This window comes from Pleurodeles waltl, chromosome 6 (genome assembly GCF_031143425.1).
Source record: "Pleurodeles waltl isolate 20211129_DDA chromosome 6, aPleWal1.hap1.20221129, whole genome shotgun sequence".
In the NCBI taxonomy this organism is placed as follows: Eukaryota; Metazoa; Chordata; class Amphibia; order Caudata; family Salamandridae; genus Pleurodeles; species Pleurodeles waltl.
The window spans coordinates 465,195,259-465,483,616 of NC_090445.1; the positions used below are offsets into that span (position 1 = coordinate 465,195,259).

The 288,358-nt window shown below is 45.1% G+C and overlaps 1 protein-coding gene across 2 annotated transcripts; it reads left to right on the forward strand.

The window, feature by feature from the left end:
- Positions 1-95,626: 95,626 nt before the first annotated feature.
- C4BPB (complement component 4 binding protein beta) lies at positions 95,627-242,251 on the forward strand. 2 transcript variants are annotated; one of them, XM_069242410.1, is made up of 6 exons: positions 95,627-95,772; positions 99,660-99,801; positions 110,547-110,723; positions 141,325-141,402; positions 190,765-190,949; positions 242,123-242,251. In XM_069242410.1, exons 2-6 carry the CDS (start codon positions 99,744-99,746, stop codon positions 242,240-242,242), a joined length of 618 nt encoding a protein of 205 aa, XP_069098511.1. In that variant the 5' UTR covers positions 95,627-95,772; positions 99,660-99,743; the 3' UTR covers positions 242,243-242,251. The 2 variants fall into 2 exon arrangements, with proteins under 2 accessions (XP_069098511.1, XP_069098512.1); XM_069242411.1 differs by lacking the exon at positions 95,627-95,772 and adding an exon at positions 97,153-97,311.
- The last annotated feature ends 46,107 nt before the right edge of the window (positions 242,252-288,358 follow it).

Here is a 288,358-nt window from a genome sequence, read left to right on the forward strand (position 1 = left end):
GAATTTGTAGAGTATATGAAGAGAGTAATCATGGAAAAAGGAGACAAGACCAGAGACCATGAAACAAATCTGAATACAGTACATTAGAGTGTGAGATCAAAAGATGCTAATGGGTATCAGACTGCAGGAGGCAGTAAATAATGTGATGTGACACATTGTACATAGAACAGCATAATTACAATGGTGTGTGTAACGTTTACATGATAATATGGAAGAACTAGACAAGTGTGGCGTTAAGTTAACATTTCCAAAAGGTGATACAAATAGTTACATATGCTGTATGGTTATAGATAGGTAGATCAGAGTACTATTCAAGTCAGAAGTGCGTGTAGTTCCCTGTCTGTATTCAAACCTTTTTCCACAGCTCGCAGCTTAAATATCCAACTTGCTTCACATTTTCTGAGTTCTTTTGCCTGTCACCTAGTCTCGGGTGGCTAGTGACTTGGGCGATGCCGTGGAATCTGATGTTGCGAATGTCAGTTTCATCATGTAATGCGTTGAAGTGAACAGCTAGGGGATAGTTGCTATTGAAATTTCTAACAGCTCTGATATGTGCTTGAATCCGTTCTTTCAGCGGGCGAATTGAGCTGCCCACATAGATCAGTCTGCAGATACGAATAATACAATAGACAGTAAATCTTGTGTGTTGTACGAGAAGTCACGGGTTTTGTTAAGTGCGAATTGACATGTAATGCAACCTCCACATTTAAAGAAACCCATTGGTTTATTGGGCAGCCACATCTCGGAATCAATTGGTACCAGGGGTGTGATGTAACTGGGACATAAGATGTTTCTTAGTGTATGTCCTCTACTATGTGTGATTGATGGTGTTTTTCCCAAACATGAGCTTAGGCCAGAGTCCAAGAGCAGCAAATTCCAGTGTTTTTTTTGGTATACGGTAGACAGAACTGCTGGCAGGACTGTATCTGGTAATGAGTGAGATGTTCCTCCTATTATTTTGTTTGGATTTTTTGTAGCCTCTAGTCAATAGGGTGCTGCGTTGTTTTGATTTAGCATGTTTCCTAGCTGCAGAGATAATTTGGTCAGAGTAACCCCTGTTTTGAAAACGAAGTGTTAATAGTTCTATTTCCTGGGAAAAAAATCTCATCATTGCTACAATTTCGTCTTGTTCTTATCATTTCTCCAAATTGGATAGTTCTAATCTAAGTGCTCGGGTGTGCGCTACGTGCATGTAGTATAGAATTACAAGCAGTTGGTTTTCTGTAAATTCTTGAAGATATCTTATTGTCAGTTATGTAAAGTATAACATCTAGAAATGCAATTTGGTCCTTGCCCACCTTATGTGTGAAATTCAGATTGAAAGTGTTCCTGTTCATATGGTCACAGAAGATGGACAGATCCTCTTTGGAGCCAGTCCAGATGACAAGTATGTCGTCAATATATCTGCCCCAAAAGAGAATGTGTTGTACAATCGTACTGGGACAGCCCGTCCAAAGATGATGTTTTTCAAAAAAGCCCATGTAAAGATTAGCATTTGATGGCAAGAATGGGGCACCCATAGCTACTCCCTGGGCTTGTTTGAACCAGTTGCCCTCATGTAAGAAAATATTATTTTCTAAAACCAAAACCAGATCTAGTGACATATTGGTATGTTCATATAGGGTAGCATCTCTGTTGGAGAGGGTGGAAGAGAGTGCCGCCAAACCCCCTTCCAGTGGGATGGATGTGTGTAATGAGTTAACATCAAGGGTCACAAAACAACAGTCATTGGTCCAGTCAATATCCTCTAGTTGGCATAGTAAATCTCTAGTATCCTGGATAAATGATGGTAAATTGCGTACTAGAGGTTGTAAGAAAGAGTAGATGTATTCTGAGATATGTTCGCTGGTGAACCTATGCCAGAATTGATAGGTCTACCTGGAGGAAAAATGCCTGGTTTCTGGATTTTAGGAAGTATGTAAATACATGATGCTCATGGTGTGGCAACATACATGTATTTGAATTCATAATCTGAGATGAGACAAAGATTTTTCCAGTAAGAAAGTCTGGTTTTGATTTGGTCGGTGACCCTGGTGATGGGGTTGTCCGACAGTCGTATGTAGGCCCGTGTGTCATCAAGTTGTCTGTTGATTTCCAACATGTAGTCTTTTCTATCCATGATCACCACATTACCCCTTTATCTGCTTCCCTGATTACAATATCCGCTCAAGTGGATAATCTGCTTAATGCTCTGATTTCAGAGGGATTCAGGTTGTTCTTTTATCCATGATTTCATGTTTTCTGTTTGTCCTCAAGGGCATACAAATCTGTACTAACCGCTTTGTAAAAACAAATCTATATGGTTGTCCAATGGTAGAGTGGGCAGGAATGATGATTTGGGTTGGTTTGAGGCCACTCTCTATTCCTAGGTTGGACTGTATGTCTAGGTGTTTGAGGATGTCATCAAAACTTGCACTAGGGCAGGATGTAGTGTCTAATGATAAGATTGTGTGAATATCCTGTAAATCCTTGATGGTTCTGTTACATAAGGGTTGTGTGGTGTTGGAACTGGTGTTAGTGATTGGTTTGTCCAAGAAAAATGTCTTAAGTTTGAGACAACGTATATATTTAAATAAGTCTATGTGTATGTCGTTGTAGTTTGGTCTTGAAACAGGACAAAAGCCCAGACCTTTGTTCAGTACATTTATTTCGTCCTGTGATAGAACAGTAGTGGATAGGTTGACAACTTGTACGGTATCAAGATTGGGACTTATACTGGTCAATGGATTTGGAGGTGATATGAAACTTGCACTCATGGTCTTTGGTTGTGTGTAGTCACACCTTCTTTTCTGTCCTGGTCTATGTTTCTTTCCTCCCCTCCTGGTTGTCTTGAAGTGGAATTGGGTCTGTTGAAGTTTGCTCGTATTCCCTTTCTGTACCTTGTCAGTTCCTCTAAAAAAGAGAAGGGTTGAGCACCCCACAATGTAGATGTATTTCTCAAAGTCCCCTCTAGTGCGGGGTCTGTGTCACTACTTAAGACACTCGAGATATCTGTAATGCTCCTTATCATGCTGTTCAACTGAGGTAACAAATTTCACTTTTACCTTGCCACTTCACTCGCAAACCATGTTTCCTTGGACCTAGTTGTGGCTAATGTCTTATGCCCCTCACCTGTCTCTCCTTCCACCAAAAATGCCCCACACTCCCAACAATCATCTCCTTGCTCATCAGTCCACGAACAGAAAGTAAAAAGAGGAATATAACAAAAAGTTATTAGGCAATATGCGTCACTCCCTGCCTGACATAATGCCTGAAACAATCCAATGACCTTGCATTATCCTGTGTTTATCTCAGCCCAATCTGCCTGCCTCCATTGCCACCCCTATTCTGAATGAGACTGTGCCATATTATTCAGCCGGTAGTTTCAAACCACGTAATGCCTTGCACAACACCAACAGTAACTGAAGAGCTATGACTTTGGACCCATCCTGATTCCTGAAAACCTCCCCTTCATTCTCTCCTGTCTGCTCTCAGAGTTTCTGATACCAAAACATGGGGCAAAACCTGCTGTCAGGGAAGGTTCCTAGTTTCACCTTAACCCCTTTGCTGCCAAGCCTTTTCCCACGCACGTGCCAGGCCTTTTTTTGGCTATTTGGGGCAGTTTGCGCTTAGGCCCTCATAACCTTTTGTCCACATACGCTACCCATGCCAAATTTGTGTCCTTTTTTCCAACATCCTGGGGATTCTAGCGGTACCCACAGTTTGTGGGTTCCCCTGAAGGAGACCAAGATTTTAGCCAAAATACAGCAAAAAGTTTGTTGTTTTTTCTTTTTTTAAAGGGAATAAAAGGGCTGCTGAAGAAGGCTTGTGTTTTTTCCCCTGAAAATGGCATCAACAAAGGGTTTGCAGTGCTAAAATCACCATCTTGCCAGCTTTTAGGAACAGGCAGACTTGAATCAGAAAACCCAATTTTTCAACACAATTTTGGCATTTTACTGGGACATACCCCATTTTTACTATTTTTTGTGCTTTCAGTCTCCTCCCTGTTAGTGACAGAAATCGGTGTGAAACTAATGCTGAATCCTGGAGAGCTAAACATTTCTGCAAAGTAGACAAAACTCTGAATTCAGCAAGGGGTAATTTGTTTAGATCCTACAAAGGTTTCCTACAGAAAATAACAGCTGAAATGAAAATAATATTGAAATTGAGGTGAAAAAAACAGCCATTTTTCTCCACGTTTTAATCTGTAACTTTTTCTTGCGAAGCAATATACCGTTACGTCTGCTGGACTCTTCTGGTTGAGGGCATATATAGGTAGGTTCATTAAGAACCATAGGTACCCAGAGCCAATAAATGAGCTGCACCTTGCAATGGGTTTTCATTCTATACCGGGTATACAGCAATTCATTTACTCAAATATAATGAGTGAAAAATAGGTATGAAGAAAACCTTTGTATTTCCAAAACTGGAACAAGATAAGGTGGTGAGGAGCAGTGGTTATTTGCATATCTCTGAATTCCTGGGTGCCCATACTAGCATGTGAATTACAGGGCATTTCTCAAATAGATGTCTTTTTTTATACACTGTCTTACATTTGGAAGGAAAAAATGTAGAGAAAGACAAGGGGGAATAACACTTGTTTTGCTATTCTGTGTTCCCCTAAGTCTCCCGATACAAATGGTACCTCCGTTGCGTGGGTAGGCCTGATGCTCGCAACAGGATACACAACATGGACACATCACATTTTTACATTGAAATCTGACGTGTTTTTTGCAAAGTGCCTAGCTGTAGATTTTGACCTCTAGCTCAGCCGGCACCTAGGGAAACCTACCAAACCTGCACATTTTTGAAAACTAGACACCTAGGGGAATCTAAGATGGGGTGACTTGTGGGGCTCTCACTAGATTCTGTTACCCAGAATCCTTTGCAAACCTTAAAATCTGGCCAAAAAAACACTTTTTCCTCACATTTCGGTGACAGAAATTCTGGAATCTGAGAGGAGCCACAAATTTTCTTTCCACCCAGCATTCCTTTAAGTCTCCTGATAAACATGGTACCTCACTTGTGTGGGTAGGCTAACTGCTTGCAACAGGAAATTCCCCAAAACACTATCTGGACACATCAAAATGATCAAATACAAAACAAACTGTTTTAGCGGGGGTGGGGTGGGCACCTGCGTTTTGGTCCTGGACTCAGCAGCCATTGAGAGAAACCTACCAAACCCCGACATTTCTGAAAACTACAATAGACACCCCAGGGAGTCCAGAGAGGTGTGACTTGCGTGGATCCCCCAATGTTTTCTTACCCAGAATCCTCAGCAAACCTCAAATTTAGCTAAAAAATCAACATTTTCCCACATTTCTGTGTGGGATCACCACACAGGGACACATTTCCTACCACCTAGTGTTCCCCTAAGCCTCCCGGTAAAAATGATACCTCACTTGTGTAGGTGGGCCAAGTGCCTTTGACATGGAAGAGCCAAAAACATGTTGAAATTGAGCGGGAACCAAAGCGTGTCCAAAAGGGCAGTTAGAAAAAAAAACATTTTTAGGCTGACATGTGCAGCAGAATTTTTATCAGTATAGATGATACAATGTTGGGTGGATGGAATTTTGTGGATTCCTGCATATTCCGGAAGGATCCATCACAAAAAAAGTGGGAAAAATGTGTGATTTCCAGCAAAGTTGGAGGTTTGCAGGGCATTGTCGGTACGAAAATGGTGCGGGTGCATGAGAAGCACACCACCCTGGAGTCAACCAGATGTTCAGTTTTCAGATATGTCTAGGTCTTGTGGATTTTTCTACATGGCAGTGTCCCAAAGTCAAAAAAGTGCAGCGCTCACCATTCCAAGTAGGACGATTGTGAGAGTTACCAAGCTCTCATGGCCCAAATGTAAAACCAAAACCCAAAATAATCAAATGTCCTCTTGCTTGACGTGGGTTAAGATGTTTTAGTGTGCCGGGGAGAGCTGAAAAACTGTTACCTCTTTCAGTTGGGGTGGGGGCATAACCAGGCCCAAACTGGTTGGTAGCTACCACCCCACAATATTTAGGTTTTTTAAAATTCCCTGGCATCTAATAGACTTTCTGCCCCTCCGGGGTGTGGATCGGGGGTAATTGCCCAATCTGCCCACTGGTGGGCAGAACAACGTCAACCCCATTTATTTGGGCTGGGTATGGTCATACCCCACCCTCTTATTTTGAAAAAAAAATTCTTCCCTGGTCTCTGGTGGGCTTTCTGCCCCCCTTGGAGGCAGAAGGGTCTTCCAAAAATAGGCAGATATGGCCAGCAGTAATGGGCCCCTATAGGGAGCAACCCTTGCACAAGGGGCTGCCCCCCAAACAAAACACACGCATACACATACACCAATCCCTGGTGTCTAGTGTTTTCTGCCCCCCTTGGGGGCAGATTTTACTAACAAAAATCGGCCGATCTGCCCCCAAAGGGGGCAGAAATGGCCTAAATACAATTTGCCCCCCAGGGTAATGACCCTTGCCTAAGGGGTCGCTCCCTATACATAAAAACATAAAGTAAATAGAAAAATATGTATATCCCTGGTGTACAGAGGTTTTTATGAGATAATTATATTAGGCCGATCTAATGGCCTAAAAATAATTTGCTACTCCGGGAAGCAACCCTTGCCTAAGGGGTCGCTCCCCACATATAAAAAAACTGAAAAAACAGGGAAAAAAAATATCCTGGTATCTACGGTTTTTCTGCCACCCTGGGGCAGAAATGGCCTAAAAATATTTCCCCCCCGCCCTGGGAGCAGCCGTTGCCCAAGGGGCCGCTCCCCTTATGCGTAAATATGAAAACAATAAAAATTCCCTGGTGTCTACTGGTTTTTGCCCCCCAAGGTCAGTTCGGCCTAATTATATTAGGCCGATCTGCCCCCAGGGGGGTAGAAATGGCCTAAAAATAAATTCCCCCCCAGGGAGCGACCCTTGCCTAAGGGGTCACTCCCCACATATAAAAAAATTAAATAAACAACAAAAAGTAATTATCCCTGGTGTCTAGGGGTTTTCTGGCCCCCCTGGGGACAGATCAGCCTAATTGCATTAAGCCGATCTGCCCCCCGGGGGGGGAAGTAATGGCCTAAAAACAATGTGGCCCCCTGGGGAGTGCCCCTTGCCCAAGGGGCTGCTCCCCACACACAAAAAAATAAAAATAAACAAAAAATATATATCTCTGTTGTCTATGGATTTTCTGCACCCAGGGGGGCAGAAATGGCATAAAAATAATATGGCTCCCTAGGGAGCGACCCTTGCCCAAGAGACCGCTTTCTTTATTGAAGTACATTAAAAAGAAATTCCATGGTGTCTAGTGGGCATTTCTGCTGCACAATCGCATCGCGATCGGGCAGCAGAAATGCTTTGAGAGACATGAGAGGAAAGGTCTTTCCTTTCATGTCTCTCCCTCCCCACCTCCTGGTCGGAAGTGAAATGCAAAAGCATGATTCCAGCGTGATCGGAGGTGACCTCTGATGAGTTCAGCGCACGATTTGCACGCTGACATCATCAGACGTCACTGGAGGGTGTAGGTGGTCAGGGGTGGAAGGGGAAGCTATTCCCCTTCCATCCCCAACTGGGGGGGTGTGGAAGGGAGGCCCACTGTCCGTGGGCTGGGTGTAGGACGAGCTAGTCTCAAGATCAGCTCGCCCGCTGCACCCGGGGGGTTAATCCCTTTGCCTCTATTATCTGTCTTTGACCATCTTAAGTATATCTCCAAACTCTCCCATGTCACCTCTGTCACTCCACCCAACTCCTGGTCCTGCTTTTTTCCTAACAGTTCTGACACTCGAAATGCCCCAAAAAACATGCAATACATCAGGCAGAAAACATAGCGCACTTCACCACATTGTAGTACACACTCAAGGCAAAATTCCCAGTACTTGCCAGAAAACCTCCCATCTCAGTGTTTTTCTCAAGTGCTCTCCTTCAAATTTTTACCCATGCCTATTCTTCCAGCAGGTGCACTCCAGCTTGCCACAGTGGGAGTTTAGCCCTGTAACAACTTTACAAATGCAAAGCCCAAGAGTTTGCCTGCAGTCTTCACCCCATTCAACCTTTTTCAATCATGCCTATGATGAAGTTTACAAAGTCTTCTCTTCTCATCCACTCTTTCTCTGCACAATTTCTTTTCCTTTCTTCTTAATCCCAAAACTCCTGCTATGCCTGCCCATATGCAGTACTCCTTGACTGTGCTAAAAACCCAGCTAACAACTGCAGCATCCTCTTACGATGACCTATTGCACCTCATCCAGCATATGAGTCTTGTCTCTGTCTGCTCCTGAACTTAACCCACGGACACCACTGAGAATGGACAAAGCATCCGCAATATCATTGTTGAACCCTTGTATGTGGTGTGACCTAAATACAATGTTATGTGTCAGCAGGCCAGAACAAAAAACCCTCAACAATTTCAATATCTGTGCATCGTTTGCTGATTGCCTGTTCACTATGCACCACTACCATATTATCCATGTTAAACAGAACCTTTTTGTACACAACTCACATCAACCACCTCTACCAATGGACCAAACTCCAGAAAGGAAATGCTCCTCCCCCTTGTGTCTCCAATCCTCTAGCCACTGTTCAGTGCACCAATGCTCATGCCAATATATACCAAACCCCAGATCACCTGCTGCATCTGAGAAGATCTGTATCTTCCATTCTTTTCCTTCCCCCAAACCAACCAGTGGAATTCAATTGAAGTCCTCTATCACATCCACAAGTCCTCTTTCAGCACTGCTTTCAGTCACACTCTATGGTGGGGTAGCGACAAACCTGATAATGCCAGCCCCAAGCACCAACAGAATGCCCTACCTGCTCGATCAACCCTACATGCAAAATCTAGGAGACCTAACAAAACTTGTACCTCCCGCACCATCACTTTTTCCTTTGGCAGTATCAGGTGTATCAATTCCCCCATCACTCTCTTTTTATCCTCTGGCAATGTTGCCTCCATTTGGTCTGTGTCAATTTCAGTTCTCAAGAATGTCAGTTATGTATTAGGTCCCACCTTCTTCTCGTCAGCTAATAGAACCCTTACGTTCTCCATTAGATTTTTAAAACGGAGCCTGTATGCCTACGAAGAAAAAATGGTCAAAGTAATGTGTCACTGTTGTTTAGCCCTTGACAAACATAAAAAGTAATTGCCGAAAGCAGGTGAAATATTTTTAAAAAGTGCAGGAAATGAAACACCCCACCAGCAAGGCTTTATCAACAATCCATGGTCCCTTAAATTGAATTCCTAGCTGCTTAAAATCAGCCAGGTGAATGAACAACAATTGAAAGGCTAACAATGTCAATCAGCCACATGTGCCCCTTGTCCCACTCATTCACCAATGCCATCACCACATCCACTGATGAGTACGATACTGATGCAAAGTATTCCGCTATGAAATAATTCATGGACTGTCCTTCAACCCATGACAAGCATTGTATCAGGTGGAACTGGCCTTTCACCTTTTTGGGAACCTCCCCGAAAGGGAAAACAATTAAATTGTCCATTGGCCACTCGTTAAAAGGGTCCATCATCCTACTCACTCAAATTTCCTTATCCAATTTTCTCGTACCATATTTGACCGATTTTAAATTGTCTGCCCACCTCTGCACCACGGGCCTGAATAACCCAAATGAAAACCATCCCTAAAACCTTTCCGCACCAAGGCACTATCATGGATTTTCCCAAACCACTGGAATCAATATGCCAAGCGGTGGATTTTAACTGGAGTATGAACCCTTCCCCACAGGTCCTGCGCCCCTCTCCCTCCACCTCTTGCCTGCTCTTGCCATTGCCCTCCTGCAAATGTTTGTGGTCTACCGGCTCACCCCTGCAATGCATAGGTGGGTACCTGGCTGCACATTGTGAGTATTTGTGCCAGAAGTTACAGTATCCTCTGTTGCAAAAACCCATATTAAACACCCCTGGTGCTCCTCCTCGCCCTGGCTGTCCTCTACCTCAGAAATGCCACAGTCAATTCTCTATGGTCACCGGCACCATAGGCCATTTTGCTAACTCACACTCCTCTTCTTTTGATCCCTCTTTGCCTGAACCACCCAGTGCTTGAATACCTCCACATATTCCCCTTTCCAAATCCTCTCCTTCATGGAAACCAGGAGATGTGCCCCCAAAAAATATTCCCATGTGTGGGAATATTTATACTTTTAACTACTTACTCTCCTTCTTGTCTGTGTCTTTCTCAGTCCAATCTATGCTAACGTTCTGTGCTGTGCTGCTCCCCTTAGTGTCCCCTTAGTGTTGCTTGACTTAGTTTCCTGCCAGTCTCCCTAGCTTTTTCTGCTGTTGTTTTGCCTTTTATCTTGCCTTTCCTCCCTCTGTACACACACCCTTGTCAACCAGGTACTTTCCCTTCTGAAGCCTGATGTCTGCATCCAGTCTAATCTCTCCCATGCTTGCTTCCACACTTTTTGACACCATGACAAGCCATGCCACCTCTGTGACCTGCTTACCTGGCTTCCGAGGCAGCTGCACTGAAGTTTGCAGTTTTGCAGCTGTCTCTGTTCCAAAACCTGCTCTATGCCTAAGACATCCTCTTACTTGTGTCCTGCAACATACTAAGCAAAACTTGCTCTCAACCATTCACCCCTCTGTTAACTCGCTTTCCCAGCTCTACAAAACCTGTCACCCCATCCTCTCCACTCAAGTCAACCAGTTCCCCTTCTTCCAAATCTTCCTCATTATTCTCCAATACCAACTCCTCATTCACTTCCACCATCAACTCTTACTCAGCATTTGTTGTCTACCATTGATCTGTCCCACAAGTGCCTTGGTGGCTGCTGGACTGCTAACTTTGTAGAGGCCACACCAGACCGTCCCCCACTCCATCTATGTGCAGGCCTCCCAGGACCTTCCCAAGGCCACTGTCCACCGCCTCCATTGGGCCAGCTGCACTGGACTATACCCTCTCTTCTTCTCTAGGTGTTGAAGCCACATAGTAGACTCTCCCAGGACCACCACGTTGTCCATCCTACATCTAAACCATCAGAAAGGCCCGGTGTGCCTGTGAGTGCCCTGACCATACCCCACGCTGATTCCTCTCCCTGGTATTCACACCTACCAGTCTTCCTAGCTCCTGACCACAAATGCCCTACACCGGTAGTTTTCAAACTTCTTAATGCCGTGCCCACCTTTCATTCGAAAAAAAAATAGCCCCCCTTCTGAATTTTTCACAGTTATTCTATTAAATTAAATTGGCTTATTTAAACATTGTAGTTAAGTTCTGTTACTATTTTAAAAATGCAATCATATTCATGATGCAAACATACTATTCTAGTGAGTCAGGCCTTACTAACGTGCAAAAGCATCCACAGTGTGATTATTAGAAGTGAGGGTGGGGGTTTTGAAGAGTTTTTGGAGTCCCTTCCCTTTTAAAACACACTCCCAGCCTCAAAATAAATGGCAAAACATGTTAGTGATGGCCTATTGGAGCAGTTTAATGCTGATCTTTTTTTCAGCTTAGAACAAAGCCCTGTTATCATCACAATGCTTCTCTTGGCCATATACTGGTGCCTTCCAGGGATAATTTGAGGCTTCTCTAGGGGGGGCCACACCCTGTTTGAATACCTCTGCTCTACACTGACCCCTTTGTCTGCACCCCCATACTCTGCCTCACGCCAACCTTCCACCCTCCAATCTCTGTCTCCTGCCCACCTCACTAACCACCTGCCTCCTACTGACTTTTACATCCATCCCCCTCGCTGTATAAGCCCAATTTGAAGCAGCAGTAGCACCCTGGGATTTCTTCAAGTATACTTTTATTGCCTTAGCCCATACATCCATAGGTGTCAAAAGGTCCTCATATCATTGATTTCACCCCCATTCACCTTTTCCCCCTTTTCAGAACCCTCTTGGCACTCCAGTCCAACAGGGCTTGCATATATGCAGATGCTGGCCCCTGTGGATGCCTCCCACCAACTCCCCTTCCTGTTCCTCCAGCCCCCCTCCTGCTGCTCTCCCAATCTGCCCAAAGGAAGCCCCCGCTGATCACCCTCACCCATATTCCTGCATCTCCTGCGGTTTTTGGTGTCCTCTGGTGCTATCTGGCAGTGAAGCAGCCCTGCCAGTCACTCCTTCTAATGCGTTTGTCTCAGCGTTCCTGCCTGTCCTTCCACCACCTTCACCACACTGCTTATGGAGTGCCGCCCAAACACCTTCTCTGTGCCCAGGCCATGCCCTTATAAATGATCTCCCTGCATCTCAGAGCCCCTCCCCCATGCGCCAACAGATCAGGCCGCCATGTGCCAAGACAGGTCCTATGCCCAAACATTGCTTGCTGTGCCCACCCTCATGCCATCCATTCTCCCCCTGTGTTTTGTGGTCCCCAAGCCTTCAGACTTACCCTCCTTTGTCATTTTGGGGTGGGGTGGTGAGCACGCCATCACTGCTGCCACCACATCTTAAGAGGCTCTCCTCAATAGCCTCATCCATCTCCCACCGCACTGCCTCAGCTTACCAGGGACAGACCTACCCCATAGGCTTTCCCCCAAGGCCCCATTGCCACTGCCAGAATTCCAATGGCATGAAGATGATTTTAAGCAGCAGAGGGATGAAGCAGTGTGATGTTCATCAAAGGCTTCTGAAATTGTTTTTTCCTGCTGCCACTCCTGGGCTAAGTCTAGCCATCAGTGGTATTAGGAAAATAAATCCTGCTATCGAATGCCTTGCAACAGGAGATAAGGGACTTGTTTATTATGTTCATATTTAGGTTGAGATAGTATAGTGGGCAGTGCAGAACTTAATTGCTTGAGGTGCTATTAGAGAGAAAATACTGGTAGATTGAGCTGGTTGATCAGTTTGGTAGATTGTAGAGGGGAAAGCAGATGGGTTACTACCAGGCAGCCTGCTCCCTTTCAATTTTTTGTTTACCTGTTTTATATAGAACAAACTCAACCAAAGGCATTGGAGGGCTTTACATGAGCACCAGTTACATTCTTTACATCTTTACGTCTTTTTGCATAGCTATGTTTGCCCTAAGTGGTCAATATGCTCAGACGTGGGTCCCTTGCTCTCTTGATTCAAGCTAGTCTGGCTGATGAAAAGTGATACCCCAAAACCAGTCCCAGGATGATACCCCAAAACCGGTCCCAGGATGTGCCACTGGATTGAAACTAGCCTGGTTGATGAAGGATGATACAGTGAAATGGTCCCAGGATGCTTGTTTCCAGTCCAGGGAGGACCTGGCTTGGTAGTTTGGGCTGAATCGTTCCCATAGGGAGCAAGGTCAAGATTGATTTGCATATGGTGGGGTCCAAACTGGGGTGGCAAAGTGAGAAAAAGAATGATGGATTTAATCCAGACCTGTGACTGGATATGAGTGTTTGAAAGGTTTCAGCACTCCATCCATCCTCTCTTTGTGCATCACCAGTTACATAATACCAGAACACATTCATTTTTATTTTTTTTGGCTCTGGGAGATTACGTGTTTTGTCCAGAATTGCAGGATGTTGAACGAACGCCGAGGCTCAAACCTGGTTTCCCAGTTCCAAAGTCGTCATCTCTGGCCTTAGTGCTATATGTTGCAATGTTGCTTTATGAAAAGGGGAATTAGCAGCTCCCATTTTGAACTATATTACAATTGAAAAGAAGTCATTTGCCAACTATTGGCTCCACCCACCTCACCTGGCACACCTGGCTAGTGAAAAGGACAGCGCATACGCCATCCAGTTAGCTGCACTAACAAGGCAAAGTCTGTGCCACAACCACACAGATATAGACTCAGTAGACAGTATGCAGCAGACCTGAAGTTGACACCGTAAATGAATGGACTATATGGTATTAGAACACTGGAATGTTGGGAGCTCCTTGAAGACAATGGAGTGCTCCAGGCTTCTAAGAGCTAGTAAAAACGCAGAACACCAACATTCCAATGTTTTTCACACAGCAACAGCTGTGTACAAAGGACTGATGGAGCTGGGGGGGATTTCAGTCCCCCTTGTCTCTGTGCGGTCTTTGTTTTATTTAGTAGAACATTCTGTCCTCTAGTGGCAGAATATTCGAATAGCCTTTCAGTCTGCCCTAGCTGGGCTATATGGCCATTAAAGGCCAGCTCCCTTGATAAATATTTAACTCTGGAGTGGGCCTTTAATAGCCATTATAGCCTGCGATGGTGGGCTATAAGTCTATATTATATCTAAAGAACAGCCTCTCACCCACTATACCCTGAGACAGCTCACTAAGGATAAGGCATATTTGGTGAGACTGACAAAATTAGGCCTTCAAAAACAGGAGATTTATTCCCAGATGGTCATTTCATTGAACACTCCAGTTTAATCAACAAGAGAGTGTATTCCATTGGAGACAGCCTTTACAAAGTGTCATTTACTGCGCAATGCCTTTACCACGCATCTTTTACCACACAATGCCTTTACCACGCATATACCTTTACAACAAGAAATTATATGTATATATCAGGTAAGTATATAAGCATGTGTTTTTGTGTGTGTGTGCACGTGTGAATACCTATATATATATATATATATATATATATATACATATATATGTATATATATATATATATATATATATATATATATATATATATATATATATATATATATTCCTTTTACACTATGTTCTTGCAGTGAAAATGGGCGGATAAGACTCTAATATCTTTATCTCCAACACAAGTTCTCCACATGGAGCCTAATCACCAACAGGCAACAGGGCGGCCCCGGCGTTGCGAAGATGGACCACCCTCGCTAAATATCCAAACCAACTTCTCCAACAAAAGATGTATGCCGTAACCCTTAATTTGCAGGAGTAGAAGGCACTTTATTTACCATCTCCAAACTGCGATAACAAGCTTTCTTTTTCTTTTCCTGACGCGTTGCGGTTATCAACGTAAGCCTTAATCATAGGTGCGTAGTTCATCCAATTTGAAAATGACCACATGGTAAAACAGACCACCCTTATATCCTGTGGCCTTAAAGTCACAAGGTTTTTTTGCAGTCTCTTTAAAAGCGCATTCAATCCTTAAGTGCAATCATTTACCTTTGCCTATGGAGTGTAATTTTCTTTGTTTCAAGGTACAATTTCCACATATTCACAATACAGTGACTTTATCAACATTTCAAAAAACGCACCGCAGCTCTTCCTTATATTTCTGCTTCAAGAATGCATTTTAGCGAAGTTGTAATTAGCTTTCTTATCATAGTTTTCCACATCACTTCAGTGCCTCTCAAATGCCGACAAACAGTAAATGGGATTGATAGCCGAAACGCGCCAGGAAAAGAAAAAGAGAGCTTGTTATCGCAGTTTGGGGATGGTGAATAAAGTGCCTTCTATTGCTGCACATTAAGGTGTACAGTGTACTTCTTTTGTTGGAGAAGTTGATTTGGATATTGGTTTAGCTAAATCCAAAAGTCACGCACTCTGGAAAATATTCGAAATTTGTTTTGGCGTGGAGTCAAAAACCGACAGCATTTCGGTCATTTAACCACTTCCCCGCATGGACGTAATAGTTACGTTGTTGCTACGGTGCTGAGGCACCATGGACGTAACCATTACCATCCTGGGACCGGCCTTTGGGGGAAGCCCCACCACCCCTCCCAGTTCAGGGTTGGAAGGCGATCGCGCGCTGACATCATCAGAGGGTGCCAGACACGCTGGAAGCCATTTGCTTCCAGGGCGTCTTCAGTGAAGGATGTAAGTTTTTCCTCCGGGCCGGGGGGATTGCACAAAAAGAGGCATTGGGGGAGATGTCTTTTTCAGCATTTCTGCTGCACGATCGCTATGGAATCGGGCAGCAGGAATGCCCACTAGACACCATGGAATTTGTGTATGTTTTTGCAGTGTGGGGGAGAAACCCCTTGGGCAAGGGTCGCTCCCCTTGGGGGGGGGGGCAATACAGTTATCGCTGTTTTTGCCCCCCTTGGGGGCAGATCGGACTTTTATTTTTAGGCCAATCTGCCCCCAAGTGGGGCAGAATCCACTAGAAACAATAAAGATGCCAGGTATTTTTTTTTCTTTTTTTGTTTTGTTTTGGGAGGGAGTCCCCTTGGGCAAGGATCGCCCCAAAGGGGCAAACAGCACTATTTGGCAGTTCTGACCCCTTTGGGGGCAAATCGGCCTAATTGTTGTAGGCCCATCTGCCCCTAGTGCCAGGGATTATGTGTGTGCTTTGTGTGGGAGTGATGGCCTCTTGGGCAAGGGTCACCCCCTAAAGGGGGCAATATAATCCATGCCATTTCTGCCCCTCTTGGGGGCAGATTGGCCTATTTTTTTAGGCCCTTCTGCCCTGGGGAGGCAGAAACCATAGATGCCAGGGATTGTTTCTTCTTTCTTTAGTTTTTTTGTGTTGGGTGGGCAAAAAGCACTACTGGTTGGCCTATTTGTTTTTTTTAGGCCCATCTGCCACCCAAGGGGGGCAGAATCCACTAAGCACCAGGGATCATGTGTGTGTGTGTGTGTGCTTTGTGTGGAGGGCCGGCCCCTTGGGCAAGGGTCGCCCCCAAAGGGGGCAATATATTCTATGCTATTTCTGCCCGCCTGGGGGGCAGACTGGTCTATTTTTTGGGGGGCCCATCTGTCCCCAATCTACCCCCAAGGGGGCAGATTCCCCTTAGAGCCAGGGATCATGTGTGTGTGTGTGCGTGTGCTTTGTGTGGGGGGGTGGCCCCTTGGGCACGGTTCGCCCCCCAAACAGGGCAATATCATCTATGCCATTTCTGCCCCCCTTGGGGGCAGATTGGCCTATTTTTTTTTAGCCCCTTCTGAGCAGAAATCATAAAGCCGCCAGGTATTTTTTTTCTTTCTTTTCTTTTTTTGTGTGGTGGGGTGGCCCCTTGGGCAAGGGTCGCCCCCCAAAGGGGGCAATTTAATATATGGCATTTCTGACCCCCTTGGAGGCAGATTGGCCTATTTTCTTTAGCCCCTTCTGGGCAGAAACCATAAAGACACCAGGATTTTTTTTTCTTTCTTTTGTTTTTTTTTGTGTTGAGGGGGCGCCCCCTTGGGCAAGGGTGCCCCCAAGGGGCAAAAAGCTCTGTTAGGTAGTTCTGCAAGGGTCACCCCCAAAGGGGGCAATATATTCTATGCCATTTCTGCCCCCCTTGGGGGCAGATTGGCCTATTTGTTTTTTAGGCCCATCTGCCCCCAAGCAGAGAACACTAGACATCAGGGAAAATGTATAAATGTTTGGTGGCGGGGTGTTTGACAACTGGCGAAGTATTTGTATTTGTGATTATAACAGTTTATTTCTCCATTTTGTTCTAGTTCAAAGCTTTTGCTTCCTTTGCTGTGGCTTGTTGCGGTTTTGGCAGTGGTTATCCTGTGGTTTGCACAGTTGCATGTTTGGAGTATTGTTGCCTTGCATTAATGACATGTTTGGAGGTGGTGTACTGAATGCAGGATTGTGTGTGAAACTGTCCTTAGATTTATGCACAATGATATTTGTATTGTCTCATGTCTAATTTGCTTTTCTTTTTTCTTTTTAGTGGGATATCATTGATGATTGCTGTGGCTGTGCAGAGTAGTTGCTGGTAAGTCAGTCTTTTTCAGGCAAGTGAATGGTATAGTTTTTGAGTTTATAACTCTTAGTGATAAAGCTACACTTTGTTTACTACTTATCTTACACAGTGCTGGTTGTTGGTGGTGCATTTGTCCAGTTACTTTTTGTAGGAAGGATCATGGCTAGCCATAGGATGACCGCTCAGGAGGTTGTTGGTGTGCTTTTTGAGTCGTCTTCTGACCATGATTATGAGACTGACTCTGCATCTGAGGCAGATGAGGAAGTGCAAGATTCTGGAAGTGAATTCTCTGTCAGAGAGGAATCATCTGATGATGAAGCCACTCTCAGTGCTGATGAAGTGCCTGTTTTAGAGGAGGACACTGATGTGCCAATGGTGCAGCAGACAGTGTCTGAAAGGCATCCCATTGGAAGATCTGACACGTGGGTTGCACCAAACATGGAGCAGTCACAGTTGCCTGCGTTTACTGGTTTCCCAGGGTGTCAAGTTAATATGGAAAACATTTTTTTCCTGTCAACTTCTTTGAGTTGTTTATGGATGATATATTTTTGGAAAAGATTGTTGAGCAGACTAATTTGTATACAGAGCATTATTTGAGGGACAACGCTGCCAGACTTAGGCTACACTCTAGAGCTAGCCGGTGGATTCCCAAAAATCTGGAACAGTTGAAAAAGTTCTTGGGTTTAACTTTTTTGATGGGGCTGATAAGGAAGCCATCACTGTCTTCATATTGGTCTACTAGTCCCTTGACGGTAACTGCTATATTTCCTGCAATCATGAGTCATAACCGGTATGAACTTCTTCTTCAGATGTTGCATTTTGTAGATAATGCTTAGCCTTGCCACGAGATCACCCTGATTCTGACCGTCTTCTTAAGATCAGACCTGTCCTTGATCATTTGGTAGATCGGTTTTCAGAGATCTATATTCCAGGCAAAGAAATATCTATAGATGAGTCTTTGGTCATGTTCAAGGGTCGTTTGGTTTTTAGGCAGTACATTCCTAGCAAGAGGGTACGGTATGGAATTAAATTGTATATGCTGTCTGAAAGTAGTACAGGAAATGTTTATAATTTCCGGGTCTACACTGGTGGGGATTCCCGTATTGACCCCCCTGGTTTTCCACCCACTTTTGGAATTAGTGGGAAAATGATGTGGTAACTTGGTAGACGACTGTTTAACTAAGGTCACCATATATATGTAGATAACTTCTACACTGGAGTTCAGTTATTCAAGGAATTGTTCATAATGGACACTGTTGCTTGTGGCACAACCCACTCTAATCGGAAAGGCTATCCAAGAGAGCTTGTCTGTAAAATACTTGAGAAGGGACAGTGCAGTGCCTTGCGGAATGATGAGCTGCTAGCTCTCAAATTTGTAGACAGGATGGATGTGTACATGCTAACTACCATCCATGATGAGAGTATTTCACCTGTGGCTGTTAGAGGTCAAGTTGCTGAAGTGCAAAAACCAGTGTGCATTTTAACACTACAATAAGCACATGGATAGTGTTGTTACAGTAGATCAGAGGTTGGAACCTTACACTGCTGCTCATAAGGCTTATGTTTGGTAAAAGACATTAGCGGTTCACCTGTTCTACATTTGTGAAATTTCAGGAGTCTATCATAGAGAGCCTTGTTGTGCTGGAACAGGCAAGAGTTCCTAGAGAAGCAGTGTTGGAGCCAAAAGCCAGTCTACACACTTCCATCAGCTGGTGTGATTGCTGTATCAGGCATGTGGGCGTCTGAAAGTGATGGGCCCTTGAATGGCGCTGCTGTTTCTGCGAGTATTGTAATGTGCTGGGCCAGCGGCTGGGGTGAATGGTCTTGTGCATGTCATGTATGAAAAGTGTGTGAATGGACTAAAGCGGGTGGTGCCTTGACGAGGCTTTACAGCTCACGAGCTGTGAGTCATTGGTTCCGTATTTTGGCCTTTCAGTTATTAACAGTGCATTTCACTTTTGTGAAATCTCTTGTTAATAAAATTTGATCCACTGAACCATAACTCACCCTTGTGCCAAATCCAACCAGTATGTGTGGTAAAAATGACAAAATCTGCTCCGCTGTAACCAGGCATCGCAGCACACCCATGACACGCTGGGTGTCTCGGGTGGGACCCCGATGATGAAGCATGCCACCAACTTGGTTGGTGGGTAATGGGTCTTTTTAACATAACCCAAGTGTGTTTCTTTTCACAATTTTAGTGTTTGGAACATCACAGAAGAACGTGGACGCATCAAAATGATCTATTGCAAAACTACCTGTGTTTGGGGGGGGGCACCTATGTTTTTGGTCCCGGGTGAGGTCCCGGGTGATACCCCAAAGAGTCCAGGGATGTGTGGCTTGCCTGGATCCTCCTTCATTTTCTTAACCTCCTTTGCAAACATCAATTTGCTTAAAAAAGCATCTTTTCCTCACTTTTCTTTGTAGGATCACCACTCTGGCACAAATTTCCTACCACCCAGCGTTCCTCTCAGTCTCCCAGGTAAAATGATACCTCACTTGTGTGGGTCCCCAAAAGCAGAGTCAGCCTAAAGAAATGTTTGGGTTTGGTAGGTTTCCCTATATGGCTGCTGACCCCAGGACCAAAAACGCTGGTACCCCCTGTAGGAAGTTGGCTCTGTATGTGCTATTTCAAAGTAAGGAATAGCATGCACAGAGTCCAAGGGTTCCCCTTAGAGGTAAAATAGTGGTAAAAATAGATAATACTAATGCTCTATTTTGTGGTAGTGTGGTCGAGCAGTAGGCTTATCCAAGGAGTAGTGTTAAGCATTTGTTGTACATACACATAGACAATAAATGAGGTACACACACTCAGAGACAAATCCAGCCAATAGGTTTTGTTATAGAAAAATATCTTTTCTTAGTTTATTTTAAGAACCACAGGTTCAAATTTAACATGTAATATCTTGTTTGAAAGGTATTGCAGGTAAGTACATTAGGAACTTTGAATCATTTCAATTGCATGCATACTTTTCAAGTTATTGACAAATAGCTACTTTAAAAGTGGACACTTAGTGCAATTTTCACAGTTCCTGGGGGAGGTAAGTTTTTGTTAGTTTTACCAGGTAAGTAAGACACTTACAGGGTTCAGTTCTTGGTCCAAGGTAGCCCACCGTTGGGGGTTCAGAGCAACCCCAAAGTCACCACACCAGCAGCTCAGGGCCGGTCAGGTGCAGAGTTTAAAGTGGTGCCCAAAACGCGGGGGCCGTGGCCGGAGGGGGCGGGCAACTCCACTAAGCTGGAGTGCCCTGCTGGGCTGTGACAAAGGGGTGAGCCTTTGAGGCTCACCACCAGGTGTCACAGCTCCTGCCTGGGGGAGGTGTTAGCATCTCCACCCAGTGCAGGCTTTGTTACTGGCCTCAGAGTGACAAAGGCACTCTCCCCATGGGGCCAGCAACATGTCTCTAGTGTGGCAGGCTGCTGGAACTAGTCAGCCTACACAGACAGTCGGTTAAGATTCAGGGGGCACCTCTAAGGTGCCCTCTGGGGTGTATTTTGCAATAAAATGTACACTGGCATCAGTGTGCATTTATTGTGCTGAGAAGTTTGATACCAAACTTCCCAGTTTTCAGTGTAGCCATTATGGTGCTGTGGAGTTCGTGTTTGACAAACTCCCAGACCATATACTCTTATGGCTACCCTGCACTTACAATGTCTAAGGTTTTGTTTAGACACTGTAGGGGTACCATGCTCATGCACTGGTACCCTCACCTATGGTATAGTGCACCCTGCCTTAGGGCTGTAAGGCCTGCTAGAGGGGTGACTGACCTATACTTGCATAGGCAGTGAGAGGCTGGCATGGCACCCTGAGGGGAGTGCCATGTCGACTTACTCGTTTTGTTCTCACCAGCACACACAAGCTGGCAAGCAGTGTGTCTGTGCTGAGTGAGAGGTCTCCAGGGTGGCATAAGACATGCTGCAGCCCTTAGAGACCTTCCTTGGCATCAGGGCCCTTGGTACTAGAAGTACCAGTTACAAGGGACTTATCTGGATGCCAGGGTCTGCCAATTGTGGATACAAAAGTACAGGTTAGGGAAAGAACACTGGTGCTGGGGCCTGGTTAGCAGGCCTCAGCACACTTTCAATTGTAAACATAGCATCAGCAAAGGCAAAAAGTCAGGGGGCAACCATGCCAAGGAGGCATTTCCTTACACCCCCGCTAAAACAGTTAGTTTTGTATTTGATAATTTTAATGTGTCCACATAGTGTTTTGGGGCATTTCCTTTCACAGGCACTAGGCCTACCCACACAAGTGAGGTACCATTTTTATCCGCAGACCTGAGGAAAACGCTGGGTGGAAGGAAATCTGTGGCTCCTCTCAGATTCCAGAACTTTCTGTCATCAAAATGTGAGGAAAAAGTGTTTTTTAGCCAAATTTTGAGGTTTGCACAGGATTCTGGCTAACAGAACCTGGAGAGAGCCCCGCAAGTCACCCCATCTTGGAATCCCTCTAGGTGTCTAGTTCTAAAAAATGCACAGGTTTGGTAGGTTTCCCTAGGTGCCGGCTGAACTAGAGGCCAAAATCCACAGCTAGGCACTTTCCAAAAAACAGCTCTGTTTTCTTTGGGAAAATGTGATGTGTCCATGTTGTGGTTTGGGGTATTTCCTGTCGCAGGCGCTAGGCCTACCCACACAAAGGAGGTACCATTTCTATTGTGAGACTTGGGGGAACACTGGGTGGAAGGAAATTTGTGGCTCCTCTCAGATTCCAGAACTTTCTGTCACCGAAATGTGAGGAAAAAGTGTTTTTTTGGCCAAAGTTTGAGATTTGCAAAGTATTCTGGGTAACAGAACCTGGTGAAAGCCCCACAAGTCACCCCATTTTGGATTCCCCTAGGTGTCTAGTTTTCAGAAATGCACAGGTTTGGTAGGTTTACCTAGGTGCCGGCTGGGCTAGAGGCCAAAATCGACAGCTAGGGCCTTTGCAAAAAACACGTCAGATTTCAATGTAAAAATGTGATGTGTCCATGTTGCATTTCCTGTTGCGAGCATGAGGCCTACCCATGCAAGTGAGGTACCATTTTTATCGGGAGACTTGGGGGAACACAGAAAAACAAGTGTTATTGCCCCTTGTCTTTCTCTACATTTTTTCCTTCCCAAATGTAAGACAATGTGTAAAAAAGAAACGCCCTGTAATTCACATGCTAGTATGGGCATTCTGGAATTCAGAGATGTGCAAATAACCACTGCTTCTCAACACTTTATCTTGTTCCCATTTTGGAAATACAAAGGTTTTCTTGATACCTATTTTTCACTCTTTACATTTCAGCAAATGAATGGCTGTATACCCGGTACAGAATGAAAACCCATTGCAAGGTGCTCATTTATTGGCTCTGGTTACCAACCCTTTAAAAACCAAATTCATCCTGCTTATCAATACATTCAAATAAACATATATGAAACAGAAAAATCTGTGCTGCCATGGCAAACTTCTCCAATTACTGTGTAAACACCACCCGTACTCCATATATATAGCAATCAGAAATGAATCTGCGGTTCCCCAGTCATTGGCATTGTGTAAAATGTTATGCAAGACACAGTCAAGCCTTGAATGGGCATAAAGATTACACTGCCAATTATCGAGCGGCCTAGAATCTCTCAGTAGCATCCCCTTTTTCTCCTTGACACTAGCCAACATGGGTCCACATCTCCACATCCATATTTAATTTTGATTTGCATCTCAATGATATAACATTTTTCAAGACGTCTTAATTTATGAGTTCTATCCCCACCACACTCATCTTCAGGGACCTGATCCACACAGAAAAAGCGTAGCAGATTTCTATTACTCTCATGTGCCATCTGAAAGTGTTGTTCCACTGGATATGTGTGGTCAGCCTACGCTACGCATGTGCTCCAACTCTATTTTTGACTGGCTTCACCATGATGCCCACGTGTTTCATATTATAGGGGTAAATTAAGCAATACAGTGTGTACTCGGAATTGCAATTCAGCAACTTAGTAATGGGTTTCTTCCTTTTTCTCCCTCGGACCTCATACTTCCTCACTTTTGTGCTTTATTTACATGCCTTACAACACATGCAAGGAAAGAAACTTTAGATGTGTCAACCTTAGATTAATAGTAATGGCTATGGACTAGCATGTCCTTCAAGGATGTGCTCCTTCTGAATGTCACCTATGGAGGTGGTGTTAAATTTGCTCCAATAACCTTATCTGTTTTTAATATTTTCCAATGCTTTCTGGGTATGCCATAAAACAATATTGCCTTAGCTGAAAAATCCATGATCAACCTCACTGTCCTCGTTTTGCTTCTTGGTAGGGCCAGACTGGATCAATAACGCATGTCTATTGTATGTGTGTACTCTCTTTTCAGCCTGCTTCAAAATAGATTCAGAATACTCTTGTACCAAAAATCGTGACAGTGTCTGGTGCAGTCCGCATTTGATCAATATCTGAGGAACAATTGTACCTTACATGCAAGTGTTGCCCAAACGGAATATTCTTGATCAGACTGTGTATTCTTGATCAGACTGTGAGGTTGCTGGCTTCTGGCACGTAAGATAGAATTTCCAGCGGTCAGCTTTCTATACAGTTTTATATGTACTCTGCTTTCCTGTACAATAATCTCATAATAAATGGAAGAATATAAACTTTTGGATATCCAAAGTATTAAACAAAAAAATTCTCCTCCCAATTAGTGTTTTCACTGATCCACATGAAGTCAGTATGTTTTATGGCTCAATAAACATTGAACATACAGTGTTCGCCTGTAGGTAGTTCTAGTTAGTACCTAGTTTTCATAGAAAAAGCATTTACTGACTTGGCTATATCTTTTAATCATGACTACAGCTGAACTGCTGTATGGAATTACACCAAATTTCCGAGAAAGGTAGCTCATGGTCCAGAAAATGCCCTTGTTGCTATTTAATTTAAAATGGTCCCATAGTTTTTGAGATATTAGAAATAAAGAAATATAGATATCTAGACCTGGGGATCCCAGAGATCTCGTATTGAGATCTGATTGGCTGCCAGCACTTCAACCATGAAGTGTTGGCAGCCATTTTGGCACTCGGCTTGAGGCAAGCAGTAGCTGAGAACAAGGAGAAAGCAGTGAGAAGGGGGAGAGGCAGGCAGCAGGCTGACACAAAAGGGGGCTGAGAGCGAGGAGAAGGCACTGAGAAGTAGGGAACTTCAAGGAGCCAGAATGCAAAAAACTCAGGGGGGCAAGGAGAAAGCAGGGAGAACAACAGAAAGGCAAGCAAAGGGCACTCATAAAATGGGGTTGAGAGCAAGAAGAAAGCAGTGAGAAGTAAAAAACAAGCTCAAAATGGGGCTGAGAGCACGGATAAACCAGTGAGAAGTAGGGAAAGTCAAGGAGCAGGCATTCAAAAAACCTTGGGGTGGGGGCAAGGAGAAAGCAGTGAGACCAACAGAAAGGCAAGCAACGGGCACTCACAAAGAGCAGCTAAGAGCAAGGGAGAGTCAAGCAGCAGACATTCACAAAACAGGGCTAACAGCAAGGAGAAAGCAGTGAGAAGGAGGGAAAGGCAAGCATCAGAGACACACAAGACGGAGCTGAGAGCTAGAAGAAAGCAGTGAGAAGAAGGGAAAGGCAACCAGCAGTCATATACGAAACGGACCTGAGAGCAAGGAGGAAGCAGTGAAATGGAGGAAAAGGCAAGCAGCAGGCTCACAAAACGGGGCTGAGAGCAAGGAGAAAGCAGTGAGAAGGTGGGAAAACAAAGCAGAAGACATGACAGAATGGGGCTGAGATCAAGGAGAAAGCAGGGAGAAGGAGGGAAAAGCAAACAACAAGCACTCATAAAACGGGACTGAGAGCAAGGAGAAAGCAGTGAAGAGGAGGGAAGGGCAAGCAGCAGGCATGCACACAATAGAGCTGGGCGCAAAGAGAAAGCAGTGAGAAGGAGGGAAAGTCAAGTAGCAGGCACACACAAAATGGAGCTGGGAGCAAGGAGAAAGCAGTGAGGAGGAGGGAAATGCGAGCAGTAGGCACGCACAAAATGAAGCTGAGAGCAAGGAGAAACCAGTGAGGAAGAGGGAAAGGCAGGCATGCACAAAACTGGGTTGACAGCAAGGAGAAAATGTGAGAAGGAGGGAAAGTCAAGCAGCAGGCTCTCACAAAATGGGGCTGATACCAACGATAAAGCAGTGAGGAGGGAAAGACAAGCACGCACAAAAAGGGGTAGAGAGCAAGGAGAAAGCTGTGAGAAGGAGGTAAAAGCAGGCAGCAGGCTCACACAAAATAGGGCTGAGAGCAAGGAGAAAGCAGTGAGAAGGAGGGAAAGGTGGGCATGCACAAAATGGGAAAATGCAGTGAGAAGAAGGGAAAGGCAGGCAGCAGGCATGCACAAAATGGGGCTGACAGCAAGGAGAAAGCAGTGAGAAGGAGGGAAAATCAAGGAGCAGGTGCGCAAAAAACAGTGGGAGAAAGAAGGGAGAAAGCATTGAGTAAGACAGAAATACAAGCAACAGGCACATACAAAACGGGTCTGAGAGCAAGGAGAAAACAGTGAGAAAGAGGGAAAGGCAAGCAATAGGCATGCACAAAACGGGGCTGAGAGTGAGGTGAAAGCAGTGAGAAGGAGGGAAAACCAAGAAGCAGGCATGCAAAAAAACAGGAAGTGGTGGCAAGGAGAAAGTAGTGAGAACGAGAGAAAGGCAACCAACAGGCACCACAAAACAGGCTGAGAGCCAGAAGAAAGCAGTGAGAAGTACGGAAAGTCAAGGCTGAGCTGAGAGCACGGAGAAAACAGTAAGAAGGAGGGAAAGGCAACCAGCTGGCATCCCCAAAACAGGGATGAGAGCAAGAAGAAAGCAGTGAGAAGGAGGGAAATGCAAGAAGCACAAAATGAGGATGAGAGCAAGGAGAATGCAGTGAGAAAGATGGAAAGTCGAGGAGCATGTACACAAAAAAACAGGGGGGGTGTCACACAATAACTAGACATACACGCACACATACATGCACACATACACGCAGACATACACACAGACATACACATAGACATACACACAGATATACATGCACACATTTTCCATACACACAACACCCCCTGCATGCATACACACACTCACACACCCCCTCTACACACTCACATGCACACCCCCATGCACACACACAACACACAACATCCCCCCGCCCCCCTCCCCTAACAGACGATCATCTTACCTGATCCGGTGATCCTCCTGGAGGGAACTGGATCCATGGGGGCTTCTCCGCCGCCAGCTCCCTGTCACCAGATCACCGCCACGCCGAATCCTGGGTTGTGATTCGGTGGGCGGTGTTCTGATGACGTGGCGGTGGAGGTGGAGCAGCCTCCACTTCACCGCCGACTGCCAGTATGGCTGCTGGCGGCTCTCCATCCGGAAAAGGGCGGAGGGCTGCCAGCAGTCATAATACACTGTGCGAGGTCTAAATGAGGCCCAAAGTGTGTAATATGTCCTAATACTAATAAGTTTCATGGGCTGCAATGATTAGGATAATGAACAGTGCAAGAAACAGAATTGTAAAGACAAGAGTCATTATTACAAAGATCCCCACCATCTTGCAATAACATGAAAAGACATAAAGGGGGTCATTACGACCCTGGCGGCCGGCGGTAAGGTGGCGGTAACACCGCCAACAGGCTGGCGGTGTTCCGCCAGCAATTATGACCGTGGCGCAATTGCCAAGGCCACACCGCCGGCCCCTCCAATATACCTCCAGGATTCCACCTGGCGGTCATAATCCCCAGGGCAGCGGTGCAAGCACCGCTGCCCTGGGGATTATGAGTCCCCGACCGCCAGCCTGTCCGTGGCGGTACACACCGCCATTGAAAGGCTGGCGGTAAGGGGACTTGGGGTGCCCCTGGGGGCCCCTGCACTGCCCATGCACTTGGGCAGTGAAATGTGCGACGGGTGCTACTGCACCCGCTGCACATCAGCATTGCCGCCGGCTCTATTACGAGCCGGCTGCAATGTTGATGTGACATTTCCGCTGGGCCAGCGGACGGTAACACTGTTACCGTCCGCTGGCCCAGCGGAAATGTCATAATAGGGAGACAGGAATACCGCCGGCAATGGCGGTATTCTGTCTCCCGCGGCCTCGGTGGTCTTTTTCCAAGACCGCCGAGGTCGTAATGACCTCCAAAGTGTGTAATATGTCCTAATACCCTATCATGATAGGCCTAACCTCCTACCTAAAGGAGAGCTGGGTATGTTAAACCTAATCTGCCAATGCCGTGTCCATGAGAGGAGCCCCCAACCCTCGTTACCTTGGAATGAGGTCTCTATCTCAGACTCCGTAGGGACAGGAAGACTGGGTCAGCGTCAAGACGACTGCAGCATCGGTATCAGCAATGGTGGCGATGCCCTCTGGTCGGAATCCCTCTGATTATCTGTCTAAAGTGTGATGTATTTATACAGATCTACAAGGTCCCCTGACATAGGTGTATTTCTAAACAATAGATAAAAAGCATGCTTGGGACGGCAATTAATATCAACAATCCCTCGAAAGTATAGAGAGGGAAAATCCCTAAGTGTGAACACCTACTGTTTGTTTGTCTTTGGTGCTTGATCTTGACGCCTTGGCGCAGTGACACTGATAATGTAACTCATAACAAGAGGCCTAACTATAAACAAGGCAGCCATCTTAGAAGAAATAAATAATTAAATGGGCTAAGACAGAGCAAGCTAAGTAGGTTAAAAGTCACTAGGTGACGGGGGCACAAGTCTACAAGCCAGAGGCTAAGCTAACTCCTGCTATCGCGTTAAAACGAACTAGGATTCACTACACCCTCCCCATTGCCGTAACAGGTATGATGGAGGTACAGGAACCCAAATGCTAAAAAATTGCTCCTGAACTAAAAGCTAAATGCTAAAATAAGCCAAAAAAGCATTTGCATGTGTTAAAAATATGTTAAAACAAATATCTCTTTAAAAATACATACAGAGATGTTAATGTCAAGTACAGCGTGCAACAGCAAATGTCAATTTAATCGCATAATTTGGAATAGGGAAATGGCAAGTCAATTCATCAAATTATGTGTTATACGCATGATCTTGAAGAATGTCATCGAAGTCACCAGTCAATGATCTAAAAAATGAGTCAACATCGTCCGAAGTTAAGTCTAGTGCTGGGCGGACAAACGGATCCACAGAGCGGAAGTGAGCCGTAATTCCTGGTGTATCGGTACTCGTTGCAGTGTCCTCATCCATGGTAGATCTCACAACGGAAGGCTCATAGGTGGCCTCGCGGAGCAACCTCAGTCTCAAGGGGCATGACCGTGTATGAACCTTCATCGGGGACATCAGCAGTTCGTGGTCCACAGGAGATGTTGGTGCAACAGCAAGACAGACCATAGGCAGATGTTCAAAGAGACACCATATTCAGCGGAAAACTGGTTGCACACACCAGAGAAGTGGCCGAAATGACAACGACCAGTCAAGCTCCAGTTCCACCAGCAAAGGTGCACCGAAGATCCGAACCATGCGCTCACGGCACAGTGGGGTTGGCGGGAGCGGCTCCATTGCTCTGTGTTGCTGGAAAGAAACAACCACTGCGAATCAGAATAAATAGCAGTGGTAGTCCGCCAATTAAAGCCAAAATAATTGGAAAGCCACCAAACACACTGGAAAAGAGAAAATTGATGGCTGACGGGATGACTCCGAAGACAGTCTGGAAGATGGACACGAAACCAGACCCGACAGCCTTAAAGAAATGAACAATCCCAGTGGTGCTTGAAGCATTGAATATTCTGGATAACAGCTCTCCAAAGTGTTTGGGGAAATTGATATTTAAAAGGGATTGTATCTCGGCTGATGATCTCGCAATCTGGAGAGCATACGTCTCTTTTGCGGATGTCAAGGCGACCTGTTTCTGAAACAATAGCGCCTTTAGCCTACTCAGCTTGTCATAGTTCACATTAATAGTATCTATGTGGGGCCACATGTCAGATACTTTTATCTCTCGTGTGGGGGGAAACAAAACATGTCCGCAACACGTAACGACCTTCGTGACAGAGATTGCGTAGGCAATTCCAGGTTGCATGCCGCAACAGCTTTGATCGTTCAGTACCACATAACTTCCATTGGAAAGTACATGAAACACTGGACGAATCAAGGGGACGGGAGTACCCTTCAGAAAACAGGCCAAATTCGCGACCCCCGCATTGTAAAGACCGTGAAGAGACACCTGTTTGCATATCATAGAATGACGAACAGCAGTCTCACATTCACTTCCGCTAAGGAAGACCTCTCTGTCACCGTTCAGATATCTATAATCAAAGGGCAACTCCCACTCTTCCTTAATAAAGCTATCTCCTAGCTGCTCATATCGTCCCACTGCAAGATGTTTCAGGCAGCTCGAGAATTGAAAGGTCGAAATCGGTAAATCAATAATGCCGTGTTGGAGCCAGATAGTTGAAGGACTCTCTGCTACCGTGAAGGGCAACTTATCTAATTTCTCTACTTGAAGCAGGGTGAAAGTAGCCTCCCTTTTTAGCCGTTGTCTCTTGTTCCCTGGAAAAATTAAAAGCAGTGAAGAATTCACTCCCATTAATATACCTCCATGGAATGTGGCCACTTTTCAGTGTCTGCAATGTCCAACCCAGCTGCATGATGGACCGTAGCTGTGTTTGCCCATGATATAACCGGGACAAGTCAGTCTGAGTGATATCAATAGCAGACGACATATGGAGGTTATTCTAACTTTGGAGGAGTTTTAATCCGTCCCAAAAGTGGCGGTAAAGTGACGGATATACTACCAGCCGTATTACGAGTTCCATAGGATATAATGGACTCGTAATACGGCTGGTGGTAAATCCGTCACTTTTCCGTCACTTTTGGGACGGATTAACACCTCCTCCAAAGTTAGAATAACCCCCTATATTTGATAGTGAATAAATCCTGATGGACAGCGTGTTCATGCCATTGTCGACAACAGCTAATGTTTTTTCCAAATTGTCCTTATCTAGTTGCCTTAAACGCGCAGCAGCCTCAATCTGGGAAAGTTTCCAAATTTCATTGTACATAGCATATAAAAACCATTTTGAGCGCTGTTTTCTAGGACCTAGCAGAAAATCCTGTAAGTCTATATTGTCAGAAAGAGTGTTCAGGTGTTTCTTAACCGCTGTTAACATGTTTGTTTGCACCCATTGCTGGCACAGCTTACCCACACTGTATGTTGTAACTATACCTGTATGTTGATCTGATATAAAGCGAGGGTCTGGCCTGTTAATTGAAAAAAAACCCTGAAGAGTTCAAGAAACGCCTTTGGCACTCATTAGTGTCGGTGGGCCATACCAACCACCCGCCGGGACTGGAAAGTGAAGAATTACAGGTACCAGCCTTAACCATTTCATCTAGCCTGTCCTCTGTGATATTAAGGAAGTGTTGCCAATCTTAAAATTTTGCCGGAGTAGGGATACTAGGCGTGTTCTGATCGTTAATTTTTGCTAACCCCAGACAGGAGGTCTGCTCAATAGTGTCAGTTAAAATCATTTGCAGAGGAATCAGGCATGCTCGAAACAAAGCCTCCCTACCCTGTATCTGCCAATCTTGTGTTCCCCATACACTTTTCAAGTCAATAGTGCTCTTCCAATATTCGTAACCCTCAATCGAGAGCCGGGAAACAAAGGGATCTGAATAAATCAGTTTTGTATCTGTAAGCAAAATTTTCCTAATTTGTGCCGGAGGTATTTTAAAATAATACGACTCTGCTTTTTTTAAAATTATGCCCAGAAAAGTATGTAAATTTATCGCTATAATACTTTGGACTCCCCACCTGTGGTGTCGAACAGTGTTCCCACTGTGTGTAGTTCAAGAAAGGTCTATATCTAGTGACACAGTGTAGGTAGTGATGTCCCCAATTGTTATAGCAGAACATTTCCCCATAATTCATTGTATAATCATATACATCATCACTTTCAAAAGCGGAATAGTCCTTCATTTCAGTTAGCATGGAATCAACTGTTTGGACATCCCAATCATCAGAGACAACATTAGGTGTATTAACATCAGACATTGAAATTTTGACACGTATGGTATTAGAATAATCTCTGTAGGCCCGTATACATCGAATAGAACTTTGTCCCACACAATCCCATCAGTAATTAGTATTGCAGTAATATTTAGAGGGAACAAATCTCTTCGGACCTTATGTGAAGAATGATGTGGTGTTAAAATTTCATCGTATAAACCAAAAAATTACACACACGGTTCCAAAAAGCGGGGAATTGTATCTACCGGTTCTGCATATCAGGGAAACCAAAAGGTTGTAAGCACGAGCCCTCACTCACCTTTCGGTGACATGCTTCATCATGGGGCTATGCTCCTCGTCAGGCCGGCGCTGCAATGACTGACGGGCCCCACACGGGGGCTCTTTGCCGGAGATCTTTTTGAGCAAAATGCACACCGGTCAAAAGTAGGAATTGCGGTGGTTGCAATGTCTGTGCCTTGACTAATTGTATGCAAGAGGTGGATCTAGGAGAACCCAAGACCTGGCAACTGAGATCCCATACCAATTGTCGCACTAGGGACTGCATCTATATGATTACTTGCCCCTGTGATATCAGATATATAGGTATGACAACCAGAATGGTTAAAATCCGTATCAATGAGCACCGCAGCACTATTAGATGTAAGAGATCCTCTACGAAATTGACTAATCATTATATTGAAAAACGACACTCCGGATGACATGAAATGGATTGTGTTAGAGACCATTAGAGATAATAAAGATTGCACCACTAGACTCTTTGAGAAAGAACAGCGGTGGGTGTTCAGACTACAGACCCACATCCTTGGACTCAATGATGACATTCACCCTCCACTTTCGTTTGCTGTTCACAACTGCCGGCAGCATTTAGCATTCCCTCTACTTATATACGGACCATGTGAGTCCCTCCTGCTTATTACCTTGATTAACCTCGTACTTTATATACCGCTAGCATTTTAGTATGTGGGCTTAAGTTGTTTGTTTATTGGCAGAGATGATTTTTTTGCATACCCCATTCTATATAAGTCCTCACTGTAATGCAGTAGATGGTATACCCTTGTGCACGCGCATATACACTTATATAGGCACTACCTGATGTTTGTTGGTTTTCAACACTTTAATTACTGTTTTTACAGTATGCATCTGATCCTATACAATTAACTCTCCCTGGCTCTGCTAGGAGAGGATGTCAGACTCCAGTAGAGGACCCCTGACTAGGCTTGTTAATTTATTGTGTGTGCTAAGGTCTACGTACATATTTTTGATGATTACCCCAACTACTAACTCAATTAACACGCGATTTGAAGTCTGTTTATTTCTTCTATGCATATATAGACCACAGAGGATTTTTCTCAACTCGATGTTTGTCCCCCGATGAGGCCCTGCATTTAGTATTTGGAGGGTAAGCATTGAGGAAGTGATACTAATCCGTTGCTTCCTTTTTGTAACCATTGTATGTTCATCACATGGCACCTTTGGGTTTCCTCACGAGTGGATGTGGTATTCTTTCAAGACATTGAGTACATGTCACTCCTGTCCAATACTCCCCTTTTTTTGATGTATGTTTCTTTCTACTTTTTTAGGTTCTGCTCTCCCTAGTATGGGCAGCCCAAGTGTTTCAAGGATTAGGTACGTCTTTGAGGTCCTGACGAATCGCATAGCGAGAAACATGTTGACCTGTGATGTAGAGTAACACAGGGGATCCTGTGTTCACCTCTTTTCATTTACACTACTCTCGAGTATGAGAGTCGGTGACTATTAATAGCGTTTCTGCGTTTTATGGGGAGTGTAGACATTATTTTACTATATCCCTATTTTTTGTTTTTAATCTTGCCAGAGGTACTAACATTTAATTAAAGATATGAACGTTTTTTAGCTCTAGACATTTTTAACCCTTTCCATTCCAATCCTCGATTCCTACTTTTGACCGGTGTGCATTTTGCTCAAAAAGATCTCCGGCAAAGAGCCCCCGTGTGGGGCCCGTCAGGCATTGCAGCGCCGGCCTGACGAGGAGCATAGCCCCATGATGAAGCATGTCACCGAAAGGTGAGTGAGGGCTCGTGCTTACAACCTTTTGGTTTCCCTGATATGCAGAACTGGTAGATACAATTCCCCGCTTTTTGGAACCGTGTGTGTAATTTTTTGGTTTATACAGTATTGGGAGCTCCACACACGGGACCAGGAGTCTATCCTCCGAATATCCCATATTTCGCCCCTCCTGTTGTTGTTTTTTTTATGGTTAAAATTTCATCAACAGGCTCCACTGAGGAGCGATAAGGAATAGAGGGGCTCATTCTGAGCCCGGCGGGCGGCGGGAGCCGCCCGCCTGGAGGGAGCCGCCAAATGACCGCACCGCGGTCAAAAGACCGCGGCGGCCATTCAGACATTTCCTCTGGGCCGGCGGGCGCTCTCCAAAAGAGCGCCCGCCGGCCCAGAGGAAATGCCCCTGCAACGAGGACGCCGGCTCAGAATTGAGCCGGCGTAGTTGCAGGGGTGCGACGGGTGCAGTTTGCACCCGTCGCGTATTTCAGTGTCTGCATTGCAGACACTGAAATACACAGTGGGGCCCTCTTACGGGGGCTCCTGCAGTGCCCATGCCATTGGCATGGGCACTGCAGGGCCCCCAGGGGCCCCGCGGCACCCCCTACCGCCATCCTGTTCCTGGCGGGAGACCCGCCAGGAACAGGATGGCGGTAGGGGGTGTCATAATCCCCATGGCGGCGGAGCGCGCTCCGCCGCCATGGAGGATTCCCCCGAGCAGCGGGAAGTCGGCGGGAGACCGCTGACTTTCCGCTTCTGACCGCGGCTGAACCGCCGCGGTCAGAATGCTCGTGGGAGCACCGCCAGCCTGTTGGCGGTGCTCCCGTGGTCGGTGGCCCTGGCGGCCACCGGCCGCCAGGGTCAGAATGACCCCCATTGTGACCATTTATGAGCAAAAAGAAAACAGTCACAAAACCAATCCATAAAAATAATGCAATAAATGTCAAACAGAACCATAGATAGTTCCATGGGTAGATGAAATAGGTCGTTTTAAGCCATTGATACAACTTACTACTTTTTGAAATATTGTCAATCACTGTAGAGGATGAATCCGAGGAAAAATCATCAATGTCAATTAAATAGCCAGAGGTATTCTCTGCAAACACAGGAGCCACTGTATTCTGATCCACCGCTCGTGGAGGCTCTTGATAGACAACGTCATTAGTCGTGAAAGTGTTCGTGTAAAATACAGCCAAATCTTGAAGCGGGGTGGTCACTGAAGATGTGACTGGAACCAACAAAAGTTCCTTTTCCGCCCTCCCCATGGTCGAGGAAGTGTCTGGACCAACAGTTGACATAGTTGCATAATCAGTAGTAGTGATGTTCATCCTACTATGCAGATGGATGCCCTGTTGGGTAGTGAGAGGGGATCGGGAACCACCCAAAGAACCTCCTGGTCTACTGTGAAGGATCGGCCACATGGTGTAATTTGATGTCATCGATGGAGATGAATCTGTTTGATTTAGAACCAGACAGCGGTGGCAAGATGAAAGACCTGGTGCCCTTTATTCCCAAGACTGGTACAGGTGCTCTGTATGATGGACCGAACTCCTTTTTCACAGTGATCTTCTCACGAACCAGATCCCCAATGTTAGGAATCCAGCCAGTCAATGTTTTCACCAATTCCCTCATTCCTAAGGTGGCAGCACTTGCAGATGATTTATCATCACGAAATTGTTGAAGCTCCTGTAAAACAGTGAGACGTTCTTTTATGTCAAATGGTGTTTCTGCTGCCACCATACCAGGGACATCAAGATCTGGGACATACACAGGTATCCCAAAGAGAACCTCATATGGAGAGCGTCCCCCAAGGACCATCTTGGCAGATTATTCAGTGCTCTCTGGACCCCATATAGGTGGTGTAACCAACTGCGGCCTGAACCTAATACTCGAGCTGTTAAGGACTGCTTTAGATCACGATTCCGCCTCTCCACGACCGATTTTCCCTCGGGATGGTATGGTGAGGAGTAATGGAGTTCAACACCCATCGTCCCCATGGTGTCCCTGAATGCCTTAGAGGCAAATGCAGGGCCCTGGTCCGAATGGAATGCTGCAACCGCATATGTACCGATAAAGATCAGCAAATCTTTTATAACAGTCCGGGCGTCAGCCGACCGCTGTGGCCATACCCACAGGAATCTAGAACAGGAATCCACAGCCACTAAAATGTATTTGTATGCACCATCAGGCTGTAAAGGACCACAATGGTCTAGGTACACACACTGAAGTGGCTTGTCTGACACTAAGAGGGATGTCTGCGGAGGGCGTTTGATATTAGAGCCCTTAATCTGCTGGCAAATGTCACAGCAAAGGACATACTGCTTAGTTCGTCTGCATAGACCAGGCCACCAGTATCGTTGCTGTAGAATTGTTATCGTGGCATGTATACCAGCATGTGCAGAAGCGACCCCCTCATGTGCGGCTGTAATCAGCTCTAAGCTCTGGTCTTCATTGGGGATCACTCGATCTCCAACCCCAGGAATCGTTGTATAAGCAACATTCTGTGAACTGATATGGTAAGTATAGTTGGCAGGATATTTTTTCGGAAGGGTCTTGCCTGCAGCCGAAGCTTTAACGGCAATCAGTATTTCATTATCCAATCTCGTCCGAGAACGAGTCACTGTAGCTACTGATGCTTTGGCCGCTTCATCAGCCAATGAATTACCGGCAACGTGTATTCCTACACGTTGGTGTCCTAATGTATGAACTACATGGACATATGGTAGCTTATCCTTAAGATCAGCCACCCTTCCCCACAATATTTTGTGTCTAATGGTGTTCCCTTTAGAATCCCTAAACCCGTTCAGCTTCCAATGATTGAGATATTCATTGTATGACTGGACGCAGTAATATGAATCACAGACTATCAAAGTCTGGCTTCCTGTCTCAGTATGTTCGAGCGCTAGAATAAGAGCTTTAAGCTCAGCCAACTGGGTTGTGCAGTCCCCTAAGGTCTGCGTGTAGGTATTGTGAGGGTGGAAAACTCCATCTTCCATCACTCCGCACACGGCTGCGCAAGCTGCCGAGTATTGATGTTTAGTACCTACAACCGGTTGTGCTGAACCGTCAGTATAAATGATAGTATTATAACTGTCTAGTGGTAAAATATTTAGAGGAGCGGGGTACTCTTGTTCATACTGGAGAAATTCTTGTGTTTGAAGTCTTGGATCAAATATACAATCGACATCAGTTGCGGTCAGAGACGTTGCCCATTGAATCCAGCGTTGATGTAATGCCTTAGCGTTCGGAACGCTTGCTTTAGTGACAGCCTCTAAGGCCGGCACCGGGGAGACCACAATAATGCGTTTCCCCTGGGCAAGTGTCCTCTCTTTTATGACGGCCATCTGAACTACTGTCAGAATCTTTTCCGTGGGCACAAAACGTTGTTTAGCATTTGAATATAAATGTGATTTATATGCTATCGGCACCGTGTCATCCTCATTAAAGGTGACATAAGTAAATCCAAGGGCACCAGCAATTATTCTGATGACCAAATTTGTTTTATTGTCACGTGTGTGTAAGTGTTTAGCTTCAAGCATGTCCTGTTGCATGTCCCTATGGATGTGTGTGTGTTCAATCGTCCATTGTCTGCTAGAAAAATTGGGCTGAATCAAGTCATAAAGTGGCTTGATGCGTTCTGCATAATCTGGAATGTATGTTCTGCCAAAATTGAAGAAACCCAGTAATGACTGTAATTTCTTAAGTGTGTTCGGAGGCTGTAGTTGAGCACACTTTTCTAGGAAGTGCGGGCCAGGCTCATTCCCTCTTTTGATAGCTCATATCCCAGGAACCATACACTAAGAAAGGCTATCTTACTTTTCTTAAAATGAAATTTATAACCGAGGTCTGCAAATCCCAAAATGATCCGATCGACCCTCGCAAGGTGAATGTCGAGGGCGTCGTCAGTGAGATAGATATCATCCACATAGGACAATGCATCGGAATCAGTCTCGTGCAAAATTGATGTTACACGGGCTGAAAACAGGCCTGGGCTATTTTTATAGCCTTGAGGTAAACGACAAAAGCGTTTCTGAGAGCCAAATGAAAATGCACTTAGGTCCCTACTTTCATGTGCTAAATTCTGGCAGAAAAATCCATTAGATATATCCAATGTAGTTTTATATTTTTTATGCACTATATTGTTTATCAGTGCTGTACTGTGTGAGTTTTGTATAGCGTACGTGCGTGTATGACTATTTAAGTGTCTATAATCAACTACTATTCTATATGAATGATCTGGCTTTGCAACGGGGAATAATGGATTATTCATCGTAGATGTACAGGGCTCAATTACTCCCTGGTACTCAAGTTGTGATAGTATCTCCTTCACCTGAGCTTTTGCTTCATGTTTAACAGGGTATTGTGGCTGCGGTTGGGGTGTAGACCTAACGGGAATAATATGACAAGGAGATTCCTTGTCCCAAACTACATGATTACGGTATAGTGCAGGTGTCTGCGCTAAAGCCCATTTAGCAGCATAGGCTTCTTTTGCTGCTTCCGGAACAAGATCAGGGAAAGAAGGCAAAATGACATCTTCCCCATGTGGTAGCTTGCGGACATGTTCAGGTGGCCAGTCTCTCTCGGCCAATAGGATATCACTAGTAAGTTCATCCCAAAATATCACACTAATAGTGCGTTCCACGTCTCCCTCTATCTGAATTGTTAAATCATAAACCCTATCGGAGGGAAGAACACGGCCATCCGCTGTTTCAACCGCAATGTAATCGCTAGTTGCTGTCGCATCCAGATGATCTTTCAGACTCTGGTGACATATCGTGACCTCTGCCGCGCTGTCTAACAGAGTCACTGCCCAACTCTTGTTCCTCAACAGCGTTCTCAATACTACTGGCATTTTTAACTGTCAGTGCTGCCACCTTCTTCTTTTTAAACTGTGGCTTTTGCTGAGGAGTCTGTTCTTCTTTTTTAATGGTAGACTGTGGTGAGTCTTTCTTTTCTTTCACGTATTCCGGATGTCGATCTTGACGGCCCCCTCTCTCGCTACGTCTATCCGGTGCGTCCTGAAAGGAACGAGAGGGACGTGAATCAGTATATCTGTCTGGAGTTCTAATGTGCTCCCTATTTCTGAGATTATACCTCCTTTCGGAGTTTTCCGGGTGTGGAGAATCAGCTCTCTTATTTCTTCTTTCTTTGAAATCTTTTTGTTTGTCCCAGCGCTTCTTAGAGCCCTCTTGTGCCTGCTTCGTACCCTCCTTATGGGCGGTACCTTGTATCTCCAATTTTTTAGGTTTGGCTCCCAAACTATCCCGTCCTATATTAGTATAGGTATCGGAAATTATTTTCGGTAGCTGTCTCTCCTGTTCCTGATTTGGAGTTTCCCGGAGATGCTGGCGAATTGCCAGTGCTACCGCTTCCCCTTTAATATTACTTAGTATTATTGAGGTGACGGCGTCAAAGTTATGCATTAATTTCATCCCCAGATCCAGGGCTGGTGCAGCCCCATGTTCATTTTTTATTTGTTTTAACACTTCCGGTAAATTGGCAAGTGTTGTGGTACCATGTGTGGTAGTATATATGGCAGCGAAGACTGTACCCCATGTGGCACAGTCATCCACCGAGGGAACCATCCCAAACGGCAAGCACATAGTGAGCAATCTATGTTTTTCCTGTGGTCCCATATGGGGAAACACAGCTTCCAGCTGATTAGTTTTCTGGGCTATCCAGAAGGGTATTTTTTCCCATTCCGTGGGCACTTTACCCATAATAGTATGCACTGTTTGTGGATTAATCCCAGTAGCCAATTCATAACCCCCAGCTACTGGTGGTGCTGGACGCGCTGGTGTTGTGTTCAGTGTTCCCATTACGAACTGAACCAATCGTCTATATAATGCCACTAATTCATTATACAAAATTCATAAATCTGCTATCGGCATATTCTGTATGCCCGGGTGAGGTGTAGATGTGGTGAACATAGGCCAGGTAGGTCCCTCATTACCTAAGGGACCTAACCTCACTCTTCGTAGTACATGTGGTAGGGCGCCTTCAAAGCAGTTCTGATGTTCCTGATATGTGAGCGATATTTCATGATACTGGTATGCTTCGTACCGTACAGGTACGTTCGCAACTTCATATGTGTGAAATGTGTGCGTTCTTTGGTCAACCTCAGGAAAGTAGACCCAACAGTAAAACGTTTCTGTTTGGTATGCTTCAGTAGCTTCTATTATCAGAGTAACATCCCCGCCCTCGTCTGTAAGGCCATGCACTAATAAATGTTGTGTTAGTGCATGTCTAGCATTTACAGGAATGTTTATGGTATGAGAAATAGTTGTTTAGAGAAACGGAACACCAGATAGGGGAAGTATTTTCCTTTTTATGAGTTCGAGCTCGAACAACCTACAGCTTAATTAGGTGTTACCTGTTCAACTGAGGAGGATTCTCCCAAAGACCACGGACATCTCCGTATAATGGTACTTAGGGTACCTGTTGTCTGTGAGACAGTGATAGTCAGGGTATCCGTAAATTAGTACCTAAACACCATCATTGGTGGCGCCATGTCGTAGTTTGGACTCTTGCTCTGAGCAAGACTGCTGGTTTAAGGATGGCAGTACTTTTGTTTGTAGGCGACTGCGTCTTTCCTACAACAAGTCGTAACTGTCATCCCAACCTTACCGGCTCACTACCAGTACCTCACCAGAAACACAATAGTAAAAGGTGATTTATAGCAGCCGTTTACGCATGAACTCAACAATAAGATATCTCAGGGATTGTCGTGGTTAAACGGAAATTACCCTTTTCTCACAGATATATTATGTCTCATACAAACACAGGCAATGACACAGATGCAGTAAAGCTTTTTATTAAACATAACAGCAATTTGCGATAAGTTGCATGGACTGCAATGATTAGGATAAAGAATATAGCAAGTAACAGTATTGTGAAGAAGAGAGTCATTGTTATGAAGACCCCCACCATTTTGCAATACATGAAAGAGATATATAAGATGGAATATGCCCTATTACCCTAATGTGAATAGGCCTAACCTCCTACCTGAAGGAGAGCTGGGTTTGCTAAACCTAATCTGCCAAAGCCGTGTCCATGAGAGGAGCCCCCAACCCTCGTTACCTTGGAATGAGGTCTCTATCTCAGACTCCGTAGGGACACGAAAACTGGGTCAGCATCAAGACGACTGCAGCATCGGTATCAGCGATGATGGCGATGCACTCTGGTCGGAATCCCTCTGATTATCTGTCTAAAGTGTGATGTATTTATACAGATCTACAAGGTCCCCTGACATAGGTGTATTTCTAAACAATAGATAACAAGCATGCTTGGGACGGCAATTAATATCAACAATCCCTCGAAAGTATAGAGAGGGAAAATCCCTAAGTGTGAACACCTACTGTTTGTTTGTCTTTGGTGCTTGATCTTGACGCCTTGGCGCGGTGACACTGATAATATAACTCATAACAAGTGGCCTAACTATAAACAAGGCAGCCATCTTAGAAGAAATAAATAATTAAATGGGCTAAGACAGAGCAAGCTAAGTAGGTTAAAAGTCACTAGGTGACGGGGGCACGAGTCTACAAGCCAGAGGCTAAGCTAACTCCTGCTATCCCGTTAACATGAACTAGGATTCACTAAACTCACCTAATAGCCACACACAATGCCTCTGGAGTTGCCCCATCACATAAGGGATGCTGCTATTCCTCAAAATGTAAGCGTCATGCACTGAACCAGGGAATTTGGCATTAACATGGGAGATGTACTGGTCGGCCAAACACACCATCTGCACATTCATCGAATGATAACTCTTCCAGTTTCTGTACACCTGTTCACTCCTGCGTGGGGGGGGTACCAAGGCCACATGTGTCCCATCAATGTCACCTATGATGTTGGGGATATGTCCCAGGGCATAGAAATCACCTTTCAATGTGGGCAAATCCTCCACCTGAGGGAAAACGATGTAGCTCCGCATGTGTTTCTGCAGGGCAGACAACACTCTGGACAGCACGTTGGAAAACATAGGCTGGGACATCCCTGCTGCTATGGCTACTGTTGTTTGGAATGACCCACTTGCAAGGAAATGGAGTACTGACAGCACCTGCACTAGAGGGGGGATTCCTGTGGGATGGCGGATAGCTGACATCAGGTCTGGCTCCAACTGGGCACACAGTTCCAGGATTGTGTCACGATCAACCCTGTAGGTGATGATCACATGTCTTTCCTCCATTGTCGACAGGTCCACCAGCAGTCTGTACACCAGAGGATGCCGCCATCTCCTCACATGTCCCAGTGGACGGTGCCTATGAAGGACAACAGCGAGCACAGAGTCAACCAACTCAGAGGTACGTAGCCACAGCTTACACAGTACACGATTCATAATCCAAAATAAGCATGTATGAGTGTTGAGGCAAGGCCTAGGTATGTGTGACATAGTTAAAAATTAAGCCATGTGGGCCCCTGAAATGGCGGCTGCCTGACCTGTAAAGTGGGACAATGGGATGTGAGGTAACTGCGCTAGCGTTGTACACCATCGCGTTAGGCTGTCGAAGACCGCGGCGCAATTCTGCATTGGTTAACATTGAACCCTATGGGTCCCAGGAGCCAATGACGATGTACGCCGGCGGTGACGGTATGCACCGCCGCAGACGTGACCGCCATTTTCTATCTGTTCAATCACTCAATACCTGATCTTCGACAGGAGAGGACCTACACTGCAAGTGCTGCTGTGATCTCAGTCTGGAAGAGACAATGGCTCGTGCATCTGGGGAAAGGGCCCCTGCCTCCACATCGGAGGAGTTGGAGAAACTCGTGGATGGGGTCCTCCCCCAGTACACGCTACTCTACGGTCCTCCAGACAAACAGGTAAGTACACTGGGAGCATGCTGTATGGGCTATGCCTGTGTGGAGTTGGGTGGATGAAAGATGGGGGGGAGATTGAGGCGTGCATGTAACGACGGTGAGTGCATGTGCCACATGGCAAGGGTAGGGATGGGGGCAAATGACTGTGACGGTGCAGTTGGTAATAACTTTTATTTTTCCCCTGTACAATTCATGTAGGTCAGCGCCCACCAGAAGAAGGACATTTGGCGTGCCATCGCCAAGGACGTCCGGACCTTAGGGGTCTATCACAGACGGAGCACCCACTGCCGTAAGAGATGGGAGGACATTCGCCGCTGGAGCAAGAAGACAGCGGAGGCCCAGCTGGGGATGGCCTCCCAACGTGGGAGGAGTGCCCGTCGCACCATGACCCCACTGATGTTCAGGATCCTGGCGGTGGCTTACCTGGAGTTGGATGGGCGCTTGTGGGCATCACAGCAGCCACAAGGGGGTGAGTACACTCTCATTCAGCTGATTCAGTGCGCAGTGGAGGTGTCTGGGTGGGGAGGTGGGCTGTGGGTTTCCCTACGCCAGGGCGAGTGTGCTAGTTTAGTCCCCTTCTTCTGGCAGACCCTGTGGCACCCCACTTATGTACAGTGCCAACTCCACCTAGTCAGGCTCCTGTGACATCCATGTGGCAGATGTCGGCCATAGCCTTGTAGGCCATGTCCCAGGGATTGAACAGTGGACCCCAAGTGCGCGACGTAGTGCAGGGGGCTTCTGTGTCTGTCGTGTCTGCCAACGGTATCGGTAATGCATACACTCAACACGTCTTTCTTGTGTCGTTTCCCCCCCCTTTTTGTGGTCTCCCTGTTTATGTGTGCATTAGCATCATCAGGCGGAGGAGCAGTGGCACCGGAGCAGGAGGGAGCTGAATCCCACATGGCCCTGGAGAGTGAGACAACGGACTCGGAATTCACCAGTGGGGCGGAGGGCAAGGGGAGCTCCACGGCAGGGAGAGGAGCTGAGACCAGTGATACGGACTCGTCCTCTGATGGGAGCTCCCTTGTGGTGGCGGCCACATCTGTGCCTCCCGCATCTACAGGTACAGCCGCCAACCCCCCTACCAGCAGCGCCCTCCCTGCAGCCCCTCAGCCTTTGCCCCGTACCCGCTCACCCAGGAGGGTGGGCATCACCTTTGCCCCAGGCACCTCAGGCCCTGCCCCAGTCACCCCTGCTGCCCTCAGTGAGGAGGCCATTGACCTCCTCAGGTCCCTCACTGTTGGGCAGTCTACCATTTTGAATGCCATCCAGGCTGTAGAGAGGCAGTTGCAACAAACAAATGCATTCCTGGAGGGCATTCATTCTGGTCAGGCAGCCCTTCAACGAGCTTTTCAGACTCTGGCCTCAGCACTGATGGCAGCTATTGTCCCTGTCTCTAGCCTCCCCCCTCCAACTTCCTCCACCCATACCCACACCCCTGTACCTCAGCCTATCCCAAGCACACCATCAGACCAGCATACACACACCTCAACACACAAGGGAAGCTCTGGCAAACATAAGCACCACACATCCCACAGGCACTCACGCAAGCATCACACACATGCAGACACACCAACATCCACTGCTTCCACTGTGTCCCCCTCCTCCTCGTCTCCCTCCTCCCACCCAGTCTCGTCTCCCCTCACACCTGCATGCACTACATCTACAGCCACTGCTTCCATCACCAGCACACACACCACCACACCCGGGACCAGTGGTGCCAGTAGTCACCGGATTCTGGAGTGCACCAGGCAGCAGGGCAGGCAGTGTGGCAAGGAGCCACAGCACGGACAGTCCCCCACCTGTCAAGCATCAAAAGTTGGCCAGTGCCCGGCGGGAGAGGGGGAAGACTCCAGCCACCAAAGCCGCTCCCAGGGGTACAGGTGGGAGTGTGGAGTCAGCTGCCACACCTTCCAAGGTGGGGAAGGGGCACAAGAAACTCAGCAAGTCTGGGAAGGGCAGCACGGCGGAGAAGACCGCCATCATCCCTGCTGCCCAGGAGGCCACTGCCATCATCCCCGCTGCCCAGGAGGCCACTGCCTTCATCCCCGCTACCCAGGAGGCCACCGCCATCAGCCCGCTGCCCAGGAGGCCACCACCATCATCCCTGCTGCCCTGGAGGCCACCGCCATCAGCCCCGCTGCCCAGGAGGCCATCAGGCCCACTGGGCCAGAATGGACCGCCAGCACCAGTCCCGCTGGGCCAGAAAGGACCGCCAGCAACAGCCCCGCTGGGCCAGACAGGACCACCAGCCCCGCTGGGCCAGAAAGGACCGCCAGCACCAGCCCCGCTGGGCCAGACTGCCAGCACCAGCCCGGCTGGGCCAGACAGGACCGCCAGCACCAGCCCCGCTGGGCCAGACAGGACCACCAGCCCCGCTGGGCCAGAAAGGACCGCCAGCACCAGCCCCGCTGGGCCAGACTGCCAGCACCAGCCAGGCAGGGCCAGACAGGACCGCCAGCATCAGCCCCGCTGGGCCAGAAAGGACCGCTAGCACCAGCCCCGCTGGGCCAGAAAGGACTGCCAGCACCAGCCCCGCTGGGCCAGAAAGGCTGGGCCAGAAAGGACCGCCAGCACCGAGGGCACTGACGCTACTGTGTCTGCCACGAGCAGAATGAAGCACTCTGCGCACAAAGCCCCCTCCAGAACCAGTGGAGAAAGGCATCCACTACCTCAGTCCTTGGCAGGATGAAGCACTTTGGGCACAAAGCCCCCTCCAAAACCAGTGGAGACTGTTATCCACTTGAGAGACTGTGGCTTTGCACTCCCCAGGATTGTACAGTGGGCAGCCCACCCACTGTAGAGACTTGAGAGACTGTGGCTTGGCACTCCCCAGGATATGGCAGTGGGCAACCCACCCACTGTAGAGACTTGAGAGACTGTGGCTTTGCACTCCCCAGGATATGGCAGTGGGCAACCCACCCACTGTAGAGACTTGAGAGACTGTGGCTTTTCACTCCCCAGGATATGGCAGTGGGCAACCCACCCACTGTAGAGACTTGAGAGACTGTGGCTTTGCACTCCCCAGGATTGGCCAGTGGGCATGTGGCCCCCTCGTGGATTTGGTGTTGTGTACTCAACCTGCTGCGGTGCCCCCCCTTTACCTTCCCCCTGTCCCTTGCCTGTTTTATTGCTATCTGATGCCCCTGCAGTGTTCTCTCCGTCATGTTTGGGTATTAAGTGTGGGCCTCGCCCATGCCGTGTGGGCCCAGTGTTCCACGGACTTCAATGGAGCAATACCTGGACTACTATTCTTGGTGTATATATTTGTTAATAGTGTATATATATTTTTGCGTACTGGATTTTAATATATTACAATGGTTACACTCATTTCCTTTTGTCTTTGCATTTTCTGGGGGGGTTTGGGGGGTGTAACTGTAATGTATTATGCTGTATTAGTGTGTGTGTTGTAGTGGGTGAGGGTGGGGGTGGGGGTGTTGCGTGTTGCGTGTGTGTGTCCCTGTTTTTTCCTTCCCCCCTCCCCTGTGTCATAGGTGCAGTACTCACCGTGGTCTTCGCCGCCGGCGTTCGTGCTCCTGGTAGAGGAGCAAGAAGATAAGGGCAGGGAGAATGTGCAGCTCTGGTTCCATTGCGTCCTGGTTCCTCGTGGGGTGTGTAGAGGTGAGCTTTTTCCCTTCGAAGTCCAGTTTCCGCTGTGTTTTTGTTCACGGGGAATCTGCCCCGGAAAAAGGTGGCGGATTGGTAGGTTTTGATACTGTGGGCGGTACATTGTCCTCCGCCTGTCTGTTGGCGGTGACCGCCATGCTGTTTATTTGTACCGCCGTGGCGGTCAGAGTGTTAAAGTGGCTGTCTTTGTTGGCGGTTTCCGCCGCGGTCGTAATTCACATTTTTTTGCCGCCGGCCTGTTGGCGGTCTTACCGCCGTTTTAACACCATCCGCCAGGGTTGTAATGACCACCATAGTGATGTGTTTTATATGTCCTGACAGTGAAATATTGCTAAATTCGTTTTTCACTGTTGCAAGGCCTGTCCCTCCCATAGGTTAATATTGGACCCCCTCTAGGTCTAGACAGTGACCAAAGGGAGCTGGGGTGTAGCCTACATATCCTGATGAGCCATCTGTGCCAGGAGAGGAGTGGTCACGCACACCTGAAAGGGCTGTGTCTGTCATCACACAATGCAGTCTCCAACCCCCTGGTGAGTGTCTGGCGCCTGGGCAAGGCAGGATTTCACATTCAAAACAGACTTTACTTTGAAGTAAGCCTACTTCAAAGGAGAAATTGGGTATAAGAAGGGCACCGAAAACCACAGACTTTAGAGAAAACCCTTCTGGAAACAAGAGGAACCTCTGCCTGGAGAAGAGCTGAAGAGCTGAGGAAGAAGAGCTGCCCTGCCTGTGACTGTGCTTTGTGGAGCTATCCTGCAGTTGCTGCTTCTGCCAGAGTAAGAAGGCAAAGACTGGACTTTGTGTGCCTTCCAGCTTCAGAAGAAATCTCCACAGGCTTGATTTAGAGCTTGCCTCCTGTTGTTTGAAGTCTCAGGGACAGCAAAGACTTCTCTCTGCCAGCACCTGGAGTCTCTGGAGAGACGCCTACTCTGCCCAGTGGTGCCCATCCAGTTCCTGGGATCCTGAAAGGAGAAGCTGGCAGCCTAAAGACAAGGAAATCCACGCACATAATCGGCGTGACTACGATCTGCGGCTGAAGAAACAACATGCCGCTGGCTCTGCAGCCGAGAAACGATGCTCGCAGGAAACGCAACCGGAGAATCGACGCACGGAGCAGAAGAAAAGACGCGCAGCATCGCTGACGGAGGCTGGAGATCACAACCCATGCTGCGGGGTTTTTGGATCACCGTGTGGCTGGATATACGACTCAAATACTGCTGTGTGTGGAAAAACAATGCAAGGTCTGGCCGGACCCGAGAGTGCTGACCGGATCGACGCATCGCTCTCCTGTGGGGGGAAGAAACAACGCTCCCGACCCGGCGAAAGGAGAAACGACGCACAGTCCCGCTACTGAGTGGAATCAATGCCTCGCAAGCCCTTTTTGACGTGCATTCGCCCGTGCGGGGTTATTTTAGACGCACCCAAGGTACTTTTTCACGCTGACAGCGTTAGTGTGTGTTTAAAACTACTTAAAGACTCTTTTAGCATTTTTATTGATAACTTGCCTTGTGTATTGTGGATTTTTGTTGTTTTGGTCTTGTTTTGCATAGATAAATATTTCCTATTTTTCTAAACTTGTGTTGTGTCATTTTGTAGTGTTTTCATTAAGTTACTCTGTGTGTTTTGGTACAAATACTTTACACCTAGCACTCTAAAGTTAAGCCTACTGCTCTGCCAAGCTACCAAGCGGGTAAGCAGGGGTTAGCTGAGGGTGATTCTCTTTTACCCTGACTAGAGTAAGGGTCCTTGCTTGAACAAGGGGTAACTGACTGTCAACCAAAGACCCCATTTCTAAAACATAGCATACAGGAACCTTTTAGAGCGTTGTTTCCTAGGACCAGCAGAAAATCCTGCAAGTCTAAATTTTCAGAAAGAGTGTTAAGATGTTTTTTAACTGCGGCTAATGTGTTAGTCTGTACCCATTGTTGGCACAGTTTACCCACACTGTATGTTGTAACTATACCTGTGTGTTGACCTGATACAAAGCGAGGGTCTTGCCTGTTAATTGTAAAACCCCCTGAAGTGTTCAAAAAACGTATTTGACATTTATTAGTGTCTATTGGCCATATTAAACACCCACAGGGACTGGAAAGTGAGAATTATAGGTACCAACATTAACCATTGCATCCAGCGATTCCTCTATGATATTGAGGAAATATTGCCAATCATTAAATTTTGCCGGTGTGGGGATACTGGGCGTGTTCATGTCTTTCATTTTCGCTAACCCCAGACAGGATGTCTGTTGAATGGTGTCATTTAAAAATATCATTTGCACAGGAATTAGGCATGCTCTAAATAAAGCTTCCTTACCCTGTATTTGCCAATCTTGTGTTCCCCATGCGCTTTTTAAGTCAATAGTGCTCTTCCAGTATTCGTAACTTTCAAATGTGAGCCGGGAAACAAAGGGATCTGAATAAATCAGTTTCGTGTTTGTTAGTAAAATGTTCCTAATTTGTGACAGAGGTAACTTAAAATAATAAGACTCCACATTTTTCGTGTCATGCCCAATGAAATATGTAAATTTATCTGAATAGTGCTTTGGGCTCCCCACTGGTGGTGTTGAACAGTGTTCCCACTGTGTGTAGTTCAATACTGGCCTGTGTCTAGTGGCATGGTGTAGGTAGTAACGTCTCCAATTGTTGTAACAGAACATTACCTAATAATTCATTGTATGTTCATATACATCATCACTTTCAAATACGGAATAGTCCTTCATTTCAGTTAGCATGGAATCAACTGTTTGGACATTCCAATCATCAGATACAACATCAGGTGTAACCACATCTGTCATAGATATTGTGAACACATATGGAATTTGAATGACCTCAGTAGGCCCGTCTATATCAAAGGGAACATTGTCCCACACAATCCCATCAGAAATCGGTATTGATGAAATGTTCCCAAGGGACAAGTCTCTTCGGACCTTATGTGAGGAATGATATGGAGTTAAGACTTCATCCACAGGCTCGACAAAGGAGCGTTCAGGAATGTAACGACCATTTATAAGCAAAAAGAAAACAGTCACAAAACCAACCCACAAAAATAATGCAGTCATGGTTAAACAGAACCATAAATAGTTCCATGAGTAGATGAAATAGTTATTTTTAAGCCATTGATACAGCTTATGTGTTTTCGAAACATTATCAATCATAATAGTGGATGAGTCTGAAGAAAAATCATCAATGTCTACGAAATAGCCAGAGGCAGTCTCTGCAAATGCTGGAGGTGGTGCATTACTTGTAGATTGGTCCACTTCAAGTGGAGGCTCATGGTACACTGCATCATCAGTCTGTGTAGTATTAGTGTAAAAAATGGCCAAATCTTGGACAGGTGTTGTCATTGAACTGGTAACTGGAACTAGGAAGAGTTCATTTTCTGCCCTTCCCATGGTCGAGGAGGTATCTGTGACAGCATTGGACATTCTGGCATAGTTCGTAGTAGTGTTGTTCATTCTACTATGTAGAGGTATGTCCTGTTGGGTAGTGAGAGGGGATCGGGAACTACCCAAGGGATCGCTTGGGCTTCTGTGAAGGATTGGGCACATGGTGAACTTTTATGTCGTCAATGGAAATGAATCTGTTTGTTCTGGATCCAGGCAGTGGTGGTAAGGCAACAGTTCTGGTACCTTAAATTCCCAAGACCGGGACTGGTGCTCTGTATGATTGACCAAATTCCTTCTTCACACCGTTCTTCTCACGAACCAGATCCCCAATTTTAGGAATCCAGCCAGTCAAAGTTTTTTCTAAATCCTTTATTCCTAAGGTGGCAGCACTGGTAGATGATTTATCATCATGAAATTGCTGAAGCTTTGGTTAGACAGTGAGACGTTCATTTATGTCAAATGATGTTTCTGCTGCCACCAAACCATAGCCATCAACATTTGGGACATACATAGGTATCCCAAAGAGAACCTCATAAGGAGTGCGTCCTCCCAAGGACAGTCTAGGCAGATCATTCAGTGCTCTCTGGACCCCATATAGGTGATGAAGCCAACTGCGGCCTGAACCTATTACTCGAGCTGTTAGGACTGCTTTAGATCACCGTTCCGCCTCTCCACAACCGAATTTCCCTCTGGATGGTATGGTGAGGAGTAATCGTCCCCATGGTGTCCCTGAATGTCTTAGAGGCAAAAGCAGGGCCCTAGTCCGAATGGAATGCTGCAACCGCATATGTACCGATGAAAATCAGCATGTCTTTTATAACAGTTCGAGCATCAGCCGACCGCTGCAGCCATACCCACAGGAATCTAGAACAAGTATCTACAGCGACTAAGATGTATTTGTATGCACCATCATGTTGGAGTGGACCGCAATGGTCCAGGTATACATATTGTAGTGGCCTGTTGGACACTAAGAGGGATGTCTGTGGTGGGCATTTGATATTGGAGGCTTTTATTTGCTGGCAAATGTCACAACAAAGGACATACTTCTTTGTCTGTCTGCATAGACCAGGCCACCAGAAGCGTTTCTGTAAGAGTGTTATTGTGGCCGAAATACCAGCATGTGCAGAAGCGACACCCTCATGCGCTGCTTTTACTAGATCTAATCTCTGGTCTTCGTTGGGGATCACTCAATCTCCAACCCCAGGAATCATTGTGTAGGCAACATTCTGTGCACTGATATGATGAGAATAATTTGTAGGGTATCCTTTCGGGAGGGGCTTGCCTTCAGCCGAAGCTTTCGCGGCAGTCAGTATTTCATTATCCAATCTCATCTGTGAACAAGTCCCTGCAGCCACAGAAGCCGTAGCTACTGCAGATTTGGCTGCTTCATCAGCCAAAGTGTTGTCTATAACGTATACTCCTACACGTTGATGGCCCAATGTATGTACTACATGGACACACTCTAGCTTATCCTTAAGATCAGCCACCCTCACCCACAGTGTTTTGTATTTAATGGTGTTCCCTTTAGAATCTCTAAACCCGTTCAGCTTCCAATGATTAAGATAATCATTCTATGACTGGATGCACTAGTACGAGTCACAGACTATTAAAGTCAGACATCCTGGCTCTGTGTGTTCTAGCGCTAATATAAGAGCTTTAAGTTCAGCGAACTGAGTTGTGCCGTCCCCTAGGGGTCTGTGTGTAGGTGTTGTGAGAGTGGAAAACTCCATCCTCCATCACACCGCTCACGGCTGCGCCATTGGCTGAGTATTGATGTTTGGTACCTACAGCTGGTTGTGCTGAACCATCATTGTAGCTGACAGTATGGTATCTATCTAGTGCAAGATATTTAGAGGAGCGGGGTACTCATGTTCATACTGGAGAAACTCTTGTGTCTGAAGTTTTGGATCAAAGATGTAATCAACATCAGTGGCGGTCAGAGACGTTGCCCACTGAATCCAAACTGGATTTAATGCTTTAGCATTGGGAACGCTTGCTTTGGTGACAGCCTCTAAGGCAGACCGGGGTAACGACAATAATGCATTTCCCTTGGGCAAGTGGCCTCTCCTTTATGACAGCCATTTGAACTGCAGTCAGAATCTTTTCTGTAGATGCAAAATGTTGTTCTGCATTTGAGTATAAATGTGATTTATATGCTATGGGTACTGTGTCGCCTTCTTTGAAGGTGATATAAGTAAATCCAATGGCACCAGCAATTATTCTGATGACCAAAGTCGTTTTATTGTCACGTGTGTGCAAGTGCTTAGCTTCTAGCATGTCCTGTTGCAATTCCCTAAGGATGCATGTGTGTTCACCTGTCCAGTGTCTGCTAGAAAAGTTTGGCTGTATAAAGTCATAAAGTGGCTTGATACACTGTGCATAGTCTGGAATATATGTTCTGTCAAAGTTGAAGAAACCTAGTAATGACTGTAGTTTCTTTTGAGTGTTTGGAGGGTGCAATTGTGCACATTTCTCTAGAAAGTGTGGGCCATGCTCTTCCCCTCATTCGATAGCTCGTATCCCAGGAATAATACACTGAGAAAGGCAATCTTACTTTTCTTAAAGTTGAATTTATAACTGAGGTCTGCAAATCCCAAAATGATCTGATCAACCCTTACAAGATGAATGTTGAGGTCGTCGTCCGTGAGATATATGTCATCCACGTAGGATAATGCCTCAGGATCAATATCATGTAATATTGATAATACAGGGGCTAAAAATAGCCCTGGGTTATTCATTGCAGATGTAAATGGCTCAATTACTCCCTGGTACTCGAGCTGAGTGAGGATCTCCCTCACCGGTGATTTAGCTTCATGTTTAACAGGATATTGTGGCTGAGGATGGGGTGTAGATCTAACAGGAATTACATGACAAGGAGAGTCCTTGTCCCAACATACATGATTATGCAGGTGCCTGCGCTAAATCAAATCAAATCAAATCATTAACATTTATAAAGCGTGCTACTCACCCGTGCGGGTCTCAAGGCGCTAGGGGAAAGGGGGGGGTTACTGCTGCTGGAAAAGCCAGGTTTTTAGGAGTCTCCGGAATGCAGAGTGGTCCTGGGTGGTCCTGAGGCTGGTGGGGAGGGAGTTCCAGGTCTTGGCTGCCAGGAAGGAGAAAGACCTCCCACCCGCAGTGGAGCGGCGGATGCGAGGGACGGCAGCGAGTGCGAGGCCAGAGGAACGGAGGAGGCGGGTGGGGACGTAGAAGCTGAGGCGTCGGTTGAGGTATTCCGGTCCCTTGTTGTGGAGGGCTTTGTGTGCGTGGGTGAGAAGTCGAAAGGTGATCCTTTTGCTGACTGGGAGCCAATGCAGGTGTCTCAGGTGTGCGGAGATGTGGCTGTTGCGGGTTACGTCAAGGATGAGGCGGGCCAAGGCGTTTTGAATGCGTTGCAGGCGATTTTGGAGTTTGGTGGTGGTCCCAGCGTAGAGGGTGTTGCCGTAGTCCAGGCGGCTCGTGACGAGGGCGTGGGTCATGGTTTTTCTAGTGTCGGCGGGGATCCAGCGGAAGATCTTGCGGAGCATGCGGAGGGTGAGGAAGCAGGCGGAGGACACTGCGTTGACTTGCTTGGTCATGGTGAGAAGGGGGTCCAAGATGAAGCTGAGGTTGCGGGCGTGGTCTGTGGGGGTCGGTGCCGAGGGCCGTGGGCCACCAGGAGTCGTCCCAGGCGGACGGGGTGTTGCCGAGGATGAGGACTTCCGTTTTGTCAGAGTTCAGCTTTAGGCGGCTGAGCCTCATCCAATCTGCGACGTCCTTCATACCTTCTTGTAGGTTGGTCTTGGCGCTGGCGGGATCCTTGGTGAGGGAGAGTATAAGTTGGGTGTCGTCGGTGTAGGAGGTGATGATGATGTCGTGCTTGCGTACGATGTTGGCGAGGGGGCTCATGTAGACATTGAAGAGTGTCGGGCTGAGTGATGAGCCTTGAGGTACGCCGCAGATGATCTCGGTGGGGTCTGAGCGAAACGGTGGGAGGTAAACTCTTTGGGAACGGTTTGAGAGGAAGGAGGCGATCCAGTCCAGGGCCTGGCCTTGGATCCCGGTGGAGCGGAGGCGGGTGATTAGGGTGCGGTGACAGACGGTGTCGAAGGCCGCCGAGAGGTCGAGGAGGATGAGGGCGACTGTTTCACCGTTGTCCATCAGGGTTCTGATGTCGTCTGTGACTGAGATGAGGGCGGTTTCCGTGCTGTGGTTGGTTCGGAATCCGGTTTGTGAAGGGTCGAGCAGGTTGTTGTTTTCCAGGAAGGTGGTCAGCTGTTTGTTGACGGTCTTCTCTATTACATTGGCTGGGAAAGGCAGGAGAGAGATGGGGCGGAAGTTTTTCAGGTCGCTCGGGTCAGCTGTAGGTTTCTTTAGGAGGGCGTTGACTTCGGCGTGTTTCCAGCATTCGGGGAAGGTAGCAGAAGAAAAAGAAGAGTTGATGACGGGCTGGAGGTGGGGGGCGATGATGTCGTCGGCTTTATTAAAGATGAAGTGAGGGCAGGGGTCCGAAGGGGCGCCGGAGTGGATAGAGTTCAGGATGGATTTGGTTTCTTCAGTGTTGATGTGGGTCCAGTTGTTGAGGGTGAAGGCCGGGGGTGCAGGTTCGGTGATGTTAGGTTGGGTCTGGTGTCCGAAGCTGTCGTGGAGGTCGCTGATCTTGTGGTGCAAGAAGGTGGCGAGGGATTCGCACAAATCCTGTGAGGGTGTGACGGCGTTTGCGTTGGCGTTGGGGTTGGAGAACTCCTTGACGATGCTGAAAAGTTCTCTGCTGTTGTGGCTGTTTTTGTCCAGTCTGTCGGTGAAAAAATTCCTTTTGGCAGCGCGGATCAGGTGGTGGTGTTCGCGGGTAGCGTTCTTGAGGGCGGTCATGTTGTCAGCGGTGTGGTCCTTGCGCCAGGCCTTCTCGAGGGTGCGACAAGTTTTCTTTGATTCTTTGAGGGTGTCAGAGAACCAGAGAGGTTTTTTGGTGTTGGTCTGTCGATGCGTGCGTTTGAGGGAGCAAGGTTGTCTGCGCAGTTGGAGATCCAGTTTGTGAGGCTGAGGGCTGCGTCGTTGGGGTCGGTGGTGAGGGTGGGTTGGTTGGCGGCGAGTGCGGAGAGGAGTTGCTCTTCGGGGATCTTGTTCCACTGTCGACGAGGGATGGGTTGGGTGCGGAGGTGGCGGGTCTCGCGTCGGAATGTGAAGTGGACACAGCTGTGGTCAGTCCAGTGTAGAGCGGAGGTGTGGCTGAAGAAGATGTGTTTGCTGGCGGAGAAGATAGGGTCGAGCGTATGTCCGGCGATGTGGGTGGCGGTGTTCACCAGTTGCTTGAAGCCGAGGTTGGCGAGGTTGTCGAACAGGGCGGTGGTGTTGGGGTCGTTGTTCTGTTCCAGATGGAAGTTGAGGTCGCCTAGGAGGATGTAGTCCGGTGAGGCGAGGGCGTGCGGGGAGATGAAGTCGGCGATGGCGTTGCTGAAAGGGGCGCGCGGTCCGGGGGGACGGTAGACGAGGGATCCTCTGCGGGTGGTCCTGGGGTCGGTGCGAATTTGAAAATGCAGATGTTCAGCGGCGAGAGGGGTGTCTTCGGTGGAGGTGGTGACGCTGATGGAGTCTTCGAAGACGATGGCGATGCCTCCTCCTACTCGGTTGGTGCGGTCTTTTCTGGAGATCTTGTAGCCTTCGGGGATGGCAATGTCTGGAGCTGATGAGGCGTTCATCCAGGTTTCTGTGATGAAGGCGACGTCCGGAGCTGTGGAGTCCAGGAGGTCCCAGAGTTCAACGGCGTGCTTGTGGACAGAGCGAGCGTTGACCAGGATGCACTTGAGGTGGTTGCTGGCACGTGGGCTGGTGGTCGTGGTAGTTGCGTGGTGGAAGATGCGTTTGCAGGAGTTACAGGCGAAGGGTCCATGGGTGCGATTGGGGTGGGCTTGGAAGCAGGTGTTGGAGCGCCCGGGGTTGAGGGCGTGGAGGGTGGTGGGGTCGTAGCGGGTCAGCGGGGTAGGGGAGGGCTGGGGACCAGGGGTTGTGGCGCTGGGCGCGGGCCAGGCGCAGATGGGCGCAGACGGGCTTGCCTCTGGCGTGCCTCCGCGCTCCAGCGGCGCGCCCGCTGCGCAGCCGCGCAGCGGCCGCCATAAGAGGGAGGGGGGGAGGGGTCAGCTGGGGGCGAATGGGAGCAGGGGGGCGGGGGCGTGCAGGAGGTCGCGGCGGGAAAGCGCGATGGAGGGGGGACAGGTAGAGTGAGAAGAGCTGGGGGAGGGGGATTTAAGGGTGGAGGGGGGTGAGTGTTAGAGTTTTAGGAGAATAGGGAGATAGATAGGAGTAGGGTTGAAAAGATAGGGGAGGGGGTGGTAGAGGTGGGTGAGGGTGAGAGGTAGAGTGAGAGGATAGGGAGATAGGTAACAGAGGAGGTGTCGGGACGGGGGGTAGAGATAGGGAAATAGATAGATGGAGAGATAGGTGGAGAGATAGAAAAATAGTTAGATAGGAGGAGGGGGTGAGTGAGGGAGTTAGGTGGAGAGATAGGTAGAGGAGTGAGGGAGGCAGGTAGCGAAAGGGTAGATGTGGGTGATAGTGAGAGATAGGTGGAGAGATAGAGGGGGGTGAGGCAGGAGCAGGAGGGCAGAGACAGGGGCGGGAAGAGACAGGAGTCGGAGAGGACCGAAGAACACAGAAGACCGGAAGAGCACAAAAGAACCGAAGAACACAGAAGAACAGAAGAGAAGAACACAGAAGACCGGAAGAACACAGAAGAACAGAAGAGAAGGACACAGAAGACCGGAAGAACACAGAAGAACACAAGAGAAGAACACAGAAGACCGGAAGAACACAGAAGAACAGAAGAGAAGAACACAGAGGACCGGAAGAACACAGAAGAAACAGAAGAACACAGAAGAACAGAAGAGAAGAACACAGAAGAACAGAAGAACACAGAAGAACAGAAGAGAAGAACACAGAAGAACAGAAGAACACAGAGGAAGATGCAGGGGACGAAGAAGCAGAAGAGCAGGCGAACAGAAGATCAACAAAGAAGATACAGAAGATGAAGAGCAGAAGGCAGAAGACCACAGAGCAAGATGAGGAAGAAGAGAGGTGACAGGAGAGGCTGAGGAGCACACAGAAGAAGAGATAAGACGGGGAGAAGAAGAGTGCAGAAGAAGATTGCAGAGGAGGATCGAGGAGGAAGAGACAGAGAGGAGGAAAAGAAGCAGGAGCAGGAGAGAGGGTGAGTAGCGCGGGGCAGGGCGAGGGGCTGGGAGGTGGGGGGTACTTACTGTGAGGTGGGTCTCAGGATCTCAGGAACCTGGAGGAGCTGGAGGAGCTGCAGCGGCAGGGGGAGCGACCTACCCTTGGGTCAAGGGTCGCTACCACTGTCGCGCAGCGGGCGCCATAAGAGGGAGGAGGGGGGGAGGGGTCAGCTGGGGGTGAATGGGAGCTGGGGGGGCGGGGGCGTGCAGGAGGTCGCGGTGGGAAAGCGCGAGCGAGGGGGGGACAGGTAGAGTGAGAAGAGCTGGGGGAGAGGGGTTTAAGGGTGGAGGGGGTGAATGTTAGAGTTTTAGGAGAATAGGGAGATAGATAGGAGTAGGGTTGAAAAGATAGGGGGTGGTAGAGGTGGGTGAGGGTGAGAGGTAGAGTGAGAGGATAGGGAGATAGGTAACAGAGGGGGTGTTGGGACGGGGGAGAGATAGGGAAATATATAGATGGAGAGATAGGTGGAGAGATAGAAAAATAGGTAGATAGGAGGAGGGGGTGAGTGAGGGAGTTAGGTGGAGAGATAGGTAGAGGAGTGAGGGAGGCAGGTAGCGAAAGGGTAGATGTGGGTGATAGTGAGAGATAGGTGGAGAGATAGAGGGGGTGAGGCAGGAGCAGGAGGGCAGAGACAGGGGCGGGAAGAGACAGGAGTCGGAGAGGACCGAAGAACAGAAGAAGTGAAGAACACAGAAGACCGGAAGAGCACAGAAGAACCGAAGAACACAGAAGAACAGAAGAGAAGAACACAGAAGACCAGAAGAACACAGAAGAGAAGGACACAGAAGACCGGAAGAACACAGAAGAACAGAAGAGAAGAACACAGAAGACCGGAAGAACACAGAAGAACAGAAGAGAAGAACACAGAGGACCGGAAGAACACAGAAGAAAACCGAAGAACACAGAAGAACAGAAGAGAAGAACACAGAAGAGCAGAAGAACACAGAAGAACAGAAGAACACAGAGGAAGATGCAGGGGACGAAGAAGCAGAAGAGCAGGCGAACAGAAGATCAACCAAGAAGATACAGAAGACTTACTGTGAGGTGGGTCTCAGGAACTCAGGAACCTGGAGGAGCTGGAGGAGCTGCAGCGGCAGGGGGAGCGACCTACCCTTGGGCGCTAAAGCCCATTTTTTTCTCCTTCTGGGACAAGATGAGAGAAAAAAGGCAAAATGACATCTTCCCCATGTGGGAGCTCATAGACGTGCTCAGGTGGCCAGTCTCTTTCGGCCAATAGGATATCACTAGTAAGTTCATCCCAGAATATCACACAAATGGTGCACTCCACGACTCCCTCGATTTGAATTTTTAAATTATAAACCCTGTCGGGTGGGAGAACACGGCCATCCGCAGTCTCAACTGCAATAAAATCACTAGTTGCTGTCGCATCCAGATGATCTTTCAGACTCTGGCGACATATTGTGACTGCTGCTGTGCTGTCTAACAGTGTCACTGCCCACGTCTTGTTCCTCAACAATGTTCTCAAGTGTACTGGCATTTTTAACTGACAGTGCTGCCACCTTTTTCTTTTTAAACTGTGGCTTCTGCTGAGGAGTCTTTTCTTCTTTTTTGACTGTAGACTGTGTTAAGTCTTTCTTTTGTTTCATGCATTCAGGACGTCGATCAGGACGGCCCCCTCTCTCGCTACATCTATCCGGTGCATCCTGAAAAGGAACGAGAGGGACGTGAATCAGTATATCTTTCAGGAGTTTTTATATGTTCTCTATTTCTGAGATTGTATCTCCTTTCTGAGTTCTCCGGGTGTGGAGAATCAGCTCTCTTATTTAGTCTATTCTTAAATTCTTTTTGTTTTTCCCAGCGCTTTTTAGAGCCCTCTTGTGCCTGCTTCGTACCTTCCTTAAGGGTGGTACTTTGTAATTCCAATTTCTTTGGTTTGGCTCCCAAACTATCCCGCCCTCTACTAGTATAGGTGTTGGAAATTATTTTTGGTAGCTGTCTCTTCTGTTCCAATTATGGAGTTTCTCGGAGATGCTGGCGTATAGCCAGTGCTTCCGCTTCCCCTTTAATATTACTGAGTATTGAGGAAACCGCATCAAAGTTACGCATTAATTTCATCCCCAAATCTAAGCCTGGTGCAGCCCTGTGCTCATTCTGTATTTGTTTTAACACTTCCGGTAAATTGGCAAGTGTCGGGGTACCATGTGTGGTATTATATATAGCAGCGAAGACTGTACCCCATGTGGGGCAGTTATCCACCGAGGGAACCATCCCAAAGGGCAAGCACATTGTGAGAAGTCTATGTTTTTCCTGTGACCCCAAATGGGGAAACAAAGCTTCCAGCTGGTTTGTTTTCTGGGCTATCCAGAACTGTATTTTCTCTCGTTCTGTGGGTATTTTACCCATGATAGTATGCACTGTTTGTGGATTAATCCCAGTAGCCAACTGATATCCACCAGGTGCTGGTGGAGCTGGACGCGCTGGTGTTGTACTCAAAGTTTGCATTACGAACTGGATTAGTCTTCTATAAAGTGTCACTAACTCATTATATAAATTTCGTAGATCTGCTATTTGCATATTTGGTATGCCTGGGTGAGGTGTGAATGTGGCAAACATAGGCCACGTTGGTCCATCATTACTTAAAGGACCTAGTCTCACTCTTTGCATTACATGTGGGAGGGTGCCTTCAAACCAGTTCTGATGCTCTTGATATGTGAGCGCTATTTCACGATACTGGTATGCTTGGTACCGTTTAGGTACGTTTGCAGTTTCGTATGTGTGGAATGTATGTGTTCTTTGGTCCACCTCAGGAAAGGTGACCCAACAGTAAAATGTTTCTGTTTGGTATACTTCGTTAGCTTCTATTATAAGAGTAACATCCCCACCTTCTGGTGTAAGGCCATGCGCTAGTAGGTGTTGTGTTCATGCTTGTCTAGCATTCTGAGGAATTTATATGGCGTTAGCCATATTTGTAACATTGGTCAGAGAAACGGAACACCAAATGGGGAGTAAAGTCCTTTTATGAGTTCGAGCTCGAACAACCTACAGCCTAATCAGGTGTTTTCTTTTCAGCTGAGGAGTATCTTCCCAAAGACCACGGACATCTCCGTTTAATGGTACTTAGGGTACCTGTTGTCTGTGAGACAGTGATAATCAGGGTATCCATAAATTAGTGCCTAAACACCATCGTTGGGGGCGCCATGTCGTAGTTTGGACTTTTGTTTTAGGCAAGACTGCTAGTTTAAGGATGACAGTACTTATGTTTGTAGGCGACTATGCCTATCCTACAACAAGTCGCAGCTGTCGTCCCAACCTTTCCGGCTCACTAGCAGCACCTAACCAAAAACCCAAACAGTAAAAGGTGAATGGTGGCAGCCTTTACCATGGACTCGAGAATATGACATCTCAGGGAGTGTTGTGGTTAAACAGAGATTACCCCTTTCTCACAGCTACATCATGTCTCATCCAAACACAGGCAATAACGAAGATGCAGTAAAGTTTCAATGGTTTTTATTTAACACAACTGCAATCTGCGATAAGTTTCATGGGCTGCAATGATGAGGATAATGAACAGTGCAAGAAACAGAATTGTAAAGACAAGAGTCATTATTACAAAGACCCCCACCATCTTGCAATAACAGGAAAAGACATAAAGGGCCTGATTACAACTTTGGAGGAGGGTGTTAATCCGTCCCAAATGTGACGGATATACCACCCGCCGTATTACAAGTCCATTATATCATATGGAACTCGTAATACGGTGGGCAGGATATCCGTCACATTTGGGACGGATTAACACCCTCCTCCAAAGTTGTAATCAGGCCCAAAGTGTGTAATATTTCCTAAAACCCTATCATGATAGGCCTAACCTCCTACCTAAAGGAGAGCTGGGAATGTTAAGCCTAATCTGCCAATGCCATGTCCATGAGAGGAGCCCCCAACCCTTGTTACCTTGGAATGAGGTCTCTATCTCAGACTCCGCAGGGACACGAAGACTAAGTCAGCGTCAAGAAGACGTGCAGCATCGATATCAGCGATGGTAGCGATGCCCTCTGGTCAGAATCCCTCTGATTATCTGTCGTAGGTGTGTTCCCAAACAGTAGATAACAGGCATGCTCGGGGTGGCAATAAATATAAACAATTCCCTCGAAAACATGGAGAGGGAAAGTCCCTACAGTTTGTTTGTCTTTGTCACTTGATCTTGACGCCTTAACGCAGTGGCACTGATAATGCAAATCATACCAAGTGGCCTAACTATAAACAAGGCAGCCATCTTAGAAGAATTAAATAATTAAATGGGCTACGACAGAGCAAGCTAAGTAGGTTAAAAGTCACTAGGTGATGGGGGCATGAGTCTGCAAGCCAAAGGCTAAGCTAACTCCTGTTATCCCGTTAAAACAAACTTGGATTCACTGCAGGACTACCACTTCCCTTTACACTTTTTACAAACGGGAGAGGGGGGCGTGGCTCCCCCCTCCCAGGCCATATTCATCACTAGGGGCTATTCCCTCCCCAGGGCCAGCCCATGCAGGATGGCGCCATCCCAAGGAGGCGCCATGCAGCCCCCCTATTGGAGCCATTTTCTGGACCACCCCCCTCACCCATGCAGCTGGCTCCTGCTGTTTTTCGAGGTGCCCTCCCTCAGGAGATAGCCATTTGCTATTGCTTAGCGAGAGCGGTGACCATTCCTGCCAAGCAAAAGCAAACACTCAGCATCCAGAAAGCAGGCAATATTAAAATGCTCCTACTTACTCGAAGCAGAGTTCTCATCTCTATTCCTGCCCGCAGACATGGGGCCAGTAAAAGAAATAAAAATATTGCTCCTGCATGCAGGGAATTTGCATTTTCAGCAGCTCCCTGGGTGCGGGAGCAATGCTGGCTCCCACAGGATGTGGGGAGCTGACTATGACCGCAGGAGCTTTGAGTTTCTTCCTGTGGTCCTTGAGAACAATAATAAAAGAGAAAACACCCAAGTGTGTTTTCTCTGCAGTTCCATCTCGAAAAGATATCTGATGAAAATGCTCAGGGAACAAGTGCATTGACAAAGGTAAAGACACACAAAGTTCTGGATACATAACCTCAGTGTCCTTTAAAAGCTGTAGTGTAGGAGATGCACTATACATTTTCCCAATAAGGTAGTACTAATTAGCCAGTAGAAAGTACTCTAGTTGGGTAGACATTCTGCAGAAAACAGTGACATGATGCTCATTTCACGGAAATCAAACCTCAACAGGAAGCACTTACAAATGCAAACAAAGCAGGTGCCCAAGTTTAAGTTCCACTTCTGTAGGCTGCAGGGCCTGGCCACAGGCCAGGTCCCTGCGGCCAATCCCCGATGTGCTTGCAGTGCCTGGCTGCAGACCAGGCCTTCCAGACAATAACTACCATGCACGGCCGATGGCTGTGCATGGGCGAGGTAGGGTGGTTATAGGGGTTTGCCTGTAGACCAGGCCCTGTTGCCAACCCCCATTGCACACAGAATTTTTAAAAACACAGAAATTCACATAAAAAACTTAGGTTACAGGGACATTATAGTTGGGTTCTGAATTTACTCGCACAAGTTACTATAGCTCGCACCCTAAGGTAACTATAACGCGTGCCCTCACCATGCACTGCTAATTACCCCAGATATTACAGCACTCTCAACATCTTTTATAACATAATTAAAAATATCAGTGTAACATTAGCAGTCAAATTATTGATGAGAAAACTGTTCATGTCGGGCTTGATTTATAATTACCTTAGGGCGAGAGTTATAGTTACTTGAGATAACCATACCTTTAACTGCTGAATTTCTGTGGTTTTGTGTGAGTAAAATCAGAGCCTAATTATAGTGTCCCTGTAGCCATTGTTTTTTCAAGTGAATATATATATATATATATATATATATATATATATATATATATATATATGTGTGATTTTTTTTTTACCTAGTAGTGATCATCAGTGGGTATTTATAGTTAGGATATAGTTTCCATAGGAAGAGTGTTTGTTGTTTTGTCAATAACGTTGGTGCTGCTTGACGAATCTTCACAAAATGTTCAAAACTTATACTTCAGTGAGATCAATTGCTGTCTTAAATGTTTCAGGGTGATCCATCAAGCGGGGACCAAGAAAAAGCGTGGCTTCCAAAATGCATTTTCTCTTCATTTTTCTACAGGGTCTTTAGAAACGCCTGCAGCCCAAACAGCTGAACAAACTACACCGAATTTGGCAGAAACCTAGATTTTTGTTCCATAGATTGTGCTTTTTGTGTTTTGGCATAAATCTGTTCAGTAGTTTTGGAGATATTAGAGTTTAAAAAATATAGATATTTAAGGATGAGGATCCTCCGCAGATCCAACTATCCCGGTGCTGATTTCTGATTGGCTGCTGACAACACCAAGACACACAAAAAAAGTAAAAAAAGAAAAAAGAAAAAAAAAAAGAAAATGGACCAGGGTAGAATCACCCTGAGGCCCTAGCCTTGGTCTAGGGGTCCCTCAGATACCCCACCAGGGCCAAAAAGCATTTTCTTTTAATCTCTGAAAAATCCACGGACCTGGATCTGCAGAGTTTTCAGAGATTTTTTTTATAAACAGGCCCCTTGTTGCACCAGGTCCCGGGGCACCCAGGAGGATTCATGTTATCACAGAATTATAGAGAAAGAAGCAAGAGAAACATTCATGTTGCCAAAACACACACAAAGTCACTGGGGACATTTCCTTATGCTCCATTGCACAGCTGTAGGGTAGAATACATGCTGGAAATTCAACCTAGGAGGCAGAAAGAACTCCATTGTGTACATATTTTGTGCAAACTGTGGACTCTTGTTGAATAAAAGGGCAGGTGAGTTTCCTTTGTGGCAGAGTCACTCACACAGCTGCTGACACACCCACACAGACACTCACACACTCACTTACATACTCACTCTGACACTCATGCACTCATTCACAGACCCACTCAGAGGCTCACGCACCCGCTCACAGACCCTCCCATACACTCATGGACTCACTCACAGACCTGCTCAGAGACTCACACACTCACTCACAGATCCACTCAGAGACTCATAAACCAACTCGCCGACCCACTCAGACACACATGCACCCACTCACAGACCCACTCAGAGAATAATGCACTCACTCACAGACCCACTTAGTCAATCATGCACACACTCACAGACCAACTCAGACATTCACGTACCCACTCACAGACCCACACAGACACTCACCCACTCAGAGACACTATTACACCTGCTGTCACACTCAGAGATTCCCTCTCGCATCTACTCTCACACCCAGTCTCACACCCACTTTCACACCTACATAGACCCTCAGACCAAGACAGACACTGCCGTACCCATTCTCACACCCAGAAACACCCTCTCACACCCATCCTCACAGAGAAATTCACTTAAAAAACAAAGGTTACAGGGACATTATAGTTAGGGGTGGGCGGTAAGCTCCACCCTGCTGGCGGAGTTAACAGAGTTTTTGGTGCTCCGCTTGAGCGTGGAGTTTGCCCCAAAAAACTCCACTAGCCCTGCAGAGGAGCAGAGCTCAATGGCGTGCTCTGTGTGGCCCATATCAAAAACTAGGCTGTGCTTTACACTCGGCCCAATATGAAGACAACATTTACCTTATGACAGGCAAGGAGACCCCTAGCTAAGGCTTTACTTTCTACCAGTTGGCTTAGAGCTTCTGCTGCTGAGGGGCTGCACCGGTGACAGCTCTGGTTCCAGCCCCTCCCTCCTTTTACTGTCCTCAGCACAACCTGGGCTCTCAGATAAGAGGAACTTCTAGAAATAACCGCTAGACAATTACCCTAACCAATAGCACCCACCCAACAAAGCCCACCATATTGCATACTCACATGAAGTTTTTCTCACCAGAGGACTGAAAGCAATACCCCCTGGCTGTGCTTTGTGTGAGGGTGCAGAAAGAGTTTGAGCTTGAAATTTCGGTATCGATTTATGTGCCAAGATGTAAAATAAAAACCAAAACTACCTCAGTTCCGGTTGCCGCTGTTTGTTCCGGGTCTCATTAAGTTGTGATCTTGCTGACACATACACAAACTCAGTATATAATAAACTAGGTGCCTAGTAATATTTGAAGAACGATATTGGCAGCTGGTACTTTAATAAAACAAAGTATAGTGCTTTAAACCCTGCAACATTGCTACAATTCCAAACAGTGGTAAAGAATCTGGCCATGATTGCATTGAAGTAACAGAAGTATAAACCACTCCAAGACTAGATATCAAGAATGTTCCACTTGAAATGGCTGATCTGACTCTGTGTATGCTTTTCGTTTGAGAAACCATCAATGTAAACTGAGATCAACTTATGCATTCTGTTCCTTTTCTGAAATTGTTGGAGCACTGTACTTGTGTAGCATAACTTCAGCACAAGTAGCAGAACTAAGGCCCTCATCCTGACCTTGGCGGGCGGCGGAGGCCGCCCGCCAAAGTCCCGCCGTCAGGTTACCGTTCTGCGGTCGAAAGACCGCGGCGGTAATTCTGACATTCCCGCTGGGCTGGCGGGCGGCCGCCTTCAGGCCGCCCGCCAGCCCAGCGGGAAAGAGGCTTCCACGATGAAGCCGGCTCGGAATCGAGCCGGCGGAGTGGAAGCTGTGCGACGGGTGCAGTTGCACCCGTCGCGTATTTCACTGTCTGCGCAGCAGACAGTGAAATACATTTAGGGGCCCTCTTACGGGGGCCCCTGCAGTGCCCATGCCAGTGGCATGGGCACTGCAGGGGCCCCCAGGGGCCCCGCGACCCCCCCTACCGCCATCCGGTTCCCGGCGGGCGGACCGCCGGGAACTGGATGGCGGTAGGGGGGGTCGGAATCCCCTCGGCGGCGCAGCAAGCTGCGCCGCCTTGGAGGATTCCAAGGGGCAGCGGAAAACCGGCGGGAGACCGCCGGTTTTCCTGCACTGACCGCGGCCAAAGCGCCGCGGTCAGAATGCCCTGCGGGGCACCGCCGGTCTGTCGGCGGTGCTCCCGCCGACCCTGGCAAATGCCTTGACAAGAGCATGTTGTCTGGCTGTTGAACTGAGTTTGCCAGTGTGGTTTTGGATTAGTGGTACATGATTTTGGCCAATTGTGGTCACAAAAGGGTTTTATGACAAAATCTGGTATTCCAATCAGGAATGGGACATACATTTTGAATCTATTACAAAAACATATTACAAAAAAATATTGGTTGTAAAGTATGTTGCTCAGAAGTCTGGTGGCACCATGAGCAACCAGTGTGCCAACAAGGTTGCAAGGTATTCCATACGTTCTTTCAGCAACACTTGTATCAGTAAGTGATGACCTTGTATTGGACTACTGGGAAAGTGTTGCTGGTGTGGTGAAATCTGTCTCTCATAAGGTGAATTTGGCAACACCAGTGTCCAAACTGAGCTTGCACGGGGATACCTAGAGACCAGAATCAATTAGAGAAGAGCCAGAGTCAAATCTCTGAATACAGTGAAAGTGATTACCTGTAGCCAAAAGACTAATGAGAGAGAGTGCCACACAAAAAGTATACATCTCCAGGGGGACCTATCTAGTGTTAACCCTGACAGCCTTGAGATGGTCTTCCACCCCACTTTTTGCTGCCATCTCCACTTTTCTGACCTAGTTTGTGCTGGCTTTAGGACTCTGTGCACTGTAACACTGCTGACTAGTGCTAAAGTACTTGTGAGCTCGCCCCTTAATCTGGTAACATTCGCTCAACCCCAATTGGCATATTTATTTGACTTATGAGTCCCTAGTAAAGTGTACTACATATGCCCAAAGCCTGCAGCACTGATTGCACCACCCACTTAAACCATGTCTGAGGCCATGCCTACCTGGCAAAATAACTCTTTTGTCAGGCCCAAACCTTCCTTTTTAGGGTCGAGCCTGCGTCGCATGCGCTGGAGCATGCATTTCGCTTGAGAGACGCTTTAGGAGCTAGAAAAGGGCTTGGATCCCCGTCCATGTCACGTCAGTGTCTTTCATTGGTTCGTGGGCTTGCCTGTCAAAATCTGCTTGCTTTCATTAGTGGAAGGCACGCATATGCAGCGACCAAGTACTGAAAACATGCGAGGCTCGCTGTTTTCCGTCCGGTTTGTCGACTATTTCTTATCTTTGTTCTCAGCGCAATCTCGCTTGGCAGAAGTCGAGCGTTTTCCATGACATCGACCCTGTTACATAGTTAATTGTACTTTTGCCGGTTACGTAGATATTTGCACTTTTACCAATAGGTTTCACTGTGAGTGAACTGTAGCAGCGCGATTGCGCTCTTATTTTTCCATTTAATGTGGCAAGAAAAGACCGGTTGTGCGTTTACAATTGCTTTTTAGGGTCGAGCCTGTGTCACATGGGCTTGTGCATGCGTTTCGCTAGCGAGACGCTTTAGGAATTAATAAGGGCTCGGAGCCCCGTCCACGTGACATCAGTGTCTTTCATTGGTTCGTGGGCTTGCCTGTTAGAGTCTGCTTGATTTTATTAGTGGAAGGCACGCATACTTTATGCCTTTTACGGTGGTTAGCCCTCCTCGAGCGCATCGACCAAGTACAGAAAACATACGAGGCTCGCTCTTTTCTATTCGGTTTGTGGACTACTTTTTCTCTATTTTTCGCAACGCGATTTCGCTTGGCAGAAGTCGAGCGCTTTGCATATTATCGACCCTGTTACACAGTTAATTGCACTTTTTCCGGTTACAGACATGGTTTATGTCGCAAGAAAAGTCCGGTTAGGAGTTTACAATGCTATTAACTCTAACACGAGCAAACGCGAGACCCGTTGCATTGCAAATGCTTGTTGTAAAATGTTGTTTCTTTGTCATGCGTTTCTCCGAGTTTTTTCAATGGATGCTTGTCTGTCATTTGATCACATTGATCCTGCGTGTAAGTATTTTATAATAATGGAAATAACACCATATAGTTCTCCAGTGGTGGCTTAACTGTGCCTTCAGTAAGTTGGGTGTTTTAGTTGCTACTGCGTGACCTTCGTATACTCGAGTGTAACAAACGGATGTACGTCGGAGAATGGTTCTACAGTTTATATTGTCCACCCTAAAGTGTGAGGCCCTACATGGGCATTGGCGTCTATTCTGACATATTCTGCTGTACCCTAGCCGCACGGTGTTTCCTCCGTGCCTTGTACACATCTCCAAACAAGTACCACATAGATCAGTGAATAAACAACACCCTGTTAGCCATGCGCCCAGGAACCTGATAAAAAAACATATACGCGCTCCACAAGATCACCAGGCTATGAAGCAGTATAAGTAATGCAGTCAGACCACTAAGAGAGCACTGTATAAATATCCATGCAAGACAACAATACAGGCGGCAGCATGGCCAACTCCGCTTCCAAAGCTTGACAATAACGACCTTGAGACGAGTAATAGTAAAGTCTGTCACTAATAGCGCTGCAGAACTGTGGCACAAATCCTTTATACCAAGCATTTATAGCAGTGATACTTGAGTTGTACTGTGTAGGAATAGTATTTGGAGTACTTTATGTCTACGTGCAACTCTCATAGAAAAATCAGTACCGAAGTGTGAGTTGTTTCACGTGGCACATCGTGTCTGTTGCTGTGTTTATGTATTGACTTATTGTGCAAAAGGTAATACATGTGCTTCGTATAATCTTAAACTCATAGTAATATGGTGGATATAGAAGGTGCTTTAACAAAACGGAGCCTTTAGTAAAATGACGAAGTAGATGTGAAAGGGCCATAAAGGTAAAGTCTTACCTTATGAGCAAATCCAGATGTTGGTGTAAAATGTGGCAGATGTCCACCAAGTCTGTTAGTTCAGAGAAGAGTGATGTAATACTCACAAAGTGGTGTTGCTATTCTAGATTACCCGAGACATCTTTGTAACGTAACGTGCAGCTGTGCAAGTGTCGGACTTCCCACTATAAATTAATTGCTTCTTTTTGGTGCCCAGATGACTATCGTTTGTCTGACCTCTGCCACATGCTCATCTATACATGTGTGTCACTTTACTGAGAGTGGAGTATGAATGGAAGATGGTGACACTTTTGTTATTGACCAAATTTCTCTTCCATTGTCCTTGATATTTAAATATAAATCTCTGTGGAATGAGTGCTGGTCGCCAAATCCTGTCTGGATTTCATGTATACTTTAAGTATACTGGCTCTCTGGCGTAGATGGCTGCTGATGAATGGTGAAGTAGAGCCGGGCAAGTTTCTGTAAATATGATGGTCACCCCTTATCCCTCAATGGGGGCTTGTTCGATTACATCACGTTAGACCTATTTAGAAACCTGATGTTTGATTTGTGTTTGTATGAACTTTTTTTACAGCACCTACATAGACCGTCTTGCAGTCTTCCTTGTTTCTCTGAAAAAATAGTTCTGAGGTCCTTTCATTGAGAGAGAAGCCTCTTATTAAGCAGTTATGGCGAGAACTAACAAAAGAGTAGCAGGCAGAAGGTAGTTAACCGACTGTGCTTGTCCGAGGTGCCCTGTATTCTGCTCCACCACCAGCTGGATGATAAATACCCATGTTATGCTCCAAGTGCCAATACCTGTAATGGTGTATTTGTCCCAAGTTACAGGAACAATTTTTTTTAAGGTCTTGCTGGAGACGACACATGCGTTATCGGTTTACAAGTCATTTTTTTGTACTTACAAGGGGCATGAAGCCCACCCATTGCTTCCCCTTGGTTGGCTTTATTGTCAGTCTTATTTTCTGGCTCCTGTTTGGTCAGCATGTGCTGGCTTCACTTTCTGCTCATCTCTTTCTCCTGTTACTAGGGCATGGACCCAGTACAGCTTCATTTTTCGGCAGTGTCCTTCTGCTGCTTCCACTTTGTTTTGACCTATTTTTTTCTTCTACTTGCAAGCACTTCGTAAGTCTGTGTTTCTAGGTTGTGTTGCTCCTGGTTTGCTCTGTTTCTTGCTTTTACTGGTTCGTTTCCTGTGTTCATTTCTATTTACTTTTCATCAGCACAACAAAACCAGCAGACCACAGGTTGTGTCACTTTTAGAATGGTTTCAAAATACATTAATGGCTTTGCACTATCGCTATTAAGTAATTATTAATTTTCTTTATATCTGGGTGCTTTTTTGGTATTTTGTGATTTTTAGGATGTCTTGGGCATGATTAAAAAGATTTATGCAAAGATGGTGTTTTGTTTTTTAAATTTGGTTTGTGTTTGCAAATTTACGGATTGGATAGAACATTCCAATGTGAAAATACCATTCAAGTGTGAAAATAACATTTTATTATTAAGCACTTTTTTGTTTGTGTGGCACTCCTACTGCTCTACTGTAGCTTAATGTGTATGACTACCATACAGTACAATGACAGGCCATACCATACAATGACACGCCGAACCATTGTATACAATGACAGGCCATAACACATTATATAATGACAGGTCTTATAATATCATATACTGTGCGATGACTGGCAATACCATACTGTACAATGACAGGTCATATCATATGCCTTACCATATTATTTTGAAAAATAACAGGGCAATATCATGCTATACAGTGACAGGCTATTCCATATTGCGCAGTGGCATACTTGCCATACTATACAATGTGAGGCTACATCATACAGTGCTGTACTATGCAATCATAGGCCATACCATGCTATGCAATGGTACCATATTATACAATGATAGTCTAGAACATACCATATCATACAGTGACAAGCCAGGCCAAACCAGACCATACTATACCATGACGGGCTATACTATACAAAATTGTTTCTTTTTTTTACTTAAAGCATTGCTATAAAACAGTTGTGCTCTTGTACAATATACCTAAAAAATAAATTGACAATTCCAACAAATGTTGTATAAGTTAAACCTGTTGATTTTGCCAATGGTTGTTGAGGTGGGGTTTGCAAATAGCCTGGCCTCCTGGAAAGTGCTAATGGTTACCTTGAGGTTTATGTCTCAGTAACTTGCAGTGAGGTGACTAGTAAACATATAATCCCAGTGTATGTTGCACCTTAACCTTCTCTATCTAAATATGTATTTTCAGTGGATTGGTCTCTTAATCAACCTTCATGTTACGTTCATGAAAAGGATCTGTTAATGTTTACATTGTTGTAAGTGAAATTGTTTGCTAGAGTAGTAGCTCATCTAGAATGGGAAGATATAATTAATGACAAATGTATAAAATGGTGTGCTCCTCATGCAGACTGAACTGTATGCAGTTAGGTAGAAAAATAGAGTAAGAATAACACATAAACCCCATTATACTTAGAAAAGCAAAGCTATTAACACTCCAAAGATCAGATTTTCAAAAGATACTTAGCTTGCCAAAATCAGCAGCAATTTAAAGACGGTGAATCCATAGTATCAGAGATTTTTGCTTTGTTGTCATCACAGATGCTTGTATGATCTTGATGCAATTAAAAGTGAATTTCCATATAATCTGTGTCCTACCATGAATCTAACAACTCTGAGGATTTCTGTTCAGTAACCTCTGTCCCTGAACTATACACGTTACAACTTCCCTTTGAATCCTGTTGGGGTGGCAAGCCATTTATTTCGAAATAATAATGAAGTGTGTTCTATGATGTCACTTTCATATGTGTGCTTGAAACAGTAACTTGCTGTGTTGGCAGCAGAGATAATTCATGCTAGTGGTATCCTTTTTTTAGGGCCGAGTGCAAAGCGCTCTGTCCCTGGTGTAATCTCTATGGGCTTTTAGCCACGCCCATGAGTTTGGTTGGTCCGTGGGCTTGCCTTTTACAATTCACTTCATTTCATTGGTGGAAGGCATGTTTACGTCATGCCTTTTCCGGTGTTTAGCCCTCCTCGAGCGCATCGGCCAACTACTGAAAACATACGGAGGCTCATTGTTTTCCGTATGGGTTCTGAACTACTTTTTCTCTTTATTTCGCAGGCAGCGCGATCTCACTGGGCAATAGTTGAGCGCTTTGCATGACATCTACCCTGTTACATGCCTAATTGCACTTTTGCTGGTTACATGGCTAATTGCACTTTTTTTACATTGCTAATTGCACTTTTGCCGATACGCTTCACTGTGGCTGTGGGCTTGCCGATGTGAAACTGTTTTACTTTTCAGTTTGTGGCAAGAAAAGTCCGGTTAGGAGTTTAAAACGTGAATAGCTCTAACTCGAGCAAATGCGAGACCCGTTGCGTTGCAAAAGCTTGTTTTATATATGTCACCCCTAAGGTAAGACAACCCAGAGGGCAAGGGTCCATGCGTTTAAAAGTCAGGACATGTACCTTTAAGTTTTACATGTCCTAGTAGTGAAGAACTCCCAAAGTTGTTGTTCACTAGAGCAGGGCCTATCTCTTTCATAGGGTAACATTGATAATACCTTACTTCATCTTACAGTGTAGTTCACAATCTGGAAGAGATACCTTTTTGAGTTTGGTTGCTCTGGACTCACAATTTAATATCACAATTTATGATGGAGTTGGATTTTATATTGCAGTTCAGGAAAGGCCACTTTTAAAAAAATGCCATTTTATAACTTAAGCCATTTGGTGCTTTCTGTCTGTCTCTGAATATACATGTGAAGGGGTGACAGCTGGGCTTTGTGCATTCCCTCTAGACAGCCACACAAAAAGGGAGCGTAGGTGTGTCTAATGGGCCATCCACAGCCTGATGGGCCATCCTGGGCAGGATGGGAAGGAAGAGCTGACACCCCACTTCAAAGGCACAACTGGGCATAAGTACTGGACTTCTGACACCATCCCTTCAGTACCACCGCATCATGGACCCAATGCATTGTCACTTCTGTGTGGAGAAAATAGATACATCTTCGTAACCGCATGGGAGGGATTGATGAATCTCCTTGCCTGCGGAGGGTTGACACTGACACATCGCCTTAGTCTGCCTCCCGCATCCTCGACACAACCAAGATCAAGGGACTTTTGTTCAGCAGGCCTAAGTGGGTCCCTATATCTGACCGACTCTCCATCGTAGTTGGCCTGAACTATTGACTTTGTCCTAGTTGGCGCAACCAGATATCCCGGATTGGTGCCTCTTGCTTCGAAGTGCTTTTCTACAGTTTATTCTTTCAAAATTCAAAACTCAATTTCTACTTACTCAATCTTTGTCTTTTTGGTCCTGTTTTATTTATTAAAGTAAGCTCTATTTTTCTAAACGGTTGTGGTATCTTTTGTATGGTGTTTTCATGGTTTTACTGTTTGAAATGTTGCACAAATACTTTACACATTGCCGCCTAAGTTACGCCTGACTGCTCTGTGCCAAGCTACCAGAGGTCGAGCACAGGTTAATTTAGGGTGTGTTTGTGACTTACCCAGACTAGGATTGTGGTTCCTGCTTGACCAGGATGCATAACTCCATCAACCAGAAACCCAGTTTCTAACATCTAGCATCCGTCTCTGCAGAAGAAGAATCAGATGTTAGTCTATGATTTGACATATTGCTGTCAGTTAATTTATAGAGACGAACCAGAACAACTACCCTGAAATCAGTAGAGTTTTGTGTTTTAAGATGAAAAAAATAAAATGCACAAGAATAATTTAATAATTGGATTTTGTTTGTTTTTGTGCCTTAGGTATCTATATGAAGATAGCAGGATGTCCTGAATTTTATGGATTGAGTCAATGAACTGAGCTGTTGAAAATTGATTTCTGATTTTGGACATTTTTAGGAGTTGGGTTTTCTGCCTTGATTTTAGTATGGATAACAGCAGACTATGTTTTGCAAAATATTTGATATATTCTTGTTGATAATGGTCATAACATTAGTTGGCCTGTTGTTGTGTTTGATTTCTCCAGTTGGGTATGTTTCACCTCCACAAGTTATATTGACAACTGCACATAATGGCACAGTGCATAGGAAGTTAATGCATAAAGATAGGTCTGTACATTATTTTAGGGAGAATTTATATTCAAATTTAATAGAGAAATATAATAGCATAATGAATGTGAAGGATTTCTTTTTTTATACATGTTTACCTTCATAAGTGACAAAGGGAGCAACTCACTGCCAATTGCCCTTCTTTTGTTCCCTCTCCTGTAATGTTTTTGCTTGTGTTTTCCATTATAGAGAGTCTTTGTTGCCATATATATCAGATTTCAATGCTTTGCTGGAAGACATTCCTGCACCTGATGACTCTGGGAATTGTAATTTATTTTCAAAGCATTTAAAGATAATTTCAAAGCCTAACCTGAACGTTAAAAGACTAAGGCCCTTATTATGACATTGGCGGTAAATCCCACTTAGTGCCACGCTGACTGCCGCTAACATACGGCAGAGGCGGCGGATATCCGTTCACCATATTATGACACACACACACACCAATCCGTCAGTATACAGCCACACACACAAATCCGCCAGCCCAAAGGTCAGTGATAAACTGGCGGTATCAAAACCCACACCGTTAAACCAACAGAACAACGCCCATCACATTATGACCCACAAATTACCACAGCGGACATTCAATGGTGGTAAACCATTGGTGGTACATACTGCAGCGCTCAAAATACACATACACATACAAAACAACACTACATTGGTCAATTTGAATAACACACACCTGACACCTATACACACACCACAACCACACCGCTATAAAACACACACCCACATTACCCACAACCACTTATGACTACAAACCATTGGCACAAGACATATACCACAACCACAGACAAAACCAGAGCCACACACCACCTACACCTATACACCAGCCATGCACCCCACATCACACACCTCAACACATCACCCTACACACCCTCACCTACACAACTCACACTACACCCATGACACCACAAAGACACCCCAGATTCTCAGAGGAGGAGCTAAGGGTCATGGTGGAGGAAATCATCAGGGTAGAGCATCAGCTATTTGGAGCACAGATGCAGCAGATATCCATTGCTAATAAGATAGAGCTACGGAGGAGGATCATGGACAGTGTCAACACAATGGGACAGCACCCCAGAACAAGGGACCACATTAGGAAGAGGTGGAACGACCTAAGGGGCAAGGTGCGTTCCATAGCAGCAAGACACCAGCTCGCTATCCAGAGGACTGGCGGTGGACCCCCCCTCCTCCCCCACAACTAACAACATGGGAGGAGCAAGTCTTGGCAATCATGCATCCTGAGGGCCTGGCCGGAGTAGGGGGAGGACTAAACTCTGATAAGTCAACTCTTTACTACTATCAGCCCCCCCTACCTGCATGCCATCACATAGCCCCACCTTCACCCTCAATCCCATCACTACACCACCTTGCACACACCCCACCATCACATCTCACTCATCCCAATGCCAAGCCCTGCATGCCCTATCAAAGCATGGACATCACTCACAGCCCTGCATGGACACCTATCACCAAAGCATGCACACTAAAGAGAATCATCTAGCCCACCACATAACAACTTACACAAATTAAAGCTGCCAGCGCAAGTACAACCAAAGAGGGCAACCCACCTCTGCACAATATGTCAGACACAGAAACAATAAAACAGCATTTACATCCCCACAGGTATCCCAGCCAATGTCAGCAAAAAAGAGGTGCCAGCACTTTCCAGTCCACCAACTGAAGAGGCCCACAGTGATGACAGCAACTCTGGTTGTCTGGATCTGGATGACCAATCTGGCCCATCAGGGACCTCTGGACAGTCGGTTACTCAGGCCCAGTCACAGACAACCACAGAGCCTCCCCCATCTGGAAACATCACCACAACACCCACCCAGCGTTCCCATACCTCTGTCCCCAGGACCCGTCAATCAGCAGTGTGTCCACCACTACAGGGATCCCAGGGCACACCTCCTACCCAAGACAATCAGGGACCTGGGGTCAGTGGCAGTGGGCACTGAGTTCAGGGGACAGAGGCACAGTACAACAGGGAACCTGGGAGGACTGCTGTGCGCCACGGAACGACTCTTCAGGAGGCACTCACCGAGATCCTGGGAGCCTACCAACATTCCCAGGATACGATGGGTCAGATGCTGGATAACGTGCAGGAGAACAGGCGGCTGCAGTAGGGACAGTACTAGGGGATCAGGGAGGACTTACAGGCAATCAACACCACCCTGGTCTCCACTGCAGGGGTGCCGGCAGACATGGCCAACATTATGAGGGAGGCAGTCTCACAACAGCAGGCCCCTGCCACTAGCCAGTCATCTGAACTACCTTCCACCTTGCTGCCGCTTGTGGACAGGAGGCACCGCCACAGGACACACAGGTCACCAGCACTCCTCCCCCTGTAGAAGGTGAACCACCCCACAAATGTTACCTGGGATCCAGGCAGAAGCCAGAGACTATTGCCAAGACCCCCAACAGGCAATGAGACTCTCCTGATTGTCCCCTTGGACAATGCACCTATGATACAAATAGACCGGAACAATACCTCCATCATCACCCCATCCCAATGCACTTGCCCCTCTTCTTCTTAGCACTTCAATAAACACCCTTGGAAAAAATACAAGTATGGAGTATGTAACATTTTGTAAGTATGTATTCGTTTAACCAGGTTCAAACATTACAATTCAACTGTACAGTTATGTTCACATAGGAACGACCTGTAGTTTTCTGCAGTGATCACACCAGGAGCGATAGTGGGGCACCAACATCTGCAAAATGAATTGCCAAAGGGTACAGTGAGTGAGCACAGAAGTGGTAAATAACAGCATGCCAGTGCCAAAGATAATCTAAATAATGTCAATGAAATGTGAAGTAACACTGTCTTACCTGTGTGCCATTTGAAGTATTGTTGTATCACTGCTGTTCTGTTGTCCTCATCCTCAGCCTCCTCATCCTCACTGTCCACCGAGTCTAGTGCTGCCACACGTGCATCTCCAGCCTCCTCCGCCTCCTGCCGAAAAGGCACATGGCGTCTCAAGGCAAGGTTGTGCAACATGCAGCATGCCACGATTATCTGGCAGACCTTCTTGGGTGAGTAGCACAGGGATCCACCTGTTAGATGGAGGCACCTGAACCTGGCCTTCAGGAGGCCAAAGGTTCTTTCGATTGTCCTTCTTGTTCGCCCATGTGCCTCATTGTAACGTTCTTCTACACTTGTCCCGGCATTCCTCACAGGGGTCAGATGCCACAATAGGTTGGGGTAACCAGAGTCACCTGCAATATTGAGGGACAACATTTAGCCACACACTATCCCATATGGCACACACCATACCCATACGCCAACACCTACTAAGTGGGAACCAGGGCTCACCTATTAGCCACATCCTATGCCTCTGTAGTTGGCCCATCACATTTGGGATGCTGCTATTCCTCAGGATAAAGGCATCATGCACTGACCCAGGATACTTAGCATTGGCATGGAAGATGTACTGGTCCGCCAAGCACACCATCTGTACATTCATGCAGTGAAAACTCCTACGATTTCGGTACACCTGTTCATCGTGACAGTGGGCACAAATGCTATATGAGTTCCATCAATCGCACCAATTACGTTGGGTATATGTCCCATTGCATAGAAGCAAGCCTTCACTGTGGACAAATCCTCCACCTGGGGAAATACAATGTAGTTGCACATGTGTTTAATCAGGGCAGCTAACACTCTGGTCAGCACTATTGAGAACATTGGCTGTGACATTCCTGCTGCCAAGCCCACTGTCACTTGGAAAGAACCAGTGTCCACGAAATGGAGCACTGATAGAACTTGCACAAGAGGGGGGATTCCAGTGGGGTGACAGGTAGCAGATATCAGGGCAGGCTCCAATTTGGCACACAGCTCTGTGATTGTGGCCCTGTCAAGTCTTAAGGTGAGGATGATGTGCCTGTCCTCCATTGTTGCCAAGTCCACCAGGGATCTATACACGGGGGTATGTATCCATCTCCTATTCATCTGCAGCAGTAGCAATATAAGGGACAAAGGAGTGAGGAGCCAGTCACAAACTGAACATTGGAGTCACAACAGTACAATGCATGATGTCAATTTGTATTGGGTAAGTGGGATATGTCCTGTATGTCCAAATTTTAACTGTGACGCATTTCATATCAAGGGCCTGACACCCCCCCCCACCAAAATCGCGTCTGCCTGTCCTGTATGGAGAGACAGATGGAAGTGAGGTAATTTCGCTGACGTTGTACACCGTTACGGGAGGCGGTAGGAAACCACTGTGCAACTCCTCATTGGTTAACATTGGGTCCTATGGGGTACAGAGGCCAATGGTGATGTATGCCGGCGGTGACGGTATGCACCGCCGTGGACGTGACTGCCATTTTCTATCTGATTCGTCACTTACTACCTGACCTTCAACAGGCGAGGACCTACACTGCATGTGCTGCTGTGACCTGTGTCTGGAACCTACCATTGCCCGTGTGACTGGGGAAAGGGCCCCTGCCTTCACTTCGGAGGAGTTGGAGAGACTGGTGGATAGGGTCCTTCCCCAGTACGTACTGCTGTATGGACCTCCACCCTAACAGGTGAGTACACTGTGAGCACAATGCATGTGGCATGAATGCATGGGGTGGTGTGTGTGAAGGCCTTGTGTAAGTGGGCTGGGTGGATGTCCTCTGGGCGACGTATTGGTTGTGTTCTGGGCCATGTGTGTGGAAATGGTGATGTGAAGGGGTATGGTGGGCCATAAGTATAACAGGCAGGACTGTCTGACTGAAACTATTTTGCTGTGTGTATTCCCTCTACAGGTCAGTGCCCATCAAAAGAAGGGTGTATGGCATGCCATTGCCAAGGACGTGCGGACCCTGGGAGTCTATGGCAGGCGGAGCACCCACTGTCGGAAACACTGGGAGGACCTGAGATGCTGGGTATGGAAGACAGCAGAGGCCCAGCTGGGGATGGCCTCCCAATGAGGAAGGGATGCCCGTCGAACCCTGACCCCCCTGATGGCCCGCATACTGTCTGTAGCCTATCCTGAGATGGATGGGTGCTTGAGGGCATCACAGCAGCCACAAGGGGGTGAGTACAGTCCCCATCATTACAACTTATGCATGGTAGGGTGGTATCCGGGTGGGGGATGTGTGTCAATGGGTGCCCCTAGGCCACGCCTTACATTGCAGAATAGGTCCCCCGTTGGCAAAGGTCCTGAAGGGATAATCCTGCTACCTAGCTCGTAGGCATCCACTACTGGTCAGGGCTGCATGGGTCCCAGGTGTGCTGCATTTGGCGGTGTGTGCCCCTAACCATGCCTTTGTGGCTAGCAAAATAACTGGTAGTGCAATGCATAGTGCGTAGGGCTGTTCCCTGTGTGTAGGAGTGGTGTGTACGCCAAAGGTGGTGTTGGTGCAGCCATTGACCAGGTGTATCCTTTGTCTCTTCTCCTCCCTTTTTGTTTTGTCACCCTGTCCCTATGTGCATTAGCATCATCTGGTGGAGGAGCAGCGGCACCGGCGACGAAGGGAGCTGCATCCCACAGGACCCAGGAGGCAGAGTCCACCAACGCTGAGGGCACCAGGAGCACCACAGTGGAGACTGGAGGGGACAGTTCTGACAGATACCTCCTCTGATGGAAGCTCCCTGGTGGTGGCAGACACCCCTGTGACCACCCCAGCTGCAGGTACAGCCACCACCCCCGTACCAGCACCGCCCTCCCAACAGCCCCTCAGCGAGTTGCCCGTGCCGCTCACCCAGGAGGGTGGGCATTTCCTTCACCCCAGGCCCTGCCCCAGTTAGCCCTGCTGCCCTGAGTGAGGAGACTATTGACCTCCTGAGATCCCCCTCTGTAGGGCAGCCAACCATTGTTAATGCCATCCAGGGGCTGGCAGCCCAAATGCAAAAAACTAATGCATTTCTGGAGGGTATTCACACTGGCTTGGTGGCCCAACAGAGATCGATCCAGGCTCTGGCCTCCTCTCTGATGGCAGCCATTGTCCCTGTTTCCACCCTCCCCCTCCAACTTCCTATTCCCGATCCCATTCTCCTCAACCCCAACCTATCCCAAGCACACAGGCAGACGAGCATGCACACACGACAACACACAAGAGTGGCACAGGCGAACACAAGCACCACACATCATCCCACAGCACTCACACAAACACCATCCAGATGCAGACATACCAACATCAACAGTTCCCACTCTCTCCCCCTCATCCTCATCCTCCCCTCCCTCCCAGTTCTGTCTACACTCACACCTGCATTCACTACATCCCCATCCACTACCAGCATAACCACCACACCTAGCAGAACACACACCTCACTGGCAGACACCTCCACAACAGCCATGCACATGTCCCCTCTGTCCTCTCCCGCTGTGTCTGTCCACCCCCTCCTAAAGTAAACAAACACAAGCACTTAGACACCCAACAGCCATCCACCTCACAACAGCATCCAGCCCATGCACCTGCACCCAAAATCAGCAGTCAGACACCTCCTACAACCACTCCCTCTTCTTCCACTCCCAAATCTTCTCCCTCTACCCGCCCCAATGTCCCTAAAAAGCTTTTCCTTGCCCAACTGACCTCTTCCCTACTCCTCCATCCTTCACGTCTGGCAGGTTGGCAAAAACCTAGGCAAGCACCTCAGCCATTCAGTCCACGGTACCAGTAATCTCCACACCCACTTGTGGTGGGAAAGGATCCAGGGCACCTGTGCAGAGGGTGAAAGAGCCTGCACCAGGCAGCCTCAAGGAAAGGATGCCTGCCCCAGCTGCGGCCCGGAAGACCAAGGAGCCAGCCCCAGCTGCTGCCAGGAAGGGCCAGGAGCCACACCCACTTGAGAGACTGTGGCCTTGCACTCCCAGGGCATGTTGCCCCATCCAGAGCATGTGGGCAAGTCACCCACCTGAGAGACTGTGGCCTTGCACTCCCCAGGATCAAGCACAGGGCATGTTGCCCCCTCCAGAACAAGTGGTCTTCTTTCATCTCCCGGCTGAGGTGCCCCCAGTTCCCCGTCCTCCTGAGGTGCCTGCCTATTTTTCAACTCATGCCCCTGCAGTGTTCTCTCCGTTTTGCTGCAGGTGACAGGTGGGGCCTTGGACTTTGGCCTGTGGCCCACGCACAATGAGGACTGGGCAGTGTCCCTTGAACTGTACATATGTATATAACAGTTACATTACATTTTCATATTTCTACTGTGTTGATATTATTACACTCACTTTAGCACATTCCTGTTGTCCTTGCATTATTACTGCAGCTACTTTTGTGTATGGTGTTGGGTGTGTGTGTGTTGTGTGTGTGTGTGTGTGTCACTCTCTTTTTCATCCCCCCTCCCGTTTCTGCTAGGTGGCTGTACTCACCTTGGTCGTCTTCGCCGTCATTGGTGTTCTTGGTGGAGCAGGACGTAGAAAATCATTGGGAATATTTGCAGCTCGGGCTCCATGGCGGCTTTGTTCTTCCCTATGTTTCCAAAGATGAGTCCTTTCCCTTCTGTGCAGTGTTTCCACCTGGCTTTTGATGTTGTTTGTACTGCCCTAGAAAAGGTGGTGGTTTCCCGTGTCTTTATACGGTGGGCAGAACATTGGCTTCTGCCTGGCTCTAGGCGGCTACCCCCGTGGTGCCTGTTGTTTTCGCCCTTGCGGTCGGTATGGTAAAGTGGCTGTCCATCTGAGTTCTCACCGCCATGGTCATAATTTGGCGATAGTTATCGCCAGCCTGTTGGGGGTATTACTACCACTTTATCACCGACCGCCAGGGTTGTAATGAGGGCGTAAATGTACTTGTATGCAGTTTGAGTGAAGGAGAGTGTGAGTTTATGAGGGAGTATAAAGAAGGAGGGTGAAAATTGTGAGGAATTAGGGAGCATTCAAGTGAAATTAAGATACAAGTTGAAGAGAAATATAGCAATTCAAATGTACATCCAAGATTGAGAATGGGGATTGCCAGAAAAGGAGAGCTGTATATAGTGTGTCACAAATCTCTAAGTACTAGTTCAATTGATTTTGTTGAAGAGAGTGAGTGTAAAAGAAGTTATGTTGTTGATGATGAGTTTTTGATTGGTGAGGATCCAATATATGGAGGAATCTATAATGTTTGTGGTAATTTTGTGAATGTTTCAACTGCCACGTAATTGGAACGGGAAATATTATCTTGATTTCACATTCCCTCAGGTTTATCATGTAAGAGTTGGACAAATTGTGTTCCATCCGCTAGATGTCACAATCCCATCTATTGGTGTGGTGTTGAATGGTATGAAGATTGGATTGTTGTCACTTGTAGATTACATTCCTCCTAACAATGCTGTAGCATTAACTAAGGTTAATGAGGAGTAAATAGCTGTGTGTGGTATGTTTATGCAAAACCTCCGTGCATTAGATTTGGTTATGCAAAACTGCTTTGCATTAGATATTCTTCTTATAAGGAGTGCAGAGTCTGTTGTGTGTTGAAGATACCACAGTGCTTCACACTAATACCTGATAACATTAAGCTTATTAACAGTTAGATTACAAATATTATTTCCCATCTTTCTGGGATCTGAATGAGCCCCAGGGCGATAGGCCAACAAATGTTTATGTAAGCACCCCAACAAATGTGACCCTGACGCTCTAGGATGAAGCTAACCAGAAATTAAAAGTGACTACTTATCCCTCCCCATATCCCTCTATTTCCTTGACCCTGCCTTTACACCTACGCTCACTCATTGGCCACTGGAGGTATGTAGGGGGAGAGAATGTCTAATGATGGGAGGTATGCATGACAAAGGTAGCATTAAATACTTTATCAGCTGTGCAGCATGCTGTCTCCTGGATAATCAACATGATAGTGATGGGTGCTCAAATAGAGGGATGGGGACATTGTTGTTCTCAAGAACAGATGAGGCAATGTGCCCCTAATGACAATATTCAAAACAACATTTCAAAATACAGTCAATAAGAAAGAAAGGACTGCACTTGAGATCAGTAATTTGGGAACAACATGAAAGTAAAGTGCAATACAAAAAAACAAAAATATAGTTCAGTTCAATAAATTAATAGTAGGACATAGAGATCAATTGCCACAAAGGAATTGCACATGGACCAATGACCAAAATCTGACAAAATAGAGCAAGTCCAAAATGAGCAATAAATAGACAAGAAATCAAGCAGAATGGCTAGAGGCTCAGAAAAGAGTCATAAAGTTCTGGCTAACCTCCAAAATGTACAATAAATTATAGCAAATTCTGCAAGAAATGAAAATTACCCAGACAGCATTGGATAAGCAAACGTAACATTTTAAGAACAAATCACAGCATTATAAAATGTCATATAATCCCACCATGTTAGCGCTTCCCCCTTTCTGACCTAATGTCATTGGAGGTGTCAGAACAAACTAGTTACATGAACAATGGAGCAAACTAGTTACATAAGCAATGGAAAGATTCATAGATAAACTGTCTGCAATGTGTGAACAGGAAGAGCCTCTGAATGTACCTAAAGGCTCCCCCAGAGTGTTTTTGAGAACAGCATATAATTGCAAAACAAATAGTGCACATATTTTGCTGTGTTTGATGTCAAATGAGAAATATAAACACAAGTAGAATACTATGAAACAGCAACCATGGTAATTGGATGGATAGATGGAGTAGAGGACTAGATGGATATCTGTTCATGTTTATCTTAAAGCCAGATACCTGTTGAAACATACCTAAATGGGAATACAGCTTCAGGAGGGCTGTCTCTGGTTCTGCCAGGATTGATAATACATCTTCAGAAAACAGCGTGGCTTGTGTTCCTCCTTCCTGAAACTAAGGTCTGTCACTTTTCAGTCTTCTGCAAGGTGAGCTGCAAGGAGTCTAGTTTTTAGGGCAAATAGTAGTGGGGATAGGGTGAAGCCCTGTTTTGTGCCTCCTTTCAACTGAATTATGGGGGTGGTGTTGTCACTGAGTAATATCCTTACGAGTGAGGTATGGTGTTGCGCCAGGGCAAGGCCCAAGAAAATAGGGCCAAAGATGGCCCTCTTCAACACCTGGGTCAGCAAGAACAAGTTCACCCGGTCAAAGGCGTTTTCTGAATCTAATTTGACATGGTTTGCTGCTATCACCTTTTCCCACGCCTTTTCGACCAGGTGGACCACCTTCTAAGATAATTATGTATGTGATGGTTTTTAATGAAGCACATTAATCCAGATGTATAAGACTTGCAAGGCGGCTCACTAGGATTTTAGTGAAGAGTTTTATATCTATATTTTGTAATGCAATGGGATGGTATGATGTTCATTTTCTCAGGTCCTTCGCCCTACTTATGAATTAAAGTGAGTATTGATTTTTTCATGAACGGAGTAACCTCTTTGACTGTTGATTTATGCACTTTTGTTGTGTAGGGGATCAGTAGTTGTCAAAATGTTTTATAGAAACAACCCATGTGGCCATCTGGCCGAGAGCTTTATTGACCTCAGAGTTTTAATAGCTGCCTTGAATACCTCCTCTGTTATTTGTACTTCTAAGGTAGATTTCTGATCAGGGGTGATGTTAGGAAGCTGACAAGAGCTCAGGTATCTACTCTGCAGGGTACCCGTCTGGTGTTCTGAAGTATAGTAATGAGATTTATAGGAAACCATGAACTTCTAATCCTTTTTTATCAGCTTAGTGCCATTATCTAAATTATCTCTTTACATATTGTCATTCTTGTTTCATGCAGAATAGTCGTGCTAGGTAAGGGCCAGTCGGATTGCCCTGAGCTTAGTAGGATTGCTTCAATTTAAGTAGCGTTAGCTCTGCCGAGTAGTATCCATGGTTGGTAACTGTCCCTTTGGTGTTGTGATTGCTCTGAGTTTTCAGAATGTGGGTATTGCCCTTTGGCCATTTTCTAGTACTTTGAGTTCAGTTTCAAGAGTGGCTCTCAGTTGCTCCCTAATTTTCTAACATTTGCCATTTTACTTCACAAACATCTGCAGCACCACCTTAAAGGAATTCCACTTTTGTATCTCTGGTATATCTTTATTAGGGAAGTAATCTTTGACATGCATCTGTATGCATCTGTAACTCGTCCTTGAGGACAAGGTCCATTGCAGAGATGCATGGAATGACTGCCGAGGCCTCCTTCAAGAGAGAGTTCCCCCACTATATTGTAGGACTAACAGGGGCAATGTCTGAGATGCAGATTGTGCCTATTATTGACTGAGAGGTAGTGGTGAAAGTGGGGAGCTCATAAATAAATAATTGATTCCCATGGACGTGTGAAAAGAATGTATAGTCTTGATCCTCGCCTTAGTGTTCACACTGGTCCCATAGAGGCCATTTCTCTTAATTTCCCCCTGCAATTTTTTAAGAAACCTCCTAAGTGTAGACTGGTTGGGCCTGTTCTGTATACCCAGGGGTCCCAGATGGCAATACTTTCACGGACAAGGAAGATGTTTCCTTCAGCAAAGCTAATCAGACTTTCCATCACTTTGCAGATAAAGTCACCTAGGCCTGTACTTGGAGCATAAACCATTGCTATAGTGAATGAGGTCCAACCCAAAGTCCCCTTAATAAAAAAGGGTTATATCTCGAAACCACGAGTGCTTCAAGCACCCATGGCTCAACAACAAGTTCGGAACAACAAACTCGTTGGCATCACTAATGCCTTTACCACGAATGCCTTTACAACAATTTTTCATTGTAAAGGCATTCCTGGTAAAGGCATTAATGATCAGCATGTACGGTTCCAGCATGCTTCCCCCCTATCCCCCACCCCTAAAAATTACTGCAACCCCCCCACCTCCACCACCACCCCAACCCTCCACCCCCAAAATTACCACAACCCCAACCCTTCTCCCCTAAAACCTAAAGCACCCCAATCCCCCAACCCACCCCTAAAACTTAAACCTTGACCTCCCCTACCCCCCAAACCCTAATCACCCTGAGCCCCCCACCCCACCCCACCCCCAAAAAAACAGCCCCAGTCCCAGCCCAACTTACCTCCTCCTTCACCGTGTTGACTCCCTTCTTCTGTGCCTTAACCATGCATGTAGGTGGTTCACACATGCATGGCTAAGGCACGAAAACCAGGAAGTCATGGAAAATGAAACCGTTGTTTTGCTTTCGTTTTCCACAACTTCGTTTCCCATAAAAAAGTATCTGCCCACCCTGTCTTTTTGACCTCTGAGCATGGGAAAGGGAGACAACTTTATAATGTTTGCGGGTCTAGAGGAGAAGTATGTTTGTGGATATTGTTTGTTTCAATTTAGTTTCCTCACCACATTTGAGGTGTGTTTCCTGTGGTGCAATTATGTCATATACCTCATGTCTCATATACTGCCATATCTGGATGCGTTTATTAGGAGCAAACTAATTTTTCTTTTAAAAAAATCATCCTATAATCTTCTACTTTCCAACAATGTTCCTGCTAAATCCAAAAGTGCCACTTGATAGTATATCTGCATATGGGGGAGCTCCTGGCCTCCCTGAGCCTTATCAAGCTGCAAGATGGCATATTTGACTCTGGGGGCCTTCTTATTTCAAATAAAATTTCTAAGAAGGGAATCAAGTTCCTGAAAATAATAGGTGTTAATTTTGACTGGAACATTAGAAAACAAATATAGCTACTAGTAGCTCAGGATTATTTTCATTGAACAAAAGTAGCTCTTATTACAGAAAAGGCTGGAGACCCCTGGTATAAATGATTCATTGTGTGTCAAGTCATTTCAACATTTAACATTGTAGTGTCAATAAGGATCTGATGGGGGACTAACATTAGGAAACTTCCTGGAGTTGAGGGAAATATGCTGTCCCTGCTATGTGAGGACTGGCTAGAAACTAAGTAGGGGGACTAAATATATAGTGTGTAGTAAAATCCTAACAAGCAGAGGCAGAGTAACACAGCATTTCTAAAAGCAAATTGAACCTTTTTTAGGAATTCAAAGTGATATAGGGAAAATTAGCACTTGATCAATGCCAAATTAAGGAACTCTTTTCAGAACTCCAAAAGTGTCTGATGTCACTGAAAACATTTCCCAGGTCTCATAAAGACTGATGTCTATAACAGACAATGCAAAGGAATCAACTAAATCATTTTCACAGACTTGTAAGTGCTGCAAGCCACTGCCAGTAGAATATTATTTTAGTTAAGCAATTATTTGGCACACTGTCCTCTAAACAACTCTTTATTAAAGGATCTGAATTGCAGTTCTCTCCCCCTCTTGCTGTGACCTGTCCCAGTTTGCTTGTCCCGACCTCCCTCAGTGCTGTGCTCACCTGTCTGCTTCTCTGTTGCATCCACCTTCACCCTTTGCTGTGTTGCTTCCAAGTGCCTTGCACGCCTGTGTTGATTCTGCCTCTCCTGCCCTCACCTTGTTTCTTCCGTGTCCTCTTCCCTCCCTTTGTTGCTTCCATGTCCCTTCCCCCTCGCACATGTTGCTTCTAATGCTCCTGTCGCTTTGCCCCTTTGCTTCTGCTCCCAATCCACTTTAAAAAAATAAACAAACTCTTTTGCACGTTTTGTTTTGTTTTTAGTTACCGACCTGACTTGGATCAGTAACTAAATATTTTAAAAAACAGCTGCATCCTTTTTTATGTCCATGTAAAATGTTTTGTTTTACTTTACCCTCACTGCACAGCATCAGGGATACTATTCAGTGTGGCTAAATACTATTTGCAAACCTAAAAAGGTCATAAAGGTGAAACCTATTGACTTTGCCAATGCCTATTAAAATTGCTATTCTGTCTGCTACGAATAATGGGCATTATATCCATTTGTCCATTTTCCATTTGCTGTCTAGTCACTACAGAGCCATGTTGGAAATGTGAACTTTGTGTAAGGTCACGTTTTGCCTTTTTGTTTAACCCTATTTTTGTGGGCTGTAGGACTCTGGGCACTTTACCCTGACAACCAGTGGAAAAGTTATTTTTCTCTCCCTGTTAAACTGAGTAAAGTTGCTATACACCTGATTTACACATTTAATTGTCTTATAATTTCTTAGTATATGGTACTACAGGTACCCAGAGCCTCTGAATTAAATGCTAGCAGTGCCACTCTCAACAGTAGCACTGGAAAGCTTGTACCCAGGCCTGCCACTGCAGCCAGGGTATGCAGTATTACGCTGCTTTTTGACCTGGCAAAATAAACTTTTTGCCAGGCCTAAACCTTCCTTTTTAATACATATCAGTGACCCGTAAGGTAGTCCCTAAATGCCTGGTCGGCAGGATGCATGGTATTTAACGAGTGGGTAATGTTTTACTTGTCCTGACAGTTGAAAGCCTCCAAAGTTGTTTTTCACTTAGACAAGACTGACTCTCCTATTATTCAACACTGGTTTACACTATTACACTTAATAAGTGCTCAATTCTGTTTGGAACTAGCTAAAAAAATACTTTAAGGACTCAATGTAATAGTTATTTAAGTTGGATTCTATGTTACTATTAGGAAAATGACGGTTTTAGAAAGTTGTCATTATTCTGCCTCAAGGCGAAATGCTTTCCTTCCAGTGTCCAGCTGTCACCTGCCCTCTGATGGCTGCCCTGTGATGAGATGTGTGTTGCTCTCAGACAGCAGGCAAAAGACTCTGTATGTTGGGGGTAGTTTTCCTCTTTGACTGGAAGGCCAAGGGGGTGTTTCCTGCCCTTTCCTGAGCTTCAAAGGATGTCTATCCCGTCACTGGCAGATAAAGCTGACACCCAGGACTGTATCCCTATCATCTTCCTTGACATTCTGGCTCCAAACCCATTGAGGAGGATGAGATGTGCAGAACCAGTTTAGGGGTGGACAAAGGCTGCTCTCCAAACACAGGCTGGCCGCCGGGCATAGCAATGGACTCCACAGACATCTCCTTGGAGCATACTGTGAGGAATTGGAAGAAGGACTGATCTGCTATCTATAGAACCTGAGGAAAGACTAGAGCTTGACTTGAACGTAGGACCCTGGAGGTGACCCCAATGTTCAGTTGGCTGACCTCCTGTTTGAGATACAGAGACACAACAAGCTTCCAGATGCCCGTTCCCTTCAACTGCCCAGCTTACCAGTACAAACTGGCCCTGTCCTGGTCCCTGCTACTGGCCTCTCCTGGAGTGAGCCTTAACCTCCAACCGCACTTTTTTGCCTCCAGTTTCATTGTGTTCTTGCTACAGATGTGCCAAAAGTCCCTTGGGGGGTCTTCTTGTCAGATGAACAAGTTACTTACCTTCGGTAACACCTTTTCTGGTGGATACACTAGCTACCTGTGGATTCCTCACCTAAAGAATTTTCCCCTCGTGCCAGCTTTCGATGGAAATTTTCTTCTAGCTCTGCACGTCGACAATGACGTCACAATTGCCCGACTCCACGTGACGCCGTGTTACGACATCCAGGCAATAAGAAGCCCTCGTCGACGTGCAGACGTCAGTTATCCCCATTTATTATGTGCCTTTGAGACGAACAGGTGAACATTAACATTACAGAAGTGATATAAATACATCAATTAAACTTATATACCAACTTTTATTCCAATAATCTGAAACGAAATTAATAGAAACAACAACACGAATTATGCATATAAATCTATATACATATGCAAACATGTTTCCTCTGATACATATATACACATATACAAAGAAATATATATATACATCGCATTATCATATACATATATACAATATACAGATGCTCACCCAAGGAATTCGTGCTAAGACCAGTCAGGCAACGGGGAAGCGGGTGGGACCGTGAGGAATCCACAGGTAGCTAGTGTATCCACCAGAAAATGCGTTACCGAAGGTAAGTAACTTGTTCTTCTGATGGATACAACTACCTGTGGATTCCTCACCTAAAGAATAGAGTCCCAAAGCAGTACCACCTCAGGAGGCCGGTGCCTGAATGGTCAAACCAAGAAATCCTGCAGCACTGAGTGGGCAAAATGGCCATCCCTCCTGACCTCAGAGTCCAAACAATAATATTTGACAAAAGTATGGAGGGATGCCCAAGTTGCCGCTTTGCAATTGTCAACCACAGGAACACCTCTAGCCAAGGCCGACAAGGTAGCCCTATCCCTGGTGGAATGGGCTCGGAGCCCTACAGGAGGTTCTTTCTTTGCTAAAGAATAACAAAGTTTGATGCAAAGAATGACCCACCTGGACAGAGTTCTCTTGTGGACAGCTCTGCCTCTCCTCTTTCCCACGTAACCAATGAAGAGCTGATCGTCTTGCCTGAACTCCCTCGTCCTGTCGACAAAGAAGCTCAACGCTCTTCGTGGATCCATCCGGTGAAGCCTCTCTTCCTCCTTGGATGGATGAGGCGGAGGATAAAATGAAGAGAGAGTAATACACTGTCCCAAATGAAAGGATGTAACAATTTTCGGGAGGAAAGCCGCCTTGGTCCTTAACACCACTTTGTCCCTGAAAAAGGAAATATATGGGGACTCTACGCTAAGATCCTGAAGCTCACTCACTCTTCTAGCAGATGTTATGGCCACTAGAAAGACAGTTTTTAAAACTAAAAATCTTAATGGACACGAGTGCATCGGCTCAAATGGCGATCCCATAAGAAAGGTCAATACTAAGTTAAGGTCCCACTGTGGCATAACAAACGGAGTGGGCTGAAACTTATTAGTGAGACCCTTAATGAACCTTAACACAAGAGGTGACTTAAACAAGGAGGGTTGGTCTGGAAGGCACAGAAAAGCCAATAGCGCTGATAAATAACCCTTAACTGTGGCAACTGTACAACCCCTCTGTGCCAAGGATAAAGCAAACAACAGGATGTCAGATAAGTGGGCCCTTAAGGGATCAATTTGGTTCTCTCCACACCAACTGACAAATCTGGCCAACCTGCTTGCATAGATCTACTTGGTGGAGTGTCGCCTGGCCGACAAAATAACTTCCACCACCTCCGGCGGGAGAGAAAAGGAACTCAGATTGCCCTGTTCAATCTCCAGGCATAAAGGTGCAGGCTCTGGAGGTGGGGTTGTAGAACCTGCCCCTGCAACTGCGAGAGGAGGTCTGCCCTGTACGGGAGACCGAGCGGAGGGCACAGAGAGAGTTGGAGAAGATCTGGGTACCATACCCTTCTTGGCCAATCCAGGGCTATTAAGACCACTTGTGCCCGGTCTTGACGGATCTTCCTCAAAACCCAAGGAATCAAGGGTATGGGAGGAAACGCGTAAAGCAACTGACCCTTCCAGGACATCTAAAACGCGTCCCCCAAAGCTCCTTGCACCGGATACTGGAGGCTGCAAAACGACGGGCAGTGCGCGTTCTCCCGAGTGGCAAACAGATCTATTTGTGGATATCCCCACCTCTGGAAGATGTAAAGGGCCAGATCTGGCTGAAGACGCCACTCGTGATCGGACGAGAGGAGCCGACTAAGACTGTCCGCACGCACGTTCAGAACTACGGCCGAATGATTTGCTACCAAGCAAATCCTGTTGTCCTGAACCCAGGACCAGAGCCGAAGAGCTTCTCTGCAGAGAAGATACAACCCCACTCCTCCCTGCTTGTTTATATACCACATCACAGTAGAACTGTCCGTCAGGACCTGAACTGACTGACTGCGAAGGGAAGGGAGGAAGGCCTTTAGAGCCAGACGTATTGCCCGCAGTTCCAACAGATTGATGTGAAACTTCTGTTCCACTGGAGACCAACAACCTTTGATCTCCAGGTCCCCCAGATGAGCTCCCCACCCTAGAGTGGAAGCATCCGTTACAACTGTGGCCACTGGTAAAGGTAGCGAGAACGGCCTTCCTTGCGACAGGTTGCCGACCACAGCCCACCATTGAAGATCCGCTGCAGTGTCTCTCGAGATCTTTATCGATTCCTCAAGATCTCCTTTGTGTTGAAACCACTGCCTGCGAACGCACCACTGAAGAGCCCTCATGTGCCAGCGTGCATGAGTGACCAGCAGAATGCAAAAAGAGAACAGACCGAGCAGACGAAGGACCTTGAGGACTGGAAAGACTGCTCCATTTTGAAACATTGGAATCAACACCTGATTGTCCTGAACCCGCTGCGGCGGAGGAAAGGCCCAACACAATGTTGTGTCCAGTACTGCCCCTATGAACAGGAGGCGTTGAGAGGGCTCCAGGTGAGATTTGGGCACGTTCACTGAAAAGCCCAGGTCGAACAACAACTGAGTTGTCGACTGCAGGTGATGCCGCAAGAGCTCCGGAGACTTGGCTTTGATCAACCAATCGTCCAGATAAGGAAATACTGCTATCCCCTTTCTGCGGAGCTCCGCTGCAACCACCGCCATCACCTTTGTGAAGACTCGAGGTGCCGAAGTAAGACCAAACGGTAGGACCGCAAACTAACAGTGTTGTGACCCCACCACAAACCGAGAGATACTTCCTGTGCGACTTGAGGATCGGAATATGGAAGTACGCATCCTGCAAGTCAACGGACAACATCCAATCTCCTTTGTTCAATGCCAAAAGAACCTGTGACAGGGTGAACATCTTGAACTTTTCCTGCTTGAAGAACTAATTCAAAATCCTCAGGCCCAGGATTGGCCTCAACCGACCATCCTTTTTGGGGATCAGGAAGTATCTTGAATAGCAGCCCTGACCCCTCTCCTGCTCCGGGACCAACTCCACTGCACCCTTTGACAAAAGGGAAATTACCTCCTGTTGCAGTAACAGAAGATGGTCGTCCGAACAGAAGGATGGGCGGGGAGGGATGGGAGGAGGGAACTCCCGAAATGGAATAGCATACCCTTTCCCCACAGTATCCGTGACCCAGGAGTCTGATGTTATTGACTCCCACATGCGAAAAAAATGTGAGTTAGTCTCCCCCCTACAGGAGCTGTGTGAACAGGGAGTGATGGAGAACTAAGGTTGCTTTCCCTGCTGCACCCCTCTGGAGGAAAAGGAAGAGGCAGAGTGCTGCTGGGCAGCACCTCTAGTGCGTAATCTACCCCTGCCCCTGAGGGATCTAAAAGGAAGAGTTCCTGCAGATTGCTGTCCTGCCGCATGGAGCCTGCCACGAAAGGAAGCGCCATGACCAAATCCTCTAAACCTTCTAAATGACTTCAAATCAGAGGATGTGGCTGCTTGCAGTCCCAAGGATCTCGCCATGGCTCTACTCTCCTTAAAACGTTCCAAGGCAGAGTCAGCTTTTGATCCAAAAAGCTTGTCCCCATCAAATGGCAGGTCAAGGAGAGTGGTCTGAACATCAGGGGAGAACCCTGACGATCGCAGCCAGGCTTGCTGCCTCGTCGCTATGGACGTGCCCATAGCCCTGGCCACCAAGTCCAAGGTGTCCAGCCTAGATTGAATCACCTGGGCGCCGCCTGAGCATCCGACAAAAGGTTCCACACCTCCGGTGATAATCCCGGGTGCCCCTTAGCCTCATCCATAAGGGCATTAATGTAACGTCCTAAAATGCAAGTAGCATTTGTGGATTTTAAAGCCATGCTGCATGACGATAAGGCCTTTTTAGCTGTCTGGTCCATTCTCTTAGACTCCCTGTCTGCTGGAACTCCGGGAAACGATCCAGGAGCAGAACGGGAGGAGCACGACGCTTGCACAACCAAACTCTCCGGAGTTGGGTGCTTGGACAAAAAGTCTGGATAACCTGGGGCCACTCGATAGCGTCTCACCACCACCCTGTTAATGGCAGACAAACTCACTGGCTCCTTCCAAACTTCCCTAATAGGGTCCAAAAGAGCCTCATTGAAAGGAAGAAGGGGCTCCGCCACAGCTGATGCTGGATGCAGCACCATGGTAAGGATGTTGGTCTTCACATCCGCAGCAGGAAGTGGAAGGTCCAAAAAGTCTGCTGCCTTCCTCACCACAGCATGAAAGGAGGCAGCCTCCTCTGTATACTCCCCTGGAGAAGCTAAGTCCCATTCCGGGGAAATGTCTAGGCCGCTTGCAGTGTCCAAGCCTTGCAGGTCCCCTGAAGGCTCCAAGATTTCTCCTTCCTCCAAGTGCTGCCTCTCATGTTCTTGTTCTTCCAGCAGCCTCAGAGCCAGCCTCCTGGAGCGGAGCCTGGACTCGAGCCCCGGCGTCAATAAGGTGTCAGCCGACGCCAAAGATCTCTGACGACGTCGACCCTCGGAGCCATCCGACACGGGATCCCCGGGCACCACAGGCATCTTTAAGGTCGACTGGATCCGTGGTGAATCCATTGGCGCCGGGACGGTGGACGTCATCGGCGTCACCGGTCTTCTGGGTGACGCCAAAGGCATCGGCGCCGAAGCGGTACTTCCTGAAGGAAGAAAGGGCATAAAGGATGACAGCTTGTAAGGAGCCGGAGCACCCATGTCAAAGGCCAAAGGACCTCACAGACCCGCATGCCCGCCTCCAGGTGCCATGGTGGCAAAAATATAAAACATAGCATTAAGAAATGCTGCGGGTCCGTCCCCAGCGCCGGATAACCTTGAGGAGCCGGCGCTTGAGGTGAAGCCGATGACGGCCCAGGCATCCCCTGCTCCGGAGAAGCCCTCGGCTCCTGATGCGGATCCACTTCATACACCGACAGTGGAGACGTCAGTGAAGCTGGAGTCGTCGGAGGTGGAGGTGTCACAGTTTGGCTGATCTCTCACGTCGGTCGACGCCGAGCTGATGGTGACCTCGAACGGGAGCGATCTCTGCTCGATCGGCGCCATGAGCCATGTCAGCGCCGAGAGTCCCGATGGTGCCGATGAGACTTCGAGGATCTAGAAAGAAGACTCTCTATGATGATGCTTCTCCTTCTTCTTCTTAGATCGAGCAAGAAACAGCTTAGCCTCCTGTTCTTTCAGGCCTTAGGATTCATGCGTTGGCATGAACCGCAGGACTCGACTTCATGGTCGGAACTAAGGCACCACAAGCAATTCTTATGTGGGTCTATGACCGACATGTGACCTCCACACTGCTTCCAGGGTTTCAAACCCGACTTCCTCGGCTGTGACATAGTTACACCGGAGTGAAACTGTGGCTCCCCGGTAGCCTCGAAGAAAAAACATTACTAGAAGGCACGTAATAAAGGGAACTGACGTCTGCATGTCGACGAGGGCTTCCTATTGCCTGGATGACATCATACGGCGTCGCATGGAGTCGGGCAATTGTGACATCATCGCCGACATGCAGAGCTAGAAGAAAATTTCCATCGAAAGCTGGCGCAAGGGGAAAATTCCTTAGGTGAGGAATCCACAGGTAGTTGTATCCATCGGAAATGTTGCAGATATACGTATATTTAGAAGTAGTCACTGAAATGGAAAATGTCAAATTGAAAAGTATTTGCTAAAAGTTAAAAAAAAAAAATTGGATTGTACAAGGTTAGACAATTTCAAAGAGCAATTTTTAAAACAAATGTTGACAATTACTGTGAGGACTTTCACTAGGTCACATACATAGTTGGACTTTCAATTGAGGGAAGATTGGCATTAAGCTTTTAGACAGCTGCTTCAAAGATACTATGAAGATCAGTGTGACAAGCCATAGTGTTTTTATTACAAAATAAAAGCAAGCACTGTTAAACACATTTATTCGGTTACACTATACGGTGCTGGCCATGTTCGCATGAAGCAAATGGAACCAGCCCAGGGCAGTCACAAACACCAGCAAATAAAAACGCACTGTGATACTGAAAACTATTGACAAAAGCGGAGACATGTAAACATCAACAAGACAAGTCACAGAACAGTTTTATGTGTCCTTTGGGATGCTTCTTAATTGTCCCTTCTGTACGGATGATGACAATATAAAAATGATGTCTGCATTATTCACGTGTGGCACTTTGTCTTCACTGAGTACTGCGTTGTCTGCACTTTCATTTTTGTATATGTGTATTTCCTGTGCTTGAGACCATTATTATTAGTTATTCACGATAGCATTCTTTCCTGTGCAATTAGACAAGTGTGGTTTTAGGAGGAACCACTTCCTGTCTTTTGCACAGCTTGCCAATGCACTGCTTTTAAACGTACCTGTACCTAAATTAGCAAGAACAAACAAATAACATTTCCAAATTCTGGTTGACTGCAACAACTGGATGCAGAATACCACCTTTGCAACTTGTCAACAGGAAAGGATAAGAAAAAAAGCCTGCCACTGCTGAGCCATTCGCACATGAGCACTATCCAACTAAATCCTACACTCCACAGAACACGAGCAAAATGGTATTACTCACCTGCAATTACCAAATGTCTGACGCATGGGCTGAACGAAAATAAGACTGACACTGCAAAAACAACCGCTGGCTATGGAAGGTTGACCTGTGCTTACACATGTGGACTAAACCAACATTTGGGAGGCCTTTCATCTTCCAGTACTTATAGAAGGGTGGCTAACAACCCTTTTCTATGTGTATTATTTGTACGGTCATGAGCATTCTTTTTGCGATTGCATAGGGCTGGCTGGCAGCTAATGATTTCACTCGGGCAGACTTTTAAAAAAGCTGCTGTCCACATCTTTGTGGCATCAAAAACATGCCAAACAGAGACACAAAATGGACGCTCTTTGTACAAAGACCAGGTTCTGTGTGGACTTTGAAATCTTCATCTTGGACCAAATGTAAATACACTTTCAAATAGTATGTGTGCTCTCGGATGCTCTGCCGCGGCCAGGCTGTAGCCAGCTCCCAACCTGAACCCGTTGCCTGGAGAAAAGACAAAACAGATAGAAAACTGCTGACATCCACGCTGGTAACTAATGCGCAAACACAAACAGGATTTTCTAAAATACGGCCTGAGAGCGACTGCTAAACTGGTAAGTTGTTGCAGCAATAACCTATCTCAGCAAGTGAATCCATGCGAGCCAACACTGTACAAAAATAACCGTAAACACTTTTTCAAGTTGGTATACGTTACTAAACGACGAAAGTGCTTCGCGTGGCCTTAAATCAGGGTTCAGAAAATATTTCAGTTCATAGTCACGGTGTCACAGATTAATTGATACATAATTGGAAATTTATATTAAAAAAAGCTATTACTGCTTGCGTTGCACTCTCTGTTGGTTCAAAGGGGTGAGAAGTAATTCTTACTTATAAGATCGACGCACAAAAGATCCTCACGTGATGAGCATTGGAATTGACTGAAATATTTGATTGAAATTTTAAATTTCAAGGGTGGAATTTGGGTTGCACTGATCACATATTTAGAAAAGTCCACCAGGGTTATGAAATGCTGCAAGCTTGATAATGTGATACTTGTTTATTTAAGAAGTGATGTGAATGCTTTCTATCTGACATACGCAGTGCCTCATTCTGGTCTTCCCTCTCATCTCATCAGCTTTCCCCTATTCATTATCAATGCCTATCAGTCTGTTCTGTTTGCTTCCCAATTGTTCCAAGTTTCTCCTTTCAAATATTCTCTTCTCCTTTCTTTAGTGTATCTGCAGTCTTCCGTTCTGCGATTCCTAAAGGCTCATACTTTCCCTCTTGTGGTGAATATTCTGTACACTCCTGTTTAGCTTCCTTCCTAAAGCCCATCATCTTGCTGCAGTCAGTCACATAATTGTGCCTCACCATGAAATCGTGTAACATAGGTATTCACAGGAGTTGCTTTTTTAGTGGCTATAGTTGCAAGTTTAGTAACCATGAGAGCCGAATTCTAAATCTGACTAGAATTTGTGGTCCTGCGGATATTTCATGATATCCCTGTACCACGGGTATTTGGCCTGGCAAAACTGGGAGTACAGTAGAAATGAAAGTTTGAAGGTGAACTATCAGCATTTATAAAATGATTTGAAAAACATTTGCATTACTGTTGTGGTTCGAAAATAAAGACCTTCTTCCAAATGTAGATGTGCAAAGCAGCCTTAATTGGGTGTACTTGCCTCTACAGATCATGTCACGTGTAAACACTTGTTTTTTGCCTCTAAGGGCTTGCTTATATTATGCTGTGTTCTCTAGAATTAAACTAATACTGTATGTGGAGCTGCGTACGTGTATTGTGTACATCTGGGCCGGACCTGGCCGTAGCAGGCATCAGGCATTTTCCCGGGAGGCTGGAAGGGTGGGGGGCGGTTTTGAAGCAGTGGGGGCCAGTTTTGTTACTGGGGTCGGTTTTGCAGTGGCCTCCAGTAACAAAAGCAGCAGTTCTTCACACTTGCACCCTTTCCCTCTCAACTTCCGAGGGGCTGGTCTGGGAAAATTGCCAAGGCCGCTTTGAGTTTCAGTCCGGCCCTGTTGTGAATGAAATTGAGAATGTATTGGACACTTTTGTGAAAAGTAAATTCAAACAAATGAGACCTGATACAGACTACACAGACAGTCAACCCTCTGGAAATTAAGAACTTGTTACTTAGGTAAGTGCTATACCCTCCCCTATGTCTAATTTTTGCACTTTTCCATGTTTCAACTGCATTTTAGTCTCCCTCTCCCAAGGGTACATCCTACTTCAATCCAAACAAACCTTCTAACAATTCTAACTTACTTTATCGCTTTACTGACTGTATTAGTCTTTTCTCGAAGGGGCCCGTATGTTTTGTAGACTGTAGAATTAACAAATGCACCTCATCAAATACACCTCAACAACTATGTTGCCTTTGCTTACCATGCTTCCTCTCATTTGCCACTATCACCCCACACATCTCACAGCTCCCACACAAGGCACACATTACTCATGATCTCCTCTGTTTGCCCTCTAATCTTGCATCTCTGGGCCCTGTCTGACCTGTACCTCAAAATGCTTCCTTTAAACATACCTTGATCTATGATTTTATCACTCCATTGGCCATCATGATGTCCATATTGTGTACACCGATGAGGCTATTCACAACAACTCATCAATCTACACCATGACACATTTTGTGATGTTTACCTTCCGGTCATCAGTCTTACCCTCCTCAAATGTTGCTTTCGCCCTGTTCTTTAAACCTCCTTAAGTCTGCAACATCCTCAGAAAATAGCTTTCAACGTTTACCCCCAGTCATTTGACCCAGGAAGCAAATTAAATGCTGTATTGCTTATCTACTGAAACATATTAGGGGCTAGTTAGAATTTGGTGGATGTAAGAATTTTGCCAAGAATCGGTGGCTGTTCTATACACCCTATTTAGAGTGAAGACCCAAGTATTTTCCCTGCATAGGGCAAATGGGCCATCCACCAATTTTTGACAGATGTCCTGCATCCTCCAAACTCTAAATAATTTTTAAAGATTCTTCTGAATTTTCAACTTTTGAATGTTGATTTGCTCTTGATCCCCCACCTTGACAGACTGTCCTTCCAAAGTCTGATGATATATTTGCCAAGCTTATGCATATCTGTAGCTTTTAAGAATGCTGAGTATGAATTATTAATTTCCTGATTTTTCATGCACATGTATTTCAGAAGCAAAGTTCCTTAATGGGGCTCATTCTTGTCCAAACACACGCATTTTGTTTTACATGAAATCTTGAAGAGCCAGCCCTTTGCCAATCTAATTAGAGGGCAAAGGCTCCAGTTCTATCCCATCACTGTATAATATCCATATGTAAATGTTGGGTGCCCCATTCAATATCTCAGTCATCTTTATTACGCAAGATGCCAGTGGCTCCAAACCCTACCTTTCAGTGAATGCTGAAAGTAAAATCACCTGCTTTAAGAGATACTGTGCTGATGTCCAGAACCGAAGGCACACCTATTTTTCCTAGCTAGAAGTTCTACTTTTACTCCTTAATTCCTTCCTTCTTTACAACACTGTTTGTCCCTTCTGTTCCTCAATGCCCCCACAGACAAAAACTACACATCGTGTCTTTTTCAACTTTTCACGAAATGTAAAGGATATACTTCCATCTCGAATTTTCACTTTGCCTTTCATGTCCTTGATCTTCTGCATATTGGACTGTAGTCTTTGTCTATTGATTAACTGAACATGCTGGGTGAATATCTAGCACAGCATATCTAGAGCACAGTGTGAATAGGGAACTTGAGCCGTGCCATATTTAGGAAAAATGAAATCCCAATAATGTTGTCAGCTGCACTAAATCAAAAAAAAAGTCATCATGGTGCCACACTGCCAGGCCTGCCACTACAGCAAGGCATCGGTGTCTTGCATGAGAGTTGTGCTTTAGAAGCACCACCCAGAACACATTTCAGTGGGCGGACACTCGCCCAAGGATAAAAAACATAAAATGTGTAATTTCATGGGGAAAAAAACGTTATGTGCGGAAAAAAACTCTACGACCCTTGTCTGCGCCTGGTTTCATTTGAAGCTGGGATTTCACACAAAACCTTGTCGCAGTATTGCTTAGATGGAATCTTGTGAACTGTTTTTTGCTGTTCCCGCCCATTTCCCATAGATAATCAGTGGATTGGCGATGGCCGACTCAAAGGAGGCTCTGTGCTTCTGTCAGCTTGTAGCGGAAAGTACCTTTTAGCACGCCAAAGTTTGAGTTCCGTTTGCATTACTTAGTATCGCTAATACGCTAATAAATCTGGTGCGAAGCCGTTTCACCTTTAACTCTCCGAACTTGGGACACTCTGATTAATATTTAAATCTAAAAGATACAGAATGAAATAAACACAAACACCATAAGTGCAAAAAAAAAACTGCTTGTGCATTACATTAGCAACTCAAATCTCATTTCTCAGTCACTCGTGTGTGTTGTGTTCAAATGACAGGGAACTAACACGACTTGACTTTGTACTCTCTTTTTTCCACCTTTATGTGCAGCGTACAGAACCTAACACGCAGCCCATGCAGTATTTCGAAACAGTTCGTAATTTCCACTGACTACACGGAAGCACAACAGAAAAGATGGAATACTGGAAACTTGTATTTTTTCTATTTTTTCAGTGTTTTTCGGTATCACAAGGTAGGTATACACAAGTGTCGAAGCAGTTCATGATGAATGGTGATTCTTATTTTGTATGGATTTGTATGTCTACATCCATCCTTGGATGTCTTCAACATGTGCGCTTGAATCATGTGCCTTTGTATTTGGTGGGTGGGGAGATGGTATTTGTTTGTCTTCAACAGTATTCAATTAAGTTGTTGTCAAAAGGGATTGATTTTAGAATTTCAAATTTCTCTATGAATTCCTGCCACTGACCAAGGGTTTCACCTCTCCCCATCTCCGTCTTTCTTACTCTCATTTGTACTGCTGGGAAATATTTGCAGGTAATAGTGTAAAGTGATAATAAAAAAACTCTGTGCATTACCTCCAGAATTAGATTTTCCCGGGGAATAGATGTGCACCCTTACCGGAATGTACCAAATGCAAGTAAATCTGGAATCCTGACATTGTTTTTGCTCAGCACACATGGAACGAAGGTCCATATGTACGAACACATTTTCCCATAGACACAGAATGGGTAAAACCCTTTGCTACATCTGGCCCTTAGTGCCTAGACCCAAAATCGAGCTTCATACACAGAGCTTGCTCTGAGGGTAAGTGGGAGCACCAAAAGTGTACCCCTTTAGTGATATAAGACTGTCTTCTGTGTTCCTGCAACATACACATTGAGTGGTGATGGCTGCATACCGTTTTTTAATCCTTAGTGTAGGTCCAAACATTTTTCTCATTTTCAGTATCTGATAGAGACTTCTAGTTGCAGATTCCTTACCTTAGAATTTTCCTCCAGGCGTCAGACTGGATCCGGAGATTTTTTCTTTGAGCAATACCCTTGCACGTCGGTAGGTGGCGTTGGTCCACTCCGCAGGCGTCGTAGGCGTCATGGTCACCGTGGTGATGTTGGGAGTAGTACACAGACGCCGCCCCCTCGCAGTGACGTCAGTTCTTTTCTTTCCGCGCCACGCGCTGATCCGAGAGAGAGCTACAGTTGGCTATTTTTTGGCCAAATTCGACCGTTTTGTCGACTTTTTTGGTGAGACCTTTGGTTCATTAAGGATGTTCCCGAAGATCGGGTTCAAGCCGTGCGAGGACTGCCAACGCATGATGTCGGTGACGGACCCTCATTGTGTCTGCCTGTGGTGCCTTGAGCGCGACCACGACCCGAAGTCATGTTCCGAGTGCCGGGCAATGTAGCCGAAGGCTTTCAGGGAGCGGTCCCTAAAGCTGATGGCGGCCCGGCACTCGACTCCACGTAGATCCCGATCTCGCTCGAGAGGAAGGTCTCGAGATTGGTCGCGGAGCCATCACCACTCATCTTCTTCAAAATCTTCGGGTCAAGGTAAGAAGAAGTCGAAGAAGTCCCATCGCTCTCCGACTTCACCCCGTCGCTCGGCTGGCGCGATACAGGACGAGCATCCATGAACTAGGCCTCCGTCCTCGGAGCCTACGTCTGGGTCGACTCCGCGAGTTGAGTTTCCCAGAGCCGGAGCGAGCCCCGCCCAACTCAAGGAGTTCTACGAGGCCATGCACTTCATCTTTGGGCGTGCCAACCCCGATACGGTGCCTTCGGGCCCAAGGGGCTTGGCTGAGGGGCCTTCGGGTTCCGCACCGGCGGCTTTGGCCCCGGCCACCGAGGTCACCTCCGGATCCGTGCGTGGATCCGCACCGACGCCGGTCGCACATTCGAGACCTTCCCCGGCGCCGGGTCGTTTAGCGACGCTCCCGACGTCGGTAGTGCCCACTATCGACGTCAACCCGATTCTCATTCCCGACGACTAGGAGTCAGAGCAGCATCGGCCGCCGCCGCCATCGGCTTCGGTGGGCTCCATTCGCCCGAGGTCAGATTCTGACCCATTTTCCTATGGGTATGAATACGGGGAGGAATTGGAGGGGTCCTGGACCCTTATGAATACCAGGAAGACCCTACTATGGACTGGGCACAGGACTTGAGCAAAGCCAGTGGTCTTGATACTTCTCCTGACGCTGGCATGCTGTCTCCTCCTACCGTGGCTATGGCGGAGGGAGCTACCTATGGTATGGTGGTTAGTAGGGCAGCTGAGGTCCTTGCCCTTGAGCTACATACTGTCGAAGTCAGGTCTAACCTCCTGACAGAGGTGCTTCAGCCTGGGGCTTCTACTTCTGAACCCCTTCTCCCATTTAATGAAGCCCTCACTGACGAACCTGTCCAACCTCCACCTTCGTGCGTGGAGATTTAGCGGCAACAGTTGACGGCATTTGCCCTTCCACCCGAAGTCTGCAATGTTATCTTGGCAGCCAGGCATCCATTGACTAAATCTCTAGACGCCTGTTGTTGGAATAAATTTGTGGCATAGTGCACCAACAAATCTGTTGACCCCCTATCTGCCCCTCTTTCAGAGGTTCTTCTATTCATTCTTTCCTTAGCCCAGCAGGGCTCTGCATTGGGCACCCTTAAGTGCCCAATGCACTTATCTGTCTGACATTTCTGCCTTTCTTAGGCTTCTTGATCAGCCCTCACTCTTTAAATCTCCTCTTGTGAGTAGGTTCTTACCCACTTATTTCCTCCCACTCCCTTCATCATGCCTCAGTGGGATCTTAATCTTGTGCTTACTTACTTGATGTGTACCCCCTTTGAGCCTATGCATAAAGTGAGCTTCAGGCCCTTTCTTCAAAGCCTCCATACTTGTCTGTGCACCCCGACAAAGTGGTGTTACGCACTAGGGCTTCCTTTCTTCCTAAGGTGGTTACACCGTTTCAGGTAGGCCAGTACATTACGCACCCCCACATCCTTCCCATGAGGAGGAGAGACTCCACCGTCTGGACCCAAAAAGAGCGCTGGCATTCTATCTCAATCGTACTAAAGACTTCCGGGTGGACGATCAACTCTTTGTTGGCTATGTGGGTGTAAAGAAAAGGAAGGTGGTGCAGAAACGTACCATCTCTCGATGGGTGCTTCTTTGCATCAAAATGTGCTATGCTTTGGTGAAAAAGCAACCGCCTGACGGCTTTCGGGCTCATTCTACCATGGCCACTGCTGCATCCACTGCGTTAGCACGCAGAGTTCCTGTCCTGGATATCTATCAGGCAGCTACGTGGGCATCTCTGCACACGTTTGCTAAGCAGTACCACCTGGACAGTCAGGTGCATCGGGACGGCTACTTTGGTCGTTCGTTCCTGCAGGACTTTCTAGTATGATCTTAGTATGCAGCCCACCACCGAGGATTGCATTGCTTGGGTATCTATTCTAAGGTAAGGAATCTGCAACTAGAAGTCTCTATCAGATGTACAAGTTACTTACCTTCGGTAATGAAATATCTGGTAGAGACATATTCTAGTTGCAGATTCCTTACCGCCCACCCATCCTCCCTGCTTGCGAACTGATTTCTAGGGACAGGTATTCCCCGCTTTCAGGTCCTTAGCTCTGGCGCACCAATATCAGTGTTCTTAGCGGCTCTGCGCTGTGGCGTGGAAAGTCATTAAAAGTAACTGACGTCACTGCGCGAGGGCAGCGTCTATGTACTACTCCCGACATCATCACGGTGACCATGACGCCTGCAGAGTCGACCGACGCCACCTACCGACGCGCAAGGGTATTGCTCGAAGAAAAAATCTCTGGATCCAGTCTGACGCCTGAGAGAAAATTCTAAGGTAAACAATCTGCAACTAGAATATGTCTCTACCAGATATTTTGTTACTGAAGGTAAGTAACTTGTACGTTAAGGGCGATGCCTACCGGCCCACTCTTGTGAAAGTTCTTCTCCTGTGTCATTCCCAGACACTGTGTTCCCATCTTTGTGTGTGTTGAGTGGTGACAACCAGGACTCCATGTTGAGTATGAATGTATCTGTGCTGAAGCCAGTGGAATCAATTTTGGATGACATTGCTTTTGACATGAAACAAGATGGTAAAAAAGGGGAAGTGAATTGCTTGCATTGTTGAGCCAGAGGGTGTATTCCCTGTTACAGAAATGCGGAAAGTTGGATATACGACTGCCATTAGAAACTCAGAGTGACCTCTTTAGCAATAGGTTGCTGATTAGCCCTTCCTGAGCCCTGCCTTTTGGGGGATAGTAGAAGAGAGGGAATGGTCAGCAGATTCAGTTGTTAGAGGTAATGAAGTTTCTAGGCAGTTTTTTTCTGCATGGCATGGTTACTGAATTGTCTGCATGGAATAAAGAAGATGAAGCTCCTCAATTGCAGAAACCGGATAAGCACATCCTTTCTAGAAATTCTTTATAAAAGTAGGATCCACTTGATTACAGTTTCATGCAGCTTCACTGACAAAGGGCTGGGGTACTAGACAGAGTACTTGAAGAGCGCTGGGATCTATGATTGTTATGGCTGAGACACAAATCAGATATACACAAGTAAGTTTGGATTGTCGGATCTGGCCTGATATGGCGCACAGTGACCACAAAGCCTGGGAACTTTGCCTGTACCCATACCCACAGCCAACAATCTTGGAATTGTTTTCGATGAAGCCTTAGCTTCTGATTGCCAGATTAATGACATCGACATGCTACTTTCTGGTTCCTGTAAGTTATAGTTCCGACCCTCAGCGCCAAGACACCTCTGGCATTCGCGCACTTCACAACATTTTCAAATATAAAATTGTGAGATCGGTCGTGTGGCAAAAAACTAAATATTTTGGAGTAGACCCTTGACTGCCTATGTATCATAGCATGCTTCATCATCGGTGTCTTTCAACACCACGGTAGATTAGTACCACCATGACTGACTCAACCAAAATTTGGAGTTCTTCGTTAAATTATTACTGGATTTGGAGCAGGGATCCAGAGAAATAAAAATGTCTCAAGGTATACCCAAAGAAATTTTGAGTACCCTAGACATGATTAAAAACTGTTGTTGGTGTATTTTGAGTAACAATGACTCAATCGCCCTTATAAACACAAACATGTTTTGACCTACACCTGAAGCCCATACGGATCTGAGGCCTTGGTCAGGCCTGTTACTGTCCATGTCTATCTACTCATTAATACCTTGCATAGAAATGAGGCCCAGGGCTCTCACCTAATTTAAATCTCCCCTTGGAGGAAACATAGGTTCAATGGGTGAGCTGTCTACTCCAAAATCATTTGGTTTTACACAGGACTGACCCCACAATTCAAACTTAGTATATGTGATTTGTGTTGAACTTAAAGAGTACGCAGCTGGGTTTCCCTATCCTCTCGCTCTCTCATTGTGTGTTATATGGTATGACTGAGAGCCACTCTGAAAGAGGTGATACACATCACTTAAAATTTTACATCTTACTGGTGCTAGACGTGAGAACCTTCCTGACTGCTAAGATGGAGGAAGGAAAGTGCCTTGTGCTGCAGGAGCTGCCTTCCCGAAGAGGAGAAGCCCAGCCTCTGAATCTTGGAGAGGAGTGTCGAAGAAGAATCAGTTTGCTTAAGATAAATTGCCTGAATCTGACCTGCTCAATCCAAAGCTGCTCCCAACCTCCCTATTTAACCAAAGATCACTTTTGTCATCAAAGATTAACCTGAGTGTCCACCGCTATGACGTCACAGAGAGAGACCTGCAGCCTGTTTCTCAGTGCCTGGACAAGAGAAAACAGAATGGCCATTGTAAGTGTTGGATGTATGTCTTTTGCAGGAGCCCCTGTACCCATCACTAGTTGCCTTGGAGAGCAGGAGCCGTGGTTACAGATACAAGCCCAGGAGAACGCAAGCACAACTGCTTGCTCCGTGTATGAAATGACTGGACACTCTTGCTTGGATGATCTTAGTGTGCACCAGGGATCAGAACACAACCTTATAAGAAACACTGAGTTTGAACTGGCTCAACAGAACTGTTTGATGGGACTTTGAGTTCTCTCTAAAACCTGTAAACCAGAACTGCCTAGTTAAATGTAAGGACTGACCTATGTGTGCTACTTATTTTGTATATATATGTTTTGGGTGTGACTAAAGCACTGCGTTTCTAAAAGGAAAAGCACAAGGCTGGACATTCACTTATTGGGGCCTATTCACAAACTGCGTTGTGTAGTGCATTTAGTAGTACTACAATAGTAGTGCTGAAGCACTGCAAAATGCAATTTACAAACCTAGAAGCATACATCTCGATGTTCACCTTTCCTATCTTTTCTATTTGGAGATCCTCACTTGTAGGGTTACTACTTAATAGTAAATGTATGTATGTATGAGGCAAAAGGCTGCAGAGCAGTGCACATAGTTTAAGGAAAGCTTAAAGTCGGCAAGCAACAGAACAGGAAACTTGACTTGTGGATGGTTAATGCAATGCATTGTGATGTAATGTTCTTTAAAGCAGTGACTCTTCAACTGCTTCCTAATTTGAAGCAGTGTTGGGGCAGTCCTGATGAATATGGGGATGTTGTTCCAGACCCTGGGTGCATAGATGGAAAACGCCTGTGATCTTGTTTTTTTCTTTATTACACTTCTTAGTCTACAGCTTGGTAGTGTGTCGAGTGCCATCAGAAATTGTGAACTTGTCTGCAAGATAAGCAGGGGTGCTGGTCGAGTTGGCTTTGTAAATGTTGCAGGTAGTTTCAAAGATAGTGCAGTCTGGCAAAGGGAGCCAATGGAGTTCCATCAGAATGGGGGTGATGTCATCTTATTTTCTCAGGTCTTTGTTGAGATGTGCTGCAGTGTGTAGGATGCCTCTAAAGTTTGCAAGCAAGTGTGGAGTCTGAGAGGCCATGCAGTAGGGCATTACCAACAACCAGAATAGCCCTCCTGATGTCTGTTTCTTGAAGAAACAAGTTGACTTTCTTCGGAAAAGAGAGTTGGTACCAGGCAGTCTTTGTATTCTGGCTATGTGTTGCTTAAGAGAAAGGTTGGTGTTCAGAGTGAATCCATGTGATTTGAAGCTGTCAACATTCATGTCATTGAGATAGGTTTGTAACTTGGCACTTTATAGAAATGTTGTCTTGATTGGTTTGAGCTTCAGATACGCATGGACACCCAGGTCTGGATAATGTGCCAGCAGTGTTGGAGGTGCTGGATTTCTGATTCAGAAAATACTTTCAAGTAGAGTTGTATATAATTGGCATATTGGTAAATCATAATGGTGTTGTCTGTGAGAAGAGCACCCAATGGCTCTTGTAAAGGTTGGAGATGACAGGAGACAGTATGGGTCCTGGGGGAGGAGGAGAACCGGGGAAGGGCATTGCTAGTGAATCCCATTTGCAACTTTAGGGTGCACTATCAGGGTGGGATGGTTGAGTGACATGGCTAAGTGACATGGCAGCAGAAAGGAACAGCAGTAACAGGAGGCTAGGGGGTCATCTTGTGGAGTCAAGAGGATGGAGGGACTGGGAAGTGGCTGAAAAATTAGAATGTGGTAGGAACAAGGAGGAGTGGACTGTGGACCAGAGGGGAGTGCAAGAAAAATGGAGAAGACTTATTACAAAATAGGAGAAGTTTAGGGAGGAGTAAGGAGCAGTTAAGGGAGGGTTTAGGACAGGTTTAGAGAGGCATGTGCACCTATCCACAAGACAGTAAGTCCATTGCTATTCACAAATTGCATTCCTGACGTTACTACAGCCAAAAAGACAGTTTACTCCAGCTCAGAGCTTAAAAAGTGCAGTTCCACACATGGTTAACCACAGGTACTGAAACACTCTCCCATACACAATAATGGCGGTAAGGACTTCAGATAAACCCCTCATAGGAAATAATGTTCAATGAAATTATTTTAAATATGTAAAATACAAATCAATATAATTTATTGTTTGCTAATATTGAAATGAATATGTAATTATTTCATTAGAAAAGATTTATTTAACTTTATATAATAAAAATAATGTAACTTAAAAAAATTAAGAATACCTTTCTTTATTGATGTACATCCCTTTTAATAATTATTAATGCATAATAAAAAAGATGCATTTTTTACATTAGGTAAGAATGTATATTTTAATTTAAACTTCATTAAACTAACTACAATTTATTATACTTAAATGATTTAAGATTTAAGTCAAAATATGTTAACAGAGCTGTAACATTTTTTATGTTGTTCTACATTTAAAATAAAAGATATAAAATTATTTTTCATTCATGTTTAATATAACAATATTTTCACTAATTTTTGATTGAAATAAACTCTTTTAATTTTCCCTATAATGTACCAAGGTGGGTGGGGGAACTCTGTATTTAAAAATTAAAATTAAATAAAGTTATTTTTCTGACGTTAAAAAATAAATTGTGACTTAAAGTAAAAAACACTAAGATTTTTATAATTAAGAATATGTTTTATGTTTATATTTTTTTTAATTAAATTGTATTCATTTATATTTCTAACTATTTTAAATATTTTATTTTAACTTTATGTCCCATTGATTTGTAATGTATGTCCTTACCTCCAATTATTTTCTTAGGAGGGTGTTGCAGTGTCATAGGTTGGCCATTTGCTGTGCTGTACTTACTATGGTTTTTAAGTAACTCATACTTGTGAATTTGACTCTTCTTTTTTTCAAGGTGCAGAGGCATGTAAGTCTATGCTTTTGAGGAACTTTACACTTTGATTTTTATGAAATGCCAAAAGTAGTAAAGTTACTCAAAAGTGTAAGAATAAACTTACATGTGTAACATACTCACATGTGTAAGTTACCTTTGTGGATAGCCCCATTTGAGTCTATTGTGCGACTGTTGAGTTCCGGGTTTCTACATCCCTGAATTGCCTTGGACTGCCTGTCCTCACAACCCTCAGCGCCCCAATTTGCAGTAGCATATTAGGATCAGCCCCAAGACCTCAGTCGGTAATGGCCCCAACCTCCATTGTTGAGGCCCATTATTTCCTAAGGGCCCAGTGGAACCCTGAGTGGGTTCTGCCATGTCATTTGTATAACATAGGTAACATTACTCCGGGCCAAACATTCACTCCAAATTTGTGAAAAGGCAAGAAGAATGTGCAGTAATGGAGGTACCGCATGCCCTGAACATGCAGTCACGTCACTCTGAATGGGGCCTTCTCTCAAGCTGTATCCCTTTGACATTTTCTCTATCCGTGTCTGGCTCCGTACATCATTCCATTTTAGCTGATACTTTTTCTACCTTTAGAAATCCCCCTCTAGCTATCTCTCTTTTTTCGATTCTGTATGGCTACATAATCTGTACCACTGGAATCAGGATAGTGTTTATTTGCCTTGAATCATAAGACTGGATCACAAAATGTTTTTGACTGGCATCATTTCATGTACTTGATGGTAAGTTAGGTCAGTACTTGGTGCAAACCACTTTTTCCACAATATGTTTGTGCTACATTATTGAAATGTGATGATCTGTAGTACTGTATTTGTTCTGTTGCGTTCAGTTTTAGTGTATTGTAATGTGCCCCTGTTATTTTATAATTGTGTTATGTTGGGTTGCGTATGTTATTCTGTTATCTTCTGTTGTTTGCTTTAGAAATGTCAACAAAAGATACATGTTTGCCAAAAGCAGCAGGTGCGCTGAAAGATTTTTTTTGTCTGCTCCGACTCTTAAAGTATTTACTACTTCAGTCAGCCCCAAACTGTTGCAGAGACTGGTGTTAAATTACCACTTTGATTGCTCACTTTATATGATTTGCCCCATGGTCTCTTGCTAAATTCTGTCATTACGCAGCGTGGACAGTAGTTATAAAGAATTCTAAGCAGAACTCCAACGCAAAAAAGGAACTGTTGATCACTAAGGAAATATTTTCTTTCAGTATTCAGAAAAATTTAATTTTTTAAATGTTCAAATATGCAAAGGCCTTAAAGTAGTGTAGGCACCGTGTTTATAAATAGCAGAATGAATTAAAACCTCACTGCCACATTTCAGTAAAGCATTTTTCTCGAACTGAATATTTAAATTAGGTTGCTCAGAATCGCAAGCAAGTTTTAAATGTGCTCTAGAAGACTAAAAATTAGCCCTGCTAATGACAATGTGTAGAATATGTTGCACATATAACAAAAGCACTTAAAAAAACCCGATATTTTTATACAATTATCGTTAGCCACTAATATGTGTATTTTCCCGACCTCAGAAGGTTGGAGGTCTGGGTCGACTGAAATTCAACCTTGCTCTCACAACTGACCTTAGCCGAACGTTTTTTAACAACATAAGCTGTCCAGTAGTATATTTATTAAAGCCCTTTGGAGTTTCAGGCATTATCTGATACCTCTCCATAACCAGCTCATTCCATGTATGGCTTTTCTTAACAGTTTCCCTCTCTTAATTATATATCAACGCGGGAAGGCAGTGTCCAGTCTAAACTTTAACTTTACAAATTATCAATATTCCTTTGCTGTTGCTAATGTACTTACCTGTTATCTTCTGCTAAACTATTTTTTTACTCTGTCCGTCTTCCATTCCGTAGTTTTAGCCAAAGAAAAAACACACCAGGGGTATCGTGCCTGTTCCAACTCAATGCACGTTTATCTGCATATGTGAGCAAATTAAACCTTGTTTTAACCTGTGCACGGGGAAAGCTGTAGCTGTTGCGCTACTACTGCTCTTGCTTCATATCTCCAGGCGCTATCTTAGCGCATGTAGTGTTTGCAGTTGCATAAACTGTGAGTCAAATCTCAAAACAGTAATCGCTTTAGCATTACATTACAATTCTCGTGTTCCCGTACCATTTTTAAGCTTTACATGGGTTATTTCTGCTTTTTTATTCATTTTATGATAGCTCCTTTACATTTACATTTTGAAGAGTTGCAAGAAGACTAGTATAGCTAAAAACGTGTGCTCTGTAAAAGTTTAAATATGTAATGAAATACAGATGCATTATGTGGCACTGCGTTGGAAAGCACCGGAGTCTGATCATTCTCTGTTCTTCTAGGTTGCGACGAAGTTCCCTCAGTGGAAAATGCCGATTGGATGATTAAGAGTGATGAAAGTGGCACAAGGGTGACATACCGATGCAGGAAAGGTAGCCTGATTGGCTACAGCGTTCTTTCCTGCAATGCTTCTCGACAATGGGATGCACCTCCACCGCTCTGCAAAGAGCAAAATGGCAGTAAGTTGCTTTTCCTGCATCGCCATCTTGGCCAATAAAGCTCCTCATGTGATCTCTTGGCAAAAAAAGTTGTTCATCAACTAAGGCTGTGCAGTAGTTGTTTTCCCTTGAACGTTTCCCAGGCAACACTTTAATTGCCTTGGTATCTGTACATCCCCTCCGATTGGGGTCTGCATGCCTACTTACGTATTTGGAATATTATACAAATAAAGAAATTCACTGAACTCATCCACAGTCTTTTTGCTGGTTGAGATTTGGTTTAGCCAGTCTCTAGGTTACTGCATGTGAAACCATGAAAAACGAGATATAATCTTGGCTTCATAATATGGTCAGGTTTTGTGACTCTGGGCAATCACCACCTGCCTTTGTCTCAGTCCACACCTGCAGGCCCCGCAAAGTTTAGCAGTGGAAACTATTCGTCACTAAATTAAAATTGATATTTACATTCATGTATTTGTTGAGGCCTTTGTCTTAGAATGGTGTGCATGTCGTTATTTTAGAAGTCATGTTTTTTTTCCCTTTTTTCCCTAGTGAACACCCTTGTTGCATAACTCAACTTCACTCTCTTTATGGCTGCCAGCCTTTTCTTCTCCATACATATCTTGCACACCTCATGGTCTCCTGCTGTTCCTTTCCTAAAGTAAAGCATTTAATGCTCTTGGCCTCACCCTCTTTAAAAGGACAAAACCTTGATCAGTTGAGGTCGGTTTGGAACAGCCCTGTTGGCTTAGTTGCTAGTTTGACTGATTATGCCTTTCTATAAAGTATAGATATTCAACATATAGTGAATGCGATGTTGTAAATGGATTTAATATATTGAAATATGTTTCCTTTTTACATTACCACTTCCTTCCCCTTATCTTTTATACTTCTTCCCTTCCCTGCCTTTTCTTTCCGTTCCCTCCCTGTTGCGGTAAGGTGCGAGCTTAGAATGTTTGATGGAAACATTTGGGGTTTTGATGGTTGGGAGGTATTTTAAGGAGAGCTCTTGACTTGAGCTGACGCTATAATAAAGTGTTCGTCTCCACTTCATTGTTGCCTTTCTTCACTTACCTGACATAGTACATCGACTTTGGTGATGAGACATGGATGTTCTGTTGGTAATTTGTTTTTGACAAAGTCTTAGCATCATCAGTGCACACAGTGAATTGTTGTGCTCCTCTGCTGTTGTTCTTGATTAGATTTGCTGCAGTGAATCTCTGCCTGAGGGAACATTTCAGTTCTTGTGGTCGGTGGGTGCAATTGCCACCGGGCAGACACCCTCTGTCTGGGCATACCTTGCAGGGAGGAGCCTAAACCTCCCTCGTGGAGGTGTGTGAAGCATTGGTGATTCGAGCTTCATTTTGGAGAAGGCCACCATTTTTGATCGCAGGTTGACTTACTTTGATTTATGTGCTCCAAGGTATTATCGCCCATTTTAAGTACAAGAGTTTGAGCATCTTTGAGCCTATTGACTCTGAGGTAATTGTATTTCACCTTTCATATAATACTAGCGCTTATCTGACATAAAGTACACGCAGTTATGTTATGCCAACCTATAAACTGTATGCTAAAGAAGATTTAAGAAACTTAATATCACGATATATATATATATATATATATATATATATATATATATCAAAAACGAAGTTGTCCTCATGTGAAAGCGCACTCCCAACAGGTTAATTAAACGGGAAGAAAAAGCAAAGCCAGCAACTCACAGTGAATTTCTTTAAGCTGTTTCATTATTCCAGGCCTTTGGTTATAAAATCATCTCTGGACATCTTGCTGGCTTTGCTTTTTCTTCCCGTTTAATTAACCTGTTGGGAGTGCGCTTTCACATGAGGACAACTTCGTTTTTGATAACTAACCGGCCCGTCCAGTCGGGAAAGCAGCACCACTGCATATCGAAGCAGGTCTGTGTGACTAAAAATGGATTGTCACATAAGAGCAATCAGGTTGGGCTATTCACAGCAAATCTGACAATTTTACTTTGGATTCGCCTACATAGGTTTTGCATTTGGGTTCATTATTTCGTTTGGCTCCAGCAACCCACTTGGGGCAAAATTAAAAAATTGCAGGACCACCACAACCAGCATGCACTGTACTCACTTGAGAGGCCCATTAGTGCGGACTGGTATTTAAAGAGACTAATCAGGTGCCTGCAATTAGACAAGCTGAAGCCATGCCGGTCTTTTCAACAAGAAAGAAATGCCTGGAACACTTCCAGCACTGGCTGCACCTACGAGGGTGAAACACTTCTATATTTTTCTCTGCTGAAGAAAGGATTGACCTAGAAACACGTGTCCAGAGATGATTTTATAACCAAAGGCCTGGAATAATGAAACAGCTTAAAGAAATTCACTGTGAGTTGCTGGCTTTGCTTTTTCTTCCCGTTTAATTAACCTGTTGGGAGTGCGCTTTCACATGAGGACAACTTCGTTTTTGATATATATATATATATATATATATATTTATATATATAGATATATATACATACATATATATTATTGTATTGCAGTGTAGTACAATTATAGATAGTGGACATGCAGTTAGATACTCCACTTACATTTTTAAAGTCGTAAAGAGAACCACCCATGGCAAATAATGGGAATACATTGCCAGTTGAAAGAAGGAAAGGGATCTTGCTATATTCTCTAGGTTCATAGGCACAGGAGATCTTTTGATCTCTACCAAAAGTTGAAGCTGCAAAAGGTGAGGATTATTTGGATGTGTTTAATGAGGCCATGTTAAGACTAGATGCTCATTTTAAGCCCACCATTAGTACTACTCTTGAACAATATAATTTTGTATGCAAGACAACAAAAAGATAGAGAATCTTTTGATGAATCTCTAACTGCTTTGAGATGGTTATCTAACACATGGAATTTTGGTATCCCAACCAATGAAATGATATGTCATCAGCTTATGGTTAACACAAATAATAAAATAATACAAGAAAGGTTGTGGATAATGGGAGACCCCACCATGGATGAAGTAGCTGCATCAGCTAGAGCCATTCAGCAAACCATGAATTGAGTGAAAGTGAATGAAACTCAATTAGGTAAAAAAGATGGAGCATTATACTCCCTCAGTGTAGGTATGTCAAGAATGAAGTGAGTAAAATTGGATGAAAGGAAAACAAAACATATTGCTTTAGAAGTGAGATCCAACTAATTTTGTGTCATCAAAAAACTGTCCAACTATTCATAAAGAGTGCAATAATTGTAAAAATGTAGCTGATTTTTTAAAAATGTGTAGAGCGACAAAGAAGCAAATCAAGCAACACATTGCACAAGTGACCAAAGGTTCATCTTATAATGACGTTTGAAAAGCTAATGATACAGTAATGGGGAATAACCTGGAGTAATGGTACGAGTGGATGAAAATGTGGCAACAGATGAGCCTGTTAATTCACCAATATGTAATAACAGACAAGTACATGATAGGGAGTTGTCCATAATAGCGTATTCTGACTCTCCTTTTACTATTATTTTTGGGTCTTATTTTGAAGCAAAACTGGGTAATGATGTACAACAACTATTGCCTCCTGATATCCATGCTGTTAAATTTGTTGGATGACAAATTGATTTTGTTGGTTACTCAATAGCAAATACCCAGTTTAAAGGTAGATCTGCTCAACTGAAAATCTATGCTGCCAAAAGGAGCAAATGTGTTAGGTTGGAAGGATCAAAAAAGACTAAACATCATACATGATTTGAATGCCGAGGAAAGGATAATAATGTCCTTTCCTGTAAAGGAAAGGATAATAATATATTTCCCTGAAGCGTCCAGTCACATATAGGGGACACTGCAAGGATATGAATATGAGATAAATTTAAGCATGGTGATGCACCTATTAGACAGAAACTGAGAGGCGTACCATTCAACTTAAGAAAGGAATTACAGAGACTCTTGGATCAAATGTTGGAGGATGATGTTATTGAGGAAATAGAAACATCAGAATGGTTCGCTCTTGTGGTTCTTGCAAAGAAATCAATGGCAATATCATATTCTGCATTGATCTGGGAGCTCTCAATGGAAATATCATCATCGATAGACAGCCTCTACGAAAGATAAATGATCTTCTTTCAATGTTTAATGGAGTCACTGTCTTTTCCACATTGGACCTTAGCAGTGCTTACCATCAGATAGAGTTATATACAATAAAGTGAGGTGTTTTCACCATGATATCCTGGTGTTTGCCAAGTCGAAGGAAGATCATTATGAGAGGTCTGCAAAAGACTATCTGATAAGGGTCTTGTTATGCACTGAGAAGTGTAAACTATTTGAATCACACGTGGACTACCTGGGTCACACAATATCAGCCAGTGAAGTTGTTCCCAAGTATAATCTGGTAGATACTATAACAAAAGTGCCTGCACCTAATGACAAAGAAAAACTAATGTCATTCCTTAATTTATGTGACTACTATGGAAGATCAGAGATGAATGTTGCTAATACAATGGGACTTTTAAGATAAGTGTTACTTAAATTTAAGTGGAAAACAGAACAACAGAATGCAGTCACAAATAGTGAACACATCTGCACTTCAACCATGTACAAATTGATTTTTTTTAATTATATCTGTAGATGTGAGTGCATATGGTTTGGGTGCCGTGCTATCACAAAAGTCTAGTGGCTCAGAATGGGTGTTGGCCTATGTTTTAAAAACACTAATGGCCTGATTTAGAGGTTGGCGAATGGGGTTACTCTGTGACAAATATCCCGTCCACCGTTTTACGATCCCATTACGTCCTATGGGAATAGTAATATGGCTGACGGGATATCCGTCACAATTCTGTGATGGAGTAACCCACTTGCCAAACTCTAAATCAGGCCCATAATGACTTTGAGTGTAAATATTCTGTAATTGAAAGGGAATTTTTTGTTTGTGTGTAAGCCACAAACTACTTTAGGCCTTTTGTGTGGGGTAATCAATTTCCAATTCAAACTGATCATAAGCCCGTAATACCTATTCTTTGGCCAGGTGGGGGAAGAAATTCTACAGCACACATTGCAAGATTACGCGCAAAGCTACAGGAACACATTTTTGATATTTGATTTGTCCCTGGCTGCAAAAATCAAACAGCAGATTGTTTATCCAGATTGTCTTTTCAAGCAGAAGGGAATAGATGTTTGTGATGATGAGGACTTAGATGTAGCAGCAAGTGTTAATTATGTTTGTGTAGTTGATGAGGATGTGAATGATGAAACTTTGTGGACCCCTGAATATGGTAAAGATGAGGAATTGAATCTGGTCAAAAGATATTTAGTTGATGGATGGCCTTATTCTAAAGGTTTTGTTGGTTCCCTACACTCTTTTGTACAAGTGGCATGTGAATTGTCGATAATGGTCAATCACAAGTTTCTCCCCTCGATAGGTCTGCGCAACCGCCTTCTGAAGTTGTGCCACAAAGGGCATATGGGAATGTGTACGTTGAAGAATCAAACATGTAGCTACTACTGGTTGCCTGCAAAGGATTCTGAGACTGACTGTTTTGTTTGTCAGTGTGAGGTGTGTATGTCTGCTGACAAAAATTGTAAAACCCAGATACAACCCAAGCAAATGATGCCATGGTCAGAGTTTGAGTGGCAAAAATGGGTTCTAGATATAATTGGTCCCTTCAGAAATCTGCCAGGCAAATTGAGATTGTGTGCAGTTCACTTCAAGTGACATGACTCAGTTCATGCACCGTTGTAGTATTAAGAGTATGAAGACTGTACGATCCTCAATGCAGTGGACCGGTGGAAAGTTTAATTGATATTTGAAGGAAAGTATTCATTCATCTGGCCATAGTTGAAAGTATTCCTTATTGTTATAGCCGTTGGTAAAAGGTTGTGGTCATATAGAATCACACAATACCCTGTCACCGGTGTTCACCATTTGTGTTGATGAAAAAACAACAGCCTACTTCTTTTTTGTCCATAGTAGCTCAAGTTGAGAATTTTCACAAAACAATGTTGTACATGAGCAAGATTTGAATGTTATCAAGACGAAGGTCCTTGATAAGCAGTGTAATTGAAAAAAGATATGATATGCCACACAAGGTTCCTCCGTGCACTGTATCCGTAAGTGACTAGGTCAGAATAAGGTGGGGCAGGCATGTGGGTAAGGGAGGAAGCAAGTTCTCTAAGTTCAAGGTGGTGAAAATCAATAAAGGGAGTGTCAACATCCAAGATTGCAAATGTTGGTGCTTGAGGAGACTTCCCAATTGTATGAATTAAATTGTGAACAAATTTACTCAAACTTGCAACAGCGATTAATGTGATACCCTGGATGATGATCAAAGTGAAGCTGTTGGTAAGGGGTTCAATTATGCTTTTGCAAATGTAATTAATGATGTTCCTAATGGCAATACTGATGTAAACAAAGTGCATGTAAGGGATAAAAGTTTGATGGACCCATGTTGTACAGCAAGTAGTGAAAACATTTGAGGCAGACAGAGTAAAAGTTGCTCTAAGGTCAAGAATTCACTTGAGTAAAGTTTTGTTTCATGATTAGATTTTTACTTCTGTTTCGGTTTAAGGAGGAAGAGGTGTTATATTGTAAATGCATTTAATAAACTGAAATATGTTTTCCCTTTTCTCTTGCGCTTCCTTCCACTTATCTTTTATAATTCTTTCCTTTCCTTTTTCTTCTCCCTCCCCGGTTGTGCTATGGTACGAACCTAGGGTTTTGATGGTTGGGAGGTATTTATAGAAGATATGTTGACTTGGCCTGATGCTATAATAGTGTTCCTCTTCACTTAATCATTGCCTATCTTCACTTAGCTGATTTACGAAAGCGAACCCGAAAAAAAAAAAAACAGGACTTACTTAGGATGCTCAGGACAATTCTGCACTTGCTTCCCCCATCCTCTGAAAGTATAGTGGTCCAGGCACTCATTCTCTCCCGACTGAACTACGGAAACTCATTGTACCTTTGAGCCTCGAAATCCGTAGAGAAAACTGCAGGTTGTATAGAATTCTGCTGCCCAGATTCTTTACAACATCTCTGGGCACAAGACAGCCTGGCAGGATTTCCTCTGGGTGCTTTTCTATTAAATCACAGTCATCCTAGTATGTGTGAAGGTATATAATGCATGAAAGTGAGAGGCAGAAGTGAGTCCATTCCAGGAGCTCATAATGAGGGCAGAGAATGGAAAACCCAGTGTAAAACCAGAAATTAAGGCTCCTTGCTGTTACGGTAGGTATAAGAATGATCAGACTGCATCACTCCTGGTAGACCATTCCTGAAGTATCTTTGTATGCCTCTTTATATATGCTTTACAATGGTTTGTACTAAAACCGCTTCAGTACGTTTCTTCAGGAAGCAATGTCAAAGATACTTTTTCAGGAGAGGGTCATTAGTTGAGATCCTTCTCAGAATCAGTTATACTGCTTTGGTCTTGGGTCCCTAAATGAAGATCTCTGTGTGTTATCAGATATCCCTTTTGCTGGGTTCATCAAGGTAGGTTATACTATGTTGTCTACTAATCAGAGACATCTTGTATAAGACATGCATCCCTCTCCCCATATCGCAACTTACAAACGAGGATATCTATTATGTTGGCGGCTCTTCAGGGCACAGCTGTTTCTGCCCTATTATCTAGTCAGGCCTGTGGTTGCTAGTGGTTCATCATTAAGGACATTTATTTGGATTAAATGCTTCAGGTCTCCAAACTTGCCACTGAGAAGGAGCATGTGATTATAACTGGATAGATTATCGAGCCAACACAGACAACCTCTTCTTTGTAACATGAAAGGTAATTGAGTATGCGCAAACGTTTGACTTAATGAACATTTTATTTCGTCTTAATTTCTTACATTCTCGAAGCGTTGTTAGCACTTTTCGTGGTGAGGGTCAGATGTGTTTTTACGGTTTAAGTGATCGACGAGTGCTGCTTCTCACAAGCGCCTTGCAAACACGTGGTTAACCATTCCACTTCATGTGAATTCCTATCTAAAAATTATTTTTCCACAGAAATTTAGATGCTGCAATTCTGATTTGTTTTTAATTCTGAGCAACGATTTGAAGTGTATTGTCCAATACAGATCCTTTCGTTTAATTAAATGCCCTCATATTACCAACAAAGCCTCACTTGTATCTGTTGCAGCCCAAATTTGTCTTCTCTTCAAATCGTTTGTCTCATGTGCGCTGGAGTTAGCTCCCTCACTTTGAACAGATACATCACCAAGTGTAGTCAGTGGACTTCAACCACCTGACAGTAAGTTTGCCTTTATTCAAAAGGTTCCTACATTTTCTTCCTCTTCCTGCTATCACCTGTCCTGTCCAGCCTATTCACCCGGACCACTGCCATTAGCCATTCTTATATTTAGAGGGGCTCATCTTGCGTTCATTTCCTACAAATTTCTCGATTTGCTCACAGCAGTAAGTGAAATAACTGCTTACCGTATCCCTTCGTACTTTCACATGTACTTGCATCTACTTCCACACCAAATAGAAGCATGGTAGGTCTTACCTTTATCTTGCAAGTCAGCATTGTGTTCAGCACCTTATCCACATCTTGCCAGAATAAAGCCAGTCCCGGCCATTGTACAAACATGTATTAGTTATTAGCGTATTGAAGGATACACGTGTCATTGCAAGAAGAGGAGCCGTGTTTCAAGGCTAGATTATTTCCTATTGGACAAAGGGGAGCAGTAGTATGTTAGCAAGGTAGATCACCAACCCTTTCACTTATCTGACCATGCAGCGCTGTATCTAGAACTCAGGATTAATCCAAGGAACGGGGCAGGAGTCTGACCTGTGATCGAATACACTTTTTAGAAGACCATATTGTAGAGGAACTGAAAAGGAGCTCTGAACTTTTTTCCCTCTAAATAATGTGACAGCAGGGGTGCAGGTAGTCTGGGATGCATGTAAGGCATATTTAAGGAGCAGTTGATAAATTTAAGGTACCAGAGAAACAGAGAAAGTGAGGAGGTGGTTTCTAAAAACAGAAGGGAAGATATGGCTGCTGTAGGAACAGTTTAGGAATGCCAGACTAGAGGAGAGGCACAGAAAATTTGAAAAAAACAAGCTTTACAGGATTGTGTGGAAGGTCCAAAATTGGAGTTACTGAGCTGTATTAAGAAAGGTGGGAAGCTAGTAAGGTGCAGCTTCTTGAGTATGGGGAAAATTGTGGTAAAATGTCGCCCAATACAGATTCGATGCCATGCAGCATAATTCATGAAATATATGAAGTATTTACTGCGAAGTTCAGCTAAACAATGCCACTAGTGCCAGGGACAGGATTCATTTGATGGTTAAATTGGGATCTTGGGTATGCCACTATCATGTCTGATGTATGCCAAACATAACGGTTATGGTACTCATTACAACTGCCTCTAACACGTTGCCATAGTCAGTGAAACACTGGATTACAGTGTGTACAAACAAAACAAAATATTACGTATCAGTGGCGTAATAAAAATTAAGGGGCCTGCTGCAAAGTACCTGTAGGGGGCCCCCTCAAACCTGGACCCAGTCAGGAGACTGAGCGCATTGTACTGTGCTGAAGGGTCCCTCTGAGGTCCCTCTCACACTCCCCCCCCCCCGCACCTGGGTCTGCAGGGGTCTTTGTTATGCCACTGTAACGTGTAAGCACATTACAGTCCTCACCTGGTGTTTGCAAAAAGCTAAACAAGGGAATTTTTTGCCAGCGTATGCGACTTTTCTTTTGCTCTTTCAACCCCCTTGAAGTGCTGTGCAATATCTATGACTCACTCGAAAATACTGATATTTTGAAGTTATGAACAGGTGGCTTTTGCTGGTTGTAGTAGCTGGCCCTTTGAGTCTCTTATCTATAATCAATTATCAATAAATGCCACAACATTACATTTTCAAAAACAAGATGGATTTTAAAAGAAAAAAACTACAAAAGAACTGAGAGTCTGATGTACAAGCCATTTGGCACCCACAAAAATGCTTTTTAAAATCCATTATGTGATTCAGCAAGATGTTAGCAAATTGCAAAATAGATTTGAAAAGGCATAACAAATTGCTATCTGGAAAGGGCTTGTTTGGGCATCCTTGTAGTATCAGGGTCTTGTGAAGGACAACACAATACGCTCATAAAATAGAAAGCAGATATTTATTCTCCATGTCCAAGGAAAGGAACCTATGGTCAGAGCTGCTGCTTTAGCTAGGAGCCAGAGATAACTGACCCTCACTTAGCAACCAGCTCCAATGTTCTAAAGAACCAGATCACACAAGTGTTCTATCATTAAATTAACAGACCACAACATAACAAATGGCATATCATACAATGCACACTACACCATTTTCCCCGCATAAAACATTATGCCAAGTCATAATCTTTGAACCATAACGGTGGTCCAGAAATTCTCTTAGAGGTTGTTGGTTCCTGCAAATGGTTGAAAGGTGAGTTACCCTGTGCAGGCACATTATCAACATTGTTATGATGGTCATCATGATAATAATCTGCATTCCTAAACTTGGAAACATTTGATGATATTTCTACATCTGTATTGACTTGTATAGTCAAGTCTGCATGTTTGTTAACTTGAGCTTCATAAAAGATAGCATCTTCATTAACGCCCTTATGAGAATGTTCTAGGATTTTTACTTGAGAATTAGTAATAAGTATTATTATTAGTACCTTCGGCTCGGGCATTTAACGCGGGGAGCGGGCCTTTAATAGCCGGTAGAGCCCGCTACGGCGGGTTCTAAGACTATATTAGAACATTAGAATGTTGGCAGCTCCATTGAAAACAATGGAGTGCTCCGGGCTTTTACTGGCCGGTAAAAGCCCGCAGCGCCAACATTCCAATCTTCTTTGTTCACAGCAATAGTTGTGAACAAAGCCTCACGGAGCCTGAGGGGATTTTAATCCCCTCCGGTTCCGTGAAGCCTCTGTTTTACTTATGAGAACATTCTGCCCTCTAATGGCAGAATGTTCTAATAGCCTGCCGTAGCGGGCTCTACCGGCTATTAAAGGCCTGCTCTCTTGTTAAAGGCCCTTGCCTTTGGTTCGGGCCTTTAAGGCGGGTGCAGGCCTTTAATAGCCGGTAGAGCCCGCTGTGGCGGGTTCTAAGGCTATAATCTACTTTTGTTCCACCAACCCTCCCTTTCCTAATAACAATGTACCATTTTTTCCCTCACATTCAATTTTGAAGGGACGAGTAAAAACAGATTCTCCTTTTTTTTAACTTTGAAAGGTTTCTTTGTGAGAACCAAATTGACCACAGTGAACTCTCTCAGAAGCTTGTCTGGAAATGTCATAATATTATTTTTGTTTTTCTTTTTTCATTTGTACTCTATTTTCTAAAACTGCATGTTTTTCTTAATCAAGAGATTGAATCTTATTTTTTTTTAAATAACCTCTTTTTACTATTTTCCAAATCATGCTCTTCATACAGGTTCAACAATTTTGTTTGTCACATATTGGCTGTTATAAATACTATGACAGTCAGATCAGGACACATAACATAGTTAGGAATGGTACTTTTGCGGCCAGCGTATTTCATACACAAGTTACCAGCACTCCGCTAGTACATGATGTCCTACTATTCCAAGGATATGTACCCCCCCATCGGAGCCCTCTATTTGTCTGCCATGCTCCCCACACCTTCTCCCATGTTTTGGGACAGCCCTCAGCTTTGATAAATCACCGTTTCAGCTCTCTGGCACCTGTCTAACTCTGACTTCCAGTCTGTGAGTCTAGGTGGGTCAGCACCACCCCATGCCCTTGCAATATTTTGCTTGGCCACTTTCTCAGCCAATCGCAACCGTATTTTCTGGAATGTAGTCCAAGACTCTTCCCACGACACTGACACTAGGAGTCATTTTGCGTCTAGTGCCATCTCGATTGACAGGACCTGGGACATAACCTCAACGACCCCACTCCAATATTCCTGTATTACCTGTGGGGGACTCTATATGGGGTGTTTTGGACCACATATATAAGGTGTGGCAGTGTCATATCTTATATAATGTTTCTCTGCCCATCAGGGACAACAAAAGCATGCCCCAGTCAGCAACATCCCCTTTCGACCTCTTCGATTGTGGGAACAGGTTCCTACCCAGAAAATCCTGTGAGTCTCAAATCACATATATATCACAAGATGTGTGAATAGCTCTCTAACCGGGGCTGCCAAACACTCCCCAGGGAGTTGTGCATTGTCTCTCGACATAGGAAAAAACAGTTATTTGGCCCAATTGAATGAATTGCCTGAGTGGTTCCAAAAGGATCTAATATGTGCAGTATTCTTCTTATTGAGCGTGCTTGGTTGGCCAAATAAAGCAAGATGTAATCCGTATAAAGTGATATGCGCTACTCACATTCCCCACCACATCTCACCCATCACACCAGCTGGTCCTATCATAGGGGAAAGAAAGCAGCCCTGCCTTCTGACCTTCTGCAATGCAAATACTCGGGAACCCACCCCCTTGACCCGGACCATAGCCATTGGCTCCTGGTGAAGGAGCTAGATCCATCCACAGAACTTGGGACCAAATCCCAGCTGTGCCAACACTGCAAGCAGTGTTGGCATACTGTCAAATGCCATTTTCATGTTGAGGGACATCACCACCGTCTGATCTGATCTCAACTGTGAGGTTTCATGGAGCACATCAAACAAGCGCTGCAAATTAAGGTGGGTGCTTCTATGAGGCATAAAACCTGACTGATCAGGGTGTGTAATAGATGTAATAACTGTGCATAGTCTAATCGCCAATATTGTTGCCTCAACATTAAGCAAGGATACAGGTGTATACGAGCTGCAGTCAGTCGGCAGCTTACCCTTTTTTAGGGTCGAGAGCACAAAGCGCTCTGTCCCTGTTGTAATCTCTCTGCGGGCTTTTAACCATGCCCAGGTCACACTCATCAGTTTGGTTGGTTTGTGGGCTTGCCTTTTAAAATTCGCTTGATTTCATTAGTGAAAAGGCATGCATACATCATGCTTTTTCTGGTGTTTAGCCCTCCTCAAGCGCAGTGGCCAACTACTTGAAAACATTCGAGCCTCCATGTTTTCAGCATGGTTGTTGGACTACTTTTTCCTTTTTATTTCCTACGCAGTGCGATCTTAATGGGCAGTCGTTAAGCGCTTTGCATGACATCGACCCTGTTACATGGATAATGGCACTTTTGCCGGTTACATGGATAGTTGCACCTTTATTGATACGTTTCACTGCAAGAAAACTTCTGTTTCCTTTTGTGTGTCTGCTTTGCACTAATGGCGGCCATCGGCTCGCTTACGTGAAACTGTTTTACTTTTCAAATTCAGTGTATGTGGCAATAAGAGTCTGGATAGGAGTTTACAACGCTAATAGCTCTAACTCATTTTTTTTTTGCTCATGGGCGCTGTTGTCAAAATTTGTCAATTAACTTGTTCACACTGTGCGTAACCTATTGCATTGCAAAACCTTGTCCTCCTAATTATCTGTGTGTTTCGCTCATTGTGTGGAGCAGGCATTTCAAAAGGTGTCAGGCTTGTGAGGCTACCGTTTCAGTGTCTTTTCATTTGATTGTGATGGCTTCACAAGCCATAGTCTTAAAACAATCCCACTCTTTAATTTAAGCAGCCCGATGTGAAAATGATGCATGACCATGTAGCATGGCACAGATTTTCAGCAAGAGAAGAAAGAAGCCACACCAATTTCTTTCTGGTGTTTAATCATTGGGCATCGAGGGACTCTTGTGTGTATATAACTCAAAGTATAAAGTACACCTCTTATTACCATTTTTATATGCCCATATTTTGGCCAATTTCAGCAATTTACACACTTGACCTATACACTTCGCTTGGATCGTGGATCATAATGAAATCAAACCGCGGGCACGTCTGCTGCCTGGAGCGGCTGGGGGAAAAAAGCTGCGCGTCTCCTTCATGTGCAACTTAAAGGCTTTTTGTTTTCCCGCCATCCGTGCCCTGGTTTTGCTTTAATGCCATGGCCTCTGTACTGCTTTAATGCCATGGCCTCTGTACTGCTTACTCCTTGTTTTTAACATCTGCCAAAACATGCAGAGAGGCAGGAGCAGAGAACAGTAACTGCTGTCTGTCAGCCCCTTCAGCAACGAGCATCTACATACATTTTGTCACATAGATTTTTTTAACAGCGATTTTTGAATTAACACATTTACGCAAAATAAATCTAATTAATTCAGTTCTAGTTTAAAATATTTCACCTGTGTTAATTGAGTATATTTTTATTATAATTCAAATGATTATCATTAGTCGTAGGATTTGCTTTTTTTTTTTAATCTTATGCCGTGTCCAGAATATGTAACAGTAGAGCTTAATTTGTAAATAATCACATGTCACGTTACAGTGGTGTAACAAAGACCCCTGCAGACCCGTGCCGGTGCATAAAGCTTTCCTTTCTTTTACAATGTGCGGCTTTTCCAGTTAAATGTGAATACAGAGGCACCATTATTTTAAAGCCATCTTGGACATTTTTAATATAAGCACAGCCACTTTTAACCCCTTTAGCTCGCATTGCTTAATTTGTAAACAATCATGTGCCGGTGCCTAAATCTTTCCTTTGCAACATGTGGCTGTGCATTTCAATGTGAATACTTAAGCACCATCATTCTACAGCCATCTCAGTCTACTTTTAACCCATTTAGAGCAGTGCTTAATTTGTAAATAATCACGTGCAGGTACCTAAAGCTTTCTTTTGCAACGCACAGCTGCTGCAGTTCAATGTGAAAACGAGGTGCCATTATTCTAAAGCCATCTCAGGAATTATTAATATATGTACAGCCACATTTAAGCCCTTTAGCAGAGTACTTCATTTGTAAATATACACATGCCAGTGCCTAAAGCTTTCCTTTGCAACTCGCAGCATTTGCTCTTCAATGTGAATTCTAAGGCACCATTATTCTAAAGCCATCTCAATCATTTTTAATATATGTACAGCCATTTGTAACCCCTTTATGTGGCTTTTGCAGTGCTTATTTTGTAAATAATCACATACCAGTGCCTAAAGGTTTCCTTTGCAATGCATGGCTGTTGCAGTTCAATCTGAATACTGAGGCACCATTATTCTAAAGACATCTTGGGCATTTTTAGTATATGTGCAGCCACTTTTAACCCCTTTAGCACACAGTGCTTAGTTTGTAAACAACCAAGTACTGGTGCCCAAAGCTTTCCTTTGCAACTCGTGGTTGCCACAGTTCAATGTGAATACTGAGGCAGGTTATTCTAAAGCCATCTCCACATTTGTAATATATGTGCATCCACTTTCAACCCCTTTAGCGCAGTGCTTCATTTGTAAATAATCATGTGCCGGTGCCTAAAGCTTTCCTTTGTAATGCGCAGCTGTTGCAGTTCAATGCGAATACTAAGGCACCAGTATTCCAAAGCCATCACAGGCATTTTTAATATATGTACAGCCACTTTTAACCCCTTTAGCTCAATCTTGCAGTGCCTAATTTGAAAATAATCATGTGCAGGTGCCTAAAGCTTTCCTGTGCAACTCGCTGCTTCTGCAGAACAATGTGAAAATTGAAGCAGCGTTATTCTAAAGCCATCTCAGGCATTTTTAATATACGTACAGCTACATCTAACACTTTTAGCGAAGTGATTAATTTGTAAATTATCAAGTGGCAGTGCCTAAAGATTTCCTTTGCAATGTGCGAAGGTTGCAGTTCAATGTGAATACTGAGGCACCATTATTTTAAAGCCATCTTGGGCATTTTAAATATATGACAGCCACTTTTAAGCCCTTTAGTAGTGTGCTTAATTTGTAAATAATCACATGCTGGTGTCTAAAGCTTTCCTTTGCAATGCACGGCCGTTGCAGTTCAATGTGAATACTAAGGCACCATTATTCTAAAGCCATCTTTTGTATTTTTAATATATGCATGGCCACTTTTAACTCCTTTAGCTCGCAATGCATATTGGAGTAAACAAGCAAGTGCTGGTGCCTAAATCTTTCCTTCGCAACTCGCTGTTGCTACAGTTCAATGTGAATACTGAGGCAGTGTTATTCTAAAGCGGTCTCAGGCATTTTTAATATATGGACAGCCACTTTTAACCCCTTTAGCCGCAGTGCTTAATTTGTAAATAATCATGTGCCGGTGCCTGAAGCTTTCCTGTGCAATACACGGCTTTTGCAGTTCAATGTGAATACTGAGGCCCCATTATTATAAAGCCATCTCTGGCATTTTAAATATATATGTACAGCCACTTTTAACCTCATTAGCGGAGTTCTTAATTTGTAAATAGTCATGTGCCGGTGTATAAAGCTTTCCTTTCTTTTACAATGTGAGGCTTTTGCAGTTCAATGTGAATACTGAGGCACCAGTATTCGAAAGCCATCTCAGGCATTTTCTATATATATAGAGCCACGCTTAACCCCTTTAGCTCAATCTTGCAGTGGCTAATTTAAAAATAATCATGTGCAAGTGCCTAAAGCTTTCCTGTGCAACTCGCTTCTGCTGCAGTTGAATGTGAAAATTGAAGCAGCATTATTCTAAAGCCATCTCAGGCATTTTTTACTATATGTACAGCTACACCGAACCCCTTTAGCGCAGTGCTTAATTTGTAAATTATCAAGTGTCCGTGCCTAAAGCTTTCCTCTCCAATGTGCGGCTGTTGCAGTTCAATGTGAATAGTGATGCACCATGATTCTAAAGCCATCTCAGCAACTTTTAACATATGTACACCCACTTTTAACCCCTTTAGCTCAATCTTGCAGTGCTTAATTTGTAAATAATCACATGCCGGAGGCTAAAGCTTTTCTTTGCAATGCGCGTCTGTGGCAGTTCAATGTGGATACCAATGCACCATTATTCTAAAGCCATCTTGGGTATTTTTTATATATGTACAGCCACTTTTGACACCTTTAGCTTACTGAGAGCTTAATTTATAAATAATCACGTGCAGGAGCCTAAAGCTTTCCTTTCCAACACGCAGCTTTTGCAGTTCAATGTGAATTCTGAGGCACCATTATTCTAAAGCCATCTCAGGTGTTTTTAATATTTGTTTTTAATATATGTACAATCACTTTTAACCCCTTTAGCTTGCAGTGCTTAATTTATAATTGCAGTCTATGCCAAAGGTTTTTTTCCGGAAAATGTTTTCATTGGGTTTATATGATAATTGTATATGTTTCATTAATCCCTCCTTATTGCAGTTATGACCATGATTCAGGCCAACTTAACATCCTTATTACACCATGATTGTTTGAATACTCTTGATATGTTTGGGTGAACCTTTTAGTTTATTTCTCTTTTACTCTTCAGTGTGTGTTTTGTGTCTTTTTTGGGGGGCACTTGTGTTGGCCAGCCAGCAACTCTGATGGTGAGGTGGTGAACGTGGTATTCTGTTTGAATAAGCATGGCAGATTTACATTAGGATGCAAAATTGCAACATTTTAATTTTTTGCTGCAGATAGAGGAAAAAGGTAAATGGAAGTGCTTTAGTTATATGCAGGGCCTCTAGAATTATGTGGCAGGAAAAGACCAAATTATGAGGCAGTGTTGACCAATTTATGTGGCAAGACATGTCCAGTTATTAATTTACAACACCAATAGCTCTAACTCAAGCAAATGTGAAACCTATTGCATTGCAAATGCTTGTTATGTATCACTACTATTGTCTCTACACTGATCAATCGGTAGACAACCTGTTTTGCGCGCTACTCAAAACATAGCCAGCATTTGTGGAGCTACCTTATCAACCGGCCCTTTATTTATTTCTACTGGTAGGCCATTGTGTCCTGCCGCCCTCCTGGACTGCAAGTCCTGCAAAGCCACTGCGAGTTCCTCTGCAGACAAGTCCGCTTCCAGTGCCTCCCTCTCCTCGCTGCTGATTGTAGGCAGAGCTATCTCTCCCACCAATTCAATACAGTCCCATGCAGTTCTAGAGGTTGTGGACATATAAAGATCCTCATAATAATCTGCGAATGCGTCTGTTATGGATGCGCTAGTTGTTCTAAGGGTGCTGTGCTGGTCCACGACCTCTAGTATCCAGGATCGGTCCCTATCTCTATTCTCAAGCCAGGCCATTACCTTATTAGCTTTATCACCAACATCATAGAGGCTGCGCTGCGTCACCAATGCATGACGCTACGTCCTACCTTTGGCTAGTATCCTAAAGTCTTGCTGGAGGAGCCGCAGCTGGTGTCTAAGCGTTACCGTGCCTCCAGTCTAAATTCTGGCTTTCAGTTCTACAATATCAGTTTCAAATCTAGAACATTTGAGGCTACACTCTTGCTTCATCCCACCTATTAGTTCCTGAGCCTTGCCCTGCAGGACAGTCTTGAAAGCCTCCCACAACACACATAGAAAATCCACTGTACTCAGGTTTTCAACAAAATATGACTCCGCTCCCACTCTCAGTTTCCCCCTGAAACCCCTATCCTTCAAATACCAGGGATCTATCCTCAGGGGTAGACCCTAGCATGATATGTCATTTCTCTGAATTTTCCCAAACCCTAATGGTGCTTGAAAATATAATCCAATCTGGAGAAACTACTATGTGGTGCAGAGTAAAATGTGCATGGTCTCTGAACACCCAGAAGGGTCGCAGAGGCCCCCGCTCACCCAATGTATCGGCCCCAGTCTCACTATCCACCCCTGGATCCACCACCGCATTCATGTCTCCCCTCAAAACCAGGGTTCCCACTGGTAAATCCAATAACAAGGCACTTATGTCTGCTAAGGTTGTCATGTGTAACCGCGGATGGACATAGACTGAACATATGTTAAGTGTTTCACCTTCCCATGTACCAGATATTGCCACATATCTACCCTGGAGATCGTGCCACCTGTGCCGCAGTGTGAATGGTACTGAGTTTTTGGGTAGGATTCCAACCCTCTGGGAGTCTGTGGTATAACCAGCATGTGCCACCAATGAATAGCCAATAGGGCCTTATAGTGATTCCTTTTAAGGTGTGTTTCCTGGAGTAATACAATGTCCGAGGCATGTCAACACAAATACTGAAGCACCAATGTGTGCTTAATCTTATTGCCCAGACTATTTATATTCCAGGTCCAAATGTTCAGTTCATTTTGCCCGTCCCCTCCCCCAGTATATCTTCCTATTAATGTCACCTACTTTCTATGCAGGTGCACCCTGCCCAATGTGTGCCACTACCCTACCTTCCAACCGCCATGGCCCCCCTGTCTCTGAACCTTCTGTATGTGAGCAATAAGTCAAACAAACAATAACAACAATTAACCTCAACAGCTGTACGAACCCCCATAGCTCCCCCCACCCTTCTACCATGCTACGTGAGCCTAGATCCACCCACTGTTCCAACTTGCAAAGTGCCTGTTGTGCAAAGAGAAATATGTTGTAGTGGAGGAAGACTAGTTCCACTAAGAAGTACTCTGATGTGTGTAAGCAGACAGAGTTTTTTTTATCCCCACTAATTCAGCAATTAAATGAGCCAGTGCCTTCTTATATAACACGTGTCTTCAATTGCAGTACCCCTGTCTGCTCAGTAGCAGCCCACCGGTACCTTACCCTTGTCTCAACTATTGCCAATAGTTAGAACAGCATTTGAGAATATGTAAGCACATGTTAGAACAGTCATGAATCTCAGAACTAGCGCTGGAACTATCTTGAACTTCAGCATTATGTATTCTCACATTATTCCCAGAACTTTGTGACCGCAAACAGCTTGAAAAAGCTCCACTTTTTTGCATTTAACACTTTTCTTCCCACTTGCAGGACACAATGGGTTATTGCCGATTTATTGAACCACAGTGAAAGCACACCGTTCGCTTTCTTTTTTTTCTTAGGTGCTCTGATTGTTGCAGCAGTGTTGTCTCTGGATATAGATGATATCGGAACTGCCCTTCTTGATAAGCTAACGCTTGAGTAGAGATTATAGAACGCTCTATACTTTTCACAATAACGATCACTTCAGAAAGAGATGGATTCCTGCAAATGAGGAGTCTTTCTTGCGTATTGTTTTTCGAGAAACAGTTAAATACGAATTGATCTCTAATATACATATCAACAAAATTGTAAAACTCACAAGATGAAACTAAAATCAATAGAGCTGCAATATATTCTTGGACTGATTCATCAGATGCTTGTTTACATTTTTAAAAAACTGTGCCTTTCCAATAGCAAGCTAGCTTCCTCAGAAAACTGCTTCTTTAGTCTTTCTCTGGCTTCCAAGTACACATTCCATACTGTATCCCCTCCAGGGCAACTCTCAACAAATTAAACAGCAAAGCGAATTTCCTGGCTGGAGTATAATCAAGATCCATTATTTCCACTTAAGCTGAGGTTTCCCCAGTTTAGGTAGAAATGGAGGAGGCTGTAGTACATTATTTGCAGTGGACATTTTTGAGTAACTTTAAGATCTCAAAAATGAATGCGAAAATAAACAGGATAACATTTTCCCTGGGAAGTATGAATAAATCAGAAAATAAGATTTGCTATTCCCAAAATGGAGACTATGGAGAATGGCCAAGGTACAGCCAGAATTTATCCATTAAAATTACTTCAGGAGCCTTGAAAAAGAACAATGTCTGCTGCAAACAAAATGTCAAGTTATAAAAAAGTTTGGTATTCGTAATATATGTGTTGGGATAAGATTACCAACCACATATGGCCACTGCATGCACGTAAACAAGAAACAGAATGTGCCTGACGTATACACTAAGCTGGAGCTTCGGCAGCATGAGATAACCCTGCGGGATGCAGTCTCGAGCTTCCATAACCGGACTGCACTGACTTGGCTGGAGTGAGACTGCAAGAGCCAGATGAACAACGGACACGCTCGTGACTGGAGTGAGGCAGCAGTAGACTGGCCGACTGGAGCTCCCACAGTCAAACGAGCGTTCGCAGGGACCAGCGAGAAGGGTGCTGGGCGATGAAGACTAAGGTGAGCGCTCGTTAGGGAATTCAAAAGAAGCAATAAACGTTCAGCCTAAGTCACAGCGTTGCCATGGGCAAAACCAGACAACACAAATAAACTTTAGTCAGTGCAACACACCTGAATAGCCATGCAGAGGAAGTTCTTCTGAAATTAAATATTCTGCCAGTGGGTCAGCGAGAGAAGCTGCAAAACCTGGAGTGCGTCAAGGTTACAAAAATCACCAGACCTCACTCCTGGTACCAAATCTAATATTAGGGCCTGGTGAAAGGGCTGACACAAGACGCTCATAAATTAGAAAGCAGATGTTTATTCTCCATGTCCAAAGAAAGGAACCCATGGTCAGAGCTGTTGCTTCAGCTAGGAGCCAGGGATAACTGACCCTCACTTAGCAACCAGCTTCAATGTTCTAAAGAACCAGAACACACAAGTGTTCTATCATTAAAATAACAGACAACAACATGACAAACCATACAATGCACACTACAATCCCTAACACATACACATTTGTGTATGGTACGTATCAATGTTTTGCTACAGCAATCTGGTTACAAACCCTTGAACAGTTAGAGACTCCCTAGCTGGGGTGGTAATACTTGCAAAATGGAAAAGATCCAGTTTGCCTTTTTCACCTTTGTACATGTAAACAAAATGTTTCAATAATAGTTTGGAGCACACTCATTCAATATGTGCCAGGCAAGATTCAGGTCAAGTCCTGCATTCAAATTTAAAAGCCTTCCTTTATTATTCCTTCCATTTTGGTTGGTTTTCTGTTGTGGAACGTCTTCAGTATTGTGGACAGTATTGTGGACATCATGAACGTACAAAACGTACTTCTTCAGGGTACAAAAGTTACATCAGTAGACATTCAATGCCAAAATATTGGACACGAGACCAGGAGTTCTTGGCATACTTGATATTGGCAGGAAGTGTCAGACCCAAGTCTAACGTAGGAAGTGCGATTGTCAATGAAGCGGCGCAGGATAACAAAGATAAGCTTAGTTTGTTCATGGGCATTGTATAATATTATGCTACATTTGTGTTGCATTTTGCAGATGGAACCAAAAAGTTGAGGGTTTTGTTAACAAAGGGGAAACATTTGTGTAGGTTGAAGAAAGCAACAAAGAGTGTTTGAGGGTACAAAAGCAGGTTTTGGTGGTGCAGGTGTTGGTGCATATGTTTCGTCTTGATTTGATGCTGGTCTAACAAGCATTGTATGGATGGTACAAATAGTTTCTGACCATGCTATAAACATCAATTAGCACCTACAGTCAAATGCGATATTTGAGCAGGTACTTGAGGAACATGGAGAGAATGAACAGCCACAGTAAGTTGTTTTTCCCCAGAGTAGGCATCACAGACTGATGAAACAGATTGATGACATAAGAATGGTAGTGGTTCTGGTATTTCATCATAGAAATGGAGACATTAAAAAGCAACTCTTTTGCTATTTTTGGATCACGATCAATAATTACAGAAGAACTGGAATCGGGCAAAACAAAGGGTCTAGCATGCACGTCTAAGACTGAAATATCAAGCGGATTTAAAAAAAGTCAGATTCTTTTGATCAGTGAGAACCTCCATGAGAAGAAATTAAACTTCCAGATAATGCCTCTAGTGTGTAAATCCATCTTTTATGGCCTGGTTGTCTTTTTCATAAACGGAGTAATTACACTTGGCAGCTCTTAGTTTTGGTGGATGGTATGCTACTGGATGAAAATGTCATCCTTTCCTCAGTGAGAAAGTTTGACACAAAGATCAAAATTGAAAGCGTCCGTTTCTAAAACAAATGTCTTTTCAGGGTCTGACTGTATTAGTCCAGGAGGAGTACAAAGAGATTCTTCAATTCTCGGAAAGCACTTTCAGACATTGGCCAATTAAAAAGAACGTCGTTTTTGGCTAAATGTGTCGAAGGAGAGACACCTAGAGTAATGAGGTAAATCACCTGTAGAAATGTGCAAACCCTAAACATGTGTGCAGGTCTTCAAAATCACTAGGCCTGCATTTCTTAACCTTTTATTATCAGTGGACCCCCACTGAATCATTTCTGGAATCCGGGGACCCATTCTTAGTCATTATTGGAAGCTCAGGACCCAAGTCCAAAGCAATTTCTGTGTTTTGGGCGGCAACACTATACACAAGAATGCTAAAACAAGTGTGCACCAAACAAATGCTCAAACATTGAAATATTTTTTGTAATTCACAGTCAAATATAGTAAAAGTTTTAAGATTTTCAATTTTGCTTATTTATTTGTATGCACTTTTTTAAATCATTTTAATATTATTTAATTTTGTTAAAAGGTCACTGATCCCTTGAGTAGGCCTGAACTTTCTTAGGAACCATGGCAACTCCATTAGGTACAGTACAAAGTCCTCACACCCAACACAAATATTATGGAAGAAACACTTTGTGTCTTTGGCAAAATATTGGTGATGTTGTAAATGTTGTCATACTGTTCGTACATGCTGAACATGTAGAGGACAGTTAAAACAAATAAGAATATCATCCAGACACGCCTCTAGATGTACTCTTAACAGATCAAGAAACACACCATTCACCAGATACAAAAAAGATGCTTGTGTATTGCATTACTGTATATTCGAAATGCCCAATTTAATTTTCAATGCCATTTCCATTTGTTGATCTTTATTCATCTGAATCAAGTAGAGACTCATCTCAGACTTAATTAATTATATCACATTTAATCGGAAGAGCATAACAATTCTTGACTGCAATATTATTTAGTTCACAATTATCAATGTGGGGATGCAGATCAACTGGGATTTTTGTACTAAGGCTATCTGTTAGGCAGAGTGGGGATACTGATGGTCATTTAAATCCTTTGCAAAGATTGTCATCAGTATAATCCTTGAGAAATAGATCCTGTTTAAATGTTAAAAGATGTTACTTTCCATGTGGGATACTCTTACCAGGAACCAAGTTTATGCAGCAGCCAGAATGCCTGAGGGTTAGAAGATTTCAGCTTGAACTAAACTAAAAACATTGTGAAACTCTTGATAACAGTTTGGACGGCCCTAAGTGGCGCTGCAATATTTTTCTTCATTTATTGGTACTGGAGTTAAGGTCAAAGTGTTGATTTGAAAAATTATGATAGCTCTAGTTTGTCAGGCAATAATGAGACTGTCAAAAGTCAACCAAGCAATTCTCTGAATGACCCTGAACTGAGGAGTATCAATATTATTCATGATTGTGTATAGGCAGGAGTACTGATACGGCTTCATTTCTGATGGTTCTAGAGGTTAATAAGGAACTGTCAACTGAATGGGTAACTGAAATGATTTCTAAAACAAAGGTATTGAAAGATATTGTCCAAAATGTTGAATATTATGGATACAGATGCTCCAGAACCTACCAAAGCTTCCAGTTCAACAGAACCAATGGAACCTAAAATGTGGTGCAGGCAGCAGGGAACGTGAGGAGATATATAAACAATAGGAATGGCACATGGCAGCATTATTCTGGGCTTCCATGTTTCATCAATTCACCACAGAATAATCACAACTCACGTAATACATTTTAACGTACGGAGGATTTACAAGATGTATTTGCTCAATTTATGTGAACGTCCACTAGAGTAGAATTTTAGTTGATCTTTCTTCAGATTTGGTTTATTGCCTCCAAGAAAAAAGGTAGCTAATATATTTATGTTTATTCCATTAAGTTACTGTCTTTAGGAAACGTACATATACTTATGAACAGGGCCAGCTTTAGCACTGATGTTGCCCCATGTGACAATCTTTTTTTGCACTCCCCAATGACCACCTCCTCGGATTTCCTCACTACCGTCCACTAGAAGCACCCCTCATGTCTCACATACATTTTGTTTGCTTTAAATCACTGGTAAAGCTGTCTTTAGTAATCCACTAAGCTACCCCTATAAAAAACAGATCTGTCCTTTGCAGCAGGCATATTAACTCTCTGCGCTACCTTATGGCTAGTCAAAACTGCCACTAGACAAAATTCTGATCTCTCTATCTAAAGGGAACATTAATCACAAGAGTTATCTCGACATTTTTATTGCTGTTTGAACGCTAGACACACAAGGAACTCTGCAGCAGGTGCATTGATCTTGTTATTTTTTGCAAAACACAGTGCCCCCCCCCCAGTCCAGGACAGCGCACCCTGCAGCAGCACCAGTCGCATCACCTTAAATCCGGCCCTGCGTATGAAACTGCTGCAAATGAGCCACTCTAACATAATCCAAGGAGAGTTGTAGACTTTCTCCTGTGACATAAATTAGGTATGTGTAGTGACCTTGGAGTTAAACTTGTATTTGTCGATATAAGTTGTTTAGATAGAACATGCTTCATAAATTATTATGATTACCAGGAACAGTCTTATATCATCACATATGTCCAAAACTAGCAAAAAAAAGTTGTTTCCTTTCCATAATGAGCATGGTTGACATTTTCATTTTGTATGTATTTAAGTTTCTTTTACATTTTATTAAAAAAAGGGAAAATTATAAATGCAAGTCGTGATGAATTATAGAGCACACAATCATTATGTTTGGCTGTGAGTAAGACCTTTATGGTTGAAACGCGTCAGCCAGAATAAATCTTGTGAAGTTACCGTTTTGGAGTGCCGGCTCTTTCCTGTATATGTGACAATGTGGAGTTTTGGACATTATTAGCAGGTCCTGCGCCCAATGCCATGCACCGCCCCACTTGGTGGATGTGGCCGGAAGAACTGCAGGACATGGAGGCATATTATATATATATCTCACTCAACCCACTTAATACTTACCTGTACTTACCTTTAAAACCTTTACCACGCATACACCTTTACCATTTCTGCTTTTACAATGAAATTCGTTGTAAAGGCATGCGTGGTAAAGGTATAATCGGGGTGAAAGCATGTATGGTAAAGCCATGTGTGGTAAACACATATGCATGGTAAAGGCATTGTGGTATTTGCACTGCGTTGCATTTGCTGTGTTGTAAATGATGTTTCCCCTATTATATTTGGCCATAATGTGCCTTGCCACAGGGCATGCAGGGATTTTATAGGTTGTGGCATGCATGTGTTCAAGGACCCTTTTCTTGGCAGTGAGTATGGTACCATGTACATCTAGGTTCACAACAAAATGTGAAGATAAAGATTGAATAGTCTGAGTAACATGTGAGAAATTTGCTGATCTGCACTGGACTTTTTCTTTCACATTCTGGCTGTTTTTATGCGCTTTTCACTTATTGCATATAAAGAAACATGTGTTAGCTAATGTCTTCTCCTTGTCCTCAAATTGAACCTAATTTTTCACCTAGGCAAGAGTTATTTCTTTGCATGATGCTCAGATTGTTGCATACAATTTCTCTCAATCACATTGTTTGAGCATATGATGTGCCAGTGATTTTTCATTAATCTACTGAGAAGCGGAGATTGTGTGTTGCATTTACATATCAGTGTGATATGATTCTCAGAGCTATTAATAGATGGATTCAGGTGAATATGTTGTTTCTTTCCTTGTGAAAGAACGTTTTGTTTTGCACATTCTAACACCTTTCTTGGATATCCCGTCTCCCAAAAAACATTCTATCATCAGTTCCTGTTCCTTTAAAGAGAATTCTGGTTCACTGCAATTCATTTTGCATAGGAGACAGTGAAAAGCGTGACGGGTGCAACTGCACCCGTCGCACAGCCGGCTCCATTTGGAGCCGGCTCCCGTGTTGCAGCCGAGATCCCCGGGAAACAGGTTTCCGCCCGCCAGCCCATCGGGGATCTCCAAATAGACCCCGCAGGAGTGCGGCTGCCCGGCGGTTTCAACTTGGCGGGCGGCAAGTGATGGCCAATGTCTTTTATTTATGTGTTTTGGTTTGGGGTGTAGGGAACGTATGTATTGTGGGGTGGAAATTTGTGATTTGTATTTAATTGTTACTTGTGGAATTGTGCAGTGCGGAATTGTGTGGTCCGGAGTGTATTTCTGTTGTGGAATTATGTGGCATGGTGAACATATATGGGTTAGAGCTGCATACAATAGTTTGAAAGGACGGTAGAGAGGGATAGGTAGTGAATTTAGGAACTGGTGCAAGCTTCCCTCCTACAGAAGGTATAATACAAGCTTACCTCAAACAGAAGGTACAATGCAAGCTTCCCTCACAGGGAAGGTACAATGCACACTTTCCTCACAGAGAAGGTACAATGCAAGCTTCCCTCACACACAGCAGATACAGCACAATGGCAGTGCTATCTTCCCTCACAAGCAGCACAGATACAGCACAGCAGCAGTGCAAGCTTCCCTCACAGGGAAGGTACAATGCAAGCTTCTCTCACACTGAAGGTACAATGAAAGCTTCCCTCACAGTGAACGTACAGTGCAAGGTTCCCTCACAGAGAAGGTACAATGCAAGCTTCTCTCACTGAGAAGGTAAAATACAAGCTTCCCTCACACAAAAGGTACAATGCAAGCTTCCATCACTGAGAAGGTACAATGAAGCTTCCCTCACACGGAAGGTACAATGGAAGCTTCCCTCATGGAGAATATACAATGCAAGCTTCCCTCACATGTACCAGCTATTAAACAAAATAAAAATTGTGAAGGACTCAACACTGTGTGTGTACTGTGGGGCTGGGGCTGAGAGTTAGCAGATGCTTTACCCACAATGCCATAAGGCTGCAGCGTTATGACACTGTGACTCTCTCAGTCAATCCTTCTCCTGGGGAGTATCCACTATAGCTTTATTATTCTTATTGGTAATATGCTTGTGCAGCATATTAAGGACAGCATGCTTGTGACTTTGTTGCTTTGTATTTATATTGCAAATGTTTCATTCTGTTGAGATGGTTAGATATATATGTCCAAAATGTTGCATATGTGTGATTGTGTATGCAGTTTGTTTTTATAATAAATCCTTTTAGGTCAAGCATAGCAGCACGCAAGCGCTGCTTTTCCGACTTGTTGGTATGTATCTGGGCTTTTAACCACACCCACCTCACGCCCATCACTATCAATCGTTCATGGGCTTGCCTTTCAAAAATCCTTTCTTTTCGTTGGTAAATGCTTTACATCTGTCCCTCCTTGGGGCAGGTTTGTTACCGCCTTGGCCATCAACCCTTTTAGATGGATAATTGCACTTTTGCCGATAACTTTGACTTCGAGCTAACTTCTTTTTCCTTTTGTGTCTTCTTTGAATCGGCTAGTTTAATTACCTTGCCGATCAATCGTGTTTCCGTATGTTTTGTTTAACCCCCCGTCTTTCTCACTTCAGGCACTATTTAGTAAAGGGTCACCTAACAGCTCAAGTTCCTCACACAGAAAAAAACACACTCCCTCTGCTGCAGCTACTAACGCAAACAGTGTTTACTTAACAGATGTGAGAACATCTGCAGATGTCACTCACTCAGTAACGTCAATAAAATATACATGTTGGCAAAGAAGACGACCACGAGGTGCTTGCTGTTTGTCCGTTGTTTTCAACTAGATCAAGTTTAGGCATGCGCCACTCTTGTTTTGTGCTTGATGCTAACTGAATGTTTACAAGTGTGTCTGAAAGAAGACCCTCTACCCTGGACCTAACGTGGTTTGTGCTAATATTGCTGCAGCCCAAACAGACCAGGATCAAGCAGGTAAACATGTAAATCCCGCCTAGTTCCAAACTTCAGGTGCTTCCCTCTCCCTCTGTGTTTTTTAACATAAGAAGGAGTTGCATTCTGGGACTTGTAGTTTCACTTTACCCATCGTAGCTATATGCTCCAACAGCAGGCATGCAAAGTGCTGTTTGTTAATCTGCTAGACTGACTGTAGGTAGGTAGTGACGTAGGGATACTTAGGGAGGTCCCCCTGCAATGTACCTTTCAGGGGCCTGCCGCCCATGCACACTATACTGTGCTGAGGGGGAGCCCTGTAGTTCGCCCCCCCACCTGGCACCATGGGGCCTGCGGGGTCCTTTGTTACACGACTCACTGTATCTCTTTTTTCATAGTTGTCAAATGGACCCGTTTCCCACGTGACATCTTCAGCACTCCTTGCGTTTTAGCCAACATTACTCTGAATGCTGGGACTTTTAAACACACGAGTGTGATGGATCCGAACATGGAAACTGAATTTGGCATAAAAACAGGATTGGTAAATGCATCAGTAGTGCCCATGGGGGCACCTCGATGCTGTATCTGTTAAGGATTAGTGATTACCTGAAGCAGTCACTTTGCAGACAAGAGGGCTTTTATTTTGAGAGACAGTTGGGTTTTGTGCCTGAAACGTAGGAATGCTTGGTGAACCCTTTGTCCATGTCACCCTAGGACCCGCAGACCCCTAAAGTTTCCTAGGTAGCTCAGCAAGTCCAGATTTTTAATCTGCATTCTAGTATTTGTAGTCCTGCTGAACCCAGATTAAAACCAGGACGCTAGTCCTAGAATGGAAAGACAAGTCCTTGGCTAATTGTGTGACTCGTTCATGGGCCTCAGAGGGCTTTTGAACTGGGGAAAGATTGTGGAGCTCTGCTTGAAATATCCTTGGCTGTAGTAGAGCCCCTACCCCAGCCCCACCCACTTTAATTTGCTGCCATTTCTCAGTATGGCATTTCCCATTAAAGCATTTCTACATACTGAATCTTGAGTGGGGGATTTCTGGCCACCCCGGTCCCCTCGCTTATGGCATACACCAGGTCTCTATTCCAAAAAACTGGATCTTACCCACACTCTGCAACCAGTACTGGGCATTCCGTTGCAATTGTTTCACATTGAAATGAATAAGAACCGCAAGTCTCAGAATGCACTAGCTTCATGAATGAAAACCCGCAGCTAAAAGCGTGGCGCCTGACAACCCTGCGATATCTGTGTTCTTCCAACATATCACCAAGGGCACATTTTCCAGTCCTCAGCTTTTCAACTGCAAGTCATTGCTATATGGTGTGTTAGTCTAACTATTGTGATGGACACAGACCAGCACTACAACTCCCTGAATGCATTAGTCTGACGCACAAAACATCCATGGACTGGACACTCTGTCCATAATGATATGGAGTGCTGCAGCCACCCTAAATGTGATCCTTTCTGCTTGCACATTCTGCTCTCCAGCATCTGGATGGGGTTTGAATAAGTTAATTTGGACAGTACACAAAGAACTCAAGCTGCCTCATGCCAAATAAGGTACTTTTACAGAAAATAGGGTAAGTATGGGGCTACAAGCACCAAGATGAAAAGAAAAATAACTTCCTGGGTGAGTTAGTGATACCCGGTATGGGATAAGTGTTGAGCTCTGCATACATTCACAACACCAGTACCAGAATGCAAAGCAGTGTGAGCTAAACAGGACAGGCTCACATGTGACAGGTAGCTCCTTGGAAGCCGAGCCATCTGACTGGATCGGGGTTTGTCTCTGCTGTAAGGTGGTCATGCGTCCCGGATTTGTCTGGACAGTCCTAGTTTTTGATTGTCACTGGAACGTCACTTTTCGTGACGCTGCGGTGGCGCTAACCACTGCTCCATATTTACAAGGAGGTGAAACACCACTTTTTATGTTGTTACGCCTCCTTGTAAATATGGGGCCCTCAATCACAGTTTTCTGCATCAGAGGGGCTTTCAATGGATGTTGCTGTGGAATTTCCACAGTAACACCCATTGCCCCATATTTACGAGAAATCATAAATCTGTGGCAGCACCAAAAACTAACTCCACCCCAGGGGTGGCATTAGCATGGTGCAATGGGGAGAAATACTTATTCCTCTGTGGCAGTGGGTGTAGCGATAAGAAGGAGGAAGGTACTCAGTTGGAAGGGTGAATAAACGTGATTTTATTGTATGGTTTTAAATTTGCAATATCCAATGTTTATGGTTTGTTGTTTAGTGATCTCCGCTGTCGTCTTCTCCCCTCAGGGTTTCTGATGGCTGAGGATGGCTTCCCCCCGACGGTGTTTCCAGGAAGACCGGAAGATAAGAGGAACGGAAAAATAGGTAAGTCAAGGTTTGTGGACGGTGAGGTATTCTTTTCGCGAAGAGAGAGAGAAAGAGAGAGAGATAGGGAGAGAAAGAGAGAGAGAGAGAGAGAGAGAGAGAGAGTGGTATGTATGTGCCCTCTCCCCACAGAGGAGAAATAAAGCGGTGGTAATGGATTCAGGCGTCCAGTGAAATCACCTTTGTGGGGTTTTAGTCTTGCGATTTGTTTAATAACTTCTCTTTGTCTCTGTGCTCATTACTGGTGTTCAGGTGCCCTTCTCAAACCCCCCCTCTTCTTCTCCCTTCCTTATTTCTTCCCTTCTCCCTCCCCCTCCCCACTCGTCTCCACTAACCCCCTCTCTACCCACAATATAACGCAGTCTGTCCTTCAAGCAGGACCGTACCTGACTTAGCCACGTCCCTCTGGGGATGTGGTGGCGTTCAAGCTCCTTGGGACCTTCCTGTCCCGTAGTTGTATCGTCTTGACCGGTGTTCATCTGCTCCTCCACTGGCGTTCGTCCGTGGTTTACCTCCCTCCTTCTGCGTCCTTCTCCCTCTTCTTCCTCGGCGTCTCCTGGTTTAAACGCGCGCCGCACGCGTAGTCCGTCTTCTCTCTTTACTCTATCAGGAACCCGGATATCCGGGTTCCCAGCTTCGGCGATTGTCTCCTCCTCCCTGCTGTTCATAGGTATCCTTAATTTCATGCTCGCAGGGGTCAGTAGGGTGGCGTTCAGCTCCTGCTTCTATTCCGGATGTAGTCGGGGAGTCCAACTCCCGGCTACATCCTCCTTGTTTTTAGAGTCGAGCGCTCAAGCATTCTAGCCTGTTTTAATCTCTCTCTGGGCTTTTAACCACACCCACTTGTGGGCTAGGCCTAGCCTTCGGCAAGATGGCCGTCACTTTGTGAGGCTCTGCCGGGCTTCGGGCCTTAATCCTTCATTTCTCCTCGTTGAGTTGCCGAATTTAACCAGTGACGCACTGGGGGACCCGTGGGACCTGTGTGCCACCCTGGGACCTGTGTGCCACCATCGGTCTCGGCGGCGGTCCCGCTGTGAGCTGCGGGCCTGTCTCACGCTGCCGGCTTCCTGGGACGGGTCTCGCGGACGAGCCAGGCCTGCGGCGTTGAGGGTTGTGCCGCCCATTGGCTGCGCTGTGGCTGGCAGGCCGCTCTGCTCTTGGTCGCATTGAGGGATCCGGAGGGGGGCACAGGGGCTTCCCTTCCGAGCCTGCTCGGCGGTCAGATCGGACCACAGCCTCGCAGGATTTGGGGTGCTGGGGCGCGGTGGCTCTGCCCCGGCGGTACGGGTGGGGCTGGAGAGAAGAGGCCTCCCTGGTGGGCCCACCCACACTTGGATTTTTGCCACTCGGGCCTGGGGCCTTGAGTTGGCCCCAGATTTTGGCTGTGTTGTGGGGGCACTGCGGGTTGCACCCCCGGAGTGGTTGGAGGGGGAGCGGCCTGCGGGGGCTTCTGCATTGCTTGGGAGCCGGGGGGCCTGCTGTTGCGGGGGCCTGGTGGCGCGCCCTGTTTATTGGGGGTCAGCTGCTGATTGCATCGACCGGGCGCGTCTGGATTTTGAGACCTTGGCACCATAGGGGTCCGTTGAGTTTTTGGTGCTGCTGCTCTCGGGTCCTCTTAGGATTTTTTTTTTTTCGCATTGCCCGGCGTGGTTGAGTGTGGAATTGCTGGAGAGGTCTCGGGCTGCCGGACGACGGACTGTTCAGGCCACTGCCACTTTCTATTTTTTGCTTGTACGCTGGCTGTGGGCATTGTCTGGTGCTTGGCCTTGACGGGCAGCTGCAACTGGTATGGCTGAGGTGCGAACCTGCGGCCTGTTTTGGCCAGCCTGCTCTGTGTGGTTTTTTGGAGCTCCGGTGGTGCCTGCTGACGCGGTGATCTGTGCTGACGCAGGGCGGCCGTTGGATATGGGCAAATCCGATCAGCGACAATCAAAGCTCACCTTTGATGGTGGGAAAAAGAGAGGAGGCTCCTCCGCTTCTCTGTCTGAGGATGGGCCCGGAGGCCTCGGTCAAGGCTATGTTTCAGGATCTCAAGAGCAGCATTGCAGGCATTGATGCTAAGCTCGACCATATGACTTGGCAGCTGGACCGCATTAAGGCCAGAGTGGACGACCATGACTCTAGAATTGATCATTTAGAGTCACGCACATCTGATCTGGAGGACCACCATAATGGGGAAAGGGAACGACTGCTCCAAATGGAGCGAGTGTTGGACATTATTCGCAATAAGAATGAGGATTTGGAGCCGCGCTCTCGCCGTAACAACATACGTATAATTGGTCTGCCTGAATCCACGGATATGGGACACATGGAAGATTTTGTGGAGGCCATGCTCTCGGAACTCTTACCTGGTGAGCTCTCCCGGTTGCGAGAGTGTATAGGTCCTTGTGCCCTCAGCCCCCGCCTGGTACTCCCCCGCATTCTATAATAGCTCACCTGCTAAACTATTGTGACAGGGATGGTGTCCTCAGGTTGGCCCGGGACCGGAGACCGTTGACATACAAGAACACTGAACTTAATTTTTTCCCAGATTACACCCCTGGGGTTCAGGCTGCGCGGCGTGCCTTTTTGCCGGTTAAGCGCTTGCTGAGTCAGACAGACGCTAGATTTTCTCTTGTCTACCCCGCAAAGCTCAAGGTCCAGCATAAAGGGAAACTGTTTTTCTTTATTGACCCGAAGACAGCGGCTAAATTTGCTAAGACGGTGCCGAAGCGGCCAGAGACTTCGGGCCCGGAGGGCTCTTGACTGATTGGGTGCGGCGATGTAACTGGGGACTCCTGGTCTGCCGGCTGGGGGCTCTCTAGATGCGCTCCTTATTATTCGGCTGCTCCACTGCTCTGTGTTCATGTATGGCCCTTCGCCCTCCTTCCCCTAGTCCTCTTTGAATGTCGGGATGGGTGGCTTGGCTCCTGCCCTTTGGATGAGTCCTTGTATTAATTTACCTGTTTTGTATGGGCTTCTCGTTGTTTTGGGGGGTGGGGTTACTGCTTTGACCCGGTTGGGGGGTTTGTTTGTGTTCTGTTCTTCCTTTTCTGGTGTTCTTCCCTATTCACCTTCCACTGTTGGCTACCTGCGGGTGGGCATATTTGGTCGTTGGGGCAGTGCTTCGCTTCTGCTGGGAGGTTGCGTTGATGTTGAGTAATATGACAACGATTTGTTGTCTCACCTGGAATGTGCGCGGCTTGAATGATGGTCGGAAGATGCACCTCATGTCTGCTTATGTTAAACGTCATGACATCAATATTTGTATGTTACAGGAGACTCACTTGGTGGCTTCTGCTCTGGGCAGGCTGAGGGCTGGCTGGATCGGTGAATATCACTGTTCGGTATTCACGCGCTATGCCCGAGGTGTAGCCATTTTGCTGCATAGGGGTTTGCAGTGGCGCACGCGCAAGGTTGTGATTGACCCTAATGGTAGATATGTCTTGCTGGGTGGGATGTTGATGGATAGAGTCTGTTGGCAGGTGTCTGACTATGGTCTTAACACAGATGACCCTGAGTTCTTTCGCGAGGTGTGGCGCTTGGTGGACTCGGTGGGCAACGGTGTGGTAATCTGGGGTGGCGATTTCAATGTGATCCTGGACCTGGTTGTGGACCGTGAGAGCTTGTCAAGGGTGCAGCATGTTGCTGCAGCAAAGGCTTTGGCGTCCGTGATGGATGAGGGCGCTCTGGTGGATCTGTGGCGGGCAAAACATGGCACTGCGCGGGAGGGCACGTGTATTAATTATGCCCACAGCAGTTGGTCCTGTATAGATCGCTGGCTGGGCACCTGTGACGTAGAGCTCTGGGTGATGTCAGTGGAGCATCTGGCCCACACTTTATCTGATCACTCACCAGTGAAATTGGTTCTGGCGGTGCTAAGTGGGTTCGAGCGCACGTTTTGGTGGCGGCTGCCGCGTGGGGCTCTCCGGGACCAGGTTTTTCGGGAGGAGGTTCGTGAGACCATAGTAATTTTTTTCGCTGAGAATAGTTGGTCTGTAAGCTCTGCGAGTACCCTATGGGAGGCCTTTAAAGTGGTCATCCAGGGTGTATGCCTCTCGAAGCAGCACGGTGTACTGAGGGCGCTTTGCCCGGAGTTGGCTGATCTAGAGGGGAGGAAAGCGGATTTGGAGCGGTGCTTGGTGCTGGACTGGTCGGGTGTGGTGCTTGCGGCTCTTCGTAGTGCTGTGTCTTCGTACGAGGAGGCCTCGCTTTGGGAGATCTGCTTTCTGGGGAAGTTTGCCAGGGCGAGACGGTATGGTGAGGGGGAGAGGGCCAGACACACGATGGCGAATATGCTGCAGAGGCTGTGGGCCAGCAATTATGTCACTGACATCGACAGTGCGGAGGACAATTGCGTTGCCGGGACGCAGGGTGTCATGAAGGTTTTTTCCTCTTTTTATGCAAATTTATATGCGGAGCCCTCCTGGTTGGATGCTGGTGCAGCTCTGGATTATTTTTCAGAGATTGCCCTGCTCTGGTTTGACAATGTGCACCGTTCTTATTTTGATGCTCCCTTTACAGGAGAGGAGGTCACTGCTGCGATTCATAGTTTGCCGGGAGACAGGGCTCCTGGGGTGGATGGCTTGACACCTGCGTTCTATAAGGAGTACTCTGAAATACTTGCTCCCCATCATCTTGGAGGTCTACACGGAGGGTATGGAGACCGGGATTCTTCCTGCCTACCTGCGGGAGGCTTTGATTGTTACAATCCTTAAACCTGGCAAGGATCCTTATAGCTGAGACTCGTATCGCCCGCTTTCTATGATTAATATCGACAACAAATTCTTGGCTAAGATGATTGCGGCGCTGCTACAGCCACTGCTCCCGAAGCTGTTGCTGCCAGATCAGTCTTGGTTTGTGCCCTGCCGGTCCACGTCACATAATCTGCGTACGTTTTTTGCGGTGGTCGGTTCTATGGGGGCTGCGGATGATGCGGTGGCAGTGTTCTTAGATGCTTCCAAGGCCTTTGACTCGCTAGCTTGGGAGTATATGTTTGCGTTGCTTGACAGTGTCGGGCTGAGTGCGCGCTTTGTGAAGCTGATCCGATTGGTGTACACAGCCCCCACCGCTCGTCTGCGCCTCAATGGGAATATTTCTGACACTTTACTGGATGCTCGGGGAACCCGCCAGGGATGTCCTTTGTCCCCACTCCTTTTTGCTGTGGCCATGGAGTCCCTTGCGGCACAGCTGAGACAACATCATAGTGAAGTGGGACTGCCATTCTGGCAGCGGCCCATTTTAATTTCTATGTATGCTGATGATATTGCGCTATATGTTCGCGAGCTGCAGAAGAATCTTGATGTTTTGTTAGACAAAATTGTGCGCTTTGGTACCTTCTCCGGGATTGCGATCAATTGGTCTAAGTCTGTGGTGATGCCTTTGGTGGCATGTGTGGCAGACTTCCCTTCCCAGTATCCAATTGGTTGGACGAGTGGCCCAGTGCGCTACCTGGGGTTTGGTTGAGCTGTGATGCGGAGAATCTTCGGTCGGCTAATTATGGTAAAGCGCTAACGTGGTTGGAGGATAGAGTTGAGGCGTGGCACTAATTGCAGCTCTTGCTCATTGGGCGTATTGCTATTGCAAAAATGGTGATCTTGCCTTAATTTTTGTATTTGTTTGTCAACCTCCCTCTTCTTCTTTCGGTGAGCTTTATGCGGCATCTTCGCTCCGCCTTGATATGTCTTGTCTGGGCTGCCCGGCAGCCCCGAATTCCTTGGGAGAAGCTGACGCTTCCGTTTGAGTTGGGTGGCCTGGCTGCCCCAGACCTGGAGCTCTACTACCTCTGTGCTCAGGCTCATTTTGCGTACTATTGGTTGCGCCCGGTCCGATATTTGCTGCATCTTGCACCTGAGACCGACGCAGTGTGGCTGTGGCAGTATGGTTTTGCCTCGCATACTTGGGAACCCTTCCTGGCCTAGGACGCGCGGCGTTGACACTGTGTTGTGTACCGTGTGCGCTTGGACAGTGTTGATGCATCGCTCCGGGGTGGGCGTGCCCTTTGCCCCCTCGCTGCCGGTTCTCTCGGTCGCAGATGCTGAGATGTTTCGAGATGTGAAGCTGCGCGGCTTCCTTCATGATTCGAAATTAGCTGCATTGGGTGACTGGTTTGTGGATGGCCATCTGATTTCTCCAGGGGAGGCGCTTGGGGGCGGTGACGCCACTGCTTTGCAGCGGCTGTATGCTCTGCGAGTCTGCGCCATGCTGCATGCCCGCTTCTCTGGTTCTTCTGATACTCTATTGGTGTGCTAGGCTTTGGAGGTGCTGTGTCACGCTCATTTTTTTGTATGCAAGATCAGCGCAGTGGTGTTGCGGGGTCAGCTAGGACTCGCTGGGAGGCAGATCTCGGTGTGACTATATAGGAGGAGGCGTGGCGGAGATGCTGTGCGCATATGAGAGCTCTGTCCCCCAGTTATAGGTTGCGTCTGATCCACTTCAAGTTCCTACATCGCCTCTACTACACCCCACAAGGCCTTTGCTCTATGGGCCTTCGCGCAGATGCGTGTTGTGAACGGTGTCACGCTCCTGATGCCGGATTTCTGCACCTCGCGTGGGAGTGCGCCGAGGTCCACGCTTTTTCGACTGAGGTCATTCATATGATGGAGGAGATGACTGGTTTGGCACTGCCCCTGTCACCTCGATTGGTGCTGCTTGGATGTGTGGATGAGGTGTGGCAGACCTATAGGAGGCTGGTGGGCCTGCTTCTCTTGCTGGCCAAGCATAGGGTTGCTATGTGTTGGGGCCGGGCTCCTCGCAGGGGCAGGGTTCCTCGGGGATCTGATTGGTTGCGCAACGCTTCTTATTGCCAATTATCATCAAGAGAAATTGATGATTTTTTGAGAGCTGGCTCCTGAGGGGTCTCGACCTCGGAGCATATGGGCTCCAATGCGTACTTTTCTGGAATCTTTATAGTGCAGATGTGCATGTATTCTGTGTGTGACCATGCGTTGAGTGGTTCTGATCTCTGGTGCCTTTTATTGTGCTGTGCTTACAATATGTAGCAGATTGGACGTTGCACCCCACTGCGCCCTTCTTTCTGCCCACCCCCTCCCACTCTTCTCTCTGTCTCTGTTGGTTTTCTGTTAGTTCTTAGCCCCAAGTTTCTTGTCAGACGCTCCTGGGTTTATGTTATCTATGTCTACATTGCTATGGCCGGGGCTCCTTTGGTAGCACTGGAACTTTTTGATGATGTGCATCGGTCGGCATCCCTTGGGTGCTTCGGCATCAAGGATTGGGGTCCTAGATGTTGGCTGGAACGTTGTTACATTGGCAATGTTTTTTTTGTTCATTGGGCTTGTCTACTGTTGGTTTTTGTTGTATGTTTCATATAATATTCAATAAATAAACAAACAAAATAAATTTAAAAAAACACACCCACTTGTGCTTTTCATTCTTTGTTGTGCTTGTCTTAAATGCTTCAATTTATTGCTTCAATTTATTTTGTGTGGTGAGTTCCCTCCCCAGGCGATTTAACTAAGTGAACATTTTTGTTGCCATCACACTATGTCATGCTTCCTCCTGTTACAGCGTGTGATGGCCCTTCCTCCAGTTTCAGTTTGCCATTCATCCCAGCAGCGACCCTTCCTAGACATTCACACAGGAAGCCAATAACTCTCGCGCTCACGCTGATGATGGCGATGGGGCTTTGAATCGTCTCGTCTCTGTCAGCTAATAGCTCTAACTCGAGCAAACGTGAGACCCATTGCATTGCAAATGCTTGTTTGAAGTTGGAAAGTGATTGTGGTGGAGAGCTGAATAGTTTCTGGTTCAGTTGTGAAAGCAGACACATAGCTATAAAGATTACTATCACTTTCTGCATTCAGGTTTCATTTGGGAATGTAAACCTTTACTGGCTTGTGTGCAATTACAAGATGGGAAACTTCGCACTGAGCTGAGTTTGGTGACGCAAATAAACCACATCTGGTGTTTTTTACGTATATTTTTGTCCTTGTAAAGTAAATAGTTAAGTGTTTCTTGAAGGGAAATGTCCTTTAAGAGTATGCATAAAACTGCTTCTGTTTTTTTTTTTTGCAAATCAGAAGGAAAAGATAGGTTATCTTTTAGATGCCCCTAAAGCATATTACCTTACAAACATTTGGAAAAGAGACACACAACTTTTTAAATCGCATAAATGTACTCAAAACTGTGTAAAATGTAATAAATATGCACAAACTTTGTAGTAAAGCATAAACAGGATGTTGAATGAAAATACTGCAGCAGTTTAGCAATGAGGGAAAGCGACACTACCTCTATTTGGACACACTTTGTGAATTAAAAGGCAGGGTGTCTCTTCTGTTTGCTAAACTGCTACCATATTTTAATGTTATGTTGTGTTTGCACTTAATAAAACGGTTTTTTTTGGTGCATTTGTGGAAATTGAAGGATGACTGAATGTCAGAGCGAGAATACTTTACACAAAATTGCGCCACTGAAGAAAGAAAATGAGAGATAAGCAGATAGAGTTAATGTGCATTAGGATCATGTGAGAGGCAGTGTGTCTTTCTGTTTTTTCTATCTATGCTTTTCATTTGCAAGTGTTACATACCTAGGCAAAAACATTGTTTAAACAGTATGCCTACATATGTAATGTTTTCAGACTAAAAACATCACTTTGAAGGAAAACATGTTTCTCGGATATCGGAGTGAAAATTCTCTTGCTGATTAAAAAAAAAAGCAAAAAAAAGCAGGAAAGTGAAAAATAAAAAAAACTAGCCACTGACAAAAGAGACACGCCACTATGTATAGGTGCCCTTCTGTGATTTGAAAGGAGGTGGCAGGCTTGGAACACGAGCAGCAAACTAACCAACCTGAACCAAGCAGTGTTATGCATTGCAGTTCGGACATCAAGTAGGAATGTAGTTAAACAGAAAATTAGCTCTGGTACAGAAAGAAAACGGTCAGCTTGGCTGGTAGAGTGGAAGCAGAGTTCTGAAAATGAAAATGAAAGTAAAAGCGAAACACAGTAATTTTGAAAAGAGACACAGAGCCATTTATTACCTTTGTGAAATTGGAAAGGGGAAGGCAACCAGATGCAGTTTAGGGCTGTTTCAAAATCTGGTGTAAATGCCAGAGCGAGAATGCTCTTCACAGTAAAAGAAAAGTGACATGCGGATAGAGTCCCAATTATGGTGACAAACTCGAAAAACAAGCTGGAAAATATTAACACAAGCAGGAAACGAGCTGAAACGATAAACACAATTGTTTGTTTTTGATTTTGATAGCGTGCATTTGGGGCATTTTAAAGGTAGTGTGTCCATTCTTATCAATACTTTTAAATTGTAAGTGTTACGTATGCCTACATACGCAATGTTTTCAATTTAAAAACATGACTTTGAAGGAAACATGCTCAGCCAGGGAAACACGAGTTGGAATAAAAAAAAAAAAGTTCCTGGTAAGAAAGTTAAGTAGGGAAAAGTGGAAGCCAACAAGTCCTGGGGCGATACTCCAGGGGTGTGAACCACTTGCAAAAAGGACAGACCAGGAGGGCAAATTAACCACTGACAAGCAATGATTTTCAAAAGACAAACGAGTAGACAAATCCAAGCTGATGGGAGGAGTTAAACCCCACATAGTACAAACAAAAGATCATCACCTGACAGCGCAAGCACTGTCTAGGCCCGACCTAAAAAGGATCTGAGGTATCATGCCCAGAAAGGTATGCAAATGTATCTGAATATGTTTTGGGACTCCTCACTGGTGATGTCAGAAAATGTCCCATTGCATATAATTGAAAGCTGTACTGAGAGTGCCAGCTCTTTGTAAGTAATGGTGAGCATAGCGATGGTATCAAAACATTTCATCATAGTTTGTAGAATTCATGTACGTCTTCACTTACAAGTACAGTATAATATTCAAGTTCAGTCAACATTGTACGTCCCATTCATCAGGAAATAACACCTGGGGTTATTACATCATCCATTACCACTTTAAAAACATAAGGACTTTGTAAAGTCCTTGTAGGAACAAAAATGTCATATGGGACCTTATCCCACACAATTCCATTGAAAACTGGAAAAGCAGAAATGTTCAAAGGGGGCAAGTCTCTTCGCACTTTGTGGGAAGATGAGTGAGGTTTCAATACCTCAGCTACCAGTTCAACAGCAGAGTGTTCTGGGAGATAATGTCCATTTACAAGCTAGAAGAAAACTGTCACAAATCCAATCCATAGAAACAGAGCAATTTATTAAATTATAATCCACAAGTAGGACAATGGACGGAGCTAAGACATAGATAAATGCATTTCAACCAATGAAGAAAATCACGTTCACCATGAAGTGAAGTGTGAGAAGAATCAGAAAAGGATTTGTCAACGTCGACAAAATAGCCTGTGTGAAAACAGGAGCCTCAACAAGTAAAAGAGAACTGGTAGGTACCTCCAAATGTGGTTCATCATAAACAGCTCTGTTGCTTTGAGTATAAATAGAAAACTGTAGAACCACATCTGATGGATTTCTTAAATTCGCAGGGGTAACAGGAATCAACAAAAGTTAATTCTCCTCCCTCCTCATTCTGTGGGAAACAATATTGTTATTGCTCTATACTTGAAGAGCCATTTCCTGTAGGGTAGTGAGGCGGATTAGAGAACTACCCAGGAATCCTCATGGCCTACTGTGAAGGATCAGCCACATGATGCAATTTTACTTTAGCAATGGAGACAAAACGTACGTCTTTACAAACAGCAAGCTGTGGCAAAATCACAGTTCTGGTTCCTTGAATGGCAAGTACTGGCACCAGTTCACGCTATGATGGGCCAAAATTCTTCTTTACTGCAATGTTTCTTTCGGACCAGATCCCCAACATTTGGAATCCAGCAAGAAAGTACAGATTACTCCTTCGCCCCATAGTGGCAGTATGTTTATGTGAATGCTCATCCCCGAAGTCTTGGCGTTCCTGTACAACAGTGAAATGTTAATTTATGTCAAAAGGTGTGTCTGCAGGCACTGCATCAGGACCATCAAGATCTAGAACATACAGCTTGATGCAAAACAAGACCTTGTATGGGGTCTGGCCACCCAAAGATAGTTTAGACAGATTATTTAATGGTCTCTGGACTCCATAAAGGTGATGTACCTAATGATGTAGCTGTTAAGGATTGCTTTAAGTCTCAGTTTTTCCTCTCCACAGTTGAATTTCCCTCAGGATGATATACACAGCTACACCCAGTGCTCCTATGGTGTCCCTGTAAGCCTTAGAGGCAAAAGCAGGGCCCTGGTCCTAGTGGAATGCAGCTATTCCTGATAAAGACTTGCAAATCTTTAATAACAATGTGAGTGTCAGCAGACCATTGTGGCAACACCCAGAGGAATCTGGAGCAAGAATCTACAGCAAGTAGAATGTAATTGAATGCACCTTCTGAATTTAAGGGCAGTAGTGATATAGATACACACGTTGTAGCAGTTTGTTAGAAACTAAGAGGAATGTCTGCAGTGGGCGTGAAATTGTGGAACCTTTAATTTGTTGACAAATGTCATAACTGAGGGCATATTGTTTTGTTTGCTTGTACAGACCATACAACCAATAGCATTTTCATAACAGGGAGACTGTGGCCGCCACACCAACATGGGCAGATGCTACACCCTCATGTGCAGCTTTAATAACTTCTAACCTGTGGTCTTGGTTGGTTATCACACAATCACACACCCCCAGAAAGGTAGAGAAAGGACTGTTATGGGCACTTAAGTGGTAGGAATACTTAGCTGGATAAGCTTTTGGTAAAAGGATGCTGTTGCACGAAACGTTAATGGCAGCCATAATATTTTCACCTTACTGCAGATTTGGCTACTTCATCAGCCAGTGAATTGCCTACAATGTGTATTCCAATACACTGATGACTCAATGTATGAATTACATGAGCCCATGGCAGACCGTCTTTGAGTTCTGCCACCTTTCCCCCAAGCACTATATGCTTTATAGTATTCCCTTTTGAGTCTCTGAATCCATTTAGACACAAGTAACACAAATGTTCATTAAAAGACTGGGCACACTATCAGAATTGGGAATTCAGGATCTGTATGGTCCACTATCATACTCAAAGCTTTTTCTGCTGCCAGATGTGCAGTGCATTCTCCTAGGGACTGCATGAAAGTTTGTTGAGGGTGGAATTCTCCATCCCTCATTATTCCATATATGGCTGCACAAGCCGCAGAGTATTGGTGTTTGGTGCCTATAGTAGGCTGGCTTGAACTGACAGTATATATTATATATTTATATTGATCAAGAGGCATTATGATAGTGGGCATGGGGTATTCTTGTTCATATTGGAGAAAGTCTTACATTTGTAAGGTAAGGTAAAAAATGTAGTCTACATCAGTCGCCATCAGGGAAGTGGCACATTGTATCCATGTAGGATGTAAGGTTTTCGCATTTGGAACACTGGACTTTGTGACTGCCTCTGAGGCTGGGACAGGAGTAACCACAAATATGTATTTCCTTTGAGCTAATGGTCTTTCCTTTATTACAGCCATCTGAATTGCAGTCAGTAATTTTTCATTAGATGCAAAACGCATTTTTGCATTAGAATATAGATGTGATTTCTATGCAATCAGCACTGTATGACAATCATTAAATGTAACAATGGTGAAACCAATGGCATTTGGTTTTATATGGATGGCCACATTTGTTTTGTTGATATGTATATGTAAGTGTTGTGCTGCAAGCATTGTCAGTTGTATTGGTCTTAGTTTTTGTGTATGTTTTGGTGCCCAATGTGTACTGGAAAAATCTAGATGAATTAAAGTGTACAAATGTTTTATGCAGTGTGTATAATCTGGTATGTACGTTCTGCCAAAATTCAAGAATCCTGACAAGGATTGCAATTTTTTTTATTTGTGTTTTAGTGTTTGGTGGTTGTAATAGGGCACACTTCTCTAGGAAATCTGGTGCCAGGTTGTTTTCCTCATTTGACAACTTGTATCCCAAAAGTACGACACTGAGAAAAGGTTTTTTTTTTTAATTAAATCTGTAGCCATCTTCAGTAAATCACAAAGCAATGCAATCTACTCTGGCTAGATGTGTGTTTAAGTCATCATCCATGAGGTATATATTTTTGACATAGGCCAATGCTTCTGGATCCATGTCATGCAATATTGATGTTACTCGGGTAGCAAACAATCCAGGACTGTTCCTATAACCTTGAGGGAGCAGACAAAAACGACACTTAGAGCTGAGTGTGGAAACATTGGATATATCCAAGGCTGTTATATATTTTTTACTGCAAAATTGTTCATTAAAGCCATACTGTGTGAATTTTGTGTTACAAATGTGTGTGCATGTGTGTACTGTTTAGATGTCTTTAATCTAAGACTATTCTATAGGGGTGATCCGATTTAGCTACTGGAAACAAAGGGTTATTCATAGGAGATCTACAGGGTTCAAGTACTCCCTGTTACTTGAACTGTGTGAGAATTTCTCTCACTGGAGCTTTCAGTGTTTCATCGTATATTGTAGTTGCACTTGTGGGCTGGGCTTTATGGGTATTACATGATAAGGTGACTCCTTTTCCCAGCCTAAATGGTTTTGGTGTAATGGTGTGCAAGAGCCCATTCTGTGGTATACACTTGCTTTCCTGCTTCAAGAACAAGCATAGAAAAAGACAGGATCATTACATCTTCGCCCTGTGGCAGTGCTCTAACAAATTCCAGTGACCAATCTTTTTCAGGCAAGAGAATTTCATAGCTAATTGTTAAAATTTCCTAGAATATTACTTTAATTGTTTGCATTATTTCATCCTCAATCAGTATGTCTAATATGTCTAATTTGTACAATCTGTCTGGAAGGGCAATGCACTGTTCTGGGGTTTTGACTTCTATAATGTTAGATGCTTTTGCATCCAGAAACTCTTGAAGATTCTAGCTAACTATTGTGATCTCTGCTGCATTGTTTAGCAGCGTCTCTGCCCACATCCTGTTCTGAAATAGAGTTCTCAGTATATGTGGCATATTTTGCTGACATTCCCACAACCTTGTTATTTTTGAATTGGGGTTTTTGTTGAGGGGGTTTCTCTTCCTTTTTTATGATGATGTCAGGCAAGCGGTGTGCGTTCTTTTTTGGTTTCACATACTCTTCTTGTCTGCTCTCTGACCACCCCGCTCTCTCTGACCATTTGTCAGATGAGTCCCAAAAGGAACGAGAACGGTGTGTATCAGTGTACTTATACCTGCCAGGCTGTTTTAAAGTATCACAGTTATGTAAATTATAACGTTTGTCAGAGGTCTCCAATTGCGGGGATTCTCCCTATGATTTCACTTTAGCTTTATTTTTTTGTTTCTCCCAGCATTTTTTTAGAAGACGCAGGTACTTGCTTGATATTGTCCTTGTCTCCTGCCCTTAAGCTGTGGCTTATTTGTTCTGGCCCCCAAATCATCTCGACCTATGGATGTATAGGTGTCTGCAAGAGTTATTGGTAGCTGGCAGTCTTGGTCCACTACAGCGACCTGCACAAATCTGACGTATTGCCAACGCTGCTGCTCCTTATCCCTTATTATTTCTTGAAATAATTGAGCATACTGTGGCAAAGTTGCTCATTATTTTCACCCACAAGTCCACGGTAGCCTTGTATTAATTTTTTATCTGTTTTATGTTTTAGCACATCTAGTTAAAACAGCAAGTGAAAGTGTACCATGAGATTGTGAGCAAATTCTGTACCCCATGTGGCACAGTCATCAGTAGAGGGAACCATGCAAAGTGGCAAGCATATTTTGAGAGTTCTATGTTTATCTTGGGGTTTCGTATGAGGAAACACTTCTTCAAGCTGATTTGTTTTCTGTGCTGTCCTGAAAAGAATTGATTTCTCTCTGGTGCTCATCGTACCCATAATAGCATTGTTGGTTGTTGGGTTAATTCCAGGTGTAGCCAATTGTGGTTGGAGAGCTTAAACACCCTGTGCTGGGGCAGTTGGTATGCTATAAGTAACAAATAGAGTTAAACACCTGTATAGTCTGACTAAATTATTATATAGTGGAAGTCAATCACCCACAGCTAATTGCTGTATGTTAGGATATTGTGTGTAGCCAGCTAGAACTGGTCATTATTGAGGGGACCCAGTCTAACATTTACTAAATCATGTGGTAAGGTGCCTTGGAACCAATTTTGATGTTCCTGAAATGTTAATGGGATTTCTAAGTCATAATATGCTCTGTATTGGTGTGGTGTATTAGCCTCAGTGTACATGTGGTATGTGTTTGTATTAGTGTCGACATTAGCGTAGGAAAAATGACCCATGAGTAAAATACTTCAGTTTTGTATGCATCGTTAGCCTCAGCCATGAAGCTAACATCTCAACCCACATTAGGTAGCCAGTGTAAATTTAAATGTGTTGTAGCAGCTTGCTTGCAGTTAGCATATTTTTTATTGCATTCACCATTTTAATAAATGGAATTCAGAGAGGGAAGTACTAAGGTGGGATATCCTTAAAGGCTCAAGCTTCAACAACCTACAGATAAATATAGGTGCTTCCTGTAATGCTGAGAAGGATTCAAACACTAACACTGTGGATGTCTGCTTTTTAAGGGAATAGTGGACCTTGGGCACACACAAGAGAACTACTCAAGAGACCCGCTAAATAAGTATGTGACTTATAAACACAGTGGCGCTATGTTATACGGTTCCTACTAAAATAGTAGGACTGTGCATTAGGACGACAGAGCGTCAGAATGTGGGGACTGTGTCCATCCACACCATAAAAAGCTGTAGCTGTCGGCTGAATTCCTAGCTAGCTCACAGTGACTCCCCTGAACCCTAACCTTACCCAGGGTGAAAGGTGATTATGGCAATCTGAACATAACACTCTTATCCTCAAAGGAATTGTGGAAATAGATCTTACTCTTTCTATGTCTTACTCAGGCATGCCCACAAAAAATACAAGAGACATACACAATAGGTTTTCAATACATTTATTGAAACAATTGTAGTCTTACATAGAGATGATGAGCTGTGCAAATTAGACAGATGAAGCAAAGCAATGTTATCAGTGTTACAAACATGTTGAAATGAATAAACAGTCCAGCCATGGCAGATGATTTCTATAGATTCCTACTGATCATGAACCCAATATTGAGAATAGTGAATGTACCTTTCTTCCTTCATCCGATCTAAGATGATAGCCTTAGCCCCCATCCCTGAAGAACTGAATCAGAAATTGGCCTGTAGTGTAGATGGCAATCCTTTCTGCAAATGGAAGATCACCGGCAGAAAAGTTGCATGTCAAACACAGCAATTGTTGTAAGATGGTCATGGCTAGAGTGCCCCTCTGACCCCCTGGGTCAATGCATCAATTATATAATCAAAGCCACACTGTCTTAGAGGTACAGCTCTGGTGCAGTGATATATCTAGATATTAGAATCTGTCTTTGAACTGGTAATAAAAGCACTAGGATATCTTGTACTGTGTTCCTATCCTTGAACATAATGTACAGATTACGTTTCAAGAAAGGCTAACTAAAACAAGCAAATCGTTCTGTGTGAGAATTTCTCTCACTGGAGCTTTCGGTTCCTGTTTAATTGGATATTGTGGTTGCACTTGCAGGCTGGACATTATTCTTAGAATAATATTGTACAAGCCTAAGTGGGCAAAATGTCACAGCTAAAAGTGATGTCAGCTAAAAATATTTAATGTGTAAAATATAAACAAAACTAAAATGGAGAACCAACCTAGGTTCAAAAGGGACTCACTACAATAATGGAGTAGCATCCACCGCAGTGGCATATAGTAGAGGGTTGTAGACTGCAGTGGAATACATTGGAGGGGATAGAGTGTAGTAGCATACAGCGGAGTGGTGTACATTGGAGTGAAGTCCAATGAAATAGCATAGAATGAAGTGGAGAAGAGTGGAGTGCAATACACTGGAATGTTATAGAGTGGAGTAGCGCACAGTGGAGTGTTGTAGAGTAGAGTGGGATACAGTGAAATAGCGTAGAGTTGAGTGGCACACAGTGGAATTGTGTAGAGTAGAACAGCATATGGTGGAGTTGCTTGCTGTGGAGTGGCGTACAATAGAGTGGTGTACACTGGAGTGGCATAGAGTGGAGTTGTGCACAGTGTAATAGTGCAGAGTGGAGTGGATTCTCTTACAGAGGAGGGGCATAGAGTAGATTCTCAGAATGGAATAGTGTATAGTGGATTGGCATTCATTGACATGGCATTGAGGGGAGTGATATAGAGTGGGGACATGTTAGCTGGAGTGGCATATAGTATAGAGTGGAGTGATGTATAGTATTGTGGTGTACAGTGGAGTGCGTACATATGGAAATGAAATTTAGCAACAATCTAGATTACGGTGTGCAGAGTAACGCAAAACAGCAAATCATGCTGCCTTGTGTTTCTTCAGATTTACCAATTAATGCAGGTCCTCGCATGGTGTCCTTATGTTGATTTATAATTCTGACTTATATATTGCGTTGTCCATTTTACATGACAAAATGATTGATTCAAGTGTACCGCAATACAATAATAGAGCTAGGGCTTAGTTATATTTTGGGCCATGGTACGCCACAGTACATGGCAATAGCAAGCCAGTACATACTTTGGTAATGGCTGTTTTTGGAAAATGAAAAGCCATCCATATTGTTTTCACTACATTTTAGGTATGTAGTAGGTTTTATTGTAGTTCCCTATTATGACTTTATCAAAATGGTAATTGATAGAAAAGTGTATTTATATATATTTTTACTTATTTTTAAGTGTACGGAGTACTGCACTAATACCTATAAAGTACCGTAGTTTTGTAGAAAATGTTTAATTATTTTTGTTTACATTTTTTTATTTAGCGTGGTATGTGCATGATATTTGTTAGGTTCCTCCATTGTGCTTCATACACTTTTTTTTACAGAACTAAATATGTGAGAAATTGTGAATTCTGTGTACTACATTACATTAGTGACATACAGTGTAATACAACTTGTTAAATTTCTTAAGATATTAATTTTTACATTTTATTTTAAGTATCACTGTCATGACTAATACAGCTGATGGGATCCTGTTCTGCTTTACGTCAGACCAAGAGGGACTGAATTGAAAGGAATGCAAATAATGTAATGAATTTATTAAGGCACTTCCCAAGTTAAATGAAGAAAACAATGTGAGCAACAAAACATGCTATTCTTAAAATGATCACAGCAGTGGAATCATAATAATCAAAGAAAATGCAATACATCAACAATGAATATTATATATATATATATATATATATATATATATACACACACATATATAGGCCCTAATTATGACAGTGGCAGTTTGACCGCCACCAAAATGGTAGTCCGACCACTTTGGCAGCGGTCAGATCACCACATTATGACCTGGTGGTTCGGCCACGGTCGGACCGCCAGCACCGCCAGTTTTCCTCCACTGGAGGGACTGGCGGTTCTGGTGGTGCTAATCCACCAGGGTAGTGCTGCATGCAGCGCCGCCCTGGGGATTACAACCCCCCTCTCTGCCATTTTTTACATATGTAAAAATGGGGGCCCATGCACTTGGCGTGGGTTGTGCCGGTGCCAATGTTGTGGGCTGATCCCCGCTGGGCCAGTGGGCAGAAACACCGTTTCTGCCTGCTGACCCAGCAGGGAACTTGTAATGGGGCGTCTGGGAAGGAAGCCGCACTGGCGGCAACCTGACCGCGTGAGTTTGGCGAGTGGCCTTTTCCGCCCGCCAAACTCATAATGACCCTCGTAGTGACTACGTATTCATGCATGCACACAGCAAAGCTAGATATAAGAATGAAAAATGCATCACCATGGGGCTTGAATCCAACATCATCCTTTGTCTGCCAACTTCAAGTTGTGGAACCCTTGACAACCGAGACAAAAGAGAACAACCCTGATGGGTTTACTCTCTGGGCAATGCGTCCATTCCCAGAGATGAGTTCTTTCTCTCCAATTTGTCAAGCTTCCCCATCTTATACACTTTAAACAAACTAAAGAGGAAGGTTCTAGAAACCCCTCTCCCTTTGAGTAAGTTGTGAAATTCAAGTGCTGCCGGTACCAGGTCAGGGTTGAAAAAACAAGATAGAAACTGGCCAGATCTCACGGTGTACTTCCAAGACTGAGCTGTACCCTGCTCTGCCATAAACATTCTCAGCCTGATACATCCTTATCTGTATCCCTCCTCCATGTTATGTTCCCTTCCCTGGTGAGAAAAAGCGAAAACACGTTAACAAGCTGTGCACGGAAAAATACCTTTGCCACCAATGTGATGGCGTTTGAAGCTAATCTAAGAACAAAATGGAGTCAGTGGTCAAGATAGAACCGGTGGTTAAATACAGATAGCATTACAGGTCCTTCAAGTAGGTTTGGTGTCTACTTGTCCAGATCTTGGTATGCCAGAGGTAAGGGCAATGCCTTCCAGTACCCACATTGCTTCTGACCCTTGTGAGTGCCCAGCAGAAAAGCTCCCTCCAGAAGAAGCCCCCAAGAAGGCAAAAACCTCCACGGAAGGTGGAGCCCCGAGCTGTTGTTGGTAGGTCTTGATGGAAAAGATGAATCAAATAGACTGTGTTACAGTGCTGACCACTCACAGAAACAAGGAAGGGCAAAGTACTGGAAGAGGGTGGAGACTGAAAAACAGCAAGAGCTGAATCCAGAGCACGACAACATTACGAGAACACTTGAAGCATTGCGACGCACTGGAGATCAGGAAGAACGCCCTTTTAAAAGGCCTAACCGAGGAAGAGGAAACAGAATCACAAGTACACCTCCATAACTATTTGGGATGGTATCTGAGCTGGGATGGTGGTGGCCATCTTGAATTGGGCTGATACAAAGGATTCCAGAATCCCTACAAAGGGATTCTAGGAAGAAGACTGGGCTGAGAATTGCCTGGTCTTCCTGTGACTAGGAAAGTACCCTGATGGGCAGGCGCCAGTGGATCCGGCACAAGGTAAGTGTGGAAGAGGTAGCACTGGCCCACCAGTGCTGCTGTGTGAGTGCCTCCGCTTGTTCCATAAGAAGGCAGCACATTTTGCTTACCTGCTTTGGGAGAATGTGCATGACTAGAGCTACGCAACAACAGCTTTACTTACTAACAGTATAAAAAAAAATATATATAGAAACTTATCATTATTTTTCTCTACCTATGACACTTTATAATAGCTAGGGAAATATATAAAACCTAATGTTTACTTATATCTAAGGCCCTCTGGTACAACACTGGCAAGGTAGCCTTAAACAACATGTCTGCCTTAAAGTTTTGTAAAGGCAGTCATTATCCAGTGAGCAAAAATCTGAGAAATTCCTATCTCAGGGAAGCCTAACTATAACTGCAGAATGGAAATCAGATTTTATATGATTTCTTTATTTTGATCTATTGTAATTGTTATGCATTTGTTGGTTTACATAATGATGTCACCATAAATGTGTCTTTTAGTTGTTGAAGTTGTAATTCTGAAACCTTATATATTTGCAGTCTAGTTTATTTTTTGGGCTTCCTTGCTACCTTTAGTGAGATTGTGCTACATATGAAAGCCAAAGTGAATGGAATCCATTCTTGTTGTTATGAAACATTTGATTTTTTTTTTCTTGGTGGGCAATTATCATGTTCTCCTTGTAGTAGTCTGTGTAGCTCACAGTTAGGTCACCCTTCCTTTTTTTTCACATGAATGCATAAGGAATGGGGTTTTGGCTTGGTTTGTTAGACACAGTTTTACTTTGTGAGCCAGAGAGCATACACAGAAATTGTATGTAGATTAAGGTGTACTCTGTTATGTATTTGTCTAATGGTTTCCATTAGCAGGTGACCATGAATGGGTCTTGCAGTTGTTCATGTAGTAAATCTGAAATTTTACATACGCAGTCTAGTTTATTGTTGGCTTCCTTGCTATGTTTAGTAGTATTGTGCTACAGAGATATAACTATGTATCTGGCCATTATAACTTCATAACTACTTCATAACAAAAGGGTCATCTACATAGTATAATGTACATTGCTGTTCAACTTCATTACAATCTGTTGAGTCGTTTTGCTATTACGTTCAACATCTAAAGTCTAAATTAATTGCATTGGGTTAAAAAAAAACTTTATTTTAACTTTTGCTTTTTCAGTAGATTTCCAAGTTTTTTTTAAAGAACAAAAACAGATCTGTTCACAACACCTAATTAGAGTGTCATTTAACCTTTGATATTTTCAGGGATTTTCTAGGTTTATTTTGAAGTGAAGTACTATTTTATTACTATATGTAAAGCTAACCCCACTGCTGCACATGGCCAGGCCCTACAGCAAACCCCCTCACAGACAGCCAACCCTATGCTGAGCATGGTCTTTGGCCTGCGGCCAACCTACCCGGAGGCTGCCAACCCCTATGGAGTCAGCCAACCTCACACTGCACAAGGCCTTTCATCACACGCAGTGTGAGGTTGGCCACAGGGCGGGGCTTGCAACCAGGCTCTGCTTTCAACTCGCTGCAGGTTGCCAATCCCAGGCTGCACACAGCCTTTGGCCGTGTGCAATGGGGTGTTGTCCAAAGGGCTCGTCCTGCCACCAGGTCCTGTAGCTAAACCCTCCGCAGGCTGCTAACCCCATACCACACATAGCTTCTGACGTGCACAGCATAGGATTGGACTTGAGGCCCTGGGTCCCCATCCACTAGGCAAAACATATATATTAAGAGGGGCATGCTGCCCCCTCTTTGACCCTTCATTGGCCAGAAGACCTCATGCCTGGGGCCAGTTCTAATAAAAAGGGGTGGGGCCTTCCCCCCGCTTTACAAGTCCCCAGGTACCATATCACCCAGGGCCCAGTACAATAAAATGGGAGGACGTCATGCAGCCCTCCTCATCGAATCCTAATAGGCCCCCGGGGCAATAGCCCTCAGGTCAACTACAATAAAAAAGGGGAGGGGGCCATGTGCCCCCGAGTCTTCTTGGGTCCCAGGGACCTCACCCCGGAGCCAAAATCTAAGAGGACAGTGTATGCAGCCCCCTTCCTGAGCCCTAATATGCCTCAGACCCCATTTCACAGAGCTGTTCATTTTTTTTAAAAAGGGAAGGAAGGCCTCATGGCCTACCTGCTCAATCCTTAATATGCACTGGGGACTGCTTCCTCTGAGACTATCAATTTTTTAAAAGGGTAGGGGTGACTCATGGGCACCCCACCTGGATCCTTCTTTGGTCCAGGGTAACCCATCCCTTGGGGTCATCTGTTTTTTAAAGTGTGAGAAGGGTCCCCCTCTCCAAGCATTATTAGGGCTCAGAAACCCCAGGTTCAGGGGCCACATTACATTATAGAGAGGAGCGGGCCATGTGATTCCCTTCCCTGGCTTTGTCAGGCCCCAGGGACCCCCAGAGTAATTATGAAAGGGAGGGTAGCATGTGGCCCCCTCCCTAAGCCTAATTAAGCCCCAGGGATCTGATCCACTGGGGCCAACATTTAAATAAAAGGGAAGGGTGCTGCTTAGCCCCTTTCCCTGAGCCTTATTAGGCCCTTGGGGCCCCACTATTCAGGGTGGTATATTTTAAAGGTGAAGGGGCTGTATGGCCCCACTCCCCAGCCTCATTTGGCCCAGTAGACCCAATCCCCAAGGCTGTTTTCATTTTAAACGGGTGGGGTCACATGGCCCCCCCTCCCCGAGCTTTATTAGGCCCTGAGGTACCCATTCCCCATGGCCATTATTGTTTTAACGGGTTAGTGGACACCATCCTGGGCCTATTTTATCTCTGGAGATCCCATCCCACGGGCCCACATTAATTAAAGATGGATGCCGCAGTGCCTACCAAGGCCACCGACCAAGCACATGTTGAAGGCCGTGGGGGAGCCTCAGGGCCCCCGCGGCAGGAGTTGGTTCCCCTCATGCTGCTGGAGCTGGCATTGTTCCTGCCCACAGGGAGCAGCTATTTATGCTACTTCCTCTGGACAGGAGCAATAGCTTGTCCTGTTAGCCTGCCTGCCTCATTATGAGCAGAGAAAAAGAATAAAAGTCTGCTCCCAGCCAATGGGCTCATTTTTAAAGCTTCAGCCGGCTGGGAGCAGACATTGTGTTTACTCCCTTTTGGTGGGAATTTTGAAAATTAGGTTGGAGCAAACAGAAGTTTCCCTGCTTGCAGGCATGGAAACTGCTGTGTCCCGAGGTGGGCTTCCTCCACTCTTTATTGAATTTGTTTTTGTTGGTCTTAGGACTCCTTGCACTTTGCCACTGCTAACCAGTCCTAAAGTGCTCATGCTCACTCCCCTAAATATGGTATGTTTGGAATATAACTAATTGTCATATTTAATTTACTTGTAAGTCCCTGGCAGAGTGGTAATCCATCTAGCCAGAGCCTATTAATTAAATGCAACCAGTGAGCCTGCAACACTTATTGTGCTACCCACCTTAGTAACACTTCTAATCTTGTCCCAGGCCTGCCATTGCAGCCTAAATGCAGTGTCACACTGCTATGTTGACTTGGCATTTAAAACACCTTGCCAAGCCTTAAACTCTCTTTTTACTATATATCAGCCACCCTAAGGTAGGCTCTAGGTAGCCAGTAGGGCAGGGGGCTGTTTAAATAAAAGGTTGGGCATGTACGTTTAAGCTTTACATGTCCTGGTAGTGGAAAACTCTCAAATTTCATTTTCCACTACTGTGAGGTTTTCTCCTTTCCATTGGATAACATTGGGGGCTTCCTTATTATATTTAGTTAATACGCTATCATTCCTAATTGAGAGGAGGTAGCTATATTATGTTTGGTACATATGGGATTCTAATGATAAACCTTCTTTAATGGAAAGGTCAGATTTTTCATTACAATAAAAAAAAATGCCACTTTTAGAAAGTTGGCATTTTCCTGCTGGTTGCGCCTGCAGCCTGCCTTGGCTCACATAACTGGGTGCAGCTGACAGACTTTGTGAATTCCTCTCAGACATTCACACATTAGCGGGAGTAGGTGTGCCTCAATGGCACATGGCAGGATAGGGAGGTGGAGCTGAGCACAGCCCCACTTACACCTGAATAGGATGAGTCCTTTCTCCACACAAAAGACTTAGGGGGTGATTCTAAGTCTGGCGGGCGGAGGAGGCCGCCCGCCAGACTTCCCCCTCCAAAATACCACTCCGCGGTCAGAAGACCGCTGAGGGTATTCTGGGTTTTGCACTGGGCTGGCGGGCAACCGCCAAAAGGCCGCCCGCCAGCCCAGTGCAAAACTACCTTCCCACGAGGACGCCGGCTCCGAATGGAGCCGGCGGAGTGGGAAGGTGCGACGGGTGCAGTGGCACCCGTCGCGAATTTCACTGTCTGCAATGCAGGCAGTGAAATTCTTTGTGGGGCCCTCTTACGGGGGCCCCTGCAGTGCCCATGCCATTGGCATGGGCACTGCAGGGGCCTCCAGGGGCCCCACGACAACCCATACCGCCATCCTGTTCCTGGCGGGCGAACCGCCAGGAACAGGATGGCGGTATGGGCTGTCAGAATCCCCATGGCGGCGCAGCGAGCTGCGCCGCCATGGAGGATTCAAATGGGCAGCGGAAAACCGGCGGGAGACTGCCGGTTTTCCACTTCTGACCGCGGTCAAACCGCCGCGGTCAGAATGCCCAGCGGGGCACCGCCAGCCTGTTGGCGGTGCCCCCGTCATTTTAGCCCTGGCGGTCTTGGACCGCCAGGGTTAGAATGACCCCCTTAATGATCCTGTATTGTCAATACAGCCCCCTTGGAGCCAGGGTAGGAAGTCAAAAAATTCTAAGCACTTCAAAGAACCTTTCCAGAAACCTCTCCCATTTTCCAGAAGAGAGGCACCAGGGTATTAAAATAGAGCTTTCATATCCACTCTTAGGGTGAACTACTGGAGCTATGGAAGGACTCTCAAAGGACTGCCTGCCACTTTGACCTGCTGTGCATTCTGCCAGACTCCTGCTGTACCTGGAAGGACTGCTTTGCTGATTTGAGCCTGCCATGAACCCTCAGAGCCAAGACCTGCTGCTGAGCCCTGCATCTACACCTGTACACAGGGCTACCATAAGTGACTCCAAGGGCAAGTTTGCCGGCCTCCTGTTCAGAGTCACAGGGGCATAATAGGTTCCCACCATCTTGCACCTGCATCTAGACCCTCTAGAGGTCTAATCCACTCCTGGATCTTTGGTTGTAGTGCTAAAGGTGGCCAGTTTCCAAAACTGAGGACAAAAGTAGGCGAAAAAGTGCTCTGAAAACCAGGAGACCAGAACCAACCTGTTTACCTATCCACCTAAGGTACATCACTGGTTGGATTTACTTTGTGGCTTCTCCTGCTACGTTCTTCTCTGCAGCAGTAACTCCATTTTGGCAGTCCTTCACCAAAGGGGTATCTGACCTTGTGAAACTGTCTCCAACAACAGCCTTCTGCTTTGTCCTGCTGGAGATTTTTCAATTCCATTTCAGTGACTAACTTCGATGGTAAAAATCGTCACCACTGCTTCACTTCCTGGCTATCTGACAATGACAGTTCCTCCTCAAATACTCCTGAAGCCTTGCCCCACTGAACTTCTAACTTCTCAGACATTTTTCTTTAAATAAAAGTCCAAATGTAAGCACTGACCGGGCCCAATCCACTTCTTGTATCTGAACCACTCTTCATTGCAGTCAGTCTTAACTTTTGACTTTGATCCTTGTCTTATACGACCAGATGTCTGCATTTGGCGCTTTTGATATTTTAGGCAATATTTTGAACTTTAAACTTTGAAAATTCATGACACCGGTTCTACTCATTGTATATGATGTGTTTTCGGGTTTGGAGACTAGCATCTTATTCAGTGAGCTTTGATTCAGCTTGCTATTTAGCTGATAGAGACGGATACACAATATCATTGAGATATTTTGGTGCAGGTTGATCTGGTAAGGTTGCGTCCATTCATTGTCCTGATAAACAGCCCATGCGATTCTTCATAAAGAGGGTCTAAACATCAACATTTAACAGATCTACCCCTATCTTTAATTGAAGTACTTTCAAACTCAAATGCCCATATTATTGGGTTTGCTCTTGATTTATTTGTGGATCCTATGGGAAATGACCCAATGTACATATTGTAAGAACTCATTCTTCACACCTTTTTTTGTTGTATTATATGGCTCACTGTATTGCACTTGCAATGCATGTCACTTGGAGCACCTACCTTTGATTTGGATTTTGATGATCAGTTTATTGTCTTATATTTGATGATTGACATACAAATATATTATCTTCATTTTTGTTGATATTTAGTCCTTTCTCCACTTGTTTTTATATGATAAGACTGACCCATTTACAGCACATTGCTTCAAATAATTCCTGGCACAACAATGTATTTCTGCATAAATACTTTACCTATTGCCTCTAAGTTAAGCCTAAGTACTTTTTGTGGCAAGCTACCCAGGGTTAAGCACAGGCTAATTAATTCCCTTTTTGTGGGTCACTCTGCAAGGGATTGTTGTTGTTGTTTGACCAGCACTAACACCCCAGTCAACCAGCAAGCCAATTTCTCACAGCCATTAAAAGCTCAGGGGACCTTGGAGCCCTCCCTTTTTTTTCAAATAGTGACACCCTGGAGGATAGGGTCTCCGGGGCCTTTTAAAAGCTCAAAGAGAGGGTTGTGCAACTCTTTCCCCCCTTAAGTAAATACTATGGACCCCAGGTGATTGGGTATCTGGGACCGAATACAGCTAAGAGGGGGCCCACATAAATTGAGTCCCGGGGACGAACACGTCAGGGAGGGAGCCGCTTGCCCCTTCCTAAATTAATTACATTGGGCCCCAGGATATGGGGTCCCTCCGTGGGACTGAAAATAGCTTGGGAGTGGGGTCAGAGCTTCCCCCTCCTTTTAATTAAACAATGAGGCTGTGGGTTGCCATTTTGGGGGTTTTACCACGATCCTGTGGAAGTCCTGTGGGATTGCAGCAAAAATTACCAATTTCTTTTTAAATCTTGGCCTCAAGGGTTTCCCACGGGGTCCCCTCCATAGGGGCTAGAGGGCAGAGTATCCCTACCCAAAGCTGTCATATCCATTTTATTATTACACGTTCAAGACAGGGGACTAAGTCCCCAAGTCCTTTAAGCCTGCCAGCAACCTGTTTTCTTATGTTGCTGGCAATCAAACAGAGATCTCGCTCCAGCGGAAGTCTGACTTCTATGAGGGTGAGATGACCCAAGACAGAAAAACTCCCTGGACCAATCAGAATGCTCTATTTTTTAAAATTGGGTCCCATGGACTCTCATGAGAGTTCTTCGAACCCAACAATCTAATCTAGATATACACATATTTTCAAACCTTAGTATCTCAAAAACTACTGAACAGATTTACACTACATCACAAAAAGCACAATCTGTGAACCAACAGCTAGCTTCTTGACAAATTTGGTGTATTTCCATTCAGCAGTTTTTGCTGTAGCCTTGCCTAAAGAGGTCTATGAAAAATGCATAGGGATTTTGCATTTTGGACCCCCTCTTTTCTCACCCCACCTTGACAGTTCAGCCCGAACCTTTCCGTTCACAAACTAGACAAAACAGAGCACTTTTTTGGAAAGTTTTCTGGTGATTCGTCAAACAGTGCCATAGTTATTACCAACAAGAAAAACACATTTTCTGTGAAAACACTGACCTAACTATAACGACCCAGCGGTGATGCCACTGGGTAAAAAAAAATAATAATAAAAAAAAAAATATATATATATATATATATTTATATATATATATATATATATACACACACACACATATATATAAATATAAAAACAACCAAGGTTGAAGTCGAGTTATACATAAGTAAATTAGGAAGATTTTAACTTTACACAACCGACAGAGTTATAACTTGCACCACTGTAGATTTCAGACATCGTTAGTGATGTAATATGTGAGGCCATAAGCAGTTCTTCATAGTGTATAATAGTTGAATTTCAGTGCTTGTTTCATTTAATTTCTAAGTTCTTTAATGAAAATTAAAATCTTACTAAATTACTTACTTATAAATCCTCTTTAACTTTTTTTTTTTTTGTGAACTTTGCTTTTGTTTTAACGTAAAGCAACATTTGACAAAATCACAAAAGTCATGCTTTCTGGATAAATATCTAGTTTTCTGCCAAACGGGGTGTAATTGTGTTCAGCCATTTCTTTCTATATCGTTGTTAGACCTGTCAGCCTTAGGGTATTCTTTCCGCAAACTTTTTGTCTTCGTCCCTCCTATTTTTGCTGATGTCATTTTCAAAGGCCTTAAGACATGTTCCCACTGCTATCCAGTGCTTAATTGCTCTCTCTGACACAGAATTAGTTTATACCCTATTGGCACATTTAATATGCCTGTAGTTCCCTAGTAAAGTGGTAACCAATGTACCCAGAGCCTGTAAGTTAAGTGCTACTAGCAGGCCTCCAGCACTGATGGTGCCACCCACGTAAGTAGGCCTGTAAAATATTTCTCAGGCTTGCCATTACAGCCTGTAAGTGCAGTTTTGAACTGCCATTCCGACCTGGCAAAAGAAAGATTTTGCCAGGCCCAAACCTTCCTTCATTGTACAAATGTCACCCCTAGGGTAAGTCCTGAAATAGCCCAGAGGGCAGTGTGCATTTTATTAAAAAAGTTAGACATGTACTTTTACATTTCCTGGTAGTGAAAAACCACTACTAAAGGGCCTACTTCACCCATTGGATAACATTTGGTTTCCTTATTACATTTAATAAATGATAACATTTAAATGGGAGCTGGTGAACAGCTCCAGTTTGGTGTCTGAAGAATATGTTGTGTTCATGGCACATACTGGGCATGATAGCACTATGATGTAATGAATTGGAATTTTTAGATTGTAAAACTGAGAATGCTAGATGAACATTCTGGGTCAGCTAGAGGAATAGCTGTTGATGGCTGCACAGCATTTTAAATGTGGCAGCTCCGTATGGAATAAATAAGCATTTTTTCTTATCTCAAATGGTATCTCTTGTCCTTCCACTCTGAGGCAATTACCACACCTTTGATAGGCGAAGAGGATGGCACTGAGAGCACCTATGGGGCCAACTGCAAGCGCCCACATGGTGGGAGATCAGAGCTTCACGTCATGATGCAGGATGTTCCAAACCACATTTATCTGCTTGTGGTGAGGTTCAGCAGCATAACAGGAACGTAAGGCCCCATGACCATTTTAAACGTTGTACCAAAATGGAGCAGCCATTTTTATTTGGGATTGCTTTCTCAACTCAATCCTTAATTTTATATTGGGTTATAAAACATGCAAGTTGTAAACATTGCAAGCAGCAACACATTGCAGTGGTATTTAAAAAATATATATATATATATATATATATATATATTTCATTCCACAAAAGCATTCCAAGAGTGCTCCGGGAGGCTCTGAAGGGGAGCCTGTTTGATGTCTATATATATATATATATATATATATATATATATTTCGTAAAAGCGCCAAAGTTATTAAAAATCAAAAAATGCTTTTTCTATAGAAACTAGGCCCTAACTATAACCACCTAGGGACGACCACCACTAAGTTTTGCATATACATATATATATATATATTCATTTAAATAACAACAGTTTATAGGGACGTTATAGTTAGGGTCTGAACTTACTTGCACAAAACCACAGAAGTAAAGCAGTTATAATTAGAGTTATTTCACAAAACTATAACTCACGGCCTGAGGTAGCTATAACTTGTGCCCCTGCCATGCAGATTTTTCTTCAATAATTTGACTTCTAATGTTTCATTGATATTTTTATTGACGTTATAAGAGTTGCCATGAGTGCTGTAATGTCCGGGGTAATTAGCAGCGCATGGCGCGGGCATGAGTTATAGTTACCTTAGAACACAAGTTATAGTTAATTGAAATATCTCCAACTATAACTTCTGAATTTCTCTGATTTTGTTCTAGTAATTTCAGAATCTAACTATAACCTCTCTGTAACCTTAGTTTTTTCAGTGACTTTCTATGTTTTTTTAACATAAAGTAATTTTCATCACTATACATTAATCCAACCACTGCTGCACATGGCCATTGGCTAGCGGCCGGGCACTGCACCCAAACCCACTATAACTATTCACCCTGCGCCAAGGGCCATGCAAGGCATGGGTTAGCTGCAGGGCCTGGCCTGCAGTCAAACCCTTCAGTCAACTTCCCTAACCACCCAACCCCATTCTGCACATGGCCTTTGACTGTGTGCAGTGGGAGTTGGCCGCAGGGCCCGTCTCACTGGGTGTGAGAATAGGTGTGAGAGGGTATGTGAGAATGTGACTGTGAGAATGTCTGCCTGGGTGTGAGAGTGTCTTGATTGTACACCAATAAATGAAAGATACTTCACTTCCATGAAGGATTTCAGATCTTTTTTCAATGTGGAATCGTAGAGAAAACACACTCGTTTTGCCTTCGCCAAGCCCAGGAGTTAGGATAATTGTTCCTTTTCAGAAGTGGATCTTCAACTGGGGCACCTGCTATGTTTATATTTGTAAGTGCTTCCTGTTGAGGTTTAATTTCTGTGAAATGAGCATCATGGCCAGAACGGAAGGTCATCTGCTTGTTTATCCAAGAGAACACAGTTGTGCACAAAATGTCTGTCCAACTGGAGCACTTTCTACTGTTTAGTGCATGGTCCCCCTCCCTGGGCTGATCTCGGCCCTGGGGACCCCATCTCCTGGGGCTCGGCCATCTGTCCTGGGTGCCCCGCAGGGCTTCCTTGTGCAATGGGACCAGAGGGGAGCCTCAAGGCTCATGCAGTCCCAGTTGGCTCCCCCCTCCTGCAGCTCCCTGTGTGTTAGAGCATTAGTTTTCTCTGTTTCCCTGACCACATGTCTGTAAGCAAGGAAACAGAGGAACCCCGCTCTCCCCTTGCTGTAAGCAGAGTGGCTGCTCTGACTGGGCGGGAGCCGTCAAAGCTCCCACGAAGTCAGAGCAGACAGCTATGTCTTGAGGTGGGCACCCCGGGACATAGCAGGAACCTGCCAGGGGGGTTGGCTGCCCCCTTCAATGTTAAACAGCCCCAGGTAGGTGGTGGTCCCCAGGGTCGAAGATCCGCAACGGACCCCCTTCATTCTTACAATTCAGCCTTGGGGAGGTGGCAGTCCCGGGGACTGTGGGGGAGCCACGCAGCCCCCCCTTAATTTAATACAATTGCCCTGGGAAGGTGGCGGTCCCCAGGGCTGCGTGGAAGCCAGGTGCCCCTCCACATACAATTTAAACAGCACTGAGGAGGTGGCAGTTCCCAGGGCATGGGGTTTGCAGGACCCTCCTTATACAAATAAGGCATTTTGCACTGGGGAGGTGGTGGTTCCTAGGGAATGGAGGGCGGCAAGCCCGAAACTACTGAATTTAAGCCCCTGGGTATGTGGGGGCTACATCCCCTCTGAAATCTATGTAAATTAAGCCCTGGGGAGGTGGCGGTCCCTGGGGCATAAATAAGTCCTAAGCGAGGGCCAAGTGATCCCCCTCCTTTATTTTTAACATGCCCCGGGGCCTGGCCCACCCGGGGGCTTTATTAACACAAGGGCAGGAGACTGCACTTATTTTTTTATTTTTTTTAAATGTTGCTGTGGATTTGCAATTCCATCGCAAATTTGCAGCAAGATTTTATTTTTAAAGTTATTTTTTTTCCTGGGGGGGGAGTCCCTCTGGGACCCCAGCACCTGAGGTAAGAGATCAGGGTGTCCCTACCCAGGCCCCTTTTCTTATTTTTTATCTCTTTCTCTGGACTCAGCTGAAGTTGAGTCCAAAGATGGCTCCCAACACTTCCTTGTTGAAGTGTTGGCAGCCATTTAGAGCTCAGCACAAGATCAGGAGGGTTTGCAGAGCCTTCACATCCCTATATATATGCAAATTAGTTTTTGCTTTTAATATTTCATAATCTACTGAATGGATTTACACTAAATAACAACAAGCATTTGCAATGCAATAGGTCTTGCATTTGCTTGACGTAGAGCTATTGAGGTTGTAAATGTATAAAGGAGCCATGCCACTACCCCAATGGCCATGCCTAGGGGACAAATGTTTCCTGGGCATGGCCATTGGGGCCAGCACCTTGCAGGGGGCCCCAAGTCAGGGCCCCCGAGCGGTGTTTGGAAAAAAAATACTCACCTGGACTTACCTGGGATGGGTCACCCATCCTGAGGTGTCCTCCTGGTGTGTCCCTGGGGCCAAGGAAGGGCACCTGTGGGCAATTTCCATGGTCCCCAACCATGGAAATATGCCTACAGGTCCCCTTATGCCTGCCCCCATCCCCTGTGCTGGATGTTAGCACTGGGGGATCATTATGGCACAAAGGCCATATCGTCCTTTTCTGGGTGGGAACGCCTACCTTGCATCTCATTGACGCAAGGTAGGTATTCTCCCCCAGAAAATGACGTAAACGCCATAACTTTGGCGCTAGACGTGTCCAGCGCCAAAGTATAAATATGGAGTTAAGTTTGCGCTGAATTAGCGTAAAAAAAAGACTCTAATTCAGCGCAAACCGAGTATAAATATGGGTCTCAATTTGGCCACCTTAGTAGTTTTATTTTTGCACTATTATGTCCATCTTTTAACGTCAATCATTTTTAGGCCAAACTCCTGATCTAATATCTGTTAGTCACCCAAGTCCCAGGATGCTGTGTACCTCTGCTGTTCCTTTGTAAAATATGCATACTTGGAATGCTAAGGCTGCTAAATAAATTAGTGCCCATGGAAATAGACCGACTTCTTTGCGGGCCTTCTCAGTCAGTTTGCAGGACATCTCTGTCAACATTGGTGCATCAGCCCTTATATGTTAGGGATGCCTACCAATGGACCCGGGCGCTTCCACAACAATGTTTTCTGACTGCATTAAGTGAAAACAAGAGGCCCCCACCCTTTCTCTCCCCACCGGGGACTGCACGCAGGCACAAAGAGAATCCAAGCCAAAGAAAAGCGGGAGCTAGGCAGCTGAAAGAGAGCAGTGAGAGAGAGCGCAGAGAGCCGACAAAGAGCAAATGTGACAAAGATTGCCTGATTTACAGCTCTGTTTACAGAGAAGCTAAGCTGACAGCAAGAATGCTATACAAATGAAAAGGGAAGCTTCACCAAACACGAGCAGGGAAAGAAGAGAAGAAAAGTCCTCCAAAGAACAGATGAACATGACAAAGCGTAATTATACAGTAGTTGGTCCCTGCTCCCAAAGAGAAAAGGAGGGACAAAGAGGCATGACTGACCACTAGAAAACAAGGAGGATTAAATGACACTGAAATGAACAAATTAAATGGCTTTAAGCCCACAGAAGAAGTATACTTAAAAGTATACGAGAAGTTGTAAGCTTACGCTCAACCTAAAAAGGGATCTTTCTGGACCAAGAGCTAGCTTTCTTCTAAATTTGGTGTACTTCCATCCAGCGGTTCGGCCTCTATTCGTATTCAAAATGCCTATTCAAGTTAACACGGAGAAAACATTTTTTGGAACACCCCTTTTTCTTGGCCTTGCTTGATGCATTACATTAAAACTTTCCAGACAACAGCTGAAGTAAGCGTTGTATTTTCTTGGAAAATTTTGTGAAGATTCATCATTTGGCACCAAAGATATAGGCAAGTAAAAAATGTTTTTTCTATAGAAACTGGGTGCTAACTATAAGTACCTGTTGGCGATTGCCACTAGGTATTATATATATTGTTTTTTTCCTCAATCAGTGATGCACACTTATGATCATACGCACACTATTGTATGCAGTGTCAACTTTGGATTTCTGAGTGACGGGCACACTTATGTATTTTGTTCCAACTGACTCATCATCAAACAATCTGTGTTTTACACACACTATCATTATTTGCATCTGAACTTTCTGTCTATTCATCGGGTGGTCTGCCAAAATATATTTGAGTGTGAATTTTATTCTTTATTTCCGCGGAAATATGTGTTTTTCATCAAGCAATCAGTTTATCCACCACCACCATTCTTAGAATCACCTGGGGAAAGCCAAGTGGTGCGGTGGAACTAGTTTAATGCTTTTGAGTCTTATTTGGGGGCAATAGGAGCTTCAGGATTTCATCCAGATCCAGAAAAAAAATATTATTACATTTTTTAGGGTTTGAAGAGCGTGCCATTTTTAAACATTTACCTTAAGTGGAAGGAGCGGATAAAGAACAGATGGATGAATATACCCACTGTGTAAAGAAGATAGAAGTGCTTTTAAATGTCCAGCCTAGTGTAGTGGTTTTGTGACCCAAAATTCCTTATGAGGAAACAGCAAGTTAGGGAAGTTGTTTATATGTATGTGTCGGCATTTAGAAGACTGCTGGCAGATTGACCTTTTGAAAAGTTTGCAGACCAGTTGGTTCATGGCCAATTCATATGTCACTATACAAACAAGGCAGTACAAAAATAACTATTGCCTTTAGCTGATCCAACTCTAGGCAAAACGTTGCATTGAGCTAAGGCTATAGAAACATTACAGATTTCTGTGAATTTATTGGAAGAAAATAACAGAGGTGGTGAGCTTTATATGGCAGAAATGGAAAGCAAATGTTAAAAACAAACAAAGATGTTTTTTTAGGTATGGCAATGAATCACATTTCACAAATCGGAAACAGCGTCCGGCAATTAATGTAATTTTCAGAAATTGCAATAAGATGGGCCTCTTTGCCAAAGTATTTCAGAGCCAGATTAAACAAACCTGGGAGAAGGTAATGATGGCCACTTAAAAAAACTACAGGAGGAACTCCAGGATATGGTTTTCGTGGTTAGTGAAAACATAGTAGGTACAGGTGATCCTACTTCCTGTGTGGACACATATGCTGAAATCCTGATAGGTAACAGATCAGCAAAACTATTAGTGGATTCAGGAGCCAGAATAACTGTGATCATACAAGTTATTCAATGAGCTTTGGCTGGGAACAATTTTGGTATCCCCTGTTTGTGCACCAGTATCCTTTGAAGGGTGACACATCGACCTTTCAGGATTTTTTGAAGATGATCTGTCATTTAAGAAAAGGAAACGTTTTGGAAAAATGTGTCGGTCTAAGGTGTGTGTATTTTGAGGTGGTTTTACAAAGGTCTGTTCAAAATGGTCTTGAAGCCTGGCACCAAAGACCAAGCCCCTCATTATGACATTGAAGATCTTTTTGGAAGACCGCTGTGCTGGTAGCCGCCAAAAGACCGCCAGTGTCGGCAGGCTCATGACCACCATATTACGAGTCAGAGACCAAAGGCCGCCAGATTACAGCCACAAACCCAACACTGCCAGGCCAGTTGAGGGCGGGTGAGAGGCTTTTCCACCGGCAGCACCGTCATGCCAAAAGGACTCCGCCTGCCGTATTACAAGATGTAATACGGCACTGTGCCATGCAGGGTTGGCAGTAGAAACGCTGACACCCATCCCCTCCCAGATGACCCCCTCGTCCAGACAGGTAGGTCGACCATCCGTAATGGGGGGAGGGTGTGTTTTATGTGTGTGTATGTGCAGTGGTATGGGGGTGCGTGAGTGCGTATGTGTATGTATGTGTGCGTGGAGGGCGTATGTGGCTGAATGGAAGCAGAAGGGAGAGGGCTGTGTCGGGTGTGAGCGAGTAGGTGTGTGTGTATTGGGATGCCTGGGAGTAGGGGTGTTTGTTTGGGTGCTTGCGAGCGAGAGGAAGTGTTTGTCAGGGAGTGTACGGAAGAGTGGGGGTGCGTGTATAAAGGTGTGCGGATGAGTGGGGGTGCGTGTATGAAGGTGTGCGGATGAATTGTGGTGCCTGTATGCAGGTGTGAGGATGAGTGGGGGTACTTGTATGAAGGTATGTGGATGAATGGTGGTGCGTGTATCAAGGTGTGCAGATGAGTGAGAGAGTGTCTATGTCAGTGTGAGAGTGAATGAGGGTGTTTGTATGTATGCCTGAGTGAGTGGGGGTGTTTGTATGTATGCATTTGGTCGGGTGGGGTGTTTGTATGTATGCGTGTGGTCAGTTAAGGGGAGTTTGCCAGTATGTGGATGGGTGAGGGGGTGGTTGCAAGTGTGTGGACAGGTGGGGGGTGGTTGCCAGTGTGTGGATGGGTGGGAAGGGTGTTTGAACATCTATGGACCTGTGGGGGTACGTGTGCCGACGACAGGAATGGGGATTCCTGTTGTCGGGTTCATTACTGCCAGGGTTTTTGTATCGGGCAACCACTGCAAAAAGCCTGGAGGTTTTCTGCCTCCTAATATGGCCAGCGGTCTTATGCCTATCGCCGGACCAGAGGAGCTCACTGCCGGGCGTGGCGGCCCAACCGAACTGGTGGGACTAGCAGCGTTGTGGCGGCTTGGCTTCGGCTAAATCACCAGACTCGTAATGAGGGCCCAAGTCTCCATAGCTGGGGAGAAGCTAGTAGAAAAATTGTACACAAAATCATCTTAGTTGTTTTTATATAAACTGGGAACCACTGAAGGGTTCCAACACACAATTAAAATCAAAGAGGGGTCCATACCGGTGAAGCACAGACTACACAATGTGCTGTTCTCAATTAGGGAGAATGTTGAGAAAGAATTGATGAAGTTATGTGACTATGGAATCATCAAACTCATTGAGTCATCCCTATGGCTCTCACCCTTGGTGGTAGATCGTAAAAGGAATGGTGAATTGTGACTTTGTATAGATTTACATAGTCTTAATAAGGCTATTTGGATCGATTCACATCCCCTTTCTAAAATATCTGTCCTCCTCATTGTAGTGGCTGATGCAAAATGGTTCGCTAAGTTAGACCTAGCCCCAGCATTGTTGTGTTGCCATTTTAGTTATAGCTCCATACATGTTATTGTAGCACACTAGGCCTGCCGCTGTGCACTCTAACCTAGATATATTTTATTCAGCTCCGTTTATTACCTTAACGATAGCTGCATTTGTGGTCTTGTTTTATTTTTCTCTATCTAGCTGTTCATTGCCTAGGTCAATACTGCGTTCTTAACAAGACATTTCTTTCACTCTGTGCTTCTCTCAAGGCTGCATTAGATAGGTTGCCAGTAAATGAGGTAACGCTTTGTCTCTGGTATTCATAGAAACATACACATCCTTACATGGGGACATTTTCTCGGAACATCAGCTGTTTTATTATAAAAACACTTCTCTGTCCCATACATGTTAGAGGGAGATTCCAGCCAGATGACCACGACTGCATGCTGATTGCTGAGCACTTTGCTACAGCTGCTTATGCAGACTTCAGGCCTTTTGCTCAGGTATGAGGGGTGATGTCTTCCCAGGGGAACCTGAAGGGCAGAAATAGAGCTTAATGTGCTGTGCTCTGATGTAGCCTAATTGGGAATTATAGTAGTGACTCTAGTGACAATATGGTAGCATTATTTTTATGTTTCACTCTCCTTGTCACAATTCTTATCCTTTCATGCGTTATCATCTTGGTTATTGTAGTACATGCTTTATTATCTAAGATGCAGTTGCTTCATTAAAACCTTATTGAAACATATACTGCCTCAGACTGTCCTTGTATATGTGAGACTAATGTAACTGAGAGAAACGGATGAGATCTGAGTGACCACGATTTCCATGACTAGTCAATTGTGTCATGCGCTCAGCTGCCCAATCATCCCTACTCTAGGGTAGAGGTGAGGCATTGCTATTTAGTCAGAGCAAAACCCGGATGAGGCCAACAGGTGTCACCTGTAGTAAGTTAGACTCAGTCCCCCACCCCGCAGGCGATTCTGCCACTCAAATCCAGTAGTCTCATTAGAATATTTAGAGCCTACGCAACAACATAGGACTAGGTTGTATTAGAACCAGAATCCAGGCATTTTACAGCTTTTGAGACTCCCATTGGCACCTTCTAATATCGCACAATGCCGTTCATGTAAACCTCAGTGGCATCCCTGTCTCAGAGAATAATGTACCGGGTATTTAGGGACATAAAAGGGGTAGTCACATTTCAAGACAAAGCTATTCTTGATCATGTGTTAACCCTAGTGTGAGAAAAAGGAGTGTTTTTTTAAGATTGGGAAGTGCAACAATTGCTAAAACAGAGTTAAATATTTGAGACATGTTGTTTGTCAAGATGACATAGAGCCAAGACCTAGTCTGGTTAGCTCAATAATTGATGTACGGGCTCCTACTGATAAAAATATGCACTAATCATTCATGGCCATGTGATAGTACTATGCTCGTTTCATCCCAGATTATGCTTCACACATTAAACCCTTGACTGTACTCCTGAAAAAAAAAGACGTTACATTCAAATGGGATGCCACATATCAGAAGTCTTTTGAGTGGCTGGCCAGTTCAAACTTCCGCAATCCATTTGACTATAAGCTTCCTTGTTAGGCTACTATTGATGCTTATAAGCATGGTCTGGGGGCCATCCTTAGCCAGGAAAATGATGAAATAGAAAACACCATTTGTTCTGCCTCCAGGGCATTGAGGGATGCTGAAACCCACCTTTCTACAGTACATTTGAGAAACAAGGTTCACTGTGAAAATGGATCATAAGCTTTGATGGTTATCATATCTGGTGAAAGGATCAAAGAACAGACCCCCAGAATGTACAGACTGATAACAAAGGTATAGCAGTACCATTTCGACAGTGTGCACATTCAAGAAGGACAGAAGGTTTGTGCTGATTTTCTGTCTAGGTTTGCTTTACATGCTGATAGTACGGATGACGGTGAAGACATTATGAAGGAGAATTGTTTGGTTGCCGCTTTGGGCATTGAAGAAATGTGTGTGGTTTCAGAGTCTGAGTCGAATAATGAAATAGAGTCAGATGGGGTTATGAAGGAAATAATGTCTTGCTCTTCAACGGTTGGCCCACAGAGAATATCACTTTCTTATTTCTTATCAAACTTTTTGGAAGGTATCTGATGGCTTGTCTATGATGAGGGTCTTTTTCTAAGGGGGCAAGTTGGTACCTCTGGTTGGTTTGAAGTTCAGGTCCATAAAAGTTGCTCATGTGGGACATCTAGGAGCCCCTTCACTAAAAGATGATTTAAGACAAACATTTTGGTGGCCTTTAATGAACAAGGAAGTTGGTTATTTTGTAGGAGAATGTGTACTATGTGCTAGTTCAAAAAAGGAGTTAAAAAACCCTTGTTGCAGCCTATTAATTGTCCATCTAGAGCCTGGAAGAAGGTTGGTATTGACCTGGTTGGTCCTTTCAATAGGTTACCAAGCCAGTTTCGTTTTGTGTTGGTAGCAATGGATTTGTATTCCAAATGGCCAGAGATAAAGATTGTGGTAGAACCAAATGCAACAGCAGTAATTGAGTTTCTTAAAGAATCTTTTTTTTGTGAAGGATATCCTCAATTTCCTATTTATGATAATGGTGTTAAATCTGTCAATGAGAAGGTGGGCAAGTTTCTTAAATCTGGTAATGTTAAATATTTAACAATGTCTCTGTACCATCCCCAAAGTAATGGTCAAGTAGAGCACATGTTCTGGGTGCTAGTGCAGTGTTTTCGGTGGGCCATCACCAACATATGTGTTGTGATCAATGTGGTGCTGTTTATGTTATGATTTTACCGGACCAGTACGCAATCATCTACCCAGATTTCTCCATTTGAACTGCTGAGGGGTAGGAAGCATGCCACTAAGATATGTCCTAGTTGGATGAGTAGGTGGGTAAAGTTTGGTGTGGAATTGAATGATTGTGATGTAAGGTAAAAATGAATGTGGCTGAAGCTAAACCTAGGCAATAAAGATTCTGCCAATAGAAAATCATTTGTAAAAAAGAACCAATAGTTCCTTCTCCTTATGTGACAATAATGCACACTGAGATTTAAATGGTCCTATTTATGGATTAAATATAGTGCTATGTCACTAATAGTTTTTCTTCTTTTTCTCTTTTTGTCCTTCTCTACAGTGTAATTGCACAATTCCAGTTAGGACATTTCTATGCTATTAGATAATGAGAGCATTAACATCTGCATAAGTACATACTCTGATATTTTCTCCTAATGTTCTGTTTCATGCATAATTTATTTGGATAAGCTTCTTTTTTTTTTAAACACCACTGTAGATATTCTGAATGATTTTTGGTTTATGTTTCCAGTAGAAGTAGTTCTTCTTCTGACAATGGCCAGTAAGCACTTATTTTATTGAGCCATTAATACCAGATGAGTGATGTTGTAGTACTGCACTTCCAATTTTGTCCATGTCACCTTTCATTTCTGATAATATAACGTTTCAGATGTGATTTGCATTTATTTTTGGCATACATGTCTTTGTTTCCACAGGTTACCAGTAGTTTTGTGCTAGTTGACACAGACCTGGAGTGAGTAAAAACATTTTTTTCTCTCTTTTTTTGAATGAACATATTGTAATTATATTTTTGATGTTCTGGAGAAAGATTGTTGTAGTCCTGATGAAGCGCCAGTGGATCTGTTTTGGACAATTATTTAGGCACGAAACATGTCGACTTTTCGTAGTGGTCAAAATTACTGTGCTTGACTTCTAGAGGATGTAAAGTGTGGGGTCATGAATTCCTCTTCTCCTTTCCAATGCTTTTAATATTGACTGGGTTCTTGCTCATTTATTAAATATTTTTATACTGAGGAGGTACCCAAGCCAATTTTAATTTCTATTTTTCATTTTTCATCCCTCCAGCTGTTTCTTAGTAACCTTAGACTTGTTGGTACTAAGACATAAATATTTTTTTATGGCAAGACGGTCCGATGTAGGATCCCGTCAGACATTGCAGTACCAGTCTGACGTGGAGCAGAGCCCGATGATGATGCATGAGGGCTATTGCTTCCGAAGGAGTGTGTGCCTGTGTTGAAAGGTTAGAATACCCTCCATCTACCACACTTGAACATCACAAAGGCTCTGCTAGAGCATACTCACAAAGGGTTTGACACTAGTCTATTGTGACTCCAGGCAATCTGGGGCTGGGGTAGGAGGCAGAAAGTTCTGAACACCTCAGGGGGTAGGAAACTTCCAGAATCTTCTTTTACTTCAAAGTGGGTGGAACCTCTGACTCAACTCTTCAGAACACATCAGGACCAGTGGAAGACTTAGAAGAAGGACCGCTGTGCTACTTTGCTGCCCTGCTGCCCTCCTGCCTGTGTGAAAAGCACCGGACCTGCACCTTGAACCCAGAACCACCTGATAGACTCCAAGGGCTAGTTGGCCTGGTCCTGTGATCAGAGCCTCAAGGACATAACAGGCTCCCACAAACTTGAGCCCAGCACCTGAACTCTGTCAGCTGTAGATCTTGCCTCCCAAGTGGTGCCATCTAAGTCTTGGACGTTTGGAAGTGGGACTGAAGGTGTTCTGCCAGCCAAGTTGTAGTCCAAGCAGAACTGATGCAGTGCGACACATCGCCTCACAGAACTCCACATTGGAACCGATGCCTGACACAGCCCTGATGTAGGACTTCTCATTGCAGCCTGCAACACATCGGAGCCACCGCTGCTCAACGCATCGTCAACATAAGCCTTTGCATCACAAACCCTTCAGCAATTACATCCTCAGCAACAATGCCAGACTCTGCATCACAAGCCCTACAACTTCTTTGAAAGCAGTTGGTGCACAGGACATCTTCTATTCAGGACTTTGCATTGCAAGCCCCTTATGGACGGCATCCTCCACTATGATTCAGGACTTCACATTGCAGCCTCGCAACTTCCCGGAACCGCCGATGCATGATGCATCTCCACACCAGGACCTTGCATTGCCTCTGCTGTGCAAAGCATTTATAATGCTGAACTCTCCATCTCTCCACAACCAGGACTTAAGGTACTCTGTTCAGTGGCCTCACTGGATCCCTGTAGCCAGCTAGTGCTCCATCACGGTTGGCCTAAATTTTTGACTTTGTCCTGGTGTAGTGCGACCACATAACCACAGCTGGTGCCTTGTGCTTTTTGGTGCTATTTCCACTTATTATTAATTGCATTTTTGTCTTTTTGGTCTTAAATTATTTATTAAGTTTTACTCCATTTTTCTAAATTGGTGTGGGATGTTTTATTGTGTTGTATTTCACTTTACTACTGTTTGAATTGCTGCTTAAATACTTTACACATTGTCTCTAAGTTCAGCTTGACTGCTCTGTTCCAAGCTACCAGAGAGTTTAGCACAGGTTATTTTGGGGTTTGCTTCTTGTGTCTTTACTCTGACAAGAATTGTGGGTTCTGCTTGAGTAGGGTTTCACTTTCCCCTTCATGAGTTAACCAGTTTCTTACATTGACGTTCAGTGGTGCAAATTTGAACTTGTGTTTATGCAGTATCATACAGTGATTTTGTGTTACTCTGAAAATCCTAGATAAGTAATCTGAGATTGACTCAAGACTTTTTATATTCTTTCAAGTTTCCGGTTGGCTGTTTTTCCTTTTTCTAAATGTAAGTTTCTTTGCCTTGTACCATGAAGATGGAGATGCTCAATGTGGACATCCTTGGCAGGGCAGAGCTGTAGAAACGCTGCAAGGAGTGTGGTCTGAATGCAGGAAAGAAGGCCACAAAGCATGACCTTCAGATAGCCCTCTGTGTTTTTGAGGAGGCAGTCACAAGGATGCAATCCATTCCTGGGGAGTCAAAGGAGGAAGATCTTAATGAGGAAGATCCTGATGAGGAGGCACTTGATTTAGGGGTAGAAGATGGCCCGTCTGTGGGCCTGGAGCAGGAGCTCTCAGAAGAGGGAAACCACCTACCCACTGAGAGGGAGCCCACTGTGAGGGCGAGAGCATTATGTCTTCAAATAATCTGTCCACAGAAGAGTTGGAAGACAGGAGGGCAAAAAGGGAGCTCAAGGTGCAATTGGCCAAAATGAAACTGGAGGTAGAAGGAAGGAAGTCTTGAGGCTAAGGCTGATTGGGACGGTCCTTTGCAGAAATGAAAATGCTGCTGGAGCTCAAAGCTAGACAAGCCTCAGCATCTAGCTGCAATGGTTGCAGGATTACTCCTTTGTCCACTTAAGAAAAGAGGTTCACATCCCAAAAGATTTGGTGCCTTACTTTTTTGTATGGGGTGACATAGATAACTGGTTTGGGGCCTACAAGGTTGCTTTAGAGATGAACCAAGTCACTAAGAAGGGCTGGGGGGCAGTCTCTGGAGGCATATTCCCAATGAAAAGAGGGATGCCCTGTTAGCCCCTGGGAAAGGGAACAGGATGAAGTATCCCTTCATGAAGAAAACTCTGACCAGAAAATATGGTCTGTTCCCAGAAAAGTATATGCAAATGTTTAAGGACAGTCAGAAGCTGCCCCAGCCTCATGGATTGTGTGGGCCATTTTTGCAAGGTACTGGGTGGTTGGGTGAAGAGCAGTGAAGTGAAAGATTACCAAGGGCTGTACAATCTGATTGCTATAGAGAGCATGTTCAGTCTTTGTTTTGCAGATCTATGTGAAAACCTTTTGGACAGTAAGTTCTCTGATTCCAGGTGAAGCACCAGGGTCCACAAGAAGATATCTGGGGGAACTCCCAAAAGGGTGGTCAGGGTTCCCACCAGAAGAAGGAAGGGGTAGATAAAAACAAGAAAGAGTTCTCACACGGCCCCCAAAATACTTCAGAGAGGAAAGGGACCCATTCTCAATCTGGTCATCAAGAGAAAGTTTTTGTAGATACTAGTACTGATAAGTTTGCACCTAAGTGCTGTGGGTGCTACCAGTATGTGCATACCAAGGGAGATGCCAAGTGTTCCAAGACAGCATTGCCCTCTAGTAGTGGCCAGTCCCAAGGGTCGGCCAGTATAGTGCTTGGGGAAGAGATAGTCTCAGTCAGTATGAGGGGCAGCTGAGGTTTCCTTGCTATCCCTTGGTGACAGAGAGACAGTGTGTAAAGCCCATATACCTTCCAATACTTCCAGCATAGGCAGTGTGCCACCATCCCAGGCAGCTGCAATAAAGGGAAAGGGCAGGGGCATGGGAAACTGCCCCCTGAACCTCTTCAGGTACCAATGGATGGGTCACCAGAGCAGAGTAGTGAGGACATTGTCTTCCTAGGAGACCTGCCTGAGCTTCCAGGATGGCAAGCTGAAGGTGAATCCTCCAAGGATGAGTTCTGTGAAGGGAAGAGAGAGCTTAAGGCTTCCCTAAATCCTATTGTGCAGCCATTTTAGTTATAGCTCCATGCACGGTATTTTAACACACTATGCTGCTGTGCACTTTAACCTAGATATATTTTATTCAACTTTGTTTTATTATTGTTACAATAACCATTTTTACGGTCTAGTTTCATTTCCCGTTTATCTAACTGTTTTGCCTAGGCCAGCACTCTGTTCTCAAACAAGACATTCTTGATCACTCTGTGCTTCTTCCAAGGCTACAGCACGATGCATTGCTGGTGAACGTGGTAGAAGTTTGGTCTCCAACATTCGTAGAAAATACACATCCTTACGTAGGGACATTTCTCAGACGATCAGCTGTGTTGTTATAAAAAGCCTTCCTTGTCCCTTACACGGTAGAGGGAGATTCCAGCCAGGGAACGAAGATTGTATGCCGATTGCTGAATGCTTAGCTACAGATGCTAACGCAGACTGCAGGCCTTTGCTCAAGTATGGGGGTTGATGTCTTCCCAGAATTAGAGCTTAACATGCTGTGGTCTATCCTAGCCTAGGTAGGAGCTAGTCCATTGACTATAGTGACAATATGATAGCATTGTTTATATGCTTCACTCTTCTCGTCACAATTTTAATACTGTCATGTTGTGTCGTCCTGGTTATTGCAGCTCACGCTTTGCTATCTAAGATGCAGTCGTTTTATTAAACCCATTATTGAAACATATACTGCCTCTGTATGTCATTTATATATGAGACTGAATTGTAAACGAGAGTAACGGATGAGACCTGAGTGACCACGACTTCCCTGAGAAGCCAAGTATGTCATGCGCTCGGCTGCCTAGTCATCTCTACCCTTGGGTGGAGATCGGGCGCTGCTGGTTAGCCAGAGCAAAACCCGGATTGGAGCAACAGGTGTCGCCCGCAGTGGGTTAGACTTAGTCTCCCACGCCGCAGGCGATTCTGACACTCAAAATCCAGTAGTCTCATTAGAATAATGGGAGCCTACGCGACAATCCCATGCCTGTCTTTGGCACCCCCTTTGGGGGTGTACATTGACATTGCTGGCCCCCTGGACCCCACAACTACCCTGATTTTGGTGGCCAATGTCACCTGGTACTTAGAAGCCATCATTCTGAGGTCCATGACTACATCTGTAGTGGTTAGGGCCCAATGGGAATTTTTATCCAAGTAGATTTCCCCAAGGAAGTGGTGTTTAACAGGGGCACCAACTTCATTTTTGTGTACATGAAGTCCATGTGGGAGGAATGTGGGGTAACCTAAAGTTGTCTACACCTTACCATTCCCCAGGCTAATGGGCTTGATGAAAGGTTCAACAATACCCTCAACGGCATGATTATGGGCCTTTCTAAACCTGTGAGGTGGAAGTGGGACATTCTCTTGCCATGCCTGCTCTGTGCATACAGGGAGGTATGCACAGTGGGTACTCCCAGAGAAGGGAGTAGGGTTTAGCCTTTTTAAACTCCTCTATGGTTACTGTGTGAGGGGTCCTCTCAGTTTGGTGAAGGAGTGATGGGGGCAAGTCCCACAAGAAGCCCCCTCAGGATGTGGTTAGCTACATGATAGACCTCTGCAACCAAATGCAGATGTTCTGGAAGAAGGCTTCTAAGAACTTTGAAGCCAGGAGTTAATGAAACAGTGGTATGACCAGAAGGCCACTCTGGTTGAGTTTTAGCCTGGCCAGAAGGTGTGGGAGATGGAGCCAGTTCAGCCCAGGACCTCGCCTTCAAGCACCACAGCAGCTCAGGACCGACGCAGCGCCTCGGCTGCATGATGCATCCTTGCCTCTGAACCTTGTAAAGCTCTACAACCAGGACCTAAGGTACTTTGTTCAGTGGGCCTAACTGGGTCCCTGTAGCCGGTCAGTGCTCCACTGCAGTCAGCCTGAACTTGTAACTTTGCCCTGGTCCTGCATGACCAGATATCCACAGTTAGCACTTTACGCCTTTTGGCACTATTTTTACTCAAATCTTTCATATTGAATCTCTCAGGTTCTACTGACTGGAGTTTTTTAGGTTTGGTCTTGTTTTACTGATTACAAATGGCTCTGTTTTTCTAATCTGGTGTGGGATCCTTGTGTGGTATGTTTTCACTGTGTTACTGTTTGAGGTGTTGCATGAATTAATTCTTTACACATTGTCTCTGCGTTATGCCTGACTGCTCTGTGGCAAGTTACCTGAAGGTTGAGCACAGGCTGATTTAGGGTGTGTGACTTCACCCTGACAAGGATTGTGGTTTCTGCTTGAGTAGGGTTTAAACCCCCTCAACCAGTAACCCAATTTCTGACAATGTCTCTCACCTCTTTGGAAAGAAGGCAGAATTGGCTCCACGGTGATTTAAAGACAACAGGGCCACTCCATGCTTCTTGGGCCTGTCTGCCTCAGTGGTGAGGAGCTCCACTAGTCCCCCCTTCATTGCTATGGAAAGGGCTTTCATTACCACCAGAACTCACCCATGACACTAATCCAGCAGCCTGCAGCATTTTTGTGGCAGAGGCCACAGTACAAACAGACAACGTGAACAACAGGAGTAGTGTGCAGCCCAGTCCCCATCCCCTCCACCTGCCTCAGCCATGAAACATCTTTAGTGTGCCTTCAAAGTGTACAGCAACCCTATTAGAGACAGGATTCAACATTTTATTCCAGGGTGGGAAGCCATCACTTCGGGCAAGTGGGACCTACAAGGTGATCAGCTGGCTTACTTTGCCCGCAAGGCATCCAGCATGGTTATGCTCTTCCATTTCTCCACCCCCCCCCCCCACCACTGCACCCTCCACCACCTTCACTGTGGCTGACCGAGGAAAATCTGTTCTTTTTTCAGCATTATGTGCAGGCCCTTTGCCCAGAGAGGTCATAGAGGTGGTCCTGGCATCAGATGCAGGCTTTGGTTGCTACTCCGGCTAATTTCTGGTGTCGAAGGACAGAAACTTTCAGCTTATTTTAGACCTTTGCCATCTCAATGGCTTCCTGAGAAAGGGCAATTCAAGATGCTCACTCTGGCCTTAATCTTGTCTACCCTTGTCCTTGGGAACTGGATGGTAGTGTTGCACCTGCATCATGCTTATTTCTACATCCCCTTTCTGCGGGCCCACAGGCATCTGAGGTTTATGGTGAGACTGGAGCACTTTCAGTTTATTGTGGTCCCTTTACGCCTCACCGACGCCCCTTGGATGTTCACAAAAGTAATGACAGTGGATACAGCACATCTACGGAGCACAGGAGTACCAGTCTTCCCCTACCTCAATGACTAGCTGCCGAATGCTGGCTCATCGTAGGCAATCAATCACCTCCAGACTAAGGTGAACCTCGAATTCACTCTCAATATGCCGACATCACACCTAACACCTTCGCAGACTATCCCTTTCATCAGATTTATTCTGAATACAGTGCAGTTTCATGCCTTCCCTGGAGAGGAGAGCCCAGGACAATTAGGCTGTGATCTTGATGTTTCAGCATCTATCCTCAACCTTAGCACTATTCTGAGGTTGCTGGGAGTGATGACCTCCTGCATCCTGCTGGACAAGCATTTCAAATGGCATATGTTAGTTCTGCAATGGGATCTGAAGTTCCAGTGGGGATATCATCAGGGGCATTTCCCCATCCATGTTCAGATTTCAGAGGAGACTGCAAATGACCTGCAGTGGTGGCTGATGGACCAGTCAGTGGCATGTCCCTCTCTTTACTCCACTCAAAGCTAACAGTGGGGACTGATGCATTGCTTCTGGGTTGGAGAGATCATCTGGGAGAGGTGGAGAACAGACCTTTGGGGCGGGCCTGCTTTAGCTATTGGTTTGTTTGAGTGTGAAATGTTGTGTCGGGTCACAAGAAAGAATACATACAGTGTGGGAAAAGGTCAGCCTTCTCTAGCCTTTTACACGCTTGTGAGTGCCAGTCTTAGTTCTAATCAACCTACAAGATGGGCATTTAGTAATTACACTGTCAATTCTGTTTATTGATGGCTTTTTGCCTGCTCATAGCAATGTAGAATTTGATATTAAAGCAAGAGTGTGCAAATACATCAGATATAACAGACGTGTTTTTTGTTCGTCTTTGATGTGGCAAAGTGGAAAGAAAAGTATTGTGCCTGCTGTTGCTTCTGGAGACAATGGTAAAAAAATCTTGGGAATGTGGATGGAGACAGATCTGACCATGGAAGCTCATATCAACAAATCAGCTGGTTGTTTTTTGGCCTGCTGAGATGCCTCAGAAAGTTACCTTGGACTTTGTCCATTTTCCCTCAGAAAACAGTAGTCCACGCAACCATCTTATACCACTAGGACTACGGGAATTTTTAAAAACTGGTTGCCTCTCGGGCATTGATTTAATGTCTATAGGTAGGTCAAAATGCAGCAGCACTGCTGCTTCCCTCTGCCCAATTGCCAATCTGTCTCCGCCAAGCTTGCAGTTTTGCATTTGCTACCTATTAAGAAGGGAATTACATTAAAGATGCTTTCAAGCTTTCACAGGCACGGGCCCGCAGTACCTCAGTAATTTCATTAAGGTATCAGTAGTGGCTGGTGACATTTGAAAGTGGTGGGGCGTAAAAGCTGGGTTTTATATAGCAAGAGGAGCAAGCCAGTTTAATTAACAAACATCGATTCCTGTCACATACCTTCTAAATGTAAACCGAGAAGAGTTACAACTTTCATTTGTCACAGAAAATAATTTGTTTAGGGTCAGTTAATATCAATAACAAAGCAAAATGTGTAGTCTAGGTATGTACATTTAAAAAACTAAACAGGCAGCCTTTAAAACAACTTCAGCTTGTGGAGTGCAAAACCTCCGTCCCCGAGGAGGAAGCTCCACTGGAAGCAATACCTCGCTAATACAGAGTTAAGATCCTGAGGAGCAAATATGGATGTAATGCCTACATTTAGATAAGCGAGATAGGTGTTGAATGTTCTTCCTTCTCATCAATGTCACAGTCCAAGAGAGGAGATATTTATAAATCTGGCTCTGAAAAGCTTAGTTCACCTTTACATTGATGTTTCTGTCTGGTTCCGCACTTGGAAACCGTCTGGGGAGAGTCATGTTCTTTATACATCCTAAACATAAACATAAAGTGGGCTGTACACAGCATAAGAGTAATATGGTCTTGTGTTTGCTGTAGCCCTGCATGATGTACGTTGCCATTGCTAAGTGCTGTAAAAACAGATATTATGTACAGCTAGTGGCTTTCTGTGTTACATGTGCTTTTAAAACTTTAACTCAGTGGTACTCGTTTAAATAACCTTAACAGGATGAAACACTGATTGGACTGCCAGGATGTCACCTAATGACCTTAGTAGTCAAACAAACCCCTAAAGTGGATGCATTACTCTGCTGTGCCATCAGACCCAGCCTACATGAATTTCAGGTGACACTGGTTGGTTTGTAGTAAGTTAAAATCTCTGGAAGGAGGGTCGTAGATAGGGCCCACGGAGAACTCATTAGCACCATTTCCCTTGCCTCATTAGACACCATTTGCCATCAAGGGTCATCCACAATGAAGGCTGGGTGTGGATCTGGCCGATAGATTTAGACTGCTTTAGGCTGCTTTTCTAACACAATAATAACCATTACTGTTATTTCTGAATACTGTACCTTTCTTTCAGAAACTAAATCGGGGTGTCCAAACTTGGATTTGCTCAATGGTGAAGTAACTTCAGGATTGAAGACACAATATTTTCCTGGAGACAAGGCTATGTTCCAGTGCTACCCACATTTTCTGTTGGAGGGCAGTAGAACTATCACCTGCACACAAGCGGAGACCTGGGTACCAGAACCACCAAAGTGCATTGTGAGTATTCTTATGGAGGTGTGTTTCAGGCAGTCTTGATCAAGGAAATATGCTCTGTTTACATTTGGGTCACTTATACTGCCCTCCTACTTAACTGGATGGTCATTATGTAGCAACTATTATCTAGTATGTAAATTCATCCAACAAGATAGAACATTTCACTGCCAAAATTGCAATATTCTCCAATTCCCCTCTCCTTTTTCCATTACACCTTCCCGCCACTTTTATTTGCTGTAACAATGCAAACCGAATTTACAACTTGAATTTATTCAATTTGCTTTAAATGCCCAAAATACTGTCAAAGAAAATCGAAATCATAGGTTGACAACACTCAACTTGGCGCAAAGAATATCTCTTGTTCAGTACCCTAAATATCAAACTCTGGCACAAAGCTTCTCAAGATAGGGCTCCATCTGGAGCTCCCATTAGGGCTTGATTTAGATCTCAGCAGACGGGTTATTCTGTTGCAACAGTGACGGATATTCCATCCACCAAAAACGAAAAACCATTGTTTACGATGGTATTTAGATTTTGGCAGAAAGGATATCTGTCACCGTTGCAAACTAGGAACCTATCTGCAGACATCTAAATCAGGCCCTAGATACTCAAATATACATGGAGCAGGAATCAAAGATCTCGTCTTCATATGCATGTTCGAGTCAGGTGATTATCTCATTGTTTTATGCAAGAAGTGCCTTGAAGGGTCATATTCAGGGGTGCCATTTTTAGAAACACAAATCTGTCAAAAGGCAGAAGCTATCCAAACAACATAATCAAGGTTCATATCTTCCTTAAGTAGTCAATGCACAGAAGGGCTGATGCAGATAAAGTTAGCTTTTGAGTCCTTGCAGTATGAACAGATAATCTATAGCATAATATTTCTGTGATAACCTTTAACAAGTCTTGAAAAAGTAGATTATTCATTGCCATTCTTTTGAATTTCAACTTCTGCTAGCTGATCTAATCTTTGTTTACAACTGGCAGCAAACTATGAAGTGCTTCTTTCAGAACCACAGTGTGAATGGAGTCTGTCAAGAAGTCTCTCAGATGCATGCCTCCGTGTACAAAAATAGAACAGAAATTACGTTAACAAGAGAGAAGGGTAAAAAACGTTTGATGATAACAGATTGTTTGGTTCTCAATTATGAGAGGACTAAACAGACCATCATTAAGGATCTCCAGTGCTCTCACTGCCTCCTTTGATTTGTTCAATGCCTTGGAACTTGACGCCATTTAAATAATGTTAAAACATAGCATATTGTGTAAGTTCTCGATGTATTGGCCACCTTTGATACTTTCAACTACATGAATCTACTGAATCGTCTGAAGGTGTCTGATTTATCAGGTAAGACTCTGAATTGGTTATCCTGCCTCCTAGGAGACATCACACAGAAGGTGCAGTTAGGCCTGTATTCCTGTTCTAAGACCCATGTCATCGGTGAGGCTCCCCAGGCCACATCATTATCTCATTGGCTGTTTAATGTCTGCATCTGCCCAATGATCTAAACCATAGCTAGTTGGGGTTGTAGATTCCACAACTACGCTGATGACTCGTCACATTTTTTAGTTTAAGGATACTGCTTGTCTCTTCAGGAATTTCAATCTACCCTGAAGTTCATTTGGAACTGGATGGGCACTAACTTCCTCAAGCTAAACGCTGATAGGACTGGACTGGTCATTCTCAATCACCAGACAGATCTTTAAGCCCGAAACCCACTGGCTGTTGGGGTTCACTGTCCCACTTGGCCCTGGTGCCTCTGCCAAGAGCCTGGTCATTGAGGTAGCCAATCAACTGTCCATGATCCCCCAGTTCAAGGCAGCAATGCCTAAGTGTCTTAGGCATATTGAATTTCGTTAGGAAGGCTGCTCCTCTGTTGTCACCTGTGACTTTGAAAGTGGCTATTGCAGTGCGGGTACCTAGTCCCGAATGGACTACAAAAACTCCCTGTATTTGGGGCTCCCTGCAACTTCTTTACACAAATTACAAATCATTCAAATACAGCAATGATAATAATATATAAATGGTGTAGAAATGTGTATATATCTCTCAGGTTTATGCTTTTTTTTAAAAGACTTGTTTTATTCACAAATCCATTCATAAATAGGTTCCACTTTGTGTAGCAAGCAGAATTAAGAGATATTTTCTTCCTCAAGCTCTCAGATTCTCTCTTACCAACTAATTGAGGATCCCAGGGCTAAAGATTGCAACCTAAATTCCTAAGGTTCAGGAAGCTTTTAAATTCCTGGATGTTCAAGGAAACGTTTCATTTGCCTGTACCCTCTCTCCTTTCCCTCCTTGTTGTCCCAGCACCAAGCCACCCTTGACTGTAGGTACACACTATACAATGTTTATACATATTATAGCATAGTATGACATATTATTTATGTATTGTTTGTTCAGTACATTTTTACTGTTCTTTTGTGTTAAAAGCACAGGTCTTCACTTTCCATTTATTCTTGACTAAATAAAAATGACCACCAGGACATAGCATTCATACACAGAAAACTCTGAGTCTCAGATTGGTAGACATGGATTTTCCGCTTGTTGGTGTTACTTTAGGTGATATATTTATGATCAGTGATGATGATGTTATGATTGAACAATTAAAACATTTTGGTTCTTTGATTTGAGGCACCCACTGTTGTTGATCATAGTATTTTTACTGAGGTCCTTTAGGAGGGGAATGTACAAATGTTATGACCTCTTTCATGCAGGGAAACAAAGGATATCTGGAGAAGATCAGATGAAGCGGAGCATTATTGGAGCCAAAAGACCACCTCTTTTAATCCTCATATCAGCATTTAAGCCAGGCATTGGAAATTAGCAGCTATGATAGCAATTTGCAAAGACCATAGTCCTCATTAGGTTCAGATATATTTATTGGACTAACTCTCTGGACGCTGTTATTAAAGAGTTCGATGTCTACTTATCTGAGCTTCATACTCCAAAATAAAGATACAAATCAGTTGGTTCAAACCAAAAATTCAGTTGCAGAAAAGGAATCTAAATCGTGGATACCAAAACAAGAAGTAAATGCGCGGTTAGTACAAAACAACTGAGGAACTAAAAAAGAGAGGAAAAACAGTGGGAAAGGAGGCCCGCCCAAGTTGTAATTAGTGTGTACAGTAAATACTAATTTGATCTCTAGGCCCAGACCAAGACAAGTTTGCATCCTGTTCATGGGCGTTTGCTTACGAGCAATAAGGAGTAAATTTAATTCCTTGCTATGCACACCTTTTATCTGCTATGCTTAGTGAAGTAGGCTTACCTCTTTCAAGCCTTTCACAATAACTCAGCATATTTATTTTCTGCAACGGACAACAGCGATTCAAAAAGTTGTGGTTTTCCTATTACAAAATTGCTAGATGCTTATTTCTCAAATACATTCTTAATGTACGATAGACTATGCAAATGCTGCAAAATCTGACACGTGTTTCTCATACACCATACAGAAAAAAACAAACGGGCATGATTGACATCAATGTTTCAACATTGGTCAAATCCCTAAAACACTTTCAACAGAATAGTCTCGCAAGAACATAGTAATGATGTCGTACAATCAGTGCAATCCTTCTTTTTTTTTATCTCCAATCACTAACTCAGGGAGCCTCTCTCTGGCATTTGTTTCGTAAACTTTGAATCCCTTTAGAAATCTTTAAGTGATTGTATCCACGCGCAGCTCATCTTTAAAGACCTGTGCTATTAAACTTACAAAATAACTAAATATTCGGTTTGACAAGCATCACTCTGATCTGAAAATACAAACAATTTAGGACCCAATGTCTTTGTTCACTTTTGCAAAGTTCTAACTATGGCCATCTATTTAAAACATATCTCACATATGACGATAATTTCCCAAAACAGCTAGGTCCTTTTAGTTGTAGGAGTGAATGATCTAAATTCCCCCATCTCATTGTTTGCCTTGAAAAACTAGGGTATTTCTTTCAGAAAACTCTTAACACCATACAGTATTTGAATATAAATATTGGATATTCTTCAGCTACTTTAATTAATTATATCCATGTAAGTAGCCTGTGATGTGAAACTGTATCACAAAAGAATGGTTAGTCCAGTAGCCTAAAGCCAAATCTGGCTATGAGAGGGTGCAGTCTTCAACATGTCAGCAGGGTGTTTTCTTCGAATGTGTGAATTGTCACTTTCCCATAGGAATGCCTAAAGCTTAATTTTTCTAATTAGTCATAGGCGAAATTGACGAGTAGGTGTTGGCATAATATTTTTGGAAGTGCATTCATTTTAACAGAATATGTACAACCAGTCAAATAGAGTGTTATATTATGGTTTGATTTTATTAAAGACCACAGTCCTTCAGCATAGTACATTTTGCATGTTTCCATCAGCTGGTCACCAGCTGCCTCGACTATTGCAATGCTCTCTATGCTGGAGTGTCCTCCCTGCTACTTAAAAGACTCCATACTATACAAAACACTGGAGCCAGACCCAGCCTCCCCAAGCCCTCAAGCATCACCCCACACCTCAGGAATCAATTCAGAATCCTCACACTCGCACAACCTAGGGCCGTCCTACATCAACCATCAACTCACCTTTTATGTCCCAACAAGACAACTACTCTCCGACTCGCTAAACCTCACACACACACACCCCTCGTCCATCGCAGCAGCAGCAGAGGCTGTTCCTTCTCCTACACAGCAGCCAACTCCTGGAACTCCTGGAACAGCCTTCACCTCCAAACATCTCTCTCCCTGGCAGACTTCAGAAGGAGATCCAAGATGTGGATTTGCAATGGAGACAAGAGACCCTCAGCACCTAGATACCCTTAGGGGTGGTAGTGCTGCATTTTACAAAAGCTGTGATTGATTGATTCAGGTTTCAGTTCATCAGTTTGGTTTTGGATACAATAATGTTATAGCCAGAAATACTACCAAAGTAGATCCGGAGTTAATATGTGAGATAAAATGCCCTGCTTTCACATTGGTTGTTCCTAAATTTGACTTGAAAATGCTTCCATCTGTCCACCTATGATGGAGAGATTTAGCAACAGGAAAGGTAATGGCATTCCAGATCGTGAAATGGCTGCAAATACGTTGAGGGGCTATGCCGTATTCCTGCAGAGAGTAAAAAAATATTTAAATATAACTACTACTATTACTTCTGCATTTACTACAACTACTACTACTGTTAGTGTAACAGAACACTCCTAGCTTCATATTCTAGACGTTTCTCAAAATAAAAGGTTCATGAATTTTGTCCAACTCTGAAAATAACCGAACAGGAACAAAGGGGTCATTACGATTAGGACCACATCTGCTGGCTGCAGTTAGCACACTTCCTCGCTAATTTTTAACCATGGCCATAGCCCATCCACCCAGATAGTGTGATTTATATTTGAATACATTGAAATCGGACAAGCATGCAGTGAACATTCTGTGCCCTCATGTATTAAAATCTGTGATCTCACAGCTGCTGACTGCGGCTGCTGAGCTAGCAATACTTGTCAAATGGGGCATGGGTTTCTTGGATCAACCTTATTTGCCCTTTAATGAAACTAGCTGGACTTCTTTGTTGCCTCTTCTCTAGACGTTCATTCACATTCCATTTGGTGACTATACAACTAATATCTATTATCACACAAAGTCCTTAACGACCTTTTCTTCTGCAACACAAAACAAATGGCCTGAATGTGATCTCAGGCCATTTTTTCTTTTCCCTCATTTCAACATTCTCTACATTCCTGTCATTTGTTTCTGTATATTAAATCAAATATTCCGGATACACCACAAGCATTAAGGTTATCATCCTTAGGTCAAAGTAGGCAAGGGAAACTACTATTGTTTTTTTTTTATTTTTGAAAGGAGTTACTTCTGTTTGTGGAGTAGCCCCTGTTGCTATCTCAGCCTCAGTCTTGAGTTGCTCCCAGCCTCTTCTGCCATTCAGAATTCCACCTATATTCTGTAACTACAAGACACAAAAACCTTCATAAGGGATCAGAAAAAATGAAATACAACCCTTCAGGGATGTAACCCAAGAACTGATCTCTAGTAGCCTAACCCTCCCTTTAATACTATTTATAGTAAGCCCATACAAACTTCCTAGTTGTTTTGCAAAGCATTTCCATCTCTTTTCCAGGGCCGGTAGCCTGCACTTTAAGTTGAGCATGCTGCTACAGATATGGCATGACATTCAAAGACTTGGCTTTGTCAATATAAGACAGGCGCTTACTATGCCTATCATCTAGTTCATGGGAAAAATGTGGTTGAATCAATAGCCGGAATTTATCATATTGAATATTTAAATGTTGTGGACAAAATTAGCTTTTTGGGGAGCACTGCAAAATAATAACTAAGGTATTTCTGGATCCTCAAGTGTCTTTCACACAATTGATCATCCCACCATTATTTACACCTTGTAGAATGGAAGGGAATGGACTGGCAATGTCCTTCAGTGGTTCTCCTCTTACCTTTCCAACTAAAACCAGTTTGTTCACATGGACACTTCCAGATCCCAAAAGAGCCCTGTCACCTGAGGAGTCCCGCAGAGTTCCATGCAGCTTTCTTTCATCTTCAACTGCTACATGGAGTCGTGTGGTGCTCTACTGACAGATAACATTATCAAGATTCACCAGTGTGCTGATGATAACAACTCTGCTTGAAAGCCTCCTCTTCTTCAGACATCCTACTCTTCAAACACTTCCTTCATAAAGTGCTTAATTTGAGCCAGTGGTTGCCGGTGGGGGCTGCCAGCACTTATGTTTTAGGGCCAGCACTTATTTTTCTGCCTCAAGAATTTACTTTGAGAAAAAGACACATATGGGAAAGACACAGGAAGAGAAAAACGAAAAAGTGTCACAAAGGGAGAAAGCAGAACGCTGCAAGAGTGAGCTGAAGGGCATGGGGTGGATGTAAATGGATTAAAGAGGTACAAGATGGCTTTAGGATTACGCTGCCTCAGTATTCTGTGCTGTCACATTTAAAGCGTGTTCCAGAGGACAGCTTTGGGCACTAGCATGTTTTTATTTACAAATTAACCACTGCCTCCACACCATCCAGCCCTGGATGTCCAGTGCCTACTTGAAGCTCACCGGAAGAATTTCTGTTATTTGCAAGACCAACAGACAATAAACAGTAAAAACCTGGTAAATTACATGAATCTTGATGGCTTTGATCCCCTTTTTTCATCCTGGGCACCAACTCCACCTTCAAGGAACACACTGCAAAAACATCAAGACAGCCTGGGACAAACTCTCTCTTCTAAATAAAGTGAAACATTTCTTCCAGAAAATGAATTCAGAAATGATGTTCAAGCCCTTGTGCATTTGCATCTGGATCTTGGTTCATGGCCTTCCATACTCAACACTAGCACCCCTTAAGGGCATTCTTCATGGCTCAGCAAGCCTCATCTAGGACCTCAAGGAATATGATCACATCACCACCACCATCCTAATGGAACTCAATTGGCTCTCTTTGCTGGCCTACACCATCTTTAAAACCTGCTGCATCATTTACATAGCCATCACAATAAGTCTGCCTGCTTATCTTGCAGACAAGTTTGCTATTTCTGAAGGGTTTCTGCACACCCACAGATAGGACTTCAGCATGCAGATTAAGAAGTGTAACAAAGAAAAACAGCGCAGCAGGCCATTTCCATCTATGCATCTATAATTTGGTATAACATTAGACTTTTGTATCTAAAAAGAAATCTGTAAAATAAGCATACAAATCAAATGTGTTTATGTTAAACATAAAAAAAATATAAAAAAGCATAAAATGAGTCAGCACGCTTAGCATGACTACTTTTTCTAAACCTTGCATGTTTCAAGGTATAAGGAGTAACATTTGAAATGTTACATTATGTAAAAGACATTATCATAAAATACATTTTATGTCATGATGCCTGTCAAGAAGAGATGTGTTTTGGCACTTATAAAGACCAGGCATGATACTAAACATTCCAAACTGGAACAATAATATGGCTTTAAAAAGAGAAAGAAAAATAGTTGTTAAAATGTTCTTCTTTGTGACACAATCTTTGTAATGGGGACAAGATCCTGTGCATGTTTCCTGTCTTAGTCGTCATCTGAGGATATTTTAGTGACCCGCGTTCATGCATAGCATATACTTAGTGGTGGAAAAAGACATTTAAGGCATGCATGCTGTTTTTGGCTCTTGGAGTGGATAGACCAGGAAGTGGTTGTACTTCTAAAGTTCTCCGGGATGATGATGAAGGTGCTTCATTGAGAGGCTAGAACAAGAGTATTGATGTGAACTAATCTTCAGGAACCTCTTCAAAGAGTGACATTGGTTATTTTGATCCATCCCTATGATAATCTTGCAGTAGTGACAAATACATTGCTCGGTGTTATCTATGGTGTGAAAGCAATGGTTGCAGGAGCACTTCCATGTCTAAAAAAGCCACTGAGGGCTGCTCAAGATATAGGTCCAAAATAATTGTAGTTGGACCGTTCATGCACCAGAAGACTTGTGTTACTTGCAGAGCATTCATTTTCAGAAAGGACAACATCTAGTTTTCACTAAGTTAAAAAAGCCACTCCTGTTTCAGACAGTTCGCTGGGGTTTCTCTGCACTTTTGCTCAGCTGGATACATGTACTACATGTTGATGATTTCCTTGTTGCATCAGGTGGAAGATGACAGCACCACTGTTATTGGTTAACCATAAATAAAAAACATTATTTAAAACTTGTGGATTGTGGGTATGGATGAAATTGGAGTAGCCGATGGAACACAATTCAATCAAGGCATCAAGCAATACATGTGACATCCAATGAAACTAAATTGCACAGTAGTGAATGACTTAGTGGATTCCTAAAGCTGGAAACCGTGATAAACACAGGCTAATCTTAATTTAATTTAACACATGTAAGAAAAGGGAAATTTCCACTAATGGAGTAGATGTGAATTGAGCATTTGTTTGTATCAGCCTAATGAAGTCTACTTCTGACAATAATAAAAATTAAAAGTTGTGATAGGCATGTAAATAACTCCTTGTATCAGCCATAATACAGGTGGATTTTGTATACCTTAAAATGGTATTTCTTCCATTTGTTTGATACTCAAATATGTGTTTGTAGATTCTTTTTAGCCATTGTTTTATGTGTTAGAGTCAAATTGTAAGGCTCAAAAATGGCTTTTCCATTCAAAAGTTGACAGGCACATTACCTGCTGGAAGAGTTTGTAAAGCTCTATTTAACTGTAGTACAGCGCCTAACTGAACCTGGTCATGCTTTAAAAGACCTAGGTCTTCTAACTGCTTGCAGGTTATCCTTATCTATTTGTCAAATTCTTTCTGCAGCTTTTCTCTCTGAGTATTTGTTCCATTCATTATAGATGGCATATATCCCTGCTGCTATAAATCGTTTACTCCTAGTTGGGCATTGTCCCAGAAGGAAATCAGAAAAATACATGTTTTCTTTAATCAGGGACAGCTGCTTTACAGCTGGAAGACTGTAATGTTCTAACTAACTTTGACATAGCTTGCCCACATTATTTGTAGTAACAGCTATAGTTATGCAGTGGTAATATCATGGATCAGAGTGACTGGCTTTTGGACCATGGGTGTTGGAAAGGAAACAAATCATGCATGTGTTATAATCATAGGGCCATAGGCTAAACCTTCAAGAAGGAACTGGGAGGAATTACAGGTTCGACTTTGAATCATATTATTTATGTTAGAATTGGAGATGTTAATTTGTGATGGCCAGTTGGTGAATAGTTGTTATTGAGGGTTTTTTAAGGTCTTTCATGAGTCCGAACGGCAGACAGGTAGTTTGCTGGATAGTTTCATTCAGAAAAAAATGTTTCTTTTGGCATGATACATGCTTTAACATGGCGTCTTTACCTTTGATGTGTAGCCATATTAGTTTTTGCTCCATGCATGTTATTTTAGCATACTAGGCCTGCCGCTGTGCACTTTAACCTAGATATATTTGTTTCGGCTTTGTTTATTATTGTTACAATATCCACTTCTACGGTCTTGTTTTATTTCTTTCTATCTAACAATTTTTTGCCTAGGCCAGCACTCTGTTCTCAAACAAGACATTCTTGCTCACTCTGTGCTTCTTCCAAGGCTGCAGTAAGATAGGTTGCCGGTGAATGTGGTACAGGTTTTGTCTCTGACATTCATAGAAAATCACATATTCTGGCATAGGGACATTTTCTCAGAACATCAGCAGTTTTATTATAAAAACAATTCCTTGTCCCTTACATGTTAGAGGGAGATTCCAGCCAGAGAACCACAACTGTATGCTGATTCCTGAACGGTTTACTACAGCTGCTAAGGCAGACTTCAGGCCTTTGCTCAGGTGTGGGGGATGATGTCTTCCCAGGAGAACCTGAAGGGGGGAATTAGAGCTTAACACGCTGTGCTCTATTATAGCCTAGGTAGGAATTAGTATATTGAATTTAGTGACAATATGGTAGCTTTATTTCTATGCTGTAATCTCCTTGTCACAATTTTCATCTTGTCATGCTGTATTGTCCTGGTTATTGCAGCACATGCCTTGCTATCTAAGATGTAGTCACTTCATTGAAACATATACTGCCTCTGTTTTGTCATTGTGTATGTGAGACTAATGGAACTGAGACAAACGGATGAGACCTGAGTGACCACGGTTTCCCTGAGAAATCAATTATGTCATGCGCTCACATGTCCAATCATCCCGCTCTTGGGTGGAGATGAGGCACTGCTAGTTAGCCGGAGCAAACCCGGATTGGAGCGACAGGTGTCACCTACCCAACACCTTGAATCTGCCAATACTTGGTTACCAAAATACGTTTATCATCAATAATTTATTTCCAATACTCATAACCCTGTAAATTCTGACTACATTTCTCTGCATACATCAGTTTATTAGTTGTGACTACATTCTTCTGGAGTTGTTATGGATGTTGTGAAAAACAGAAACCTGAGGAATGTGACCTGTCCTCATTCTGGAAATAGAGAAATGTCTTTAAGAAACTGGGATGCCTATTAAGAGGCTGAACTTCACAATGCTCCCATTGTGTGTAATTGTATATCTCTGTAGGATGACTAGTTCTATGGATGCAGTAGTGTGCAAAATGATGCACACTATTGCTCAGTATTACTCAATATCCCATCATCATCTGAAACAGAACCAGGGATAATCACAGAATGCATTGAAACCTTCAACACCAATGCCAATTGCAATGTCTCAGTTGGTCCTATAATCTCATAGGGAACCTTTTCCGAAACTATGCCCTTGAACACAGTTTAAGCTGTAATGTTTGCAGCATAGCGATCTCGTTGAGCTTTGTGATGAGAAATGCTGTTGAAGTTTTCGATACATGGGTTGTAGAACAATTGTTTCAGGGCTGTAGTGTTTATTCAGTAGAAGTAGAATAGCGGTCAGCATTGTCAGCCACATGATGAAAAGAAACACTCCCTGTAGCAATCCAAACATAGGGCCACAGCGATATCAAGTACCTGTTATCAAACCAATGATCAGCAAAATGAAATGGATGGCACAGAGTGACTGTGGGGTGTGATGAAAGTCCTCTTTGCAGAATTCAGATTCATTCTCATAAGGCTCTGTTTATCAAAAAGGCACCATCTTGATTGATGTTGCACTATGCGGAGGTTCGTAATAAACAATGGTGATGCTTGCAATTGTAATGATGGCAGCATCAGATTCATCCATGTATTCCATTGGATGGCAAAAAGCTGCAGATGCAGTACACTCAAATTTCCCTGGGTTGGTCTTCAGGCTTTTGATGTTATTGCTCTCGTCCAGGAATATTTCATTCAGAGTAGGGAGAGGCTGAGAGGTTCTACTCTGAATCTTTCTTAATGTCCATAAGGATCAGCTGTACAGAATCAGCCCTTGTCAGAGTCACCAGATCCTCGGGGTCTGTGCAAGTTCCCAACACTTCCACCACAAGACAGCTCCAATCCTCTGATTAGATTTATCACAGAGTCTAAGAGAGTCCAAGTGGGAAAAAGGGGATTAGGAAGGGAACAGCTGGGAAGGAGACCTGTAGGAAGCAAGAGGTTAAAACACAACATCAAAATTATATCTCATGAAATTAGAACCGTGCTACAACTCTAAGCTTAGTCATTTCTGAAAACATGAACAATCCTAGAATAGTTCTAAAAATGAATAAACCTTAGATGACCGAATACCTGAGGAGGTAACAAGAAAAGTTAAATAGAACTTTCAAATTCAAGTACTTTCTTTAGCATGAGAATCATGAAAACACTCTGAGCAATTTCTAAACAATCATATGAATCTCCTTTTAAGAATGTATATCAGGAATATACAGCATTACATCTAGAATTCTGATCTTGTTGTGTTTTTCTCAAAAACATTGGAAAGTAAATTGCGCACATTGCAGGCTTTTATCTGTGTATTAAACACCATAAAGGATTGTGCACCATGAAATCACACAATGTAGATTCAAGGAAATAATCACGCAACTAGTCAACTCAAAATGCTACCAAGGAAATGTTTCAGAATGGTAGCTCACAATAATTTTCATTATGTATACACAAGAAAAAGAATTGCGCGTCTTGCCGATTCAAACAACACCGTGACATTGCCAAGGAATGATAGTGCGCAATGAATATCATGAATTAACCCCAAAGAAAGAATCGCGCATCTTGCCGATTCGAAGGCCACCATGAAAATGCCAAGAAATGGTAGCGCACAATGAATAACATGAAAAGCACTCAAGGAAAGAATCACGCGTCTTGCCGATTCGAATGCCACCATTAAAATGCCTTGGAAATGGTAGCGTACAATGAATATCAAGAATCACACACTAGGAAGGAATTGCGCGTGTTACCGATTTAAATGCTACCATGAAACTGCCAAGAAATTGTAGCATACAATGAATAACATGAAAAAACACTCTAGGAAAGAATTGCACACATTGCTGATTCGAATGCCACCATTAAAATACCTAGAAATGGTAGAGCACAATGAATAACATGAAAAGCACTCAAGGAAAGAATCGCGCACCTTGCCGATTCGAATGCCACCATTAAAATGCCTCGGAAATGGTAGTGTAGAATGAATACAAAGAATTTCACACAAGGGTAGAATCACGCATCTTGCCGATTCGGATGTCACTATGAAACTGCCAATAAAATGGTAGCATACAGTGAATATCAAGAATTACACGCCAAGAAAGAATCGTGAGCGTTGCCGATTCGAAAGCTACCATGAAACTGTAAAAGAATGGTAGCGCACAATGAATAACATGAATTAAACTCGAGGATAGAATCGCGCGTCTTGCCGATTCGAATGTGTGCACACAAATGCCATGAAAATTCAAAATGCACAGTTATATGCACATGAGCAAAATGTTATTGACATTAGAAATTAGGCCCAAGAATTAGAGCGTCATCGAATACGGGGTCGGGGGCCCAGCCCAACCTCCGTCTTACCGCCCTGATTACAAATCACCACTGAAGAATAAAGCACAGAGGCCAGGAAGGTCAAGGTAGGCCACCGGAACAGGAGCTCAGGAAGTTGCTGCTGCTCTGCACCGGGACCTCTGAATAGTGAGCACGTGGAGCTGGGCTGACTCCCTTTTATAGAGTTTTGGCCCAGCCCATGACCACACCCAGGCATGCTGCAGGGAAGGCTTCTAGAAGGCCCTGGAAAGGGACCACACCCTGACTCACTCTGAATGCCTGCAGCAATACATTGCAAATGTACAGTATTTATAAGCACCTTAAAAATTAATCTTTTGGATTGAATTCTGCAATGCAAAAGGTTAAGCAATAACATATCATCACAATGCATGAATTACATTATCTTGAGAGTGTAAGGTTTCTGCATTCTAGACGCCCGTAGAGCGCGCACTGTCCTGGTGTTGACAGCCATCTAGTGCTCCTTGATGTGGTTAATGAGCACCAGTCAGTTTTTCTTTGAACCAGACAAAGCAGGCAGGATTACAGTCTGTTCTATTTATGTGCGGAGACTACGTAGTCTTAAAGATACTTCTCATAAAATACCTTTGGTAATAGCAAAACATCGATTGTAAACTTACACAAGAGTGTAAGTTTACCTTTCTGAATCAGGCCTTTTATTTCTAGCATGTCTGCTTCCAGTGCATGCAAGATACCAGTGTGCTTGTTACTCCATTGTTTTGCAGAAAATTAAATCATGCAAGGGCTTCATTGCTAAGCATAGTGTGGCAAGTCAGTTTGTCTGAATTTGAGAAATCCCAACAGAGCTTGTAAATTCCTCAGTTTGTTGGGCAGCTGCAGGGTACCACAATTCTGAAGGAAATCAGGTACCAGACCCTTGCCCTCATTGGAGACTCATCCAAGAAAAGATACCATCAGGTAGGCAATTTATGTCATTTCAAGTTAATCTTGTAACAATGTAATGTTCATATTATCACTATCAGGTCCACCCTAGTGAGTTGGGACTCTAAATTGTCATTGGTGAGATAGATGCCTTTAATATATGATAGCACCACAGGATCTGGTTGTAAGATCTCCAATATGTGTGCTGGAAATATGCCAGGGCTGTTCTTATACCGCATTGTAAATCGTTTGAATGAGTACTGCACTCCCTTGAAACTGAATGTGGTTAGATACTCACTTTTAGGCACTATATTCTGGCTGAAAAAAACATTGGAGATTTCCAGGGTTATTTTATAATTTTTCAATACTTGATTTGTTATTTAATTGACATGCTGTGAGCATTTTGCAATGTATATGTTTCTGATGGATACAACTACCTGTGGATTCCTCACCTAATGAATACTCCCATGGCGCCAGCATTCGACGGAAATCTTCTTCCTAGTCTCTGCACGTCGACGAGGACGTCACTCTAGCTCACGCGACGCCGTCTGATGTCATACAGGCAATAAGAGGTCCTCGCCGACGTGCCGACGTCAGTTCCCTTTTTTCCGTGCATTCGAAGCGGTTATCTTCGAGGGAGCTACTGTTACTTTCGTAGTTACAGTGTATTTTCTGCTGCGTAGTTCTTCTCTGCGGTAACAATGTCTCAGAGAAAGTCGGGTTTCAAGCCCTGTCGAGAGTGTGGGGGCAAGATGTCCATTACAGATCCTCACTCCGACTGTCTATCGTGTTTGAGCTCCGACCACGACGTCGTGACTTGCGATTCATGTCAGCACATGAATCCGAAGGCCCTCAAAGAACGTGAGGCTAAACTATTCATGGCGAAGTCGAAGAGAAAGGAAAAACATCACAAGAAGTCTTCTTCGCCTAGGTCTCATCGGCGTCATCGAGACTCCCGGCGCCGTAGAGATTCACGGCATCATTCCAACAAGGAGACTCGTTCTAGGTCGCCTTCAGCTCGGCGTCGGAGGACTTGGGAGGTCAGTCCCACGGTCACGCCGCATCCATCGACGCCGTTACCCTCTCCGGCGTCACCGACTTCGCTTAGACAGGCGTCTGTGATTGAGGTGATGCAGCCTCTTGTGTTGTCTCCGGCGTCGCAGACGTCGAGGCCGGCGTCAGGGTCGCCTTCGATCCAGACACCCCAGTATCCGGCTTTTCCCGCTCCTGGAGCCGATGGTACCGCATTTCTGAATGCGATGTATACCATCTTTCAACAGATGGCTCCAGAAGGTGCTACGGCTGGTCCTTCGGGGCCTTTGGCCCTTTCATTGGGTGATCCTGCGCCTCTTCGGCCGGCACCCTTTATGCCCTTTCTCCCTTTTGGGAATGTGGGCTCGGCGCCGGTGTCGGCGCCAGTGGCCGCTCCGGTGGCTTCAGAGGGATTGGCCCCGGAGGTTTCCAACCCGTTGACGTCGGGATTTCGTCCTGTGACTCCGGTGGGTCCATCGGCTCCAAGATCTCTTCGTCCTGCTCCTTCATCGGCGCCGAAGCTGCCTGTGGCGCCGGATGTGGCGTCGGATGCTTCTGGAGATCGGCGCCGATCTTCGACTTCGGCGGAGGCCATGTCGACTCCGCGTATCGAGCAGAGACTACATTCGAGGAGGCGTGCTCTCCGTATTTTGGAAGAGCAGGAGTACCAATGAGTCCTGGAGGAAGGAGAGGTTGAGGACTCTGGTGATGGACTGCATGGTCTGGATACGGCCAGTGGGCTGGATACTTCCCCTGAGTGGGACCTTTCATCTCCATGGGAGTATACAGTGGAGGCTGCTACCTTTCACGCTGTGGTAAGGAAGGCAGCTAACTTTCTGGACCTGCCTTTACCGGTGGCAGAGACGAAGCAGAATTTATTGACGGAGGTACTGCATCCGGCCTCTGCTGCAGCGGAGCCTCTCTTGCCGTTCAATGAGGCTTTGCTTGATCCGGTGTTAGAGGTGTGGAAGAAGCCTGTGTCTTCCTCTGCGGTTCATAGGGCTGTGGCCAGGAGATATCGGGCTGCACCATCTGACCCTGGCTTTCTTTCAAGACACCCTACGCCGGAGAGCTTGGTGGTGCAGGCCTCTTGTTCATCGAAGTCAGCGCCTGGATCTTTCCCGACGGTACCTGGAGACAGGGACTCCAAGAAGCTGGATGCGCAATCCAAGAAAATATTTTCATCTTGCAGTTTGGCGTTGAAGGCCACCAACGCAACTTGCATTCTGGGGAGATGCATCCATGCTCCTATGGACGATATTTCATCTTCATTTACGGAGCTTCCCCAGGGACTCTTGGATGTTGTCTCGGACGCCCAGGCAGCCGCAACCCAGATTATCCAGTCTGGGCTGGACACGACCGACTCGGTGGCTAGGACGATGGGCACGGCTGTGGTGGCAAGGAGACAGGCCTGGCTCCGTAATTCAGGGTTTTCTGCGGACGTGCAGTCGACCCTATTGGACCTCCCGTTTGATGGGGACAAACTGTTTGGAGCAAAGGCAGATTCGGCCTTGGAGCGATTTAAAGAGAGCAGGGCCACAGCCAAATCGTTAGGGCTGCAAGCTCCTTCTTCCTCTGCCTCTTCCAGGTGTTTCAGGAGGTTTCGTGGATTTGGGCGTGGCTGTTCCTCCTCTTCCTTTCGGGGGAGATTCCAGCAACCCGCCTCTTCCCACCCCTATAGATCATTTAGGGGGAGAGGTAGGGCCCGCACCAGAGGAGCCTCTCAACAGCACTCTGCCTCTTCCTCGTCCTCTGGAGGGGTGCAGCAGGGAAAGCAGCCTTAGGCTTCCACCATTTCCCACTCACTCCTCTCCTGTAGGGGGAAGATTACGGCATTTTCTCCACAAGTGGGAGACTATTACAACGGACACTTGGGTTATCAGTATTGTGGGAAAAGGCTGCACCCTTCCCTTTCGGGAGTTTCCGCCCCCCATCCCGCCCGCCCATCTTATTGTTCAGAAGAACACCTCCTGTTGCTAGAACAGGAGGTTCAAGTCCTCCTTTCAAAGGGCACGTGGAGTTGGTCCCAGAGCAGGAAAGGGGTCGAGGTTGTTACTCAAGGTACTTACTGATTCCCAAGAAGGATGGTCGGTTGAGACCGATCCTGGATCTGAGGATCTTGAATTGGTTCCTCAAACAGGAAAAGTTCAAGATGCTGACCCTAGCACAGGTGCTTTTGGCGTTGAACAAAGAAGATTGGATGGTGTCTGTCGACTTGCAGGATGCTTATTTTCATATCCCCATACTCAAGTCACACAGGAAGTATCTCCGGTTTGTGGTAGGGTCGCAGCACTATCAGTTTGCGGTCCTCCTGTTTGGTCTTACTTCAGCACCTCGAGTCTTCACGAAGGTGATGTCAGTGGTTGCGGCAGAGCTCAGAAGGAAGGGGATAGCAGTATTCCCTTACTTGGACGACTGGTTGATCAAAGCCAAGCCTCCGGAGCTTGTGTCGCATCATCTGCAGTCAACAACCCAGTTGTTGTTCGACCTGGGCTTTTCGGTGAACGTGCCCAAATCTCACCTGGAGCCCTCTCAGCGCCTCCTGTTCATAGGGGCAGTACTGGATACAACATTGAATCGAGCCTTTCCTCCGCCTCAGCGGATTCAAGATATTCAGGAATTGGTTCCATTGTTTCAAAATGGAGAGGTAGTTCCAGTCCTCAAGGTCCTTCGTCTGCTCGGTCTGTTTGCCTCCTGCATACTGTTGGTCACGCATGCTCGCTGGCACATGAGGGCTCTTCAGTGGTGCCTCCGAAGGCAGTGGTCTCAACACAAGGGAGATCTAGAAGGTGCGGTTAGGATCTCCAGAGATGCTGCTGTGGACTTGAAGTGGTGGATTGCGAGCAACAATCTTTCACAAGGAAAGCCGTTCGTGCAGTCGCCACCAGTGGCCACGGTCATAACAGATGCTTCCTCTCTAGGGTGGGGAGCTCATCTGGGGGATCTGGAGATCAAAGGACTTTGGTCTCCAGAGGAACAGATGTTTCATATCAATCTGTTAGAGTTACGGGCTGTACGTTCGGCTCTCAAGGCCTTCCTCCCTTCCCTTCGTGGTCAGTCGGTACAGGTCCTGACGGACAATACTACCACGATGTGGTACATAAACAAACAGGGAGGAGTAGGGTCGTACCTTCTCTGCAGAGAAGCTCTTCGACTATGGTCCTGGGCAAAGGACCATCAGATTTGCTTGGTAGCAAATCATTTGGCCGGGGTCTTGAATGTACGTGCGGACAGTCTCAGTCGCCAATTCTCGGCCGACCACGAGTGGCGTCTCCATCCAGATCAAGTCCGTTTAATCTTCCAGATGTGGGGGTTTCCTCGGATAGATCTGTTTGCCACTCTGGAGAACGCGCATTGTCCGTTATTCTGCAGCCTCCAGTATCCGGTGCAGGGAGCATTGGGGGACGCGTTTCGGATAACCTGGTGCAAACCAGTTGCTTTACGCGTTTCCCCCCATACCCTTGATTCCTCGAGTGTTGAGGAAGATTCGCCAAGACCGGGCCATAGTCATCTTAATAGCTCCGGATTGGCCAAGGAGGGTGTGGTACTCCGACCTTCTCCAACTCTTGCTGTGCCCTCCGCTCCGTCTCCCTCTCAGGGCAGACCTCCTCTTGCAGTCGCAGGGGCAGGTTTTACACCCCAACCTCCAGAGTCAACACCTACATGCCTGGAGATTGAACGGGGCAACCTGAGTTCCTTCTCTCTCCCTCCTGATGTAGTGGATGTTATATTAGCGGCCCGGCGACACTCCACTAAATCTATCTATGCTAATAGGTGGTCTAAATTTGTTATGTGGTGTGGAGAGAGACAGATTGATCCCTTACATGCTCATCTGTCGGACGTTTTGTCTTTTGCTCTGTCTCTAGCGCAGAAAGGTTGTGCAGTGGCTACCATTAAGGGTTATTTGTCGGCTTTGTCAGCCTTCATTTGTCTTCCAGACCAACCATCGTTATTTAAATCCCCTATTGTTCTCAGATTCTTGAAAGGTCTTCTAAATAAATATCCTCCAAAACCATTCGTTATGCCTCAATGGGATTTGTCCTTGGTCCTCACTTTCCTTATGGGGTCCCCTTTTGAGCCTATGCATTCTTGCCCCTTAAGGTATTTGGTTATTAAAACAGTCTTCCAGTTGGCTATAACATCTGCAAGGAGAGTGAGTGAGTGGCAAGCCTTATTGGTAAAACCCCCTTATACAACTTTTTATGGGGATAGGGTGGTGTTGAGGACCAAGGCTGCTTTCCTCCCGAAGGTTGTTTCACCCTTCCATTTGGCCCAGACGATTACTTTGTCCACGTTCTATCCTCCGCCTCATCCTTCAAAGGAGGAAGAGAGACTCCATCGCTTGGACCCAAAGAGGGCGTTAAGCTTCTACATTGATAGAACAAAGGACTTCAGGCTGGAGGATCAGCTGTTCATCGGATACGTGGGCAAGAGGAGAGGAAAGGCAGTCCACAAGAGAACACTCTCCAGGTGGGTTGTTCTTTGCATTAAAATCCGTTACTCTTTGGCAAAGAAGGATCCTCCTGATGGCATTAGAGCTCATTCCACCAGAGCTAAGTCGGCCACTTCGGCCTTGGCCAGGGGTGTTCCTGTGGTCGACATCTGCAAGGCCGCAACTTGGTCGTCCCTTCACACTTTTGCGAAACATTACTGTTTGGACTCTGAGGTCAGAAGGGAGGGCCATTTTGCACGGTCAGTGCTGCAGGATTTCTTGGTCTGACCATTTTGCCACCCACCACCGGGAGTGGTACTGCTTTGGGACTCTATTCATTAGGTGAGGAATCCACAGGTAGTTGTATCCATCAGAAGAACGAGTTACTTACCTTCGGTAACGACTTTTCTGGTGGATACATTAGCTACCTGTGGATTCCTCACGGTCCCACCCGCCTCCCCGTTGCCTTTCTGGTCTTACCAAGTAATCCTTGAGTGCGCTCCTTTTGGTCTTCAAGGTTGCAATAGATTTTGTATATATGGATACTTGTATATATATATATATATATATATATATATATATATATATATATGTATATATCTTTGTGTATATACATGATTTGCATATATTTGTTTGTTTGATTAAAAAAAAAAAGGAGTTATATTAAATTTACAGCCATTTTATTGCAATGTTGTGTATTTTACAATGTTATGGGATGTTGCCTTGCTCTTTCATTGCACTGGGTTGTTATTCTCATGCACGTAAAAAATGTTGGTACTGACTTCGGCACGTCGGCGAGGACCTCTTATTGCATGTATGACGTCAGACGGCGTCGCGTGGGCTAGAGTGACGTCCTCGTCGACGTGCAGAGACTAGGAAGAAGATTTCCGTCGAATGCTGGCGCCATGGGAGTATTCATTAGATGAGGAATCCACAGGTAGCTAATGTATCCACCAGAAAAGTCGTTACCGAAGGTAAGTAACTCGTTCTTCTGCATTAAAATGTCTATAATCTAAAACTATTCTATTGGACAGCTCTGGTTTTGCGACAGTAAAAAAGAGGAGTATTCATTGATGAAAGACAAGGTGCCATTATGCCCTGGAATTGCAATTGATTTAGTATTGCTTTTATATCACACTTTGCTTTTGACTTCAAGGGGTATTTAACCTGTACTTGGTGATCACTCCATAAGGGAATGACATGTGGAACAGAGTTTTTATCCCACCCTGCTTGGTTTCTGTATGAACAGGAGCCTGTCTAACAGCTCATTCACTGGCACAAGTATTCTATCACTTCCTCCCCTCTGGGTGCTTTCCTAATAAAGACTAGAGGCCAGTCATCTTCTGTTAGCACAATGTCTTATTCTTCAGATAAATGCAGCCAGAAGATTGCTTTAATAGTGCGCAAAATAGCTCCTTAAGTCTGTACAAGCAGGAGAATTTAAATGTTTATCAAGAGTCTCAATCTGTATGAACTCATGAGTTGGAATTGCCACCAGAAACCTCTGGAGAGTCTGATGTACTGTCCTTACTTCTACTGCTCTGTCTAGAAGTGCTCTTGCTGAGGTCCCGTTTTGCAGACGTATCCGTAGCTGATATGGCATGTTTCTTAGAAAGCCCTGCCACTTTCTTCCTTTTAAATTGATTTTTAGAGTCCAAACCTTTAGATCCTGCTTTACACTGTTGTCAATCCTTCATTTCACCTTTTTAGAGATTGTGTTTTCAGTGTGTCTCGGCACACAGAGCTATGAACCAACATTATTCTCTGTAGTTCCCATTCCCAGCCTTGAACACGAACTGCTGCAAGCCTCTGGTGTTTGGCCAGATCCAATGCTTCTCCCTTAATTTTGCTTATGATAATTGAGGAGACAGTAGAAATGTTTCCTATTAACTTCATACCTGAGTCCAGAGCCTGTGCAGCCCGTGCTTGTTTTGTACGTGTTTCAATACTTCAAGGAGAACTGCCAATGAAGGTGTGCCATGCGTGCTAGTATAAATGCATCCAAACATACTTCCCCAGGCATTGCACTCCCCTTCAAGTGGCACCATTCCAAGGGAAAGACACATAGGGCCTAATGTAGAGTTTGGCAGAAGGGTAACTCCACCACAAATGTGACAGATATCCCATCTGCCATATCACAAGTTCCATAGGGTATAATGGAATTGTAAAATGGCAGACGGGATATCCGTCACATTTGTGATGGAGTAACCCCCTCCCTCAAACACTAAATCAGGCCCATAGTCTTTATTCAATAGTTGTCATGGGGTGTTGTGGGAGGGTAAGCCACTTCCAACTAGTTGATATTGCGAGCAGTCGTCAAGATAATTTTGTAGTGCTTTGGTGGAATTTTTCTCATGATAGCTTTTTTCATCTGTCGACTTAGTGCTTGTATAGCAACCTGCCACTATACTACTGGCCCTCCTAGAGCTGATCTAGTGTTCATGATTCGTAGCACTTATTGACTCAGTTTCCTGTATATGGAGACTGTATAGTTCAAAATCCCTACAACATCAGTGATAGGTAAGATATTAGGATGTGTAAAGGGTGTGTTTCCAGCTAGAGCTGGGAAAGTATCCCCTTTATTACTCATGGGACCCACTAAAACATACCTGTGTGTATGTGGTAACCCACCAGCCAACTAATTTAGGTGCTCTTTGTGAGTCAAAGGAATTTCCAGATCCTGGTATGCTCTATAGTGTGCAGGGGATGCTACTAGTTTGTAAACCTGAAACTGCCCATAGGCAGCGTCTATGGCCATAAAGTACCCCTATAAGTAAAATGTCTTAAAGGCATCCAATGTGCGTGCAGCTATTACAAATCTAACTGCCCCGCTGCATCAAGGACATCTCTATTCATTAGATGCTGTATGACTTCCTCTCAGTAATTTATTGCTATCACAACAGAAGCCCCCATTTTAACCAACAAGATTCAAATAGCAGTGAATTCACGACATACAAAACCCACACATGGGGAATATCATTTTGAAAGTCAAGCTTGACAAACGTACAGCAATAGGTGCTCCCTTATTTCCTGTAGGAGGTAACCATGATTACCAAGGATGTGTCAATGTATCTGTAATTATGGTTGTCATGTGTGTACATATTTAAAGACTACTCAAACACCCCAAAATCCAAATGTCGCATTGGATGCCATGTTGTGTAAACTAAGACTTAGGCGGTCATTCTGACCGTGGCGGTCGCCGCCCGCCATGCGGTCACAGCCGAATGACCGCACCGCAGTCAAAAGACCGCGGCGGCCATTCTGGCTTTCCTGCTGGGCCGGCGGGTGCCCGCCAGAAGGCCGCCCGCCGGCCCAGCGGGAAACCCCCCTCAACAATGAAGCCGGCTCCGAATGGAGCCGGCGGAGTTGTAGGGGTGCGACGGGTGCAGTGGCACCTGTCGCGATTTTCAGTGTCTGCATAGCAGACACTGAAAATCATTATGGGGCCCTGTTAGGGGGCCCCACGACACCCGTTCCCGCCATCCTGTTCCTGGCGGTAAAAACCGCCAGGAACAAGATGGCGGGAAGGGGGTCGGAATCCCCATGCGGTGCTGCAAGCAGCGCCGCCATGGAGGATTCCCTGGGCCAGGGGTAAACCGGCGGGAAACCGCCGGTTGCCCTTTTCTGACCGCGGCTTTACCGCTGCAGTCAGAATGGCCCAGGAAGCACCACCAGCCTGTTGGCGGTGCTTCCGCGGTCCCCGGCCCTGGCGGTCATGGACCGCCAGGGTCGGAATTACCCCCTTAGTTTGGTACACTATTGCTTGATCATGAAAGTACTGGTTGTTGTAGCCCCACACAACCTCTCTCAATACATAGTTGATATGGTGTCTGTGCTTTCTGGATTACTAACAGTCCCTTAAAAAGGGGTCAGTGATGCATTGGTAACTCTAACCCAGTTTCGTGCTCTATAATATCACACAGCAGTACTGAGCTACAAAGGAGACACTTTGGCTCTCATTACGAGTATGGCAGTCAGCGTACTACTGCAGTGGAGTTAGTGGCGCACTGCCGCAGGCCCGGTGGTGAAGACCACCATTTTACAAGTCTTGGAATGGTACCTGCAGAACACAGCCAAGTCACCGTTCGTCTCTCCACAACGGAAAGGGTGGCGTGCCAGGCAGCAGCCACCTCCAGCCTGGCGGTCAGGCAGCATCCCACCACCATATTATGAGGTTGCACACCACCAGGATTTCCGTGGCTGAACCACCAACGCCCAAAGCCTGGTGGAAACGAACAATATAAAGGGAACACCTACCTTCAGGAACACAGGCACGTCCGTAGGCACTGTGGCACGCAAATTACAACTCCTTCCAATCCTCTACCTGGCTCTGCAACTCTTGGACCAGCGATGGCGATCACAACACCAACCGTAAGTAAACCAGCCTAGCACACTGGAAGGAACGACGTTAGTAAACACACACAACACACACATGACACGGGAAGTCATACCCACACGCAAACAAACACCCGTACCAACACACACATACACCAATACCCAGAACCACCAAACATACATGGTGATTGAAATATAGGACTAGGTAGGTAACAACAACACCAATGGTGTAGTGCCACATAAATACCATAGATTGCAAAAATGTGCAATAACAAATGTACATGAAGGCCCAAGGGTTAATCCAAAATCCATAGTTCCCCGAGCACACTGGGCATAAGATGACACCCCAACTTGACTCCTGACTGAAAAGTACAGACCTACACAGGGCAGGAGCATAAATAGGGAATGCAGGCACTTCAGGGATCAGAGGGTCCTTGAGCTTGGAGGGGGGGGGGTACTTCCGTCTGGGCCTGGAGGGGGGGCCCTTAGGGGTGCCCTTAGATGGGGGGTCCCTGGGCTTGCCCTTGGATGGAAGGGTTTAGCAAGGAGTGGGTTGGGCTTGCCCTTGGATGGGGGGCTTAGCAAGGGGGGTTTGGGCTTGGAAGTGGAAGAAGTGGGCTTGGCCTGGGAAGAGGAGCAAGTGGGCTTGGGCTCGGGTTTGGCAGCAGGAGCAGTGGACGTGACAGGGGCGGAAATGGCAGGTGGTGGAGGGGCATGGGCAGGGGCAGTGGCAGACTGGGATGTGGAAGGCTGGGGCATAGGAAGGGTAGCAGGGCGCATGGGGGAACAGGGACTGGCTCAGTGGTGGGGAACAGGGAAAACTCACAGAGGAAACGTTTTTTGGGAACACATGGGAGGTCACTGGAAAGACGTTTGGGCGTGGAGGGAGTGGGCATGGTTGTGAGTTGTGTACGTGGATGTACCATGGGTGCAGGTGCATGGGTGGATGAAATATGTGTTCTGGGGGACTGTTGGGTAGGTGAGTGTGTGTGTTTAGATGTACTGGGAGGAGGTGGGGAGGAGATGCAGGGAGATGGCAGGGGTGAAGTGAGAGTGTATGTTGGGGTGGTGTCTGCAGGTATGATAGATGTGCTGCATGTGGGTATGTTAATAGTTGTGGTGTCTGCACCAGTGGTGTATGGGGTGCATGAATGGGGGGTCAGAAGATGTGGTGACGGTGGTAGTGAGGGCACATGTGGCAGGAACAGTGACTGATGTGATGCAGACTGCAGGTGTGAGTGTTGTGTCAACTGTGAGGAGGAAGGTGGTTTGGGAGTCGGTGCATGGTGTTGATGTTGTCATGTCTGCATGTGTGTGTTGAGTGTGTGCATGGCAGTGGTGGCATCTGTGGTGCTTATGTTTGTCCTTGCGTACCTTGTCTGTCAATGTGGATGTATGTGGGTCAGTAGGTGTGCCTTGGATGAGGGAGGGGAGAGGGATGTGGAATTGGGAACAGGTAGCTGGAGGGGGGACAGAAGAAGAAGGGGCACTGGCTGCCGTCAAGGAGGAGGCCAGAGCCTGAAACGATCTCTGTAAGCCAGACAAGGCACTGTGAATACCTTCCAGGAGCACATTGCACTGTTGCATCTGAGATGCCAGTCCCTGGATGGCATTCACAATAGTTGTCTGCCTCACAGAAATGGACCAAGGCGGTCAATAGTCTCCTCACTGAGGGAAGCAGGGCTGACTGGGGCAGAGGCAGAGGTGCCTGCAGTGAAGGAGATGCCCACCCTCTTGAGTGAGAAGGCATGGGCAAATGGGTGGGGAGCTACAGGGAGGGCGTTGCTGGCAAGGGGGTGGCAGACAAGGATGGTGCTGGGGTGGTCCCACGTGGGTCAGCCACCACCAGGGAGCCACCATCAGAGGATGAATCTGAAGATGTAATGGTCGATCCAGTCTTCCCCGTGGCACTCCCCCCACCCTCCGTCCCACTGGTCCCCTCGGCTCCGCAGGTGTCAGCCTCCTGGGTCCAGTGGGCTGCAGCTTCCCCACTCGCCAGTACCCCTTCTTCTTTGCCAGGTGATGCTGATGCACACAAAGACAGAGGAGGATAGGGAGAGAGAAAGAGAGACAGGGTGCAATCGGTCAATGCCAGAACAACAGTCACACATGGTACAACATCTGCATTTGATGCCATGCCCTGATACCTTAATGCCACCTCTGAATATCCTACATCTTGGGAACACCATGGGGGAAACCACAACAATGCACATGTCAACTGCTAATGGTCTGACTGATGCAAACATCTACATGAGGAGGGTCATACTTCGTCACACCTGTCCAGTACATGCCCACTACCTGTGGCCATTGAGACAAGCATGCGAAGGACTGGACACCCAACAGGATCCTGCACAGCTAGTTGACAGGCTCCCCTTGGCTATTGTCAAGAAGCACTGTCACCACTTGGTGCACCCACCCTACCATACATGCAGTGGCTGCCAGATGACTGAGGTCATAAATACAGCCCTGGCACAGTGGTTGGCCAGGACTAATCACAATGCCGTGACACCCCAGCTCTGAAGATCCAGTTGCCATGTGCTGGCAAGCAGATCTAGCAAGTAGGTGGTCACACAGTTTATCATTGAAGGAGTCTGCCCCGCTACCACTGACTGCCTGGCATTACTTACACCTGTGATGTCAACCCTGCCCAGATGAACACAGCCCAGTGTACCTAGCATCCATGCCACAGCTATCCAATGGTGCTCACCCACAGCCACCATACCAACATATGTTACAAGTGAGAGTGAGTACTTACCCCATGTGGCTGCTGTGCTGCCCTCAAGCGCCAATCCACCTACCAATATGCGGGCCATTAGGGTGGTCAGGGTCCGACGGGCACCCATCCCTCATTGGGAGGATGTCCCCAGCTGGGCCTCCATGGTCTTCTGGGGCCAGCATCTCAGGTCCTCCCACCGCTTTCTGCAGTGGGTACTCCAGCGGGCATGAACCCCCAGGGTCCGCACTTGCTTGGCGATGGCAAGCCAAATCCCCTTCTGATGGGCGCTGACCTGCATGTGTGACACAGACAGAAGAACACAGCCATGTAGGGTAGCATTCCTGGGACAGAAATAGACAGCACACATCACATTTCCACACCCACATTTTGTCAGCCAACATAGCCCTCGGCCCCTCACCCATGTCCATGCTCCATTCACACTGCCACCTACCAAGGCCACCATCACCCTGCACACAACTCACATACAGGACAATCACAATGGACTCTCCTGCTGCCCTGGTTCCCCATACAACTGTCCATACAGTGGCAGGACCCCGTCCACAAGCCGCTCCAGCTCTTCCTGGGTGAAGGCTGGGGCCCTGTCTCCTACAGGACGCAGCATCTTGGCTACCAGAGTCAGTACACAGCAGCACATGCAGTGGAGGTCTTCAGTGTTTGAGGTTCAGGAGTCACGTCAGCACATGAAATGGCGGTGATGGCCGCCGCAGACATCACCGTCACCGCAGGCAGCAATCACCATTGGCTCCTGCCTCCCATTGGCAAAAGTGTGAGCCAATGGTGAGTTTCATGGCGTCGTAACCACCTACCGTCTTCTCGTGTTATGCCGGCAGGATTATCTCACTTCCGCCTGCCCCATGCATGCAGACAGGCGGCAACCATTTTACATTTACAATGTGTGATGTGGGTGAAATTTAGTCTGTCATACGTCAATGCTGCACGACATGTTACCACCTCTCTCCTGTTCCCAGATTCTATGCACGGTTGAGGATGAGGAATGCACTGGTTTACAGGCCCCTAGTTGACCTTGCTACCCTGGAGGAGCGTCACATTTTCCTATCACCTGAACCATGTAGCCATCATGGAACTGGTGGCCTAGTTGGAGCTGGATGTGTTGCCTGCCATTGGTCATCCCAATGCCATCCCTCCCACAGTGCAGGTGTTGTCCGTTCTCCACTACCTTGCCTCAGGCTCCTTCCAGCTCACAGTGGGCCTCGCAGCTGGGGTATCACAGCCCATTTTCAGCAACGTCCTGAGGGATGTACTGTCTGCCCTAATGAAACATATGTCCAGCTACATCCAGTTCCCACTACGTGCAGAATTGCCCCCTGTTAAAACTGCATTCTACCATGTGGCACACATCCCACATGTGATTGGGGCCATTGATGGCACCCACGTTGCCTTGGTGCCACCCAGGAGGAATGAACAGGTGTACAGAAACTGCAAGAACATTCATTCGGTCAATGTGCAGGTGGTGGGTCTGGTAGACTAGTACATCTCGCAGGTGATGACCTGGTACCCAGGCTCTGTGCATGATTCCTACATCCTGCAGAACAGCAGCGTCCCACACATGATGGCACCACTCCAGATGGACCGGGCCTGGCTCGTCGGTATGTACCCCAGCATAAGTGTGGCCCTTAGCTCTATGGACTCTTGTGTCCCTGCCATATTCCCACCCTGGTCTTGACATGCCTCTTCCCTCGTTACACACAGGTGACTCTGGCTATCCCAACCTGCCCTGACTCATGACACCGTGAGGCATCCAACCTCAGCTGCAGGGACCATTACAATGAGGCCCACGGTCGTACCAGATGGGTCATTGAGAGATGCTTCGGTCTGCTGGATGCCAGGGTCCAGTGTTTGCATGTCTCCGGGTGTGCCATGCTCTACAACCCACAGAAGGTGTGTCAGATCATTGTGGCCTGCTGCATGCTGTACAATCTGGCCCTGAGCCATCAGATCCCATTGCTGGATGGAGAGGCAGGGGTAGCTGTGCCAGTGGATGATGGAGGGGACATGGGGAGTGATGAAGAGGAGGATGATGTGATGCAGCTGACTCCAGGGCGGATCTGATTCAACATTACTTCAGCTCAGATGCAGTATGTGTTAACTGTGTAGTATGTGTCCTCTACAACTGTCTGCCTTCTCCCTGGTGCCATCTGTTGTCTGGGACCAATGACACTATTGGTTGCAGCTCAGATTCTGGGTGGGGTGGTATCACATGTGCCCATGACTTAGGTAGTCACAGTGTACAGGTCAGGCCCATAGTTAGGCTGCTATTGTGCTGGTGCACTGGTGCCATCAATGTGAATGTAGTATGTTCCCTGAGCTGCCAGTGCAGGTGCTATGTGTGTGCGCCACACAGGGTTGTTGTATGTGTGCAGCATGTATCCTGAGATTTGACATTGGGTGGCATTGCTACATTGTTGTTGGTGGCAGTGGGTATGGGCTCAGGTCTGGCACAGGGTGCTGTGCGAGTTGGACCATTGGGTTGGTAAGTGTTGTTATTGTGTGTAGGTACTGGCTATATGGTTGTGGAAATGACTGGCATATCTGCAATGGATTCCTGTTCCTACAGTGCATTTGTGTGGAGTTTGAATCTGTGGAACCTACAGTGAATGTTGTGGTGTTCCGTGGTCCCTGCTTGGCCTGTTGCCTCCATTGACACATATCTCCAGCCACTGCCAGCTACACGTTCGTTCTATCACCCTCCATTTATGTGTAGTTGTACAGGTATTGCCAGTTCCATGCATACTCATGAAAAATAAATAGGTAGACATGAACTGTGCTCAATAATTGTTTATTTGTTATGTACAAGTTTAAGGGGTGATGAGTGGGGTCATGGCGGTGGAGATCATCAGTGAGGTGAGTCCAGCTGTAGGCAGTCCCGGGCCCAGTGTGCTGGCTATGGGTAGATGGAGATATGGGAGTGGAGAGTCAACAGGGTGTCACACACACACACACACCAGGGAGAGTGTTCAGGAGAGGATCACTCCCTGGCGGTGGTTGTGATCTGGCCATTATGTCTGGCTGTCTGTTGAGTTGGACGTCCTTGCTTGCGTGGGGGTTCCTGAGCTACAGGGGTCGAGTGCTGGTGTCCTGTGAGACCTGTGGCGAGCCTCCATGCCACTGGCTGCCGCTGACGTGGAGGGCTGTGATGAGATGTGGCCAGTGGTAGGGGCCTGCTGGTGGGAGGACCTGAGATGCTACCCTGGAGGAGCGTCACATTTTCCTATCGCCTGAACCATGTAGCCATCATGGAACTGGTGGCCCAGTTGGAGCTGGATGTGTTGCCTGCCATTGGTCATCCCAATGCCATCCCTCCCACAGTGCAGGTGTTGTCAGTTCTCCACTACCTTGCCTCAGGCTCCTTCCAGCTCACAGTGGGCCTCGCAGCTGGGGTATCACAGCCCATGTTCAGCAACGTCCTGAGGGATGTACTGTCTTCCCTGATGAAACATATGTCCAGCTACATCCAGTTCCCATTACGTGCAGAATTGCCCCCTGTTAAAACTGCATTCTACCATGTGGCACACATCCCACATGTGATTGGGGCCATTGATGGCACCCATGTTGCCTTGGTGCCACCCAGGAGGAATGAACAGGTGTACAGAAACCGCAAGAACATTAATTCGGTCAATGTGCAGGTGGTGGGTCTGGTGGACTAGTACATCTCGCAAGTGATGACCAGGTACCCAGGATCTGTGCATGATTCCTACATCCTGCAGAACAGCAGCGTCCCATACATGATGGCACCACTCCAGATGGACCGGGCCTGGCTCGTCGGTATGTACCCCAGCATAAGTGTGGCCCTTAGCTCTATGGACTCTTGTGTCCCTGCCATATTCCCACCCTGGTCTTGACATGCCTCTTCCCTCGATACACACAGGTGACTCTGGCTATCCCAACCTGCCCTGGCTCATGACACCGTGAGGCATCCAACCTCAGCTCCAGGGACCCTTACAATGAGGCCCACGGTCGTACCAGATGGGTCATTGAGATATGCTTCGGTCTGCTGGAGGCCAGGGTCCAGTGTTTGCATGTCTCCGGGTGTGCCATTCTCTACAACCCACAGAAGGTGTGTCAGATCATTGTGGCCTGCTGCATGCTGTACAATCTGGCCCTGAGGCATCAGATCCCATTGCTGGATGGAGAGGCAGGGGTAGCTGTGCCAGTGGATGATGGAGGGGACATGGGGAGTGATGAAGAGGAGGATGATGTGATGCAGCTGACTCCAGGGCGGATCTGATTCAACATTACTTCAGCTCAGATGCAGTATGTGTTAACTGTGTAGTATGTGTCCTCTACAACTGTCTGCCTTGTCCCTGATGCCATCTGTTGTCTGGGACCAATGACACTATTGGTTGCAGCTCAGATTCTGGGTGGGGTGGTATCACATGTGCCCATGACTTAGGTAGTCACAGTGTACAGGTCAGGCCCATAGTTAGGCTGCTATTGTGCTGGTGCACTGGTGCCATCAATGTGAATGTAGTATGTTCCCTGAGCTGCCAGTGCAGGTGCTATGTGTGTGCGCCACACAGGGTGTTGTATGTGTGCAGCATGTATCCTGAGATTTGACATTGGGTGGCATTGCAACATTGTTGTTGGTGGCAGTGGGTATGGGCTCAGGTCTGGCACAGGGTGCTGTGCGAGTTGGACCATTGGGTTGGTAAGTGTTGTTATTGTGTGTAGGTACTGGCTATATGGTTGTGGAAATGACTGGCATATCTGCAATGGATTCCTGTTCCTACAGTGCATTTGTGTGGAGTTTGAATCTGTGGAACCTACAGTGAATGTTGTGGTGTTCCGTGGTCCCTGCTTGGCCTGTTGCCTCCATTGACACATATCTCCAGCCACTGCCAGCTACACGTTCGTTCTATCACCCTCCATTTATGTGTAGTTGTACAGGTATTGCCAGTTCCATGCATACTCATGAAAAATAAATAGGTAGACATGAACTGTGCTCAATAGTTGTTTATTTGTTATGTACAAGTTTAAGGGGTGATGAGTGGGGTCATGGCGGTGGAGATCATCAGTGAGGTGAGTCCAGCTGTAGGCAGTCCCGGGCCCAGTGTGCTGGCTATGGGTAGATGGAGATGTGGGAGTGGAGAGTCAACAGGGTGTCACACACACACACACACCAATGAGAGTGTTCAGGAGAGGATCACTCCCTGGCGGTGGTTGTGATCTGGCCATTATGTCTGGCTGTCTGTTGAGTTGGACGTCCTCGCTTGCGTGGGGGTTCCTGAGCTGCAGGGGTCGAGTGCTGGTGTCCTGTGAGACCTGTGGCGAGCCTCCATGCCACTGGCTGCCGCTGACGTGGAGGGCTGTGATGAGATGTGGCCAGTGGTAGGGGCCTGCTGGTGGGAGGACCTGAGATGCTACCCTAGAGGAGCGTCACATTTTCCTATCGCCAGAACCATGTAGCCATCATGGAACTGGTGGCCCAGTTGGAGCTGGATGTGTTGCCTGCCATTGGTCATCCCAATGCCATCCCTCCCACAGTGCAGGTGTTGTCAGTTCTCCACTACCTTGCCTCAGGCTCCTTCCAGCTCACAGTGGGCCTCGCAGCTGGGGTATCACAGCCCATGTTCAGCAACGTCCTGAGGGATGTACTGTCTTCCCTGATGAAACATATGTCCAGCTACATCCAGTTCCCACTACGTGCAGAATTGCCCCCTGTTAAAACTGCATTCTACCATGTGGCACACATCCCACATGTGATTGGGGCCATTGATGGCACCCACGTTGCCTTGGTGCCACCCAGGAGGAATGAACAGGTGTACAGAAACTGCAAGAACATTAATTTGGTCAATGTGCAGGTGGTGGGTCTGGTGGACTAGTACATCTCGCAGGTGATGACCAGGTACCCAGGATCTGTGCATGATTCCTACATCCTGCAGAACAGCAGCGTCCCATACATGATGGCACCACTCCAGATGGACCGGGCCTGGCTCGTCGGTATGTACCCCAGCATAAGTGTGGCCCTTAGCTCTATGGACTCTTGTGTCCCTGCCATATTCCCACCCTGGTCTTGACATGCCTCTTCCCTCGATACACACTGGTGACTCTGGCTATCCCAACCTGCCCTGGCTCATGACACCGTGAGGCATCCAACCTCAGCTGCAGGGACCCTTACAATGAGGCCCACGGTCGTACCAGATGGGTCATTGAGATATGCTTCGGTCTGCTGGAGGCCAGGGTCCAGTGTTTGCATGTCTCCGGGGGTGCCATTCTCTACAACCCACAGAAGGTGTGTCAGATCATTGTGGCCTGCTGCATGCTGTACAATCTGGCCCTGAGGCATCAGATCCCATTGCTGGATGGAGAGGCAGGGGTAGCTGTGCCAGTGGATGATGGAGGGGACATGGGGAGTGATGAAGAGGAGGATGATGTGATGCAGCTGACTCCAGGGCGGATCTGATTCAACATTACTTCAGCTCAGATGCAGTATGTATTAACTGTGTAGTATGTGTCCTCTACAACTGTCTGCCTTGTCCCTGATGCCATCTGTTGTCTGGGACCAATGACACTATTGGTTGCAGCTCAGATTCTGGGTGGGGTGGTATCACATGTGCCCATGACTTAGGTAGTCACAGTGTACAGGTCAGGCCCATAGTTAGGCTGCTATTGTGCTGGTGCACTGGTGCCATCAATGTGAATGTAGTATGTTCCCTGAGCTGCCAGTGCAGGTGGTATGTGTGTGCGCCACACAGGGTTGTTGTATGTGTGCAGCATGTATCCTGAGATTTGACATTGGGTGGCATTGCTACATTGTTGTTGGTGGCAGTGGGTATGGGCTCAGGTCTGGCGCAGGGTGCTGTGCGAGTTGGACCATTGGGTTGGCAAGTGTTGTTATTGTGTGTAGGTACTGGCCATATGGTTGTGGAAATGACTGGCATATCTGCAATGGATTCTTGTTCCTACAGTGCATTTGTGTGGAGTTTGAATCTGTGGAACCTACAGTGAATGTTGTGGTGTTCCGTGGTCCCTGCTTGGCCTGTTGCCTCCATTGACACATATCTCCAGCCACTGCCTGCTACACGTTCGTTCTATCACCCTCCATTCATGTGCAGTTGTACAGGTATTGCCAGTTCCATGCATACTCATGAAAAATGAATAGGTAGACATGAACTGTGCTCAATAGTTGTTTATTTGTTATGTACAAGTTTAAGGGGTGATGAGTGGGGTCATGGCGGTGGAGATCATCAGTGAGGTGAGTCCAGCGGTAGGCAGTCCAGGGCCCAGTGTGCTGGCTATGGGTAGATGGAGATATGGGAGTGGAGAGTCAACAGGGTGTCACACACACACACCAGGGAGAGTGTTCAGGAGAGGATCACTCCCTGGCGGTGGTTGTGGTCTGGCCATTATGTCTGGCTGTCTGTTGAGTTGGACGTCCTTGCTTGCGTGGGGGTTCCTGAGCTACAGGGGTCGAGTGCTGGTGTCCTGTGAGACCTGTGGCGAGCCTCCATGCCACTGGCTGCCGCTGACGTGGAGGGCTGTGATGAGATGTGGCCAGTGGTAGGGGCCTGCTGGTGGGGGGGTGGACTCACGAATGACAGTGGTCAGGTCCCTGAGCACCCCTGCTACAGAGGCCATGGTGGTGTTGTGGGTCTGCCGTTGCTGCACGGTCTCCTGATTTTATTGCCCCTGCAGCTGCTGGCTCTCCTGCACAGTCACGAGGATTTGGACCACTGTGTCTCTGGTGTGCTGGTATACACCCAGGACTTGGTTGAGGCCCTCCTGGGCAGTCAGTTGGTGTGGCTGTCCTAACCCTTGGCTCACGGTTCCCATCACTGCCCCTGGCTCCTTGTGCCTGTGCCCCTGGCACAGTGTGCCCACTCCCAGTAGCAGCAGGGCCCTTATTGTCTATGGTGGGTGCCCTTGTCTCTGGCCTCTGTACTATGGGGCACACCTCTTATTGATGGGTCCCTGGGGCTGACGTTTGTGGTTCAGGATCTGGCTGTGGTGTTGTTCCACATGAGTAGGGTTTTCCAGTGTGTCCAGGGTGGGTGTGCGTTGGTGGACTGTCCAGTGGCCCCAGATGGCCCAGGCTAGCCGTCCCCATCCAGACATCCAGTGGGGCCTTCATCCTGGGGAGGGCTGTCTGAGCCTGGCATTCTCTGCAGGGTGTCACTGGCAGGGGTACCTGTGGATGGATACGGTAGATGTAAGTTGTGTGACTGTAGGCGTTATGTTCCCTGTTGTGATGCATGCAGTGGCTCAACTGGTTTCCCAGATCTGGCAATGACAGCTGCTGCACTGCAGACATTGATTTGGTTAGAATTGTGGGTGCTGTGGTTCTTCACAATGTGGTTGACATCCATGCATTAGGTTTGTGTGTGTTGGGATGGTGGGAGTAGGGTGGGGTGACATGAAGAGGATGGGCATGGGGTGTTTGGGATGGGTACAGTGTCTTGGGTTGCAGTGGATTGGGGAGTGGTGGGAAGCCATGCTGAGCATATGGGGGTATTGCTGACTTACCAGAGTCGCGTCTTCCGCTGATGCCAGTCAGGCCCTCAGGATGCAAGATGTCCAGGACCTTCTCCTCCCAGGATGTCAGCGAAAGGGGAGGAGGTGGGGGCCCACTGCCAGTCTTGTTTCTGGCTATCCTTTACCTGGACGCCATAAATCAGACCTCCCCCCTGAGGTCGTTCCACCTCTTTCGAATGTCTGCCCTTGTGTGTGGGTATGTGACAACTGCGTTGAACCTGTTGACAGTCCTCTGCCACAACTCCGTCTTTTTGGCAATGGATGTTTGCTGTACCTGGACTCCCATGAGCTGTGGCTCTACTCTGATGATCTCGTCCACCATGACCTGCAACTCATTGCCGGTGAACCGTGGGTTCTTCTAGTGTGGCATGTTGTGGGGTGGTTACATGTTGTGCATGTCAGGTGCAGTGCGGGTGTGTGGTGATATGGGGGTGTTTGGCTGTCTGTGCTGGTGGGCTGTGGTGTTGATTTGTGCAATGTGTGCTCTGTGATGTTTGCTGTGTTTGGGGTTTGATTTGTTTTGAGTGTGGCTGTGGCTGCTTGGATCTGATGCAAGGGATTGTTGGTGGGGGGTGTTATATGGTGGCGTGTTCAGGTGTGCGTGGTGTGTGTATGGTTATCAGGTGTGGGTTATTTGAACTGGCCAATGTGGTGTTGGCTACTTTATGAGGTGCCTTTTTGTTCTGCCGCGGTGCAAACCGCCAATGTTTTCCACCGTGCATTTTCCGCTGTGCTGGAGGTTGCCTCATAATATTATGGTCAGAATGATGTCAGCGTGGTGGGGCCAGCAGTTGATCAGTCACTCTTTCTCCGTGGGTTGTCCAGGCGGTGTTGGTTTTGTGTCTGTATTTGGGTGGTTTGTATTTTGTGACTCCTAATATGGCGGTCGCTTTACTGCCACCACTGCTGGTATGGTGGTGACATTTTGCATGGTGGTCTTGCCCAAAAGCCGCCAAACTCGTAAAGAGGGCCTTTGTATTTAAAAGTGATTTATTTCAACAGTTTCATCCTGTTGCTTAGACTAAAGAAAAATCCCTGACTTCCCATGATATACTCATGCATCAAAGTCAGAAAAATTATTTATGCTCAGAAAGACTCACTCATTCTTTACATATGCAGTTTATTTAATATTCCTTTTCGAGTTCATTCTATTTATCAAAATATTGCACGATTTACCTTAGATAATATTACAATTTATATATAAATATATAACACAAAATAATAATCTGAAGATCACGACATAAATATCTCTCTAAAACTTCTACAGTGCACTCACTATCATTCATCCTACTTACCAACTGCCACTCCCATTCATTACATCCTTATATTCTCATAAAAAACATATGCATCTATTGTGAAACATGTTTCTCACATAGCACGCATCATCATAATTGAACTACACAATTAATTCAATATTCTTTCTCAATTCACAGCTATTTCCATTAAATGGCTGTAGACCATATGCTTTTGTACAGTGGGTGTAGAATGTATTCTATGCACGTTTTGACAGAAAAAGCCTTCATCAGGATATCCACTTTATGTTTGTCCAATGCCAGCCTCCAAGCAACCTGCAGTGATATAATATGAGACTCTTTTAAGCAATCACAAAAACTATTGTTTTATATATTGAGTGTAATCTACTAATGAAACCCTACACTTTTTGTGAAGCGCAGTTTCAGTGTGATTCTTCTCATCCTTTCAATTCATGCACAAGCCCAAGAGCAAGGCCTATTCCACAGACAGGCAGACTTTGTAGTATGTGTAGACCCTATCACCTACTCTGTCAGCACATCGTTACCTAAATCTAGTTCATGCAATAATCAGGGTACCCACACTTCACCCCCCCCCCTCCTATATCTCATATCTCATCTAGTCATATTTTATACTAGGAGTCGATTAACTGAACCCTTGAGCACCATCTGTGGTAATATAGCCTCATATCTACTCTTCACAGGCTTGAATATTCCAGTTGTTCAGGTCAGCATGGAATGGTCTACTAAATAAACACACAACATGGCACGTTCAGAATGTTTTCCAGGCTCTAAAACACTATAAGTCCAATATACTATAATTGGTAAACCCTCTACCCTCAAGTGATATTCATTGTGACTAATAGTGTATTCTAGCTCCACGCTTCACTTGTTTAGCGTGTTTAGTCCTTGGATGGTAACATCAGTCAGCTACAGTTCATTCTAAACTGTTGTGCTCTGTGTATCCATCCTCTCCTCTGCTTCTGTAACACAATTTCCTGATCTGATTTGTATTGTAATTCTTACATTAACAAGTTGCTAATATTTCTGCAAATGCCAAAAGCAGTTCTTTGTGACGACGGTTGGAGGACCTTCTTTGAGCATAGATGTGTTTTTTTTACCTCCAGCAGCAACGCCAGACTCCAGGATTACACTAGTATTTTGAGATTACTTCTGAAGTAATTCATAGTAGGGAGGGAAACAATTGGAGTCCAAGAAAATTCTCCTACTGCCTAGGCCAAACAACAAGGTAAGAAGCAAGAAAGTGGAAATCAGGAATACAAGAGCAGGAGGAAGGTAGGAAGCAACTCCTTACACTCCACCTACATTTAGGAGCTACATTGAGGTTGATGAGGGAACGTAGAAAAATATTGCTTGATCAAAAGAGGAGTATGAATCATTTATGCTGGTTCACAAACAGAAAGTTCTAATCAATGAGGAACTGAAGCTTTCCATTTAAAAAAGTGAGGCACCTATTTCCTAAGCGTCACACTTTATTTAACCATCTGTTAGTATTGGTCTTTTTAGACAGGGAACCTGAGCAATGTAAATAAGGCTTCAAATGGGAAACATGAAAAGAAGGTTGAACCTTCAAGGAAGAAGGATGCTTCAGCCTTACAGTGACAGGAATAATGATTTTGGGGATATCACACAAACCACAGAACTTTGAACAGAATTTAGATTTAAAAATTAAGGCAAACTGGTACACAACCATACCTTGTCTTCTTTTCAGTAAGGAGCTGCATGCCTATTTCAACTGGGCTGTATACTGTGCTTCAGTTTAGAAGATTGTAAATTTATTTTGAATGAAAGTTTCACTGGCTTGTTTCAACCTTTCTAAGGCTTCTTGAAACTCAGGTGCAGAATATTCAGTTTCTAAGGTGTCTGGAACACTTCAAGGGTGTAAACAAGTCAAGGCAAGAAATGGTTAAAAAAAAGCAATAGAAGTAGGGATAGAATTATTATAGGCAAATTTTCTTGCAGGGAAAAATGCCTTTCAATATTCGTGTGAAGCTGAAATGTAGCATCTTATAAATTCTTCTATAGTTTGATTCAGCCTTGGGAATAGAATCCGGAAGTTAGTGCTCCTTGGTTGGCAAACTTTCTGCGCAAGGATTTCCAAAATGTAAATACATACTGAGGACCACGATCGGAGATAATCTTTGAGGTTAGTCCATGGAGCCGAAAAAAGTCAGAGTAGAATACCTTGGCCATTTCCAATGGTGCTGGAATCTTAGCTAAGACAGTCCTATGGAATGTGAATTCATCTAGACCGTAATTGTGATACACTTTTCAAACAGAGGCAAATTGAAAATACATTCTGTAGAAATTATCTTTCAGGGTGTAGTAGGCATTTCAGGTGTCATTAACAGGCCAGCTTTCTTTTGTGTCTTACTTTTATTCTTGGCACAAACTTTGCAAGAACTGATAGTCTGCTACATCTTGATGTAGTGACTGCCAACAGACTTTCCTTGTAATCCATTATTCTGTGACTTTTCTGCCATCCTGGCCAGAATTCAAGGAGACATCTTCAGTGGAGAACCATCTTCTGTAACTTTTTTGAAGGAATAAAAGTGTTGCTATGAAAAAAAAGATCAATCCTTAAACAGATTTTATTTGAGATTGTGGAAAACGGTTATCAAGTGAGAAAGGTGAATCCTTTTAGATTCTTGATGAACTAATTCCAAAAAGGACGAGGTCAAGGTGGAGGTGAAAACTTGAGATGGAATGAGCTCTTCTGTGGAGTTGAAATTCTTTTGTTTAGGGTATTGTCTGGATAAGGAGTCAGCAACTATGTTATTTGTTCCTGCTATGTGTGTAAGAATGAAATCAAATTGTCAACTCTTTTGACTCGCAGCTTATTGCACCTCTTGTAGATTTCAATTATATGTGTAGATCTTCACCCGAAATGTCTCCTTTCAGTAATACTGATTTGATTGTGAGTAGTTCCTTTTCAAGGACAGAGTAGTAAATTCATCTGAAGTAAACCTTCATGAGAAATAGGTGATCGGATGTTCCAACTCACTAAGACCTATCTGGTTCAACATAATGCCCATTGCTCGATCAGAAGAAATGTTTGAAGACATCAGGTTGTTGAAGACAAGGGACCTGTATGAACTCTTCTTTCAGTTTTTCAAAGGCTAAGCAGGCATAATTCCACTTGAAAACCTTGTTCATCTTGAGGAGGTCAGTGATTGGGAACACATTCTGGAAAACATTTTGGATAATCTTCTTGTAGTAACTGGCCAGGTCCAGAAAGGTCTGTGTCTCTTTTATCAGAGAAGGACCTAGCCCACCCAAAATTACCTTTATCTTTCAAAAGATCATGGCAATTGTCTCTGATGAAAGGACATAGCCCACATTCTCAACATAATTCCTTTCAAAGAGGCACATTTCAGGTTTACCCAGTAATCCGTTCTGTGTTATTCACTGAAGGACTTCTTTTTGCAGCTGATGCTACTCAGGATCCTTTGAAAAGACAAGTATATCATCAAGATAGATCACCGTAATTTGGAGGATAAAGTCAAAAACATTTGTATACATGAACCACTGGAATAAAGTTCAGGCATTACATAGGCCGAAGGGCAATACATGATATTCGTAATGCCCAAAATGTGTTCTGAAAACTGCCTTCCATTCATCACCAGCCTGAATTCAAATTAAATGGTATGATGCCCTTCTTAGGTCCAACTTGGCAATACTTTTGCTTCTTGAACGGCTGATTGGCTTCAAAATAACAGAAATTAGAGGCAAAGGGTTTTAATCTATCTTCGACAGTCACTTGATTTACGCATATATATATATATATATATATATATATATATATATATATATATATATATATACACACATATATATATATATATACACAGAACTCAGAAGTACCCTTCTGGGAGATAAAATTTAAAGAAGCCCGGCAAGAGATTTAGATGGCACAATCAAGCCATTCTCCAAGTTGGCATCTAGAGATTTCCTTAGGGCTAGTCTCCTAAAGGAGATAAAGAAAAAAAATCCATCCACAAGGAACTATGGCCTCGGGGGGACATTCTATAGTCCAATCTAAAGGCGTGTGATGAGGTTGGTCTTTTGAGTTGGGTTCTTGAAAAACGTCAAACTCTTCAGGTGTAGCTGAAACCTGAGCTGTTGAATCTGTAAATTTTTTGGATTCTTGACAGATGCATATAGGTTTGGAGAACAATGGGGGGGCACAGAACTCTGAGCCTAAAAATAAAGTTCTTGCAAACCAACCATTGTGAGGATTATGATGAGCCAACCAAATGATGCCAAGGATAACAGGATATTGAGGTGAAGATATAAGATGAAATATACAATTTTCATATTGCACTGAATTCTCAAGTCATAGGCTTTTGGCTTCCTCAGTAAATATTCCAGGTGCTACTACAGTCACAGCCACTCCATCAACTGCTATCAGAGGTTTTTTTTGTCTTAACGGGCATCTAGTGTTCCCTTGCCTATTGCATATTCATGAAATATTTGTAGCCCTACAACAAGAGGCACTAAGTATGGATGAAACTGGCCCTGAAGTTCAACTTGAAGCAGAACAAACCCAGAAGACCATAAGGGCTGGAGTAGGGTCATTTTATTTGAAATTGTCTCCTTTGCCTGAATTAGGGACAGGCCTTTAAGTTTTCTGAATTCTTGAGTTGAAGCGGAAGCGCATATCACAAACTTCAAAAGATGCCCCTTCTAACCACAGAATAAGACCATCTTTTGTTGTATTGATCTTTCGTCTTCATTCAAGTGTCCTCTCATGAAGCCAACTTTAATTGGTTTTTCCTCATTCTCTGGATATTTGAGTGTGGCCTTGAACAGTAGTTTATGGAAATTCTTACTCTGTGACTGTTTCTGAAGTTCCATCCTTCTCTCCTGTATAGAACTGTCAATTTGGATTGTCAATTGAATGAGCTCTTGTAAAGATGCTAGTCATGCGACTCTGGTGAGTTCATCCTTTAATTCATCTTTCATTTTTTTGCGGAACAAAATGAATAGGGCTGAATCAGGCCAGTCGATTTCTCTGGCTAATGCCTTAAACTTGTAAATTTAAGTGTGATGGTTCCATGATTCAGTTAAAAAATCTCCTCCTGAGCTGAATATGTGAAATCTTGTTGATAAAACATCTGTTTTAATGCTGTTAAAAAGGCAGAAAAAGTATTGCCAAGGAGCGGACTGGCTTGGGAAACTAATGGCATGGCCCACACTAATGCAATTCCTGTTATATTATTCACGACTGCACCTTTGATCTGTCACTGGCGTAGATATGGGGATTTGACAAGTATTCAAAAATTATTAAAATTTTTCAGGATTTCTATCAAATTTTAGTTTGAAAAGGCCAGTCATAGGATGATGCCAGGTCCGTTGTTGCAAAACACCAGAGACTGGTTTAAAGACCCATTTTCCCTAGTTAAATTTTGGACTTTGGGAGAATGCCTCAAGGCGTCTTGGTCCTGGAGTCCACAAAGATGCAGGTGCAATGAACTACAGGGAGCTTGAGTAGAGCCAGGTTTTCAGATGTTTCCTTAAAGTACTCAGATTTGGCTGTCCTCTTAGGTGTCTGGGCAACCAATTCCCCAGTTGGCACAAGGAGTAGACAAAGACCCCCACCCCATGAAACTTTATTAATTTTAGGGACAATTACCTTTTTAGCTGTTACAGAGTGCAGGCTATGATTTATTTATACTGGAGAATTTTGTCTTTAAGATACTTTGAGCCAGTGTTGTAGCGAGTGTTGTGAACTGTGCAAAGCACTTTAAAAGCCACTCTCTTTCTTACGGGGAGCCAATGCTCTTCCAATGCCTTAGAGACTGTGTGGAATTTCACTATGTTCTTGAGAAACCTTGCTGTTGCATTTTGCAGCCTCTGCAATTTATTTAGGGGGCCTTGTTGGATGCCCAGATAAAAAACGTACCAATAGTGAAGTCTTGACAAGACTAACGAGATTATGACTATCTTCTGCAACTGGAATAGTGTCAAAGGTAAACTTTTCTTGAGGCTTCTTAACAAGAAAAAGCAAGATGAAGTGAGCTTGTTGATCTGGTCTGTTAAGGAGAGTTGTGAGTCAAGAATTACCTCCAAAGTCCTTACTTTAGAAACAGGTGTAGGAAGAGGACCCAGTGCCAGAGTATTCTAGAAAGAGGTCTAGAAACCATCTCAAAGATTAGCACATCAGTTTTCTCGGAATTCAGCTTTAAATAGTGACTGCTCATCCAGCTAACTGTTGGGCTCATACAATTGTTAAAACATGTGCCAACTCTTCAACATTACTTTAAATAGATACTACAGTCTGTGTGTCATCAACATAAAAAATGGTTGAAAAGCCATATGATTTGATCAGCTTGCTAGGGTAGCCGCATAAGTATTAAAAAGTTTGTGGCCCAGTGATGGCCCTTATGGGACACTATGGGGCAAAGAAAAAGAACAAAAGGTGAATTCCCCAAACATGACATATTGCTCCCTGTCCGTGAGGAATGAGCAGAGGAGATTGTAGGCAAACCACTGATCCTGATTTCGACAAAGTGTTCCTTCAGGACCACGTGACTCACCATATCAAAGGCTGCAGATAGTTCCAAAATCATCACTGCAGTCTTTACTCCATTATCCATGATATGACATATTTCCTCTGTGGCCACTACTGATGCTGACTCAGTGATGTGGCCCTTTCTAAAACCAAACTGGGATCCATCCAGAATTCCATTTTGATCTAGATACTCTGGGAGTGCAATATTCAAATGTCTCTCAAATATCTTTGCTGGCAAAGGGACACACACGATATTACAATAGTTTTGTTCCCCGCCTGGGTTCAGACTGAGTTTTTTAAGCAAAGCGAGAATGGAGGCTTTGTTCCAATCAGTCAGAAAGATCCCCACTTCAATAATACAGTTCAATATAGATGTAAGCGGAATGGCTACTATTTCTACTACCTCATGTGGAATCTTTGGAGGACAAGGGTCAGATGGAGCTCCTGATTTAGTGCATTTTATAAGTTCAGTCACTCGATCTAGAATTAAGAATAAAAACGTGCTAATCTCCCGAATTACATTGCCCCCAAGCATTGTGCCATTTTTTTAGGGGGCTCTGACAGGTATCAAATACCCCATATACTTAATGACGAACTTTCATCTTAAAACATTCTACTAACCTACTACAAAGTACTTGATCAAAGATCATAGTGCTTGCAGAAGGAGGACAGGAAAGCAGCTGGACCTTTTTAATAAACGTTTTGGAAGAGTTTTAGCCTTATTATGTTTGACTCACAGAGTCAAATTATTAACTGAATTTAGAAGGTCCTGCACTTGGTCCATCTACAGATTTCAGGTACTGTCACAAATTGTCAAGAACAAATATTTGTGGTGATGGTTAGAGGACCTTCTTTATGTGTAAATATGGCCCTTTACCTCCAGCCATAACACCAGATTTGAGGATTAGACTGGTACCCTGAGACTACTTCTGAAATAATTTTCAGCAGGGAGGACAAACACTGGAGTCCAGAAAAAACCCTACTGCCCAGGCTAAACAACAAGGCAAGAAACAAGAAAGTGGAAATCAGGCAGAAACATGGGAATTACATATGTCAGTAAGCATGCAACCAGGCAAGAACATTTGCTATGGACACAAAAATGGACTCCCACAAATTGTGCTGCAACAGGACATGATCTAGAAGAAAAAGCATGAAGTAAAGAACGCCCATCTAATTAAAAGGTCAATGTGTTAAAAACAGATTCCCAACAATGTATCGATCTTGGAATATAGACTACTGACATTGGAATCTGAAATTCCTGACTTAAAGCATTTTGTAGATGCCGAAGGTCACAATGGATTCAGCCTAGCATTTGGCATTGCAGTGCTTAATTTGTGCTAGTGATTGCCATGGCTCGAAACCAACACTTTTTAACACAGGAACATTTTTATGACATTCCACCATATGGTGATGCTGACCATCTATTTTTAAAAAGGGAACATTCGCTTGGCGTTTAATAATTCAATGTATATTTTAAAAAGAAATAATACGAGTAAACCAAGGCCATTCTAATAGATTTCGGTGACTTTGAATATTGTAATTGTTACATTTGTCAGAGAGTGATAAGTAACAGGTATCGCCAGTACTGGCATTTGTGGGCCAGAGTGATATTTCTACTTTCCCCAGAATGATATACACATTGCCCGGCTCACGCCGGGCTGTGCAGAGAGAGAACCCAAGATGTGAGGATCCTGAAAGAGGGGTCTTCCGATGCGAGGCTCCTGTTGCACTCTCTGTCTTAACGTGGAGCAAGAGGAACACAAGGAGGAATTCCTTAAAGTAAATCATTGACCACCTGACCCACATACTTCTACATATGAGCTAGAATATCACCCATCACCAAGAAAGTAAAGGCTATAATATGGATGTCCAAATCGATAACTGGAACTGCCATTGACTGCTGATTTGTGGAAGGAGTTACATCTGGTTGTGTGGTCATCACTGCAACTGTCTCTCCCTAGGAAATGTGTTGATTTTCCCTAAATCACTTTGAAACAAGAGGAATCCTGTGAGTTGTTTCATGTTTTTTTTATTTCCATAGTTAGGGATTATTAAAAAAGCAGGTGACCGTGTATGATTATGAGACACATTTATGTTTTGCCTGTGGCTTCTGTCCATCATGTCACCTTCATCACTCAAGTCATTTTTTATATCTTTCTTTCCACCCTTCTGCTTGCATTTCAAGGGAGGAGTTGACCCCGGCTGGGCTGCAAAGACTTCTCCTTGCTTTGGTACACAGCCATAATGAAGATGAAAACTCTGGCACTTAAGAGGAAAGATTAAAGCTGTGGAAGACTGCACACTAAAAGATAACATCAGAATTTATGGAATATTGGAGCAGCTTGAAACGGGGACTTGGTTCCTTTTTGGAAGATGTCCTTTCATGCATACTGGAAAAACAGTTTCCTGAATCAATTACATTTTAATGGGCAAACTTGCACTGCCCAGACATCAGACAATCCTAGATCTTTAATACCCTGTCTATTGAGCCACCGGCATACTCCGATCATCATTCAAGCTTCCAAGAAAATAAAAAGTTCCCTTTGTATCTGAAAGCCAAGCCATACGGGTAATCACAGACTACTCCATGATAAAACTATTTAAAAGGCAGAAGGTGCTAGGCCTGAGACCCAGACAATCGAGAAAGCTTAACATTTGACATTTGTCTCCGCTTTTATGACTGTCACTATTGGTGGAACTACTTTTCCTTTTTCTAGCCTGATGACTTTGTCATCTTTTTAGGCAACCATGTATCAATTTTGATAAGACCCCTTTAGTAACAATAGAGACGAGTATAAAACAAATAAGACCATCAACACTAAACAGCTTGCTACAAACCACAACACATTAGTCCCAGACCATTGCTTGCCACACAGACAGTCAAACAAAGAAGACCTGAACAGAATAGTTGCCTCCCTAATTCCCCTAGGAACAAATGCCTGTCCCCCTCAAAGACCACACTGCTTTGAACTGATCACAGCATGTGGAGACATCACCATGGACAACTGATATCTTTTATAGAATAAGATTAAGCTGTCCTCATGTCCCTGGTTTTGTTGCACAGGAACCTGATTTGTCACATGAGATGTAATCAATGTATTCAATATTACACCATATGACTTGAATATATTTCCAGTACTATATCCTACAGTCGATGAAGTGTCACAGTACATACCATTACCCTGTACCTTAAATCATCTTTAGAATAAAGATGCAGGCACACACAGAAGACAGAATGAACCCACTGATTATTACCTTCCCACACTGTGAGAATGTTTTCTCATATTACCACCACATATTTCCATGCTATGTTTGCTCTGTGCAATGGTTGCACTCCCCCAACCCCCTCCGTGCCCCTCAACAGCTCGATTGGGAATAAGGCTCATACTATAAAGTTCTCATAGTTTATAGGTTCTGTAGGAAGAACCACAACACGTTGAATCCATAATCTTGCATTTTTAGTATGTAAAGAAGGCCCTTCCTGTCTTTCCTAACCAATAGCTGTTCTAGTCAAACCCACAATAAAGCTGATCCTGGTAGGGTATATCTCTGCCTCATCTCAATACTCCCAAGGTATTTGACCCTTCAGTTCTCCTCTTAAGCTGCTCTTATTTTATATGCAGGACACATCAACAGTCTATTGACCGCATACATAATAATGAGTCACGGACAAAGAAACTCATGTTCATACACTCTATGAAAGTTAATAGTGTCTTCAAAGATGTGAAAAGTAAAAAAATAGAGTATCTCAATAGCGAAAAAGTGGGCACCCCCTTAATACAGGAGACACATTTCCTGGCAAGGGAGCCATATAAACTGAGAAACTAATGCATTGGCTGGATAATTGGCAACAATTGCACAAAAACAGATAGTACCAACTCAACAGCAAATGCTAACGCCTTTAGAAAATGTTCAATCACCATAAAATTCTGAAAACCCTGCCCCCACTTTGGAAGATCTTGAGATTGGACATACTTCTGTAAATCTTAACACAATGAGCCTAACGATTCTGGGGTTTATATATGCCCCCAACTCTAGTAGATAGAAATATTTGGCTCAGATCTTTAGACTCATATTTTAATTCATCAAAACCCGTACTGTAATTGGAGGAGACTGGAATCCAGCTATCAATCCTATTTTGGATATAACTGTGGCTAAAGGCCAAAGTGACATGCCCTATGGAGCTGTACTAAGGAATATTCTAATGGACCATAACCTCCTTGATGTGTCTTGAATCTGAAAGCCTTTAAAAATGGGATTTATCTATGGTCACAGGTCCATGATACATCATCCTGTATTAATTGTTTTCTAATGCAGGCTCCTATACTACAATTGACAAGCCATGTGGATAACCTATAGTGTGGCATATCTGACCAGTCCTTAATTCTGCTAGATATCGAATTTGGCTTTAGTACGCCACCACAAAATTCTGGTGTGTACAATCATCCTAGTATAGATTGCCAGAAGGAAAATACCTTTTAAATTTGCATGTGAGGTTATACAGAAAATTAATACTGTGTCTGTTAAGCTCCAACAATCTGGCCAGTGGTCAAAGAGACATGGAAAGGCCAAGCAATGTGAGTTTCAGCCCTGACCTGAAGAAAGGCCAATGAGGACGGGCGGAGCCTGGAGCCTAATATAGCTTTTCTAACACTAGACTATCAAACCAATCCCATCCCACAGCTAAGATGTCACTTAGAGGCAGAAACATTCACCCTTAATACATTATATACTAATGCAGATGAGACTACATTGATAAGGCTCAAGTGCAGACATTGTGAAATAGGTAAAAAAGCAGACAGGATGCTAGTATTCCAAATATGTAGATGAGAAGCCCAATTTGCTATTCCTGTGATCCGAAACACCCAGGGTGAATTATTATCCCATCTAAAGGACATCTCAGAGGCCTTTGCTGCATAGCTATCTATCTGTATATATATATATATATATACAGGATGGCAAATAACTGGGAAAAGGCATTTCTAAACACTGAGGCAGTCCCTGGACAACCCACTTGTAACTTACAGAGAGAAGACAGCTTCCTTGGGAAACTTTATAAAACCTCTAGGACTCAGTTAGCTCCTCTGCTATACAAAGACTTTAAGGCGGAGACTCTACTGACTCCATAGGGCTCATATCTAATGTGGCAAATATTACACATTTTCATTTCAAGAGTGGTTAAAGACTTCCTGGACTGTGGAAGCTATAGGCCCATCTTGCTAATTAATATCAATATCAAAAACGTGGCCACCATGCTCGGCAGGGTCATCTATTGTTTGACCCACTATTCTCAAATGGGAGTTTTACCAGGACAATGATCCAGGAATCATTATGAATATGCACCCATCTCTTATGGGGTCAAAAAACTGCACTGACATCATTGATCAATTTATTCTCTGAATTTCGATTAACTGGAGGAAATGTGAAGCAAAGCCCATGTCTAAATACACTTCAGGAATCTTAGTCACCGAATTTCCAATCAGATGGATCCAGAAAGGCTTGTCTCATCTAGGAATATAACTCAATCATGCCCTCGATGCAAAGGCAGAGGATAGTTAATTCAACTAATAATCAAGCTAAGAATCAAGACAAGCTCAGCCTTTGAAAGATTGCCCAACTCCATCTGTCATCATGGAGGGTACAGGCAATCAAAATGGTAGCTGCCCGAAGATTGAATAATGTAATGGGTATGCTAAAAATTATTCCCAGATAATTACTCCTGACACGAGTTGATTTTCACATCATATCCTTCGAATGGTGTGAGAATTTAGAGGAAATGGCAGGTGTAAAGAGAAAGCTGGAAACATCTGAGGACGGGCCAGTGGCAGCCACAAAGGACCGGGACGTTAGACTTCGAACTTCAGAACAGCTGTGGTTACCCACTTCATGGGCCTTGGTCTAAAACTCTCATACTTTAAAGCCTTTATTAAATGGTACTGGACCCCACTTTAACTACACAGGCGAGGCCTCCTACCTTTCAGGTTGTTGGCGATGTACTTAATCTAACTGTGATCTGATCCACATACCATGGAAGTGTATCAAATTTAAATCATAGTGGATGTATATATGGTCAGTTGAGGATGTTATGATTACCCCCATCAGTCCGTTTTTTATGATATAACGGACACTGTGCTTCTAGCCAACTACAGGTGTATGTGGTTGGCTGCTTCACTGGCCATTGCAAAAACATGCATCCTAAACTATTGGAGATGACCCATGGTACCGGCACATGGGGAGTGGCTGGCTAAAATGGCTAGGGTTGTGACCTGTGAACGTGTTATTGATGAAGTATATGATCAAATGCCCTATTTTGAGATCACTTTGGAAGCTCTCCTTAGATCCTCGTAATAACATAGCTCACCCTGGTCGCATTAGGTGTATACCCATTGCTGTGAACAGAGCAGGACTGGGCCCCATAGTGCTGTAAACTGTTATTGTGCATTAGGAAGAATAGAAAAATGGCTTCCTCTTTAACTTTTTTATCAGACTGCAGCGTTCATGGATGAACAAAGAAGACTTAATTTGGGGAAATGGCTAACCCTATCACGGAGTACATAGTTGAGAATAAAAATAACAAAAAAATACCACTATTGAATAGGTACCAGAGAGGAGGATGGCATAGGTTACCAGGTGATCTATTCATGTTTTATCATTTTATGGTATTCGTCGAGTATTAGGGTTCAGGTTATGCACCTGTCTGAATATATATGCATGAATGTATGAATGTACAAGTATAGCGGTTTGTACAAGTATTTGGACAATTGGAATGGGAGAAGTGGGGTCTGGCTTGGGATCCTGTTTTAACGTCTTTATTTCCGATTTAGTAACAAACAGGTGTATATGTTCTCTAGTCAACGCTGTGACAAATGAAATTATGCTAAATGTCATATTGATGTTATGTATTGTTTTCATAATACCAAAAAAAGATTACTGTTTAAAAAGTCAAATAATAAGGGTCGATTATAGAAAAATACAGAAATGCACATAGTTTTCAAATTAGTCCGTATGATCTCACATAAATATAAACAATCATAGAAACAACATTATAACCTAAGTGAAGAAAAGTCCAATAGCTGAGATACTCAATCTTTCACTAAAGATGAGTACTTTGTGAACGAGGAGATGGAATTATGCATCTTTCAGAAATTGCCATTGTTCCCAGTTTCTCTTTCCATCAAAATGTGCGCTGCTGTATACTTCATCTAGCAGGGTCATTTATTAGGAACCAAGGGTCCCTAATGTTGCAGAAGTTTACTCTGATTAGCTATTCTTTTTGTGGGGGTCAGGGGAAACATGGCATGCCAGACTGAGAAAATGGCTGCTGCCTGCCTTTGTGTCTGCCAACTCAGCGCAGCACTTGAAACAACGGTGCCTAGGGCCAGGAAATATCATGCCCCCTCCCGCCCCAGGATGGTGCCGCTGCGAGTCCCAGACAGCCTTCACCGGGCGGTGAAAGTCTAGCACAGAAAGTTCACACAAATTAATGCTGCTCCATCAGGACGAGTCGGGAGAAGGTCTGAGCGCTGGGAGATAATGTCAACACCTGGGGCTACAATCTTCTGCTAAGACCCGGCGAGGTGGCCAGTCGGATGTGAGTGAGAGCCTGTCAGTATGTTGGCAGAGGGCTTCTCTGGCCTCTGCTTTAAGGTAGATGGGAGTCCCAGGATGGATCTGATTTCATCAGAAAGCATCTATACCAATGGGGGCACTGCTGCCTACGGGTCTGCTGACATTGATAGGCAGGCGACTCAGACTGGTGTGGATTTACCATAAGTTGTAGGTCACACCTCTCACCCTTGCAATAAGGCTAAAGACCCGACTTATGGTAGGCACCTCGCGTTTTTTCTGGTATATTTTAATTTATTGTTAACACCAATTCCACCCTGTACCCGCTACAAACGGATGTTGTCTCCAAGTACACACATTAGATTGCAGTAATAAGATGGTACCATGGCACTGTAGAAAGTAACAAGGTAGTTCTTAATCTAAAGAGATCGAACAAATTATGTGTTTGTATAGTACACATAGGCAAACAAAAGTAGCAGAATATTCAATTTTCCCTTTCATTTTCATCTTCATCTTTCTCCTACAGAAAAAGGAGTTTACCTATTGCGGGGTAGAGCTGGAAGACTGGAAACCCGCGCTGGAGCAAGAAAAGTTGTGCCTAGAAGTGAAAAAAGCAGAACTGGAGCGTATGATTAAAGCTGTTTAAGTATGTTAAGTGTGTGGCGTCAAAAATGACCTCATTTGAATGGCCTATTCTCACTATCATGTGTGCATTATATGTTCCGATCTGATAGTTTCTCTTTTCCCTGTGGCAGCAGGTAATTTTAGCAAGGAGGGGATGGACGGGATGCACACCCACGCATACTTACACCCATGCATTCACATTCACACACACACACACACACACACACGTACACATCCAGCAGTCACCACCTCATCACAGAGTGGAATGAGGTCAGTGAAAGTTGCTAACCCCACCCGACACTGTGACGAGGTCTCAGTAATTGACACTTGGGCCCTGGGCTTAAAACTGATGTACCAGGTCTGAGGCAGTCAGTGACTCTTCCCCTCATCATGAAGGGGAGAGACTCGAGGTGCTTTGCTAGGCTGAAGAGGTCACGCCACTAGGAGCTGTGACATCTTCAGCTTGGCAGACTATAGCTCGGGCAGCTAAGCGCTTAGCATTTAGCATTTCGCACATTTAGCGCATGCCTAGCTCCTGGCTCCCTGACCTGAAAATAAAGTCTGTCAGGCTGACCTTTGCTCATTCTGACAGAGACTGTTCATACGGGGCAAAAGGTAAGGGGTGTGTCCCCTCCATCAGTTAAAATGGGGCAGGGCTGTCTTTTCAAAACATGATTAAGCAAATCAGTTAATGGAAAGACATGGTGATATTTTTGGAGCGTCTGCTGCATTTTTCTGCAAACCAACCAATTCATGGATATGTGGCATACCAACTTAGATGCATGAAACATCATTACTGAAGAAACCAACCATAGAGATACAATGCTACTTAAATAGAGCCAAAAAGGTTGGTTGCCTTTTCTTGCCTCTTGTAATCTTTTTTCCGTTCTTAGTCTGGTTTTGGTATTCTTGTTCTCCTTTGGATGGAGTTGTGTTCCAAGGTGCACAGAGGTTTGGGGACTGTGAAAACTGTTTTCTTTTTCTCACTTTAAATGCTTTAGAAACTGGGCTTACACTAACATAACTTGTGTTTACACTGTCCTCCAGTTTGAATCACTGTCATACCATGTGAAGACTAGTATTACTGTTTCTTGTTCTAAATAATGAAGTGTGTGTTTGCTCTAATTAAAAAAAACCGTTGGCAGCGCCCTCTCAGCACCGTGCAAAACCAAGGATTTGCAAACTGTCCCAAGCTATTGGCATACAGTGTATCAACCAGTATGCTTCAATAAACTATGAGAATGACTAAATCCAATGTAATACCACTATGAGGGAAATTCTGAATGTATTCTTTAGTAAAATGTTTCCTCTTTCTTGTTCCTCATTGGTGCATATCATGTGGACCATGTACTTGTGTAAGAGAGGTATGAAAGTCTTTGTTTAAAGTCCTATAAAAGGATGTGCATTTAATTTCCCTGGAACCCTTTATTTCCCACCTTTAGGAGGCAAATCTATGCCCGATTCATATCAAACTTTACTGAGTTCTTTGTACTTATGAATTGTAAGCTTTGCTGTTAAACTTATTGATTGTCATATTTCATGTATTTTTCCTATTAATGCCTTATATAGATTTTTTTTAAAAGATACCCGGTGTATGTCATTTTTATTTGAAATTCTCAGTACTGATTATTGAACTTGATCCCAAATGTATTTTTGATGGATCCAATTGGGGGGCAGCAGAATATCTGCACATTTGTTATCTTCATCACCAGAATCTGTTGTATATTAAATGAGAACCATTTGTGATCAAAAGGATATTTACCTGCAAGTTAGATTAGAGAACCTACAAATACCTTCTCTTACAACCTACCAGTATGATTGTAGGTTAAATTTATCAAGTGCTGGACACTACAGGCATCAATACTAATGATAACATGAAAGTGTCATCAAATGATTTGTATGCATTATGTAGAATACACCACCTATAGATCTCCCACTAAATTGTCCCACTGTGCACTTAATATTGTAACATTACTGACCGCTGAGTAGGTCAGTAATTCTAGATATCATCTTTAATGTCAAAGTTCTAAGCACTATATGAACATTTGCATTACTGCCATTTTGGCATTTTCAGTGGCAGAGCAGCAGCAGTGCAAAGGTGTTTGATGGGTGTCAGTCAAGAAATCAAAGGCATGCCAGGAAATACCTGGATACAAGACATGTCCAGACTTTGGTAAAGAGAGTTCACTACTTGTCCATTACTAGAGCCACAGTGGACCTATCATGCCACTTGCAAGTCCCTTCTAATTACTAAGTAGCATGTTGGTTGTTTCAATGAAGGGATTGAACCATGAAGGTTCAGTGTCCTGGCAATACTTATTCAAGAGTTCTTTGGATAGGCCGTTTTATCACAATGAAATCGGTTGTCTTTCACTGCTTCTTTTATCAATCTCCTCTGTGTTAAAAAAAATGGCAAGCAGAGACAGAACTGGTGGCACCCTCAGACATATTGGAAGCCTATTGTATTCGTGGTGGGAAGTAGTGGAGAACTTTGGTTATTTGGAAATACTCATGTCATGGGAGTGCACCTGTCAAGTTGCTTAAATATGTAATATTTCGATGTCATCATGCATGAGGACCAGAGCTGCACCTTAACATGGACATCCCTAAAACTGTTATGCTGCAACCACGTGGCAGTGTAAATACCCACATTTCGAAAAGGTCACTGCTTAATTTGTAAAAGATTAAGTTCTGGTGTCCAGAGTTTACAGTTTTACCTTTGGAGCAAACTGCCAGCGTAACGAAATGTTCGGGTTGCCGAAGACACAAGCTGACTAATATAGCCTTATAGCCTGCCGGAGTTGGCTATGCCAGCTATTAAAGGCTCGCTCCAGCGTTAAAGGCCTGAGCTGAAGGTGAGGGCCTTTAATGGCTGGTATAACCCAGCTACAGATGGCTATAAGGCTATTAGAACATTGACACTAGAGGGCAGAATCTTCTAATAAACAAAACAAAGGCCTCACGGAGCCTGAGGGGATTGAAATCCCCTCAGACTCCGTGAGGCCTTTGTTCACAGCTGTTGCTGTGAGATAAACATTGGAATGTTGGAGCTCTGGACTTTTACCAGCAATTAGAAGCCCGGAGCACTTCAATGGAGCGCGCAACATACCAATTGTTAGAAATTGGGTTTCTGGTTGAAGGACAGCAGACTGAAGCTGAACTCAGACAAGACGGAGGTCCTCATTCTCGGACCCACCCCATCAGCCTGGGACGACTCTTGGTGGCCCACGTCACTAGGAACAGCCCCGGAACCCACGGACCACGCACGCAACCTGGGGGTCATCCTCGACTCCACTCTCTCCATGACCAGGCAAGTCAACGCCGTCTCCGCGTCCTGCTTCAACACCCTCCGTATGCTCCGCAGGATCTTCAAATGGATCCCCCTCGACACGAGAAAAACCGTTACCCAGGCCCTCATCACCAACAGACTCGACTACGGGAACGCCCTCTACTCAGGAACTACAAACAAGCTCCTGAGACGACTCCAACGCATCCAGAACGCCTCGGCCCGACTCATCCTCGATGTCCCCCGCCGCAGCCACATCACACTCCACCTGAGAGGCCTGCACTGGCTCCCCATCAACAAAAGGATCACCTTCAAGCTCCTGATCCACGCACACAAAGCACTGCACAACACCGGACCCACCTACCTCAACAACCGACTCAGCTTCCACACCCCCACCCGAAGCCTCCGCTCAGCCAACCTCGCCCTCGCCACAGTCCCCCGCATCTGAAAAACCACCGCCGGCGGCAGATCCTTCTCCTACCTCGCCGCCAAGACCTGGAACACTCTCCCCACCATCCTACGACAGACCCAGGACCTGCTGGCCTTCAGAAGACTCCTCAAGACCTGGCTCTTCGACCAGTAGCACCCCCCCTCCCCAGCGCCTTGAGACCCTTGCGGGTATGTAGCGCACTTTACAAATGCAGTGATTGATTGATTGATTGTTGGTTGGTTAGGGTATGCACCTCAGCCAGGCAGAACTTACCCACTCTAGTCAGGGCAATGGAGTTACACGTCCAAGATAACCCCTGCTCACCTCCTTGGTAGCTTCGCACGAGCAGTCAGGCTTAACCCGGAGGCAATGTGTAAAGCGTTTGCACAACACACACACAGTTGTGACGCAATATCCCCACCACAAAGGAAACACAACACCAGATTATATGAAAATATACTGTATTGTACACAACGCAATTATCAGACCAAACATCACATATCAGTACTATCCTGCTACGTTACATAACACACAGGATACTCAGTATTCTGCAACATAATCAGTAGTCAGGAAAACACGTTATTACATCACAGCACTTGTCATAAGAATATCATAAAATGCTCATAGTAGGAACATTAGAAAACATATGGCAAGTTAGAAAAACATATTAGCAAGCATGTCCATAAAAGGAACATTTTCATACACATATGTAAAAACATCAAACGCAGGTAGGTAATATATGAATCAAACAAAAGTCTGTAGAAAGAACTTTGGATTGCAACTATATTGGTCCTTTAAACAGTACCTGGTTGGATGAAGGCACCTCCAGTGCCTAGAAGGCGAACAATGGGGCCCCCGGCGCTCCTATGCGCAAAACGGGGGCCTCCCTTATACTCTGGGGTCAGAGGAGGGTGACATGCACCTCCTCTCTTTTATAGACAGGCCCCTCTGGGGACCGTGATTACTGGGGGCCCCCTAGGGCCTCAACCGGCCCTCACGAGGGGGGCCAAAGCCAGCAAAAACAACTTAGGGCAGAAGGGGGGCACCACGCACCCCCTCCGATTTATGGAAAGGCCCCTCCCGGGACCTGCGATCTCTGGGGGCCCCCCGGGCCTCCACTGGCCCTTCCACCAAGGGGGGGGGCACAATAATGCCTGTTTTACCTAACAGCAGAAAAGGAGCGTCCTGCTCCTAACGCAGAGGCCAGGGGGAAGGGGGCACTCCCCGGGCCTTCCCCTGGTCCTGCCGTGAAGCCACAAGAAGATCGGACCCCTCCTGGGGCCCGAGCAGACACTCGCCTGCACCCGATGCGGTGCGCAAGTGTTCTTCCAGCTTCCTGGGCCGCTGTAGTGATCTTATTTAAAGGGGCACAATGCAGCCAGGAGCCTACGAGCTCCCAAGGCTCCATAAGCGCGCTGCAAACCACGGAGAAGCACCCCTCGTGAAGAAATGGATGCAGGGGTCAGGGGTCACAGCACCCTGCCCCTGGGGAGCAGAATCTTAAGACAAGGTCCTCAGGTGGAGGGCCCAGCTACAGGCCAGCACAAGGGAAAGGCAGCAAGTGGCAAGTCATTCACAGTGACCAGGCAGGTCACAGGTCAGCACAGCAGCAGCAGTCCATGGCGGTTCCTGGTGAGTCCTTTCAGCCTTTGGTGTCCAGTTCCAACATGATTCCAAGAGTCTCCAAATTGTGGGGAAAATTCCCCTGTACTTATAGTCAGTTCTTACAGTGTTTTACAATGGTAGGGAGAGGAGGTTCCAGCCAGTTACAACTGGTTCTGGGAGTGCCCCCTCTCTCCTTTCAGCACAGGCTCCAAACATCAATGGGGGGTTAACGACCCTATTGTGTGAGGCCAGGGCACAGTCTTTACAAATGCAGGTGTGCCCGCCTCTCCCTTCTCTCAGCCCAGGAAGACTATTCAGTATGCAGATGCACCTCTGTGACACCTCCACCCTCCACCCTCCATGTGTACAGGCTGTCTGAAAAGTATGCACAAAGCCCCAACTGTCACTCTGCCCAGACGTGGATTGGAGTCAAGTTGCAAAACACCAGAGTCATAAGTACAGATAAATGCGCACTTTCTAAAAGTGACATTTCTGTGATAGTAATAAAAAATACACCCACACCAGTAAGCAGCATTTATTATCACCATCACAACCATACCAAACACGCCTACGCTACCCCTCATAAATCAGACAATACCCCTTACACATAAGGCAGGGCATTTCTAATGCAATCCTATGAGAAGGCAGCACTCACAGCAGTGAGACACCAAGTTAGGCTGTTTGTCACTACTAGGACAGGCCATGCAATATGGCACATGTCCTGCCTTTCTACATACATGGCACCCTGCCCATAGGGCTAGCTACTGCGTACCTTAGGGGTGACTTACATGTAGTAAAAGGGGAGTTCTGGGCCTGGCAAGTAAATTTAGATGCCAGGTCCCTGTGGCAGAAAACTGCGCACACAGGCCCTGTGCTAGCAGGCCTGAGACAGGTTTGAAAGTCTACTTCAGTGGGTGGCGCAAGCAGCGCTGCAGGCCCACTAGTAGTATTTAATTTACAGGCCCTGGATATAGAGATACCACTGTACAAGGGACTTATAGGTAAATTAAATATGCCAATTAGGTATAAGCCAATCATACCAACTTTAGATGGGAGAGCACCTGCACTTTAGCACTGGTCTGCAGTGATAAAGTGCTCAGAGTCCTAGAGCCAACAGCGAGAGGTCAGAAAAACCAGGAGGAAGGAGGCAAAAAGACTGGGGATGACCCTGCGTAAGGTAAAAAGTCCAACACCAATGTTCTAATATTGATTCCATCTCATGCTTCTATCGTCCACTACCATACAGTCCTTGCCCCTTTTTCACTTTTGCAGGCTCTTTTCACCCTTGCTTTCTGCCTTTGTCAATGATTCCCTGTCATTCTATTCCTCCTCCTCCATTCCTCCCTTCCTGGAGTCTGGCTCAAAGTCTGATGATGAAAAAAAGGTTTTGTGGGCCCAACCTTCAACCACCAGTTCAAATTAAGTAGATGTCATACATGCATGTAGGTACCATCTTTAGAGTGGTCTGTTTCATACATTTGGACCACTTTGAGTTTGAAGCTATGAAGAACTCAGATGTGAAATGCTTCCATTGGTAATAGTATATACTTAGTATACTAAGCAGCGGTGTGTTGGGTGTTTGAGGTGCAGCAGAGCAACCGATAGGGACGAACATTCTGCAACAAGATATTGTATGTTCTTGCTTTTTAGAGTCTACCCAGGAAGATCTGAAGAGTGATCTATGGTAACTGGCATAAAATGGAAATTTTACAGCTATTCGAAGCACATGGTGTTGCAGTTCTAGCCCAGGGCAGCAGAGGAGCAAGCTATATAAACGGGCAGTACACCCACCTCTAGTACTTTTCTCTTTGAGATCTAACCTGGAGCAACAGAGAAGCAAGCCACAGTAAATGATGATGCTAGGTGTAGGTGGATGGGTTATTGATGAGATTACAATATTCCATGGGGGGGTGGAGGGTATGCAAGAGTCATGGTGTGGTTTCTGATACAAGGTCCAAAAAGGTAAGTCAGTGCTGGAATTCACTCTTAATCCCTGGGATCCTCACAATATGAGTTACGTAGGAGCATCGATTATCAATTAACTGCTGCAATGAGGGCAAGTGGGGATGAGAGTAAACATTATGGGCCTCATTACGTGGTCCAACAGCCACATTATGACCACGGGGGTGGCGCCACGGTCAGCCTGCCAGCACTGCCACTTCTCCTCCATTGGAGGGGCTGGCATGAATGTATGATGGAACAACGAATGCTGAAACCATGCATGCCTGAACAACGCGGTCGGAGCAACAACCACGTTGTTGCTATGAATGCCTTTACCACACATGCCTTTACAATGAGTTTTCATTGTAAAAGCATGCGTAGTAAAGGCATGTGTGGGAACGGCATGCGTGGTTCTAGCATGCAACCCCCCACCTGCCCTAAGGCCCAGAAGTACTCCACCCCTAATACTAAAACTACCCTGACCCTCACCCCTAAAACAAGACTACCCCGGATACCTCCCACCCACTCTGAGCCCTAAACCCTTCTCCAACCCACCCTAAAAACAACTGAACCCCCCACCCTGTCCCTAAAAGCAAAACTACCCTGATCCGCCCGCCCCCAAAAAACTAACTACCCTGATCCCCCGACTCCCCCGCCCCAAAAACCAAACTACCCCGATCCCCGACCCCCAAAAAAACAAACTACCCTGGTCCCCCCACACTACCCCACCCCCAAAAACAAAAGTACCGTGACCTACCCACCCCAAGACAAAACTACCCAACCCCCCACACCTAAAAACAGAACTGCCCCGATCCCCCACCCCTAAAAACCAGAACTATTCCAATTCACCCACCCCACCCCTAAAAACCAAACTACCCGAGCCCCCGCCCAAAGCCCTTATCAACCACCCACCCCTAAAAACTACCTTCCAACCCTGCCCCAGCCCCACTTACCTGACCGAGTCCTCTCCCGAACCACTCTCCCTTTTTCTCTGCCTTGACCACCTATATGCGTTGTTCAGCACAAGCGTGGTTAAGCCAGATAAAAAGGGAGTCCTTGTAAACGCAAGCGTGGTTCCGCTTGCGGTAACAGCATAATTGTTGTTCCGGAGTCGTTGTTCCGGACGTTTCCCGGCTGGCATTGCTAGTGGTTCTAATCCACCATGGCAGCGATGCACGGGCAGTCTAAGGGCCCCCATGGCCAGCCCCGTTGCGCTTTGCACGTTGTTTGCTTTGCAGACAGTGAAAAGCACAACAGGTGCTGGTGCACCCTACACACCTCAATTATGAGCCGGCGTCAATGTTGTGGGCTGTTTCCCGCTGGGCCAGCAGGCAGAAAATCTGTTTCCGCCTGCTGACCCAGCAGGAGGCTTATAATGGGGTCCGGCGGAAGGGGACCGCACTGGCGGTAACCTGATTGCAGGAGTTTGGTGGATAACCTTTTCCATCCGCCAAGCTCATAATGACCCCCTATGTGACTCAGAACCCAGTTGGGTTGTACAAAGTTCTGGGATGCGTGTGGTGGTGGGGAATCTCTGGAAAGCAAGATCTGCTAAAGGAAAGTTGATTAGATAAAAAACTGCCCAATATTTAAAAAATTGTGTAGGAGTAATAGTATTATTGTTCCTACACATTCACTTACATCATCTGTATTCATTTATTTCTCATATGTATATGTAGATTGGGGAAAATCAATTACCTTGCCCATATTTTTGACTGTTTACTGAATTTTCAGACTCGCATCTGGTCCAGTGCAGGTTTAAATGACTGACAACTTTTGAAATATAATTGTCTATATGATATTTATTTATAATTTCCCAGCCCTGATGAAATCAACAGTTTACTGAAGTACTGATAATATACCATTATGACCAGTGCTGGAATTGTAAAACAAATTAACCCGAGAACCAATAACTTGGGGGTTAAGGTAGGACAGAGGAAAGGTGGACAAACTGTATGCCAAAGGTTGAGCCTTGATATTCTTTTGTTTTTTCCCTAAATCTGTTGTTATTCTAAGATTGCGAAGAAGGGTTCCTTTGGGAAGTAATATGTTTTTGTTTGAACAGACAATGTCAATCACTGCATTATGTTTTATATCCTGGCTTTGTGTTTTTTTCAATTGTTCACTCTTCACATAAAATAGTATGGGAGCGCACTGCCTCACATCACAGCACAGTTTACCCCTTTCAATTGTAATAAATCCAGTACAAAGTTTGTGTTTACTTCAATATTAGCTGTAGGTTTTCACCAGAGTTGGTGCAAATGGAGCTTTACATCTCTAGACACCTGTGTTTCTGGATTTTATCCATCAACAGTAGAGATCAAAAACAAATTTCATCAGGGTTTGCTGAGAATGCTGCCACAGTCCTCTCAGTACTTCTCACTGGCGCACAGGTGCATCTCCAAAAGCTCGTCTGCTTATTGGCTCAAGGGAGCCTTTTTAAAGAGAAGGAGGATGAGAGCTCACTGCCTCACATCACAGCACAGTTCACCCCTTTGCATTGTAGTAAATGCAATGCAAAGTTTCTGCTTACTTGAATATTAGCTGTCGTTTTTCACCAGAGGGTGCAGATAGTGTTGTGCATCTCTAGACATTTGTTTCTGGATTTTATCCTTCATCCGTAGAGATCAAAAAAACAATTTCATCAAGGGTTGCAGAGAATGCTGCTACAGTCCTCTTGGGTCCTACAAGCTTCTCAGGTCTCAAAAAATGTGTTTTTTAATCTCTACTGATGAAGTATAAAATCCAGCAACACGTGTGCTAGAGTGTCTAGAGATGTACAGCACTATCTGCATCAACTCTGGTGAAAACTGCAGCTAATATTCAAGTAGGCTCAAACTTTGTACTGCATTTACCACAATGCAAAGGGGTGAACAGTGCTGTGATTTGAGGCAATATCCTCCCATCCCCCTTTGGGGGAAAACGTGCTGGCCGCTTCATAGCGCTTTCTTTACTTTATTTTAATCATCTCGTTATCCACCCTGTTTCTCCCCCCACACCTATTTGCCAAGTTCAATAAGAGTACAAGCTGTCTCTGCCCATGCTGTCTTTTTGACACAGATGTAGTTTTTATGTTGTGCAGCGACCTTGAGGAGTAAAGTGAAATTGAGGCATTTCTAACCGTCATGAACTGCAAGTGATTAAGCATGCACACATATGATTAATCAATCCTCCCTTCTGTTCACAACCCCTACCTGCCCTCCTGTGTGCCACCCCCACATGCCCTCCCATTCACCACTACAACCCACTCTCCCGTTCAGCACCCCTACCCACCATCCCATTCACCAGGGCCCAGACATGGTGCCGGTGGACCTCTATTGTGAGGCATCCTTTTATTGGGCTGAAATCCTCACTAAGGTGCTCAACGCAGTCCTCAAGGGGAATACGTCCTAGTCCCGATTTATAAGAAGGGCGACCGAGGATGCCCTGCCAACTACTGGCCGATCTCATTGCTTGACTGGGGCCTGGAAGGTCCTAGGCAAAGTTCTGCTTAACCGTCTCCAGAGGTGAGTCGAAGCCCAGGGTGTGAAAACAGAAGAACAAGCAGTTTTTCGTCCCTGAATTGGAACTATTGACCGGATCATTCGTCTCTACCCGATGTCATGTAAATTTACTGTAATCAGGAAGTTTTTGCTGTAGCTGGTCTTTAGATTTGAAAGCCACCTTTGACTCAGTAGACAGGGGTAAACTATGGAGGTCACTGTTAAGCTTAGGGGTCGATGCCTCACTAGTGAAAGCCATAGCAGCACTGCATATGGACAACAAGGCAAGAGTGAGGTACGGGATGGGGGGAGTGTACAGATCCCTTCCAGGTGCAAGGGCATTCGGCAAGGCTGCGTCCTGGCACCCCTACTCTTCAGTCTCTTTTTGAATGATGTGACTCAATTCCCCTTAGGGGAGCAGCTAGATGTCCCTCTTGTGGCGGGTAGGAGGGTACTAATACTATTTTTTGCAGATGCAGTTCTTATGGCGTGCACTGAAAATGCAGCCCATAGGCTCCTTGCCAATTAACGATTAATTGCATGAAGACCAAGGGCAGTCCTCCCCTAGTCTGCGGAGGAAGCTAATTGGGGCAATACTGAGATTTAAGCATAAGGCTGGAGGCCATAGTCACAGTATTATCCTGGAGATTTATGTTTGAAAAGCAGTGGCTGCAGCACTCTGTTGAGCAGACCTCTGGAGATATGTGAATATTAGAGTGCTGCAGGTCGGTAAGAATAATTTTCTGAGAACCTTATTGGGGCTGGGGACGGGAACCCCTTTGAAAACTCTGTTTGCAGAACTAAAATAGACCCCGATTTCGGAACTAGCAGCCTTAAGGCCAATATTGTATTGGGTGAGGCTAGTGCGTAACCCTACGGCGGCAGTGTACTTAGAACTTTGGAAGAAGTCACCACATATGGTGGATCTGGGTGGTGCTCCTGGGGAGCTCATGTTAAAAAGACTATAGGGAACCTTCGGTTGGAGGACCAATGGTTGGATCCGGGTAGAATTACCAAGGATACGTGGGCCTGGTAAAAGATTGATACTCGGAATTCAATAAGATGAGGGTGGACCAGGTACTTAGGCCTGATTCAATTACACACTATTATTTTAACAATGTTCACGATCTAGCTCCCAAGGCTTATTTGGATATGTTGTATCCTGAATTGAAGCAGACTCTATATGAAATACCAGCTGGGAGTGCTGCCCCTAACAGGCTACCTGGTCCGTACTCGTAGGCTGGCGGCAGGTTTGGAGTTTTGTGACTGCACCCCTGGGGAGGTGGATAACGTGGCTCACTTCACCCTGGCCTGCAAGAAATTTGATGAGGCAAGGTGTTGGTGGCTCCTCCCTCTTTTTAAGTCTAGTGGAGCAAATTGCACTAAAACTGCACTCGCACTTTGCGCAAGGCCGGGCAATATGAGCAAACATAACTTGATCGCTTCATATATATGGGCCACTTGGCCCAGGCTAAGGGAATTGTCAACTAAATTAGGGGTGGCGGACTTATAAAATCCCACAAGACCTAACAGGGCCCTAGGCACTAGTGGTGAGATGGAACAATGGCTCCCCCACGCTAATGTTAGGTTTCCTCGCTTTCCTCCAAAAGGCCCCACAGCCATGTGAGTTATTGTTGCTAATATAAAATGTTGTGAGCATAAGCACTTTGCCCCCGGGCTCCCCCCGAGTAGAGGGTAGGTAATGATAAAGGACTGCCCCTCTCCTAAGATGTGTATGGGGTGTAGCCATTTCTAATTAATGATTTATATTTAATTGTTTAGGGATAAGTGATTTTTTGTCTTCTTTTTAATGGATCTGTCAGAGTAGAGTGACTGCTGCTATTATGCTTTTAAATTATGATCATGACTTTTTATGAATTTTTTGTTTTTTTATGTGTACCATTTTATATTTTTGTAATGCTTGTTGCTGATACAATTTAATAGTAATAAAGTACTTGGGAATCCCATTCACCACCATACACTATTGCCAAAGACAATAGCTCACCCATAGGCAAGACCTATTGTCTTTGCCAGTGTTTGTTATAAATCTGCATCTGATCGTCTTGGGCAGGTGCACCAGTGCTCAGTCCCATCAGTTATCATGGACCCCGTGTACCAGCTGTGCCCTTCAATGCTCCTCATTTTACACTAACACACATTTTTAATTTCCACTTGTTACAGCAACAACTGGAAATTGTCATGCAATGTATTAGGCTTTGAAGGGCTACCAGTTGAGTCTTTTTTGCCTCTCCTCAGTGGCACTAGGGCCAATTCTCCCATAGCTGTTCTGATGGGGCTCAGCCGAGACAGGGCAGTTAAGTCTTTCTGAGCCGACCACTCCTCTTCCTACTACTGATTGGGTAATAGTACCTGTGGTAACAGCCCACAAGTGATGATTCTACCCCTCCACAAGAGTGTCTGAGTATTATATGGGAACAGGACAAAAGTAGCTAACTCAACAGCCTGCTGAAAGAGTAGCAAGACGTCAATGCCAACTGTGTAGAGTGCCATCAATTCAAGACAGGTAGCCTTGGTCCTGGTGGAAGACTTTCTTTGCATTGGTACATCTCATGCTGTGTGCCATCGTGTGTGACTGGGTGACACGGTGGTCTGAAGAAATGCAAACCACAGTCACCAGTAAAAGTCACCGCAGGGGGACAAATGATGCCTATCTACAAGCTGACCAAATGCCACAGGATGGCAGCCTTGTTGCAACAGGTCCTCTGTCAGTTAAGTTGCTCATCAATAAATGTCATGCCCCTAAGAAGTAATCACTCTTGGTTTTTGTGTTATTGAATGAAGACCAGGTCATTTTATGTCAGCTAATATTAAAAGCACAGTAGTCCGTTTGAAAATGTAAAAACCTAAACACTATGGCCCTCATTACAACCCTGGTGGTCAGTGATAAAGCGGCAGTAATACCGCCAACAGGCCGGCAGTAAAAAAAATGGAATTATGACCATGGCTGAAACTGCCCACACAGACAGCCACTTTAACACACCGACCGCCATGGCGGTAGCAACAAGCACCACAGCGGTAACCGCCAACAGCCAGGCGGAAGACAATGTTCCACCCACAATATTACAACAGCCCTATCTGCCACCTTTTCCGGGGCGGTACCAACGATATCAAAAGTACAGCGGAAACAGTACACAGACGGCAAAGGACTCACCTCTGGAGACTCAAGGAAGAACCACGACGCCATGGAGCCCGAGTTCCACATCTTCCCCTTGCTTGTATACCTCCTTCGTGCACTACAAACAGCAACGCCGGCGAAGACGACCACGGTGAGTAACGCCACCTAGCACGCAAGGGAGAGGGGAGGAAAAGGAGAATGACACACACACGCAGCACGCAACACCCCCACCTCCAACACCATACACACAAACAGATGCAGTAACATTACATATTCACTGCCTGGTCCTGGGGAGTGCAACACCACAGTCTCTCTAGTGAATGGCTTCTCCACTGGTTCTGGAGGGGGCCTTGTGCCCAGTGTGCTTCATCCTGGCAAGGATGGGGTGAGTGGATGGCTTCTCCACTGGTTCTGGAGGGGGCCTTGTGCCCAGTTTGCTTCATCCTGGCAAGGATGGGGTGAGTGCATGGCTTCTTCCACTCGTTCTGGAGGGGGCCTTGTGCCCAGTGTGCTTCATCCTGGCTAGGATGCGGTGAGTGGATTGCTTCTTCCAGTGGTTCTGGAGAGGGCCTTGTGCCCAGTGTGCTTCATCCTGGCAAGGATGCGGTGAGTGGATGGCTTCTTCCACTGGTTCTGGAGGGGGCCTTGTGCCCAGTGTGCTTCATCCTGGCAAGGATGGGGTGAGTGGATGGCTTCTTCCACTGGTTCTGGAGGGGGCCTTGTTGCAGCATTTGGAGAGTGCAAGGTCACAGTCTCTCACCTGGGTGTCTCACCTACAGGATTTTCAGAGTCCAGGACGCACTACAGCCCATGGAGGCAGGACTACACACTTACCGCCAGCAGTGACAGCTGCTCAGTAGTGGCAGTGGTGGTGCTGGTGTCGGGGATGCCAGTGGTGGGGGGGAGGCTCCAGTCCTTACCCTGCAGCCTCAGAAGGCTGCCCACGGGGGCTGCTGCTGCAGGCAGTGGTGCTGGTGGCAGTGCTGGTGGCGGTGCTGGTGGTGGGGATGCCAGTGGTGGGGGGAGGCTCCAGCCCTTCCCCTGCAGCCTTGGACGGCTGCCCACTGGGGCTGCTGCTGCTGGAAGTGGTGCTGGTTGTGGTGCTGGTGGTGGCACTGGTGTCAGGAATGACAGTGGTGGGGGGAGGCTCCAGCCGTTCCCCTGCAGCCTTGGACAGCTGAACTGCCATGGTTGGTTGTGGGGGCTCAGAATCAGTCGCAGCACGAGGCCTCCTGTCCTTCCTGCCTGCAGGCCCCTTGCCCTTCCCCTTGGCAGCTGGTGGTGCCTCCTTGCCCTTCCCCTTGGCAGCTGGTGGTGCCTCCTCTTGCCCTTCCCCTTGGCAGCTGGTGGTACCTCCTTGCCATTCCCCTTGGCAGCTGGTGGTGCCCTTCCCCTTGGCAGCTGGTGGTGCCTCCTTGCCCTTCTCCTTGGCAGCTGCTGGTGTCTCCTTGCCCTTCCCCTTGGCAGCTGGTGCAGGCACACTGTCAGTGTTGATGGCTGTTTCCCTGGAGCCTCTCCCACCTGCAGTAGCTGCTGACACTACTGTGGCCATGGACTGGGTGGCTGAGGTGATCGCCTGGGTTCTGACCACCCTGGCCCGACGTGAAGGATGGGGGGTAGGGAAGAGGTCAACAGCAGAGAGGATAAGCTTCTTATGGACACTGGGGTGGGAAGAGGGTGAAGGTTTGGGAGTGGAGGAAGAGGGAGTGGTTGTTGGAGGTGTCTGTCTGCTGTGTTTGGGTGAAGGTGCATGGGCTGGATGCTGTTGTGAGGTGGATGGCTGTTGGGTGTCTGAGTGCTTGCGTTTGTGTACTTTGGGAGGAGGGGGCACTGACACAGTGGGAGAGGACACAGGGGGCGTGTGCATGGATGTGGGGGTGGTGACTGCCAGTGAGGGTAGAGAAGGGTTAGGCGTGATGGTGATGGGGTAGTGGACGAGGATATAGTGCATGAAGGTATGAGTGGAGACACTACTAGGAGGGTAGTGGACGAGGAGGAGGAGGGGACACAGTGGAGGCAGTGGATGTTGGTATGTCTCCATCTGGATGGTGTTTGTGTGAGTGCCTGTGGGATGATGTGTGGTGCTTGTGTTTGTCTGAGTCACTCCTGTGTGTTGTCTTGGGTGCATGCTGGTCTGCCTGTGTGCTTGGGATAGGCTGGGGTTGAGGAGAATGGGACTGGGTAGAGTAAGTTGGAGGGGGAGGCTAGAGACAGGGACAATGGCTGCCATCAGGGAGGAGGTCAGAGCCAGGATTGATCTCTGTTGGGCCGCCATGCCAGAGTGAATGCCCTCCAGGAATGCATTAGTTTGTTGCAAATGGGCTGCCAGCCCCTGGATGGCATTCACGATGGTTGACTGCCCAACAAAGATTGATCGCAGGAGGTCAATAGCCTCCTCAGTCAGGGCAGCAGGGCTAACTGGGGCAGGGCCTGAGGTGCTGGGGCGAAGGAGATGCCCACCCTCCTGGGTGAACGGGCACTGGAAACTCGCTGAGGGGCTGCTGGGATGGAGGTGCTGGTATGGGGGTGGTGGCTGTACCTGTAGTTGGGGTGGGCACAAATGTGTCCACCACCAGCAGGGAGCTTCCATCAGAGGAGGTATCACTGTTTGAACTGTCCCCTCCTGTCTCCTCTCTGGTGCTCCCATCGCCCTCCGTCTCACTGGTGCCCTCACCGTCAGTGGATTCAGCCTCCTGGGCCCTGTGGGATGCAGCTTCCTCCGTCACTGGTGCCTCTGCTCCTCTGCCAGAGGATACTAATGCACAAAAGGACAGGGTGACAAAACCAAAATGGGGGGAAGAGACAAAGGATACACTAGGCAAAGCACTACCAGTCACAATGCTAGTCTCCAGCCCATGGACAGGAATACCTAACGCCAATAGCAGCATACCTGACACTCACAGACCCCTGCCCAGTAGTGGATGCCTACTAGCTTGGTAGGAGGTGGTGTTCATCAGCACCTGCCCAACATGGGACCTACCCTGCAATGTCCAGCCTGGCCTAGGGGCACCCACAGGCCCACATCCCCCACCCGGAGACCACCCGTCCATGCGCAAGTAGTATATTAGGAAACTGTACTTCACCCCCTTGTGGCTGCTGTGATGCCCTCACGCGCCCATCTAGCTCCAGATAGGCTACAGCCAGTATGTGAGTCATAAGGGGGGGGGTCAGGGTTTGACAGGCACCCCTTCCTCGTTGGGAGGCCATCCCCAGCTGGGCCTCCGCTGTCTTCCTTGCCCACATCTCAGGTCCTCCCACCTTTTCTGAGAGTGGGTCCTTCGCGATGGCACGTCACATACTCTGTTTCTGATGGGCGCTGACCTGCAGAAAAAGAAACATAGAAAAAGGTATCATTCATACTGTCATGGCCCACCATAGCCCTCACATCCCCTTACGCACAGACATTGTCCACCATACATGCAGCACGCTGCCCAGAACCCATCCACCAACCGCCCTTCACACAAGGCCCTCACACACAGCACTCCATGCATCCATGCCTCTTGCATCGTGCTCACAGTGCACTCACCTGTTGGTCCGGAGGCACATACAGCATTCATTACTGGGGTAGGACCCCATCCACCAGTCTCTCCAACTCTGCAGCGGTGAAGGCAGGGGCCCTTTCCCCAGTGACACGAGCCATGGTAGGTTCCAGACACAGGTCACAGCAGCACTTGCAGTGTAGGTCCTTTCCTGTTGAAGGTCAGGTAGCAAGTGAGTGAACAGATAGAAAGTGGTGGTCACGTCCACAGCAGTGCGTACCATCACTGCCAGCGTACATCACCATTGGCCACTGTAACCCATAGGGCCCAATGACAACCAATGAGGAGTTGCACGGCGGTACTCGACCGCTTCCCCAACAGTGCTCAACATCAGCGGCATTTAATCATTTCCACATGTCCATACGCACTGGACAGGTGGGTGCCATTTCATGGGGGGGGGGTCAGGCCATGGCACCTAACTGCATCACCGTACACATAGGCACCATTTGGGCCCATCCAAAAACATACTGTTACAGTCACAACATGCAATGCAGTGTAGTGTTTGGAAATGTGGTATACTGACCAGCTGCTCCCTGTTTTGCCCCTTAGATTACAACCGCTGCGGATGAATAGGAGACTGAGACATCCCCCGTGTACAGACACTTGGTGGACTTGGCAACAATGGAGGACAGACACATCATCCTCACCTATAGACTGGACAGAGCCACAATCATAGAGCTGTGTGCCCAACTGGAACCTGACCTGATATCTGCTATCCGTCAGTGCACTGGGATTCCCCCTCTTGTGCAAGTCCTATCTGTGATCCATTTCTTGGCAACTGGTTCTTTCCAAGTGACAGTGAGCTTGGCAGCAGGAATGTCTCAGCCAATGTTCTCAATAGTGCTGACCAGAGTATTGTCTGCCCTGATTGAACACATGCGCAGATACATAGCTTTCCCCCAGGTGGAGGATTTGGCCACAGTGAAAGCTTACTTCTATGCAATGGGACATATCCCCAACATTATTGGGGCTATTGATGGTACACATATCGCATTTGCTCCCCTCCGAGAATTGAACAGGTCATTAGAAATCAAAAGATCTTTGACTCGATGAATGTGCAGATAGTGTGCCTGGCGGACCAGTACATCTCCCATGCCAAAGCAAAGTATCCTGGCTCTGTGCATGATGCCTATATCCTGAGTAATAGCAGCATCCCATACATGATGGCTCAACTCCAGAGGCGCCGGGTGTGGCTAATAGGTGAGCCCTGGTTCCCACCCAGTGGATGTTGGTGTATTGGTATGGTGTGGGCCCTAAGGGTTAATGTGTGACTAAAAGTTGTCCCTCGATATTTGCGGGTGACTCTGGTTACCCCAACCTCTCATGGCTACTGACCGCTGTGAGGAATCCCAGGACAAGGGCAGAGGAACGTTACAGTGAGGCACATGAGCGAAAAAGAAGAATAATAGAGAGGACATTTGGCCTCTGAAAGGCCAAGGCCACTATCTAACAGGTGGATCACTGTACTACTCACCCAAGAAGGTGTGCCAGATCATCGTGGCATGCTGCATGTTGCATAACCTTGCCTTGAGACTCCAGGTGCCTTTTCTGCAGGTGGATGAGGCTGGAGATGGGCGTGTGGCAGTAGTGGACCATGTGGACAGTGAAGATGAGGAGGCAGAGGATGAGGATGAGGACAACAGAACAGCTATTATACAACAGTACTTCCAGTGACACACAGGTAAGACACTGTAACTTCACTTTGCATTGACAGTTTTATATTTGACATATCTGGCACCTGGTGTGTTGACTGCAGCCAACTACAGGTCATTCCTATATATACATTACTGCACAGCTGTATTGCAGTGTTTAAAACTTGTTATATGAATACATAGTTAAATCATTTGACATACTCCACACATGTATTTTTTCAAAGGGTGTTTATTTAAGTGCTAATAAGTAGAGGGGTATGTGCAATGGGCAGGGGTGATGGTGGAGGAAAGTCCAGGATAGAGTCCAGTCTATTTGTCTCACAGGTGCATTGTCCAAGGGGGCATACGAAGGGGAGCAATGGCAGTTCAAGGTGGACAGGGTGACAGAGTGGGACACAAGGGTGACAATCAAGAGAGTCTTATTTCCTGGCAGGGGTCTTGGCAATGTTCTCTGGCTTCTGCCTGGATCGCAGGGACCGTTTGCGGGGTGATTCTCCTTCTGCAGGGGGGAGGGGTGCTGGTGTCCTGTTGTTCCTGTGGCAGGGCCTCCTGTCCACTAGCGGCAGTGGAGGTGGAGGGCTGTTCATTGGTGTGGCTAGTGTCAGAGGCCCAGTGGTGTGCCAGTGCCTCCCTCATGGTGTTGGCCATGTTAGCCAGCACTCCTGCAACGGTGACCAGGGTGGTGTGGGTGTCCTTCAGGTCCTCCCTGATCCCAAGGTACATTCCCTCCTACAGCTGCTAGGTCTCCTGCAACTTGTCCTGTATCTTGCCCATCGTCTCCTGGGAATGGTGGTATGCTCCCAGGATGTTGGTGAGTGCCTCGTGGAGAGTTTGTTCCCTGGGCCCGTCCTCCCCCATCGCACAGCAGTCCTCCCAGCTTCCCTGTTGTCCTCTGCCTCTTTTCCCTGAACCGACTGCCCACTGCCATGGGTGTCAGGTGTGTGTAGTTTGAATTGTCCAATGTGGTGTTGTTTTGTATGTGTGTATGTACTTTGAGCGTGGCAGTGTGTAGCGCCAATGGTTTAACGCCATTGAATGTCAGACGTGGTGATTCATGGGTCATAATATGAAGGGCATTGTTCTGTTGGCATAACGATGTGGGTTTGGATATCACTGACCTTTGGTGTGGTGGACTTGTGTGTGTGGCTGATTAGTGACGGACTGGTGTGTGTGTGTCATAATATGGTGAACGGATATCCCCCGCGGTGGCGGTATGTTGGCGGCAGTCGGCATGGCGGTAAGTGGGATTTACCGCCAATGTCATAATGAGGGCCATAATCATGATGGTGTGGTTTGACCCTGAGAAGTAATGTGAGGAAGTACTTAGGCATGTGTTAACGATATCTAACAAATATTCGTTTTTCAGACGTGCCCCTGAAATTTTATGTGTGAATTCAACGTACAATGAAAGCGGAGCTAAATTTTTCTGTTTTAGCTGTTATCTTGTTACTTTATTATAGTCGCACTTATTTTTTTTACGAGGTAAACTGTAAACTTCGCACTTGTATGGTGCACTACTCACCTGTTAGGGTCTCAAGGCACTGTACACATACTGCTGTGGAACCCCTCTTGGCTTTTCCCTGTGAGGCACCCACTCCTGGACAGCCCCAGGGTGAAGCCAGGCATCCGAGCGCTGTGAGGGCCGTTGTGGAGATTAAGCAAGCTATTGCCCAGAGTTACAGAGTGGAACCCATTAATTAGATTAGGCACTGAGGCGAGAATTATCTGGTCCAAGGGAATTGAGCCCAAGACCCACCGAGGTGGGAATTGAACCCTGGTCCCACGCCAGATCTCTGCATCAGGGTGTGCAGCTCTATCCATTGTGCCACACTTCTCCAGTGAGGTCACTTTCTCTAGTTTTGGGGGGGAAACAGGCCATATGAGACGTTCCTGTGCTTGTATGTCTTTAAACGGCATGAGATGCCACTTCAGTTCATGGTACATGTCCATTCCCTCTGCAAACGCACATTTTTTGTTATCTCTTCAAGTAAAATATTTTTCCCTGTGGAGAAATCTTCCCTATGCAACCTTCGCAAATCTAGCAATGATTTGTTCCCCTTCCCACCTTGTAAGGCAGTTATTCCTGCCTTTGGCTCGTTGGAATCTCCTACTCTTTCCAGGGCAGAAAGGTTCAGGAGATTAATTTGTGAATGCCAACAAACAGCCAACAAAAAGCCATTTTCGCGAGAATTCATAAAAGTACAAGACTAGGCATGCAGTTCCATATTCCAAACCCATTGATTGGAATTTATGGATTCAGAGAACCAGTGATATATTACTGCAATATGAAACCTGCAACAGCAGAAACATTGTAAAAAATATAGTTATTCTGTAGCCATGGAGGCTTCTCTATTACCAATTAGCCATTTTGAAACTGCAGTGTGTATTATGCAATGTAAATACATTGATGGAGAAGCACTTGTCACTTAGAAGTAGAAAGTAGCAATTGCAGATCGCGGTGCTGAATGAAATGCAGAATGATGGCATCAGTGAGTTCTTGAGTAGGTGAAAGGTATTATAGTGGCTGTAAAAAACTGGGTTATTGGTTCAGGGGGTTGGAAGCCCTACTTCAACAACTACCACAATACCCTGTCAAGGTGGACCACAAAAGCCAGTAAATTAACCTGTGCGTAACCCTCTGGTAGCTTGGCATATAAGCAGTCAGGCTTAACCTACAGGCAATGTGTAATTTATGTATGCAGCAGTCAAACAACAATAAGGTGAAAAACTGAATACAAGAAAATTCCTAACCAATTAAAAAAAATAGAGTATTTTTTAATAAATAAAATAATACCATGAAAACCACAATCTAATCAGTAGAACCATCGATATTTATCTTTAAAATATTTTTGTCAAAATAGCACCTAAAAGCACGAAGTACAACTCACAGTCATCTGGTCACACTAGACCAGAAGAAAATTACAAATACAGGTTGGCTGCAATGGATTGCAATTAGGATGCAGAGACCATGTTCATCCCACTGAAGAGTTACCTTCTCAGTCTTTCATGAACAGTTCTATTTATGGTGGACAAGGCTTTGAGGAGCAGATAAAACATCACAGATGGTTGTCACTGTTGTGCGAAGAGCAGGCTGGGTGATGTAAGCTGTCATCGCCGTGGTGCAAAGACTCGGTCGAACGTTGTGGTCGATTGTTCGTGTTGATGCCACAGCGAGCTCTCATTGATCTAGTGCAAAGTGTGGCTCTCACATTGCCAGTCCTTACTGGCAGTCACTGTAGCGTGAAGAGCAGGTTTCACCTGAGCAGCACATTGGCAGTCATCATGGGCAGCAGCATCTCAGCACGAATGGGCACGTTCATGGTTGAGAGGAGCACGAAATTCAGGAATTTCACCTTTCCTATGGGAAAAAAAGTCAAAACATGCAATCTGATTTGTCGGTCAAGAAGGACACCAGCAGGACTGCGAAATATGATTGGAGGCCGTAACATGAAGACAAAATTGCGGCTGACATCTTAAGAATCAGGTACTGTTGGACCTGGCCCTTTCGCAGGTCACCCCTAAACGTTTTGCTTTTACTCACAATGGTATTGCTGATTTTTTTTTTACCTTAGGACTTTGTGCACTTTACCACTGCTACTCGGTGCTAAAGTGCTTATGCTCACTCCTTGAAACATGCTAGAATTAGAAGAACTCAAATTGGTATACACAATTTACTTGTAGGTCCCTAGTAAAATGGTTCTACATGTACCCAGGGCCTGTAATGTAAATGCTACTAGTTGGCAGGCAGCCACAGACTTGCAGCCTGTATATGCAGTTCTAAATTGTCATTTCAACCTGGTAAAATAAACCTTTTGTCAGACTACAACTGTAAGTGGTCCTAGGCTAGGCATTAAAGAGCCACAGGGCAGGCTGCAATACATTTTACAAAATAGGACATGTAATTTTACATTTTACATGTCCTGCTAGTGAGAAATTCTTAAATGTGTTTTTCACTACTGTAAGGCCTGCTTCTCCCATAGGATAACATTGGAGTTACCTTATTACATTTAATGAGTTGTATCTTCCTAATGGAAGCAGATGAACAGTTCATGTTTGCTGTCTTTGGACTTGTGTTGAAAAATAATCTTTTATGGTAAAGTCAGATTTTGAATTACTGTTTTGAGCATTCCACTTTTCTTTTCGAAAGTTCTCTTAGTCATTAAGTGGCTTAAACCTGTCTCTTGGAGTAGTCGGCAGTTGGTCCTTGTGGATTACTCCTAGATAGCGGCACAGAATAGAGAGCTTAGGTGAGCCTGGATGGGCCATCACTAGCAGAATGGGAGGTCGGACTTAGGCACTGCTTCACTTACACCTGAATAGGCAATGTTCTGCCTTCACACAAAGGACTGCATACCCCGGTAGTTAGGCTGGTGCAAACACAGGGGAAGGCAAGAAACCTGTGCACTTCAAACCTCTAGAAGCTTCTCCTACTTTAAAGGAGGCACCAGGTATAAATATTACACCTCAGACACCAACTCTTCAGTACACTTCTGGACCTGTGGAAGGCTCTGCCAGGAAGAAGGACTACTGTGCCGCTAAAAGGTCTGCAACTCTGCTGGACTACTGTCCTGCTGACCTGCTGCATGCTGTGCTGACCTGCTGTCCTGTTGCCTGGGTCAGAAGGACCATACCTGCAACCTGTACACAGGACCACCAGAGTGACTCCATGGCTATTGTCTTGTAACCAGCACCTGTGAGTTCTACCCTGTCAACTGCGCCATACTAGTCCTGGACCCTCGGAAGTGTGCCTCAAGGTGCTCTGACAACCCATCTGTGGAATTAGCAGAACCGATGCATCTCCTCTGCTGCGCAGTGCATCCCCAAGCAGAACCAATGCATTACCTCTGCTGCAAGAATTATTTCAGCGCAAAGTCTCTGCATCGAACTCAGAGCCTCATCGGAACCATATTCTGCGTGATGTCTCCCAGACGCAGGCCCTTGCATCACAAGCCGTTTGTCAATGGCAGCCGTGATGATGACACAGGATTTTGAGTTACAAGTCTGATTTTGATTTACAATTTGGAAAATGCCACTTTTAGAAAGTTGGCCTTTTTCTGCATAGGCATTTAGGGCCTTATTTTCAAGGCCTTTGTGGCACACTGTGCCACCAGAGATTCATTTTTTGTATGCTTCAGTGGCACAGTGTGCCTGCCCATATTTACAAGGCCACGCAAAGCCACCTTCCATGGCTTGTCATGGCCTTATAAATATTGTCCCCTTTCACGCATAACTCTGCGTGAAAGGGGCGTTCATGTGTGTTGCTGTGGGTTTCCCCACACAACACCCATGAAACTTGACGAAATCTGGCGCATTCCCAGATTTACAAGGCTGGGAATGCATCTGATCCCCAGGCCACTTCAGGGGTGGCGTTAAAGTGGTGCAACAGGGAGAAAAAATATTATTTCTTCCAGTTTTTTCCTCTTTCCATGTGTGCCTTCTGCAGCACACATAGAAAGAGGTAAACACCATTAATAATTGTTTGTCTCCCTGAAGGTGTCCCTTCCTGCAGATAAACAATCAGCCCTGCAACGCAAGCGCCTTTGGACCATGGTGCAAGGGTGCCTGCATTGGTGATGGGCAGCAGTTTTGTGACCCAGCACTGAGGAAGGTACAGAGATTTGTTGTTTTTTTGTAAATACTACTCATCCCTTCACTTTCAAAACGATGCAGCATGGCACATCAAGCTGGTTTTCAGCGCCACGCTGCATCATTTCCTTCTAAATAAGGCCCTTAGTGCCTGCAGCCTTTCTATGGGTGTCATGACTGGCTGTAGTTGGCAAGCCCCTCACTCTCTTTGTGGTGAGTGGGTGGTCAAAGGCAGGTGCGCGATGCACCCTCGACGCAGGACTTTGCATTGCAAGCTTTCCTCAACCGCAGCCTCCTCAACAATGATGCAGGACCTCACATTGCGGCCTCACAGCTCCTCAGAACTAATGCTGACTCATTATTGATGTGGGACCTCGTAATGCTCTGCAACCAGGGTTTATGATACTCTTGTTCAGTGAGCCTAACTGGGTCAGTGTAGCTGGTCCACACACCATCGATGTCAGCCTGTGCTTGTGACTTTGTCTCATTCCAGGATAACTAGATATCCACAGTGGGTGTCAATATCTTTTCAACATGATTTTCACTGAAATCTTTAAACCTGCATATCTCCGGTACCACTGACTGGATTTTTGTTTTTGTCTTGTTTTATTCATTAAAATGTATTCCATTTTTCTAATCTGCTGTGGGATTTTTTGTGGTGGGATGTCACTTTGTTATTATTTGAACAGTTGCACAAAAACTTTACACGTTGCCTCTATGTTTAGCCTGCCTGCTCTGTACCAAGCTGTCCGAGGGTTGAGCACAGATTAATTAGGGTTTGGTTGATGATTTCAACCTGAAAGGTATTGTGGTTGCTGCTTGAGTAGGGTTTCACCACCTCAACCATTAACCCAATGTCTTACGGGTACTCAGACCCCAAATCCTGAAAAACAAAACAAAAACCATAAGGTGCCAGGGTAGGGATACCGTGACCACCTAACCCTTGTAGGGGGGCCTACAGGGACCATGTAGGGCCAAACATAATTTAAAAATTCTTTGGGTTAACTATGGACCTGCAATATTGCTGTACAAAAAGCACTTCGCCAGTATGGTCTCATGACACTCCAAAAGACATTAAAATAAAATGAGGGGTGTTGCCAAGCTGTGGGAGTTGAGTGCAAAGCTTGGCTACCGGCTCTGTATCAAACCCAATGCCATACACCTCTGAAGGCCCTCTTTGGAGGAGGGGTGGCCGCTCACAGGAGGTTGGGTGCTAGGTCGTTGTACCACCCACCATGCCACGAGTTGAGTGGCTGGTCACAAATGTATCATAATCAAATATGAATTTATGTTACAAAAACATAGATATTTACTGAAAAAAGTAAACAAAAGTTAAAGTGAAGAGTATATGTGAGGAATGCAGTGAAAAGCACTACCATTTTGAAACCAAAAAAACATTGAAATTCACAAGTTATATGTAACTGACATAGGTATAACCCTACCCCTGCATGCCCATCCAAATCTGAGGGTAATTTGTTTCGCTTCACACACCGAGGGGCAGTCATTCCAAGAGGGAACTGCAGTACATCTCTCACAATTGTTCAGGTGGAAAGGAGACCAGGAGTAGTTTGGAATGCCACACATGAATATTTTTGTTGACATTGCCAGACTTCGAAGGCACATCGGGCCAGATGTAGCAAAGGTTTTTACCCATTCTATGTTTATGGGAAAAAGTGTTCGTACATATGGCCCTTGAGTGGGATTTACAAGTGCAGAATTCTCTATGGAAATATCTGCACTCATAAAACCATTTACGCTTGCCATCTCTTTGGGAATTTCAGGCAGGTGTAAAAAAGTAAAATGTAGTTTGGAAATGTACATTAACAAATGAATTTATCTTCCGGAATACGCCCCTATATGTTCAGGTCTTTGTGGAGTGTTGCGGGGTTCTGTTCTACCGTCTACTTTATCCAATTTATACTTGGGGTCTCTGTGAGGCCAAGTGACCAAATCTGGTGAGTTCTGAATGATCTGCTGTGCCTGTAAAACGTTTTTTAGGAAACTGAAGCCTGGAAGGCTAAGGCAAGTCTAAAATGAAATCCAAGCTAGACTGACTTTGCCCTATTTACTTCCTGCGGATTGAAAACTACAACGGTTGATTCCACCTACTCATCGGAGTTCGGTTTATATTCTAATTTAAGCAGACAAGCACATTTTGCTACGAAAACTCGGATTGTTCACTTTTAGCTGTATTTCTTGAGACCTGAAACAATTGCATAATCACAATAATGCCCCCCACCTCCTCCAAAAAGTAAAGAGAGATTCATACCAGGGTCTGCAAGGCCCTGAGTTACGCCCCTGCTGTGAAACCTTTTTCCCCTTTGCCCACACATTTAGCCTTTCCGTGCAATCTCTTGTTCTGTCTCTTAGAGAAGGTGTCAATGAGTTGCTGGACAACTTTCCTAAATTATCCTCCTCCTTACTTCTGCTCATTATAAGCGCTAAGAAATTTGAAAATATCACACCCATATTCAGATCTCTGCCCATAACCTTCATGCTGTAACACCCATCCTATCTACCAGTCAAACTCTCCATGTTGCTGTAGGACAGCAGACTACCTGCAGAAAATTTCTTGCCTGCTTGAGTATCTTTCATACTAGGAAATCTCGGACTGCTGCGTAGCGCTCCATAAACCTTGGCAAGGCATGCTTTACAAAACACTTCATTTAAAATGGAAAATACATATTTTTGGTTATCAATCAATCAATCAATCAAAGAGATTTATAAAGCGCGCTACTCACCCGTGAGGGTCTCAAGGCGCTGGGGGAATGGGGAGGGGAAAGGGGCTGGGAGGATCACTGTTCAAAAAGCCAGGTCTTGAGGCTCTTCCTGAAAAGAAGTAGGTTTTGGGTCTTGCGGAGGTGGGTTGGGAGGGAGTTCCAGGCTTTGGGTGCTAGGTAGGAGATAGGTAGGAGTTATAAAACTTAGATGTAATGTTACTGTACTCGGACGTAAATGTGAATTGTGTTAACACCCATTTGTGCGCTGCGTAGTGAAAAAGGGTCTGCTGGCACCTTGATTATCAATAGGAATATATGTTTTTCTTCCTTCTACTGCCTCTTCGGGTTAAAGCAAATGTTGATCAGAGATTTTGTACAAGGGGGGGAAGTCAGTATACATTTGGCAGTGAAAGGTTGGCCCGATGGGTGAATGACCTGATCCGGACTGGACTTTGAGAGATAAGCAGAGTTCAATGAGTGGTGGCTTATTTGTCTTATACAATTTGAGTGTGACCCTGGAGCTGTCAGTAGCCAGTGGATTCGGAGAGTCCACTGGGTGCAAGGGACATTTTAAACTGTGTTTTGTTTTACTAACGAAATATTTGTTCAAAGCAAACAAACTGGACAAGGTCATGGAACCATCATGGAGCATTACATGCCAAGTCCCTTCCAGTAACACCATGCAGCAAATTCCAATAAACAAGTCAAACATTGAAGCTAAGGTGACGCTCTTTCTGCTTCAATTGCTGAAGATAATTTCTGCTACTTGGGTCTCCCTTGACACAGCAGCTGTCGCCAATCCTTACGTGAATAACAACAAGCATTGGCAAAGTCAATAGGTCTCTGCCATTCCAGAGCTATTGGCTTTGTCAGTGTCAATGTCTTTTAACCATGTGGTATCAGGGGTGTAGCATGGTCGTTAAGATTGGGGGGGAGGTGAGCTTCGGACTTCCCCACAATCACGCTGGCACTAATGTTAAAATACATCATATGACAAACAGGGTGCACAAGAGGAGCTTAAGAGTCAGCGGAAAGGGAGAGGAATGCTGATTGGTAGTGGTACTAAATGAAAGAAAGCACATTATTTAGGGAAATAACCAAGATTTTGGAAGTCTTTCCAAACAGAGAGAGGAAGATAATGTGTGTGTGTTTTTGTCCCTGTGTGTAAAAAATTCCTGGTGAGACCTGATAGAAACTTCAACATACCCACCTGAAACCACCAGCATCCAACAATTTATCACAACATACATCTATTGGGGGGTGTAGCACCCCAAAGACCGTCTCCTGAAGCTTCGCCTCTGTGTGGTATAGCAGCACAGCTGCTATTCAGCATGGCTGAAAGTTGTGGAAAAAAGCGTTTTGAAGACCTGTGCTGGTCATGTCATAGCGCTTTTTTGTCTGGCGGGAGTGGTGGAACAAGAAAAACAACATGGGGGCGGAGCAAGCAACACAATATGGATGGGGTCAAGCGCGGGTGGGGAGAAGGTAAAAAAGCGGTATGATGCAGCCAGTGGTGTCCGTGTCATATCGCTTTTTGTTTTGATGGATGGGCCAAACATGACAATGGGAGGGACCTAAAAACACCAGCTATCATCTTTAATGCACCTAAATGCTCATGATTCTATGTTAAAGCTATAGAGTAGGGGTGCTGTTTGTGATAATAACAACCTTTTGTAATATGAGAACATGACCACAAAACACGCTCTTCGAGCTCTTTCCCATACTTTTATTTATTATTGAAGCAGGCTTCTCCCTAGTAAACAAAATATGAGCCCGCAACCTCCACATCCTGGCAATTAGCATGTTAATTCATTTCATAAAATTGCTTTTAGACTGCTATTATGTGCAGGGCGGTTGCCAGGTTTGTTTTGTAATCCCTCGCTCTTATGCATTCCTGATACATCAAACACACAGCCCTAACATTTAAACAACTGTCTCTCTCCCTTTTCTTTATGCTGATCATTAAAACAAAGCCACTGTCTGTCCTCTTGATGGGACTGATAGCAGCCGTTTGGTTCTACCAACAGCATGCAAAGGTCTATTCTCTCATATACAGTGCTGACTTCCAAAAATGACAAAACAATGCTCAAGAACTACATGATTTTTGAAGAAAAGAACACACGCTAAACATCAGCCTTATTGCGCTCGACATCTCAAGAAAACAGCCTGTGCCGCATAAATAAATACACAAATGAGACAACATACTGTAGACGCTGTAGCGCTGTTGACTGGATTGGCACTCGCTTTACACACTTTTATCAGCTGGGTAATATACATTCATATCACAGTGTCCAAGCAACACCAGGACATTAATGAAACAAATACTGAAAGAGGCAACAACAAACAGAGAACAGAGCAAGTGAAAACACAAGCGCACGTGTGAAGTGCTCAAAAACAAAGAACAAAATAGGTCCTATAAAGGTCATAAAATGGGAGCAGTGGATGGATACTAGTACTTGGTTCATGCCTTCAGGGAGAGCTAAGCACAAGAAGAGGCATGACGCATGAAAAGGGAAGAAAGAATATGAGAGTGACAATGGAGCCAGCAAATGGGAAGCCTATGAGCAGGATGAAGCCCACATATTGAATACAACAGTCTCTTCAAGACAGCGCATGCGCTGTCTAGCCGAGACCTAAAAATAAGAGCTTTAAGATACACTACTGATAGAGAAGCTAGTTCTCATCCCAAATGTTGATATGCTTTAGTTCAGATTTTGTTTAGGTACAAGTGAGTTCCTTCGACTGAGAACATGTGCCTGTAGTGCACATTTTGCTGTGTATGAAAGCTTATACTCAACATAGCAGGACTGAGTAATGGTGACAAGTCATTTATCAAGGCTATAGGCCTGCTCTCTTTACTATAAAACGTTATGACAAAGGCCATAGACCTGACTCATTTATTGTGAAAAGCAGTTTTAAAAGCCATTTAAAAAAGGATTAACGTTACACTGTGTTAAAACTTGTAGAAAGGTAGTTTGTTACAGGAACTCACACAGATTAGCATTGTGGGCAAGGGTTTGGAATTGTTTATCCTCTGTGACAAACGCTCGAGTAGGAGATTTTCACAATGAGAATCCTTGTTATGTCGTTTCAGGAAAGATTGTATATTGTTTTTCAACTGTAAATTTTTTACATATTTTTCTTTTTTTATGACTGTTCAGTGAGGGGTCTTTCAGCTCCGCCTAAATTAGATTTTCTTGAGTAAAAAAATTTGGCAGAAGTTTTGTGTTTCCCTTGAAAGAAAGTACTCATATTGCGCTTTCTGCCTAGAGGGAAAGACTACGCTCAGTACAGCAAAATTTTGTGTGCGCGACTTGTTGTTACTGGTGATAAGCCAGTGATAAAGGCTATAGGTTGATTGGTTCGTTGGGAAAAGATCTCTCAGATTCTGCAAGTCAGATCTGTTTATTAGGAAAAGTCACAAAAAAGGATACATGGAATCTCTGAGATCACCATAGTAGGTCAACGTTTTGATGTTGTTTACCCCCGTGACAACCCATAAGGGTAGATTTGTGTTTTGAGAATCTGTGTTATCTCATTTTAGAAAGATTTGGATGTGTTTTGCCATTTTGTATATATTTGTAATTTTATTACTGTACACTGATGGCTGATACTGGTGACAAAGCTTTTGCTCAGTACCCTGGGCCTGGGTACTTCATAGTAATTGCTTGCCAAAAAAAAGTTTCTATTCCTGATTAGTTCATTGGGAAAAGTTATGTTACATCCCACAGATGTGAAAAGTTGTGACAAAAGCAATAGTTCTGACTTATTTACTGGGAAAAAGATTTTGAAGCTAATAGTCCTTTGGGTAGAATTGTTATTACACTGTGTTAAAGCCTGGAGGCAGGACTTGAGTTACATTTATTTCTGAAGATTACTATGGTATGTAAAGGGACTGATATTTTACCTCGCTGACAAAACTCCAGGGCTAGAAGATTTGTACTGAGAGCCCTTGTTATGCACTGTGTATTATTTTCCCAACTCTAATTGCGAACATATTTTTTATTTTATGACGGTATACTTGATGGTTACCTTGTAGGAAAAGTATACTGAACCTAGTACGAATAATTTGCTTATTTTGATGAGCCAGTAATTAGGGGTATAGGCCTGATTAGTTCATAAGTCCGAGCTGTTTACTGTAAAAAAAAAAAAAATTACAATGGCAGTCATTTTGCAAAAATTGTACATTAAAGCCAATAGTTCTTCGATATCGATTAACGTTACACTGTGTAAGAATATTTTGTGGCATGACATGTCACAGATTACTTTAGTAAGCAGGGCGTTTGCTGTTGATTGCTTCCTTTAACCAGGGGCTTATCCTTGATGGGGTCAGGGGTGGAACACATCCTAATATTTACAGTCAGTCAGATTACATGCCATAACGGACTGACTGGACAGCTAACTTGATAATTTGCCTGTTTAAAGAATGATGGTGTGTCAAGGTCTGTGACCTGAAACAGATACTCCGCTCTGGCTAGTCCCTATGACAGTGTCACAAAGCAATGCATTACTGACAATGGTCTGGCGCACACAAGACATCTGTGCACGATGTGGCCAGGTTTTCCTTTTCACCCACAGCCCAATACCTTTTATCCATCATTCGGGTTGTTGTGCCTGAATACTGCACGTGGAGGCCGGAAGTCAGAAAGGTAGACTCTCGTTTGAGTCCGTTATAAGGAGTTCGAAAACGAGGCATCCTACTCCGTAATTCCTGCAGCACAATCCAGCATTCGGTTAGGCCTCAGCATTCCCAAATTCCCTGCTGCTTTGAAGCAGTGTAAGCCTTTATGGTGATTCTTAGGGTTGTGGGTGGAGGCTTCTGCTGTGCTTCCTATAACCATTAAAGTAACCAAAATAAAGCTTTTGAATGCTGACGGTGTGTTCGTATTCGTGTGCGTGCATGTGTGTGCTCACGTATGTGTATGTGAGAGTAGTGCACATGGGTGTGTCCTCAGGTCAGTATGTGTTCAAGTGAGCGTCTGCACGTTTGTGTGTGCATGTGAATATGTGTATACATGAAGTGTGAAGATGTTTGTTCACATGAGTGTTTGTGCAGGAATATGTTTTGAATTTATGGTTACAAGTTCAAATTCTTGTGAGTCTACTCAGCCATTCATCCCTCCAAGGTCGGTAAAATGAGTACCATTGAAGTGGGTAAAAATAACGTTACTCGGAATCAACTAATCCTTAAGAATGCACATGCGCTTTCAGAAATATATATGTTATATGTGCATTTCAGTGTGTGCCTATATGCGTGTGTGCACATGACTGTGTACGTGTATAAGAATTACTAGGACACCGTCCAGCAGTTTGAAATTGAGTTCATTGGCGAAAGTATTAGTTTGTCAACCACAAATAGCTAAATGAATGGCTTCCCTAGGTGGAGTGTCCACGGTGCTGGTACCTCTGTGTATGTCAATAAGAACTAAAAACCTGGGGGCGCTGTACGCCAGGAAACTCTTTATCTAAGCTCATCGTGAATCATTGAGGCATGGCTAGCAAGAGTAACTAGTGTGTGTGTGTCTGCAGGTCATTACTAAGGAGTTCTGATGGAGTCGTCTTTCCGTCAGATGTGTAATGCTGCCTACCGCCCACCGCACGCCAGGGATGAGTGTATTGGTAGAGATGTGTGTGCTTTTGTAGGTAAGGAGAGAGAAATGCTCAGCAAGGACTGCTGCAGAAAAGGAGTGAACGACAGTGAAGCAGCAGTGCGTCTTCCGCTGGGGGCAGAAGTGACGTGAGACGCTGCAGGTCAGGTCTCCTTTGCCCCAGTAAACCTGCATTAATTGACTGACTGGTTTGGGGTTCTGCAGATTGGTGGGTTCGGCAAAGCTGTATGTATCAATCAGGAGAATGAGTATGTGCATGTGTGCGCGCCACTGAGTGTGGTTGTATTTGTGTGAGTGAGCTGGATCTGCTGTAGGTCAGCTGTGGTCCTGAGGTGCATTGGCAGCCCGGTGTGCTTTACTCAGCAATAAAATGATATGTATTGCTTCAGGATTCTGCTAGCTGGGATGAAAGTGCATTGCCAGAGCTGTGTGTAACATAAGTGGATCTCAGGGGATGCTTGAAAATCAGGAGTGAGATTCCATGTGTGGGGATTGAGTCACAATGCTGACACCCAGAGGGTTCTCAATGTCAGGAAAGCACACTTGGAGGACTATGTTTGGTCTGAGTCCTCCACCTAATATTGAACCGTAATCTACTTCATGTAAGTATGTAGTATTTGTATAATGTGAACTTAGCCAAAAGGCAGCTGAGCACTACAGAGAGACAATGGGAAAGCTACAGCCAACAAGTGATTGGAGATTTAGCTGGATTTTGAGAGCAGAAGTGGGCTGATACAGTATAATAATGTAGTTTTCTTTAAAGAGATGTATCTTCAGTTTGTTCCTAAATTGAGACAGAGGGTGAGCTGGTCCTAATGGATATGTAGTTTCAGTCCAGATACTGGGTTCAGAGACCGAGAAGGCTTGGTCAATTGTTTTCTTCTCTTTTTTGCACTTCCTCACCTCCAGCCCTGGCTAGATGTGGATCCATAGGTGGTAAACTTTGTGGGTGGAATGGTTTCTCTTTCTTAAGTAGGGAAGACTGGTACCAAGCTGTCTTGGTGATGTCTTCCTTGATGGTCAGGTCAGTATCCATGGTGAATCCGAGTGACCTGGGTGAAAGCTAGGGTTTGGCTCTGTTGAGGTTTGACTCTGTTAAGGTTCAGGCCATTGGGCTAGCACAGTCTCACAGGTTCAGATGTAGGTTGCACCAGATATCTAACATCTGAGTGGTAAAAGAGCACAAACAAGGTTGCACATATGAATATTTTATCCTGTATGTGAGACCCTTCTCAGCTGACATTGAAATGGAATGAACCCTCTGCTTGAAGATTTGCACTAATGCACCACTTAGTGATACTTATTTATGTGCTGCAGAATGTTAAAACACTGATTGCACTTTTGATTTTGAATCTCTGACCTCTGAGTAAGAATCTTATTCCAACAAGCCACAATAAAGTGAGCAAATAGAGTTGGTATTCATTCGAGCATATGTATCATGTCAACTGAAGTGAGAACACAATAGTAGAGGTCCAGGTTCCCCAGACTTCAGCTCCGGGCAGTAGTGTGGATTTGATTACTTCTTTGGGCTTCGCCTGTGTTGGCCAATAAGCGCTGCGGTATAGGAGGAATGGGATAGGCACCTAAGAGGTGGGGTAATAATATTTGTGACCCCTCTGTTCATCTGTAGCTAGGATTCTTTTGTCATTGTGTCCTTCTGCTCCTATTCCACATTTGCCTGCCTAGAGGAAAATATATTATTTAACTGTATAGCTTGAAAGCTAGAGTCCACATCTAAATCCAGCAAAGACTGCTTTTCAATGTGCCAACATGGGCAAAACTGCCTTGCTCCTCAATAGTCTAGCCACCAAGATTTTTTGTAAAGATCGGTACTGGATTGAACCTACACTAGACCTCAAACTTTACTTGTAGGACTTTTCCAGTCTCAAGGATATTACTCTGTATGTGAGCGCACTGCCTGTGGCTGAAATGCAGTTCTACCTAAGAAGACTTGCCTGTGTGACTGCAGAAAAGGTTCCCGAAGTGACAGAAGCACCCCCATCATGAGGTGCCAAGTGTAGAGTCCAGAAACAAATACCCAATGCACCCTGGAGGCAGTATATATTGCAGCAGTTAAATAAAGTCATGGTGGTGGAGCTGACCCAGTACCCAGGAAAGAACAATTGCGGTACAAAATGCAAGTGATGAGCTCTGATGTAGTGGCTCTGTCTGGCGAGCGTGCTTACCTGCATCAACAAAAGAAACGTACTTCTACCCCCTGACGAGATTCCAATCCCATGCCAAAGCCTTCTTACCTGCCTCCATAATGGTCGATAATATGTAGGGGTTAAGATCTTCCCCATGGTGGATTTTTGAAGTGTAGTGCCCCCTTGTTATCTTTGAAGAAGAAATGTAGAACTCTATTCTGTGGGGATCCTTTTTTACTGCTTTAGAAGCTTCTGACGCTATTCTGAATGATGCTTTGAATCTCTACAGACCCACAGACAAAATCATTGTTCGTTTGTGATCACTGGTTTCTGAATTCTTTGCCCTCAAACTGCTGCAGCCAGGGGTGGCTCCCAGGTTATGGACTGGGAGATTACCCCCAGTACAGATGAGATGTAAATAATGCTGATGTTGAACCACCAAATATATTTGCAAAAGATGAAAGACTGATATAGTGTTTCTTTTAGAAAAAGATAAGCTATTGTTTTAGAGCAATTGGGTGTTATGCGTCAACATGAAAACGCTGCATCTGATAGCATATATACTGAAAAGCTGATGTTTGGTGGCAGAATGAAACCCATACATGTGATATTAGTGTAATCACTATGTTGTTGAAGCTGGTAATGATGCTATAGGCCCTTTATACTGTCTGAGATTGAAAGATTGCTTATTTTTTGCTATTCTACCCCTTTCGAGAATATTCTCAGTCACAACATATGATTGAAAATCTGCTTAGAATGTTCTGGAAACGAAGCAAATCATATACATTTAGATAGATGTTAAGATAGGTCAATGAACACTGTATTTTATGAACTCAAAGTTGTGGTGAAAATTGCACCTTTTTATCACCAATTTTTGAAAATTGTTGAGGAACAAATTATTCTGATACACATCTAGAGATGGTCAGGGTTGCCTGATAGACCTTGAAAGAACTCAGAATATTTTCAAGTGCCGCTTAAAAGCATATGGCTCTTAAAAAAATGGAGGCACTGCTAATCTTTCCTATGCTATCCCTTTAGTTTAGGGTGTCTTATGCTGTTTCATGCTGCAGAATATTCAGCAGCTTTTACTGCTACCTCATAATTTTCACCAAGCAGAATTTTTAACTGATACTCCTCATTTAGCCCCAGAAAGCGCTTTCTGCATCACCAGTATGCTACTGTTGCTGTCTGGTCTGCTTGAGCCCCCTTCCTGAGGCCTAGTTTGCTGATGGACTGGGCTTAACTAAGTTTGTTCTTGATGGCCCCATCAGCTAGGGCTACTTTTGCTGTGGTGAGGTATGGGACTGGAACGAACATCACCATTATCATCCAATATTCATTGAGATCTTTGTTGACTGGCTGGCCTACCATCAAACTAGGACCATGGATGTGGACTGCCCATAATTAACTTGAGTTCAGAGAAGAGAAGAGAATACAGTCCTGTCTTTAAATACTATGGTGAGTATAAGACTGAATTCCTAGGTCAATACCTACAGGGGATAGTGAGAGCATCAGCGATAAGGCGTCATTTGTACTGCTGCATTTCTCTAAGTTTGATTCAGTAAACATCTACATCTGCTAAATATATTGTACAGTTATTTGGCCTGCGACCGCACATTCAGCATTTTTAAACTAGGACCAACTTTAAATTACCCACTGGAAAGAAGTGCTCAATTCAGTGACCTAAGCCAAGTACCCACTATAGTACTGAAGTATCTGAATGCCAGCCGTGTCCACCTACAGCACATCAAAACATCTATGCCAGACTCATCCTGGACATTCCCTGCTGCAAACACATCCAATCACCTAAGAGACCTTCACGGGCTTCCTATCGAAAAAATAATTAACTTTAAACTCCTCGTCCACGCATACGAGGCCCTCCACAACCTAGGACCCTCCTTCCTCTCCACAGCATCACTTTCTACTCCCCCACCAGACCTCTCTGCTCCTCTCAACAAGCACTGGCCGGCGTGTCCCCAATACAGAAGACCTCAGGTGCTGGAAGATCCTTAGCCTGCCTCGCGGCAAAGAGTTGGAACACCCTGCTTCTGCACCTCAGGCAGTCACCATCGCTACCCCATTCAGGAAGGACCTTAAAACCTGGCTCTTCATCTGAAGCTCAGAGGACAATCCCCCTCAGCGCCATGAGACACTTACGAGTGAGTACTTGCGGGCCCTTCCTGATGTTGGGGGGACTCACAGCTGTGTACCCCGACTCACACAGAGCATACAAATCATTAGTGCGCAGAACCGTGCAGCTGCAGTCTAATTGCCAGTTTAAAAAATCTGCTAACCTTTTTAGGGGAGGAATAATTTGGTACTATTTGTGCAGTAGGACGTGGTCAACAATGGCCGCTTCACAGCTTGATTTTATTTTCAACTTATCCCCTCCCTGTTTCGTCTCATCTTGTGTCTTTTCCCCTCTCATAAACTCTCTCACGAACATTTCTTAAACCCGCCCTCCCGTGTTTATTCTTCCCTCACTCAGATCCTCCTGTACCTGTTTTTTTGCCCACTTCCCACCGCCCCAGTCTCCGTTTCTCCTCCCCCTCCCACCTGCCTGAAGTTAAAACAAGCATTTGCTATGCAATGGGTCTCATGTTTGCTCGAGTCAGAGCTATTAGCGTTGTAAATTACTAACTGGACTTTTCTTGCCACACAAGCTGAAAATAAAAAATAAAAATAGTTGACATAAGCGAGCCGATTCACAGCGAGGGAGACACACAAAAGGAAAAAGAAGATCGCTGGTAGTCAAAGTTACCGCCAAACGACGAACTGTTAAACTGAGGGCTGCTGACCATGACAGTCCTTAGTATAGCTGTATACGAGTGAGGTGTGTTCTGTTAGTACGGAGGGCAAGGCCCCTCACCACAACATGCATTGATCCATGTAACAGGGTCCATGGCCAAGGCAGTAACAAAACCGCCCTAACGAGGGATACATGTAAAGCAGTTACCAACGAAAAGTAAGGATTTCTGAGAGGCTAGCCCACGAACGAGCGATAGTGATGGTTAAAAGCCCAGATACCCAAGGGTCCACTGAACACTCCCCTCCCCAAAGACCTTGTCATCTCACCACTAGGTGTGGTTCCCAAGAAAGAAACTGGCCAATTCAGACTAATACATCACCTATCGTTCCCTGAAGGTGCACCAGTCAATGACAACATACCAGAGGAAGCTTGCTCAGTAGGTTACGCCACAGTGGATGATGCAATCGACATGATCAAAGCAGCAGGCAAAGGGGCGCTCTTAGCAAAAGTGGACATTGAGTCAGCATTCAGATTATTGCCGGTACACCCGGACAGTTACCATCTGTTAGGCTTTCAGCACAAAGGGAGGGTGTACATTGACAAGACCATGCCAATGGGCTGCTCCATCGCATGCGCATATTTCGAACAATTTAGTACATTCCTGGAATGGGCATTACACAGGAAACACCCGACAGGGGGAAAAATGCATTACTTGCCCGACTTCTTATTTGTAGGAGAGACTGACTCAGGGACATGTGCCATCTTACTGAGGGCTTTTCAAGCCTTATCTGAGGAGATGGGCGTCCCCTTAGCTGCAGAAAAAATGGTAGGCCCCACAACATCACTAATATTTCTGGGCATTGAATTAGACTCGGCTGTCGGAAAATACCAGGCTACCGGAGGGAAAAGTGGCTGACCTAAGGTCAGAGATCAAGTCTCTGCTAGGGAAACAGAAGACAACCCTAGGGGAATTGAAGAGGATGGTTGGCAAACTCAACTTCGCAACCAGGGTGATCCCAGCAGGCAGGGTTTTTGTGCGTCGGCTAAGCAGGCTAACAGCAGGTCTGCAAGAAAAGCATCACCACGTGAGACTGGGAGCAGGGGTAAAGAGTGACCTCACCATGTGGGATTCCTTTTTGGAGGACTTTAACGGCCGGCTCATCTGGAGAGATGGCTGGGTATCAGCAAGGGAGATTGCTCCATTCACAGACGCGGCAGGGGGATGTGGTTTTGGAGCCGTCTTGGACATGGAGTGGTGTGCAGGCAAGTGGCCAGCCAGAGGGTATGAGCTAGGGATCAACAGGAACATCACATTCCTGGAACTATTCACCATCGTAGTGGCCTTGACAATCTGAAAAAAACTGTTGCAAAACATGAAAATAACCCTGTGGTCCAACAACCTAGGCGTAGTCATGGCAATAAACAAGGGGTCCGCCTCAAGCCCCAACTCGCTGAGGCTCTTGAGGCGTCTGGTGTACATCCAGCTCAAAGGCAACCTGGATGTCAGAGCAAGGCACGTCCAAGGCAAAAAAAAACTCACGGGCGGACGCCCTTTCTCGTTCTCAAATGGACAGATTCAGGGGGCTCGCCCCAGAAGCAAGCCGCAGGATGACACCCTTCCCAGCAGAGCTGTGGGAACTGGAGGAGCAGACTTGTCTATTCTTGTACAGAATGCATTAAAACCAGAGACACTCAGACGGTACAACAATTACGTTAAGGTCGTCATGGAAATCGGTGGGGTTAGAATCGCTGGCAGATCCAGCAGCAACCAGATCAGCAGCAGAACACTTCATCATGTGGGCTTTCCTACAGGGGAAAACAAAGTACTGGGCCCAGGCACACTTGGCGGCGGTGGCCCACCATTCAAAGCTACAAAACAGGCACTGACTCCACCGCCTCGCATTAAATCAAAACTGCAATAAAAGGCTGGAAACGACTCGAGGGGGGACAAAAAAGACACCAGACACCCAACTGACTTCAGCAAATTGATCCTTCTAATAGATTCACTACAAATGATAGTAGAAAACCAGTATGAACTACTTAGTCTTCAGAGTAGCTTTCGCCACTGCCTTCTTCGGAGCTTTCACAGTTAGCGAGTTGGTGGCCTCAGCAAAAAGATCTGGAGGCAATAGTTGCCTACAAGCGGATGATTGCCTGTTAGAGGCTGACAGGGTGGGCCTAATACTGAGACGGTCAAAAACAGACCAGAATGGCAGGGGCACCAGATTGAGCTAAAATGCATAAACCAATCTAAGTATTGCCCGGTTTGCATTTTAAGGGATTATTTAGAGATACGCCCCGGCGGGCCAGGCCCTTCGTTTAAGCATGTTAATGGGATTATCTCAGCAGATTCCAGTTCACTGCAGCCATGCGGAAAACGTTGGAGAGGAGAGGCCTGCCCCCATCTGAGTTTAGTTCCCACTCCTTTCGCATCGGGGAAGCCACAACGGCAGCTGGTTTAAGCTTTGATGCTGACTCAATCAAGGCGGTCGGCAGATGGCGGTCAAAAGCTTACAGAAGTTACGTTCGCCCACACCTGTTGTAACGGAAATGTGTCATTGCATTGGCAGGTGCACTCCACAAGTCTATATGGGTAATCGGACATTCATTCATATCCAGGCTACAAATATGGTGAAAACAGAACATCAATATCAACAGGAGAGACGGACCAACAAAAACCATCAATTGGTGGGGTGTCCTTGGCATGAAATGGGCCCAGCTCCAGCAGACAATACACAAGCTGTTAGAGGCCACCCACAGACATCCCAGTACAATAATCATACACCTGGGGGGGAACGACCTGCCTACATTGGGGAGAAAGATACTCCTGAGCGAGATCAGGCAGACACTATGGAGCCTGATTAGGCTTTGCGGGAACACCACCATCATCTGGTCAGATATAATCCCCAGAATCACATGGCGAGGGGCGACATCAGGCAACAGTAGATAACTCCAGGAGAAAACTGAACCTCGCAGTCGCCAAGTACTGCAAAGTTAAAGGTTTAGAGAGCATCCGCCATGGTTTGATCCATCCCAGGGGTCCAGAACTCTATGCAGCGGATGGCGTACATTTGTCAGCAGAAGGCATGGGCATCTTCTGGGCCAACTTGGCAGCAGAAATGGAATGACAAAAAAAAAAAACGGAAAGTGAACAAGGTTTTACCAAATAATTGATCAGAAACACACATAGTAAGGGGGTGTGCGAACAAAAGCCACACACCTGGGATTGCCTTACGGCAGGGTGTAAGGTGGCCAACCGAGGGGAGTAAGCGGAACACAGCACTCGCAGCCCAGACCCGACAGATCGGATGGCAGGGCATAGGCACATGCCAAGTAGAGAGTTGGGCCTAATCCAGAGAACTTGAAGCTACCCCCTGCAACAGCATGGTAAAACTAACTCTATTGGAGTGAGCCCCCTCAAAAAAAGCGAAACGTGGGACTGACTATAAACCTAAGGGGAAAAGGAGACATGACAAATGGAGGCCAGGACTCAAAGGCCCAGCAGTCACTGCAAATTGTAAAAGTGCGAATTTAGAAGTTGTTAATTGCTGAAGATGAATGATTTAATTATCATAAGTACAAAGTTTAAGGGCAGTGTTTGAGTCTCTTGCTCATCACGGGCTGTCGCATGTTTATCCACAGTAATTAAGCGGCCTACATATCCACACTTAAAACATTGTCAACATCTGGTTTCATGCATGGCGGTATGTCATAAGTAGCATGTATAGATATAAATGTGTTTTGCATAATGCCAGTTCTGGAGTGTGACAAGTGCGGGTGATATATAATTGTATAATAGTAATAATAGTAATTTAAGTGTGTGTGTGTTTTTTTTAACTAGAAGTAAAGGGGTCGTGCATGTTGTTGGGGGGAATTGCAACTATGTGCTCCAGCTCACTCAGAGCATACAAATCATCGGTGCGCAGAACCACGCAGCTTGGCTCTAAAGGTCAAATTTAAATATATGCTAAATGTTTTAGGCACAGAATAATATATAGGAGCGCTCAAAATTATTTCCTTAAATTCGTAGATACTGGTTACTTTAGAGGTGCTCAGGAATCCTTTAAAGGCACAGCACCCCTTTAAAAAGTGAGTCAAGTTTAATATTTTTTAAAGTGTACATAATAAGTTTTAAAAGGTGTTTTTGTTTTTTTGAAAGTGAACAGTATCATTAAAGAAAATGTTTCGCATTTATTTAAATGGTTATGTGGCTGCAAATGGCCTCAGATGTACTGGTATGGAAGGGCCTGGGCTCATTCCTGAAGGGTGCTACTACTTGGCGCAAAAATGTAGAATTTTTAGAATGATTTCATTTATCCTTTTCAGTTTTTATGAATGAGGTTTTAATTTTCTGCTGTTTTTTATTTCTATATATATATATATATATGTATTTATATGTACAAGTTTTTTTTTTATGATGGGTGCTTTTATTATACATGGTTTTTATTGGTATTTTTACAATGTTTTGGTGATTATTTGTTGTAATGGATGAATTCTTTTCATACCGAATAAAGCTTCTTCTTCTAAATGGTTATCACAGGCTTCGGTCATTCTTGTTCTTTCGCCCATCTACCAGGAAAGCATAGTGCTAAAAGAACAGTTCTAGAACAAATGCAAATATCTTCAACTATGAGTACAACTGGGGGTGGTCCATGTTTATCATACACAACTGTGCTGTGTTACGTCCATAACCAGGGCTGTTGTCTGAGTGGAAAAACTGGCCTGCCTCAGTGAGGCTTCTGTTTTTTTGCTGATAATGTAGGGCTTCATATTACCAAGATATAAATATATGTAAAATGCAATTCTAAATAAAAAATATCCTACCATTACATTTCAAGCACTTACTGGAAACTCAAGCATCAGCCCAGTGGAAAAAAGTGCATCATTTGAGTTTAGATTAAAGGACCTGCAGATAGTAAACAAACAAACAAATGCATTCAAAGCACTGTCCCTACTATGATAACATAATACATCTGCACTTTAGTTATGGTGTAAATCATTTCCCTGTGATATTTTTTGGTGCTAATAAACTTTTATATAGCCCCAACATGTTTTTAGTATGGCATTGTAGCGCCTTTTGACAATCTAAGAAATTATTTTGCAAACTTTTATGTAGCTCTCAAACCGTAGTGGGATTAGCTTTTTAGGTCTCATCTGCATGAGCAAACACAACTCGTGTTACGTAATGGTCTTGGAACCCGCCCATTGCTTACCATTTGTTGGCATCATTGTCACTTTTCTTTGTTGTCTTCTCATTGGACAGCGCTTGCCATGGGTCACTTCCTGTTTTTTCCATGGCGCGCGGAACAAGGACATATTAATTACATCTGATTAGTGTTCTTTCACTAGACATCCGCTGCTTATGGTGTGATTCAGATTCTGTGTTACAATGTGGTCAACGATGGATGCATCACTGTTTTCTTTTTGTTGTTGTTACTTATTCCCACCCTATCCCTGTTTCTTCTCCCCTTGGACCTGCACTCCAAAGTTTCTTCTTCCCTCCCACAAGGCTTCCGGTCAATGTTTATTCAATCACTAACCCTCTTTTGTTTAATCTCCCATCTGCCCTCCAATGTTTCTTTTCCCCTGCCACATGCATTCTGTTCTCTGTTTCTTCTCTTCCTCCCACCCACAAGAAGGAAAAAAAAGAGCTATAAAGTGGGCAGAGCTGGCCGCCTTATAGCACTTTTAAAAAAACTGTCCCATTATCTATACTGCACCTGTTCCCCTGTTACACACTCCCACCCGATTGCCAAAGCCAATAGGTCACCATTTTTCATTTTATAAGTGCTTCTTTGGGGAGCTGCTGAGATGATGAAAATGTGACCAGGAGTGTAGACTCGCCGTGCCTCTCTCATTTATCACAGTGCTGGTGGCCTTTTATTTAAACAGCTGTGAATAATGATGGGGTGAATGCAATCTTCAGCTTTATTTCTCTTCTGTGCTGCAGAGGGATTTCTCTGAATTGTAAGTATACAATTTACCCAATAATCATTCTACTTAACCACCACTTATGCTCATGGAATGTATTTGCAGATGTGGGAGTTGTGCTTACATAAAATCTTACTCCAACCACAATTGATTCAGGAATTAAACAAAGGGGAACTCTGGAATATTTAATTCCAAAAACCCGTCCCTCAGCATCCTCCATAGGGCTCTTTAGACAATGGTGAGGTGTAAATATACAGTGAAACTGCTTCTGCTGGTGATTGAAAGAACTGTGCTCATGGCCCCACTTTCTTCTATGATAATCTGTGACCCTGAAGCCAGGGCTTGCCCATAACTGGGGGCATCAGTGGTAGGTCCTTCAGGTGTCCGATTTTTCTTGTGGCTAGCTGCCTGCACTCATAGCTACTCTGCTGCTTTGGATGATTCATATATGTGAGTACGGTGTTTGGTTATGAGGATGGTAACTCATGTCTTAATCACTGGATTATGTGCTACACTTCCTTTTTCTGGTTATGCATTCTATGAAGTGATTGTACCTTTAAGAACTCTTGCTTGATTCGGTGTACTGGAGTCCTACAAGGACTGTTTCTGAACCCTCAATTCATAAACAAGGATTGTACTTACATACACAAGATTCTGGGGGTCATTACAACATTGGCGGTAAAAGCAGCTTACCGCCATGCAGAAGACCGCCAACACACTGCTGCGGAATTCTGCCACAGCTATTATGACCCACATCTCGAAATCCGACAAAATTCAGACACCCACACAACTCCGCCACACCAAAAGTCAGTGATAAACTGGCGAAAACAAAACCTCCACCGTCACGCCAATAGAAATACGCCCACACTATCACGACACACGAATCCACGCAGCGGTCTTTCAACCGCGGTATTCCATTGGCGGTACACACCGCCGTGCTCAAAATACACACACTTCTACAAAACACCGCCACATTGGACAATTTGAAATACACACACCTGATACACATACACACACCACTCCCACACACCCAATCCAATTTAAAACACACACCCACATCACCCACAAACCCCTACGACCACTATTACAGAGAGAAGGCCAGAGAAAGACACCACCATCCACAAACTAGCATCCACAGGCACTCAACACCATCACCCACACAACTTCCACGCACAAAACACCACACACCACTACATATCACCACACTTATCACCACACACACCACCCCACACATCACCTACACCACCCCATGGCACGGCAAAGACACCCCAGGTTCTCGGAGGAGGAGCTCAGGGTCATGGTGGAGGAAATCGTCCGGGTAGAGCCACAGCTATTTGGAGCACAGGTGCAGCACACCTCCATTGCGAGGAAGATGGAGCTATGGCGAAGAATAGTCGACAGGGTGAACACAGTGGGACAACACCCAAGAAATCGGGACGACATCAGGAAGAGGTGGAACGACCTACGGGGAAAGGTGCATTCCGTGGTCTCAAGACACAACCAGGCGGTTCAGCGGACTGTCAGCGGACCCCCACCTCCTCCCCCACAACTAACAACATGGGAGGAGCAGGTCTTGGAGATTCTGCATCCTGAGGGCCTCGCAGGAGTCTGTGGAGGAATGGACTCTGGTAAGACAAATCTTAACTATTACATCCCCCACCCTACCTGCATGCCATCACATACCCCCACTCTCACCCTCACCCCCATCACTCCAACTCCTCACAAATGTCCCAATATCACAAACCACCCATCCCAACACCAAGCCCTGCATGCAACACCAAAGCATGGACACCCATCACTAAAGCATGCCCACTGCACATACCCATAACACCCCCCTAAACCATCATCACACAAGCCCCCACACAGGAATGCCAGCACTGGGGTACACGGTCAACCACCCATTGCACACCATGACACACACAGATGCAATAATCATGCTTTTCCACCCCTGCAGGACCACTACCCAACGTCACCAGACAGGAGGGTACAGACATCTCCACCCCACCCACAGAAGAGGCCCACAGTGATGACAGCAGCTCTGTCCACCTGGATCTAGATGACCAGCCCGGACCATCGTGGGCCTCGGGACAGTTGGTTCCCCTCACACAGGCACAGGCCACCACAGACCTTCCACCCTCTGGTAACACCAGCACAGCACCCACCCAGCGGGCCCATACCTCCGTCCCCAGGACACGTCAATCAGCTGTGTGTCCACCACTACAGGGAACCCGGGATAACCCACCACCCCAACAACAGCAGGGACCTGGGGGCAGTGGTAGTGGACACACGGTCCATGGGACGGGGGCCCAGGAACACAGGGAAACT

Coding starts and splice junctions, on each gene's coding strand:
- C4BPB (XM_069242410.1), top strand. CDS start 99,744: ATGGAATACTGGAAACTTGTATTTTTTCTATTTTTTCAGTGTTTTTCG. Junction 99,802..110,546: donor GTGTTTTTCGGTATCACAAG/GTAGGTATACAC, acceptor CTGTTCTTCTAG/GTTGCGACGAAGTTCCCTCA. Junction 141,403..190,764: donor TAAGAGGAACGGAAAAATAG/GTAAGTCAAGGT, acceptor CCTTTCTTTCAG/AAACTAAATCGGGGTGTCCA.